We start from the raw sequence: 288358 nt of genomic DNA on the forward strand, positions 1-288358 counted from the left end.
GGGCTAGCTTTGAACTGTGACCCTCATAGCTCAGCTTTCTGAGTAGCTAGGATTACAGGTGTGAGCCACTAGCACCTGGCCAATCTTTCCTCTGTGATCTATTGGTTGTGCTCTTTGGCTTTGCTCTTAGTTCAAGTTAACTAACATAAACCTAGGACCTAGTCATATATGTAGACAATTGTCTATTTCTGTGAATACAGACTATTTCTGGTTTGCCTTTCTAGTGGGAATCAAGAACAATATAGTTGTGAGCCCTGCCTACATTACCTGTCCTAGGATTAGATACCATATCTAGCTAGCAGCTCCAGCTGGGACTATTCTTTGGTTGAATTGCTGGTACTTTGTGTCATATGCCCATAATTAATTTGATTTCTGCAGAACTCAAGCTATCAAATGGAGTGGAGCATCACAGGACTTGTGTTCCTGTGTCCCTCAGTTCTCCATGGATGGAGGTAATACCTACCATTCTACCTGCATTATTGCTATTTGTTTTCATTTTAATTTTCCATTTTTAAACACATCCATAAGAAATTATAAGATGCAAAACAAATGGTCCTACGTGCATTGCATCATGATGGTAAGGCAAAGACCGGCGGTATTAGGGCACAGGCGCTGGTGGCTCAGAGCTATCATCTCAGCCACTTAGGAGGCCGAGATAGGAGAACCAAGGAAAGAGCCCACACAGGGCAGACAAACCAAGAGGCTCCAGCAAGAGTCAGATGTGGGGTGTGGCTCAAGTGGTAGACCACGAGCCATGAGAGAAAACGCAGAGGGAGAGAGCCTCTGAGTTCAAGCCCCAGTACTGGTACCAGGGCCAGCTAGTAGACATAGATGCATGGTGCTGCCCAGGGCCACCATTACCTGAAGTGGAAATTCTTGCTTCGGTGATCTTGCATTATAGTCCAAGACAGCAGAGGAATAAGTTGGGCAAAGATACAACTGCACAAGTTCAGACTCTAAGTGACCCCAAGGCAAGCCCTCAACTGGGAACTGTATTGCAGAAGTCCGGCCCAGGGACGGGGAGGCTACCCTGCTCTTCAGTGAGGGCGTCAGACTTCCCCCCTCAGCCAAGGTCTCCTGCTTCTCATCCAGAAGAGGAGGGTCCTGCAGCCAGTGATAACCCTGCAGGACAGGACAAAGGCCTGGGCCCTAGGCAGGTGGAGGGGCAGCAGCTGGGGAAGGGGCTGTGGGCCGGGCAGCCAAGGGCATCTGCTAGGCCTCCCAGAGGAGACGTGCAATAAAATACATAACCAAGGAGGAAGGAGGGGGCTGCGCGCAGAGCTCAGGAAGGACAGACAGGGCTGCTCTGGGGACGAACAGCACACTGGAAGTTCAGAAAGGTCACTGTGCCCAGGATATGGGAAGGAGGAGGATGGGGAGAGGGGCTTGTGAGTCTCCCTCTTCTTCACACCCAGCTTCTGCAAGGTACATTCCTGAAGTCTTGTGGTCCCTAAATAATCTGATTGTCAGTTTTTTAATATGGTTTTTTATTGTAGAAATACTGTACAGAGGGGTTATAATTACATGAGTAAAGTAATGAGTACATTTCCTGTCCAGCATTGTTACCCCTTACCCACTCCTTTGTTTTTCCTCTGCCATCCCTTTCCTCTCTCCCCTCTCCCTCCCCCCCAGTTGTAAAGTTTGTTTTCAACATAGTGTCTTGTACATCTCATTGTTACAATGGGTCAACCTGTATCCTTATTTCAGCATTTTGTTATTTCTCTTCCCCTCCCCAAATTAGGAAAATGTATATACAAGATGCAGGGCACCAGATTGTCAGTTTTTACTGGACTTGAACTCAGGGTCTGTGTGCTGTCCCTAAACTCTTCAGCTCAAGGCGAGCACTCTACCACAGTGCCACTTCCAGTTTCCTGGCGGTTTATTGGAGATAAGAGTCTCATGGATTTTTCTGCCTGAGCTGGCTTTGAACTGCGATCCTCAGATCTCAGCCTTCTGAGTAGCTAGCATTACAGGCGTGAGCCACCAGCACCTGCTCATACATACTTTATACTGGGAATCACTTTTTGCTAGTAATTAAAGAAATGAGGGTCATAGTATTAGATTGAGTCATATTAAGGCACAGAGGAGTTTGAGTTAAGTGACAGATATGTCATTCCTGCTTTCATTGAAAAATACACACCCACACATCAACTCATAGCTCATTATTAATGGATCAGATCTTAGATGTTGGCCACTCTCATGAACTTGTAAAAGGCAACAACACAAGCCTAACATTGACCTTGGGCATCTCATCCGTTCCTTCCTAATTAGGCTGTATTTAAATGAACTCTCTCTGGAGGGGAAAACAGATTACTCACGTTAAATGGCTTTCTTAAAATACTTCACCATAAAAGAAAACCTGCACCTCTCAGCACTTCTGCCACCACACATTGATTTCTCCCCCTATATATTACCATCTGTCCCTTTTTATTTTGGTCAGTCATGGGGCTTGAACTCTGGGCCTGGGTGCTGTCCCTCAGCTCTTCAGCTCAAGGCGAACGCTCTACCACTTGAGCCACCTTCCCACTTCTGGTTTTTCCAGTGGTTTATTGGAGATAAAAGTTTCATGGACTTTCCTGCCTGGGCTGGCTTTGAACCTTGATCCTCAGATCTCACCCTCCTGAGTAGCTAGGATTACAGGTGTGAGCCACCAGCACCCTGCATACCATCTTGTAGTAGGAAGACCCCTACTCAGGCAGGCAAGCCCACCTAGTCGTCCAGAGTGACAGAGCCCACCGCAACAAAGTTGATATTAAAGAAGCAACTTTATTGAGACGGTTCCTACACTGACCGGCCAGGGCCGCAGCACAGGCTCGGGAGCTGATACTGCAACCCCGAGCGGCCCACGTGCTTAGGTTTTTATTGGCAAAAATCACAAGGTGAAGCCTGGTCACGTAGGCGACCAATGAGATTTTCACGCACCCAAAAGATTGCACAGTCATACCAGACCACACGCAGGTGGCCTGTGAGGTTACACTTTGTCACATAATGGCTGTTTAAACCAGCCTATCACTTTTGGTTTAAATGACTCACGAATTCAAAGGTAAGGCCGAGCTTAAGGGAAGCATACACAAAGGAGTTTAACATATACATGTGAAAAAGGCGGAGTTTATAGTAAACTCAGGATGTCGCCAGCATGCCAGCCAGCATGCCAGCATGAGCCGGATTACTGGTTACCTGTTTAATCGGTCAGTCTTTAACAAAACAATGAAGGTGGGTTAAGTTAAGTGGAGGGGGACCTAGAGGCTTTCTTTTCATTTCAAGAACTGGGCTGATTGGAGCCAAGGTTTTTTTTTTTTTTTTATATATAATCCCTAAAACAAAAATAAAACCTGTAAAGAAGCTGTCCCAGCTCCAGTCTCCTCTCAGGGCCTAGTTCAATCTGTCTTTCTAGTAAGAGTATTTTACTTCTTTTTTTGGAGGTTAAACCAACTGGGTTAATTCTGTCACTGTTTATGAAGGCAACTAACTACCAAGGGCAGGCACACCAGCAGCTCCCGTCAGATAGGCCTGTCCGGCCTCCCAACTCACAAGCCTGTATGACGAACTTCATCTAATTTCTTTCCATTCACATAATCTGCTTCTTACCCGGGATTTCTCACCTGGACTTGTTTCTAAACACATGTCTATGCTTGTAGTCTTTGAACTGTTATTGTATTGATTTTTGTCAGACCCGTCTCTGATCATTAATATAGTCCCCAGTAATACATTTCAACCATTAAAGATTTAAGGCTTTCTTTTTTTTACCCCGCTCAGTACTAGGGTTTAAACTGAAGACCTGGTATTTGCTGGCACCTCTTCACTGGAGCCACACCCTGGGCCCTTTGTTCCTTTTTACTTCAACCTCCCTCCACCTTTCCCTCTCCTTAATCCTTCTGCTAAAGAGAAGCCCCAATGGCACGGTTACAATCTCAATTGCTGCAACTTTCTAGATTACAGAACCCAGAGTATCATCTGAGGACCTTTGGAATGCCCCTTCTTAGTCTTTGACCCTGTGCATCAAATAACAATCAACAGATCAAGTCAAAAAAGAGCCAACCCCAGGAAAAGGTGAGGAGGAAAAGGTGAGTAGAAGCCCTGTTCCTCTTTTCCTCCCTATGAAAGCTCTGCTACCCCCACTTCCCCAAGATGGGGCTTTGGAGCAACAGTCCCTAATCATATTTGGCAGCTTGCCCGGTGTTGGTGGCTTATGCCTAGAATCCTAGCTATTAGAAGGCTGAGATCTGAGGATCAAGGTTTGAAGCCAGCCTGGGCGGAAAAGTCTGCGAGACTCTTATTTCCAATTAACCAGCAAAAGGCTCAAGTAGAATGCAACCTTGAACAAAAAAAAGCCAGTTCCTGAGTGCAAGCTCTAGCACAGGCATTCAGAACAGATTGACAGCCTTAGAATGAACCTGGCTCCTTCCTATGAACTCTGTTTTTCTAGTGCATCTAATAAATAGAATTAGAGATACAAAACTTTCCTTTCCCGTAGCTTTTTATGAGAATCCACGGAAGTGTTTTGGTATTTCAAATTTTGGTACCACACTTAACTTTAAATTTACAATTTGGAATGAATGGCTAATGCAATAAAGAAAACAGGAAAACTAACATTAGTAAACAACCAAGGAAAGCAAATGGTACCCCAGAGCCGGAACACCTGGGGAACACCTGTGTGTCAGCTGGGGTCAAGGCTGGAATCAGGTGTGCGCACGGCTCCCATGGCTTCCAGGGTTGGTGTCTGGCTCCTCTCTTTGTCTTTCACTTCCGCCATTCAGCAATCTTCCCTGCAGGGCCTCCCAGTGTGGAAGGCCGGCGGAAATACCAGAAGGATTAGGGGATGGCCTCCATCCTTAGGGAGATGTGCACACAGGCAGAATACTGATACAGAGTGCCCGGAAGCCCAGAGAAAGGGAGGGCAGGGCTGTTTTCAATGAGAGAGATGTGAAAAGGAAGATTTCAGACACAAATTACAGTTGCACTAGACTGAAGGGCAGGACATGGCTCTGTTAGGCAGATGGGAACGAGGAAGGCTGACTCCAGGACTCTGTGGAGGATGCAGAAAAAGGGATATAAGTATGATATTATTATTATTACCTCATTACTCTTATTCTTCTTGCTACTAATTGTGTGTGGTGGTATTGAGGCTTGAACTCAGGGACTGGGTGCTGTCTTTGAGCTCTTTCCCTCAAGGCTGATTACCACTTGAGCTCTCTCACGACTCCACCTTTGGCTCTTTGTGGGTGAAATGGTGATAGAGTCTCATGGACTTTCCTGCCTGGGCTGGCTTCAAACCACGATCCTCAGACCTCAGTCTGATACCTAGTATTACAGGCGTGAGCCACTGGTGCCTTGCAGAAGGTGCATTATTGATCATTAAGCACAAGATAACCGTTCACTCACTGTGCTTTCATAGTGAGCAGGCCATGGATGGCACAAATGAAAAACAACTGAAATTAAGCAATGCTTGTCCCTACAGAGCATTATACAGTGAGTGTTGAATCGCCGTTGTCTATAATACAATAGGTTATCATACAGCGGATTGTTTTAACCATTTTTAGGTGTGCAGCAGTGACATTAACCGTATCTACCCTTCCTTCACCTGGTGGTTCACCATCTCAGCCATCCCTCCCCCACTTGGAGCTGGGTGAAGAGGGGACAAGGCATTGTGGACAGGTTGCTCTAATCACAGTCTGTCAATTGACTGAGCTGACCTAATTTGCTGTGGGAAAGGTCAGAGAGAAGTTGAAGGTTACTGGAAGAAACTTGGTGCAAGAAGCATGGTCCCTTGGAAGAAATGAAAGAGGGAAAAACTAATAAAATAAAATAAAGGTCTGGGAAGGTGGCTCAGTGCTTGCCTGCATGCATGAGACCCTGGGTTCGATTCCTCAGCACCACATAAGCAGAAAAAGTCGGAGTGGCGCTGTGGCTCAAGAGGTAGAGCACTCGCCTTGAGCTGAAGTGCTGAGGGACAGCGCCCAGGCCCAGAGTTCAAGCCCCACAACAACAACTACTACTACTAATAATAATCAATTAAATTTAAAAATCACCATTTATCTACAAGGACTGGTTGTGGGAGGGTAGGTAAAGAACAGGAACTTAAAAGTTATTGTTAATATCTGCACTATCTCTAAGGAAAAAGTCTTCCACTATTAAAAAAAATTATAAAAGTATCTTAAGTAGCCAGGTGTCTGTGGCTCATGTTTGTAATCCTAGTGAATGGGGAGTCTGAGATCTAAGGATTGAGGTTCAAAGCTAGAACAAGCAGGAAAGTCCAGGAGATATTTATGTCCAACTAACCAGCAAAAAGCTAGAAGTGGAGCTGTGGTGCAAGTGGTAGAGACCTAGCTTTGAGTGGAAGAGCTAAGATACAGCTCCCATTCTCTGTTGTTCAAACCTCAGTACCAACACACACACACACACACACACACACACACACACACACACACACACACACACACACACACACACACACACACACACACACACACACACACACACACACACACACACACACACACACACACACACACACACACACACACACACACACACACTCTCTAAAAATAAAATTATTTTAAGCAATCCAATCTTGCCCCCTTCTGGCCAAGAGGAAGAACTCAGACAGAGAAACGAGTTGGGAAAGTCAAAGGACAAAATAGAGTAGGAAATAGAGTAGGAAATGTATCACAGTAGGGAGGCTTGGCACTGTGATAGCATACACACACACACACACACACACACACACACACACACACACACAGAAGCTTCTGCAAGAGCAACAAGCACTCTTTCTTTCATAAAGTCTCTGTTTTTATTGTTGTTGTTTGTTTTTTGTCAGTCGTGGGGTTTGAACTCTGGGCTTGGGGCACTGTCTCTGAGCTTTTCAGCTCAAGGCCAGCACTCTACTGCTTGAGCCACAGCACCACTTCCGGTTTTCTGGTGGTTAATTGGAGATAAGAGTCTCACAGACTTTCTTGCCAGGGCTGGCTTTGAACCTCAATCCTCAGATCTCAGCCTCCTAAATAGCTAGGGTTACAGGTGTGAGCCACCGGTGCCCGGCCCAACATTTTTATACACTAGTAATGTTCTGATTATTTTTAGATAGGATTCTGCTTCCTGCAAAATCTGCCTTTTTAGGCTTTCCATCCTGGCTGAGATGACTGGCCAATGCCTCCACGCCCCGCCTCTTTCCATGTGGACTTTCTGCCTGGGCTGTGTCCCGCGGACGGCGGATGAGAGCTTGGTGCCACCATGCCCCATAGTTGGTTCAAAGAGTCTCACGTATATGCTCAGGCCAGCCTTGACCACTAATCATGCCATGCTTAACTTCGTAAATAGCTCCGCATTCTTAAAGGAAGAAAAAGATACTTTCTGACATGTAGGCTTCTAGTAGTCATGATAAAACCAGAGACGTTTTGCTTCGTGCTTCTCCATGAATCCCCTTAATACCCCTGAGGAGCCTAGAGGCCCTTCTCTCCACCAAATAAAGATTGTGAGACAGGGGAAGTGGGAACTGAGGCAAAGATCGCTGAAAAGGAAGATGGGGCAAGCCTCTGAGCTACTAGTGGGTTGGTTTTAGCCTCTAACCTGGACACCTGACCGGGAGAGTCACCTTATACCATATGAGGGCTTGACTACCTGCTTCCTGGTGGCTGGGGATGGGGGGGGGGGAGGGAAAGAGGAGGGGAAGAGAGAAGAGGAGAAAAGGGGAGGAGGGACAGGAGAGAGAGGAGGGAGAGGAGGAGGGAGGGGAGGGAGGGAGAAGGAGGAGAAAGAGGGGAAGGAGGGAGAAGAGGAGGGGGAGGGGGAGGTGGGGAAGGGCGAGGGGTACAGACTTCATGTAAGAGAGTGAAGAGTTGGACCTGGACTTCAGTAGGCCATCTCCCTACAGGAAGGACTCCTGTCCCACCCTGGGTCGGCTTCAGTGTCTCAAGTCTGGTTCCAGGTCTTGAGGAAGAGGAGGGGTGTCCTCTCCACTGGGCCACTATTTCTCCCTATTATGTCTAGTCTCCCCTTTTGGTTTCTCCCTTGTACTCTTGCCAGCACCACAGGGACTCCATTGAAAAGCACCTGGAGACACCTGCCGTGTCAGCTGCTGCAGACCTCCACTGGCTTCCAGATGAGGGTCACACCTGCGTAGCTGCTCCTGATGCAACAGGCAAGGATGATCACCAGTATTCCCCGCGTAGGAAAACCATATCCAATGACACTGTTAACCTTGGACCAACCCACATGGGCTAAGATGTTACTACTATCCTTTCCTTTCCTTTTATTTTTCTTCCTCTCTCTCTTCTCTCCCCCCCCCCTTCTATTTATTCTTTTTTTTATTTTGTGGGCCAGTACTGGGGCTTGAATGCAGGGCCTTGAGCTCTCATTGGAGAGATCAACTTCTGACTTTTTCAGCTGGCTGGCTTTGACCTGCAATCCTCAGATCTCAGCCTCCTGCATAGCTAGAATGACAGGCATGAGCCACCAGTGCCAGGCTTTCTTTTGCTCTGTTGTGAGGAAATGTATGATCTCAAACTGACCCACCAGGAGGAGAGAAGCGCTGAAGGGAGAAGACCAATGGTACACATGAATGACACTCACACCGAGTGAAGATGACTCTGAAGAACTGCTCGTTGAGACGTAATTAAGGACCCACAGAACGGTCGGGGCAGTGATGATTTTCCTTAAGGGCAGTGTATGAGTGACTTTTGCATAACTGTGACCAAAATACCTGTATGCATAAGTTGGGTTTCTTTTGTGTTGTGTTGTGTTGTTTTGTTTGTTTTTCTCCAATCCTGAGGCTTGAACTCAGGGTCTGGGCGCTGATCCTGAGCCTCCTTGTGTTCAAGGCTAGAGATCTACCTCTTAAGTCACGGCCACTGCAGGCTTTTTCTGAGTTTATTGGGAATAAGAGTCTCCCAGACTTTCCTGCCCAGGCTGGCTTCAAATGATGATCTCCAGACCCCAGACTGTTGAGTAGCTAGGATGACAGGCGTGAGCCATCGGTGTCTTGCACTGTGCGAATAACTTCAGGGAGGAATTAATTTTTGGCTCGTGGTTTCAGTCCGTGGCTGCTGGGCCCTGGGTGCTTGAGCAGAACTTGGAGGCAGGAGCCCATGGTCGGGGAGGGGGCGCTTCTTCACCTCAAGTGTGAACTTCAAAGGCACCCCTGCCCCATGACACACTTTCTCTAGCTAGCACCACCTGCTAAAGTTTCTATCACCTCCCAAAATAGTGCTACCAGCTGGGGGCCAAGGGCTGCACTAGAGAAGAGGGAGCCATTGGGGGCTCTTCTTGTTCAAACAGGAGCAGAAAATAGGCCTGGCCAGACAATCAGACTAAGTCCCAAAGAGCCCCTGCACCCCTCACCCCGGCCACCAGCAGTCCTGTGTGCAGGGCAGAGCCAGGACAGAGTTATAAAGGCTGAGTTCCAAGGGTGATGGGCAGACCCATTGGTTCCAGCTTTGGAGAGAGAGCTAAGGACAGGCAACAGTACAATGGAGCATGTATGGGTGTGAGGTCATTCCAACCAGGAAGTGGGAGGGGCTAAGGGAATAGAATAGAGGGCATGAACTTGTTCAAATACATTGAATTCACCTGTGGAATCATCGCCATGAAATCCCCTTGTACTGTTAACATATGATCATTAAAAAACAACAACAACCAAAAACACAAACAGGCCAGGTGCCAGTGGCTCGTGGCTTCTCCGGAGCGATCTGAGATCTGAGGATCATGGTTCAAAGCCAGCCCGGGCAGAAAAGTTCGTGAGATTTATCTCCAATGAACCACCAGAAAACCAGAAGTAGTGCTGTGGCTCAAGTGGTAGAGCAATAGCCTTGAGCTGAAGAGCTCAGGGACAGCGCCTGGGCCCAGAGATCAAGACCCACAATAGACTGAGGGAATAAGAAAGAGGCAGGAAACTGTTCTGAGGGCACACCCCCACCCCCAACAATGTTCTAAGGCCCCAACTAGGCTTCACCACCCCCTATTGCCACTTGGCAATCCCTGGAAACACACGTCCCGGTCACCACTGGATGTGAGCAATGTGTCCAGATGTTCCATTTGGCCAGCCAGAGCCCACATCTGGACCTTGTTCATCGCAACTCTTCAAGATTGTTTTCTCATTTATTCCTAGGAATGTTCAGAGACCCAGCTCTGAGCAGCCCAGAGCCGGGCCTCGTGCTGGGGGTGAGGGGGGGGGGGGAGTGGGGTGGGGGGGTGGTAGTGGTGGTGGTGGGAGGGGGGTGGGAGGGTGGTAGGGGGGTGGGGGGGGTGCCCTGCAGGTCTCCAGGCTTCCCAAGGCCTTTCCACTCAGCCCAGGACTCTGAGCGGGCCTCAGGCGGGACCTGGAACTCAACTTTATTGTTAAGGTTTTTTGGTGGAATTCAGGATGCATCTTAATTCTATTTGAGTGGCATACATTGAAATACGATCTCCAAATTTAACAGAGGGGAAAATCCGAGAGAGAGAGAGAGAGAGAGAGAGAGAGAGAGAGAGAGAGAGAGAGAGAGAGAGAGAGAATACTAGGCAGACAAAGAGACTGCCACCCGGTGGAGACAATGCCCATCTTCTTCCTGATGACTCTGGGAAGCAGAGATAGCGGCTCTGGTGAAGACAACACCCCTGCTGAGCCTGGAGCAGACCTTCATAGGGGCGGTACCAGTGACCAACAGTGACCAACCAGATGCCAGAGCAGCTGAGACTCACCCGAAGGGCTATAAAAGTGCTACTCACGGGGCTGGGAAGGTGGCTCAGTGGTAGAGTGCTTGCCTTGCAAGCATGAGGCCCTGGGTTCGATTCCTCAGCACCACGTAAGCAAAAAGAAAGAAGCCGGAAGTGGTGCTGTGGCTCAAGTGATAGAGCGCTAGCCTTGAGCTGAAGAGCTGAGGGACAGCGCCCAAGCCCAGAGTTCAGGCCCCACAACTGGACACAAAAAAAAAAAAAAAAAGTGCTACTCACATGCTACATAGACTACTGATTTCTAGGCCTTCTTTCTCTCTTGCTCTGAAAAGCCTGTCATCATCTCCCCCCCCCCCCTCCTCCACCACCTCCTCCTCCTCCTCCTCCTCCTCCCACAACATAAGGCAGTTGTCCCAGCCAGGATGCTAGATGAGGCCTTATATCAACCCACTAGTGGCAGGAGACCATCTGTACCTTTCCTGGTATATCACCCCCATTTTCTTTCTTTTTTTTTTGTTGGTCGTGGGGCTTGCACTCTGGGCCTGGGCGCTGTCCCTCAGGTCTTCAGCTCAAGGCGAGCGCTCTACCACTTGAGCTACAGCGTCACTTCCGGTTTTCTGGTGGTTTATTGGAGATAGGAGTCTCACGGTCTTTCCTGCCCGGGCTGGCTTTGAACCGCGATCCTCAGATCTCAGCCTCCTGAGTAGCTAGGATTACAGGCGTGAGCCACCAGCGCCCGGCTCACCCTTGCCTTTGCTCCCCCTTTCCCTGCCACATCATTCTTATTTGGTAGACAAGGGAAGGATTTCTAGACCGTATCAAGACTTGAGTACGTTGCTGGAATGTATTCCATTGCCGAATCTGCCTCTGCTTCCAGCGGGAGAGGACGGTGCAGAGCCGCCCAGGAGCGGCTTGTAACAGCTTGCTTACTGGAAGTGGGTTAATTGGCTCAGGTCTATTTTAGAGGTAAGGTAGCATTAGGAGATTATAGGAAGTAAAAAAATCTTGTACTTATCCTAAATGGTGATTAGAAAACTCATGACTACCAGCTTTTTGTTACTTAAGGTGAATGCATAAAATCATTCCAGCGACTTTTTTCAAGTCACTTGGGAGGAATTGGGGTGGGGGTAGCATAATATAGCTATGTATATTGTTTCTGTTTTTCTTTGTCATGTAGGTTTTAACACTTGTTAAGATGAGGGGATAATATCTTTCTAGTATTTCTTCTAATTCTGTGTGTGTGTGTGTGTGTGTGTGTGTGTGTGTGTGTGTGTGTGTGCGCGTGCTGGTCCTGGGGCTTGAGCTCAGGACCTAGGTGCTGTCCCTGATCTTCTTTTTGTTCAAGGCTAGTGCTCTACCACTTGAGCCACAGCTTCACTTCTGGAGTTTTTTGGTAGTTAATTGGAGATGATATAGACTTTCCTGCCAGGGTTGGCTTCAAACTGTGATCCTCAAATCTTAGCCTTCTCAGTAGCTAGAAGTACAAGTATGAGCCTCTTATGCCTAGCTCTAATTCTTTTGAGTGAGTTTACATTCTGTAGCGAAGCTGCATCCTAAAGGGTTATAGGATTTTCTGGAACTACATAGAAAAGGCTACAATTCTAGGGTGGTACTGTGAACTTGAGCAATTCACGATAACTTAAAAGAAAAAGCAGGTAAGATTTCTGTAAGTACTGTAGTTCTGGGGGCAAATGGCAAGAAATGAAATTATTTGAAAAAAAGGTCAAAAAAGTATGAGATGTTTGAGTCCTGTCTATGAAAAAGCTTCCCTCCAGATGGGTACAGCCAGTAATGCACCCCTCCCTCTCCCCACCCCTGGCTGGAAGACTGTCTCCCCTCAGGACGGAGGGCAGGGTGCTGGCCTCCTGACGGCTGTTTCTAAGTTCCAGACAGGTGTGGCCAAGAGAAAGATGCTCCCTGGTTGTGCCTGGTCCCGGCCTGTGGGGTGGAAGGCATCCTTGGGCACAGGACCACCTGCATGAGGACCCGCACCCTTGTGTTCATCCTATGGTCATGTCTCATGCTGGGAGAGGCGAGCTGAGAACTGAGCATGTCCATTTCCTTCACCTATGCCCTTACCTTTACACCCAGCTCCAGAGCCAGGAATTGGAGGCCACTCTTAGGAGGAGAAGTAAGCCAGAAAAGAGCCCTTAATTTCTTCCCCCCAGGAAACTGATGTCATCTGTACTGGTGGAGACAAGTTTAAGATTAAGGGTACTAAATTTAGTTGGAGCCTGGGCACCAGTTGCTTGTATCTGTAATCCTCGCCAATCCAGAAGCTGAGGGCTGGAAGCCGCAGTTCAAAGTCAACCCAAGGCAAACACGTCTGGGAGACTCCATCTTCAAAAACAACCAGCAAGCCAGGCGCTGGTGGCTCACACCTGCAATCCCAGCTACTCAGGAGGCTGAGATCTGAGGATCACGGTTCAATGCCAGCCCTGGGCAGGAAAGTCCGTGAGACTCCAATTAGCCACCAGTGGCGCTGAGGCTCAAAGTGGTAGAGCACTCGTCTTGAGCAAAAGAGCTCAAGAATAGGCCCTGGGTTCATGCCCATGATTGAACATAAGTCAGAGTGGAGGCATGGTTTGGGGAGCAGTTGGGTCCCTAGGGCATTGTTGAAAACAATAGAGCAGACTGCCATTAGTGGTATTTAATAGCGGGGTACGGCTAGGGAGAGAGCCAGCAAAGAGAAACCTGCTCAAACCATGCCAGTCCAGAGTGAGCGAGGGCACGCACATGGCCAAGGCCTGAAGAGGCAGCAACAGATGAGGAAGCCTGCAGGGGGATGAGGAGTAAGGGCGGGAGAGAGATGGGCCCAGCATCTTCCTCTCTAGGGAAGTAAGAGTAACAACAAAGTGTCCCAGGGCGTTGAAGACCTCATGAAGTGATTGCAGGAAGGAATAGGGGGAACATTAGGGCCCCTGGACACAGGTTGAAACTTTAAATGTAAAAATCCAGAAACACAGCATATCAAGGACAGACTTGCTAGATGGGGTCCCATCAAAATTCAAAGGGACATAACAAACAAGCCAGAGAATGGGAGAAGATTTGTACCAGCCATCCATCAGACGAGGGCTTAATATCCAGAATATACTTAGAGCTCAAAAGATTAAATCCACAAAGATTAATAAATAGGCCAATGAAAGACTGCTCAGAAGTAAAAACAGCCAAAACATGAAGACATGCTCAACATCTTTGGCATAAAGGAAATGCAAATCAAAACACCATCAGCGGCTGGGAATGTGCCTTAGTGGTAGAGTGCTTGCCTAGCATGCATGAAACCCTGGGTTTGATTCCTCAGTACCACATGCGCAGAAAAGCTAGAAGTGGCGCTGTGGCTCAAGTGGTAGAGTGCTAGCCTTAAGCCAAGGAAGCTCAGGGTTAGTGCCTAGGCCCTGAGTTCAAGCCCCAGGACCAGTAGGGAGGTGGGGGAAGCCACCACCACCCATATTCCACCTCACCCTAGTTAGAATGGCCATTATCAAGAAACCAAACAATAAATGCTAGTGAGGATGTGGTCAAAAGGGAACTTTATTACACTGTTGGTGGGACTGTAAACTTGTTCAACCACTCTGGAAAGCAGTATGGAGGTTCCTCAAAACACACAGAACTCCCCTGACCTAGCAATTCCATAAACCAGGTTACAATAAAACCATTATCGTGCAGAAGCACTAACTGACCACAGCCAAGATCAGAGTCATCCCAGAGGCCCCTAATGGAAAAGTGGGTCAAAATAAAATAGATATATATATGTGTGTGTGTGTGTGTATATATATATATTATTCATTAGAATGATATCGTACTATTTGTAAGGAAATGGAACGACAGAAAAAATTATATTGTGAAGTAAGTCAGAGCTGTAGAAACAAAGGTCTGGAAATGTCTACCATAAGCAAAGTCCTCATTTCAATCCCTTGTCTTCTATCTTTTCTACACTCAACCACTTGAGCCATGCCTCCAGCCTGATTATAAATGGTATCACATGAACTTTTTGTCTGAGCTGGCTTCAAACTGTAACCCCCCAGACCTCAGCCTCCTGAGTAGCTAGATTAAGGTTGTGAGCCACCAGCACCAGGGAATTTCAATCCCTTTTACTGCCTTCTTCAAAAAGATGAACTGTAGATTTCCCAGATATGAGAAAAGTGAATTTGTTGCTAGCAACCATGTCTTAACGGAAAGAGGACTGGGCCAGTGACTTCTGCCGGCGGCACCAGTTACCCTGGAAGCGGGAGGCGTGGGTAGGAGGATCTCATTCTGAGGCTAGCTCCAGGCAAAAACACAAGGCTCCACTTGGGAAAAAAGAGGAAAGGAAAAAAAGAGTTGACTTGAGTGTCTAGCAAGTGTGAGGCTTTTGACTTCACACTCCCTCCAAAGGACAAAACAGGCAAGGGAGTTCTTCAGGCTGCCAGGGGCTGGGGAAGGTAATCTGACTCCCTACCTCTGACCTGTCAGTCAGCTCCAGCTGCCACAGAGGAGTTTCTCTGTGGAAGAGCAGACTTCTGCTCTTCATGGCGGGAGCCCAGCCCAGCAGCCGTGTGTTCTGGTGAGGGTGGGAACACCCCCACCCCCTTTTTCTCGGTGGCCTTTACTGGAGTGGGATCAGGATTTATTTGGCACGACTCATGTCACAACTTTCTACCTGTTGTGACACTTGTGGCTGCTTGTCATGGCTGAATGAAATACAGTATGTTCCTACCTGTGTCCTCATCACCAGCATACACACCAGGTCGCACCCCATTCCCCAGCTGCTGCTAGGTGCATGAATAGTGTCTGTTCAAGTCGTGGCTCTGTGCGTGTGTGTGTGTGTGTGTGTGTGTGTGTGTGTGTGTGTGTGTGTTGATCCTAGGGCTTGAACTCAGGGCCTGGGCGCTGTCCCTGAGCTTTTGTGCTCAAGGCTAGTTCTCTACCACTTGGAGCCACAGCACCATTTGAGGTTTTTCGGTGGTTAACTGGAGGTGTGTGTCACCTGGGGACTTTCCTGCCGGGGCTGGTGTTGAACTGTGGTGCTCAAATCTCAGCCTCTTGTGTAGCTAGGATTACAGGCGTGAGCCACCAGTGCCCAGACTTTTCTTTTCCCAGTCATAATGGTGTGTGGGGAGGGGGTGGGGAGGGTTTGAACTCAGGGTGCTCTCCCTAAGCTTTTTTTTGCTCAAAGTTGGCACTCTACCACTCGAGCCACAGTTCATTTCTGGCTTTTTGATGGTTAATTAGAGATAAGAGTGACAGGGACATTTTCTGCCCAGGCTCGCTTCCAACCTCAACCTTCAGATCCTGAGAAGCTGGGTTATAGCAGAGATTACAGGCATGAGCTCCAGTGCCTGGCTTGGAATGATGCTGTTTTCTTAATATATATATATATATACGTATGTCAGTCGTAGGGCTTGAACTTGGCCTGGGCGCTGTCCCTTGGCTCTTCAGCTCAAGGCCAGTGCTCTACTACTTGAGCCACAGTGCCACTTATGGTTTCCTAGTGGTTTATTGGAGATAAGAGTATCATGGAGGGACTGGGAAGGTGGCTCAGTGGTAGAGCGCTTGCCTTGCATGCATAAAGCCTGGGTTCAAATCCTCAGCATCCCATAAGCAGATAAAAGCCAGAAGTGTCACTGTGGCTCAAGTGGTAGAGTGCTAGCCTGGAGCAAAAGAAGTTCAGGGACAGCACCCAGGCCCAGAGTTCAAGCCCCACAACTGACACACACACAAAAAAAAGTCTCATGGACTTTTCCTGCCTGGGCTGGCTTTGAACCTTGATCCTCAGATCTCAGCTTCTTGAGTAGCTAGGGTTACAGGTGTGAGCCATCAGTGCTCAGCTTTCTTAAGATATTTAAACAGATGAACTTTTAGGTGGAATACCAATGTGCCACAGACTTAAATATCTCTAGAGATGAGTGGGGGTACGAATGAAACTGTTTACTGCTTTATTGTCAATACTCAAAAGTCCTGTGTGCCCGGCACACATCGCTGTCCCATGCTGAGCTGGGCCCTCGGCTCAGCAGCCTGCTCTCCTCCTGCATCAGATCAGCCGCCTCCTGAAGCCGTGGGAGATCACGGTGCTCTGGTATTTGGAGAGCGGGGAATACATAGGCATGTCTGTGATCTTGATTTCTGAGGAGCCTTTCTTTAAGACGATGTTGCGGTCTTCCCCATGGCAGAGCCTTTCGCTGCAGTTCAAAAACAGAGTGTCTTCTAATGAGCCGGTGTAAATCCCGTTTGCCTTGGCCTGCTGAAAGGGAAGCCCCAAACCTCCTGTTAATATCACACCAGATACACTTTCCTGTTAGATTAAGATGGGGAGGGGGTGCTGGTGGCTAACTCCTGTAATCAGGAGGTTGAGATCTGAAGATCATGGTTCAAAGCCAGCCTGTGCAGAAAAGTCTGTAAAATTCTTACGATTAACCAACAGAAAAGCTAAACTGGAAGTATGGTTCAAGTAGTAGAATACTAGCTTTGAGTAAAGAAAGCTAAGCAAGAGTTCAAGCCCTGGTACCAACACACACACACACACACACACACACACGCAGGTGTGCACGCGCTCATACATGTATACCCAGATGGGAAGGGAAAGAGGAGTGGAGCCCATTTCAAAAATAAAATAATTTTTTGCAATAAAAGATGAGAAATTTTGCTATTTGCTGATGGCTCATGCCTATATCCTAATCTTCTCTCCAATTAACCACCAAAACGCTACAAGTAGAGTTGTGATTCAAGTGGTAGAGTGCCAGTCCTGAGCAAAACAGCTAAGTGAGAATGAGAGTGAGAATGCTAGCTACGCAGGAGGCTGAGAGGAAGATCATGAGTTAAGGGTCCAGCCTGGATTATATAGCAAGGTCTTGCCTCAAAAATAAAGCTCCAAACACCCAAAAGGTCCACATGTGAATTTAAAAGGTCCACATGTGAATTTAATTGATAGTACATATGTTGCTGTTCTTAAAATAGTTGCTGATAGCCGGGGGCTGGTGGCTCACACCTGTAATCGTAGCTACTCAGGAAGCTGAGATCTAGAGAATCATGGTTCAAAGCCAGCCCGGGCAGGAAAAGTCTATGAGCTTTTTATCTCCAATTAACCATTTAAAAACTGGAAGTGGAGCTGGGTGCCAGTGGCTCACACCCGTAATCCTAGCTACTCAGGAGGCTGAGATAATAGGATCACAGTTCAAAGCCAGCCCAGGCAGGAAAGTCCATGAGACACTTATTTCCAATTAACCACCAAAAACCAGAAGTGGCGCTGTGGCTCAAGTGGTAGAGCACTTGCCTTGAGATGAAGAGTGCAGGGACAGCACCCAGGCCCAGAGTTCAAGCCCTACCACCACCACCAACAACAAAAACTGGAAGTGGAGCTGTGGCTCAAAGTGGTAGAGCGCTAGCCTGGAGCACAAAAGCTCAGGGACAGAGAGCCCAGGCCCTGAGTTCAAGCCCCATGACCAACAACAACAACGAAGTTGCTAAGTAACAGTTATTTGAGATTTGAGTATGTATGGACTTCTCATTTTCACTTCTGCTCATGGCCTTGTAGGCCAGCTGGGGGCTCAGCCCCATAACTGCCATCCTGGATTGTCATTTTTATGTTATCTGGAGGTTCTCTTCCCCTGCCAAGGAAAAATGATGATGTGAGGAGAAGGGAGCAATGAAGAGTGAGAGTGCACTTGCGGAGCCATGTTCACTTCATAGAATTTTCCACTTAAACGTCATGGAGTTACTAACACAGAATGCTTCTTACACCACTCATTCATATTATTTTAAATTGCTGGAGAAACATAAGCTAAATTGTAAGCGAGGCACTAGGAGGCTGAGATCTGAGGATTGTGATTTGAAGCCAGCCTGGCAGCAAAATCTGTGAGACCCTTATCTCCTTGGCCACCAAAAAGCCAGAAGTGGAGCTGTGGTTTAAGTGGTAGAGCACCTTAAGTGAAAAAGCTTAGGAACAGCACCCAGGTCCCAAGTTCAAGCTCTAGCACCAGCACTGAAAACACAAAAACTAAATGACAAGAACAAAGAGAGCTGTGAACGACGACACTGCTTACAGTTCTAAAGAGTAAGATCCATGACTGGCTAGTTGGCTTGAGGGGTAGAGCACCTGTGTAACAGGCCCAAGGCCCTGAGTGTGAACCCAAGTATCACCAAGAAGGAGAAGGAGGTGGGCTGGGAAGGTGGCTCAGTGGTAGAGCGCTTGCCTTGCATGCCTGAGGCCTTGGGTTCCATTCCTCAGCACCACATAAGCTAAAGGAAAGAAAAACCGGAAGTGGCGCTGTGGCTCAAGTGGTAGAGCGCTAGCCTTGAGCTGAAGAGCTGAGGGACAGCGCCCAGGCCCAGAGTTCAGGCCCCACAAACAGACCCCCCCACCAAAAAAAAGAAGGAGAAGGAGGGAAAAACAAGGATGCCATTACCAGACTTATGTACTGTGATTCCTCTGTACATCACCTTGATAATGACAACAACAACAAAAAAAAACCATGAAAAAGAAAAAAAAAACAACTGAAATAGTTAAAACCAAAAAAGTGGAAGTGGAGGTGTGGCTCAAGTGGTAGAATGTCAGCTTTCAGTTGAAATGCCAAGTGAGAATGTGAGGATCTGAGTTCAAGCCCTAGTACTGGCATTAAACAACAACTTGGTGTTTCACCTGTAAATGATCAACCTGAATTTGCAAAAGGTCTTACAAGTACTGGCTGATGAGTGGCTTGGAGCTGGAAACCTAGCTGATCCTTGTGTGCCCTGGGTATTACTTGGGTACAGAACACAAACCAGAAACTATGTTATCTGAATTCCAGCTTTGACAGCAATGCACCTGCACTGCTAAGCTTGTACACATGCGCCTGCTTGAATTGGAGCTTGAACTGAGGGCCCAGCACTTGTCCATTTGTGTGTGTGTGTGTGTGTGTGTTCAAGGCTGGAACTCTAATACTGAGACACATTTTGCTTCCTTTTTTTTTTTTTTTTAAGTGATGAATTGGAAATAAGAACCTTATTGAAGCTGGGCGCCGGTGGCTCACACCTATAATCCTAGCTACTCAGGAGGCTGAGATCTGAGGATCGCGGTTCAAAGCCAGCCCGGGCAGGAAAGTCCGTGAGACTCTTATCTCCAATAAACCACTAGAAAACCAGAAGTGGCACTGTAGCTCAAGAGGTAGAGCACTCGCCTTGAGCTGAAGAGCTGAGGGATAGCGCTCAGGCCCAGAGTTCAAGCCCCACAACTGACAAAAAAAAAAAAAATAATAATAACCTTATTGATTTTCTTGCTTGTACTGACTTCAAATCTCAGTCTTCAGACCTCATCCTCCCTGAGAGGCTGGGATTATATGCGAAGGCCACTGATGCAAGCTTCTGCTGAGCATCCTTATATTACAAGCGAGCAAATTGACTGGCTTTGAAGTTACTTGGTGTACCTATTTTAGATTTTGGCTTTGGTTATTTGAATTTTCCTATTTTTTTTGGGGGGGAGGGTCCGGTCATGGGGCCTGAACTCTGGGCCTGGGCGCTGTCTCTCAGCAATTCAGCTCAATGCTAGCACTCTACCACTTGAGCCACAGTGCCACTTCTGGCTTTTTTCTTTTTGCTTATGTGGTGCTGAGGAATGGAACCCAGGGCCTCATGCATGCAAGACAAGCGCTCTACCACTGAGCCACCTTCCCAGCCCTGAATTCTCCTGTTTTTAACCTGCAAAAAATAGGTGCTTTTTGTGGTTCTGGATTTGAACTCAGAGCTTGGTGAAATAGTTTTGGTCTACTTAAGTCTGTCTAACCAGAGGTTATATTCAATAGTATACGTTTTAAAACTATGTATGTTTATGAGGGAGTACCTTCACATTCACATGCCTGAATTTCATACATTCTTTCCAAGGCATAACGTAACGTGTTGGGATCATTCCTTGTTTCAGTGAAAACCGAGGCAAATGCATATCACCCAACCTGAAGATGGAAAGCAAGAAGAGAAGACTGCGGTTAACAGTTGTTTTATCTCTGGGCACTGGTGGCCTACGTCTGTCATCCTAGCTACTCAGGAGGCTGAGATCTGAGGATCAAGGTTCAAAGCTAGCCTGGGCAGTAAAGTCTATGAGACTCTTATTTCTAATTAACCATCAGAAAATCAGAAGTGGAGCTGTGGCTCAACGTGGTAGAGCATTAGCCTTGAATAAAAAAGGTCAGGGACAGTGCCCAGGTCCTGAGTTCAAGTCCACAACCACCAACAACAAAATGAGTTGTTTTATCATCATTTTCTCCCCCTCTCCCTTCCCCGTCAGTACTGGGGCTTGGACATAGAGCCTAGGCACTTTAGCTTTTTTCTTTTTTGCTCAAAACTGGACTCTACCACTTGAGCCATACCTCCTAGTGTTCTAGTGTCTTGGTAGTTTATTGGAGAGAAGGATCTTCAGAACTTTCCTGCCCTGGCTGGCTTCAAATCACAATCCTCAGTTCTCAGCCTCCTGAGTCAGGGACATGACGCAAGCAATCGACCCTTTCAGCCCACCCTCACCACCAACCACCAAGATCCGTCCAGCAGTGTCCATACGCCGAACACCCACAATTCCCCGTAACCTGGCTTTAAAGGGAAATACTTAAGGAAATACTTGGCTAGTTACAGAAAAAGGATAGGGTAGAGTAAGGTAGGAGAAAGGAAGGTAGGGGGTGGGAGATAGGAGGGGAGGAGAGGGAAGGGAAGGGGTGGTCAGATGCTTATCATCTCAGCTCTGGGGAAGGTGAAAATCAGGAGGATCTGAGTTAAAGGCTAGGAGGGGAAAATGTTAGCCCCCAAGCTGAGCGTGGTGAAATGTGTCTGTCACCCTGGATACTAGGGAGGACAGCTGTGCCCTGAGGCTAGCCATGGGCAAAAAAGCATGAGAAAAAGAAAATTTGAAACCTCAAGTAAAACAAGCACAAGCATGGCATGTGGCCCATAAACATGAAACCCTGGGCTCCACCCCCATCACTGAAAACCAAAGACCCAGAACACTTCAGTTCTCACTTATGAGAGGGTTTAGATGAGCTCTCCTCTGGGTAATCGTTGGCTAGTTTGGGTAAGGTAGGACTGGTGTCTCTTCCCGAATCCATTTCTCTTCTGGAATCTCCCTCCCTGGACTCTAGTTGTGATGAGCTGCTGCCGCTGATGTAATAATAATGTGTGTGACTTCATAACAGCCCTTAGCTACCTTAGAGGCTGAGGGTTGGCACACAGTTTCAGTTTGGTGGCATCTTAAAAATCTGCTTGGAGCTTGGTGACAGTGGGCTCATGCCTGTAATCCTAGATACCCAGGAGGCTGAGATCTGAGGATCATGGTTTGAAGTCAGCCCAGGCAGTAAAGTCTGTGAGACTTTCTTATCTTATCTCCAATTAACCATTCAAAAGCCAGAAAGGGTTCGGTGGCTCAAAGTGGTAAAATGCTATCCTTGAGCAAAAAGAGCTCAGGGACAGCACCCAGGCCCTGAGTTCAAGCCCCATGACGGACCCCTCCCGCACCAAAAAAAAAAAAAAAATCTGCCTGATGGCTCACACCTATAATCCTACATACCCAGGAGGTTGAGATTTGAGGACTGTAGTTCAAAGCCAGCCTGGGCAGTAAGATCTGTGAGACTCATATCCACTTGACAGCAAAAAGCCAGAAGTAGAGCTGTGGCTTACATGGTAGAGTGGAAAAAGAAAAGAAATAGCATCCAGGCCCTGAGTTCAAGTCCCGGTACCAGTACTAACAAAAGTATTCCTCTTCTTGAAAAACAAAATATAATGGACAATCTAAAAGTGGGAATACAGGGCTGGGAAGGTGGCTCAGTGGTAGAGCGCTTGCCTTGCACACATGAGGCCCTGGGTTCAATTCCTCAGCACCACATAAGCAAAAAGAAAAGCCGGAAGTGGCGCTGTGGCTCAAGTGGTAGAGCGCTAGCCTTGAGCTGAAGAGTTGAGGGACAGCGCCCAGGCCCAGAGCTCAGGCCCCACGACCGGACCCCCCCAAAAAAAAACAACAATAAAAGTGGGAATACTTGCAGACATATTGCAAATGACATCCATGCAAAAATAAGGGACTAAATATTCACAAATATTCTTTTTGTCAGTCATGGGGCTTGAACTCTGGCCTTGGGCGCTGTCCCTGCACTCTTCAGCTCAAGGCAAGCGCTCTACCACTTGAGCCACAGTGCCACTTCTGGTTTTTGAGTGGCTTATTGGAGATAAGAGTCTCACGGACTTTCCCGCCCTCGCTGGCTTTGAACCGCAATCCTCAGATCTCAGCCTCCAGAGTAGCTAGGATGACAGGTGTGAGCCTCCGGCACCCAGCTCTTTATTTTCTTTTTATGCACTTGACATTCTCTTCATATATGCCTTCTATTGTTTGCTGGTCTGATTTTCTTCTGCAGACTCTGCACACAACGCTTGATAAACCATTTGTGCTCTCACTTCTATATACGTGCTGTCTAAGCCAGAACCCAGTGAGGACTGAACTCACTAACTCTGCTTGCGAGGCAGGCATTCTACCATTTGAGCCTCACTCCTAGCTCCCTTTTTGCCTCGATTATTTTCAAGCTAGGCTCTCCTTTTTGCCCTAACAAGCCTGGTTTGGGATCCTCCTATTCTTGTTCCCCGTGTTGCTGGGGATGCCGGACAGGCATCCAGCCATGGCGCTTCTCCTATGTCAAGCTACAGGTTTGTACCACCACCAGTAATTGAATGAGATGGAGTCTCTTTGAAGTTTTAGTTAGCCTGGCCTCAAACTAAGATCCCCTAATCTCTGCCTCTCAAGGAGCTAAGATTACAGGTATGAGCCAGCCAGTGCAACCCGAACTCATTTTAACAAAGCAAAGTATGGAGCAATACTCCTATTACTATGAGAGGTGGATGTCAGCATAAAAGCAACTAGCCATCAAGTAGGAAAAATGTTAGGATGAGCAGGAAGAACTACTCCAAGACATGATGGTTTGTAGTTGTACTAAATACAGATCTGGGAACAATACGGGAACTCTCTTGATTTGGGTAGCCAAAGAAGTTTGAAGAGGAAGCTTTGAATTTTTAATTTTTTTAAACTTGAACTCAGAGCCTCACACTCTTGCTTGACTTTCTTTCACAGCTAGCACTGTATCTGAGCTATGTACCCAGTTTGGCACTTTGCTGGTGAATTGGTAATGGTATTGGGGGCATCTTTGCCCAGTCAGGTTTCAACTAATAATCCTCCAGGTTTTAGCCTCCTGAGAGATTAGGATTACTGATGAGCCACCAGCACATGGCTTGAGGAGGAATCTTTTTTGAAGAAGAATCAATAGAGGAAGAACAATAGAAGATGTTAAGAAGTCTAAGGAGTATTGGCTTCTTTGAGAGTAGGGCAGGAACCAAACTAAAACTCTCTAGTTCCAAATGCAAAGAGCTGGGTTGAGGCTCAGTGCAGCCAATTATCCCCAGTGCTAATGTCTTTAAACAATTTTCAATAGAAAAAGCATTTGCACTAGTATATGGCTTTAAATGTGAGGCATGTCTGTTCTCTTTGTTAATGTTGTATTGTGCATCTTTAAAATCACCTCACAGGACTGCCGCACTACCTCAGGGTCAATATTCAGTGATTTACTTGAAATATTTTTCTTCTTCTAATCCTATCAATTTTATGAAAAAATGAAATTATGAAATAAAATGAGCTGAGCGCTGACAAGTTTATGCCTAAAACTGCAGCTACTTGGGGTGCAGATTACAAGGTTCGCAGTTGGAGGCCAGCCCAAGCAAGAAGTCTGAAGCCTCACTCGATCTCACCCAGGAGCTGGGTGCAGCAGCACACTCTCGCCTTCCCGACTTCACGCAAACTGTGAACAGGAAGATCTCACTGCCAGCTGGCTGGGGCAAAATGAAAGCAAGGAAAGCTGGGGGTGTGGCTCACGAGGTAAAGCGTAGGCCTAGCAAGTGCAAGGCCCTGGGTTTAAACCTTGGTATACACACAAAAAAGTTGGTGCGTGGAAAGCTCAGTGGTAAAAGCACACACTTAACATGCATGAAGCCTTGCTCGGTCACCAGCACCCATGAGAGACGCATAAAGCTCATGTGACCTTACTCAGTCACCAGACTGATGGGAGACGCATAAAGCTCATGAAGCATTGCTCAGTAACAGCACCAATGAGAGACGCATAAAGCTCATTAAGGACTGCCAAAAACAAAATTTATTTTTGCGTAATTTATAAATAAAAAGCAACTAACAACCACTTCCTTCTGAGATCCAAGTTCCAATAATACACTTTTAGGAACTACTAAAAGACTTCAAATACATTGTAAAGACCATTTGTAAGTGATGAATCATATTTTTCCTTAATATACAAATTTTTGTTTCATGAGTACATTTCTGTTGAATTTACTCTGTAAACTAGTTAACCCTAGAAACATATTTACTGGTTTTTTTCTTTAACAAAAATGAGCAATTTGAGACTTCATGCAGATGTGACATAAATACCTAGCTTCCTTAACATAAGGTAAAACAAATCTTAGGCAGGCCATCACTGGGAATTTGAAATGTTCATGATAATAACACAGATGTGGGTCACAGAGTTTTAAGTACAATTCAAAAAGAACCCGTATTTCTTTTGAAAGCTTCTGACATTTGTTTCTCCACAAACAAACAACTGGAAAGGACAGACAACAGAAGCTTGTTCTAAGTCCTGGTCCTTAGAATTGCCTAAAACCATCTGGGGGTGGGTGGGGTGGGGTGTGGTCTCCACCTATAATCCCAACACCCAGGAGGCTGAGGATTCAGTGTGAGGCCAGCCTGAAATATACAGTGAGATCCTATGTCTAAACAAACAAACCAAACTCCAAAGGACCAAGTTCTTAGCAACAGAGAAGATAGTAACATGAATATGTTAGTTATGTATTTGTAACAATTCAGTGTTCCCTCAGGCTCTAATGGAATGTTCTGAAACCACAGCATAATTCAGCACAAAGACAAATCAGAAACAGAACCTAATAGAAGTTTGGAATAGCATGTTATCATGACCAGGTCAAGACAAAGTATCAGCTGGTAATAGTCATAATTCACATCAGCACATGCAGCCGACGGAGAGGTTAAATACTGTGCTGCACACTTTCTGGTGCTGTGTCAGACACAAGCATCTCGAATGCTTCACCCTGTCACACTCCTTTGCCCACTTAATATTAACAATTACTAACAGCAAGAAACAGCTCTCTCCTCCAGATTCTCATGTCTGTCAGTACAAAGTAAATCAGACAGCAGAAACGTTGACTACACTGTGTAGAAAATGTCCACGATGCACTTAAAATATGTCCAGGTCGTGAGAGTGGTCCACCTCGAAGGCCTCGTCTGCGCCCAGCCTGGCGTCCCCGCGGCCTTCCTGCGGCTCGCCCAGCGAAGCCAGCGCCTCGTTGGTGTCGCTGGCGAAGGTTTCACGTGACGTGTCGTCCTCCTCTTGAAAATTCAGACTTTTGATGGCCTGTTTCATTTTCTTCCCCAATAGTTGTGTTCTCCTCTTCCTAGCAGCTTTTTTATTTTCATATTCCTTTTGATTTTCAATGTAGAAAATGTCCTGTAATAAAAGCAGCTTTAGTTAGAACCAAAAAAGAAACAAAAGAAGCTATTGTTTATGGAAAGTTCATTGTAGGAAGGCCCTTCTCTGTTGTCTCCATTTCTCATAATAATAATAATGAGTATTATTAGCAGGCCCATCATTTCACACAGGCCAAGTTGATAATAAAGTAGGAGTAGCTTCTGTAAGCCAGGGCTCAAGTTCACTTGCATTCTACATAACACAGCATCTCTACTGTTTAAAAGTGCCTGAATACAAAGGCACAGCAGGAAAATCAGGTTGTGCAGGGTTGAAATCTACTGTCCATACTGGGAAACTAAAGCCATGCTTGAAGTGTGTGAATAACAAAAGCCATGTGACAAGCATAATGTAAAAACACTTCCTTCTTTTTTTTTTTTTATTGTAAAGATACTATACAGAGGGTTACAGTTACATGAGTGAGGTATTGAGTATACTTCCTCTTGAACACTGTTACCCCCTCCAATGTTTTCCCCCTACCATCCCCTCCCTCCCTCCCTTCCCCCCAGGTTCTTTTTTTTTTTTTTTTTGATTGTGATTAAGTGATTACATAATTTCAAAGTCACAAGTTCATTCTAACTTTCCTGGAGCAAATTGTCTATCACAGTCTGTAATATATAACAGTGAAAACACTTCCTTCTACAAAAAAAAAAAAAAATGAAAGCGGGGTATGGCGGTATGGCCTGTAATCCCAGCATGGGACAGTGAACTTGAGGCCAGCCTGGACGAACAGATGGTCTCAAAAGAACAAAAAAATGACTTCAGATAAGGTAAGAATTGTGTGTGGTAAGACCTGTCTTCATGGCATAGAATAATCAGCTTAGGACACACAAGATGAGAAATGTGCATGGTAAAACCTTTCATCCTGGCATAGAATTGAACCTAGAACATACTAGGGTGCTAGAGAGAAATGGCAGCATGCCACTGAGCTAGCTCCAGCTTCCCTGAGTGACGCTGCAGGGTGTGGGGGGAGGGGAGGGCTGCAGGAGAGGTAGGGGGATGTCTACTGTGTACTGCTAGACTTTTAGCAGCAACCTGATTTGTACTTCTACCTACCACAGCCTCAACTGTGACAACCAAAGCCATCTTCAGTTGCTACCCATGTCCTGAGGAGCATAACCACCAGAGGGTGAGACTTATTCTAGCAGCACTATATATTTAGTTCCCACTAAATATATAAACAAGCAAAACTAGAAAGCAGCGATGTGGGAGCCTTGCTAAGTGGAGTCACTGACGATGCAAATAAGGAAAAGCAGGTCTGCGATCTAAAGAGAAATCCAAACAGAATAACCAAGAAAACGTTCAGAGTTTCATTGGTGAAAAAATTGTAGTTGAGTAAAATTGATTTGCTCATGGTCAAATAAAGATTAAAACTCAGATCTTAACAATTGCAAAGCAAATTTTAGAGAATTCATTTTTTATCGTATCATACTAACAATGCATGTATGTTTCTGCAAGAGGCACCTGGATATCAAATAAAACCCCAAGAAGAATGTCTCTTCCAACTACACACTTCTCCACGCATTACACTGGAGGAAGGAAATGAACATGGAAGTCATCTCTCTCTATTACCCAACATGTGTCTTTATGGGAACATACACTGCTATAAATCATGTTATCAAAGTAATTATTCCTATGAGGAGAGCAAACAATTACTAAGTAAAATTTTAGATGTATCATTTAAGTCACATTTCTGCAGGAATTTCAATTATAGATTAAAAAAAAAGAGAGGCCACAAAAATGAACATTCAGATTTTAGGGAAAAACCATTCCCAAGGACACTTCGGTACTCACATGAAGCACCAGTTCAAGGTCGATGGCTTTAAGCTGTCACCCAGCATTAGAGCCAGTGACTGTAACACACATTCTTGTGAGCATTTAGTGTGCTGACATCCCGAGAAGAGTGTACAGTCACCCTGTTAGAGCAGTTGTGTTCAGGGCTCTGCGTCTTTCCTGTCCAACAGGCCTGATTCCAAACCTGTCAAAAGTTTTAGATGCAAAGCCTCTTCCCTGATGAACAGATTAAACAGCTGGGCATTGTGGTCACGTGCATATAACCCCAGTACTGGCAGGCTATGGCAAAAGGAGAATACACTTGATGCCAGCCTGGCTACTTAGCTTAAAAAAAAAAGCAAAGGAAAAAGCAAAACACATTAACTTTAGATTTGTAAATATATTCCCTATATCCCAGAATGATTTTAAGACTATCTTTCAGTTCATAAGAAATATGGATGATAAAGGAACAGTTGGAATTAAGACAGGAGCAGATAATCTCAGTAACAAGATAATCAAACGCTGTAAAAAATCACCTTGAATTCTTTGAAAGGTGTAAATGACCAGTGAAAAATGTTGGTTTAAAAAGTAATGGGAGGGGCTGGGAAGGTGGCTCAGTGGTAGAGCACTTGCCTTGCATGCATGAGGCCCTGGGTTCGATTCCTCAGCACCACATAAGCAAAAAGAAAAAAAGCCGGAAGTAGCACTGTGGCTCAAGTGGTAGAGTGCTAGCCTTGAGATGAAGAGCTGAGGGACAGCGCCCAGGCCCAGAGTTCAGGCTCCATGACCGGACCCTCCCCCTGCACCCCCCCCCCCAAAAAAGTAATGAGAGCCAGGTACTGGTGGCTCACGCCTGTAATCCTAGCTACTCAGGAGCCTGAGAGCTGAGGATCATGGTTCAAAGCCAGCCCAGGCAGGAACGTCCGTGAGATTCTTATTGCCAATTAACCACCAGAAAACCAGAAGTGGAGTTGAGGCTCAAGTGGTAGAGCATTAGCCTTGAGCTGAAGGCCTGAGGGACAGCGTCAAGGCTGAGTTCAAGCCCCATGACTGACACCCCCCCCAAAAAAAAAGGGAGCCAACTAATGAATGGATTCTGGTTGGAGTGGAAAGGTAGAATGCCAAAATAGTAACCATTGCTAAGCATCTAGGTATGTGGTCATCTTATTCTTCTGTTTTGTTGTTTAGAAATGTTCATTAACAAAAAAAAATTTAGGATAGAAAAAATAATTAGGTGCCAGCAGACCAAGATGTAGTGTCATGACATTAGATCTGAAAGGGAAGAAAATGATGGTTACTTGAACTGACACAATGACAGGACAGGTCCATGCAAGGCAGCAGAGCATGACCTACAGGCTGAGTGGAAGTCAGACTGCCATGCATCTTAAAGGCCAAGAACATAAGCATTACCTTAATTTGTTCTTCACTGATACTAGGAGTGTTTTTCAGGAGATTTAGAAAAACTCCACCCGGTGTTCTTCTTCTACTACCATTCTACAAAAGAAACAGAAATATCAAACTACACACTCCTTTTATTTTTTGCTGTGCTGGGAATTGAACCCAGGGCCTTGCCACACTGGGTATAGTAGCTCTAGTACTGAGCTACATATCTCCAGCCCTCCAACTCCATAGACTCCTCCTACAAACAGCCAAAGCATCTTCTGGCAGACACAACTAAGGAAACAGGAAAAAATGACAGACCTGCAGCCCAGTCCTGATTCTGACTCTTAAATCACACCAGAGAATTTAGCCTATAAAATAGTAGTAACTCAAATAGTATTTTCTCAAAACTCAAATAACATATGCTAATCATCCTTTCCTGTATTGAGAAACACTAGTTAGCACTTCAGTACTATCAATAGGGGCCAATTTAAGCATTAAATTACCAGAAAAATAAAGCATGAAAATATGAAAAGTTGCCAGGCACCAGTGGCTCACGCCTATAATCCTCAGGAGGCTGAGATCTGAGGATAGAGGTTGAAAGCCAGCCCTTCAGGAACATCTTTTTGACATCCAATTAACCTCCAGAATATCGTAAATGGTGCTGTGGCTCAAGTGCTTGCTTTCAACTGAAATGCTGAGGGACAGTGCCCAAGCCCAGAGTTCAAGCCCAATGTCAAAAAAAAAAAAAAAAACAAAAACCATGGGGCTGGGAAGGTGGCTCGGTGGTAGAGCGCTTGCCTTGCATGCCTGAGGCCCTGGGTTCGATTCCTCAGCACCACATAAACAGAAAAAAAAAAGCCGGAAGTGGCACTGTAGCTCAAGTGGTAGAGTGTTAGCCTTGAGCTGAAGAGCTAAAGGACAGCACCCAGACCCAGAGTTCAGGCCCCACGACCAGACTGCCCCCCCCCCCCCAAAAAAAATCATAGCACTAAAGAAATTGCCTTGAGGACTCTTCTTTGGGGCCCTCCAGATGGAGAAGCTTACTACTTTCTTTCACGGTTTCACTTTCACTTTCAAATAAACTCATTCAGTTTCCAAAAAAAAAATCACACAAAAAAACACATACACACACACAAAACCTGCTTGAAAAGACACTTGTCTACAAAAGGCAATGCTGTTTTGTTCAGCTGTAGTTGAAATTTGTATACTAGATGACTGACTCTGGTCTGCATGTCTGGGAATGACTGAAAACACAACTAATACTGATGACATTACATGTCTTACCAAACTTTCAAATATAGTCAAGAAACAATTAAGACCAACTGTGCATGCATGCACGTGTGCGTGTGTTAATAAATCTCTTTCTCCAGCTCCCTACAGTCCCTGGCACTCTGCTCTCAACTACATTAATATTCAAACAACTGAATTTTTTAAAAATCAGAAAATTCAAAGCCAGCCTAGGCAGGAAAGTTTGTGAGACTGTTATCTCCAACTAATTACCTAAACACTGGAAGTGGAACTATGGCTCAAAGTAGTAGAGCACTAACCTTGAGCAAAAAAAAGCTCAAGGACAGCGCCTAGGCCCTGAACTCAAGCCCCACAGACTGAACAAAAACAAAATCAACCAACCAACCAAACAAAAAGCAGCTACATAATGACCAACAGAAACTGTGAAAAGCCTTACCATTATGAAGAGACCCCCATTCTGTTCGACTTCAGCAGTTTCCATCAGAAGCTCAATTGCCTTTTTGTTCCCAATTATCCTCACTACTCGGGCTATCAGATCCTTCTTTGGTTCCTGTAACCTGATTAAAAGAACAAATAAAAAATTATTTCTTATAGTTGGTGAAATCTACCTTCTTCTGCAGTGTACTTCTCAACTAGAATCAAGGTTGTATTGTGATTAACATCTGCTTCCACAAGGAACCGACTTACTCATGAGCAGGAGACTGTGACCCCAAGGGTTCACCTCAAGTCTCACTCGATTTCTCACTGGCCTTGCTCATTGTGGCAGATTTCAAAGGGAAGATACACCTCACCATGTGGTGAAGAAAGGCAAATGCAAATGATAAAAGAGAATTGACTCCCTGCCAAGACAAGTACTAACCATACACTGTGCTTCTAATCACCCTCCTAATTCCAGATGTCTGGATAGATCTTCTCTTCAAAGAAAAGATCTTGTCCCAAACAAAAAAAATGAAATGGCAATTATTTACAGATTATGGCAATTATTTACTATTGTAATTACAATAAGCATGATCCTAAGAACCTTTGCATTATGTCAGTTTTTTCAACATCATGAATCAAGACATTTCTTTCCATTTTCCCATTGAGCCTAAAAATACAGGTAGCTCTTCTAATCATAAGTAACTCTTCTAAGGAACTGTGGCCACACTCCAATCAGATCGGTTACCCTTTGTTTACTGCAGGGGAGGCAGTGTGTGAGCTGCTGTGGAAACACCGAGGAACAAACTAGAGCTTGCAGTTAGCTTCAGGCCGGACACCAGAGGCTCACACCTACAATCCTACCTAGGAGATTGAGATCTGAGGATCACAGTTCAAAGCCAGCTCAGGCAAAAAATACAAGATTCTTATCTCCAATTAACTATCAGAGAAAATACAAGATTCTTATCTCCAATTAACTACCAGAAAAAAGACAGAAGTGGCTGAAGTGGTGGAGCGCTAGCCTCAAGCACAAAGAGCAGAGGGATAGGGCTGGGTTGTGGCTCAGTGGTAGAATGCTTTGCCTAGCATGAAGCCCTGGGTTCCATTCCTCAGTATCACATAACCAGAAAAAGCTGGCAGTGGCGCTGTGGCTCAAGTATTGGAGTGCTAGCCGTGAGCAAAAGAAGCTCAGGGACAGTGCCCAGGCCCTGATCTCAAGCCCCAGTAATGGCCAAAAAAAAAGAAAAAAAGAAAAAAAAGAAAAGCCCAGGGATAGCACCCAGGCTGAGTTTAAGCCCCAGGACTAGCACAAATGAACAAAAGAGATTTAGCTTTAGCTCTGATTTTAACTATCCCTTTCTCTCTAGTTAGGGGCCTGAACTCTGGGCCTGGGAGCTGTCCCTCAGCACTTCAGCTCAAGGCTAGTGCTCTACCACTTGAGCCACAGCTCCACTTCTGGCTTTTTCTGTTTATGTGGTTGTGAGGAATCGAACCCAGGGCCTCATGCATGCAAGGCAAGCACTCTACCATTGGGCCACCTTCCCAACTCCAATGCTTTGGTTTCTAAACTCCAACTTCCTTTTCAGAATTCAGATTCCACACTTTGTATTTTTAAAAAATCCAGTACTAATGTGGGGATACGCTTGAAGGAAAAATACTTTATTTCCTCTCTTATCTATATTTGTTTTCAATAACAAGTTAATAAAAATTTGAATTTATGACACACACACACAAATTAGTCACCCATCAAGCAATTCGGTTCCTTATTTACCCTAAAGGAATGAAAATACATGTTCAAAGATCTGCAAGCACAGCCACATACACAATATGGAGTAGTTACTGCTTCTGGCTACAACATGAGCCACTTTCAAAATCTTTACTAAATAAGAAAGCTAGGCACAAAAGCACACAGCATATATATGATTCTATTTGTCCAAAAAAGGCAACTCACACAGAAAGCAGAAAAACTGCCCAGGAATCAGAACACAGATTAACTGAAGATGGACCCGTGGATGGGAGGGATCTATGATGGTAGTGGTAAACCCAGTGCAAAAGAATCCACACTCACACTGGCAGCTTGGCTGTGGGTGGGGTGGAGGTGGAGTGCTATTGTTCAGTAAGTGAATCACTGAGTTCAAACCCTAGTACCTCCAAAAAATAAACCTACTAAAAATGAGATAATACCCCATGTAAAATATACCCCAATGAAGTTTAATTAGTATCTTTGCCTGTTCTGGAGCTTGAATTCAGGGCCTGGGTGCTCTCCCTGAGCTCTTGTGCTAAAGGCTAGCACTCTACCACTTTGAGCCACAGCTCCATTTCCTGCTATTTTGTAGTTAACTGGAGACAGGAGACTCAAAGACTTTCCTGCCTGAGCTGGCTTTGATCTGTGATCCTCAGATCTCAGGCTCCTGAGTAGCTATGATTACAGGTCTTGATTTACTAGCACCCTGCTTACAAAATCTAATTTAATCTACTTTTTTTTCCCCTATAAGAGGACTTTTTGTCCCAGTTTACAAATGAGAAAACTGAGATGCATAGTATTAGTTTTCCCAGGTAACAGCAACGTCATATTATTAGTTAGGATCACAGTCACGAGCCAGTAGTGCCTGGCTCTCAAAAAACCTCTTTGAAAGTCACAAATCCTAAAATACTACCAAAAACCCAAGTTTAAAATGTATGTTTTACCTTCAAAGCAGCATGACACTAACTACAGAGAAAATTGTTTGAAAGTTAAAAAACCATTATTTTGTCAGATCAGGACTGTCCAAATTTAAGAAAACTCAAATGTATTCACACGTTCAAACAAACCCAAAGTAAAAAAAAAAACAAAAACAAAAAAGCAGAAAAGGGCTGGAGATGTGGCTCAAAAGATAAATTTGCTTTAGCAAGCTTGAGGTACTGTGTTTAAATCCAAGGGGGGGGGGGGGGGAACAAAAAACAACCCAAAACCCTCAAAAAGAGTCATATATATTTAGTACTTATTTTCTTCCTGTAAATAGAGGGCATTTGGCCAAGTCCTCATTTGTAAGATAATTTTTTTTTTTTGTCAGTCGGGGGGGGGGGGGGGGGGGGGGCGCTGTGCTGTCCCTGAGCAATTCAGCTCAAGGCTAGCATTCTACCACTTGAGCCACCGATCCACTTCCAGCTTTTTCTGCTTATGTGGTGCTGAGGAATCAAACCCAGGACCTCAGGCATGCAAGGCAAGCACTCTACCACTGAGCCACCTTCCCAGCCCCTGTAAGGTAAATTTAAATGTTTACCTGAAGGCAATTTCATCAGCCACTTTCTCCTGAGTATCATCTTCTGAGATCTCATATCGGCCTTTGTAGTCCATTTCCAGTCTGGAGCCAAGTCTGTCTCTGGCAGGTCGCTTCCGTTTGAGATGACTCTGCCCATTTTCTTCTTCCCTCAACTCGGGTTTTTTGCCACTGTGCATATACTCATCTAGCTCTTTGTCTAAATCTTTTGTACACTCCTGAGATTCTCTCCTAAGTTTCTTAGCAAGCAAATAATTGTAGGTCTCCGATTGCCTGCTCTTGTCAATACTGCCTTCCATCCCCAAGATACCAAGTTCACAGGCCACTGCATCTTGACTCTGTTCCTGAAGCACAGCTCCCCAGATGTTGTTTATCTTCTTTCCGCCAGCAATAGCTGGCTTCTGACTGCTCTGGTCAAACTGAAAAGGCTCTGGTTTTGGTGGCAGGTTCAGACATTTCTGTCGCTTGCGTTTCCAGAGAGAGCTATCTTCATCGGAATCAGAAAAACTCTCTTCACTTGAATCCACACTTTTAACAGTCCGATAATGTGATATAGGCATACATGCTGTAGCAGTGCTCTGGAAGGTCCTTACAGTGTTGTCTCCCACGAGTGTTTTCTGCAAGTAAAAGAAAACAGTCAACTCCACAGAACACATTAATTCCGCCTACATGGACTACTAAAAAAAATGTTGTCAGATATAGTGGTGCATGCCTGTAATCCCAGCATGCGGGAGGCCAAAGCAGGAAGATGAGAAGTTTAGAGCCACCCTAGGCTTCATAACCAGACCCTGTCTCAAAAACAAACTAATAAGGTTGAAATTTCACAGCATTAATTTAGGCAAGTCAACTGATTAAAAAACAAAACAAAACAAAAAAAAAAACAGCTGCAAAGTGACTGAAAAATAAAATTCCGGCAGCAATTTCCTAGGACATTTATATGGACAAGTATTGTTTGTTTTTTGGTGCTACTGGGGATTGAACTCATGGCCATGTGTTTACTAGGCTGGTGCTCTAACTACTTGAGCCACATCTCTTTTGTTTTAGCTACTTTTCAAATAGGGTCTCTACTTTTCCCAGGGCTAGCTTCACACCTTGATTCTCCAATCTCTGCCTCCTAAGTAGCTAGGATTACAGACACAAGCCACCTTGTCTGGTCTCACTTTTTCCTTTTCTTCCCACCACTCCCTCACCCCCCTTTTTTTGTTCAGTCTTGGGGCTTGAACTCTAGTCTCCTGAGTAGCTAGGATTACAGGTGTGAGCCACCCGAGCCCGGCCACTTTTTTCTTTTTGATTGCTGTAAGTAACCTCAAATTTACGGGGTCCAATGTGACATTTTGAGCCATGTAAATGTTATATAATAGTCAGATCAGGGTAATTTGCATATCAATCACCTCTAACAGTCAAAATCCTCTTTTCTCCTTATAGGCCTACAACTACTGAGAATTGTACCCAGGCTAAGAAGGCACTCTACCGCTGATTCCCTCGCACCTTCGTTTTATTTTTTTGCTACTTTTGTGGGGGGGTAGGGGTGGGGGGCGGCTCTGTCTTTGCCATCTTTTTGCCTCTGCTCCCTGAGCAGTTGCTCTAATGAATATTTTGATTTTTTTTTTTTTTTGGGTCTGGTCATGGGGCCTGAACTCTGGGCCTGGGCGCTGTCCCTCAGCTCTTCAGCTCAAGGCTAGCGCTCTGCCACTTGAGCCACAGCGCCACTTCCGGCTTTTTTCTTATGTGGTGCTGAGGAATTGAACCCAGGGCCTTGAGCATGCAAGGCAAGCGCTCTACCACTGAGCCACCTTCCCAGCCCCGCTATTTTGAAATATATGTTACTAGAGTTACTATGAACTTACTCCTGCCTGTAACTTTGTACCATTTTTGTCCCGAACACTAAAGTATGTCTTTTTTTGTTTGTTTGTTTGTCGGTCCTGGGGCTTGAACTCCGGGCCTGGGCGCTGTCCCTCAGCTCTTCAGCTCAAGGCTAGCACTCTACCACTTGAGCCACAGCGCCACTTCCGGTTTTTGAGTGGTTTATTGGAGATGAGTCTCGTGGTCTTTCCTGCCCGGGCTGGCTTTGAACCGAGATTCTCAGATTGCAGCCTCCTGAGTAGCTAGGATTACAGGCGTGAGCCTCCGGCGCCTGGTTTTAAAGCATGTATTTCTTGAGTTCCTATTACAAACTAAAAAGGGGGAGGTCTTCCAACAGTACTAAGTCCGCAGTTACTGTGTGCAGCACTTCGCGTGGAGCATCATGCCAGTTACACCTACAGGGCTACCAAAGCAGGGGGACCTGGAGAGTACCAGAATCTGAACGCAGGCAGCCAGGCGCCCAAACCCTCTCCAAGAGGAGGAGTGCCCTGACAGATTCCCACTTAGGAAACGGGAAACGATGCCGGGCCTGGCAGTACCCTCCCGCCATCCCAGCCCTGCTGGGTAACCGGAGCTACCCCATCCCACAGGGGATTAGGGAGCGATCCTTGGGCCTGTGGCTACTCAGGAGGCAGACAGAGGTCTGAGGACGGCGGTTTGAGGCCAGGAAAGGCCGCGAGGCTCTCACCTCCAACGGATCACTAAAAAGCTACAAGTGGAGGCGTGGCTCGGGTGGAAGAGCTCCAGCCTTGAGGCGGCGCCCAGGCCCGCGGTCCAGCTCAGCGCCGGCACGCAGGCGCACCGCGGCCCGGCCCGGCTCGGCGACCCGGGCTGGCTGGGCGCAGGCGGCCAGGCCCGGAGCCACGAGCCCCCGCCTCGGCCTCACGGCCCGGCCGGTCGGGGCCGCAGGCCGCCGCGCGCAGGCTCAGGCTTCGTCCGGGGCTCGGGCTTTGCCCCATCCGCCCGCAGGCGCTGCGGCGGAGGCGCGGGGAGCGAGCCCGCGGCGGCCCCGGGGCGCCCGGCTGCGCGGGGGTCCGCACGCCCCCCCCCCCCGCGGCCGCGGCCGCTCCCTCCCGCACCTGCAGCGGCCGGTCGGCGGGCTCCACCGTCATGTCAGAGCTCGAGTCGGAAAGCTGCCCGTCCTCCATGTCGCCGGCCTCCAGCGCCATCTTTCCGAGGCGCCGCGCGGGGCGTTTTCCGGGAGCACTTCCGGCGGGAGGGCGGGACGGTGGGAGCCCTTCCGGCGGGACGGCGCCGCCGCCGCAGAGCGCCCCCGCGCGGCCGGGTCTGCGCCTCTCGGCGCGCGCCGGGCCCGGCCACGCGTGGCCGCCTGCGCAGCCCGCTCCCAGTACCGGGGAAAGCGGAAACCAAGTCGTTCCGAGCAAGCTTGTCTCCCGGAGAACCTAAGCGGATGCAGCGCTGCGGCCCCGGAGTCCCCGGTGTTCTCACGCCCTTCACCCGGGTGCTCGGGTCGGCTTTCCCGCTTCTGTTCCTGCGCCTCCCTCCCGGGGGGCTGCGCACCCCCCCCCCCCCCGTCACTCCCGGAGAGCGGATCCAGCCCCGGAGAGCGGATCCAGCCCCGGAGAGCGGATCCAGCCCCGGGGTTCCCCCCCCCCCCCCCCCGTCACTCCCGGAGAGCGGATCCAGCCCCGGAGAGCGGATCCAGCCCGGGAGAGCGGATCCAGCCCCGGAGAGCGGATCCAGCCCCGGGGTTCCCCCCCCCCCCCCCGTCACTCCCGGAGAGCGGATCCAGCCCCGGAGAGCGGATCCAGCCCCGGAGAGCGGATCCAGCCCCGGGGTTCCCCCCCCCCCCCCCCGTCACTCCCGGAGAGCGGATCCAGCCCCGGAGAGCGGATCCAGCCCGGGAGAGCGGATCCAGCCCCGGAGAGCGGATCCAGCCCCGGGGTTCCCCCCCCCCCCCCCCCCCCGTCACTCCCGGAGAGCGGATCCAGCCCCGGAGAGCGGATCCAGCCCCGGAGAGCGGATCCAGCCCCGGGGTTCCCCCCCCCCCCCCCGTCACTCCCGGAGAGCGGATCCAGCCCCGGAGAGCGGATCCAGCCCGGGAGAGCGGATCCAGCCCCGGAGAGCGGATCCAGCCCCGGGGTTCCCCCCCCCCCCCCCCCCCCCGTCACTCCCGGAGAGCGGATCCAGTCCCGGAGAGCGGATCCAGTCCCGGAGAGCGGATCCAGCCCCGGAGAGCGGATCCAGCCCCGGAGAGCGGATCCAGCCCCAGGGTTCCCCCCCCCCCCCCCCCCCCCCCCGTCACTCCCCGAAAGTGGACCCAGTCCCGGGTCCCCCCACCCCGTCACTCCCCGAGAGTGGATCCAGTCCCGGGTCCCCCCACCCCGTCACTCCCCGAGAGTGGATCCAGTCCCGGGGTACCCCCCAGTCACTCCCCCGGGGTCCCCCCCCCCCCGTCACTCCCCGAGAGGGACCCAGCCCCAGGGTTCCCCCCCACCCCGTCACTCCCCGAAAGTGGACCCAGCCCCGGGGTCCCCCACTCCCTGAGAGAGGATCCGTCCCGGGGCCTGGCTCCCCCTCCTCTCCCCCCCCCCACACGCACTTGGAAGGCACTTCCTCAGGAGCCCGTGCCCTAACTCTACCCCGAGGTTATTTGGTTGAACTCTGGGCCTGGGCGCTGTCCCTGCGCTCTCCAGCTCAAGGCGAGCGCTCTACCTCTTTTCTAGTGGTTTATTGGAGATAAGATCTCAGGGACTTTGGGGGGGAGGGCTGGCTTTGAACCCTGATCCTCAGATCTCAGCCTCCTGAGTCGCTCGGATTACAGGCGTGAGCCACCGGTGCCCGGCTGGTTCAATACTTTTAAAGCACCGTTAAGCACTGTTAAACTGCTGGTAACAAAACTGGCCTTATTGTCAGTGCCTCCTTTTCATGTTCACTTTTCTTTTAAATAAGCTAACCTGTTCACCCCATACCTTACTCAGTCCTGGGCAGCCGTTCCCTTCTCTGGTGCCTCCACCGTCCTGCGTGGGTGACTGTCAGCCGGGCAGCCAGGTTGGACTGACTGTCTCCCCGCGCCAGCCTGTCCGCTCCACCCAGTCTGTGGGCACAGTGCACAGCGGCCCGCAGCTGCTGCCGCCGCCCAGCTCCAGCTCCGGAAGACGTTATCAGAAAGATGGCTCACCCTGCTTCCCAGGTGCACACAGACATCAGGTGAGCCCCCAAAGACCGCAGACTGCCTGACACAGGCAGGGCAGCCCCCCCCCCCCCCCCGGGCCTGGCTGTAAACAGGCCATCCTGGGCCCCAGCGTAAAGCCCCCCAGCTCCCTAGGCCTAAGGGCTTTTCCATTAACCTCTGCCTCCTTGCTCCGACCCCATAAAAACCCAACTTCTGGCCCACCTCTTTGCACAGTCTCCAAGCCTCACTGCTGTACGTCAACAAACCGTCCTAGCCTGATGGAAATCGAGTCCAGCCTGTTTTCTTCCTTTCTCCTCCAGTTTCTTAACATTAACAACCGTTTTAGACACTGGATAACAAACATTGGTGAACTCTTAATGGCAGTGTTTTACCCAGGCTGGCGGGGGGACACTTCTCAGTAGCCCAGCAGAGGTACCAACAATCTGGGTGCAAACACCGCTGCCACCATTCCCCTTCTGACCAACAGACTTTATCTTGCTTTTTTTTTCTCTTTTTCTTTCGTGTGTGGTGTGTGTGTGTATGTGTTTGAGAGAGAGAGAGAGAGAGAGAGAGAGAGACTGAGACTGTACTGGGACTCAAACTTCACTGCTAGGCAAGTGCTGTACCCTTTTGAGCCCATGGGAGTGTGGGAGTCTGTGATGGCCGTAGGAGGAGAAGGTGGCTGCAGAGTTCCAGGGAGTGACTAGGAGTGGCAAGGAGAAGAGGCAAAGACAACAATGGCCCTGTAGAACTGGAGATGAGAAAGTGTAGTCCTAGTTACGGGAAGCATCCCAGGGAGGTATCAGCCTTAAGAATCAAGGGTTTGCTGGGTGCCCTTGGCTCATGCTTGTACTCCTAGCTACTCAGGAGGCTGAGATTTGAGGATCAGGGTTCAGAGCCAACCCTGGCAGAAAAGTCTCCATGAGACTCCTATCTTCAGTTAACCACTGGAAAACTGGAAGTGGCACTATGGCTCCAGTGGTAGAGCACTAGCCTTGAGCACAGAACGGCTCAGGGACAGCGCCCAGGCTCCACAAACAACAACAATAACAACAAAACAGTCAAGGGTCTCATACTCTAGACCCGTGAACTCTTTAACACTGGCCACTGTGAAGCTGAACGTCCTAATACAGGAGGCCTGTTTAAGAACATTAGCAGGTACTGTCTGCTACCACCACCTGCTGGTTGCTAGTCACTACTGCTGGAAGCTGAGGATTATAATAGCTACCAAATTCCAGCAACCCTCCAACTAAAGCCTGGAGCAATAGGCCCCAAATTGTCAGGGTTTGGAATTGTAAGTGTCCTGAGTCCGCTAGTCCAGCCCTTAGGCTACCTCTATGACTACCCACAATTCTTATCTGAGTAGAGCAAAAAGAAGTCCAGCAGTCTGACCAAATGTCATCTCAAAGAGGCATTCTTCAGCCTCTTCAATTTCCCTAAGTAGAACAGAATACCTATACCATTCTCAAACCCATGGCCTTCTTCAGGACATCAGTAGTAGTGTATTTATTTTGTGTCAGAATTCCCCACGAACAGATCTGCTCTCTTCACTGTTTCCTGACGTGTCTGGCTCAGGGACTTTGTGCACTGGAAGGACAGGTGATGAAGAAATATTGGTTGGGGTTGAGTATAGCTCAGTGGTTGAGTATAGCTCAGTGGTTGAGTATAGCTCAGTGGTTGAGTATAGCTCAGTGGTTGAGTATAGCTCAGGGGTTGAGTATAGCTCAGGGGTTGAGTATAGCTCAGGGGTTGAGTATAGCTCAGGGGTTGAGTATAGCTCAGGGGTTGAGTATAGCTCAGGGGTTGAGTATAGCTCAGGGGTTGAGTATAGCTCAGGGGTTGAGTATAGTTCAGTGGTTGAGTATAGCTCAGTGGTTGAGTATAGCTCAGTGGTTGAGTATAGCTCAGGGGTTGAGTGTTTAGTATGCGAAAGGCCCAGAACTGCAAAAAAAAAATCCATCCCAAATCAATTTCTGCTTATCATGCAATAGAGTGTAGGAGTTTAGCAGAAACTTACCAAGCCATCTTGAGTTCTAAATGTGGTTGGTTTTCCCATACATAGTTTTCCAGTATCCTATAGATAACAAAACTGTTACCAAAGTTATAGGTCAGAGGCCTGACTTTGGGGAGTCTTACCAACCTCAGTCCATCACTATTCCACCGCCTCTTTCCCATATTATCTTGTGTATGGACTGATTTTACTGTTGTCTTTTGTATCTGGCTTCTCTCACTTGATATAATGCTTTGGAGATTTAGCTAGGACTTTATGAAAATCCCAAAACATTTATATTAAATTTATTTAGTCAGCAATCAATGAAAACTTTAGTTGATTCACATCCTACCCAGCACTTGGGTTTGCATGTCTGCCCACCAGCCTTTCTTTCTTTCTTTTTTCCGTGTGTGTGTGTGTGCGCGCGTGTGTGTCTGTGTGTACATGTGTGTGTATGTGTGTGTGTGTGCCAGCTAAGGATCTTAGAAGAAATTTACACAGGGCTGGGAAGGTGGCTCAGTGGTAGAGCGCTTGCCTTGCATGCATGAGGCCCTGGGTTCGATTCCTCAGCACCACATAAGCAGAAAAAAAAAAAAAAAGCTGGAAGTGGCACTGTGGCTCAAATGGTAGAGCACTAGCCTTGAGCTGAAGAGCTGAGGGACAGCACCCAGGCCTAGAGTTCAGGCCCCACGACCAGACCAAAAAAACAAACAAACAAAAAAAAGAAGAAATTTACACAAACCATCCCAAATCATTGAGATACTCTGGCTCATTCTTTTTAAATGACCCAAAGTAAACTTAACCTTATTATAATGTTAAATTGTACCAAAGGTGCTAGTGTTCATCCTGTTAGACCATGATTAGGACACTGAATTGAGCGTGCACAGGAATGTGCCTACCACTACCCTTGCTGGTGCACCTTTCCTATCTACACACCTGTAAGTTTACCTAACAAAATCCCTAATCTTTTCATTCAAGGCCACAGCTCTTCTTCCTTGACCAGGTAATAAATCATTACTGCCTGGCTGATTCTAGGCCTCTTAAACAACATTCTCCTCCAGAGAGGATTTTTTTTTTTGGGTCTGGTTGTGGGCCTGAACTCTGAGCTTGAGCGCTGTCCCTCAAGCTCTTCAGCTCAAGGCTAGCGCTCTACCACTTGAGCCACAGCGCCACTTCTGGCCTTTTTTTTGGCTTATGGGTGCTGAGGAATCGAACCCAGGGCCTCAAGCATGCAAGGCAAGGGCTTTACCACTGAGCCACCTTCCCAGCCCCTCCAGAGAGGAATTTTTTTTTTTTTTTTTGTTGCCGGTTGTGGGGCCTGAACTCTAGAACTGGGCGCTGTCCCTCAGCTCTTCAGCTCAAGGCTAGCACTCTACCACTTGAGCCACAGCACCACTTCTGGCTTTTTTCTGCTTATGTGGTGCTGAGGAATCGAACCCAGGGCCTCATGCATGCAAGGCAAGCACTCTACCACTGAGCCACCTTCCCAGGCCCTCCAGAGAGGATTTGAATAGATTTGAATAGCTAGTCTTCTCAGGAGATAATTTTCTCTCTCAAATTTTGACACTCCTGGAGCTTGAACTCAGGGCCTGGGCACTGTCCCTGAACTTCTTTTGCTTAAGGCTAGCACTCTACTACTTGAGCCACAGCACCACTTCTGGCTTTTTCTGTGTATGTGGTACTGAAGAATCGAACCCAGGGCTTCATGCATGCTAGGCAAGCACTCTTCCACTAAGTCACATTCTCAGTCCTGCATTTTTAAAGAACTTGATTAGTAAGAGTTTACCCAAAAAAAGTCTTACCAGAAAAACGGCACTGACAAGTCAGGTTCTGAGCTTTAGAAAAGGGGTGGCAGTGATTTCCCTCATTTAACACTGCAGTGGGGCAGGTAGCTCTGTTTAGGCTATACCTTCTGAAAGAAAGTCTACCAGCAAACACCCAGGCTATTCTAAGTAGAAGTAATCTGTATCTAATCACTACCCTGCAACATCTTTGATGGTCATTAGGAGAGGCCACAGGCCATTTGTAAATTGTGCCACTTCTAACTTGGAACTGGTTCAAAGCTCCTGTGTTCAGTGAGTACATTTCCATTTCTTCAGGGTTCTGCGTTTCCATAGGCTTTCTCTTGTGACCCATTCAGTTCTATCTTTTCCTGTTCTTCTCATCAATTCATTGCTCCTGGGACTGGGGATGTGGTAGAGTTCATGCTTAATACACACCATGCCCTGGGGGCCATCCCCTATCCCCTTAAAAGGGGAGGGAACTCATTGTTTCAGATGTTCCCTGGTCTGTGGGGCAGGGCCAGTGAATTTTGTAAAGAGGAGGTGCCGAGCCAGGTACCCTAGTTTTCAAGGGTGGCCGTTGCTGGGTCCTGTCTTCCCAGAACTGGTTTAGAAAGATACCCATGACCCTGCTAATGACTTGGTAAAGGAAAAGAAGCTAACCTTCCTTGTCAGCATTGTGAATTAACCAGCAAAAAACTGGTCTGGAGACATGGCTCCTAAGTGTAAGAGTGCCGGCCTTGCAAGTTTGGGTCCTGAATTCAAACTTCAGGACCAAATTTAAAGAAAAGACACAATCCTAGCTACTCAGGAGACTGGGGTCTGAGGATTGCAGTTGGAAGCCAGCCCAGGTGGAGAACTCCAAAACACCCTTTTTTCTTTTTGCCGCTCCTGTGGCTTATAGGGAGCATTACTGTCCCTGAGCTGCTTTTGCTCAAGGCTAGCTCTCTACCACTTGAGCCGCGGCTCCACTTTCGGCTTTTTTTGAATAGTTAATTGGGGATAAGAGTCTGGCTGGACGGGCTTCTTGCAGTCCTCAGATCTCAGGCTTCAGCGTAGCTAGGATTACAGGTGTGCCTTCCAAGTTCTAAGAAGCTTTTACTCCAATTAACCAGCACAAAGCTGGAAGTGGAAGTGTGGCTTGAGTGGTAGAGTGCCAGCTTTGAGCGGTAAAAGCCAAACAAGAGTGCAAGGCCCTGAGATCGAGAGAGAAAGAGAGAGAGAGAGAGTGAGAGAAAGAGGGAGAGAGAGAGAGACCCGAGTTCAAACACACACACGCGCACACACACACACAGAGCGAGCAAGGCCTTGAGTTCTAGCACACAGGAGGAGGGGGGGGAGCGAGCGAGCCCAGAACTCAGTGGAATCAGAATGCGCACCGACGGCACTGCTGCAGCCTGATTGGCTCTGCTCTAATCTCCTGTACTTTAGAGCCAAGATTTTGCTGAAAAGCATTCCCAGCCCGGCCAAGGTTCCCGGGTCTCTCACCAGCGGGCCGCAGCCCTCACGCTCCCTCCCAGCGAGGAGGAGCAGTGGGAAGGGGGAGTGGCAGGGGACGGAGGAGGGCAGGCGCCGTGGGGGGCGGGGTATGGGCGGGGCCGGGCACGACCAATGAGCGCCCTCCTGCAGGGGGCGGCGCACGGGCGGGGCCGGGCCCGGCCAATGGGCGCTCTCCGGAAGGGGGCGGGGCTCTACTTCAGCGGCGCCCCGGCGCCGCCGCGGGGTTCCAGGCGCGGTCTCGGGATGTGGCGTTCGGCCCGCGCGCTGGGGGTGCGCGCCGTGAAGTGCCGCGCGTTTCCCGAACCCCGGAGCGGGCCTGTCGCCTTCATGTCCACCCTGCTGATCCACCAGCCCCAGTTTGCTTGGCTCAAGGAGCTGGGGCTGGGCGAGGAAAACGAGGGCGTGTACAACGGGAGCTGGGGCGGCCGGGGAGAGGTAGGCGGCGCCCGGGTTCGCACCCGCGGCCCGACTCGGCCGGTGCCCCGTGGGGGGGGGGCGGGGGTGCAGAGCCCGACCAGAAGCTTCCAGGCTCCGCGGCGCCCGGTTTCTGATCAGTGAAACACCCCCGCTTTCTTGGGTGTTTTCTGTCTGTGGGGCGCGGGCAGCGCACGCCTGTAACCCTAGCTGTTCGGGAGGCTGAGACCTGAGGATCACGGTGTGAAGCCAGCCTGGGCAGGAGAGTCTGTAACACTCCTACCTTTCATTAGCCAGCAAAACTCTGGAAGTGGAGCCGTGGCTCCAGTGGTAGGGCGTAGGCCTTGAGCATGAAAAGGTGTGAGACAGTGTCTAGGCCCTGGGTTCAAGACCCAGTACTGGCACAAAGAGAAAGAAAAGTTACATACTGAATCTGCTTTGTTGGAGGAAGTATGGCGGTATGGTTTTCTGTGATTGTAGGAGATATAAGTGATTTTAAATGTTTCACAGACGTGGAACTAGAAGTTTCATCCTGTTTTTCTTGTGGCTTATTATTATTATTATTATTATTGCTTTTTAAACTCTGGGCTTCCTGCGTGCTAGGCCACATGCAGGACCACTTGAGTCACTCCGCAGTCCTTTTGCTTTTAGTTTATTTTTCAGGTAGGTCTTGCGCTTTTCTGTGGTACAGCCTTTTGCCACAATCCACCTGCCTCTGCCTCCTGAGCAGCTGGATTATAGGTACAGGCCACAGGGTCTGGCTTCATTTGGTCAAATAACCGGTTACATTAGGGCTTTTTTTTTGTATATAGCTGATACTTAGGTGGAAAAAGTAGATCTTACGAAAAGGTGGTTCCTAATGTTTAGGTTAGAAGTCAAAGACCTGTAGGGGTTTAATTATAATAATGGTTAATGGAAATGTTTCTCATTTAAACTTGTATTTCAGTTTTTGTTTTCCTTCTGTTTTCTTCTCCCTGTTTGTATGGTTCTCTCAATTTGGAGAGGATTATGATTTCTGTGTATAATATTTTCTATCTTTTTTCAGGTTATTACAACATATTGTCCTGCTAACAATGAGCCAATAGCAAGAGTTAGACAGGTGAGTTTTTAAAATTCAAACTGCTCTCAGGAAGTTTGTGTCACTCAAGAGTAATACAAGCCTGGCACTTGTGGCTCACATCTGTAATCCTAGTTACTCAGGAGACTGAGATCTGAGGATCATGATTCAAGTCAGCCTGGACAGCAAAATCTGTGAGGCTCTTATCTTACCAGAAAACTGGTAGTGGTGCTGTGGCTCCAAGTGGTAGCACACTAGCGTTGAGCATAAAAAGGTAAGGGACAGTATCTAGGCACTGAACTCAAGCCTCATGACTGAAAAAAAAGTAATATAGATGCATATAAATGCAGAGTAGTCTCTTTTTTAAGTGCTCTACCACTTGAGCTTAGTCACTAGCACTGTTGCTTTTATTTTTTATTTGTTTTGTCTGTTTTTTGTTTTTGTTTTTGTTTTTTGGTCAGTCATGGGGCTTGAACTCAGGGTCTGGGCTCTGTCTCTGAACTCTTGCTCAAGAGTAGATTGAGGCCCAGATTCACTTCTAGTTTTCTAGTGGTTAATTGGAGATAAGAGTCTCTTGGACTTTCTGCATGGGCTGGCTTTTTACCTCACTCCTCAGATCTCATGATCCTCAGGTCTTAGCCTCCTGAGTAACTAGGATTAAAGGCATGAGCCACCAGTGCCCAGCTTTATATTGTCTTTGAAGTAGGGTCTCTTTACCTTTTGCCTAGGCTGACTTTGAATTTATTATCCTCCTGCTTCTGCCTACCAAGTAGCTGGAATTACAGATATTCATTACCACATAGGGATGGGAGTCTTGCTATCTTTTTGCCCAGGCAAAAAGATCCTCATCTCCTCCTCTTGAGTAGTTGGGAGTTAAAGTGTGAGCCTGTGTGCTGAGCTAGAGGTTCTACTTTTCTAATGCAGATCAGGTGTCTTTCCAGAAGAAGCTAATAGAACTTACTTTGAAAAGCAAGGTTTTAAAGCCCAGCAGCATTCCATCCTGCTGGGATGGCTCAAGGGGAGCACTCTACTGCTTGAGCCACAATGACAATTCCGGTTTTCTAGTGGTTTATTGGAGATAAGAGTCTCACAGAGTTTCCTGCCAGGGCTGGCTTTGGACCACAATCCTCAGATCTCAGCCTCCTGAGTAGCTGGGATTACAGATGTGAGCCACCAGCGCCTGGCTATAGCCAGATTTTCTATTTATTTATTGGCAGCACTGGGGATGGAACCCAGGGTTTTGCCCATCCTAGGAAAACCCTCTGCTAATTTAGATCCCCAGCCCCGAGATAATTTTTAGAAATAGAGATATTTTTCACTTTTCAAAAAAAAATATACATTGTGTTCTGGAAGTAGATCATCCATTTTTAATTCCTTTTCGTTTTCCCTAATTCTGAATTTAGGCCAGTATGGCAGACTATGAAGAAACTGTGAAGAAAGCAAGAGAGGCTTGGAAAGTCTGGGCAGATGTAAGTGTGGCCTGTGTGGTGGGAAGCTCGGGAGGGTCACCTGTGACAGCCGTGAGAAGATGGATTGTAGACTAGGCACTGGCTCATGCTTGTAGGCTTAGCTACTCAGGAGGCTGAGATCTGAGGATTGAGGTGTGAAGCCAGTGCAGGTAGGAAAGTCTATAACAGTCTTATCTCCAATTGACTAGCAAAAAGCTAGAAGTGGAGCTGTGGTACATGGGGTAGAGCATCAATCTTGAGTGAAAAAGCTAAGACACAGTGTCCAGGCTCTGAGTTTAAGCTCTAGTACACTCTCTCTCTCTCTCTCACACACACACACACACACACACACACACACACACACACGACACACACATGTGACATTGTTGAAATGTGCACTGCTTAGAGCTGTGATCAATTTCTACCTGTTTTTGGGCTTGTGTCTTTCCTGGGTTTGACATCCAATGCGTGGGTAATTGTTAATGGGTTAGAACTCTGTCCCGGTGGCATATAAGCTGCAGGTATGAACACCTTATACTCCAATTAAGTTATAGTAGAGTACATAGAATGGAGAAATACCTATTTGTTCTTCCTTCCCCCTCCAGATTTACCTGGGAGGGGTGTCTCTATAGAAGGCCATGTGCCTTTCTCAGGAACAGGGCCCCCATGGTTTGTGAGGCACAGTCTCCCTCCTTGATCTCTGAATCTCCCTCAGGAGATAAAATGAGGAAATGTGGACTCTGCGGCTGGCACTGGGCTGGGTTCTGATCTGTCAGTAGCGGGGGGCAGCTCCCTTGGAGCGACAGTAACAGAGAGCAGAGAAGGCCTGGATTTCCCAGTCTCCCTTTGCCTTCCATCCTCGGAATGGTCAAAAGTGAGGCTGGGGCTGTTGTGAGGATTAAATCACTGACTGATTATTGCAAGTGCTTACAGTAGAGCCCGCTGTGTGCAAGGTTCAGTGTGGGGCAGAACGAAGTGCTGCAGGATTTGCGAAACACTTTAAGCCCAGTGTTTTCTCTGAGTCAATGATTACAAGGGGGCTAGAAGTGGGGTGGTAGGAAGAGAAGACTCTCCAGAGAGCCCTGGGCTGGATGTAGACTCCGCTCAGCCAAGACTGTCCTGGGCAGAGCAGGGATTACACCCTTCCTCCTCTTTAATTCTGAGTTCTGCTGTCCACAAGGAAAAGTGTTCTTTCTACAGCGCAGCAATGTGGAGATGATAGCTCATCTACCTGGGCAGAGGATTGTGTGCAGAGCAGTGTCACTTATTACTTTACTTAGGAAATTTTCTTTTTCAAACTGGGCACTGTGGCCCATTCCTATAATCCTATCTACTCAGGAGGCTGAACTCTAAGGATCAAGGTTTGAAGCCAGACCAGGCTGGAAAGTCTGTGAGATTCCTATCTTCAATTAATCACCAGTAAACTGGAAGTGGAGGTATGGCTTAAGTGGTAGAACTCCAGCTGTGAATGAAGAAGAAAAGGGACAGCATCCAGGCCTTGAGTTCAAGCACAAATGCTAGGACCAATTTTTTTTTTTTTCTTTTTGGTCACTTGTGGGGCTTGAACTCTGGGCCTAGGCACTGTCCCTCAGCTCTTCAGCTCAAGGCTACTGCTCTACCGTTTGAGCCATAGCACCACTTCCATTTTTCTGCTTATGTGGTGCTGAGGAATCGAACCCAGGGCCTCATGCAAGCACTCTACCACTGAGCCACCTTCTCAGTCCCCTAGGACCAATTTTTTAAAAAAATGTTCTTACATAAAAGTAACGCATTATCTCCTGTTTAAGAATAAGAAAGGAGCTGGGTGTTGGTTGCTCACACCTTTAATCCTAGTTACTCAAGAGGCTGAGGTCTGAGGATCCGAGTTTGAAGACAGTCTGGGAAGAAAAGTGAGTAGAAAAGAAAAGTGAATGTGGGAGGCTCTGAGTTCAAACCTCATTTCTGATTCACACAAAATAAATAGGTAACAAAAGTTAAAATGGAGGAATGGAAGACAGATGTGGTAGTGCATGCTGGCAATTTCACTAAGAAGAGGTAGAAAGATCAAGAGTTCAAGGTCTGCCTGAGATTATATGCTGAGACTGCCTCCTTCCCCCACCTCCCAAAAAAGAGGTCTAGAGAGGTGGGTGTGTAATTCAGTGGTGGAGTACTTGTGGAATATGCTCTAGGTTCTAGGTTTGAGCCCCAGCACAGTAAGTATCATAATCAAATTTGGTCTCCTTAGCCCCAATCTCTTCAATACAAAATGAGCAAGCTAGGTTTTGGTGCATGTCATTCCTTTGATTAGAATTTGTGTTAAGCAATCAAGTTCAAAGTTTAAAGGAGAGACCGAATTGTTCCTAACGGTGCCTCTGTGGCTGTGGGAAAATGATATGCATCGCTGTGGTCAGTGTTGCAGAGAGGTAGCTGGTTGGTACCTCAGACAAGAACTAAGTTGGCTGGGCAGGGTGATACACACCTTTAATTCCCACAGAAATCTCAGGCAGGAGGATTACCAGCATCCTAGCTCTTGATCAGTCTAAGCTATGTATTGAGATCTGTCTCAAAAACCAAGCTCAAGTAATCAAAGCAACAACAACAACAAAACAGACAGCTTGTTGCACTCTTAAAGAGGTATTATTCCTTTTGGATTGTCCCGAGTGGGAAGATTCTTTGTGAGAGCGTTGCCTGTGCTAGAGCAAACCAGTTTCATTTAGTTCATTTGAGTTAAATACCACTGATGATTGCACATTGTATCTTGACTAAGATTCTGACTCCTTAAAATCATCTAGCTATCTGGCTCTCCGGTCAGACTGCTTTCAAAGAAGCATGTTCCTGTGGTTGACTTTTTCCATCCTTCAGGCCTCAAGTCTACTTTCTTACCTTAGTGATATTCTCTATCTCTTGTCTTGCTTTTTTCTGAGTTTCAGTCCCATTGGGTTTCCTTGGTCTTTTCAGCCCTGCTGGCAATTTGTGACTATTTGTGGTGGTTCTAATTTCTTCTATACCTTCTTTATAGGTATTAGCTCCTTGGAGGTATCACTTATAATTGTAGTCTCAGTGTTTAACATATCACAATCTCTGTTGTGATTTTAAAAAAAATGTTGTTTGAGGTGATTGTACCTTGTTTTTATCCAATACCCATCCAGCATGTTTTAGACATGAATGTATACTTTACGACAGAAACCAAATTTTCTCTCTCTTAGATTCCTGCTCCAAAGCGTGGAGAGATCGTAAGACAGATTGGAGATGCCTTACGGGAGAAGATCCAAGTTCTGGGAAGCTTGGTAAAGTGTTTGTGTATATAAAGAACGCTCATGCCTAAAATTCTCATTACTCAGGAGGCTGATCTGAGGATCCTAGTTTGAAGCCAGCCCAGGCAGGAAAGTCACAGAGATTCTCACCTCCAGTTAATGAGCCCCAAACCACAAGTGGAGCTGTTGCTCAAGTGTTGAGTGCCAGCCTTGAGTGATAAAGCTAAGGGAGAATGCCCTGACCCTGAGTTCAAGCCCCAGTACTGGTACAAAAATTACATAAAGAGATAGACAAATAAGTAATCTTTTCAATGGGAAATAAGAAGGTCAAGTATTTCTGTGTAGAAGATGGTCAATTTTTAAGAAACGCATTTTGTAAATTTCAAAAATTCTTCCTTTAGGGTTAAAAGTGGCTGAAGTGGTAGAGCTTCTGCCTAATAAGCATGAAGCCCTGAATTCAAACCCCAGTAGGACAACAAAAAATCCTGTTTTAGAGGAAAGATTGAAATAGATAGGAAAACGTGAAGAAAAGTATATGGTTTTAAAATTCTTCAGAAAATAAGAATAGACTTTTCTTCTTGGTTTATTGCTCTCACAAAATGGTCAATCACAAATCAATCACAAATCAATGTTTTTACTTTGCACTTAGGTGTCCCTGGAGATGGGGAAGATCTTAGTGGAAGGTGTGGGGGAGGTTCAGGAGTACGTGGACGTTTGTGACTATGCTGTGGGCTTGTCCAGGATGATTGGAGGACCCATCCTACCTTCAGAAAGTAAGCCGGGAAGCTGGTATAGCCAAGAGCTTCGTGCTAATACAGAGAACTGCAAAAATGCTCTGGCCGCGAAGTTTCGCAAAAGAGGAGTTGTAACTGAGATATAATAAATGAAAATACCTTCACTTCTTTTTTGTATGTGTCAGCATCAGAGCTTGAACTCACCTGGCTAGCTTACTCTTATACTTACTTGGCTAGTTTGTTCAGCTTGCTACTCTACCACTTGAGCTACACCTTTGGTGTGGGTTTTTGCTGGCTAATTGGAAATAGTCTTTAGAGCTTTTCAAACAGGGCTGGCTTAAATAGCAGTACTTCAGATAGCTAGGACTATAGGTGCTAGAAGCCAGTCCCTGGCTGAAAATAACTTTATTTTCTAAGAAAGCAAAGTAAGACATCAGATAAAGAATCATCGTTATTTTGCTTTAAAGATAATAGTTTTGGGAAATCTGTGGGTATCATACTTTTTTAACCATTTAGAAAACAAACAAAAAGTACACTCCCAAAGAGCCTTACCCTGAAAGCAAATTTTAAGTGTCTTAAGTAAATAATCTAAAATGTAATAGAGGTTTATGAGCAAATTGTTTATTTCAGCCTCCAGAGAGATTAGAAATGACTTAAGTGCTAAACTAGCAGGGAAACATTAAGCTAATTCTAGTAGGCTATTAGCATGTCTTAAATGTTTATAAAAGTTATATATCCCTTAAGGATGGAGGCATGGCTCAAGTGGTAGAGACAGAGTCTTGCTATGTGGCCCAGACTGGTCCCAAATTTATGATCATTGGACCTCTGGAGTGTGGACCACCACACCTGACTCATTCAAAAAATCATCTATGCAGATATTTGGGGATAACTTGGACTTCATTAACTCAGTAAATGTTGCAGAATGTATTCCAGGCTGTCTAATAGGTGATAACATGGTCCGTAAGGGGTAGTCTCCAGCCTCAGAATTCCTAAGCTTGAAAATAAGTCCCTTGTGTTTTGAGCAGGAGATCGCGCTTGAGCGTGGCAGGTGCTCTGCAGGTGGAGGGTAGGAGGTGATCACATAGGGTGTCCTTACCCCAGTCTGCATGCGCTTGCAGGAAGGACCACTTAAGTGAGATAACCGAACTGAAGACCTCAAGAGATCACAAATTGGGACGGGGGTGAGGGGGTTGCTTCCAATAGGGAAGAAACCTGTGTAAAAGTGTAAGATGGGGGCTGGGCACTGGTGGCACACTCCTATAATACTAGCTGCTTAGGAGGCTGAGATCTTGAGGATGGTGGTTCGAAGCCAGCCTGGGTAGGCTTTGACTCTTATCTACAGTTAACCAGCAAAAAGCCACAAGTGGAGCTGGGGCTTAAGTGACACACACACACACACACACACATGCACGCACGCGCGCACACACACACACACACACACACACACACACACACACACACGGAGAGTTTGGCTTATCTGGGCCATTGGGCCATCTTGGTTCAGTACATCTGGAAGGTGCAGTACAGGGGCAGGGAACTGGAGGAGTTTGAACTTCATCCAGAGTGCCTACAGTATTGATCCAGAGAGCAGAGGGTTATAAGCAAAGGGAGAGAGGTCAGCAAAGCAGAAGGGCAAGGACAGGAGAGAGGAGAAAGGCCCTACCTAGCTGCAGGGACCTGGGAGTGTGGTGCGTCACCTGGCACATTCCCCAGTCCTAGGTAACAACATGAATGTGGCCAGAGGGCTGAAGGCTGTGCCAGGCAGTGGAGCTGGGGCTTTCACCTGAGTCTGTGAACAGACAGCCTTTGTTCTGGTTCTTCTCCGTTCCATCTGCCTTTGATTAAAAGAAGACTGTGGGATTAAGGTTGACTTTAAAGTTTATTATTACAATCTATTTCTATTTCTATTTTCTCTTTCTGTTTCTTTTTGGTGACACTGGGGACCAAACCTAGGCTGTTTCACATGCAAGGCAAGGGCTCTACCACTGAGCTATGTTCCCCAGCCCCTATAGTTTCAATTTTCTCATCGTGAGTATAAGTAGAAGCTCATTCATTCACTGTAAGGCTGAGGAGACACCTTATCTTACCTTCAGAGAGCTTGGCCCAGTGTCTCATCAGGTAACACAAAGAGTGCCACTGTGACAGTCAGGAGTTGTGTGCAGTCACATCTCTTAGATGCCCCTGACTAATGGGATGTTTCCTTGTCTCCCAGCTGGGAGACTTATCGGTGTAGCTCCTGTGAGATTCAGAAGCACAATGATTATCATTGTGGTTGACAATAAACAATTCTGTTTTACCTTAAAATTGTCCATGTCCTACAGCTGTGTAAGTGGTCACTGGAAAGCACTTGGCATCCTCTTGATCTAGAGTATGTACTGTTGCTTTAAAGATGATTCCAGACTTGGGTCTTAATTACCTTTGTTGGCATTGAGCATGCTCTATGTCCACCCATCCTCAGGACCTGGCCACGCCCTCATCGAGCAGTGGAATCCTTTAGGCCTGGTGGGAATCATCACAGCATTCAATTTCCCTGTGGCAGTGTATGGCTGGAACAATGCCATCGCCATGATTGCTGGAAACGTCTGCCTTTGGTAAGGTCTGCTCACTTTCCTACCCAGGGATCAGTATATCACAGTCTCTGTATATCTGGTTCCTCTACAGATGTATTTTATTTTTATTTATTTGCTTCCTTTTGAGACAAGGTTTTTCTGTGTAGCCCAGGCTAACCAGGAACTCCAGATTTTCCTATCCTAGCCTCTTGAGTATTGATTGGGATTATAGGCATGTGTCACCAGGCCTAGCCGGGAATACTGATTTTAAGTGCTGTCCACAGTTGGATAATCTGAAAGTCAATCTGTAAAACAAAGCATAGGCAAAAAGATGAATGGTTTGGCCCCCATTTTCAAAGAAATCCATGCATCCCAACATTTAAATCCAAATGGCTGGTTGGGTACTTGATGGATTTCTACTTTACTGCATTACTGTACTTGGCAGAGGGGAATGTAAGAGTTCCCATGACCAGTGCAGCCACAGGCTGCATATGTCATACATCATGAAGATTTGTAGTCCTTATGTCCCAGAGACATTTCTATTCTCTAATTGGACAATTGTCTAATAGGAAGTAATTTTTTTCCCCTCAAGAACATTTTTGCTTCTGCTTGGTAATAAAAGGTATATATAGCCAGGTGCTGGTGACTCACACCTGTAATCCTATCTACTCAGGAGACTGAGATCTGAGGATAGAGATTTGAAGCCAGCCTTGGTAGCAAAGTCTCTGAGACTATCTCCCAATTAACCACCCAATAAAGCTGAAAGTGGAGCTGTGGCTAAAGTGGTACAGCAATAGCCTTTAGCAAAAAGCTCAGGGACAGCACCCAGGCCCTGAGTTCAAGCCCCAGAACACACTCTTTCTTTCTTTCTCTCTCTCTTTCACTCTCACACACACACACATACATACACACATGTACACACATACACACACATGTATTTATGATTGTCTTCAAGTTGAATTTCTTTTCTTTTGTCTCTTACTATCTGAAGGAAAGGAGCGCCAACGACTTCACTCACCAGCGTAGCGGTCACTAAGTAAGTACACGTGGCTCTTTGCTAGGTAAGGTATAATCTTGAAAGGATGACTTGATAGGCCTATGGTTTTAATCTGCTGTAAAACTGTCATGTTTATTTAAGGATGGAATTTGTATAACCTTTTCTCCTTTGGTTACAATAACATTTTTATATCATTATGTAGCCTACACAGTTCTTTTCAAGCCATTTATTATTTCTTTGGAAACATGCCAGAGGGTGACTTGGTGTTGAACTCATCTAGGCATTTTTTTAATCACTTGGAAAATAAAAACATCTATAGTGGAGAAGAAGGATTCTAGCAGTTTAGGAGCGGTATTTGTTAATCATCCAATAAATTAATGGTGTTGAGAACAGATTTCTAGCCAGATAGTACTTTTATTGTTGTTGTTTAATTAACAACATAAAAAGAACTGATTATTACCTTGATCCAGTGTCACTGATTTGTGTGTATTGAGTTTATTGGTTAAAAAATTATTGGTATTTCTGGGTGTACATGTCTAATGCTTGTAATCTTAGTTATGGAGGAGGCTGAAACCTGGAGGATTGCTTTTAGAAATCAGTGTTCAGAAAAGGCCTTGAGACTCTATTTAACCAGCACTTTGAGGAAATAAGCCCAGTGAGAAAATGCCAGGTCCTGGTACTCATACACACACACACACACACACATACATACATACACAATTATTACTATTGTATTTCTCCATTTATGAGAGTATAACCTCTGATAACCTAAAAATCAGTGCTATGGGTTATCTATCTGGAATTTAGGGAATACTCGGTGTTGAATGGTCAGCACTCTTGAATTGTTTATAGGGAGCTTATTGCTAACAAGGAATGGAGAACTTTGTGTGTTAATATAATTTTTAACCCATACAAATTTTTTTTTTTTTTTTTGGGTCCGGTCGTGGGGCCTGAACTCTGGGCCTGGGCGCTGTCCCTCAGCTCTTCAGCTCAAGGCTAGCACTCTACCACTTGAGTCACAGCGCCACTTCCGGCTTTTTTCTTTTTGCTTATGTGGTGCTGAGGAATCGAACCCAGGGCCTCAGGCATGCAAGGCAAGCGCTCTACCACTGAGCCACCTTCCCAGCCCCTAACCCATACAAAATCAGTGCAGGTAGATGGCTGTGGGCAGCTGAAGAAAGCATATGAGGAGCACAGTGTTGCAGGCCTCACGGGGGTGGGGGGGGGGGGCTGCATGTTCCCGGTCCCTGCATGCAGAAGGATGTGGTCCAGGAGTGGAGTTTGTAGGGCAGTGGCACTGGCCTCCCTCTTCAGCCAGTATTGTCCCGAAGGGGTGGGACTTGAGTTCCTTATTGGTCAAGTGTGGTAGTTACCCTGCCCCAAAGGGGTGGGACTTGAGTTCCTCATTGGTCAAGTGTGGGAGTTACCCTGCCCCAAAGGGGTGGGACTTGAGTTCCTCATTGGTCAAGTGTGGGAGTTACCCTGCCTTCCGAGCCCTATGGCTCACAGAAGCCACAAGACAATCTTTTTTTTCACAGTTTTAGAAGCTGTATAGGCACCACAAGGGATATGTAGTTACAAGTATCCCTGAATTCAGGGGGCCTAGAAAATGTGCATTTCCATTTACAGTTCATACATAGTTGTCCTGGTCTGCAACGGAGTCATTTTTACCATCCACCACATTGCTTAAGAAATATGTTTTGTTGTGTATGCTGGTTGGTACTGGGGCTTGAACTCAAGGGCTGGGTGTTGCCCCTTAGCGGTTTCCACTCAAGGCTGGGACTCTACCACTTGGTGATTAATTGGAGATAAGAGTCTCATGGACTTTCCTTCCCGGGCTGGCTTTGAACGGTGATTCTTAGATCTCAGCCTCTCCTGAGTAACTAGGATTACAGGCGTGAGCTACTGGTGCCCGGCCTGTTGTTTTTCTTTTTTAAGCAGGGTCTTGCTGTGTAGTCTAGGCTGTCCTGGAATTCTTAATCATCTTGACTCTCCCTCCCAAGTACTGGGACCATAGGAGTGAGCTACGATGTCTGAGTATAACTAACATGTATGGTATCAGATAAGCAGAGAACAGAATTTTACTGACGGCTAGATTCTCATATATTAGGTGAAGGATTTTATTAACTCTACCTTGAGTACAGAGGAAAATCCCAGCTTTTAAACAGAATACTATCTACTTGTGCAATGCTTTTTACACAGAAAGAATTGTACAAATTGAAAATGGCTCAACTCTTATGAAACATAACACCGGCTGGGCATGGTTCTTTATATGTGTGTTCCAGTTATGGGGGTTTGAACTCAGGGCCAGGGCATTGTCTTTTAGCTTTGTCACTCAAGGCTGGTGCTCTATCACTTGAGCCATAGATCTACTGCTGGCTTTTTGCTGGTTAACTGCAGATAAGAGTGCCATGGACTTTTCTGCTCAGGCTGGCATCAAGCCTCAATGATCAGATCTCACCTTACAGAGAAGCGGGGATTATAGACAAGAGCCACAGTGCCTAGCCTGGGCATGGTTTTGGGTTAGACTCTTGTCTGGGTTGGGAGATCTTTTCCTCTTTCCACTTTTTCTTTTACTGTTCTTTTACAGAGTTCTGATTTGCAGAGATGTGTTCAAATGTATTATGTCAAAAAGAAAACAATGCAAAACTTATGAACCCAGGCCCTGGCCCATACTTAAGCATTTGCATTATTACCAAGGTTTACTCCCAGCTTCCAATCTGCCATTTTGGCCCAAAACTCCTAAAACCACTTGAGCGGGGCTTCATGTCTTCTGTTTATGTTGTATTTTAAGATTCTTTTAGGAAAAAACCAAAATAGTTCTACCAGTTGTGTTTCTGTGTTTATTGTAAGAAAATATTTGAAAAAGTCAGGCACTGATGGCTCATGCCTGTAGTTCTAGCTACTCAGGAGGCTGAGATCTGAGGATCATGGTTCAAAGCCAGCCTGGGCAGAAAAGTCCAGGAGACTCTTATCTCCAATAAACCACTCAGAAAACCATAACTGGCGCTGTAGCTCAAGTGGTAGAGCGCTCGCCTTGAGCTGAAGAGCTGAGAGACAGCGCCCAGGCCAGAGTTCAAGCCCTACAACCAACAAAAAAAGAAAAAAAGAAAATCTTTGAAGAAATATGAGAGAAAGTTGGAAAAGGAGAGAGTTGAAATCTATTTGTTTACTTATTGGTGACTTTGAGGTTTGAACTTGGAGCCTTTGAGTTTGGCTAGGCAGGCACTCTAACCACTGAGCTACACGTTCAGCCCATGGAGTTTACCTTTGAAAGGTCTTTAAAAAACTGAATGATTACCTTACTCAGTAACTGCTTTTCCATTCTTAGGATAGTGTCCAAAGTTCTGGAGAACAACAAGCTGCCGGGTGCAATTTGTTCTTTGACATGTGGCGGAGCAGACATCGGGTAGGTGGAGACTGTGGAGTAGCTCGGCTGAAGGAACTCGGTAGATGATCAGGAATCACCTTTACCATGTGACAAAGCCAGTCACTGAGGAAATGAGATGGTCTCGTAAGCTGGGACTGGCTGTACTTGCTCTGAACTTGAATGGAAGTTGAGATTGTTTGTACTTGGCTTAGCCTTTGACTTGGTGAGGTTTCTTAACAGTTAAGACTTACAACCATACTAGTATTGCTGAGGTGGTAGTCTTCTTCCAATACTTTACCTTACAACTGTACTTATTGGGCAGTCTGAAAAAGAAGCAATCAGCTAGTCTTTTATTTTTTACAGATGAGAATCTATGCAGTTAGGTGTTCTCCAAATGTCTCTAAAACAAGAACATTGCATTCTTTGACTCACTCTGTTCGGGCCCTCTGGGCTTTCTGTCCTTGATGATGGCCTTGGGACTGATCAGTAGTTTCGAGCACTAAGCAGCAGCCCACCTGATGCATCAGTGAGTGTTCGTATATGTGTGCTGAACCTGAGGAAGTTAATCAAGCTGTCCAGCCCTGCATTAGATATCGACACTGAGACTTCCCTGCTTGGCTCCCAGTGAAGCCCTTGAAGCCCTGAGCCAGGGACAAAGAGGTTAAAATCAGTAATGTCTGCTCTTCCTTCCTTAGAAGTAACTGGAAATCCCAGAACAGCCTTTATAAGTCAGCTTCTTTAAAGAATACACTAGGCTGTTTCCCTCTAGATTATCTGTGTTTTTAATTTTTAGACGAATCATATAGTAGGTACCAAAAAATCCCCACATGTGCTCACCAAGCTAATACCAGGACCGTATTGTGCTAGCAATCCCTCCATAGAGGAAAACCACCTTCTTTGGCTAACAGCAAACAGGTTGGCTTGTTTTCCTGTGTGAATCTACTTGTGAAAGGTGATTGCATTTTCACGATTTTTACCTTGAACCCTTGGGTTGGGCTTCCACATAGCCATGGCGACTGTCTTGTAAGAACCCATTAGTGCTTTCCTGCTGTCCCTCTGGTTCTGTCATTGCTGGGTGTTTCTGCCTGGGTGACATGTCTGTCCTCCGCAGCACAGCCATGGCCAGAGACGAGCGAGTGAGCCTGCTGTCCTTCACCGGGAGCACTCAGGTGGGGAAGCAGGTGGCCCTCATGGTTCAGGAGAGGTTTGGTAAGTGTTGGCACTGTCATGAAGATCGGACTCTCAGAAGTATGGTGACAAGCCTTACAGTTGTCTTCTACACTTTTTTCCTTGACCCATTTCCATGGAGATACTGCTTATATTTACTTAAATGTTTAAGTAAAAGGGTATAATTGTTAGTAGTTAAATATTAAGGAAGTCTCTGAAGTAGGAGACTCATTAAAATGGGGACTCTTATTAAACAGGAGACCCCTTTTCTCTCCAGTAAAGAATAATAGAATCATGTAAGAGTTCGTCGCATACCCTTAAGTGGAATTGCTAAATTCATAGGACATTGTGTGCTTGTGTTTGAGGGAATTCACTGTAGCAGTTTCTGTAGTGGATGGCCTATGTTTTAAAATTATTATTATTTTTTTATTTATTTTATTTTATTTTTTTGGGTCTGGTAGTAGGGCCTGAACTCTGGGCCTGGGTGCTGTCCCTCAGCTCTTCAGCTCAAGGCTAGCGCTCTACCACTTGAGCCACATCGCCACTTCCGGCTTTTTTCCGACTTTTTTCTTTTTGCTTATGTGGTGCTGAGGAATTGAACCCAGGGCCTCGAGCATGCAAGGCAAGCGCTCTACCACTGAACCACCTTCCCAGCCCTAAAATTATTTTTTAATATAGTTTAAAAATTGTGTAGTTGTACAAAGGGGCTTCAGTTCACCATGTCAAACTATGAGTACAAGGCATGTTGATGAGTATCATCATTCTCCTCCATCTCTCCCAACCCAACTCCTCCCTTAAATTTACCCAGTTCCATCTTCACATATGTATATTGAATACTGTGACTGCATTACTCACCCTTCCCATCTCAATGTGTCAGCTCTGCCTCCCCTTGGTCTCCTTTCCTCCTGACAACACATGTTCTAGCTTCCTGGAATTTATCTTGTTAAAATGTAAGTTATTGGAGGGAGTTACACTGTTGCAATCCTCCCTGTGTGTACTAGACCTTAAAGTTAGGCCTAGCATCAGGAATTCTTTATTCTTGTTCATCAGATTGATTCACTGCTTATATTTCTCACCATTGGTCATTTCTCTCTCTCTAGCAATACATATGCAAACACAGTATGTGTGTATCATTGTTGAATTTTGTGGCAGGGGAAGGTGTCTCTCTTAGCCTCTGCATATTTCAGTGTATTTCATAAAGATAGGTTCTCTCACATAATTTTCTCATGGTACAAATAAAAAGATCAGGAAATTTGATGTTGATAAATAGTTATGCTACTTTATTAATCAGAATTAAAAAAAATTGAGATAGGCTATAATTTGCGACTGTTTATATATGAACACGGGAATTAACTTATGTTTCTGTTTTTCTTAAAGGGAAAAGTTTGTTAGAACTTGGAGGGAACAATGCAATTATTGGTAAGGCGGCCCTTTGCTTTGCTTTGCTTTGCTTTGTGTTCGGTTGGTATGTCCGTTGCTGCCATTTTGACCACTCAGCACTTGCTCAAGATGCTCTCTGCTATGTGGGCCCCTCGCGCCTAATTTCCACACTCAGGGATTTTGCGTAGGAGATGGGACATAGGTTTGAGTTAAAGGCGTATAACCAAAAGGAAGAAAATTCATGTTAGGAAAATGTTACCTGGGCCCTAGAACTTGTGTGTGTGTCTTTGATCATCTGTAGTAGTGCGAAATAACAGCCATATTTCATTTTTTCCCTTGTTTTCTGAAAATTGGCTACACACTAGTTTTTCTAAAGTAACTTAATGATTTACTTGAAGATTTCTTTTGATTTCAGACACATTGGTTGATCTTTAATGGAATGTTAGTTATTTTTATGGCCTTAAGGCATTGTTTTGCTATTTAATCTGTGGGTTTGAAGATTTCTTTTTCTTTTTTTTTTTTCTATTTATTGTTTTCCCAATGCTGGGGCTTGACATCTGTATTCTTGCTTGGCTTTTTCGCTCAAGGCTGATGTTTTACCATTTGAGCCATACTTCCACTTCTGTATTTTTTGCTACTTAACCGGAGTTAAAAGTCTCATGGACTTTTCTTCCTGGGCTGGCTTTGAACTGAGATTCTTAGAACTCAGCCTTCTGAGTATCTAGGATTATAGTTTGACCACTGACACCTGCTTGGACATGCTTACTTTACATGCTAGTGTTGGTGCACTGTTGCTTTGTAAAGACATTGTGTGGTGCCGGTTAGCTGCTACATCACCTGCCTGCTTGTCACGCTGACGCACGTTGGTGCTTCTCAGCTTTTGAGGATGCAGACCTCAGCTTAGTTGTTCCATCTGCCCTCTTTGCTGCCGTGGGGACTGCTGGCCAGAGGTGTACCACTGCAAGACGACTGGTGAGTGGCCTACTTTTTGTTGTTGTGGTTTCTGGTCCTTTTATCCACCATGTTTGAATGTCTGCTGTTGGTTAGGTATCATAGAGGAACTGCTAGAAAAAATATATTCCCTAGACATGATTCGCATCTATATGGTCCAGCTCACCCTTTTGTACATACAAATCAACTAGAGACTTTTCCTACTCTAAGCTAGTGGTGGCTTCAGAGAAATAGGATTCCAGCAGTTGATGGAAAGTGACTGGGGTTGAGACCTCTTTCTGGTTTTTCTTCTGTAACAGTATGTAGGCAAAAGTCCAAGATCACATAGCAGGGGTGACCAGCACCTTGCCCTTGAGCCAAAATCACAAATTATAAATCTAAAATTATAAATCTAAATTAATTAGAGCAAAATATACTTTTTTTTGTCACTTGTGAGGCTTGAACTCAGGGCCAAGATGCTGTCCCTGAGCTTTTTTGCTTAAGGCTAGCACTCTACCACTTTGAGTCACAGTGCCACTTCAGTTTTCATGGTTAATTGGAGGTAAGAGTCTCATAGGCTTTCCTGCCTGGGCTGGCTTCAAACTGCGATCCTCAGATCTCAGCCTCTAGAGTAGCTAGAATGACACATGTGAGACACTGGCACCTGGCTTTAGTCTTTGTTTTATTTATTTATTTTTTGCCAGTCGTGGACCTGAACTCTGGGCCTAGGTGCAGTCTCTCAGCTCTTCAGCTCAAGGCGAGCGCTCTACCGCTTGAGCAACAGTGCCACTTCCGGCTTTTTCTGTTTATGTGGTGCTGAGGAATCAAACCCAGGGCCTCATGCATACAAGGCAAGCACTCTACCACTGAGCCACCTTCCCAGCCCTTTAGTTTTTATTTTTTATACAATCCCATTCAAGTTCTCAAAAAGAACCTTAAGATGCGATAGTATTTTCAGTTTATTTTGTTCATGAATATTAAACATACTCAAGCTAAGAAAGAAGCAGAGATATTACAGATAACTTTTATCCACACTCACCTGGTAAAATAGACAATGACATGCAAGCCAACCATCGCTCTTCGCAGTCTGCTTTAATTTTCCTTTGTGTTTTGGAGCAGATGCTTTGTATTTAGTGCTGAATATTAAAGAATACTATTAGTCATTGCTCACTCTGGCTTCCATAGCAATTATTAGTGATGCATATGAAAAGAATCACAGTGTTATGGCCTTTCAGTGGCTAGGTCTCAAAATGACAATTCACTTGTCATATGGAGATTAATTCAGACTAACTTAGGTGATGTATGGCTTAGTACCTGTGCTAGGAGACTACAGCACAAGTCCCATGGCGCCTGGCACCTGATTACAGGCTTATGTTAGAGATTGGCGGAGTCCCAGGCCAGCTGGTCTTGCTTTTATGGCTCCATTTCCGACTTTGGTATTTCAGTAACTATTAACAACTATTAATCAAGACTATTAGGAAAATGAATTCCAGGTGCCAGTGGCTTATATCTATAATCAGTACTTAACTACTTAGGAGGCTAAGATCTGAAGGATTGTGATTCAAAGCCAGTCCATGAAGAAAAGTCCAAGATACTCCATTTCCAATTGACCAGCAAAAAGCTGGGCTGGAGGTGTGGTTCAAGTGATAAAGCAGCAGCCAAATAAGTACTCAGCCCAGAGTGCAGTGTCATCAAAGAAAAGAAAATGATTCATTGTAAGAAATTGTGTTCTTTGCTATTGTATCATAACCTTGCTATTCCTCTGTAGTTTCTGCATGAAGGTATCCATGATGAGGTGGTAAACAGACTTAAAAAGGCCTACGCACAGATCCGTGTTGGGAACCCATGGGACTGTGAGTATCAGATTGTGTTTTCAATGGTACTGCTTTTTACAAAAAGGTGATGTACAGAGGGGTTACAGTTACATAACTCAGGTAAAGAGGTCCTTTCTTTTTGGACACTGTCGCTCCATCCCTTGCTTTCTCCCAATTTTTCCTCCTTCTCCCCTCCCACATTTTCAACCTAGTGTCTAGTGAGTACCATTGCTGCATTTGTTCACCCTTTGTCCCTCCATTTCTGTGCTCATCTTACCTCCCAAAGACATATGAACGAACAGATGTAACAAAAAAGAAAGAAAATAAAAACAGCAAATGAGAAAACAAACCCTCCTGTTTTCCTTTGGTACTGTTTTTGACAGTGTTTATGATCTTTGCTTTGAGAAGTTATTTATTTGTTGACATACATACTTAACTTTTCTGAGAGACTTAGAGGGCACAAGAAGAGGAGACTAGATGCTTGAGAGACCCAGGTGCTTGGTGCATGTTACTGGGTGAGACTGGGAATGCCCTTCATGCAGCTCTTCCCACGCTGGCTCTACTTTACAAGGGTCTACCTATATCTTCCTCATTCCTGGGGTTACATTAATGTTTTGTTCACAGGCATCACACAAGCAGCCTCTACCTGTCACTCTTGAACTGCATGCCAGCTCCAGAAACTGATGTTTTTGGAGATAGGGCAGTTGCAATCAATAAGCCAATTCTATCAATTCTGTAGTATTTATTTATTTATTTATTTTCTGTTGGTCATGGGGCTTGAACTCTGCGTTTGAACACTGCCCCTCAGCTCTTCAGCTCAAGGCTAGTGCTCTACCACTTGAGTCACAGTGCCACTTCCAGTTTTGTGAGTGGTTAATTGGAGATAAGAGTCTCATGGGCTTTCCTGCCCAGGCTGGCTTTGAACCATGATCCTCAGATCTCAGCCTCTTGAATAGGTAGGATTACAGGCGTGAGCCACTGGCACCCAGCTCTGTGATTTTGTTTTGTTTTTTCTAATACTGGGGCTTGAATTCAGTGCCTTATGTGCTTGCTCAGCTACCTTGTTCATGGCTGACTCTACCACTTGAAACGTGCTTCAGACCAGCTTTTATGTTGGTTAATTAGAGATAAGAGTTTCAAGGACTTCTCTGCCTGGTCTGGCTTTGAACCTTGAGCCTCCAAATCTCAGCTTTCTGAGTAGCTAGAATTAGACATGAGCTACTGGGTCCTGGTCCAATTCTGTACTTTTTAAAATTAAAATTTATTTTATTTTATTTTTTATTTTTTAGGTCTGGTTGTGGGCCTGAACTCTGGGCCTGGGCACTGTCCCTCTGCTCTTCAGCTCAAGGCTAGCACTCTACCACTTGAGCCACAGTGCAACTTCCGGCTTTTTTTTTTTTTTTTTGGGTCCGGTCGTGGGGCCTGAACTCTAGGCCTGGGTGCTGTCCCTTAGCTCTTCAGCTCAAGGCTAGCGCTCTAGCACTTGAGCCACAGTGCCACTTCCGGCTTTTTTCCTTTTTGCTTATGTGGTGCTGGGGAGAATCGAACCCAGGGCCTCAGGCATGCAAGGCAAGCGCTCTACCACTGAGCCACCTTCCCAGCCCTTCTGGCTTTTTTTTATTCTGCTTATATGGTGCTGAGGAATCGAACCCAGGGTCTCATGCATGCAAGGCAAACGCTCTACCACTGAGCCACCTTCCCAGCCCCAATTCTGTATTTTTGATGAGGTGTTTTGGCTGGAGTCATTGCTCAGAAGCGGGATTGGCAAGCAGATCTACATCCATTGGATTTGCATCTGCCATCTGTGTATATCTGTTGCTGGCCACTCCCACTCATTTGCATAAGGCAGCGTTGAGTAGTTGTGATGGATAACACATCTGTGATGCAAGGCATAGAATAGTTTCATCTGTCCCACCATAGAAGCAAGTTGTTGACTCCTGTGCTCAATTGAGAGGGTATAGGAAGGGCTTAGCCTGTTCACTAGGAAAGCTGTTATAATAATGCTGCTGCTTCCTGCAAAATGAAGAGCCTTCATTGTCTCTCCCCAGCCGAGGTTCTCTATGGGCCACTCCACACCCAGCAGGCAGTGAGCATGTTTCTTGGAGCTGTGGAAGAAGCTAAGAAGGCGGGAGGCACAGTGGTGTATGGCGGCAAGGTAACTCAAGCTCTGGCTCTTCCTTTTGCGTAGACATAGTAAGCTTGCAGAGCACTGGGCAAGGGTCCTACTGACCTTCAGCTCCTCAGCCCTGTTCTACGTGGGGGAAGAGATCATAAAGAACGATGATGTAAGTTGCATATAGTATATCTGGGCGGACACAGGAGAAACTGAGTCTTGGTTCCCTTTGATTTGGTTTCCCAGGACTTCGTATGGAAGGGGACCTCTGGTCATGACACCACAGAAGACTTTGTCTTCAGAGTGGCTAGACTCTGTGTTTATTAGTTACTTCAGGCAGTTAAGCCAGGGAAACACAAAAATAGGCCTTATTTTATTTTAAGCTAACGTAGAACTACATTTGTGTGTGATTCTTATTTTCTAGGATTTGAACTCAGGCTTGTACTTGCTAGGCAGACACTCTACTGACTTTTTACTATAGTTATTTTTAGGGTAGGGCCTGGAGTTTGTGCCTGGGAGTGTCTAGGCTGTGATCCTCCTATTTATGCCTTCTTCATATCCAGCATGACACACAGTGAGCCTCTGGGTCTGATTTCATTCGTGATTTTGTTGTTGTTGTTGTTGTTGTGGGACTTGAACTCTGGGCCAGGGCACTGTCTCTTAGCTCTTCAGCTCAAGGCTAGTGCTCCTACCACTTGAGCCACGGCGCCACTTCTGGTTTTCTGAGTGGTTTATTGGGGATAAGAGTCTCAGGGACTTTCCTGCCTGGGCTGGTTTGGAACCACGATCCTCAGATCTCAACCTTCTGAGTAGCTAGGATTATAGGCGTGAGCCACCAGTGCCCATTTTTATGATGGACAGCAAAGGTATTTTCTTCATGGATTGTAGGAATTTTGTTGTCTTCATCTGCAAAAGCTCAGAAAAGTAGATTACTGTCCGTACAGTGTAGTTTCATTTTATTTAATGAATCTGAAAACTCAAGTCTTGCACAACAGTCTGGTTTCCAGTCTTCAGTTCAATTCTATTTGGATAAGGCTTTGTTTTTTTTAGTCGGGTGTGGGTTCTGAACTTTAGGCCTGGGTGCTGTCCCTCTGCTCTTCAGCTCAAGGCTAGTGCTCTACCTCTTTAGCCATAGGACTACTTCTGGCTTTTACTGCTTATATGGTACTGAGGAATTGAACCCAGGGCCTCATGTATGCAAGGCAAGCACTCTACCACTGAGCCACCTTCCCAGCCCCTGGACAAGACTTTTAAAAATTTTGTTCCAGCCAGTGGCTCACACCTGTAATCCTAGCTACTTAGGAGGCTGAGATATGAGGATCACAGTTCAAAGCCAGCCTAAGCAGGAAAGTCTGTGAGACTCTTATCTCCAATAAACCACTAGAAAACTGGAAGTGGCACTGTGGCTCAAGTGGTAGAGCACTAGCCCTGAGCTGAAGAGCCGAGGGACAGTGCCTGGGCCCAGAGTTCAAGCCCCATGACTGACCAAAAAAAAAAAATTGTTCCTAAGCAGTCAATGTAATAGAAGTAGCCTTTGGCATTATAATAATTATTAACACAGCTCCATGCACACCATTAAGAATGGATACATGGACTCTTAATTAACATAAACAGGTAGAGAACAGAACTTCAGAGGCTCATTGGAAGATGGACCACACTCAGAGCCACTTGTAGTGGCATTGAGATACATCATAGAAAGAGAGTCATGAAGTTAATGGAGACTAATTAGGAATTTGATTACATGGAGGTTGGTTAGGAGAATGTCTATAATGTACCCTTCTGCAATCCTTGCTTTGCCACAGTATTAGTCTGCAAAGGCTTATGTAACAAAATACCCTGGGCTGGGTAGTTTAGGCAACAGAAGTATGTTTTCAAGCTTTGTAGTTCTGGAGGCTTGAAATCTACAACCAAGGTGTTGGCAAGGTTGGGGTTGTTTTTCTCCCTCCCTCCCTTCTTTCCTTCCTTTTTTTTTCTTTCTTCTTGCTAGTACTAGAGCTTGAACTCAGGGTCTCTGATTTGGCCTTTTTGCTCATAACTGTCACTCCGCCACTCAAGCCACACTTCCATTTGTGTTGTTTTTCTGATTACTTGTATATAAGAATTTATGGGTTTGGGCTGGGAAGGTGGCTCAGTGGTAGAGCACTTGCCTTGCAGGCTTGAGGCCCTGGGTTCGATTCCCCAGCACCACATAAGCAAAAAAAAGAAAAAAGCCGGAAGTGGCGCTGCGGCTCAAGTGGTAGAGCACTAGCCTTGAGCTGAAGAGCTGAGGGACAGCGCCCAGGCCCAGAGTTCAGGCCCCACAACCGGACCCACCCAAAAAAACAAAGAATTTATGGGTTTGTTTTTTTGGGCTGGCTCCAAACCTTGAACCTTGATTCTCAGATCTCAGCCTCTTGAGTAGCTAAGATTATAGGCATGAGACACCAGCACCTGATCTAAAGGTTAGTTTCTGATGAAGTCTTTCTTGCTTAAAGATGGCTCACTATTGCTGTGTTCTTTGTGACTTTTCTCAGAGAGGGGAGAGAACTCTCCAAGTTTCTTCTACTTCTAATAGGGATACGGTCCTGATGGTTTTATTTATTGATAACTGTAGTTACCACTTTGAAGGTTTTGTCTCCAAATATGGAGCCTTTGGATTCATTAGGGTTTCAGCATATAACACAGTATGTACAGAATACCAACCTTAAAATTATTTTTGAAATAGCCACTTGCAGTTGGGTGCTGGTAATTCATGCCTATTAACTCTTGAGATCCGGAGGATCTCCTGTTCAAAACTAGCCTGGCAGAAAATTTCCCAAGACTCCCATCTCCAAAATATGCAGCAAAAAGTGGGCTAGAGCTGTGGCTGAAGTGATAGAACACTAGCTACAAGCAAGCCAGCTGAGCATACAGGAGTTCAACCTCAGTACTAGCCCTGAGTTCAACCTCAGGACTAGCAATGCACAAAACAAAACATGCTTGTAACATTTTTTTTTTTTTTTTTTTTTTTTTATTGTAAAGCTACTATACAGAGGGTTACAGTTACATGAGTGAGGTTATGAGTACACTTCCTCTTGAACATTGTTACCCCCTCCATTGTTTTCCCCCTACCATCCCCTCCCTCCCTCCCTTCCCCGAGGTTCTTTTTTTTTTTTTTTTTTTTTGATTGTGATTAAATGATTACATAATTTCAAAGTCACAAGTTCATTCTAACTTCCCTGGAGCAAATTGTCTACCACAGTCTGTAATATATAACAGTGTTCACATGTTATGTACCATATTTGTGATCAGCAGCATGAGGATATTTAGTAGTGGTTCAACCAGATGAGCGGGAGTTCTTTGTTTCTTAAGTCCTGTTAGTTTTGTCGTATCACCTAACCTTTTGGATTTAGCATCCACTTATGAGGGAGACCATGTACCGTTTGTCTCTTCGTTCTTGGCTTACCTCGCTCAACATGATTCCTTCTAGCTCCATCCATTTCCCTGCAAATGCCATTATTTTGTCATTTCTAATGGCTGCATAATATTCCATTGTGTATAGATACCACAATTTTTGGATCCATTCATCTGTGGTGGGGCACCTAGGTTGTTTCCATATCCTAGCTATTGCGAACAGTGCTGCAATAAACATGGAGGTGCACGTGTCCTTGTATATTGGTTCCTGTTGTTCAGGGTAGATGCCTAGAAGTGGTATGACTGGGTCGTAAGGGAGGTCAATCTTTAGCTTTCTAAGGACCCTCCAGACTGCTTTCCAAAGTGGTTGTATAAGTGTACATTCCCACCAGCAGTGTAATAGGGTTCCTCTTTCTCCACATCCCCTCCAGCATTTGTCGTTGGCTGATTTGTGGATGTGGGACATTCTGACTGGGGTAAGGTGGTATCTCAGGGTTGTCTTTATTTGCATTTCCTTCACCACCAGGGATGATGAACATTTCCTCATGTGTTTCTTTGCCATTTTTATTTCTTCATTTGAGAAGTCCCTCTTTAGTTCCCTTGCCCATTTAGTAATTGGTTTGTTAGGTTTGGGAGGGATTAGTTTCTTGAGTTCCCTGTATATACAGGATGTTAACCCCTTGTCTGATATATTGCTGGTAAATATTTTTTCCCAATTAGTTGGTTGTCTTTCTAGCTTAGTTGCGATAGATTTAGCTGTGCAGAAGCTTTTTATTTTAAGGTAGTCCCATTTGTCGAGTCTCTCTCCAACTTGTTGTGACCCTGGGACTCTGTTCAGGAAGTTCCTTCCTGTGCCTATTATTTCAAGTGTCTCTCCTACTCTGTCCTGCAGTAGTTTCAGAGATTCAGGTTTAATGTTAAGGTCTTTAATCCATTTTGAGTTGATGTTGGTGCATGGTGATAGGCTGGGGTCCACTTTTAGTTTTCTGCATGTGGCTGCCCAGTTTTCCCAGCACCAGCGGTTGAAGAGGCTGTGTTTCTTCCATTGTATGTCTTTGGCTCCTTTGTCGAATATCAGCTGGCTGTAGGCCTGTGGATTTATATCTGGATCTTCTATTCTGTTCCATTGGTCTTCGGGTCTGTTTTTGTGCCAGTACCATGCTGTCTTTGTGATTATAGCTCTGTAGTAGAGTTTGAAGTTCGGCATGGATAGCCCTCCCATATTGTCTTTATCCCCTAGAATTGTTTTGGCTATTCTAGGTCTTTTGTTGTTCCATATAAATTTTTGGACTGTTTTCTGTATTTCAGTGATGTACGTCATTGGGATTTTAATAGGAATTGCATTGAATTTGTATATTAGTTTTGGAAGTATCACCATCTTTACTATATTAAGTCGGCCTATCCAGGAGCATGGGAGGTCTTTCCATTTCCTAGTGTCTTCTGCAATTTCTTTCTTTAACTTTTTATAGTTCTCATTAAATAGTTCTTTTACATCTTTGGTTAGGTTAATTCCTAAATATTTTATTTTTTGGGAGGTTATTGTGAATGGGGTTGCTCCCTTTATTTCCCTCTCTTCCTGTGCGTTATCAGTGTATAGGAAGGCAACTGATTTTTGTGGGTTTATTTTGTATCCTGCTATTTTGCCGAAGTGACTTATGATTTCTAAAAGTTTGGGGATGGAGTTTTTGGGATCGTGGAGGTATAGTATCATGTCGTCTGCAAAAAGGGATAGTTTCACTTCTTCTTTCCCTATGCGGATCCCTTTAATGTCTTTTTCTTGCCTTATTGCCCTGGCTAAGGGTTCTAGGACTATGTTGAAGAGGAGTGGAGACAGTGGACATCCTTGCCTTGTTCCTGTTTTTAGGAGGATTGGTTGTAGCTTTTCCCCATTAAGTATAATATTGGCTATTGGTCTGTCATAAATGGCTTTTATTGTTTTTAGAAATGTTCCTTCTATTCCTATTTTCTCCAGAGCTTTTAGCATGAATGAATGTTGAATTTTATCAAAGGCCTTTTCTGCATCTGTGGCGATAATCATGTGATTCTTGACCTTGGCTCTGTTGATATGCTGGATTACATTTATTGACTTACGTATGTTAAACCATCCCTGTGTCTCTGGGATGAAGCCTACCTGATCATAGTGTATTATTTTTTTTATGTGTTTCTGGATTCTGTTAGCTAGAATCTTGTTAAGGATCTTTGCATCTGTGTTCATCAAGGAGATTGGCCTGTAATTCTCCTTTTTGGTTGGGTCTTTGCCTGGTTTGGGGATGAGTGTGATATTGGCTTCGTAGAATGAGTTTGGGATAGCTCCCTCCTTCTCTGTTTCTCTGAAGAGCTTGAGGAGTATGGGTATTAGTTCTTCTTTAAAGGTCTTATAGAATTCTGCTGTGAATCCATCTGGTCCTGGGCTTTTTTTTGTTGGAAGACTTTTGATAGCTTCCTGTATCTCATTATAGGATATTGGCTTATTTAATTGGTTAACTTCTTCTTTGCTCAGTTTGGGTAACTTGTATTTCTCTAAAAATGCATCCATTTCCGCCAGATTTTCTTCCTTTAGAGAGTATAGCTTTTGAAAGTAGTCTGTTAGAATTGTTTGGATATCTTGGGTGCGTGTTGTGATGTTTCCCGTGGCATCCCTAATCCTATTAATATGGGTTTCCTCTCTTCTTTTTTTAATTAATCTTGCCAATGGGCCATCAATTTTGTTTATTTTTTCAAAGAACCAGCTTTTTGTTTGGTTTATTTTGGTTATGGTTTTCTGATTTTCTAATTGGTTAATCTCTGCTCTCAATTTGGTTATCTGGCTTCGTCTAGTAGCTTTGGGTCCCATTTTTTCTTGTTTTTCTAGCTGTTTTAGTTGCAACATGAGATTATTTACTTGGTCTGTCTCCATTCTCTTGATGTGGGCACTGAGGGCAATAAATTTGCCCCTCAGGACTGCTTTTGCTGTGTCCCACAAGTTTCTTTGTGAGGTGTTTTCATTTTCATTGAGTTCTAGGAAATGCTTTATTTCTTCTCTGATCTCTTCTGTTACCCAGGCCTTGTTAAGGAGTGTGCTGTTCAATTTCCATGTATTAGAGAAATTTCTGCGGTATGCTTTGTTATTGAGAGCTAGCTTGATTCCACTGTGGTCAGATAGGATACAGGGGATTATGTCGATCCCTTTGTATTTGCTTAAGTTCCTTGAATGAACTATGATATGGTCTATTTTGGAGAAAGTTCCATGAGCTGCTGAGAAGAATGTGTACTGTGTTGTTTTAGGGTGAAATACTCGGTAGATGTCAGTTAATTCCGCTTGAAGTATGGCCTCACTTAATTCGGTAGCTTCTTTACCAATCCTCTGGTTGGTAGACCTGTCCTTTGGTGAGAGTGGCGTGTTAAAGTCTCCTAGTATTATCGTATTGGGATCTATTTTATTCTGTAAGTTTGAGAGCATTTGTTTAACATATCTGGGTGCACCAATATTTGGGGCATATAAGTTGATGATGGTTATATCCTCCTCTTGGATTGTTCCCTTTATTAATATGTAGTGTCCGTCCTTGTCTTTCTGTACTGATTTTAATGAAAAGTTTATTTTGTCAGATATCAGGATAGCTACACCTGCTTTCTTATTGGGGGAATTTGATTGGTAGATCCTTTTCCACCCCTTCACTCTGAGTTTGTTTGTATGTTTGGCTGAGAGGTGGGTCTCCTGAAGGCAACAGATGGATGGGTCTTGTTTTCTGATCCAGTCCTCAGTTCGTTTTCTTTTAATTGGCGAATTCAGCCCATTTATATTAAGAGAAAGTATAGAGAGATGCATTGTTGTCCCTGCCATTCCGTTTTCCTAAGTTTTTCTTCTTTCCTTTCCTCCTGTGCTTGCTCAGTTAGACTTTGAGTAATGCCTGTTTGGGGCAGGTCCCAGTTCCTGGTTGCTTTCTTCAGGTTGTGTCCCCCCTCTTAGAATTCTTTGTAATGCTGGCTTAATGTTTATGTATTCATTTAGTTTTTCTTTGCTATTAAAAGTTTTCAGTTCTCCATCGAATGTGAATGCTAGCTTTGCCGGGTATATCAGTCTGGGTTGGCAGTTATTGGCTCTCAGGGCTCGTATGGTGCTTTCCCAGGCTTTTCTTGCATTCATTGTTTGTGTGGAGAGATCTGCAGTGATTCTAATTTTTTTCCCGTTGTAGTATAGCTCCTTCTTCATTTTTGCTGCATGCAGGATTGTTTCCTTATTATTCAGATCCATCATTGTTACTATTATGTGCCTAGAAGTGTTTCTCCTGGGATCTTGCTTGTTGGGTGTTCGATAAGCTTTTGTGATGTAGTTAAGATGGTCGTTTTTGAGGTGGGGAAAATTTTCATTGACTATCTTGTTAAATAGGTGTTGCATTCCCTTGCTCTGGAATTCCTCACCTTCGTCCACTCCGATTATGCGAAGGTTAAATTTTTTAGCATTATCTGCTTGCTCTTGAATTTCCCTTTGGTTTAATTTGAGTGATTTTTCCATATCTGTCACTTTTTGGTCCAGTTGGTGTATTCTGTCTTCTGTATCTGACACTCTACCTTCCATTTCATTCACTCTGTTGACCGTGGCTTCTATTGTGGTTTGCATGGTGGAAATGGATCCCTTTATGGATTCAATGTTGGTTCTCAGAGTACTGATCTCACCTCTCAATGAGGTGATATCAGTATGCATTACCTCTAATTTGGCGTTTATCTCACTTCTTACTGAGGTTTGTGCAGCTTCTATTTTTGCATCCAATTTTTGTTTGATGTCCTGTATATCTTTTGATAGTTCATCCTTGTGCTCTTTCAATTTCTGATCCATTTCTCGCTTTATTTCTTGAGTCATTGCCTCCAGCAACCCTTGGATGTAGTTTTTGTCTTCCATTCCTGCTTTGCTCCCACTGGGGCTCTCCCCTGCGTGGCTGCTGGCTTTTGAGGTGAGCTTGCTGTCCTGGGTAGTGGTAAACCTTGTGATTTTTCTCTGTGATTTTCGCATGGGGGTTCAGGAGACTGCTCTTCAATCTTGTTTTGGTGTGTCTGTCTTTGCTTGGTTGCTGATTCTGTATTGGTAGAGAGAGTCTGTGCCTGATCTGGATTCTGTTGGGAGCCTATTTCCAGCTGCTATTCACTTAGGATTCTCAGCTCTCTGCTGTAGCAATTCCCGCCTTTGGAAGGGTTGAGCAGCCTGGACTGCTTGTGTTTTCTCCTGCGGGTGCTCTTGGGAAGATCAGATGCTCTGGATGCACTCTCCCAAATACTGGAGTCTGCTATGGGCTCCTGATGTGTTTTTGTTTGTTTGTTTTGGGCTGGTTGTGGGCTTGAACTCTAGGTTTGGGTGCTGTCCCTCAGCTCTTCAGCTCAGGGCTGGCACCCTACCATTTGAGCCACAGCCCCACTTCTGACCCTTTTTGCTTTGTTCAGGCGCCGGTCCCCTGGCCTGGTTCCGGCCCCAGCCTGGAGCGCGCTCGTTAGGCCTGTGCTAATGTGTATACCACCTTGGTTATGCAGCCTGGAGGACACAGTTCAAATTTCTTCTACTGTTGGTAGTCTTGACCCAGGGGCACTGTTCCTGGCTTGAGCATTTAAGTTCCCTTCCAAGGGCGCTCTTGCTCTGGCCTGGCCAGCAGAGTGTGCTCTACCGGCTGGTGGAGCTCTCGAACAGTTCCCAGTTTTAGTGGGTCCTGTGGTCCGGGTGTTGGGGTAGGGAGTCTAGGTCAGGGTCTGGGGATTCCCTCCAGCTCTGGTCTCCCTTGATGGATTCCCTGTCCCCTGATGGGTACTCACCCTGTAGGTCGTCAGTTGTTGTTGCAGTCCGTCAGTTGTTGTTGCAGTCCGAGTTCAGTTGGGGTGGTTGCGGGCTGGGTTGAGCGGCCCCCCGCCGGGTCGTTGCGATCGCGATTGGGCGGGTGGGTCTGCAGACAGGTCCCTTTGTGGCGCTGCTGGTGCCGGGCGGCTTTGGCGGGATGGAGCCTCTCCGCTCCGGTGGAGAGTGATGGGTGAGGTGGGATCCTCCTGGAGACTCCCGGCTGGTAGGTTTCTCTGTTCCTGGCGATCCGCTGTTCTGCAATCCGGTACCTGGTGATCTGCAAGCAGCCCCCTGTGTCTCTGTGGCTCCGGCAGCCCCCTGCTTGTAACATTTTTAAAAATAAAGTCAGTTGTGGGCTGGGAAGGTGGCTCAGTGGTAGAGTGCTTGCCTTGCATGCATGAGGCCCTGGGTTCGATTCCTCAGCACCACATAAACAAAAAGAAAAAAGCCGGAAGTGGTGCTGTGGCTCAAGTGGTCGAGCGCTAGCCTTGAGCTGAAGAGCTGAGGGACAGCACCCAGGCCCAGAGTTCAGGCCCCACGACCGGACCCAAAAAAAAATAAAATAAAGAAAGTCAGTTGTGATGCATAGAACATTCTCCTCCCCAACTATTCCTTTTTGCTATTTTTCTTTGATCAAGCAAATTAGAACCAATAGGAGGAAGAGATATTTTAGTCAAGAAAAGAAATATCTTACGTAGAAGTGCTTTTTCTTTTCTCTTTTTTGCCAGTCCTGAGGCTTGAACTCAGGGCCTGGGCACTCCCCCTGAGCTTCTTGTGCTCACAGCTAGCACTCTGCCACTTGAGCCACAGCGCCACTTCCAGCTTTTTTTGTTTATGTGGTACTGAGGAATCGAACCCAGGGCTTCATGCATGCTAGGCAGGCACTCTACCACTAAGCCACCTTCCCAGCCTTATAAATGCTTTTTCTTTCTTTCCTTTTTTCTTAGAAATGTAGACAAAGTTGGTGTCCTTTAGCCTCCACCTACTAGAAACCAAAACGCCTTGAATCCTTTCATTTTATTTCTCTGAGGTGATGAACCGCCCTGGGAATTACGTGGAGCCTACCATCGTGACAGGCCTTGCCCACGATGCGGCCATCGCGCACACGGAGACGTTTGCTCCCATTCTCTATGTCTTCAAATTCAAGGTAGACATTCATCCCGTTTCTCTAGTCTAAAGTTGAAGTAAATGAGAAGCTAGGGGGAAATGAAGGACGGTACGTTTCACTTGAGTAGCCCTTGGGAAAGCTTCTTAAAGTCACTGTGAGTGGGAAACATTTAAAGGTTCCAGGCTGCCAGGGAAACTGAGATGGGAATTGACTGGCGTTGCTGGTTATGGAAGGTATGCATTTGTGTCCTGTATTGCCTTAATCTAAGCCATAGAGGCAGCCTCTGTCTCTGTCTCTCTCTCTATTTCTCTGTGTCTGTCTGTCTGTCTGTCTCCCTCCCTCTCTCCCCCCCACCCCCCCCCCAGTCCCTTAGCCTTTTCATTTAAGGTTGGCACTCTACCTCTTGAGCCACAGCTCTTCTAGCTTATTTGGTGGTTAAATGGAGATAAGGGTCTCACAGACTTCCCTGCTGGGGTTGATTTTGAACTGTGATCTTCAGATCTCAGCCTCCTGAGTAACTAGGATTACAGGTGAACCACTGAGCCTGGTGAGGCAGGGTCTGTTAACACAGGAACTGGACAGTTGGACAGCCTGGCTGCGGGCCCATGAGCACACACAATGAGGAGGTAAAGGGCAGTGTAAAGATATACTTCTATAATCTGCAGTCGGGGACTGGGCTGTGGTTATTTTAACCTGAGGCAGGCCCTGGCCAAGTCAGCAAATATTTAGTTAGTTTTAAGATTTCAGAGACTGAATCCGGGTGTGAATGTGCCGTTGTGAGCAGGCAAATGATTGTAGGAATTGCGTCTTATTGTTTATTTATATCTTGCTTTAGGATGTATCTCCTTGTTCCATCTGTGAGACTTGTGAGTGTCATTTTGTGCTTTATGCTGTGTGAGTTTGATTTTGAGCTTTTGAGCAAATGTCCTTGCTTCTTGGGGTTTCAGTTGGCACATTTGTGAGTTGGTGATCGGTAGTATAAAAGTTGTGTCCTAGGGACTGAATAAATGCAAACATCAGTGTGCTGTACAGGATAAAAACTGAATACATATTATCCATTGTAGTTAGTAGCTTGACTGGAAGACTACTAAGCTTTGCTCCTTAAAGTAGAATTGAAGCAAAACCTCTATGAGTGTTACTTATTAATACATGATCCTGTCCTAAGAGAGGAACATAGAAATAGTAAAACTAGCTGGGCGCCGGTGGCTCACGCCTATAATCCTAGCTACTCAGGAGGCTGAGATCTGAGGATCGTGGTTCAAAGCCAGCCTGGGCAGAAAAGACTGTGAGACTCCTATCTCCAATAAACCACTAGAAAACTGGAAGTGGCGCTATAGCTCAAGTGGTAGATTGCTGGCCTTGAGCTGAAGAGCTGAGGGACAGCGCCCAGGCCCCAGGGGTTAAGCCCCATGACCAACAACAACAACAAAAAAAATAGTGAAACTAGTCAACTGGGATATTGGTTCTTGGATTACATCAATTAAATCAGATTAATGCCAGTGAACTTTGTGTGTGTGTGTGTGTGTGTGTGTGTGTGTGTGTGTGTGTCTGTGTGTGTGTGTGTCTGTGTATTTGCGTGTGCGTGATCTCTCACCTGCATACAATTAAATCAGATTAATGCCAGTGAACTTTGTGTGTGTGTGTGTGTGTGTGTGTGTGTGTGTCTGTCTGTCTGTGTGTGTCTGTGTCTGTGTGTGTGTGTCTGTGTGTGTGTCTCTGTGTGTCTGTGTATTTGCGTGTGCGTGATCTCTCACCTGCATACATATGTGTGAATACTGGGGATTGAACGCAAGGCCTTGGTCTTGTATTCTTCTTAGAGCTTAGTGGCTCAAGGCTGTCATTCTAATACTTGAGCTCTACCTGCACTTTTTTTTTATTTTGCTGGTTAATTGGAGATAAGAGAATCTCAGATTTGTCTGCCTGGGTTGGCTTTGAACCGTGATTCTCTTAGTCTCTTGAGTAGTTAGGATTCCAGGTGTGAGCCGTGAATATCCACTTACAGCAGTGAACTTTGACCTGAGCACTGTAACATCTAACAGCCTCCAACTGATGTCTGTTCTTTTAGAATGAAGAGGAGGTGTTTGCATGGAATAATGAAGTGAAACAGGGACTTTCTAGTAGCATCTTTACCAAGGATCTGGGCAGAATCTTCCGCTGGCTTGGGTATAGTTTTGTCTCTTTCAAACATTTATGTGGATCTCATTTGTGTGATGAGTGGACTTTGAAAAGATTGAATGGCTTTTTGTTTTTGTTTTTAACATTGATAGTCTTTGGGCTTCATCTTATTTTGATTTTTAAAGATTCCCTGTCATTCTCACCATGCCCCTCCTTCTACATAGACCCAAAGGTTCAGACTGCGGCATTGTCAATGTCAACATTCCAACCAGTGGTGCTGAGATCGGAGGCGCATTTGGTACGTAGGCAACCATTTCTCTTTTTCAAGTTGGGCTGGAAATTAACTTGCTTTACTTAGTATCTGCTTACGGTGTGTGTGTATTTATGTGTGATTGTGTTTCTGTACCAGCATTGGGACTTGAACACTGGGCCTGGGTGCTGTCGCTTAGCTCTTTTGTTCAAAGCACATGTTCTACCACTAGAGCCACAGCTCCACCTGTGGCTTTTTGTTGGTTATTTGGTGGTAAGAGTTACAAACTTTTCTGCCTTTTCTGCCTGGGCTGGCTTCTTAGGGAGATCCTGAGATCTCAGCAAACTAAGTAGCTATAATAGCAGGTGTGAGCCACAAGCACCCGGCAATAAGAGCTTTTAGAACAGTCATTAAGAAATTGAAACATGATTTTGTTTTCTGAGATGGCCTTATGTGATCTGTAACAAACAAAAAATGCCAAGTCCATTTTTGAGGTTACCGCCAGAGTCCTGTGTCTTCTGCTGAAATGTTGTATCAGGCCAGAGCAGAGGCCTCAATCCAAGATACGGAAACCCTGGAAGGGAGCAGTTGTTTCCTCAGGAGAAGATTTCATTCCCCCAAACCACTAAAAACCCCTGCTCCAGAGCCAGAAAACTTCACATACACTATTCTGTGTGTCTCTTTGCAGTGGGCATTACAAATATTAAGCAGATCTTTTTTTTTTCGTTTTTTTTTTTTTTTTTCTTTTTTGTAGACCAGGCTATCCCCAAACTCATAATCCTCTTGCCTTCGTCTGCTGAGTGCTGGGATTGTAAGTGTGCACTCTTGTGTCCTGCAAAACCATCACACTGTGCCACATACTATCTTTGTTAAATGAAATGCGCAATTGCTTTTCTTATTCTGGTCCGGATTTTCTTTTCTCTTAATAAACAATGAGTTATTAATGCTTAAACTTACAAATAGGCTTTTTCTTTTTAAAGAAATCCTTCCTTAACAAGCATATATGTTTTACTTATTAAAAATTATCCAGAGTTTTTTTTCTTGTGTTTTTTTTGTTGTTGTTGTTTGGTATAGAATTACTGTTCATGGTGCAGGTGTGAAGTTTCCCTTTCAGCCCTGTCTTCTGCCGTGTGTGTGTGTGTGTGTGTGTGTGTGTGTGTGTGTGTGTGTGTGTGTGTTTGTGTGTGCGTGTGTGTCCTTGCTCCACTCTGGACCTTTAGTCTCAGTGTTAGCCCATGTGTGCTCATTCTGTCTGGGTGCCCCTTTTTTCTTAGAGTTGTGAAAACATCTTGTAATGGAAAAAGCAATCTACTTCCATTTTCTTTCTCCTTGCTTCCCGCAGGTGACCTTGGCAGTACTGGGTTTGGATTCAGGCCTTGTCATGACACTTCCTGAGCACTGCCATTTGAGCCATGACTCTAGCATTTTTTGTTCTAGTTGTTTGTTTATTTTTGAGCAAAGGATCTTGTCTTTTCTCTCCTCTCTGGCTAGCCTGGACCACGAACCTCCTGTTTCTGCCTTCTGTGTAGCTAGAATGACAGGTTTGCAGCCACAATGCCCAGTTTTTTATTGTTTTATTTAGGTCTGGGCTGGCCTCTTTCTGTGGTTCTACCCATCTTAGGTTTCCAAGTAGCTACGATTATAGGCATAAGCCCCAACACACTCGAGACTCATTTTAAAAATTATATACATTCAACACATATGCATTATCTAATATGTATATATTTACATGTCAGAAAATCAGAATATTTAGATAAGCATTAGGAAAAGAAAATTCTGTTTCCAATGTCTCAAGGTTTCCATGCACAACATTTTAATTATACAGTTAATGTTATTTTTCTTCTGTTTTTTGATGCTTTTCCTCGTAACTCCATCTACTTTCTGTACCCTCTCATGTCCCTTTTCTGTGTGTTTTGGCGTGGGGTGTGTGGAAATTTCTGTGGGCTGAGTGGAAGTAGGGAAGGGTGCTTTCCTTCTCCCTTTATCCGTACCAAGTAAGTGCCGGAGAGAGCATGAGCTCCTAAGACCTAAGATGCCGGCTTCCTCTGTTTCCAGGGGGAGAGAAGCACACGGGCGGGGGCAGGGAGTCCGGCAGCGACGCCTGGAAGCAGTACATGAGGCGCTCCACCTGGTAAGGAGGAGCCTGGGGGTCGGGGGGGGACTGGGGGGGGGGGGCTCCAACCTGGGGAATGTGCTGTCACCTCCTACTTTGTGTTGTTGCGGCTCGGTTTCACTTCATTTTAGTTTGCATTCCACAGCTCTCTCCTTTTAGACCATTGGTTTGCACTACAGTTTTGAACATCCGTAGTGTAGAATGCATGCTCCAAGGTCAGAAAAATTGTGAGCCCTGGATTATAGGATGAGCCACCATCACCCGTTTTTGATGCCAGTTTTTGGTGTTTTTGATGCCAGTACTGGGACTTGAACTTGGGGCCTTATTCTCTTTCTTGGCTTTTTGCTCACTGCTGGCTCTCTATCACGTGAGCCATAGCTCTATTTCTGGCTTTTTTTTTTTGGTGGTGGTTAACAGGAGGTAAGAGTCTCATGGGTTTGTCTGCCCTGATCAGGTCTCAGCCTCCTGAGTAGCTAGGTTTACAGGTGTGAGCCACTGAACCTGGCATAGAAATAGCTTTGATTGCTGGGCACTGGTGGCCAACATTTTTAATCCTCGCTATTCAGGAGGCTGAGATCTGAGGATCATGGTTTGAAGCCAGCCTGGGCAGGAAAGTCTGTGAGACTCTTAATTCCAGTTAACCTCCAAAGAGCCAGAAGTGGAGCCGTGGCTCAAGTGGTAGAGTGCTACCCTTGAGAGAGAGGAAAAAAAAAAAAAAAGCTCAGTGACAGTGCCCAGGTTCTGAGTTCAAGCCCCAGGACTGGCGCCAAAGAAAAAAGAAAACAAAATAGCTTTTCTCTAAGTGTAGAATGTGGGTGCAGGGCCATGTGGACTGTGTTGTAAAGGGGTGTTGCGAGGACCCCAGGGCCAGTGTCCAAGTGCACTCCCTGCTTCTTGCGGGTGCTGTGCCCTGGCTGGCTTCGTCGGCCTGGCGCTTGCAGCCTTAGCCACAGTGGCCGGGCTGAGAGCCTCTGAGGGGCGTGGACAATGCTTACCAAGTCCCACGCACGCAGTGCTGCTGCTGGCTTTGCCTTTTTTGAATCAGTGATATTCCTTGAGGTGAACACTTAGTGATGACTTTTCTGAACCTTTGAGTGGGGTTGATTTTCCTCTCAGGAAAAGAACCAGGTGATCCTCCAGCTGGCGAGCTACAAAGAAGCTTCTATTTCCTATATTATCATCATTTATTTTCTTTCTGTCCAACTAAGGATATTTGCCCCCCCTACTCCTATAATCCAGTAAACCATTTATTGAAAGAGAGACAAAGTGACAGTTTTTACATTCTGTGTCCTACTTAAAAGAAAAGCTGAGTTAGGAGTGTGTGCATTGTGACTTCCACCCTCGTTTTTGGGCTTTTCTTTTGTAAAGCTGAATTCATAGTAACGTCTTTTTTTTTGTTCGGTCATGGGGCTTGAACTCTGGGCCTGGGTGCTGTGTCTCAGCTCTTTAGCTCAAAGCTAGTGCTTTACTTCTTAAGCCATAGCGCCACTTCCAGTTTTCTAGTGGTTTATTGGAGATAAGAGTCTCACAGACTTTCCTGCCTGGGCTGGCTTTGAACTGTGATCCTCAGATCTCAGCCCCCTGAGTAGCTAGGATTACGGATGTGAGCACCAGTGCCCGGCTACTAATATTCTCTTGTATCCTGTTTTTTCCCCATGAATTTACAGCTTAACATAAGGACAACTGCATTTTTTTAGTAGCACGAAAGTCTTCTGTATCATGAAAGTGATGTCTGTCTAACTCTGTTTCTGTTAGCACCATCAACTACAGCAAGGACCTTCCACTAGCCCAAGGAATCAAGTTTCAGTGACATGGTTCACACAAGTTGGTTACACTGAGGCATTCCCGAGGCTGCACCAAGGAAGACCGACCAAGAAAATGGGGATTTACCCTGAATAAATGCAGCTTTTGGAACATGATTGTGACGAATTATTTCTAAGGACCCCGAATCCCTGGTAAATCAAGATAGTCGTTGTTAAACAAGTCAGAATAAAATGTTTATAACACGAAGCCACATTAAAAACCCCCACAACACCAGGTTGGATGGATCTTCATGTCACAGCTGTCTGTTGTGTTTCTCAGAGTCACTCACTTGGTAAGTAGTGGCCGTGTACGCCATGCGCCGATCCCCGGTGTGCAGGTCCCAGTTCAGTGTGGCTGCTGCTCAGCCTTATTCTGCTTCCCTTTGCTGCTCTTCTATTTTACAGCCTCTTCCCTGGATACTGTATTTCCCCACTAGTCCATGGTTTGTTTTGTACTGGAGTACTTTCTGCAAAGTCTGTCTCACTGATTGTTTTGAAGGTAACTGGGAGAGGAGGTTTTTGTTTTTTTTTTAACCTATAAGAGCCCAGGAAGCCAGCCAGGTCACAACATTGGCAAGAAGCGGGAATGACACTCCAACAGGAAGATACTTAATCCTCAGGCTGATTGGGTATAGGATTCTGGATTGAAAAGAGTCTTTCCCCTCTATTGGACAGTCTCCATGGCATTGGTATTTTAGTTATTAATCAATGTGATTTTGAATATATGTTATGATTTCCGATTCCCAGCTGACAAATGAATTTTTGTCCCTGTTACATTCAGTTTAGAATCCTTCACATGTATCTAAGTGATCATTAGACCTAATCTTCTTATTTTTTATTTTATTTGCTGGTATTGGCATTTAAACTCAGGGTCTCAAGCCCTTTGGTTTATTAGTTGACTCTACCACTTGAGCCACACCTCCAGCCTTGCTTTTTGCTGATTAATTGGAGTTGCACAGACTGATTTATTTATTGTTACTATAAAGGTGATGTACAGAGGGGTTACAGTTAGGTAAGTCAGGTAGTGAGTACATTTCTTTTTGAACAGTGTCACCTCTCCCAGTTTTTCCCCTGGCCCTCCCCCACAAGTTGTATAGTTCATTTTCCAGTGTCTAGTGAGTGTCACGGTTTCATTTGTTCACCTTTTTCTCACCATTTCTTTTTTTTTTTTTTGGGTCCGGTTGTGGGGCCTGAACTCTGGGCCTGGGCACTGTCCCTCAGCTCTTCAGTTCAAGGCTAGTGCTCTACCACTTGAGCCACAGCGCCACTTCCGGCTGTTTTCTTTTTGCTTATGTGGTGCTGAGGAATCGAACCCAGGGCCTCGAGCATGCAAGGCAAGCGCTCTACCACTGAGCCACCTTCCCAGCCCCAAAATATCATGTTCCATTTTTTTTTTTGTCGGTCGTGGGGCTTGAACTCTGGGCCTGGGCGCTGTCCCTCAGCTCTTCAGCTCAAGGCGAGCGCTCTACCACTTGAGCTACAGCGCCACTTTCTCACCATTTCTTGCACAGACCTTTTATCCAGGCTGTCATCAAGCTGAGATGCTCACATCTCAGCCTCCTGAACAGTTAGGATTACAGGCATAAGCCGTGGCACCTGGTTTTTTTTTTTTTTTTAACTTTTTTTAGTCCTGTCATGGGGCCTGAACTCGGCCTGGGCGCTGTCCCTCAGCTCTTCAGCTCAAGGCTAGCGCTCTACCACTTGAGCCACAGTGCTACCTCCGGCTTTTTTCTTTTTGCTTATATGGTGCTGAGGAATTGAACCCAGGGCCTCGAGCATGCAAGGCAAGCGCTCTACCACTGAGCCACCTTCCCAGCCCTTTTTTAAACTTCTTATCTCTAATACGGATATGGCAGTTTGCTTCTCTGTTACCTGCTTCGTCAGCAAAGGGATAAGTTTTGGAAAGCCGGATTGTTAGACTTAAAAAAATCCTGAAGGGCTGGGAAGGTGGCTCAATGGTAGAGCACTTGCCTTACATGCATGCCATGGCCTTGGGTTCGATTCCTCAGCACCACATAAGCAGAAAAAAAAAAAGCCAGAAGACAAAACGCAAATGAATCAGTCCTTAGAGGTCAGCCTCAAAGAGCAAACTACTGGAGACTATGTTATCTAGAGGCTGATTACTTTCACAGGTAGATTAGATATGAAACACAGGTCCAACAACCATTTCCATTTTGCTATTTGCTTGCAAATCCTTCCAGATTGGCAGAACTCTGCATGACATTGGTGCCTTTGTCATACTGACCTGTAGGTGGCACTGCTGACTAAACCTCTCCATTGAGCAACATACATTGAGCTGTTTTGTCTGGGAAGGAGGTGAACTCAGCCTCCTGCTTTTCTGAGCTGCCTTTCCCTGCACTGTTCCTATCCTATCTCCTATAGCCTTTTTCCGAAATGTGAAAGAGGAAAACAACGTTTGCCTATAATTGCAGATTTCAGTCTTCTCTTTTGAATTAGATGTAATTAAGTTGTTTTATGTTCTATTATCCTGTCCTTTCTAGAACTGGTTCTGACTGAGGGCTCACATTCTTGGTTGGCTTTTCACTTGAGGCTGGTCCTCAACTACCTGAGGAATGCCTCCACTTCGAGGCTTTGCTGATTAATTGGAGATAAGTCCCTTGGATTTGTCTCCTCAGGCTGTCTTCAAATCTCGAGCCTCAGATCTCAGCCTCTTTAGTAGCTAGGATTACAGCACTCAGCTACCAGTCGCCACCCATCCTTAGTGATCACGCCAAGTTTTCATTTTGAACAGCTTCATAGGGCATTCTTCAAAAATACTTAATGTAAACCCATTAATTTTTATGACAATCCTACAGAGCAGATACTGGAATGGTTCTCATTTCATTGAAAAGAAAGAGATACAGAGAGTTTAAGGAATTTATCCCATGTGATACACAGCTGATACATGATAGGGCTGAGATTTGAATCTAAGTAGCCAGATTGGTGAATGTAAATAGTGCACTGGAAATGGTGGCGCTCTTAATTGTGCTCTTAATTGATGCGCCTATTTTAGGCTTCCCATCTTAAGCTGGGATTACAAGCATTTACCGCTACACTGCATTTCTGTTGACATGGAGTTTCAAGAAATTATCTGCCTGGGTTTCCTTGAACCATAAGCCACCTGATCTCAGGTGGCTAGGATGTCACGTAGCTAGGATGACATGCACGGGCCACTATATCTAGCTGTAGATTGAGAAGAGGGTCTCACATTTTCTTTTGGGCTGAGCTAGACCTTGAACCCTAATTCTCCTGTTCTTAGCCTCCCTAGTAGCTAGGATTTAAAACCCACTAGTGCTTACTTAACATTTTTTTTTTAACATCACAAACTTAAAATTGCAACTATAGTAGTTAGAACTTTTCCCCCCTTTAAATTATTTGAGAATGTCTTGTCAATCTGATACTCCATTATTCCCAAAACTTTCCAAGATAGATTGTGATGACATTTCCCGTGAAACTGCAAAACAACCGTGAAAGTCAGAATGATTGTATTGCTAGGCAGCATTTAAATTTCAGATTTCAATCAACCAGTCTTTAGTTCGGGAGGCCTGGTGGCAAAGAAGTAGCTGTTCTATGTTGAGAGCTTGGAGTAGAGGCTGAGGAAAACCAGCTGCCCCTCAGCTCCACCTGCTGGCGGGAATGTCCTTCCTGCTCCCTGATCGCCTGCCCCTTAGTGCTTCACCTGGAGTCAGCTGACATCTTTTCAGAGATGATCATCACCCAGCCTGCAGTGAGAAACCCAAGCAGCACCTGTCTTCTGAGAGCAGCCCTTCAGCGGAAAACTCCAAGTTGGTGAGGAGGTGGAGGGGATGACTGGACCATGGGACAGTTGGCCATGCCAGCAGAGACACAAAAGCCTTTGGGCAGTCAGTGGGCAGGATGGAAAGCGGGGTGATGGAAGGGAAGTGGAAGTCAGGGAGCAGGCATGACCTGAGTGTGAGCTTCTGGCATGCACGACCTCTCTGCTCATTTCCTACTCTCTGGCTCAGTGCCTTTTCATGTTATGGTCTTAGGGCTGTCAGGAAACCTGGATTTCATTCCCAGCCCTGGGGTGTAGAGCACTGGGAAGGCCATCTCTCTTCCCAGGCCTCATATTCTCCCATCACCTACATACTTTTCTTCTCAAAGAAGTACAAATGTGATACTGAATGCAGAAGCTTTCTGTGTCATGAGTGCTAGACACCTGGTGTTATTGGGGGAGGTGCTTGGTGTTTCCTGCTTTCTGTGCAGAGCTGGTCCTGGCCTAGATCTTCCCTGGGGCACTAGCTTTATAAAGAGAGAGGCCCAGAAGTCTGATGTGGGTGCTGATGACTCACATTTACAATTCTTGCTCCCTAACTCAGGACAGCTGACATCTGAAGAATCATAGTTTGAGGCCAGTGCAGGCCAGAACTGCTTTCTAGACTCCATCTCCAACATAAGTAGCAAAAAGCAAGGGTGGAGCTGGAGCTGAAGTGATAGATCTCCTCCAGCAAAGCAAGCAAGCCAGGCAAGCAGAAGGCTCTAAGTGAAAATCCCAGCACTGACTAGAAGTCTGGACAGTTGGGGCTTACTGACAATGCAAGCTTCATTTTTTTTTAGCAAACAAAGCCTAAAGGAGTTCACAGACTTTGGGTTTAGTCTTTTATTTGGCAGTCAAAGACCTTGGAGGTTTAGAAAAGTGACAAGACAGAGAAAAGAACTTGGGTCTCTACTGGTAGGTAAGGGCCCTGGAGGAAAGCCGGTGCCGTGGCTGTCTCCCACCTTTATTGTGTCCTTCCTAGCAGAGAGGGCAGGAAGGAAACCCTTGTGAATTTGTTTCCTGCTTTCAGGACAAGACAGGAAGTTCAGAGAGCATTTTAGAAAAATCTGTCTGCAGTTCACAGCAATCCTCATTCCAAAGAGACATCTGCAGGGGAGGTAGATTCGAGGCTTGAACTTGTTTGATCTTGGATTGCAGTGAGCTGAACACCTTTTGATTGACTTTGAAACTCTTTGTCTGGAATTCAAAAAATGTGTTTCTGGTTATTTTTCTGTTGCAGAGATCAATTTCTCTTTCCTGGGTTCCTTTAAAAGATTAAAATTTTCTCTATTGCCTAGGTAAACTTTTCTCATGTAAGTAATTTCCTTGAGACTGGAATGGTTTTTTATTCTCAATACTGAAACTTCCCTTTATATACTGATTGCCTAAGTATGTTTAGCATATCTTCTTAGACATGAGCAAATAAGGAAAGTCTATCTTTATTATTGTTATTGTTATTATTATTATTCACTGCCTGTCCTGGGGCTTGAACTCAGGGCCTGGGCACTGTCCTTGACTTTTCTGCTCAAGGATGGCTCTCTACTATTTGAGCCACTCCACTTCTGGCTTATTTTTATTATCTTTAAATAGTTGTACAAAGGGATTGCCATTTTACAAAGTGTTTGTGAATTCAGTACATCTTGATCATGTTACCCTTTCAACGTTCTCTCCCTCCTTCCTGCCCCTTCCTTTGCTTTTAATTTTGTAGTATATGCAATGAATTCTTGACCACATTCTCCTCTCTTCAGTCTACTCTTACCTCTCCCTTTACCACGCCCTCTCCCTCTCTCCTGCTTCAAGTATCCATTTCCTGGTGCTTATTTTGTCAAGCTTTGACTTTGTCTTTATAAAGAACTGTGCTATTTGAGTTCTCTGAAGAGTCTGCCATACACCACCCAGCATGTTTTCAGGCTACCACAGTTTTCAGTCCTAGCTACCACAAATGAGGTAAGCCATGGAACTTTGTCTCTCTAGAACTGACTTAACTTAGTACAATTTTTTCCAAGTCTTTCTATTTCCTTACAAATTGTACAGTATCACTCTTATGGACAAGTAAAATTCCATTGTCAATATATCCTACATTTTCTTGATCCATTTGTCCATTGAAGGGCATCTGGGTTGATTTCATATCTTGCCTATGGTGAATAGTGCTCCAACAAACATGGTTGTGCTGGTGGCTTTACTGTAACCTTGTTGTAATCTTTTGAATAAATGCCCAGGAGTGGAATTGCTGAGTTAAAGTGTTTTTTTGGTGGTTAATTGGACATGAGTCTCATGGACTTTCTTGCCTGGGCTAGCTTCAAATTCTAGTCCTCAAATCTCAGCCGCTTGAGTAGTTAGGATTATATAGGCATGTACCACTGGTGCCCCGCTTTATTTTATTTTATTTTTTAGAGCATTATTAGGTTTTGGGGAGGACCTAATTCTCCTGGAGTTCTGATCAATTTTAGACAGATGTCATGAAGAGTCAAGCAGAACCGAGGGAACAGGCTGAATGAGGACTTATGCCGGAGCACAAAGGAGACAGTGCATAGGATGGGGTCTGGGTTTGGCTCTCTACAGAGAATTCCAGCAAACGTTACAGTTCAGTGGCTGTCTCTGCAGGTGCACCACTGCCTGTTGCATCCCATCCGGGAATTTCGCACTTATCTTGCATGATATTTTCATGGTGATCTGCTCATGTGCGTTTGATCTGTGCTCTGTTTGCAAGATGGTAGAGGGTTCACTGTTGTCACCCCAGGAAGACCACACAGCTGGCTAGGCCTTGCTTCTGCACACACAGAGGCACACACATAGGAAAGTCCCTTTATGAGCCAGGTGCTAGTGGCTGACCCCTGTAATCCGAACTACTCATGAGGCTGAGATCTAAGGACTGCAGTTTGATACCGGCCCAGACAGGAAAGTCCGTGAGACTCTTACCTTCAATTAGCAACCAAGGATCTGGAAGTAGAGGTATGGCTCCAGTGGTAGAGTGTTACCTTGAGCAAAAAAAAAACAAACAACAAAGAAAGCCCAAACTAAAAAGCAGTATCCAGACCTTGAGTTCAAGTCAGTACAGAAACACAAAAAAGTTCCTTTGAAAGAAGCAGGTAATGTAAATAGGGTTGTCTTTGGAAGTATATCCTGTTAAAAATAAAACGCAAAGCCTGATGGGGAAATGGAGGCTTTCTTATTCTGTCACAGTACTGAAGCAAGAAGGGACCCAGAGAACAAGGCCCGCGATCGCCATAAGCCCGATCAACAGTCATTGTTAACGAATAACTTGATCAGGAATGTGCGAGCCTTTCTCACTGGTTTCCTGCTTCCTCACTGAGCTGTATCGGAGAAAAACACCCCCATTTGACCTTGCCCAAAGGTACTCTATGGGAACAGAACAGTTGGGAAAAAACATTTTTCTGGAAACTTTTGATAAAGTGAGTCATTTGATCACAGATGTGTTTCCAAAGTGGAGAAAATTATCTCAAAAAAGGTACCTGTAACTGGGAGAAAGCAAGGAAAGGTGTGACATTGTCCAAAGTGAAATGCATTCTTTACCTGACTTACGTAACGATAACCCCTCAATAATAATAATAACAAGTTAAAAAAAAAAGGACGTTTGTCTTGAAAGGAGAAGCTAATGGAACCTCCCTTTGTTTAAAGGGATCCTTAAGGAGAAAAGACCTTTTTGTCCAAGTGACCTATTTTTAGCAAACCTGTTATCTCTGGGCCCAGTTGATAATGTAAAAACAGTGCAGCAGCAAGAATGATTAAAATATACCAAGTGATGGAAGGGGTGACATTGATCGAGATGAATTGTACTCATAAATCATGTTGAATTGAAACCCATTTGTATAAGTACTTAAAGATGATTAAAAATAAAATGAAATATACTAGGTGTATTGAACAAAGACGATTGAGGTTTTGAGCCAGCTTGGGGAGAAAAGTCCATGAGTCTACTTCCTACTAACAAAAAGCCAGAGTCTTCGATGAAAAAGCCAAATGAGAGCAGAAGGCCCTGAGTTCAAGCCCCAGTATGGACACAAAAGAAAAAGAAAGAGAAAATACAAGGGATTCCTTTCCACTCTGTTCTCACCTGGCTTCACCCCCAGCAATGCTATTAGAACTAGAAGATCGCAACAGTCCTGGGATTCGAAATCTGTTCGGACTCTGAGGGAACACAGCTAATAGAGTTTATATGAAATGCTGGCTAGAAGGCACAGAGGAAAGTTATAAAATGGAACTTATAGACATTTAAAGGCTTCAATCAGGGAAGAAGCAGTAAAAGCAGAAGTTGGGAGATGAAGGGAAAATAGTCACTACTTTACACAAATTGTACAGTTCCTCTGTCCTATTTGCTTTGTGTATTACACACCTGGTGAGGGATGGGAGAAAAGTCCTACACGATGGGGTAAGAGGTGGCTTCTACTTCCAGTTTTCTGGTGGTTAATTGGAGAAAAGAATCTCACACACTTGCCTGCCCAGGCTGGCTTTGAACCGTGATCCTCAGTCTCCTGAGTAGCTAGTTTTACAGGTGTGAGCCAGAGAGCATTTAAAAATGTTTCAGTTCTTCTTTTTATGTGCCAGTACTGGGGCTTGAACTCAGGGCCTAGGTGCTGGTCCCTTACCTTTTTTTGTTCAAGGCTGACCCTCTACCTCTAACTTCTAACTTTTTGGCAGTTAATTAGAGATAAGAGCCTCATGGATGTGTCTGCTCCAGCTGTTTGTGATCCTCCGGTCTCAGTCTCCCCGAGTAGCTAGAATTACACTCCTGTAATTTTAGTTTAGTTTTTTTTGCCAGTCCTAGGGCTTGAACTCAGGACCTGGGCACTGTCTCTGAGCTTCTTTTGCTCAAGTCTAGCACTCTACCACTTGAGCCACAGCACCACTTTTGGCTTTTTCTGTGTATGTCGTACTGAGGAATTGAACCCAGGGCTTCATGCATGCTAGGCAAGCACGCTACCACTAAGCCACCTTCCCAGCCCCACTCCTGTAATTTTAAAAGCAAAATGTAATTTAAAACATCTTAAAATGTAATATAAAACTAAAATTAAAATTTAAGAATTTTATTTTATTTAGTTTATTAAATTATTACTTAAATTTATTTATTTGAATTTAATTTTAATTACTTAAATTTATTTATTTGAATTTAATTTTAATTTTTAATTTAAATTTTAAGCTACAATTTTAAAAGCAAAAATGAGAGTAGACGAATGGATCAAGAAAATGTGGTATATATACACAATGGAATTCTATGCCTCCATCAGAAAGAATGACATTTCCCCATTTGTTAGGAAATGGAAAGGCTTGGAAAAAATTATATTTAGTGAAGTAAGCCAGGCCCAAAGAAACGTAGGTCCCATGGTTTCCCTTATTTGCAATATCTAGTATAGGTATGAGTCAAGCGGAAAAAGTCAGAGAATGTGATGTTAGGAAAACGAACCCTCAAATATGTATTTTAATGTTTTTGTTTCTTTCATGCATGTGTTTCTAACGCATTTATAAGGTTATTTCTTTGTTGCTTTGTATGTCCCTCCCCCACAGTGTAACCCCCGCTTTCACTATATTTGATGTCAGTATAACATGTGGAGGAGATGGGGACAAACAAGTCGTTTAAGGATTCAGGTGGACCTGTTGCAACAATGAGAAGTACAAAATGTCATGTCAAAACCAGCTTTACAATGTCGGTGTTGGGGGGGGCGGGGGGGGTATGATTGGGTGGGGGGGAGGGGGGAGGCTGGGAAGGGAGGTGAAGGGTAAACAAAGGAGGAGGCTGCAATGCTTGGTAAGAAATGTATGCATTATCCTGCCCATGTAATTGTAACCCCTCTGTACAGTATGTTCTCAAATAAAATAAAATTAAAAAAAAAAAAAAAAAAAGCAAAAATGAGAAATGCCATGTCTATGCTCTAAAAACTCAAGTCAGCCGGGCGCTGGTGGCTCACGCCTGTAATCCTAGCTACTCAGGAGGCTGAGATCTGAGGATTGCGGTTCAAAGCCAGCCCGGGCAAGAAAGACTGTGAGACTCCTATCTCCAATAAACCACCAGAAAACCGGAAGTGGTGCTGTAGCTCAAGTGGTAGAGTGCTCGCCTTGAGCTGAAGAGCTGAGGGACAGCGCCCAGGCCCAGAGTTCAAGCCCCACGGCCGACAAAAAAAAAAAAAACAAAAGTCAGTCTGAGATTGAGAAGATATGGGTCTATTAACCTTTGACCACCAACAGTGGGGGTGAAGTAAGTCCTTATTGAACACATGCACGCGTAGATGTCTGGAATCTCCACATTATCCCTGAAGGAAATGTCAATATAAATCATCCTTCAATTGACCACATGTCCCTGATAGCTAGTCTGCTGTCCTAGCAAATTTATTAATGGGCATTACCTTTTGCTTTTGTTAGTGCCATGGTATGGATGGTGAATTATAACATCACTCAACCAGTTTCAGCTTTAAGTTGGTCATGATCATGAATGCTGATATTTTATATTAAACAATATATTTGTAACATCATAATTATAATTTGTTTTATTCTTTTTTTTTTTTTTCTGGTTGTGGGGCTTGAATTCAGGACCTGGATGCTGTCCCTGAGCTTTTTTTCACTCAAGGCTAGCGATCTACCACTTGAGCCACTGGTGGTAAATTGGAGAGTCTCACGGACTTTCCTGGCCGGGCTGGCTTTGAACCAAAGCTCAGCCTCTTGAGTAGCTCAGATTGCAGCACCTGTCTCTCATTTCTAATCTAGAAGAAAGTAGGAAGATTAACAGAAAGTATTTATTTTTTAAGTACCTTACCAATCACACAGTACCTTACCAATTCTTTTTGTTTGTGCCAGTCTGAGGGTTGAACTCAGAACCTCACACTTTCCCTTAGCTTTTTCACTCAAGGCTGGCATTCTACCACTTGAGCCACATTCTGGCTTTTTGTTGGCCAATTAAAGAGAAGGGTCTCTCAAATTGGTTTGCCTGGGCTGGCTTTTACCTGGGATCCCAAGATCTCAGCCTTGTTAGTAGCTAGGATTACAGACGTTAGCTACCAGTACCTGGTACAATTTGTTTATTTGACTATCAAGTACAAATTAAAGATTATTACTCAGAATAGATTTTAATTTTTAAAATTAAATTTAAAAATTTTAATTTTTAAAAACTTTCAGTGTTTATAAACCCCATTTAAGAGATTCATATATATATATATATATTTAATATTAATTCTAAAAGAACTATGAACAAGGATTTTCCATGCCCAACTTGAGTATACGGTAAGTGTTCTGCCTGAGACTATATTTATATTTGTTTATCAAAAGCAAGAAGAAAATACTGTGTAATTAGCGATTTTTTCTGATGCCTTCCATGATTACTGAGTTCTAGTGACCTAAGATAATATAACATCATAGCAAAGAAGAATGTTCAAAGGATGTTCATTTGTGGTCCTAATTTACCTGAATTATGTTGGCAAGCATCACATGTCAGTGGGGTTGATGTACCCTTCACCTGAGAGGCACACAGGACTTTACTATGAACTTCAGAACACCCTAGATTTGGGAGACTTTGAGAAGTAATTTTTCGGGGCTGGGAAGGTGGCTCAGTGGTAGAGTGCTTGCCTTGCATGCATGAGGCCCTGGGTTCCATTCCTCAGCTCCACATAAGCAAAAAGAAAAAAGCCGGAAGTGGCGCTGTGGCAAAATTATGAGTATAATGCACTTTGTAGATGCATTAAACTCAATTATAGGTGCAAAAGAAAAATGAGGCACACAGTGCAGAACAAGTTGACCTAATTCTGCATCATCTAGCCTAGGAGAGCTGCTTTGAGCCATCTGGCTGCCTTCTGTTTGGAGAGACAACAAAGCAGAGATGAGAAGAAAGACATTTCCTTCTAACCAGAGTTGCTTTCAGTTTACAAGCTGCTGCACACACAGACTACTAAGTTTACCTCAAAGGAAATTTCTGATTCAAAATGTGCTTTGGCATCCCTGAGTGGACTTTTTTATTCATGTTCTACAGTGACATAGTTTGGAGCTGTCTTTGTCTTAGTAAGGACATAGGCAGAGTAGGTAGGATGAACATGGAATAGGTAGAATGAACATATTGTACAGCCATAAAGATAATGCAGGTCGCACCCTAAGAGTTAAAAAGAAATCCTGGAAGAATGGTGAGCATATTATAATGTTGACGGATCATCTTAATTCCTTTTCTGTCTGATTTTCACAAAATTCATGGTATGTCTGTTACTTGGTTCTTTGCTTTTCAATTGTCTTTTTTGGGGTGGGGGTGTGGAAGATGATCTATGATCAAGATACATAGACTGTGTATAATGTTTTGTGGTGAATATACAGATGTGCCCTATTTCTAGAGGCAGACTTACAGAAGTCTAGAATACTTAGAAACATGGCTATAAACTGGAAGTTACTGAACTCTGGAAATCGGTTCCAGGAAGCCCCGTAGTAATTGATTATCTGATGAAGGGCTGAGGACCTATCTCAACAAACATCTACCTGGCTAGGATTTTGGGGTGGGTATTTCCTGGACCTCATCTATTTGCCAGTAGGGCTCAGTCTCTGAGTCAGCTGGGGAAATGCAGAGGAAACTGGGGCGGGGGGGGGGGGGTGCAGGGCTCAGCCAAGGAACTTTCCTCAGGGTCCTGGGTACCTCACATCCAAAATGTGGGATTGATGGCCATCTTCTCCACTTTGTTGTGTCTGGCCTGTTTTCTCCTGGGTCAGGGCAAGTCAGGAGAGCAGTGTACCTGTGGCAGCTTAACAGGTAAGGGGGCCTTGAATGCCTAGAAAACTAGCAGGTATCCCTTCAGATCGTTCAACCTTGGGAAGAATTGGTATCAAAGCTGATCAAATTAGGATCTCTTATTGCTTAGCACCATGTCCATTGTTGGTGCTGAGTGCTCCAAATTAAGACAATATCATCAACAATATCATCAGTCTCTAAAGAAGAGAGTGTTTCTGGGATCCTAAATAGTTAGTGAAAATGGAATTCATGGAAGGAAACACTGAAATCCGTGGTGGTATAGATGTGACGATAAACGTCCACAGGAGACGCTTGCAGACGTGAAAGGCGGCAGAGTGACTTACCATTGGCTCCCATGTGCCATCTGAGTTCAGAAATCAGCTCGGTCGGTCATGGATGCCTGGTCTCCAGAACAGCACAGAGCTGTGCTGCTGAGAGGGGAGGGGCGTTTCATTTGTCCTTTATAAAGGTCACGGGCTGATGATTAAAAAGCCTGAAGGTGCCAGAACAAAAGATAGTAAAAATATTGCTTTAGAAATGGACACCTGCTTTTCTTCCAGGAAGACCATATGGCTGGTTCTGTGCCTCCTCCAGTAGCAGGCGCGGTCAGTGAACTCTGGCCTGGAGGGGAACGAAGTAGAAAGAAAGCGCACAAGCTCATACTCTCAGAGACAGTACTTCCAGTTCTTTTGCTGCTTTGGTCACCCTAGAGTTTTAAAGTCTTTATAGTTGTCCATCGCCTTTCTCAGACAGAACCTATGTTTAAACTTCATTTGTAAAAGTGGAAGATTCTAGTTTGCTGGAGCCCAGCCATGTCTGTCTTCTTTCCTTCCCTGGCTAACTCGCTGGACGCGGTATTTCCACATCTTCTTTATGAGGCCACGTTACTGTAGGGGTGGGATTCTCAGCAGATTTCACCTTATTCCCTCAGAAGGAGAACTGAATTAGTTGTTCATTTCTTCCAAACGAGCAGCAGTTTCATCTTGCCTTCATAAACCACTCTTGTTACCCTTTGCTCTTTGAAATGGTGATTCTTGCTGACATTGAAAGGCCAAAGATGAGGACTCATGAGGAAGCTCAAAATCCTCAAAGTGTCCTATCTTCTTTTTCTCTTTCCCTTGCCCTTCCTTCCTTCCTTCCTTCCTTCCTTCCTTCCTTCCTTCCTTCCTTCCTTCCTTCCTTCCTTCCTTCCTTCCTTCCTTCCTCCCTTCCTTCCTCCCTTCCTTCCTTCCTTCTCTCTTTTTTGAGACAGTCTTACTATGTGCCTAACCTTCAAACTCCAGTCTTTCTCTCTCAGCCTCCCAAGTGCTAGGATTACAGGTGTGCACCATCATGCTCAGCTTAATCTCATGTTCTTACAAAACTTCATTAAAAAAGAATCCATTTGGGCTGTGAGCTAATGTTTCTTACCTGTAATCCTATCTACTCAGTAGGCTGAGATCTGAGGATCTTGGTTTGAAGCAAGCCTGAACAGGAAAGTCCCTGGTACTCATCTGCAATGCACCAAAAACCCAGAAGTGGAGATGTGGCTCAAGTGGTAGAGCATCAAGCTTGAGTAGGAAAAGCTGGCCCACCAAGTCATTGTCAGCTAGAGAGACAGGTGGGAGTCACCTTGTGTTTCATACCAAGTCAGTTCTTCCTTGTTATTTTTCTTTCTTCCAGGGTGACTTCAGGATCACACAGCATTTTATTCTGTTCAGCAGCTATTTGGCTTTGATTGTGCAATCAGGATTCTGTCTTCAATTTTCTTTTGTCAGTAAACTACCTCTCTGGAACAACTGCCTGGCAACAAATTGGGTGGCGACATGCTTGTCAGTAAAGCCCACAGCCCATCGCATCGGTGATGCAGTCACCAGACTGACGGTCACCATCTCCACATGATCGTGTGAATGACTGTGGTTCTGATTTCCTAGTTTAGCAGGAAATGGCTTAATTTCCCCTCGGTGAATGTAACCTTTGCAATGGACATTTGCCAGTCGTGAAAATAAATAACGCAACGGGCAGAGTAGGAACTGCAGATTGCTCATTCTCCAAAAGCAGTTAGCATTCATCATCAAGCAACCTGTGAACTTTTCCAGCCCTCGCTGCCCCTCCAGAGCTGCCGGGGCTGCCTGCCTTCCTCATCGAGCAGTCATTGAGTCAACAGCCTTTTAACAAGTCCAATGGGGAGACCGGCTAAAACCCAACATTTTAGTTTCGGGGATAGGATTGTGAGCTTTCATGCCTTGAAGGTTTTGAGTCCTCGGGAAGAATGCATGAATGAAGAAGCAGAAAGGCTCCATTGAACTGGAGGCTAAGACCACCAAACCCCTATTTTGTCTACTAATGCCATTGGACCAACAGGCAGCCCCAAACAACGTGAACAACGAACAACAGGAAGTTGGAGGAGGACTAGGAGGAAAGGAAGAAAGAGGAAGGAAATAAGAAAACAAAGGACTACTAAAAATCCAGATTTCAGGTTTATCCTATCAGATTTTCTCTGAGGGAAAAGAAACGATGAAATGAGTAAATGGAAGAGGGAAGATAAAAGAACTTATAGCTTTATGTCTCGTTATAAAATGAGAAGCACAGCAGCTATACAGTTTTTGTTTGTTTGTTTGTTGAGCCACAGCTCCACTTCTAGCTTTTTTGGTAGTTAATTGGAGATAAAAATCTCATGGGCTTTCCTGCCCTGGCTGGCTTCAAACCGAGATCTTCAGCTCTCAAGCACCTGAGTAACTAGGATCACAGGTGTGAGCCACTGGCACCCAGCCACTTTCCATCCTTCATGTATGTTCACGTATGTGTGTGTGTGTGAGTGTGTGTGCCTTACTTTCTTTTCGCTTCATTTCTTTAATATTTTATGTGTCTTATCTACAATTGGGCATTGAGGAATAGAATATTCAAAGATAACTGTATCAAATCTGATAAAAAATTAGTGTAGCTGAGTGATTGACGGTGTGACTACTTTCCTGAGATGGATATAATCTATGGTGAGACTTGGCACGTCCGCATTTTAAGGGAAGAATGAGAAAATTTCCTCTTAAATGAAGGATGATTGTATCTTATTAGATCAAAACATAACATCGTGTTTCTTATTGCATAAGGTTCACGTTTGTGTTAAGTGCTAAGTATGGAGGCTGGCTAGTCAAAGGGCAATAGCATTCTGTTATTAAGCTAAGCTATTTTGTCTTCCTTCTCAGCTGTACCTTCAACACTCAGAGTCAGAGGACAAGTACATGTCTCTAACCCCAGTAATCTAGAGGCATGAAAAGTCCAAGGCCAGTCTAGGCTACAGAGCAAGACTGAAAATGAAACAGCATTTTGTGGAGACATATTCAGATGGTAACATTACTGCCATTACTTCTTGTAATACCCACCTATCAGAGGAGACAGAATAATTTTCTATGTACATGTAGTCTAGGGTCAATCAGAAACTGACCAAACAACATTCTTGACATACAATTCACTGCATCTTTCTGGCAACAAGCTGCAGTATATGTTTAAAGCTAGGAATAGTGATGGGAACGCACAGGAAGGCTCGTATATCCAAATGGAAGGCTTTGTTGTTGTTGTTGGTCGTGGGGCTTTAAGTCTGGGCCTGGGCAATGTCTCTGAGCATTTCAGCTCAAGGCAAGCACACACACACACACACACACACACACACACACACACACACACACACACACACACACACACACACACACAGGCTGTAAAATTGTCTGGCCTACAAGTAATATGTTAGTATTCATATCCTGGGGTCACTGGGACCCACAGAACACAGAACAAGAAATTTCATCTGAGTTTCACTCTTAATAAAATACATAAATCATCTAGGAACTTGTGGCTCTTGCCTATAATCCTAGCTATTCAGGAAGCTGAGATCTCAGGCTCACAGTTTGAAGTCATTCCGGACAGACAAATCTAAGAAACTCTTATCTCTAATTAACCAGCAAAACCCTCAAATGGGAGGTGTGACTCAAGAGATAGAATGAAAAGCCAAGTGAGAGTACGAGGTTCTGAGTTCAAGCCCTAATAAAACATCAGACAATTTGCATGCAAGTCAGAGTTTTTTCTTTTTCTTTTCGTCTGACTCCATGAATTTATAAAGTAGGATGCATTAGGGAAGGCCAGGAGAATGCTATCTTGAAAGTGTATGTGGAGTAATTTCAAAGACTTGCATCAGTGGAATTCCTGCAAGATTCATTAGAGCCTGAAGAGTGTATGTACAAAGGTCCAATATTCACAACACTTCAGACACTGGCCATAAAACTCCTGCCAATTATGAAAGATTGATGATTAACCTTACAAAATAGTATGTGTTCGGAATGCATAGAAATAGAACCACAACTAGTTTTTTTTATTTGTGTGTGCCATCTTGGAGCTTGAACTCAGGGCATAGCCACTGTCCTTGAACCTTTATGCTAGTGCTCCACTACTTTGAGCCACGGCTCCATTTCTGGCTTTTTGGTAGTTAATTGGAAAGGAGTCTCACAGACATTACTGCGGAGGCTGGCTTTGAGCTGTGATCCTCAGATCTCAGCCTCCTGAGTAGCTAGGATGACAGGAGGGAGCCCTTCATTGCCCGACACAACCAGCGTTTTATTCATTTTGAATTTGAGAAAGATAATACACAAGTTTGTAAGAGCAAAATACATGGTTTGTGATCATTTTAGCCACTCAGCCTCTGGAACTTCTCCCCATATTAGCATTCCCTAACTTCCCAGATGTTAGCACAGATAATTGCCTTCTCACGCTTCATAACTAACAAGCAGGACTGGAGTTCACCATTCAGATCCACTGGTCATCAGATCTGTGACTTGGGAGCCAGGAATTAAAAAACAAAACAAAACAAAACTCAGAAGCAGCAGCAATGGCAACCCCAGTGCAGAAATAGTAATAACCAACCTAGAATGACGGCACCTGCCCCCACTCGGGACAAGTCGGCCACTGTGCTGTTGGGAAATAAAGCTTCAGGCTCACAACTAGCAGCTGGGCTGTTAGGGTGGCAGTTGTGGGATTTCATTTCTTGCTGAGAGTCATCTCAACTTTCTTTTTGGGAGTTACTGGGATTTGAACTCAGGGCGGTGTCCTTGCTAGACAGGTGCTCTACCATTTGAGTCACTCCTCCAGCTCAGCATCTTTTCTATTTTTTACAGAAATATTGCCCATTATATAAAATCCATAGACTATGAAAAGGTCAGTGTATATGTTTCCATGTGCATGCATGAATGCACATGCACACGCGCACACACACACACATTTTATAGGTTTGCTAATGAAACAGGTATCATATTACATAGTTTTGTGCTTGTCCTTATACTGATCTTTTGTTTTGGTACCAGTCCTGGGGCTTGAACTCATGTCTGGCTGCTGCCTCTGAGCTTTTTGCTTAAGGCTAGTGTTCTACCATTTGAATCACACCTCCACTTCTGGATTTTTGTACGTGTGAGTACATAAGTGTACATCGTACATAAGTACAATTGTGCATAAGTGTCTCAGAGAGTTTCTTGCCCAGGTTGCTTTCAAACCATGATCTTCAGATCTTAGTCTCCCAAGTAGTTAGGATTACAGGTATGGGCCACCGACCCCCAGTGACAATGCATTTTTGATGCCTTTCATACTAATATTACTATTAGTAACATTTTGGGGGCTGGGAAGGTGGCTCAATGGTAGTGCTTGCCTTGCATGCCTGAGGCCCTGGGTTTGATTCCTCAGCACCACATAAGCAAAAAGAAAAAAGACGGAAGTGGTGCTGTAGCTCAAGTGGTAGAGTGCTAGCCTTGAGCTGAAGAGCTGAGGGACAGCGCCCAGACCCAGAGCTCAGGCCCCACGACCGGACCCTCCCCCCCCCCCCCAAAGAAAGTAATATTTTGTAGTCAGAAGCTTCAACAAATACCCTTGTGTAGAGAATTTGAGGTGGCTGGTAGCATAGATCAGTGATAGAGCACTTACCTTGCGTGCGTAAGCCTCACCACAAAGAACAAGCACCCCAAATGCCCCAATAAAAAAATCAAACTTTTGGTATATCTCTCCTGATTATTGCTTCAAGATAAATTCTAAAGCAATAGCAGAAATTCTAAAACATCTATTCTTAGATGGCAGATCATGACCAGTGAAAACAGAATCTCTTAAGGCTGTTCAATCATAAAATGGTTTCTCAGGAGCAGATCTTCTGGTGACCTCTGGGAGGTGTTGAATATCAAGCATTGACATGGAACTTTTATAAAATGGAAATTTCAGATAGAAAAGTATTTTTATTGATTTATTTTGCTGGTCCTGGGGGTTGAATTCAGGGCCTGGACACTGTCCCTGAACATTTTTGCTCAAGACTAGTGCTCTGCCACTTGAGCCACATCTTACTTCTGGCTTTTTGGTGGCTAATTGGAAATAAGAGACTCATAGTCTTTCCTACCTGAGGTGGCTGTGAACCATGATCCTGAGGTCTCAGCTTACTCGTGTGAGCCAGTGGTGCCTGGCTCAGGAAAATATTTTTTTTTTTTTTTTTTTGTCGGTTGTGGGGCCTGAACTCTGGGCCTGGGCGCTGTCCCTCAGCTCTTCAGCTCAAGGCGAGCACTCTACCACTTGAGCTACAGCGCCACTTCCGGTTTTCTGGTGGTTTATTGGAGATAGGAGTCTCACGGTCTCTCCTGCCCGGGCTGGCTTTGAACCGCGATCCTCAGATCTCAGCCTCCTGAGTAGCTAGGATTACAGGCGTGAGCCACCAGCGTCCGGCAGGAAAATATTTTTAAGGGTAAGGAACTTGGTATCTGTTAAGAGCGAACTTGCTCATCAAAGCCATTACAACAGGGCTTATTCAACCTCTCCATCTTAAGAGTTCACTCAGCCTCTGTGGCTCTATTTTGCTTTTGTGATTCCATCTTGAGACTAGATTCTTAGGGTTTGACATTGAAAGCTATGTATCCATTGTTCTGTTTATGTTCCTAGGCAGCGAGTCATAGAAACAGGTCATGCTGTCCTTGCTCAATGCTTGCTTACAGCATTGTCTAGCTGTAACTAGACGCTGTAACTTCCTGCTTGGCTTGCACCTGCAGAAAAGAACACTTTGGGACTTTCCACCTGTGAGCAAACAAGGAGGTGGGTTTTCTGTCTTAAAAGGGGCCCCTAGAACAGGCCTGGGACTGCACTTTGGGCACCCGGCTGCCCAGCGTAATCCGGGTTGGTAATAAAGACTTTCTATTGGTTGTACTGTCTGTGTGGTCTCTCTTGGTGGCTTAACCCACAACACGCACTGAGCCAGGTGCTGGTGGTTTACATCTGTAATCCTAACTTCTCAGGAGGCTGAGATCTGAGGCTCATGGTGCGAAGACAGCCCAGGCAGGAAAGAAGGAAATGGAGCTGTGTCTGATGTGGAAGAGGCTAGCCTTGAGAAGGAAGCTCAGGGACAGAGCCTAGGCCTGCAGTTCAAGTCCCAATACTAGCGCGCATGTGCACACACACACACACACACACACACACACAGCCCTGTGCTTCAGAGATGTTATTGTAACTAATCATCCTACTGGTACTACCAATGGGTACTTGTACTACCAATGGGTACTTCTAGCTTCATCAGAAAAATGAAAGTCCAGGGAAAAGGGTTAGGGGAATCTTACCTGGGGACTGGAACTTTGAAGCAAGCCTTGCTTTATCTAGTCATTTATTTCATGGCTTGCTTTCTCACTGATACAAACAACTGAACTCATTTTTTTTTTTAAGTTTTAAAATGTTTGCTTTTTCCTTATTGCCAGTTCTGGGATCTCCCTTGGCTTTTTCTGTGTAAGGTTAGCACTCTATCACTAGAACCATGGCTCCATTTCTGACTTTGCTGGTTAACTGGAGTTAAAGAGTCTCACAGAATTTTCTCCATGAGCTATTTGAATGATGATCCTCAGAGCTCAGCTTCTTGAGAAGGATTACTAGGGTGAGTCACCAGGACCCTTGATGTCTGAAGTAAATAGGAAGTAGTAGAAGTGTAGTAGAAGTACCGTATGTCTTAGTTTTGTTAGCAGGCTTTTTTAAAAAAATTGAGATTAGGTGATTACATAAAATCTACATACTTCACAGTACTGTGGAATAGTGACACTTAAAGTCACAAACACATTTTAACCATCACAAGGCAAATTGTCACCATCATGGTCTATAAAGTTTGCGAATGCTATGAACTTTGACAATACAATCATTTCTTCCACATCAGATGATGTTTCCATTTCTTTCCTTTTGCTTAGTGTAGGCTGTTCCCTCTTTCCCTCCCATTCCTCCCTTCCCATCACTGTCTTTGGGTTGCTTAGTTGTTTTTCTTCTATGTCCAGTGCAGCTGATGGGCCCATTTGTTGTATGTTGTTCCGTTTCCCACTTATTCTTAGTAGGCTGTTTTATCCAATGAACATTATTTTAATAGCCTGTGGTGTACCAGGCACAGTTGTCTAGTAGGCTAAAAATACAAATGATGTAACCAAAATACACTCATTAGCTGATCTGATTAACAAAATACATTTCATAGAAATGATTATAAAATGCATTGCAGTTAGGAACAGAATATATTTTATACTTACATATCTTATGGTACCCTAAACAATTATTAATAAAAACCAACCAACCCAAATGGTAAACAGAGTGAGCAACCCACCAGTTCCTTCATTAATTCAGTTAGTAAAAGAGAAAGATATACAGTTGCCATGCTGAAATAGGTTTTATCATGGTTTAAACCTAGCCAACCTACAATCTTAAAAATTTCAGTGTTTTTCATCTGGCATTAAATCACCATTACAACTTTTGGTTTAAAGATTAGTTTTGGCTTCAGAATTAAGTTTCATTTAGTATCACCTTCTCACAGCTCACAGATTCTTGACCTGAGGTGGCTGAGAACCCATGTAATTAAATATTAGTTACAGAAACAAATAAAACATAAACAGGATAGTTTAATCCACTCTATTTAACATTCTTACTAAAACTGCATTGAGAAATTATGATACAGATATGATTTACATCAGAACATAACAACAAAAGAATGAGAAAGAGAGAGAAAAAGAGAAATGTCAGTTCTGTTTGAAGCAAGCATGACTAGTTAGACGTTCATTGCATTTCTGGAGACTCATGGCTAACTTGTAAAGGACCACATGGGCCTTGTGGGTCACCATGTATCCCTTAGTCTGAAGGCTGGTGACTTAAGAGATGGAGGGAGAGAGAAGGAGGAGAGGAAGGAGTGTTCATTGACAGTGAAGATAATCTGGAACTACAGGCATTCCACAGTGTCCTCCTGGCCCGTCCTGAGGCCTCCCGAGATGGGTCTGTTTTCTTACGCAGCAGCAGCAACAGGAGCAGCAAACACTTTCTCAGAGAGACAAGATCAACTTTTATTGCACAAGAAGCAAACGATTCCCCTTCTCCCTTTTCCTGAGCTGGAGCTCTTCAAGGGCAAACACAAACAAGCTGATTCTCATCCGCTCGTGCCTCCGACCAGCAGGGGGCGCTCAATAAGAACCCCTCGCGAGCACCTTCTTCAGGGGAAACTGAGGTATTACGTTGGTCCCAGCGGGTCTGGTTGGTCAGTCACCATTCTCTAGCAGCTTTTGTAAGTTGTTTTGAATCTTGAAATAAGAAAAGAGAAGCTGTCATTAAACAGAAAGGAGGATTTTAGGAACATATTTGCTGTGGTTTGTAAATGCTTGAGATTAATTTACTCTACCTTGAGACTAATCTACTCTACCTTATGGATGTATTAAACTTAAATGGAGTGGAATTAGGGGGAAGTGGGTTAATGTGTGTGTATATGAATATGGTAAGTTGTTTCACACAAAATGAAATGAAACATTAAAAAGTGGGGAAGAGGGGAGAAGAAAGAGTAATGGAGTGAATTTGATAAAAGTGTATCATATGTATATAGGGAAACATCCCAATGAAATCTCTGTCTAACCAGTACAGGCTGATAAAGAGAAAATGAGAACAATGAGCTAGAGATACAGGTGTGACCCGATACATCCGGAGCCAATGTGGTCTTCACAAAACACGTCTGTAGTTTTAGTTAGACAATGTTACCTCATAATGTTGAGATCATAATGCACAACATGCCCAGGAGGATTACAAATTTCATAGGGACAAGATCAACCATGTCCTGTGTTTGGGCCATACGACTCTAGTCCAAGGTTGGCCATTAAAAACACTCTCAGTGTTGAATAAATAGATTTTAAAGAATTCAGAGGGAGGCAGGCACTGCAAATAACTAAGACTCTGATGGGAGTAGGAAACCCTGGGGACCAAAGGAACAGAACCTCCTTTTGTTGTGGTATCATATTTGTCCATCCAAACTCATGATGAACCTTAATCCCCGAAGTTACGGGTCAATGTTAGCTTGAGGTGGCTGTATTATAAGAAGAGAAGGAAATACACAGTCAGCAAACTAGCTCTGTCTCACTATATGAGGCCTTGTGCTATTGTGGGACCTTACAGAGAATCCATCAGTAAGAGGTTGTTTTTTTGTTTGTTTGTTTGTTTTTTTAACTGTATTTTTTTTTGTCTTTTCTTTTTTGGTACTGGGGATCGAACCCAGGACGTTGCACTTGCTAGGCAAGCGCTTTGCCACTGAACAACATCCCAGCCCTGTTTTTTGTTTTTATGGTGCTGGTCCTGGGGCTTGAACTCTGGATCTAGGCCCTGCCCCTGAGCCTTTGTATTCAAAGCTAGTGCTCTATCACTTAAGCTACAGCTCCACTTCTGGCTGTTTTTGGTGGTCAATTGGAAATAAGAGTCTTAGGGACTTTCTTGCCTGGGCTGGCTTTGAATTGCGATTCTCACATCTCAACCTTTGGAGTAGCTAAGATAACAGGTGTGAGCCACTGCTACCCAGAGCAAGATTTTTCTTTTTTTCACTAGATATAACTCCTTGATCTTGGTTCTTCCAGCTTCTAGAGCCATAAGTTCAATACATTTTTATTCTTTATAAACTATTCGGTCTGTGGTATTTAGTTAGGACTAGCACATCATTTGGAGCCAACCATGGAGGTGCATATGTATAATCTCAGAAAGGCAGAGATGGAGGATCTTGAGTATAAGATCCTGAGCTACAGTTAGCTCTAGGCCAACTTGAATTATGTTGCGAGACCTTACCTCAAATAACAACAACAAAAAGGGAAATGCTACCCTTTGGAGGCGATCTGTGATGGACAGGTATACTCAGCGGACGCAAGAGAAGGGGGTTCTAACACGTATGTGCTGGGATTTGATGGAGGTTTATCTCAATCTGTGACACCACACCGAGAAAGGATACACACAGCAAACAGAGGGCCAGAAAGAGTAAATAACAAACCACTTTCACAAGCAGTAACTTGCAGAGTAGGGAGAAGAAGAAAGGTCTGACTATGAAATTCATGATCTTTCTACTATTTCACTCTACCATTAATAAGAAAATAATTACATCTTTACTCCCTGCTTTCCTCCCTCCACATTCCTGTTCCATAGCATTCCCGCCCTACCCTCACCCTCAGGAATGAAGACAAGCAGAAAGACAGAGAAGGAAATGAAACACAAGATTGATATCTAACATCTGCAAAACATCAACAACCCCCCTCCCCCCCAAAAAAAACCCAAACTCCAAAACAACAAAAATCCCAACGTGTAAAGCAAATGGCCAGTAAATATATGAGCTGTGGAACTTTAGTAGTAATTAGAAAATACAGAGGAAAAATCCGTGAGATTCAGTTTTACAATGTCAGACTGGCAGTCAGGGGTTGGCTGGACCAAGAACGTATGAATGGCAAGAGAACTGGAGACATTTTTCCAACAAATTAACCACTTACTGGTAAAGTAGGAAAAGAACAGAGGTGGCAATTATTCTCAAAATTCTCCCATGAGGATGACCGAGAGAGCAGTGTTCACCATGACTTTACTGTGGCTGTGAGGCCCTACCAGGTCTGCAGCACACCCAGCACAGGGCTGCTATTTCGCCCCAGGGCTGTGCTGACTAATTTGCTGATTGCTGAGGAGAGACAACCAATCAACAAAAGCTCGAACTTGGATGTGAGGGCGATCTGGCTGCGACATCTGTCACTGCATTGATCGCCAGGGTTGATTCGGCTGATCTGGCTGGCTAGGCGGGTGTCCCCCTCCTCCCTCACCGCTCCACGTGCGTCCCTCCCGAAGCTGCGCGCTCGGTTGAAGAGGATGACCATCCCCGATAGAGGAGGACCGGTCTTCGGTCAAGGGTATACGAGTAGCTGCGCTCCCCTGCTAGAACCTCCAAACAAGCTCTCAAAAAAAGCTCGAACTTAACCCTAGCAACTCAGGAGGCTGAGATCTGAGGATTGTGGTTAGAAGCCTATTAGGGCAGAAAAGTTTGTGAGACTCTTATCTCTAATTATCCACCCAAATGGCTGGAAGTGGAGCTATGGCTCAAATGGTAGTCAGCATCCAGGCCCTGAGTTCAAGCTCTAGGACACACACACACACACACACACACACACACACACACACACACACACACACACACACACACACAGTTAGGATGTGGCTTGTAACTCTTTTAAACACATATCTTTGAGCAATGTGTGCAACTTGTAACATTTTAGAATGCGAACTTCTTAGAATGTGCGTTTTGTCCCAAATCGACTTTTACTTGGTTCTGGTTGGGACAAAGGCAGGCTCTAATGGTAATGCTGGGTGTTGGAAGAGCAGCACTGCTCTGCCCTGAACACGTCCTTCTGTTACTTGTCTCCTTCTCACAGAATGTGGTGTCCTGCACAGGCCTGGTAGGAGAGGGAAGAACCACAGGGAAGGTAGCAGGATTCTGTGTGTTTCTCTCCAAAGAACATCATTTGAATGTCAGAATGAGGAAAAGCAGAAACCAAAGTAATAGAGAATCAGTGCCCAAGCACTGAGTTCAAGCCTCACTACCAGCACAGCAACAACAAAACAAAAAAAGAAGAGAAAGAAAACAAATACATCCTAGTCTGTAAGTCAGCACGAAAGCCAAAGTTCTTTCTTAAAAAAAAAATATGTTCAATTCTCAGAAAACACAACGTGTTAAAAAGAAAAATAATTTTAGTAACGAATCTATAACTTTTCTAGGCTGATACGAAATTCAAAAGCATTGTTTCCATGTTTGCCCAAAGATATAATGACTTTTTTTTGGTCTGGGCTTGGTTTAGATCAGCAGTTTGGAAACTCCTTGCTTAGTTGTTAAATACTTGATAACATTTAGGGTTGGAAAACAAACACAGTTTAATTTTGCACCTTTGAATTTCGTATTTCTTCCCACACAGCATTATTATACAAAGCTACCAAAATACTGGAAACTTACAATTAGTTCAAATGAACACAGGATTTCCCACCTATACCTTTTCTTAAGGATTAGAGTAAAAAACAAAGTAGTTATCAGGTGGAAAGGGACAGAAATGCTGAAAGGGGAAGAAAGTAAGACCTAGTAACTAGACTTGATTGTGGCATATTTCTGAGATGCTTATCCGCTAGTCTTAGTTCAGCCTCCTGTAATCTTCCAAGAATGTCACAAGCTAGGGACGCTCTGTCCTGGGAGGTAAGTACCTTTAGGGGCAGAGCTGCACTCTTGCCTTTATCCATAATACCTAAGGCTGGATTCTGAGCAGCAGGATAGCAGAGGGCTGGTTTATTTCTTCAGTGCTGAGACTGAACGCAGGGCCTCTCACAGGCTAAGCCTGTGAGAGCCCAAGCAGGGCTTCTCAATACAAATTTGCCGCTGAACATCCCTGGTTCAAATTCCGAGTCCCTAGTAAACTTTTTACATACATGACCGTGAGCAAGGGAGTTTGAAACTCCATTCTTTCCTTATCAGCTAGTAGCAATGACATCTACTTTCTAGGGTCCTACTATGGACTGAGTGCAATTATTCTGGGTCTTGCAGGAATCAGCCTGGTGCAGTTGTAGCTGCATCTTTGTTCAGCCCCCATAGCATTTGCTCACTTCCCACTGGGGCCTTCCAGAACCCGGGGTTGGTGGTCACACGCCGCTGGCCTGCTGGTACAAAGAAATATGTCCAACCAAGTAGGAAGCACAAAAGACAGACCAACTAGGCCACAATTTTAAGGCAAATGTTTCTTCATTGAAATACAGAGTTTCTTTTTACACTGATTTTGCAACCTCTTGAACAAGGTTGACCACCTGAACGTAGCTGAGTGTGCAAGCCTTGGCTGATTCAAATGACAGGAGCTAGTGTGATTATGCACAGGAAAGACGAAAGTCACCTTTTCTAGTTTCACTATGTTGGCTGTGAGCTCTTGGCAGAGGACCTCCACGTTTAACTGTACTTCAGACCCCAGGCCCGATGAGACAGTCTGTCTGTAAGAACAAAGAGAAGAGTCATTATGGGCAAGGAAGCAAGAGACTGAACGCATTTTAGATCTAGCGCAAGGGAAGACTAGGCTACGGCAGAGGGAGAGAGCACTTCTGAATGTGTTAGGCCTTGCAGTAATGCCGAGCCCACACCGGATATGTAGAAGACTAATCCCTTCAAGCTTAACTAGAAATCTGTTACACTACTTTGGAGCAAGCTGTGGCTTGGCTTCTAAACAAAAACCAGACCATTATTCCACCGTGATAGACACTTACAAGGATTACTGCTCATTTCAGGCACAGACATTATTGTTTTTTCCTTGAATAGGAGTGATCTCTAGTAGAACTTTCAGAGAGTTTGGGAATGTCTTATCTAGATTAAGTTGCCACTGAAGTAGACTTTTGAGCTGATTCCTTGAGATCTGTCATGCAAGTATAGTTGGCCTTGCCTTACACTAAAGTAGGTGTAGTCAACGTGCACTACTGAACTATTTGTCATGGGCTTTTACTCCGGGGTCTTGCATTAGCTAACAGTATATAGGAAATATGGGAAAGCACAGCAAATACATATAATGGCAGAGAGGGTCTGAAGCTATTTATGAGATATTCTACAACAAGGTTAAGAACCCTGGTCTGTACTGTTTCTATATTTCCTGCTTTTGATTTCATGTTAGTTGGATGTCAGTGACTGGTCTCATTGGTTTCACCTAGGGTCTACTTTTGAGACAGAGGCATTTGGTACATTATGATGATGATTATTTTTGGCAGTATTGGAGTTTGAACTCACCCTTAACAGGCTGGTGCTCTACTGTTGAGCCATGCCTCCAGCCCTGGTTTTTTGCAGGCTAATTCTGGACATTGCCTGTGTGTGTGTGCACATGAGCTATGATCCACTTATTTTAGGCTTCCCATTGTTGCTGAGATTACAAGCATGTGCCACAAGTCTAGCTTCTCTTCACAGAGTTGGAGTCTGGTGAATTATTCTGCCTGGGCTGGCCTGGAATTTGGACTCTCAGTCTTAGCCACTTGGAATGACAGGTACATGTCACCAGAGCCAGCTAGTGTTGAGGAGAGGTCTCCAGAACTCCATTGCCAGGGCTGGCCTCACATCTAGTTCAGCTTCCCAAGTAGCTAGGATTACAGGCATGAGCCACAGGCAACCAGCTCGCTTGGCAAATTATTGGCAATTATCCATATCTTAACAATTATCTGTTTTCTAGTGCTGAGACAAATACTGCACTCCTAATCTTCAACACATAGAAACAGAATGTAAATCTCAGATTTTCTAGATGAGGGAACCAAGGCCCAGAGAACTGTCATTCTGAGTGGCAGTGGTGTTCTCACTCCTGCGATGGGAATTCGGGGGAACAGCAGTCCCTGAGGAGCTATAATCGACAGCTGTTGGTGAGCTACAGCTGGTAACACGTATGGAGTCTGAGGGAAGGGGCTTCTGCGCATGAGGAATCAGGCTGCCCATGTGTGGATTAGTGTAGATGGGTTACTCCGGGGACCTGGGGAAGCTCGGCCCGGACTAGCACAGAAGCAACAGGCTTCCCTCCACGGGTGTCCCTCCATGTTCTTGAGCTTCTTGTGACTGTTCCTTTAAAGATCTATTTTCAGACTCCTTCCTGAGTAGGTTCTTTCAAGAGGAGAATGAATATTCCACTTACTTATGGAATTTCCCCTCCCCTCACTCCCAAGTTAATGAACCGATAACAGGACATGAGGTATTATTCCTATAACAACGCCTATGTGACAGTGAACGAACAGCCTGTAGAAACACTTATTAACTTCAATTGTACTGGCATTCTGGACAAGATGGGAAAATAAGGGGAGGATCTGAATCTAGTGCACACAATTGTTTAGGCTTCTGTATTTCATTGTGTGTGTGTGTGTGTGTGTGTGTGTGGTTTAAAGTGACCTGAATACCAGAATACATGTAAGCCACTCAAAAGAGCTCCTAGGGTAATCAGGCGAGAAGAAAGTAGGTCCTAGAATGGTGTAGTACAAAACTTCTCAAAGTTCTCAAAGAAGTCCTAATCCCCTACCTACTGCATCAGAAATTTGGGAGTGGATCCTTCAATATCTCCTCCAAGACCTCTAGATAATACTGGTGCACACTAACGGATGAGAGGCTCTGGCGGGCTGGGAAGCCCAGGTAGCTATAGAGACCTGCATTTATACCATGATTGCATCCCACACTGTAACAAAGTCATTTAATTATTTGTCTCAGTCTCTGTTTCCTCATCTGTGAGACACAAATAACAGCTTCCTACAAGGCTACAATGAAAAATAATGAGGTTAAAAATCATTTGACTTGTACATGTATATTTCCATTTTGATAATGATTCTGTCAGATGGTAGGTTCTATATAAACCCTGCTACTTAAAACTTGAGGCTGAAAGTATGCTTTCTGGTGGAATGTAATGATTTAACTTTATTTTTCATTCTATACAACAAAATCCTCAGGTAAATATGGTTTGGGAAATAATATGTCTGAATAGATTTAATTAGGTTAGGCATGTTGAAAAGTGACGCATGACAAAAGTCTTTATAGATGTATTCAACTGACTAGTAAACAGATGAACATTTACAGTGGTCAAGAAGTTTGTCAATAAGTTATTTAATATGCATGAGGCTCATGCTTGCTGACACATGCTGAGTTACTTGAATTGCTTCTTTCACTGCCATTTCACAGAGACAAACTTGTACAGTCTAATAAATAGGCTGAAGATACCATCATGTCTTAGGATCACAGAGGCAGATAATTCAGTGTTAAGTGTGCTTCTGTCTGTTTCCTTGGTGACACTGTAATTCAGGAATAGTGCAGGGGTAGGTCATTTATTTCTATGGCCCTCCTACCTCTTTACTGTTCACATATACACTTAACCCAATGTCTCCTCGAGAGTGTGTTCTCGATTCATATTTGCTAAGCAGGATGCTAACTAAGCTCCAGGGAATTGGACTAATCTGAGCAGGGAACAGATGTGGGCTGGAGGGGAGGGTCTTACTCAGTATTGTGAGTGTCCACAGTGGATGTCAGGGACCCCAGCTGCTCCTCCAGAGTGTTAATTCTGTATCTCATGTAGAAAGTGGAGATGATAAGTGCACACACACTGGAAAGGAACAACAAGACATTTCCAATAAGTTAATGGCAAGCACCTGATAAGAGAAACACAATAACGTCCTACACTGGGAGGATTTTCCAAAATAACTTGGCTAAAGAGATATTGAAAATGCCTTTTGAAGCCCGGTGCTATAAAGATTCCATGTGGAGATTTATTTAGAGAACTCATCATTCACTTCTATACTTACTAGTCAAGAGATTACTTACACAACTGCATAGAATATAAGAATATGTTGAACAGCTGGACATTTAGGTAAGATTCCAATTGTTTCTGACTGACCTGTTGGGTTAAAAACAGAAAAGGAGCAGCTTAAGACCAGGAACCTGAGGCTCATGCTTTTAATCCTAGCTATTCAGGAGGCTGAGATCTTAAAGGTTCTAAGTTAGTCTGGGCAGAGAAATCCCTGAGATTCTTATCTCCAATTAACCACTACCACCACTACCAAAAAAAAAAAAAAAAAAAAAGTCAGGAGTGAAGCTATGTTTCAAGTAGTGAGTTCAGCCTTGAGTGACAAAGCTAAGGACAGTGCTAAGGCTCCTAATTCAAGCCCCAGTACCAGCATATGCACACATGCACAAACACACTAACAGTTTAACACCATAGTGCAGTATAGTTCTTTCAAGAAGTACTTGTCATTCCTAAAAAAACATCAACCAAGCCTCCCAGTGGCTATTTTAGACAATAGCTTCAAGACTTTCCAACAGTTTTGTTCAACTGTTTTTCTTTTTTATTTTTTTATTTTTGGGTCCGGTAGTGGGGCCTGAACTCTGGGCCTGGGCGCTGTCCCTCAGCTCTTCAGCTCAAGGCTAGTGCTCTACCACTTGAGCCACAGCGCCACCTCCGGCTTTTTTTCTTTTTTTTGCTTATGTGGTGCTGAGGAATCGAACCCAGGGCCTCAGGCATGCAAGGCAAGCACTCTACCACTGAGCCATCTTCCCAGCCCCTCAACTGTTTTTCTTAATGGCTATTTTATGAAGGGTTTCTCTGGGGACATATGGTCACTGGAGAACAAGAAATGACTTTCTGAGCTCTTATGCCAGTATAACTAATAACTAATGACTAGAACAATAAGCAAAAAAAAAATCTGAGTTTTACCATCAAAACTGTGGATTATCATTTCAAAGTAACTGGGATAATGAAGCAACTTTCATAAAGGGAGAATATGAGAGGCCGATCACCTAGTGAATTCAGAGCTGGATGCTATTTGTTGAATGAATAAGTGAGACTATGCAGAGACCTACAACAGGAGGGGAGGAGGAATATGAAAGGAGTCATATAAACGAAACATTGGGACTCTTTAGAAGTTCCAAACAGCCAGGTGCTGGTGGCTCAAGCCTGTAATCCTAGCTACTCAGGAGGCTGAGATCTGAGGATCGTAGTTAGAAGTCAGCCTGGCCAGGCAAGTCTGTGAGACTCTGACTCCCAAAATACTAATGAAAAATTCAGAAGGGAGCTGTGGCTCCAGTGGTAGAACGCTAGCCTTGAGCAAAAAGCAGCTCAGGAACAGCACCTAGACTCTGAGTTGAAGTCCCAGGACCAGCACACACACAAAATTCAAACAGAAATAGCCCCATGTCCATAAAACCTTCAGTTCCTTACCATGTGTGGGAAGGTTCTTGGCTTTGCCATCAGGCACTCTGTTCACATGGGTGTCGGCCCGAGGTGGTTTTGCCTCCCCTTTGGTGGCATTCAGAACTGTCTGGGATTCTGTCACGTGGAAGTCTACCAAGCCAAAGTGAGGTGGGGTCAGTTTGTTCCCAGATGGATTTGAAAACAGCATCAACCACAAAGCAAATCAATTCTTTTCCTTCTTTTTTTTTTGGGGTGGTGGTGGTGGTTTTGAACTCAGGCATTTGCATACAACTCAGCTTACTTGCTTGGCTGGAGCTCTACTACTTAAGCCACACCTCCAATTGAGCTTCTGTGGTGTGTGTGTGTGTGTGTGTGTTGCTACTGGGGCTGGGGCTTGAACTAAGGGCCTGGGTACTGTGCTTTAGCTGTTTTGCTTAAGGATGGTGCTGTACCAAATTGAGTCACAGATCCATTTCCAGCTTTTTGCTGGTTAATTGAAGATAAGAATGTCATGGACTTTCTGCCTGACTGGCTTTGAACCTTGATCCTCAGATCTTAGCCTCCTGAGTAGCTAGAAATACAGGCATGGGTGAGTGACTGACACCTGGCCTAGCTGAGCTTTTCGGTGGTTGGGTTGGCTTTGAATCTCAGTCCTCCAACATCTCATTCTCCGTGGTAGCTAGGATTAGTGGTGTCAGCCACTAGCATCTGGATAAAACAAATAAATTCTGAATCTGTACAATGGCCAAGAATATACATGGATTGGCACAAGTGGGGTGAGGTGGGTGGATTAAAACCCAATGCTCAAGAAAATAAGTAATAAAGAGATCCTGGAGCAGTTTGCTTCTTCAAAAGGCTAAAGCCACAACAGTGGATACTATTACTGCAGCGAGAGGTAAGAAAACAGTGCACACTGTCATCCTAATAGAATGTCTTTGTGTGGTGTGTGTGTGTATGTGCGTGCACGAGTGCGCGGAGTTCTGGGGTTTGATTTCAGGGCCTTATGCTCTTGCTTGGCTTTTTTTTTGCTCAAGGCTGGCACTTTACCACTGGAGCCACACTGACACTTCGGAGACAGGATCTTGTGAATGCCCCAGGCTGTTTCGGAACTTGCTTCATAGCCCAGGCTGGCCTCAAACTTTTGATCCTCCTGCTTTTGCCTCCTGAGCACAACACCATATCTGGCTCATTCTGTCAACTAATGAGACATTTCTTAAATACACATAAAAAGGAAATGAGTTTTTACTCTAGAAAGACATTTCCTTTTCTTTGAACTTTCAATACCCCCTTTCAGACTCCCTCTGCATCTGTTAAATAGGAAGAGTGCGGAGTGGGCTGCGCGTGTTTTGCGGGGAGTTAAGTTTGAGGCAAGATACAAAGATTTTCCAGACCTCGGGAGTTCTCTGATTCCGGAGTCTGAGAACCCGAACTGCTGTATCCTTCCATGTCCTGCCTTCTTTGTTCAACCACTCCATCGAGGTCTGAGAATTCATCATTGAAGTCCTGCAGGGACACAGTGACAGTAGAATGTTCTTTAGTGAAGGGCAGGCCTTCGTAAGCCCTGGCTCACTCTCACTTGACCCACAGAATATGGGGAGAAAAGGGACTGCCCTCTACTACTGGGATTTTCCTAACTGATCAGGTTCTGGTTACTGAAACTGAGATTCTTCTGGCTGCTTAGAATTCTGCCAAGAGACAGTAGCCAACTTGTTTGCAATAACAAATGGCTAGAAAAAAACAACAACACTAGAATGTTAATGGTGTAAAAGCATCCAAGCTTGAAACTAGAGAAGCTTCATTAATGCTTTGTAATAAGGAAAACGGACTGCTGTAGACACTTTACAAAAAGAAAACGTGAACAGAAAGTCAACGATCCAAGTTTGAATCCATGTTTTAAAAAAGAGAACATATTGCTAAAGTACTGTTTACAGAAAATACGGAAAGCAGAAAAGGAAAAGCAGGTTGCAAATTGGACCAAGAAAATTAGAAGCTCCTTAATCCCCCTAGATCAATCAAAACAGGTCAGACACATGACATTTATTATAGAACGGTGACAGGGAAGCAAGAAACAAAGCAGAGTAGTTCTATTTGGGAAACCACCAGCTCCTCTAACGGAGGTCCCAGGTGGTGTCATGAAAGTGTCCTGGCAAAGATACAATTAGGTTGAGCTTTTAGCAATTCCGGCAGCTGCCAAAGAAGAGACTCACCTTGTGACAGCTTTTCCCCTTGAACTTGCTGTCCTGTCTTTGGTTATTTAAATTAAATTCAATTTCATTCAAGAATTTACAGGTGTGTGTGTGTGTGTGTGTGTGTGTGTGTGTGTGTGTGTGTGTGTATGTGTGTTTGTGCACTAGTGGCTCAGAGAACTGAGATCTGAGGTTCTCAATTTGGAGTTAGTTCAGGCAGGAAAGGCCCAGAGACTCTTTTCTTTAATTATCCAGCAAAAAGCTGAAATGAAGCAGAAGCCCAAGTGGTAGAGTACCAGCCTTGAGTGGAAAAGCTAAGGGAGAGTGTGAGTTCAAGCCTCAGTACTAGGACCTCCCAAAACAATTATAGGAGGAAGGAAAATTAAAAAATTAAAGCTCTTCAAGTTTATCAAATGCCTATTCTGTATAAGATTATGCAAAACTGCTTATAAAATTACATCTAATCTCCATGGCCATGTCATGAGGCTGGCATGTCAATAGATCAAGGAACTGAATGTGGGCAGGGACTGCACTTGCCTGGTGACCAAACATGACTGTGGGGACCCACAGGTAAAACCAGGTTTGTCACATTCCAAGCGTTCATATTTAATTGTTTTGACTTTATGGAAAGTGTGATACTTTGCAAGACTCTCTTACAATGTCAGGAAGTGACAGAAAACAGTTCCTGGGCAGCAGCGTGACTGTGACGGGAACTGAGCAATGTTCTATGGTATACTGTGCTGTGTGGCTAAGGCACAATGTTAGGTTAGGTCTATAAAATGCATTTTTCATGGGATTTTCAACCCATGCTGGGCTTATTAGGATGGAAACTTATCATCTGCAGAAGAGCATTTGTAAATGGAATCGTATAATATATGGTCCTGTTTTCCCCACTTAGTATAATGTTTTCAAAGTGGAGCCTCTCGGTAACAATGTATGAGCATTTCTTTCTTTTTTATGGCTAGACATTATTCCTTTGTGTATCTAAATCATGTTAAAAGATCCATTCATTAGATGAAGGACATTAGGCTCTTCCTTCTCACATTTTGGTCATTATGAATAATGAACAATTCTTTTTAAATAACTTTTAAGTAGTTGTACTGAGAGGTTAGTCTCCAATTCCTGTCGCAAATTTCTGAGTGCTGAGATTACAGGCATGTAGCACCATGCCCCACTTGTGAACATGCTTTGAATCTAAATAAATAAATAAATGCACATTTTCTTTTTGCGTGTGTGTGCCAGTCCTGGGGCTTGAACTCATAGCCTTGGCTTATTTTGCTCAAGGCTGGTGCTCTATTTTTTATTTTTGGGTCCGGTCGTGGGGCCTGAACTCTGGGCCTGGGTGCTGTCCCTCAGCTCTTCAGCTCAAGGCTAGCGCTCTACCACTCAAGCCACAGCGCCACTTCCGGCTTTTTTCTTTTTGCTTATGTGGTGCTGAGGAATCGAACCCAGGGCCTCAGGCATGCAAGGCAAGCGCTCTACCACTGAGCCACCTTCCCAGCCCTAGGCTGGTGCTCTATCACTTGAACCACACCTCCACTTCTGTTTTTTTTTCTGATTAAATAGAGATAAAAGGCTCTTGGATTTTTCTACTTGGGCTGGCTGTAAGCCAGGATCCTCAGATCTCAGTCCTGAGTTTCTGAGATTATAGGTGTGAGGGCCTGATATTTCCCAGTTTGTCACAGAGAGTGTGTACAGGGCTTTGTGGTATGAGTCGTGCCCCACCTCATACAGACTTGTGACTCTCTTTAAATGATGTTACTGGTTGTGGATGTAGGTGAGGAGTTGAGCACTTGCTTAGAGTATGTGAGAGAAACAAAGCAGACCTTATAAATGGGTGGCTCACCATCACAACCTACTATCGTGTAGAACTTTATCTTCTGCAGAACAACTCTCAACTACTACAAACAAGCTTATGGCCTCCTGTGGTTCTTCTCCAGGAAAGATATGCTCTGTTTCTTCATCTAGGCCTCAAAAGCTCTGCTCTTATGTTTTCCCCAGCCCTGCTCACGGTGTAGGCACAGTGCATTGTGGGACACACTCCTTTTCTTTTGCCTTTAGCAAGCTATTAGGCAACTCACCAGAGGCAAAGATGAAGGGCGGTCTTCCCGGAAGCTGTTTTCAGGAGAAGATGGATTGGGACTGTTACCAACACTCGAATTCTGAAATTATTGAAACAACGTGAAAAACTAGACCAATCACAAAACCATACAAAATACAGGAATGGAGGCTCAGGATGCCACACTCACGTCTAAGTGTCCACACACAGATCTGAGCAGTTTGTATGTGGAATCTCTGGAGAGTAAGGAGACGAATATGTACTGAAAAAAAAAAAAACAAAAAAAAATCATGATTAACAAAGAACCTCTTGAGGAGATGAAAAAGTTCAGAGTTCAAAATAGTATCTGTAATCCAGGCCCAGGTGGCTTATACCTGTAATCCTAGCTATTCAGGAAGCTAAGATCTGAGGGTTCTTGCCCAGGCAAGAAAGTCTGTGAGACTCTTACCTTCAATTTAGGACCAAAAATCTGAAGGGCAGCTGTGGCCCAAGTGGTACAATTCTAGCCTTGAGCAAAAAAAACTGAGGGATTGCGTGCGCGCGCGCACACACACACACACACACACACACACACACACTAAGTGGTACAATTCTAGCCTTGAGCAAAAAAAACTGAGGGATTGCGTGCATACACACACACACACACACACACACACACACACACACACACACACACACACACACACACACACACACACACACACACACACACACACACACACACACACACACACTACCAGTGGCTCATCCCTGTAATTGGAGGTTGAGATTTAAGGTTACAATTTAAAGCCAGCCCAGGCAAAAAAGTCCTTGAAACTCTTATACCATTTAGCCAGCAAAAAGCTAGAGGTGGAGATATGACTCATGTGGTAGAACATTAGCCTTGAGCAAAGTATCTAAGAGACAGCATCCAGGCCTTGAATTCAAGTGCCAGGACTGGCACAAACACACATTAAAAAAAGGATTGCTCGGGCTGGGAAGGTGGCTCAGTGGTAGAGTGCTTGCCTTGCATGCCTGAGGCCCTGGGTTCGATTCCTCAGCACCACATAAGCAAAAAGAAAAAAGCCGGAAGTGGCACAGTGGCTCAAGTGGTAGAGCACTAGCCTTGAGCTGAAGACTGAGGGACAGCGCCCAGGCCCAGAGTTCAGGCCCACGATCGGACCCCCCCCCAAAAAAAAAAACAAACAAAAAACAAAAAAAGGATTGCTCTACAGTTTTTATGTTTTTAAAAGACACAGACCATTCTCTCATTTATATTCTTATTTTCCTCATTCAAACACTGTTTTTATTGCTTTTCTGGAATAAAGCAAGTATAGTCCTTCCAAAATAGCAACAACAAAAAAATCCCTAAACTCTATTTAGGAGCAGTAATAAAGAAATGTAGGTCAAATGAAGCCTTTAAAAGTACGACCAAGGTGCCACACAAAAGCCTGGAAAGCATGGGCGCTGTGACATCGGCAGTGTCCTTGGAGTCTCACCCTCTTCAATCTGGTTTTTGTTTTGGAGGGCATTGAAGGATTCCCACGGGCCCGCTTTCTCTGCCCTGACCCAGATTTCCGCTGCAAACTTCCCAGCGGCTCTGCCTCGTGGGCTCATTTTTCCCAAGCCACCTCTGGATTCTTCCTTATACAAATATGGAGATTTCTAGTGGATGCTTGCAAGTGAGCTATGGGAATGGGATAAAATCTGAGGTAGACATATAATTTGGAGACAAATGATAGATGGGAAAAATTTACTACAAATGGAACATTCAGAAAATATTCAAAATATTCATCCATTTATGTGGGGGGGAAAAAAATCCCAGGATTTTGTGCTGATCCTCCTCATTCGCCAATAAAAGACGTTGATATCATTTCCAACATAACAAGGAACAAATACTTGTCATATTCCAAAGTAATTAATACTGTGGGTTGTGGCATTAGACAGATCTAGTTGTAAATTTTAACTGTGATGCTAAGTGAACGCCATTGGGAAAATTGTTGAACTGTGCTTTCTTTACGGGATGAGAGAATGGGATTAAATAAGAACAGACAAAGAAAGCCCTTGATTTATGCCTGACCATGAGTAGTACTAGTATTACTATTTAAAAAAAAATCCTAAAATACATACTTAGCTTATTTTCAGACTAGCCTCTTTTATCTTTCCATTTCTTTTCTCCTAAGTTATCCAGTAGGATAAAAAACTGAATATAACTTTTATGCTGCCATAAAAATAGCAGGTATAAGATGAAAAAATGGTTTCTAATGTAAATGAGCAACCAGATCCCTCTACTCCATTTCTTGTATTAAGCTAAAACAAATACTGCTTCCAATGGAAGCATTTCTGACTGCACGTGCCTGAGATAGCCCAATAACCAAGAGCAGCTCAATGATCTGGGCAGAAGGCAGGCTGCTCAGGCACCGGGCAGCCTGGAGAATCCCTGGAGCTCATCCTGAAGCTGCACTTGCAGAATAGGCCTGGGGTTCACGCATGCGGGGTGGCTCTAGGGAGGAGCCGACTGGGGTTATGAGGAGATAGTTGCCTCACCCCAGGATTTCCCAGTATCATCCTGCCTCACCCTGAAAGCAGGTGGTTGTTATTGTTTCCACTTAAGCAATAATAAATTAACTGGATATATCAATTTGTCCTGATGAAAAAGATGTTAGGGGAAGGAAACTCGGGAGGGTGTTTTTTTTTTTTTTTTTTGGTTTGTTTATTTGTTTTGGCCCTATATCAGGCAAATCCATTTAAATCAGCAGGAAATTCAAACTTGGCAACAATTATGTTAGAATACACCATCTTGTGGGGAAATGATATTCCATAGATGTCTCTACACTATACTTTTACAAATGCGCTTTCTAGAAGATCATCTGCCTCAGACATTACAACAGATGATAATATTTACGGCGCAGGGTCCTAGCGACTGTCAGCAGAAGGTTTATAAGGCAAAGGAGTCCGGAGCAGGCCAGAGGGAGAGGTAGTCTTGCTCTTGGAGTACTTACCCTGTCCGTGACTGTTGTTATGATCAGAGCATTTGGCACCAGAAGAGCAGTTTTGGTTTTCTTTATTAGGGTTACTGAGAAAGCTGGAATAGTGATCTGAAACAGAAGAACCAACTTAATACTGGCTGAGATTCCAATTAACCATCAAAAAGCCAGAAGGAGGCTCAATTGGTAGAGCACTAGCATTGAGGGAAAATGCTAATAATGGACAACACGCAGAACCTGGGTTCTAGCTTAGCACAGGCACCAGACCAAAACCAAAACAAATAGCAACAAAAAACAAAACGAAAATAAACCAACCAACCCACCCACCAAAAAAACCCTCCATGATTCATAGTCAGCGGTAGAGTGACTGAAAACTCCGAGATTACACAGGCCCAGGAGGGATTCTCTCTGACTCTAGGCAGTGTGAATGGGTGAAGATTAGATTTTCCCTTCTTTACGGGAGAGTTGGGGAAGGCGTGGCAGGAGGCAAATGACCGTGTCCTGTTGCTTTTTTCTTACACTCAGGATGTCACATACCTCAGTTTCCCCACACCCATATTTAACGAGGAGGAAGAGGTGTGCACCGGCAGGCACATACCTGGGGGTACAGGTGTGTGATTTCCCCAGACGGTGCCTTACATGCTCATTTACAGCCCTGACCCCTCTTCTCCTGGGAGCTGGCACGAACACAGTGCAAAAATAGATATGTTAAAAAGTGTTTTGGTTTCAAACATGCAAATTCTTTAAAAAGAATGTGTTCATGCCAGGGCGTGATCCCAGGGCCTCCCATATTCACCCGGCTTTTGACACGACTAATGCTCTACCACGTGAGCCACACCTGCAAGCTCTAAACTCATTTGAAATGAAGCAAATTACGGCACCCTCCCATAGGAATGACGTAAGCATCACAGGTGACACCTGGGTAAAGAGGACTCAGGATACGGGGCGGGAGCATCACGGCATGGTGCGTGTGTGCATATGTAAGGAAATGAGTGAACCTGCTGCATAGGGAAAGAGCAAGTTTGTGTCATCTGGGTGCATTTATTTCTGCAGTGTTCGGATCCTCAACAAGAGACACAATCATGCTATGAAATTTAAAATAATTTGAGTGGAAAAGGAAACGGGACAAGGATAGAGCAAGAACACTCAATGCATCTATGTAATAAAGGAAGCGGGCTTTGAAATGAGCAGATGGGAAGGGAGAATGAAGACGCACTGAGCTTGAATAAGTAGAATTGCCCTCGTTCTGGTCCTCCTATTCTCCCTCCCACATTCTCCTTCATAAGGTATTAAACTTAGGGACTTGTGCTTGCCAGACAAGCGCCTACCGCTTGAGCTATATACCACCACAGCTAGATGTCATTTCTAGTCCTTACACTAACCTTAGTGTCTTTTCCAAAGACCTTGGAATGAAAACAAATCCAGTTCTCTGATATAAAGAGCTTTCCTTGGTACAGTATTTCTTTCTGTAGAGCACATGTAAAACCTGGGAGGAAACAGACAGATGTAGTAACATCATTTAGAAGTCCCATGAAAACATCATTTCCACTTAAAATAAAACCTGCATATGTTTTGCTGATTTAGGGATAGAGATAATAGAGATGAGAGATAAGACACTGTACCCCTGCGTTCTAGCACCTCTTTTTCAGGCTTTTCTTTCTACTGTTTCTTGTTTTGTTTTCCTGAGACAGGGTCTTGTTGTGATCCTTCTACACAACTCTAATGAGTACTCAGATTACAATTGTGGCCTACCATGCCTGGCTCTTTAGTCATCTTTAGTGGAATAAAACTGGTGAATAGAGTTTGTTTTTGAATTCACAATCTTAGAGACTTCAGAACGGCAATCAAAATGGAAGACAAATCTGCCACTGCCCATGAGAAACCAAGGATGATGCTTCAGGAAAACTCCAGGATTTGGGACAGCTGCCTGCCAGCCTTGTGCTAACAGGACCGTCTGGCCTTCCTTCCCAGATCCTCATTAATGATGAGCTGGTTGCTTCCACTGGGGGCAAGAACACATGATGGCTCCTTTTGCTCGGACACCACAGCTAGAACCCAGCAGCTTGCTTTATCATTGGGAAGCAGACAGGCTGGAACTGAACCTCAAGGCCCATGATGGGCCCCTGCTGAACTTGCTTGCTGCGAGGCTGTTTTGATGTGACCGCCACATCCTGGATAGCTCTAGCATTACCTACAGCTCTGTGAACTCACACTGGAGCATGCACTTAACCTCAGCCCAGGCCCGTATCCTAACTCCTACCATGATTCAATTGCAGACATTTCAGCAATCAACACAGAAGGCAGGGAGGCCATTGTGGAACAGTTCTAGATGATTCCTTATCAGCTTCTCATTCTTCTTTACAGTATGCTGGTACTGGGGCTTGAACTCAGGGCCTGGGTACTGTCCATTAGCTTTCTAATCCAAGGCTAGCACTCTACCACTTGAGCCACAGCTATGCTTCCAACTTTTTGGTGTTTAATTGGAGGTAAATGTTTCATGACTTTCCTGTCCAAGCTGGCTTCAAAAGGGGAATTCTCAGTTCTCAGCTTCTTGAATAGCTGGGATTACAGGCGTAAGCCACTAGTGTTTGACTTCTTTTTCAGTGTTTTAATGTAAGGTGACTACATCTGGCACGATGGCTCCATTCTGTTCTTCTGGGTGAAACAGTCTTAGAAAGTGCCCTCCCCCCCAACGACTTAACAACTTTTCAAACGCGTCAGAACTTACTTTGTCTCAGAGGCTCCTCGGTTGGGACTTCAAGGAACAACTTGTGAAAGTGCATGTTTGCCTTGTACTGTGAAAACAGAATACAGGCAGCACTTAACTTCTTGTCAGGCAGCACCACAATTCTGAGCTTTGGTATACATTAAAGGACAAGTGTTTCCTCACTAACACTTTTTTTTTTTTAACCACCAATTCATCCTCTGTCATCTTCAGTAAAACATAGGAGCACAGATGTTCATTATGTAACATGATGTGCACTTTGTTGAACTTACTAACTAAGCAGCTAGTGGACATTGAAGTATCAGGCCAGACAAAAATGTTCTTGATTAAAAAAATGGGATGCGATTCTAAGCCATCTCACTAGGGAAGATTCTGGGTTCTCACACGTGCGTATGTAAGTGAGTGCCCTCTGAAAAGTAAGGGCTAAAAGTTTTGCACTGAAATAAACCTGAACTTGAGTCTTGCCTCCATCGCTTCCTTGGTGTGTGACCAGAGTCTAGACACTTAACTCTCCTGAGCCTCTTCTGTGACAGAGAGCAAAACCACTTCCGGCTTTAGAGGGACGTCAAGGGCTTCCTGGCATTGTGGGTCTCAAGAGCCCTTGCTTGGGTTCTGCTGCATAGACTATGACTAAACCGTGGTGAAAGCCTTTCCTCTGTCAAGGCAGGACAAGTAGTATTTCAAATAAAAGACTGGACTCTGCAGGGCACTGGAAGGGGAAGGAGTCGGAAGTGTGGGGAACTGCTTCATTTTTAAAGCCTCTGTCTCCAGCAATCTAGTTTGTAAAATGTTTTCACAATAACCCTAGGAAAGCCTAGCATTCTCACTCTAGCCGTAGATGTCACAGCACAGGGCTGCTAGGAGGCAGAGCGTGGTCCTCCCTCCCCTCTTCCACAAGACGCCCGCTGCCCTGCAGGATCTGCGGAAGACAAAGTCTGATAAGGAGACAGGGATTCTCCCAAGTCCGCCCTCAGTGCTTTCTTATGCACACCAGGAGTGGTTTCCACCACACAACTAGCCTTACTGCTATAAAAGAAAGTTCCAGACCAGGTCATCAAAATGCTAGATGGTCCCTGCAAGTCACTTTATACAACCTACACTAACTGCTGCTTCCTAAGAGTACATTTTGCAGCAGAACCCTGGAACTTTGGTTGAAAGTGAGTCTAGTCCTAGATCTCCATTTTAGCTGACATGTGAATTTTCAAATCCTCAACTCTGCACTGGTGGGGAGGGACACTGAGATTTTGGTTTTCATGGCTGCAAGGGAGTCTTGGTTTCAGCCTTAATTTTTTTTTTTTGGGCGGGGGGCCCAGTCGTGGGCCTAAACTCTGGGCCTGGGCGCTGTCCCTCAGCTCTTCAGCTCAAGGCGAGCGCTCTACCACTTGAGCCACAGCGCCACTGAGGAATTGAACCCAGGGCCTCATGCATGCAAGGCAAGCACTCTACCACTGAGCCACCTTCCCAGCCCCGGTTTCAGCCTTAATTAAAAATATCCTAGGCCAGTTAGGCATGGTGGTGTGTGCCTGAAATCCCAGCACTAGGAAGATTGAGGCAAAAGGAGAAAGTTAGGCAAGTTGGACTATATAGATTAAGGAAAGCAAAGGCTGAGATGTTAGCTCAGGGGTAGGTAGGGTACTTACTTAACGTGTGGAGATCCTATGAACAACATTTGGTACTACAAAAAGTTAACAATAAAGATAAAAAAGGGAAGAGGGAAAGAGAGAAAAAAGAGGAAGAAGAGAAAAAAAGAAAAAGGAAGGAAGAGAAAGAAAGAAAAAGAAAAGTGCTAAGAGCTGGTGCTTCATGTCTATTAGCTACTCAGGAGGCTGAGATCTGAGGACTGTGGTTCAAAGCCAGCTTGGGCAGGAAAGGCCATGAAATTCTTATCCTCAATAAACTCCTCAGTAAAAGCCCAAAGTGGTGAAGTGGCAGTGTGGCTCAAAGGGGTAGAGTGTTAGCCTTGAGCAAAAGAGCTCAAGGGTAATGCCCAGGCCCCAGGTTCAAGCCCATAATTGACAGGAAAAAAAAAAGAGAGAGAAAAAAATATATATTCTAGGCCATGGACTGTTCAAAAAAATTAGTGTAATAAATGAAAAAAAAAACACAAAAAATATAGTAGGACTGATGTAACTTAAAACCACAGTAACACAAATTCAATATTTTGACTCCTGACTGGATCCTCAAGATAAAGAAAAGACCACTGTTATAAAGGACATCCTTTACTAAGACAACTGTGGACACTTAAAACAAATTTGATATTTAGTAAAATTCTGTGTATCAAAAAGTAGTTCATTTTAATGCCTCTTCTTAGGAGGTACATATTCAAATATTTAGGGATGATGTGTCAAAAAAAGAGAAAAACCGGGTGTGATGGCTCCTGCCTAGAATCCCAGCTACTCAAGAAGGCTGAGATCTGGAGGCTCATGGGTCAAAGCCAGCCCAGACAGAAACGTCCAAGATATCCATCTCCAAAATAACTACCAAAAAGGAATGCAGGAGACATGGCTGGAGTGGTAGAGCACCAGCCACGTAAATCCTGGTACTGTTGTTAGCATGCACAAGGTCCTGGGTTAAATCCTTAGCATTAAAATCAAAGACCAAACAAAAAAATAATCAAAACCCCACAAACTTCTGACCTCCGTGAGCGTTAGACTCTGTGACACAGAATTAGGCTTTGTGGCCTGTCTGGGCATGTTTCAGGGAATTGGAATTACCCACGGAAAACGTGACCCAATGCACAGGATGACCCTGTGCACAGGCCTCTCATGGTGCTCTTATTAGACTCTGAACTTCCTTACAGGTGTCACGCCTTCCCCTGTCCTGCTGGTTACTGACTAGTACTGGTCTGTGTGACCTTAGCTCCCTGGGTTCCCATCAGGGTTAGAGGTCACAGCCATATGCATGGAAGGGTCAGCTGTGGAATCTAATACTGATGAAAAGTTGACCAAAGGAATGGCTTCCCATGTGCTGTTGTAAATTCGCTGGGTTTTGTGCCTCTGTTAGGGATAGCCAGCAGGATGCTGAACCCTAAGATTCTTTTTTTTTTTCCTCTACTGGCTCCAGTACTACTGTAAGTCTTGGAAGCCATATACATTCCAGTTTGCACTTACCTGGCTGGAAGATGAAGATTTTTTCCTTTCAGTCTTAGGGACATTTTTGCTTTCTGTTTTGCATTCGTTCTTGTCACCTGACACAGTCGCACCTTCAAAACTGGATTTTGACCTTGGGAAGTAAAACCCAGGAAGATCACAAGATGAACTGTCTGTGTCACGTATTAATTTACTGTAGCAAATCTCTATTATTACACATGTCACGAAGGAGCCCAACATTTGGTTTTCTCTTCTAGATATTCATAATCACTTCTGAGACATTAAGGGAATTTGTCTAGCACAAAGCTCAGCAGGTTATCATCCCAAACTGCAGAGACAGGGACTTACAAAGGGACAAACAGCGATGGAAATGCGAGTCATCATATCACTTCCAAAGTGTCTTAAGCAATATAAAGAGGAGTACTTGAGGCAAATTACTAAATAAAAATTGCAGCTGAGGTTAAAACAAAGAATAATTCTGTTCCAGAATCTATTAATATTTAATAAGCATTAATTGAGAAGGGGCATTGTGCTGATGGCCTTGGGAACACAAGAGAGTCTTTATCCTTAGGAAGCCTACACACACACACACACACACACACACACACACACACACACACACACACATGCACGCACGAAAAATTAGCTTTTTAAAAAGTCAGTACATAGCTGGGTGTTGGTGGTTCATGCTATAATCTTTAGGTGAGATCTGAAAATTATGGTTTGAAGCCAGCCTGGGCAGGAAAGTCCATGAGATTCTTATCTCCAATTAGCCACCAATAAGCTGGAAGCGGAACTGTGGTTCTAGTGGTAGAGAGCTAACCTTGGGCAAATAAAGCTCGGGTACAGCAGTACCCAGGGTCTGAGTTTAAGCCCCAGCATGCACACACACAAGGCAGTACACAATTTAGCAGTATGCACTAATAGGGGTGGAGACACAATACCAATAGGAAGGGAAGAAGAAATCCACAGAACAATACACATTTGATATATAGGACCTAATAGGAAGAGCAGAGATGGATATGAGGGAAAGACAAAACATTCCAGACTGAGAGAACAGTACAAGTGAAATGTGGAGGGGGAGTAAGAATATGTTTATCAGTTTTATTTTATGTTCAAAAGGGATTCATTGTGATATTTACATGTTGGCATATATGCGTCTAAATAGCTTCTGATCAAATTTACCCTGAAGGAAACATATTTAAATCTAAGTCTTCCACTGTCCTGTTAAAAGCAGCGGTCAGAGGCCCAGATTTTCTTTTTAGGATTATTCTAGTTCTGAGAATCTAGAAAGTTTGTGCATCCTTTCAACCATAAAGCTAACAGCAGCAATTTTAGAGTGGAATGCATGATTTCTAGAGTACTATATAAATGAGTTTTGTAGTTATGTAGTTGCTTTATTGTTTATGGAAGAAAAATGGTACATGTGACATCCACAACTCTTCATTACGATTCCTAAAAATGAGGCTCTGTTACTTATTTGGTTCAAAGTAGATTTAGGAAGAATCTGAAGTAATTTGGGTGCCATAGAGGGACAGAAATGACTGAAGTTAGACATCAGTCTCTGGTTTTCTCAGCTGGGATATCTCAGGCCTCTTCCAGCCCCAACAGCTCATGATTCCACAGTGCTCAAATCACAGGTAAAATACCTGTCAGTAGATCAAAGCACATGCATTCGATCCCCACCCCCCTCTCTCTGTCTGGCCAGCAATGGGGATTAAACTCAGGGCTTGGGCTCTGCCCTTTAACTTTTCCACTCAAGGCTTAGTGCTCTACCACTTAGCCACAGCTCCACTTCCAGCTTTTTGGTAATTAACTGAAGGATGTCATGGACTTTCCTGTCCAAGCTGGCTTTGAACTGCCATCCTCAGCTGAGTAGCTAGGATTACAAGCACTTGGCTGGATTTGATTTCTGCTACTGGTTACTGAATCTATTCACCAGATAGAAATTCCCTGGGAATTCTAGAGATCATTGTTTTGGAAACTATAAACAAACATCTGTACTCTTCTTGACAATAAAATTATTTTGTAGCTTTTATTTTAAAAAGTTGACAGTTTTGGGAATTTAACAGAGCTTTGTAGACAGGTAGGACCTGACAGGCAGGTGCTATACCACTTAAGCCATGCATGCCTCCAGGCCTTTTTGCTTTATTTTTCAATTTGGGTCTTGCTAGCTTGGACCTCAATTCTCTTATTTATGCTTCCTAAATGGCTGTGATGACAGGTATACACTACCTTACCCGGCTGGTTGAAATAAGAGTCTCATGAAGATTTTGCTCAGGCTGGCCTCAAATTGTGATCCTCCTGACAGCCACCTCTTAAATTTTTCTGAAAGTCAAAATAATAATGCCAAATGGAGTGCCGGTAGCTCATGCTTATAATCCTAACTATTCAGGAGGCTGAGATCTGAGGATTCTGGTTTGAAGTGAGCTCAAGTAGAAAAGTCCATGAAACTCTTATTATCTTCAATGAATCAGCAAAGAGCAAGAGGAGGTATGGCTCAAGTGGTCAAATACTAGCTTTGAGTGGAAAAGCCAACAAGAGTGCCAGGGACTAGTTCAAGCCCCAGTACTGGTACCAAAAAAAAAAGCCATTAACTGATTATAGTGGCTTATTTCTGTAATCACAACACTCAGGAGGCTGGTGCAGAGGACAGTAGTGAGCTTGAGGCCAGCCTTTGCTACATAATGAGACCCTGTCGTACACGGACAAACAAAATGATGTCATTTATCATAGTACTACTATGCCGATTCAAGTTAACCTGTGCTGCTGGGACTGCCAAGAAGATGGGCAGATCTTTTGCAAATCTAAGGACTCCTACAAGTAGAGCAGTGCTGCTTCTGATGACTGACTGCAAAGGGTTAACAGCTCAGTAATGCGCATCCTGTCAACCATGCGATTCTCACTTGCTACAGGTGCACAGGACCAGAACCAGAAGCAACGTGAGACAGCAGTGCAGGGGCCCTTACACGAAGACAAGCAAGGGTTTCCAGACTGAGCACTGTGAAAGGCACGGACCGTACGCCTGTGCTACGCAAGCAAGGCAGCCATCCAAAGCCCGAGGAAGCTACTGTACATACAACAGGGTGCGAGCATCGCACAGAAAAGGACACGCTCTGGGTCCTTGTGGGGTGCTCCCTGTGAGGAGGCAGAGATGCGCTGATGGGAAATGGCTATAGAAAAGGAAAGAGCTACAAATGAGGCATGCAAGAAAGACAGACACAAAGATAAACAGGAGTCTGCGAAGGGAAACGGAGGGCAGAATTAAGACTTACTCTTGGTCCTGAATGAAGCAGAGTTGGAGAGAAGATAAGGGTAGGGGGTCAGGAAAGAAAGTGAAAAGCAGGAATTAGGTCATCATTGCTTAACAGAGGTGGAAGGAGAGAAAGAAAGTAGCAGTTCGAACAGAATGGGGAAGGAGGGCAATCAGAGGCTTCAGTAGAGATAAGTACCGTAAGGGCAGGGCCGGGGATGTAGTAGGGTGGTGGAAGACTTGCCCTGCATATGCTAGGACCCACGTTCCATGCCCAGCACCACAGGAACACAAAGATCAAAACAAACACCACCAATAAAACAAAATAAAAAACAAAACAAAACAAAAACCCAGCCAAAACGCCCACATTCACCTGTCCCTAGGACCACTGGTTTACGTCTGCTGCATTTCAAAGAAGCATCTTTCAGCCCCTCCCCGATAGTTGGTGCCTCAGAGAGCCATGGGACCTGGAGCCGCCCCTCTCCACACAATCCCTCCCTGTCTAGCATCAAACCGAGCTTCCCCCACAGCCTGGGTCACAGGAGCACCGGCAGCCAGGCGGAGCCCTGGGAGGGGTTCTCCTCGGCCCCTTCCCAAAGGCTCCCAGAAAATCGAGACACCCCAGGCTGCACTCTGAGGTGCTTCACCCATCTACGCCTGAGCGTGGGAATCCCGCCCGCATCAATCAGCACAGCGGTGCTCCCCGAGGAAGCGGCTGTTTTGCTAGGCTGGGGCAGCGGCTGCCAGGAAGAGATGAGAGCAGATGAGGGCCAGCCCCCGCTCTCAGGAAAGGCCCTCCTCTCTCTCGCAGGGCATGGTCAGCGCGAATCAGTCCAGCTCTTCACCAGAGCCCCCACATAAAGAGCCGAGAGAGGACTCACCGCAGGCAGATGCTCTTTTTCTGGTCTGGAGATTCAGCTTCCGTGGATGGGGCAGGCGACTGGACTGTCGGGGACCTGCACACTTTCTTTCTGTCCTCCACACCATTCTCAGCCTCGGAGCTGGAGAAGAGAGGGAAGCACTTGATCTTAGACATCCAGAGAGAGGCGGACGGATGACCGATGAACATATCCGTCGCGTGTTTTGGAGTAGAATGATCTTCAGTTCTCACTGACAGGCTTGACTGGGATGGCTGTGACCTTTCCTGGGTCCATTCTAGCCCCTTCTAGTCCATTCTAGCTGGAAGGGCAGAGCTGCAGGTCACACCTGCTCCACTTGTAGATGTCTGAGTGTGCAGGCCCCTGCCCTGCTCGCAGGTCTGTGCTGCTCAGACTGTCTGGCCTAGATGTGTGCTGTAAAGCTGGGAGGGCCTTGGTGCACATGACACACACACACACACACACACACACACACACACACACGCACTTTATTTGCACTTCTCTGTGTCACTTACCACCTTTTGTTTGGGTTGTTGTTGTAAGCAAGCAAAGCAAGCACTTCCCTACTTTACAGTCTATAGTCTTTACAGGCCATGCAGGTGAGGCAGGATTTATTACCTTTGTTTTACAGGCAAAAACCTGATGCTCTCAGATCCATGCTGCCCACGTTCACAAAGCTACCAACTGTCTTGGTCAGGATTCAAATTCCATTCTGTCCATCTGCCAGGTGTTTGTTCATAAGTTCTCTCTTCTTCCTCACCCATCACCCACCCCCATCCTTCCAACAACTTATTAATCCATTTTTCCTTCCGTGAGAAAGCTCTAGGGTGAAGTGAGAACCCTACTCAGTTTTGCAGTAACCACAGGGTCTAAGATATAGTCAGGATTAGTAGGTTTAAGAAACATTAGAATTTGGAAAATGAGAGATGGAAGGAAGGGTGTAAGGGAGAAGACCAGTGAAGAGCGTCTGCCGACTAGGCCTCCAGTAAACGGACGAGCAAAGTGATGGATGTAGCATTTCTGTAAACTCCCTCCATCGGTGGCTGAATTGGGGACCATTTTCAAGATGAGAGACAAAGAATACTGAAGGTAGGATACAGAAGAAGGTAGGATTCATAGTTCAGCAGAGAACCCATCACACACACACACACACACACACACACACACACACACACACACACACCCTTGGAAATGAGAACAGTGTGGACAAGCCTCAAGTAAGACACACAAATCAAGCATTGCTATGACAAGTTAATTTTCATCTACGGCAGTTATTGATCAGACTGCGGGTAGACACAGCAGCACATACTAGGTGTCCTGTCTCAGAGGCACAAAGCATCGGGCAGAAATCCACTGGAGAAGTTTCCATAGGAAGACTTTCGTGCAGAGGGCAAGAATTCATCTTAGCCTTCAGCTGAATATTAAGTTTTCTGCAGGGTCAGGTTAGGACTCAAGGCAGAGCAAAAGCTGTCTTGTCCTTGTGTTTAGCAGGAGATATTCATGCTAAGAAGTGTCCCTTGGTGTGGGGATATCTTTCCTATTACATGGACTGGTGGGGATAGGATGCCCTGTGCTCTAGCACCGAATTGCAAGGGGAAGTTAATCCAGCTTGGGCTGGATTAGAACCCTTGATCTAGTCAGGCCCTTTCGTGCAGTGCAGGGTTCTAAGTGCTTAATGCTATGTGGTAGTTTGGCTCAGCGCTGAGATGCTCAAGGTATACCTCTCTCTGTTCATACTGAAGTAGCATCTTTCAGCATATTTCACCTGTGCAAAATACACAGGTGGGTTCCACTCAAAAGAGCCCATCCAGGTATTTTTCCACCCTTTGTTCTTGAACTTGAGCTTGTCTTCGGCACCGGCTCCCTCCTTCATGATCCTACCTGGAGCACATCTTCCTCAAAGCTTTCTGTCCTCCCTGGTCTCCTCCCACTGCACAGTCAGGAGCAGCAAACTCGTCTCCCCAAAGCCTCAATTACTCAGCAGGCTACCGAAGGTTCCGGCAGCCAGGGAGCTTCCCATTCTTCTTCACAGCACAACACTCATAATGTGCTCACAGTGGACATTTATATGTTGATTGGTGTGGGATTAATTATGGATTGCCTCATAAAAGAAGCAAATTCCATCTAGGGGTCATTTCAGTGTTAGGTTTCATTTACTCAAAGAGGGTACAGGCTCAAGCAAGTTAATTCCCAGTAGGTGAGATTTCTCCCAGCCAGGGTCCCTTCCCTTGGAGGTCTTGGGAAAACAGGTGAAACTGGGTATCTAAACAGTGAGTGGAGTGTGAGGAGGAGGAACAGAAAGCGTGTGGGGCCTCTCAGGAACTGAGAAAATTCTAGTCAGTGAAGCTGAACAGGCTTCATTTGATCACTAAAATAAGAAAATTGGTTTCTGTGTGTATGTGTGTTTTTAAACCTGAAGACAAGGTCTTTGTAGAAAGATTGACTGGAAGAGTCAACTAGAAAACAAACAAAAACCCAATCCTCTCAACAGGTGTTTACTGGGAAGCCCAGGACTTCCTAAGAGAGAAGTGAACCTGGCAGCTGTACCAACCCACAGATACAGAAGATGCTGGAAACTAGAATCAGGCTTCACATGGCCCAGACAAGTTACTTCTTTCCCCTTGTCTGCCAAGAGTATGCAATGGTTTGGGGCCTTGACAGCTTTTCGGCAAGAATTTCAGAGCTGCCAGACAATTATGATTATGCCAACTATGCCTCACTTCACCTAGTAGGAGACTGAATTTTTAGTACTAGCCAGGACAAGCTGGTTTCAATGAAACACTGCCACACACTGTTACACAATCTATAAATAATAATAATAAAACAACAAAAACAGGTTGGGTCAACTTTATCAACAACCCATTGTCACTTCCCGGAACTCATTAGCCTGATGATGACTTAAATTCATATTTCACAATTTGTTCACAATTAGATTGTTAAGTATAGGGTCAATTAGCATCTTTGTGGAGAAGGGCTTGTGAGGTAAGGCAAATTCAACATGCTTTTCTCTGGTTGGACCCAGTGTCCCAGGTAAGCATTCTGATATTTTCACATGCAAGTCCAGGTAAGTAAGTGAGTAAGTGACTTTTGAATACAAATTATGATTAAGCTGCATCTCAGGTGAATGAAAACAAGTACCTCACCTTGGTTTGGTTCAGAAAAACTAACTTCCTTCCTTCCTTCCCTCCCTCCCTCCTTCCTTCCTTTTTTAATTTTCTGTGCCAGTACTGGGGCTTGAACTTAGGGCCCAGGTGCTCTTTTAGCTTTTTTGCTGAAGGCTGGGCTTCATCACTTGAGCTACACCTCCACTTCTGACTTTTTTGGTTGTTTCTTAGTCTCAGGGACTTTCCTGCCTGGGCTGGCTTCGAACCTCAATCCTCAGATCTTGGCCTCCTGAGTAGCTAGAATGACAGTTACTGGTACCCAAGTACCACATTGACAATTTCCTGTTGTGAGTGTAAATTCATGTCAAATTATTCTAAATGAAGGCAGAAAAAAATTCTGTCACTGAGCTTCTTTAGGAGCGAACAGGTGGAGGCAATCTTACATGTAGTACATTTAAAAAAAAAAGATATCTCTGATCCTTACTTTAAAATCATGGTCTTGACCCACAAGGAGCCAGGATATCCATAAGGCAAATTCCTGAAAACGGCCAGGTCAGGAAATGGAGAGCCGCTGAGCACTGTCTACGCCGAACACCCAGCCAGCCCTGGGCTTGCCAAGACTGGTGCCTCACCAGCTCGTGTTTCTGAGGTGCTGTGGCTCGATGCTGTTGTAAGGTAAATGATCAGAGAAGCCACAATTTTGGAAGATGGAATCCTGGAGCCTATGACATAGTTAGTGGTCTGCACACAGCTTCCCCCAAGCATGAAGACAAGATGCCAGACCCTACCATCCACTATGTGGCCAATATGGTGCTGGCCAGACCTGACTTCCCTACTTCAAAGGAAACAAAGGACCTCTTCTTAATTTGTCTTATCGTTTTCAGATGACTCTATTCTTTACCTCACACACGGTGCACACACATGCACATCTGAGGGAAGCCGACATCCCTACTTCAATGTTTCTATGGTTTGCAGGCAGAGGTACAAAATTTGGAAAACAAGAGTTAGCCAATAATGGCGGAGGAAAGTTCTGGGAACTGTAGTCTCAGAATAAAAAGACATTCTTGTAACCACAAGGAAGGAGATTGGGGTGCCAAAACTCAAGAGGTTTGCAGGAGACCCGTTAGCTTCTCTAATTTGGTAAATTCAGAATTTCCCAATGTAGAGTTTTGCAAGTCAAGAACAATTCTATTTTACTGCATCCCTGTTTAGACATTTTCAATCAATCTATCAATGTACTTATATTTTGAACAGGAGCAGTACGCACCAGCATTAAACACAAGTTTCTAACGGAGACACACATTTCCCTCCTACACCTGTCGCCCCATGGCCCATTTCTCTCCCCAAGACCCAGCTTTTCCCAGAAGCTGTGTGTCCTTTGTGCACACTGACGTGTGTACCATTTTACATACAAATGATGGCACCCTATTCTTTGCTTCTTTTTTTGCTTATGTGTTTCCCCATCCCTACAGTCACACTTTTCCTCATTCTTTTAAATAACATCATAGAGTTCCATCATGTGGAATGAACTATAATTTAACCAGTTCCTTATCACTGGGCATTTAGGTGGATCTGAGTTTTTGCAAAATACGTAGAGCATGGCAATGAATGACTTTACAGGTTGATTATAGATGAATAGACCCAAAGGTAATTTCTTGGAAAGGCAACTACTGTGTCAAAAGGCACACTGCCCTAGATAGAACTTCATGACCCACACCCACAAGACACAGTGGAGTTTACACATTCTTATATGTGTGTGTGTGTGTATCTATATATCTATGTTCATGTCCATGAATATGTAGGTCCTTTAGGTCTAGCTTCCACATATAAGCAAAAACATATCTTTGGCCTATCTCTCTCAACATGTTCTCCAACTATTTTCCTGAAGATGACCTGATTTTTTCTTTATGGATGTGTCATATTCCATATCTGTATACCATTATCTTCTTTATCCATTCGTTTGTTGTTGGGCATCTCCGCTGATTCCATTTGGCTACTGTGAACTGCAGTCACATTGCTATTGGGCATGGCTATCTCATGGAATGTAATTATGTTAATACACCTCTGTTCACAGTAGCCAGGATGTCAGAAGGCCTATTTTCAGTTCCTTGAGGAAATGCCATACTAGTTTCTACAGTGAATGAAGGTTTCTGATTCCCTGAACCATCATCAGCATCTGGTTTTGTTTTTATTTTTTTTAATGATTGCCATTCTGACTAAGTGAGAGGGAATCCTAGTGTGGTTTTGATTTGCATTCCCTTATGGTAACGTTGAATACTTCTTCATGTATCTACTAGCCACTTATATTTCTTCTCACAGCTGTCTAATCATTTAGTAATTGGATTATTTGTTCTTCTGCTATTTAATTTTTTTGAGCTCTTTGTATTACTCCGTTGTTGAATAGTTGGAGAAGATTTCCTCCCAGACCATGTGTTGCCTCTTAGTTCTGATAATTGTTTCTTTTGCTGTGCAGACACTTTTTATTTTTATTTTTTGAGAAAATGGACTTCTCTTTTTAATTAGTTGTAATAACAGAAAAGTTTATAGATGTCCTTGCCCTAGTATTATTTCAGACCATAAAAGTTATTATCCAGCTTGCACTTTAGTTAACAATAATAATATGAAGCATGAACTCAGGTCCTCCTGCTCTGCTCTTACTTGCTTCTTTCACTCAAGGCTGGCACTCTGCCACTTGAGCCACAGCTCTGTTTCGATCTTTTTGCTCATTAACGAGAGAAAAGAGTCTCACAGACTTTCTTGTCCGGGCTGGTGTCACACTGCAGTCCTCAGATCTCAGCCTCTTTACTAAGATTACAGATGTGAGCCAGGAACACCTGGCTGAATCTTGAGTATTTAATTTATAAATAATTTGAGTTAATATATTGATTTTTGTTTAAATGTCCAAATAGTTATAAGTATCTCACAGCTAAATCTAACGTTTGCTACTAAGGTGTTTTCAGATGGTACATTTTTAAGAACAGAATTCCAGGCAAATTACAATAATGTAATACATTATACATTATTTTTTTCATTTGTTTTCTTGGTTCCTCTATTGAAATTTTTTCCTCAGTAAACTTACCAGTTTATAAGACTTATTTTTAGAAGAAAATAAAAAGTCTGGAATATAGCTTTAATTCTTTATTACTTATTTTTGTTAATTTTTCTTTTTTGCAGAAACTTTTTCATTTTTCCATTTGGCAATTCTTGCTCTTGCTGGGAAACTGGAACCCTATTTAGAAAATAATTACCTGTGCCTATAACTTCCAGAGTTTTCCCTATAGTAAGCTTGACGTTTCAGGTCTTATTTTCAGCTCATTAACCCATTTGGAGTTTTTTTTTTTTTTTTTTTTGCCAGTCCTGGAGCTTGAACTCATGGACTCCCTGAGCCTCACTGTGCTCAAGGCTAGCACTCTACCACTTAAGCCACAGCACCACTTCTGGATTTTTCTGTTTATGTGGTGCTGAGGAATCGAACCCAGGGCTTCATGCATGCTAGGCAAGCGCTCTACCACAGAGCCACCTTCCCAGCCCTGTATTTTGTGTGTGTGTGTGTGTGATAATGAAATGGCTGTTCCGTATGGTTTTACCCCTGGATCTCCTATTGTGTTCCACATGACTTTGGGTCTGTTTTTGTGGTAGCACCAGGCTGTTTTTGTTACAATAGCCCTGTAGTATAATTTGAAGCCCACCCAGTACCATGATACCTACAGCAGTATTCTTTTTACTCAGGATTGCATTTGCTACTTTGGGTCTTCTATGCTTCAATATGAAATTTTGGATGTGTGTGTGTGTGTGTGCCAGTTGTATAGTTCATTTTCAACATAGTGTCTAGTGGGGATCACTGCTACTCATTCTTTTTTGAAGCTATTCTTCCACTAGCGGTTGCTATATATCAGAGTAAGTTACTTTGTGTATACCAAAGATATAATGGAGAGCATTTATTTGATTAGCGCTCTTGGCCTTAGGGTTTGTTTGCTTTGGAGAAAGAGTCTCAGCCTGGCCTGGAACTCACTATTCACTAGCCCAGCTGGGCCTTAAGCTCATGATCCTCCTGTTTCAGCCTCCTGAATGCTGGGATGAAAAGTATGTAGCACCACAGCTGGCTAGAACCAGTTTTTAAACAGAATAAAAAATATTCAAACATAAATACAAAGGAATGGGGCATTAAAGTCTAGAAAAATTATATAAAGTATCATATTAATAAATCTTTCGCTATTAGAGTAAATACTTCAAGTAGCATACATATCGAAGAAGTGTGAACAGCAGCTTAGGGACCTCAGAAACAGCTATCAATTAAAACCTAGATTATGGAGAGTAACATGGTCATTGGGGATATTTTTTTAGAGAGAAAAGGAGCATGCCATGTAATAAATCAAAACAGCCATTTGGAATGAAAGATAACTCTGAAGATAAAATGAAGCAGAGCTGTTCACTCTAGCTTCCAGGGTGATAAGAAATAACTTTCTGTTGTTTATGAGCCACAGTTTATGGTGACAACAGCCTGAATGCATTAAGACACCGGGTTGTTTTTCTCTTGTAGGAAAAGAGTAAGTGTGGACCAGGTAGAGAGTAAGAAATGAAAGGCGGGCGGGGCGGGGGGTGCACTGCAGTGGGAGGCGGCATCTCTAAGACAAGTTTTATGTGCAAAACATTCCTTCACCTTAATATAAATTCCTCTTGGATTAAGTTTCACTTCCCTTGCTGTTACTGTAGGGAAAGTGTACTGAGGGAAACAAATCTTATTGGGGTGCCAAGGGGTGGAATGCACCCTGGCAGGAAGCCGTGTATTTGTCCTCCAGGGACCATGGCACCTGTGGATAGTGAAGTCAGTCACATATTTTTTCTTCTTCTTCTTTTTGTTGGTCGTGGGTCTTGAACTCTGGGCCTGGGCGTTGTCCCTCAGCTCTTCAGCTCAAGGCTAGCGCTCTACCACTTGAGTTACAGCACCACTTCTGGTTTTCTGGTGATTCATTGGAGATAAGCGTCTCATGGACTTTCCTGCCTGGGCTGGCTTTGAACTGTGATCCTCAGATCTCAGCCTCCCGAGTAGCTAGGATGACAGACGTGAGCCACTGGCGCCTGGCTAGTCAGCACATTTCAAGTTAAGAGACAAAGACAGGGCCACCAGAAGCAGTCTTGCGGGAGACAAATGTCTGCTTTGGTGTGAGGGCTGCGCTGTCCTCCGGGGAGGGGCCGTGCTGCTCCTGCCCTGAGCTGTGTGAGCTGCCTCCCGCTTGCCAGAGTGAGCTCCAAGCTAAGCGATATGGGCACTGCATTAGACTTAATGGCAGAGAGAGGCCGGGCGCTGGCGGCTCCCAGCTGTAATCACAGCTACTCAGGAGGCTGGGATCTGAGGATCACGGTTTGAAGCCGGCTGGGGCAGGGAAATTCTGTGAGACTCTTTATCTCCAGTTTCCCACCAAAAAGCCGGAAGTGGAGGTATGGCTCAAGCGGTAGAATGTCAGCCTGGAGCGAAAAAAGCCAACTGAGTGTTCAGGCCCTGAGTTCAAGCCCCAGTACTGTCACCCAAATAAATAACAAATAAATAAAAATAAAGGCATTGAGTGTCCAAAATATCGGGGAGGGGGGCATTTCAGAAACCTCTCTCTTTTTTCTTTCTCCCTCACTCAAACTGCTCTCCTTCCTTCCTGCTTCTCTGGTGTGCTGATCTCATGGTTCAGTAGCACAGGGCGTCCACAGGGCTGCGTAGAGGAACTTTCCAGAAGTGGGTGAGACGCATTGCTACATCATACCAGACAACCTACACAGTAAGCCACAATGCAGATGTTGTTAGAACATGCCAAGATGATCTTTGTTTAAAATCCAGGTGTTATGCAGCCATCAGCAGGGGCTAGTAGTACCTGCTTGTAGTCTCAGCTCCTTGGGAGGCTGAGGCAGGAAGATTGCTTAAGCCCAGGAGTTTGTAGTTACCCTAAGCAATACAGCAAGAACCGGTATAAAGAATATGTCCATACATGAATAATAAACACAAACGAAGCAAAAGTAAAATGAACAAATTCAACCTTGAAAAGAGGCAATGTTTCTTCTCCCCCACATTTTTTTTTCCAGCAGCAGGGTTTGAACTCAGAGCCTTTCGCTCTCACTTGGCTTTTTCACTCAAAGCTGAACTCTACTACTCAAGCCACCTCTCCTTTCCACAATGTTGTGTCTTAAAAAGCGCTTTACCTAAATATTAGAGAAGACAGTTCTGCACCAACGGCTTTGATTTAATCAAAGCAAAATACTTCTAAATCAAGCATATTTAGAAAAATAGCAGTCACTCCTATCCTATGACAGAAATTAAGACAGAGCCTTTTGTTATTTCAAATTACAAAATTACAAATTTAATAAATGCTAACATAAGTGCCCTAAGAAATGTAATTACTTTTGAGTCAGGTTTTTCCCTAGAATTTACCTATTTCTTGGTACATATTAGTGTCAATAATATAGTTATTCTGTATCTTATCACATAATGTAACAGTAAAATGTATTATAATTTGTACATGCATGCAAGACACAGAATAATTGCAGAATTAGTGATAATTCCTCACTGTTGTTAAAAACTTTTTAATATTTAGTCCAGTAATTTATACTAGACAGCTGGCACTTTTGTTCAAGGAAATAAACAGATTCTAAACAGATTTCAGTTTTACTGGACATTCTTTATGTTTCCTGTCACAGAAACTCATTTCTCTACTGGCTATGTGACACATGCAGTCTTGCAAAACTTTTTCCTCTGTCTCTTCCTTCTTTCTTCCCACTCCTTCCTACAGGGTTTCCCAGAGGACTTTTCCTTGCATTGTGCTTTGCTATTACCATGCAATGTGTGCACTTTTTGAGGCACACAGTCAGACGAGAGCTTTGAGAAACCATAAAGCTGCCATCCTGGAGACTGCAGGCTCGCATTACTCTCAGACTTAGCCTATCACTTCCTCACCAAGACCCCATCAGATACCTGCCTCCTTGGTATTTTCTAGTTACCTTTCCTCCTTTCTCTCGTTTGGTTGACTTAGTTAGGGTCTCAAATGTTTTGTCTGGACCACTACCCCTCTCACTCCTGAGTCAGACAATGTCTCCTTTTATTTCCCGAAAAGATCACTTTGCCCTTGGATTTTCAAGAAAGAGGACACCACAAACGCAAATGAGGTCACAGTATGCACCTGCCAATGAATCCCCTCACCCGCTTCAAGCCTTTGTGGTTTTCCCTGGCCTTCAGATCAGAGGTGAAGCTGAGGAGTCCAGCAAATGGCTGTTCTGCAAGCTGCTGCCTCTTCAGAGGGTGGTGTTGTGATTGTTTGGCAGTATTGGGATTTGAACTCAGGGTCACACTTGTGAGGTAGCAGCTCTACCACTGAGCCATACCTCTGGCTGCCTTAGGTCTAGCCTCTTGTCATGCTTTCTGCCGAGGACTCGACCTGGGATGCTCTGCTTGCTCTTGTGTAGTGAGTGCGTCTGGAAGCCACGCATGTCCTTCAAGGTTTAGCTCTGGCTGAAGTCACATTCTTAAAGATGCCTGCTCCACTCCATTGGGCCCTGAGGGCTGAAAGTCTAGGGGCTCCAACCCAGTTCCGTAGAAGGTCTGACTCTCATAGAAGCTTACTGTGTGGGGCTGTCATTTGCTTATCTTTCTCTGGCTTAAACCTTAAACCACTGAAGGGTAGTTCAGAGACTGAACTAGAAGGCACTTGGGCTAAGGCACCTATCTGCTTTCCAGTTCTTCTGCACGAAGGTCAGACTGACTCCCTGAAGGTGCTGGGTGGAGAAGGAACATTTCCATGAAGCAGCTCCACCGGTCCTCTCCCAGGACGGACTGGACCTCCGTCATGGAGGACGGGTTACAGCTCTGGGTTATGGCTGGATGATCTCAGCGTTCCTGCTGGAGGGCGCCACCACACCTTCCTGCATTGGACTTTTAGAGTCTAAAGAGCCATGTTTAAATATAGACTTTTCTTCACTTTCCTCCTTCTCGGAAATGGAAAAGGCTCTAGAAGAGCCTTTGTTTTATGACAGTTTTAAGGACAGTCTTGATGCTGGAGCTGGGAGTGGCATCTTCATACAGGACGTGTGTCGTGATGCATTGTCTGATGAAGATCCTGAGCTTTCCTGTCTCCACTCCAGGACTTCCTTCCCACAGCCTGTGTCACAGGGATGCGCGATACGGAGTGACTGTCCAATCGTTCTCCAGAAAACAGACTCTCCATCCGCGTGTGTGTGTGTGTGTGTGTGTGTGTGTGTGTGTGTGTGTGTGTGTGTATGTATGGGCCAGTACCAGGAGTTGAACTCAGGACCTTGCACTCTCACCTGGCTTGTTTCCTTGGTTGAGACTCTACCACTTCAGTCATGCCCACAGTGGGGCTTGAATTTTGGGCTTGGGTGCTGTCCCTCAGCTCTTGAACTCAAGGCTAGCGCTCTACCACTTGAGCCACAGTGCCACTTCCAGGTTTCTGGTGGTTTACTGGAGGTAAGAGTCTCATGGACGTTCCTGCCCAGGCTGGCTTTGAACCACCATCCTCAGATCTCAGCCTCTTGAGTAGCTAGGATTACAGGTGTGAGCCACCAAAGCCTGTCTTCTGGCTTATTAATGGTTAATTGGAGATGTAATATTTTGGACTTTTCTGCTTGGGTTGGCTCTGAGCCATGATCCTCAGCCTCGCAAGTAGCTAGGATTACAGATGTGAGCTACCAGTGGCAGGTTATTATAACTGACATTAAAAAGTGAGTGCAATCTAGCTCTATGTAGTAGGACTTAGGACTAGAGTGGACTAAAGCCTCTCCAGGCAAAGGGCTGGGAATCTGGGAACCTGTATGTGGCTGGGGCCCCATTTCCTGCACTAGTCCCCAGGCTGCTGTTGCTTGCACAGCAGGAAGTACTCACTTTGATGTCACGGGGGACCAGGGCCCCTTTTCTCTGGCGCCCTATGGCTCTAGCTATCCTCGAGAAGGGAAGAAACAAAAATGATATCCCCAAATCTCAATGGCTGGGTGCTGACGGGAGATTCCCAGTTGCAGGTCTCAGCATGAAGTGAGTTATAATTGTAAACAGAAAATATCTAAGTAAACAGAAAGGCATCACCATGACTCTAGGTGGGAGGACGGAGCCAAAGCTGTATCCTGTCGGTGCCTCGCACCGCTGCAGCTCCCCCATCCTCTACCCAGTGGAAAGTTCTAAGAGAATGTGAGCGAGCGCAGGACTCTCCATCAAGCCCACACTCAGGACTAGCTGGGCTTTCACACAGAAGTGCTCATCTGGCTTCCCAACTTGGTAGACCTGAATACAGCTCTGAACCCATCTGAAGAAGAAGCACCATATGGGTTTGAAACAAAATATGGAGTTCTAGGCACACAGTCCAGTCCAGTCCCTTGCTATATATAATTCAGTCCTCTGAAAAGGAAGCTTCCCGCTCTGGGAACTGTTTGTTGATTATACGGTGTGCTTAGACCCTATGATCAACGGTCTGTGGACTCTTCTCGGAGAGAGGCCCCCCACACGTGAGAAGCCCCTGGTGCTGGGAGGCAGGCGCGCTGCCATGCACTCCTGAGCCTGACTTAAGACCTTCTCAAGTCTTTTTCCACCCTCAGAAGTCTTGGAAGCAGTGATCTGAGTACCAACAAAGCCAAGATTTTTAGGCCAAGTGGGAACAGAATGGATTGTTTTGCTTTTTCCACCCAGCAATTTTCTAAGGGAAGCTGGAAAGGAGTGGTGAATTTATCATAGCATAAATATAGTTTGAAAAATGCACCTACAATAGGGTTTTGACTGAGCTTGTTTCAAAACGATGACTGATGTAAATAATTAACATTCAGATGAAGAAGGTGGCGAAGATGAAATGAGAGGTCAGTTGGTTAATGAAGTATCAAATCCTCCCTACTTTTGGTTTGCCTAGTATTCATGGCTTAGATAATTTTTCTGTTCAATAGTAAACCCTTCTGTTTGTATGTAAGTGTCTTACATACACATTAGGAAGAATAAGTATTCCTCTTAGGATTTTACAATGCTGTTGTAAAATTTAGTTGTGTGTTTTCTAAAGACAACACAAATACACTACAACAAGTTGTTTTAGCCAGACAGAAAGTTTGATTTAAAACTTTTCAGTGCTAGAAAACAAAGATTTGAGCAGATACAATCTTGTAGCCACCATTATAGCTATCTGTCATATTTCTCCTTCTCAATGAAACACCTGAAATTCAGAAGTACATTTTATGCATCTGTAACAAGCGGGTTCATGTATTTCTATGGAAATCCATTGGGGAGCTCTTCTGACTAGAACTGCATATATTGTCTGTTTCACATTTTATAATTATCCATTACAATGGAAATTGTGAAAAATTTGTTGTAGGCCACATTTTGTCTAATGGTTTTCCCATGCATTGTGATTAAATAAATGACCTCCACATGAAAACTATGGAAAAGAAGAAAAGTTGGGCCAGGCACTAGTAACTCATGCCTATAGTCCTAGCTATTTAGGAGGCTGAGATCTGATGGTCATGTTTCAAAGTCAGCCTGGATAGAAAACTCTTCTGAGACTCCTATTTCCAATTAACGAATCCTACCAACTAACCACCCCTCTCCCTCCAAAAAATAAGAGCCAGAAGTAGAGCTGTGGCTCAAGAAGTAGAGCATTAGCCTTGAGCACAAAAGCTCAGGGCCAGTGTCTGGCCTCAATGACTGTCCTTCGAATACCTGTATATAATCTGAACACTATATAAGATAAAGAACATAAAATGGAGCATTGTGAGGATGACAACAGAGAGGGGTGGCTCTGAATGAACTTGGGAAAGGTTCTCAGAGCCTGCTTCCTCCTTAACACTCATAGGGGAGGAGTCTATAATGAGCAATTCACAGCTCACAGTCCAATGCTGTCTGCCTGTTTAACTTCATCCTATGACCTAAGACCCAATTTCAGGGTTAATGATTCAAACAGTGGACATTATCTTCATGCTATTACATTTCAAATAATCCCAGTTAATAACACTGTCTTAGTGTTGAAAACACACCAGTATTTTCTATAAAACTAGACACCCAAGTTTAAGGAGAATATATTAAGTTGTATGTTTTTATTAAACTCCTGGGGCTTGAACAAGGCCTAGGTGCTGTGCTAGAGCTTTTGTGTTCAAGACTAATGCTCTACCAGTTGAGTAACAACTCCATTTATGGCTATTTTTGTTGGTTTATTGAGATGTGAGTCCCACAGACTTTCTTGCCTGGGCTAGCTACATCAGTATCCCAAATAGCAAAAATTATAGGTGTGGACCATCGATGCCCAGGTATTAATTTGTGTCAACTTTATTCATTTTTCCTTTTGTAATTTCTACAAAACTTCTTACTTCAAGATTATAGTGGCTTTTGCTTTCTTCTAGTATTTCTATGTGTTTAGTTTGTGTTTAAATGTGTGATGTAAGGAACTTACTGTAATTATGAAGAAAATAGGTTTCCAATTTAATTTTTTTCCTGGTTGGTTTACCAATTGCTTCAAATCTGTGGGCAAACCCATCAGATTTGAAAATATCTCCGGAGAGTTTTGGATTTTTTTTTCTGGACCTTCAGTAAGGTACATTTACTGTGATAAGTTGCAAGACTATCTTGCTATCATTCAGATTTGATCTGGCTATTCCGGAATACCTTGTTGTTTGAGAAGAATCTGGATCATTCCATACTGTTTTCTCAGGAGTCTGAGATTTTGTTTGGAGTTGCACTAAATTTATAAATTTGAGGAACACTTTTATATTCAATTTTTTTTTTTTTTTTTGGTCCGGTCGTGGGGCCTGAACTCTGGGCCTGGGCACTGTCCCTCAGCTCTTCAGCTCAAGGCTAGCGCTCTACCACTTGAGCCACAGCGCCACTTCTGCCTGTTTTTTTTGTTTTTTTTTTTTTTTTTTGCTTATGTGGTGCTGAGGAATGGAACCCAGGGCCTCAAGCATGCAAGGCAAGCGCTCTACCACTGAGCCACCTTCCCAGCCCTCAATTTTTCTTTGGAAGAAAGTTAACATCTTCATTTATTCTTTAGTAGGTATGCTGTTTTACTTTACACCCTATTAAATTTACTTCTTGGTCTGTTATATTTTTGATTGTTTGAATGTACCTCTTATTCATTTTTTTTTTAAATTTATATTGGCCACACTTGCTCTCACTCAGCTTTCTTGCTTATGGCTAGGGCTTTACAATTGTGTCATACCTCCAGTTTGCATTCTGCTGATTAACTGAGATGGAATCTTATGGGATTGTTCTGCCTGGGTTGGCTTTGATGTTCCAGATTTCAGCCTCCTAAAGTAGCTAGGATTAGGTGTAAGCCATGGTGCCCAGCTCCAATTTTATTTTTTTTACTTGTTACTGTTGATAAGAAAGATACTTGAAATTTATAATTTTTCTATTAACCGGTCAACTTACTAAATTTTCTTGTTTTTAACTGCTTTTGTAAACTTGGGTTTAATAAAAACTATGTAACACATTTCTACCTCTACTTAACTTGAATGTGAAGAAAGTCCAGCCTCCCACTCATTGCCCTGATCTGAGCTGCCTTTACTTTTCTGCCCTCTGACATACTTTCCCTTGTTTTAGAATTCCGACATCTAACAACTGTGACCTTTACTCTTCACCACAGAGATCACTTTACATCACAGTGTGGCTGTATCATGGCGTAGATTGCTCCATATGGTGATCCTTTGTTCCCCACGGTCTGTCTCTGGTCACTTAATCTTGCAATCACCACCCACTCTCACCTTCTATGCTCTTTGGCCTCAGAGACAGACATGAGTCCTTCATATTTCTGTGTCCTTCTAGACCCTTCTGACTCGAAGACTTCCTTCTGGAGGCAGCTGGGGCCACACATGTGACTGACTGCTCTGTTTCCAGTCATTCCAGTCATCTGATGTCCAATGAGCATAGTACCCCTTGCCACCAGATTAGCTCAGAGTTAGTCCTGTTACCTTATAGATCCTGGATTCTAAGTAGGCTGAAAGGGGAAAAAAATGTACAGTCCTCTGGCAGATCGGGTCCTTTGTTGCTATTTAGACCCTCAAAAGTCTCTTGGACACCGTCCTCTCCCACTTCCTGAATTCATACTAAAAACACTCTCCTCACCTCTCCAGCGCCTAACCAAATGCAGCTTATCCCTGTGAAGGGGCTATGCCACGATTACTCTAAGAAGAATGAAATCTGAAGTCTTCAAATGAGATCACCACGGGTCTCCTGACCCGCAGCTCTGTGTCTGTTCCTACTACGTCTATGTCTATCCATCTCTCTGGTTTCAGAAGTTAAGCTCTCTCCCTCTCATTCATGCCCCAGTCCCTTTCCAGATATTTCTGGGCTTGATCCACCAGCTATTAGATCTACCATCCACTCCTTCTCCTAGTTTATACATAGGTTCACAGACTTAAAAATCAAAACTGTCCACTTACCTCACTGTCCCAGTTACCTCCTCTTTCTTTTGCTTCTTAGCCACACTCTGAAGACTGCTGTCTACAAAGCTGTGAAGACTCTAAACCATTGTCTACATGGACATGTCTGCTTCTCCCATTGCCACATAACCCAGCCAATGGCAGCCTGGCGTCAAGGCCTACGATCCCAAAGTTCACCAGTGATTTCTATACCACTAAATGCCAGGAGCATTTCTGGTGGTACCTGCCACTGTTGGCTATCTCTTCAGATTCTCCTTACCTTGTCTGTTTTTCCATGACATTATGCTTTTATTTTGTGTTTTACTCCCTGTGGCCTTTTAGATCTTCATCTCAACATAGGCTTAATTCCAAGGTTCTTTTTCTGTTTTCCTATTCTTCTCTTCATTGGAAATTCTATCCAGTCTCATCATCTTAACTACTACCCCTAGGCTAAGAGTCCCCAATCTATCTTCCAGTGATCACCTCCATCTCCTAATCTCTACTTTCAGACAAGGCAACTCTTTGTGATGCTCACCACCTTTACTTTCTATGTCTTGGCGTCCATATGCGCAGCCCCTGGCAGGAGAGTGCCTCAGTTTCTCCTCTATCAATCTAACCCATCACCTCATTCTTCAGATTTTTCTCTCCTCAGCATTTCTCAAACCTATTTGCCCCAATTTCTCCTAGCAAAATAATCTCACATGAGTTGTTTCACAGCCAGCTAATGCCTACTTCCTGCACTGTTTTCGAACAATTCTATCCTAAATTGAGCCATGTGAGTCTTTTCTTAAATACTTGAACTTGACTGCATCCTAACACTGAAGAAAATACCTTCAATGAGTTCTAATACCTGATTTTAGGCATCAGCTTCAGCTCCTCTCCATTTCCTAAGATGCCTTCTTCAATCATCTTCCTGCAGCTTACTGCCCCTGCCCTGTGTATTGCCAATCAGTTTTATATATTTTATGTTCTAGTAGAACAAATTCTCTAATCACCGGGTTGTTTCTCAGCTCTCTCTCTCCAAGAGGGCTTAATACAAAACTTCCTCAGGTACATGTGTAGAAAAGGGAACCCTTGTATGCTATTGGTTGTGATTTAAATTAGTGTAACCATTTTAGAAAACTGTATGGAGGTGCCCCCAAAATTAAAGTTAACTAGAAATACCATGCAATTCAACAATTCCATTTGTGGGTATTCAACCAAAGTAAATGTAACCAATATGTTGAAGAGGTGTTAACATTCCCATATTTATTGTAGTACTATTCACAGCCCAAAACAAATAGAAATAAGGTAAGTACCGATCAATTGATAAATGGATAAAGAAAATGTGGTAGACATATACCATAGGATTCTATTCAGCCATAAAAATAATAAAACCAGGTCATCTGCAGCATGAACAGACTCAGGACATTGTGTTAAGTGAAATATGGCAGCACAGGACCTCGCCTATATACAGAATCTAAAAGATTGATTCTAGAAGATGAGAGTAGACTGATGATGGCTACCAGAGGCAGTGAAGAACAGAGAGAGAGGGAGGGGGGGGAAAGTTAATCAGTGGGCACTAAGTTATAGGGAGACAGGAATAGGAGGTTCTGGTGTGATATTGCACTGTATAGTAACTATTCCTAATAATAATGTGCTGCAAATTGCAAAAGGCTAGAAATAAGGACTCTAAATTTAGTTTTGCCATAAAGAAATAATAAATGTTGGAGCATACAGATGTGTTTAGCCTGATCTAAATATTATATATTGTATACAGTCAAACCACACATGGCATCCCATTAATATATGCAATTTCAAACGTGTTTACATAGCAGTGAAAAATATACATAATTAAAGAATTATACTGAAATGGAAATGAGAGGTTTTTTATTTTGCTTTTTTTTCTTTGTCACTGTTCTTTATTTCTGCATCTTTTGTCTTGTATGTAAGTTTATGTTTTGGGGAGAGTAAGGGAGAGCACAGAACTGGAGGGACAAAGGGTAAACAAATGCAGCAATGATACTCACTAGACACTATGTTGAACTATACAACTCGTGGGTGGGGGAAGAGGGAAAAAACTGGGAGAAGATGAGGGAAGAGGTGACACTGTTCAAAAAGGAATCTACTCATTACTTGACTTATGTAACTGTAACCCCTCTGTACAACACTTTTACAATAAACAAATAAAAGAAAAAAATCATACTGATATATGGTTTGAGTGCAGGACAAATACCAAATATATGTACTTTAAGTATACCAAAATGCTATTATAAGTATTAAGTTGAAGTGAATAGCTAGGAGCCCTTAGTATTTCCCTAATTTGAATTTTGAGAAAAAAGAGCTTCTTAATCTTAAATTTTATTGTTTTCAAGTATAAAATAATGATTGTTTTCAGATCTTAAGTGTGGATAATGGGTGCAGGCCCCTGTGCCTTACAGATTTTAATTAAGTTCCTTGATTAGGCATGTCTACTCTGCCTAGTGCAGAAAGCACTGTGGCCAAGTTAAATAGTCTGAATGCACTGCACATATCCGTAAATTTGTAAGAGTACAGTCTAGGTTTGTTCCAGTGGCAGTCCTGCCTTATAGAGGTGTAAATTTAAGTACAGAAAAAAGTAAGTAAGTAAATAAATCAAGAGGCTAAATCATGAAAGTCACGATTCCACATGTATTTTAAAAGCTTGGCAGGCGCCAGTGGCTCACATCTGAATCCTAGCTACTTAGGAGGCTGAGATCTGAAGACCAATAAGATAAAAAGTAAAAAAATAAAAAGCCTCCCTCAGTTTGTTCAGGCAAATACAATTTTTTTACCCAGAGGTGATAGGAGAGCACAAGGCAGTAGGGCAGTTTCTTCAAAGGCTGGTGCTTTGCTGGCTGGAAAGGACCTAACAAATCAGGTCACTCTCTCCTCTCTTCTTACAGAGAGGAAATTGAAGACTGAGACTAGAATGATTTCCTCCAAGTGTCAATGAGTTGGTGGCCAAAGCCACAAGTGAAGCAGAGATCAAAGCCAGGAAGAGCATGCTGGCCAGGCTCTAAGTCCCCTGCCCCTTTCACACTTCACTGGTTCATCTAGCCCCATCGGTATAATCTCCAGAAGCCCTAAATCCTCATCAAGCATACAAACCTTGTTCTTCTCTCTTCGTGGGATGGTATTTTCTTTCTTATCCATCAACCTAACACTTTAAAGATCCTAAGATCATCCTAAGAGAGCCAGAAGATCTATAGCTCTGTTCCCAGAGCATTTGATAACAGCTATATAATATGTGTGTGTGTGTGTGTGTGTGTGTGTGAGTCCCACACTCCTAAAATGTCTCATATGTATCACTCAGCCTTCTGTTCCCAAAGCAGAGGAGGCTAGGTAATGCTTGGAGAATTACACTGGATCAAAAAAGAGTGGAGACAATACATAGAAGCTACCGAATAGTGTAGTGTTAACAGATTCCAATTAAAATGGCTATGTAAAGGCAGGTCTAGAGAATCTACTCTGACCAAGTCGAAAGCAGAGAAACATAGCCAGGTACCAGTGGCTCACATCTGTAATCCTAGCTATTCAAGAGGGTGAGACCTGAGGATTGTGGTTTGATGCCCAACAGGGCAGGAAAGTCCGTGAAGACTCTTATCTCCAATAAACTACTCAGAAAAGTGACACTGTGGCTCAAGTAGTAGAACACTAGCCTTGAGCACAAAGAGGCTCAGGGACTGAGTTCAAGGCCCAGGACCAGTCCTCGGGGCTTGGGACACGGACACACACACACATACACACACACACACACACACACGTCCTTATTGGCAGGTAAGTGTACCAGAGAAGTATACATCAGTTAGTAGATGTTAACTAGAGGTGACACTTAGGACAAAAGTGGAAAGCTTGATGCTAAGAATTGATACTCACCATGTGACAAAGTCTAGAGTAGTGAGTGCTTTGGTAAGTGCCTTAGTGGCTCATGCCTGTAATCCTAGCTACTAAGGAGACTGAGCTCTGAGGATCCTAGTGTGAAGCCAGCCTGGGCAGGCATATCTAAGAGATTCTTATCACCAATACCAACACTAAAAAGTTAATACAAATAAAATTGTAGATCAAGTGGCAGAGTGACAGCCTTACTTGAAATAGCTAAGAGAGAGTCTGAGGATCTGAGCGGAAGCCCCAGTACTGACACTAAATAAATAAATTAATTAATTAATAAATAGTAATACTAAAAAGTAGTGCCTCACATGCTATGAGAAAAGACCATCTTGTATAAAACCAACATAGGAGAGGAAAAGTAAAAAAATAATGTAGGGGGCTGGGAAGATGTTTCAGTGGTAGAGTGCTTGTCTGCCATACATGAGACCCTGGGTTCGATTCCTCAGCACCACATAAGCAGAAAAAGCTGGAAGTGGTGCTGTGGCTCAAGTGATAAAGAGCTAAGCTTGAGTTGAAGAGCTGAGGGGCTGCGCCCAGGCCCAGAGTTCAGGCCCCACGACCAACAAAAAACAAAACAAAAAATAATGTAATTTTCACACAAATGTAATCCTCAGTATGTATAATAAAATATAGAAGGCAATACAAGATAACGGTGATTGTTGAAGTTTTACTGTATTAACTCAGGGATATCTTTTCCCAAAATTATATTTTCTAAAATACACAAAATATGCTTCTAAAGGAAAAAGGTTTATATAAACATTGCTTTATTTATATAAGCATTGTTTTAATGCTTATGCTACATCAACATCTACTTGAGTATATTATAAGCACTAAAATGATTTTAGAACAGAGTAATAAACCATAAAGATTTGTTGTTTTCATAATGAGGTTTCAAGATAATAAATGCTGATTGGAAAGTGTAGAATGAGTTTGTAAGTACTGCCAAAAGCTGTCTTGTTATTTTATAATCACATTTTGTTTCTGATCAAAAATGATCTCTTTCACAGAGAGGTTCCTAGGTATTCAAAGTATTTTTATTCACTAAATTTGGCTTCAAACAGCTTCAGGCTGGTTCCAAAGCCCCAATTAACTTTCAAAGAAGACTTGCCAATCCAATGAATATTCACGGTCGGTCGGCTCTAGGCTTTGAAAATAACACAGTAAGAATTTCCAGATTCTGTGCAATTATGGCATTGTTGGAAAAGTTCTTGGGTTCCTTTGGTGACCATTTTTAAACAGAAAACAATCACATGCTTTCTAAAACAAATCAGTCATATTCCTTTATACAAACTCTGTGCACTTCTGTGTACAAGTACTTCTGTGCTGATACTAGGGCTTTAGTTGTCCCTTAGTTTTTTTACACTCAAGGCTGGTGCTCTATTACTTGAGATATATCTCCATTTCTAGCTTCTTGTTGGTCAGCTGGAGATGAATCTCACAGACTTTCCTGTCAGAGTTGGCTTTGAACTTTAATCCTCAGATCTCAGTCTTCTGAGTAGCTGGAATTACAGGCATGAGCCTCTGGTACTCAGCTCCAAGGATGGTTTTAGACATTTGGAATTTGTGAGCAAGTATTATATAGATCAAGATATGAATCACAAACTGAAAAAACTCACTTCTCTTCTATCAGATGAATATACCTGAAGCGGTACATGTGCTTACAAACGCAGAGCAAAGTACCAGTGCTCAACTGACAATTAGTTTTATTTTCTAAAGAATACCAAAATCCTTCCCATGTTACAATTATAGAATGGATGTGTGCTTTCATTTCATAACTGGAAAAATATTAATGAAAAGTTCTGCTAGTTCTTGGTGTCTCATGTCTGTAATCCTGGCTATTCAGGAGGCTGAGACCTGAGGACTGTGGTTCATAACCAGCCTGAGCTTCCTATCTCCGATTAACAAGCAAAAAGCTGGAAGTGGAGTTGTGGCTCAAGTAGTAAAGTCTTGAGCAAAAAAAACCCTAGAGAAAAGCACCCAAAACCTGAGTTCAAGCCCCAGTACCAGTACAAAAAAGTGTTCTAGACATTTAATAGGTGGTATTGAACTGGGTACTGGTGGCTCATGCCTGTAATCCTAGCTACTCAGGAGGCTGAGATCTGAAGATCGTGGTTCAAAGACAGCATAGGCAATAAAGTCTGTGAGACTCTTACCTCCAATAAACTACTAGAAAACTGGAAGTGGTATTTTGGCTCAAGTGGTACAGCACTAGTCTTGAGCTGAAGAGCTGAGGGACAGTGCCCAGGCCGAGTTCAAGCCCCATGACTGACAAAAAAAAAAAAAAAAGGTGGTATTATATCTTTTGCATCCATGTTCTTCCTTAATGAGCTTGTATAATGATTTTAGGATGCTAGTTCAGATTAGTGTTCCTGCCATTGAAATTTAGCTTCCAGTAGCTGTTAGGATATTGAGCAAGTTACTCTGTCTCTGTTGTATATAAAATGTGGTGGACATGGTACCTACCAGTCATATGTATATATGTAAAAGTAAATTTACTTCACTTAGTTTAAGTCTTAATGTGCCTCTTGGCACTATCTAGAATCTTCTTTGAAAGATCAAATGTCAGAACTAACCATTTTTTCATCTATTGCATTCTTCTTATCTTTCTTATCCTGCTATCTCTTCACACTGCTAACTGAGGTTCCCAAATGCACAAAACTATTTAATGTCAGCAGAGCAGATGGTCAGATCTCTCTAGTCCTTATCAATGACCAACTTCTTCCTCTGTCTTAGTTGACAGTGTCTTTTAACTCTCATCTCTTAGGTTCTAAGGAAAGGTCTGATATTTGGTGATTTTAGAATCTGAGAAAAAGTGCTAAGATTCTTTGTGAAATCCTTGAAAAAGATTCATACAAGTGTTAGAAATGTATGAACGCCATTTCAAAATGAATTCAATTTTGCATATGATCAAATTTCATTTTTAAAGAGGAGCAGAGTGGGAGAGCTGTCTTTTCCAAGGTTTGTATAGGCTTTTAGCAGACCACATTATATATCATACAAGATATCTAACACAATATTAAGAGGTTCAAGAGGTGCTATTTTCTAATGAATTATAGAAGCAATATAGTGATAAAGTTGTCATGAAGAATTAGTGTTTTTCATCATTCTGCATACAATAACTCAATTTACAAAACAACTTTTATAGCCTGACATACTAGGGATTCCAAAATACTTATCATAAAAAATTGCTTCAGATAATAATCCTTAAGAAACTGAGCATAGGCGGCTCACACCTGTAATCCTAACTACTCAGAAAGCTGAGACTTAGAGGATCATGACTTGAAGCCAGTGTGGGCAGAAGGGTCTGGAAGAGACTCCATCCCCAAATAACCAGCAAAAAAGCTGAGCTGGAGGTGTGGGTCATATGGTAGAGAACCAGCTGTGGGCAAGAAATTAGAGCTAAAGATCAAAGCTCTGAATTCAAACTCAAGAACCAGCATATTTACACACAAAAAAATGCTTAATGGTAGAGGACACAAAAATTGTTACATTTCTGAGGTTCTTCCCAGTTCGACCTCATTACACAAGATGGAAGCCATAATTAAAAAAAATCTCAAGGGCTGGGAAGGTGGCTCAGTGGTAGAGCGCTTGCCTTGCATGCATGAGGACCTGAATTCAATTCCCCAGCACCACATAAGTAAAAAGAAAAAAAGCCGGAAGTGGCGCTGTGGCTCAAGTGGTAGAGCGCTAGCCTTGAGCTGAAGAGCTGAGGGACAGCGCCCAGGTCCAGAGTTCAGGCCCCAGGACCGGACCCCCCCCCCAAAAAAAACTCAAATATTACAAGTATGGATGTTTCCATACACCTGATCTATATGAACTTTAAGACACCACTCACCTGAATACATAGATCAGCAGAAGATCATTAACTCTAATAAGAAGAGAACTATCACTACTCATCTTAGTGCCTGAAACTTAATATAGAATTTTATTTTATTTTATTTTTTTAATATAGAATCTTAATATAGAAACTTAATATAGAATCACACTGTGAGAGTCAATTAACAACATCTCTCTTTCTCTTCCTCCCTCACTTCCTTCTCTCTTTTTTTTTTTTTTTCTCTTGACAATCCTGGGGCTTGAACTCGAGGTCTGGGCACTGTCCCTGAGCTTCTTTTGCTTAAAGCTACTGCTCTACCACTTGAGCCACAGCACCACTTCTGGCCTTTTCTGAGTAGTTTATTAGAGAAGAGTCTCAAGGACTTTCTTGCCCAGGCTGGCTTTAGATAACAGTCCCATAGATTTGTCTGCTCAGGCTGGTTTCAAACCTCTATTCTCAGATTTCATCCTTCTGAGTAGTTAGCATTATAGGCATAAGCTACTGACACCCACTTATGTAACACTTTTAATAAGACATTTGAAATTTACTCTTTTGAAATATACATTGTATTGCCTGTACTTAGTGACGCTGCTGTGCACCAGATCTCTAACCCAATCTCTGCCATGCGCCTGAGGCATGACCAACAACTCCCCACCCCTTCCCATCATTCTGCTTACACGGGATCAACCCTTTTAGATTCTACACAGAAGCGAGATTATGTGGTTTTTGCTTTTCAACGCCTGGCTTATTTCACCTACCATAAGGTCCTATAGGTGTATGTCACAAATGACAGAATAACATGAACTTGAATAGAGGACATTTACATGACACCCTTGTGTCTACATTCCACATCCATCCACTGATGAATACACCTTGGCTACTACAAATAATGTGCAATGGACACACTACAGGGCTACTAGTATGATTGCTTGTCTATAAGATGTACATGTAGACTAATGGTAAGAAAAAAGGTAGAGTTGGGAGTGTGGTTCAAACAGTAGGGTATCTTCAAGGCTGTGAATTCAACCCTAGCAGAAAGGAATTGGAAGGAAGGAAGGAAGGAAGGGAGGGAGGGAGGGAGGGAGAGGGAAAGGGGGAGGGGGAAAAAAAGGAAGAGAAAAAGCAAATAGTCCACGAGTATCTTAGATCATGAAGCATCTTAAAGTCTTGGCAGAGGGCACCTGTGTTTTAGGACAGGCCATGAAAAGCCACTATCAACTCTGGGGCGAAGGATATATTATGGTGCCATGGTAACAACTTTGCTGTGGAGTTGGAAGATCTATTTAGGCTTGAATTTCAGCTGCTCTGTTATTATCTCTATGATAATACCTAGTTGTATAACTTTGCCATGTTTCTAAGGCTCTTATCCATAAAACAGAGATAAAAATAGTGTCTGTCTCACTGTCTTTGCAAATGCATACAACTTGTTAAGCAGACTCTCCTCTAGTAGCCAGTCATCTCGATCATGCCAGCTGTTAGAAAGACCTGTTTTGTGTAACTGGAGCTAAAGATTGCCTTGAGGGAGCCCTAGATCAAGAGTTTAAATCCCGGGTTCTAGTTTTGCTTCTGCAATTTGGTGCTCCAGTCACTTTTAACATCTGTAACATGGTGAAAACACTGTCCACGGACCCCTTTCTCAGGGAAGAATGTCCGGTGAATGATTAAGTACAAAAAAATAGGTATTATTTTATAAGTCATTCTTCCCTCTTAGATTTCCATTATTACAATGTGGGGATTGGGGTGGGAGTTACTTCTGGCCACTTTTTGCCACTCATAAAGAGTAAGAAATGTGAACGTAAGTTGGCATTGCCAGAAGGCAAAGGAAAGACAGAGACCCTGGAAGAACATGTAGCCAATGAATCAGCACAGCTAACAAAGCTCTTCCAAGATTTCAGCCCAAACCGGTAGCAAACAGCAATGGTACGCTTCTGTGCATACAAGTGTCTATGTACAACTAGAAGAAATGATGAATGACTTAGGAATTTGTTATCCTTTCCTGACAGTATCAATACAACATTTTAGATACCCAACAACTCTATACCACAAAAACTGGGCTTACTGAGATATTGGTTATATTATTGCTTAATGTAATAGTGATATATGAAAGATGTTTATTTCCTTTAAAAAAATCTTTGGGAATACAAAACACTTAAAAGTCACATTTCTGAAATAAAAACAAATCAAGCCAGTGCCAGGTGCCCATGCCTGTAATCCTAACTATTCAGGAGGCTGAGATCTGAGGATCACAATTCAAAGCCAGCATGGGCAGGAAAAGTCTGTGTTACTCTTATCTCCAACCAAAAAGTGGGAAGTGGAGCTGTGGCTCAAGTGGTAGAGCACTAGTGTTGAGTAGAAAAACTACCCAGGCCCCGAGTTCAATCCCCAGTACTGACACAAAATAAAATAAATTAAAAAAAAATCAAAGTAGCATGAGAAGAGAATTGAGTTTCATTATAGGAAATTAAACCTTGTGATTACAAGAGTTATTTTTCTAATTTTTTTTTTTAAATCAGAGATCTTAGGGGCCAAATAAGGAGCAAACCCTATTATGCACGTACATGATTTATGAAGACCATCAGCATCCAGCGTCTGCTGTGCTGTTTTACACTATGTGGATTGTGGTCTCCCAGAGAAGTGGGAAATAAGTTTGTGTGGAGAAATCAACGGAAGTCGCCGGGCCCTGGACAGGGACATAAAACACAATTCCGATCCCACTGTGTTTCCTCCCCTGAGAGGAAATAGAGAAGGCGTTGGGGGACAGAGAGATCCACCAGCCCTGAAGCGGGACCCAGACGTACACATCCCCGTGAAAGCAACAATCCTATCACAGCCTCTAGCCAGGGACAACCGGATCTTGCCGGACGGCCCAAAGAAGTAGGACAACCGAAATCCATGTTACAGTGTTTTGATAAGGGTGTGTGTGTGTGGGGGGGGGGGTTCCCTTTGGGAATCTTGGGGGGAGGAGAAGGAGGGGGGGAAGGAGAGAGAGAATCGGGAGGCACTAAGGACACAGACTGTCCATATAAAAGTTCCAGAACATGAGAGAGAACATGGGGGAAGAGACTCAGGCGGCACTGAGGTTGCAGAGGATCCACAGAAAGGTCCCAGAGAGCCCTTCCCACCCCGCCCTGGGGCGCAGGCGGCCCGGGCGCACGGCACGCGCTCCCCGCGGTCTGGGCTGGGTCGCAGCACCCAGCACCCAGCACCCAGCACTTACTGAGGCGGCCCGACTTTGCTCTCCCTCTTCCCGAGCACCTTCGCAGGCTTCGTGTCGTCCACTTCTTGCTGTAGTTCAGTCATCAGGGATCGGGGCCGCGTCGGCACACCGGGACTCCTCGCCGCTCGGCTGCCAGCCTCCGGGGCTCAGGCACCGGGCGGCCCCGCACCGCGCCTCGCCTCGCCGCGCCCCCCGCAGCGCCCTCCCCGCGCGCCGCCGCCGCCGCCGGCCGCCCCCGCGCGCATCCGGGCCGGGCCCGGCCGCCAACCTGGACACGTCCGGGACCACGCGATTGGTCCCGGCTCAGGGACAGGGCGGGCGGCAGCGAGCGACAGCCGTCTCCTCCAATTGGAGAGGCCGAGGGCGGGACAAGGGAAACCTGTGGAACTCGTCTCTCTGACGGGCGAAGCTCATTGGCTGAGCAGGTGACACATTTGCCTAACTAGGCATAAAGTTGGCGGCTCCCGGCGCGCTGGGTTTTCTACGTCGTCTTTTTTCCCCTTTAGCTTCTTCTCTATCGGTAATGAGGAGAATGAAAGAGAAATGCACGGGCTGTAGAGACAGGCAGTGGACCAGGCCGAGTGGGCCAGCCGGCGCCAGGCTGACCGGGCCGGGCTGGGCGTTGCTTCAGGAAGGACTGTGCCTCCACACACCAGCACTTGTCCTCCTTAGGTACTTGGATTCATTTACTTAGTTACACGGCGTCGGGGCTTGCACGCAGGGCGCGGATGGTGTTTCTCAGCTTCTCCGCTCAGGGCTGGCCCTCTACCCACTGGAGCCGCAGCTCCAGAAGAAGTCGTCTCAGGGACTCTTCTTCCGGGCAGGCTGGTTTCGAACCGCCCATCTTCAGATCTCAGCCTCCTGAGCAGCCAGGATTGCCGGAGCGAGCCACCGGCGCCTTGCGGTTCCTCCGATCGCGAATGCGGGAACCGCAGGGGTCACCGGGGTGGCGGGCGGCGCCTTGGCGACCAGCCCGGCCTTCTCCCCCGGATTCACACTGCGCAGCCTGGGTAGACAAGGAATGCCCTTTCTTGCTGGCCTTTTGACGACCTTTTGACTTCCTGGATCCTTGTTAAGTTTGGCATCCGAAACATCCATCCATTCCGTCCACACATTCTTTTTGTGAAAGTTCAGTAACTTTTATCAGAATGAAGTAGGGAGAATCCGGGAAGACACCAGAGACACATTCTCCGCTCCCAGTACAAGACACAGGAGTAAGGCAGGCCCAGATAACAAAATTTGAGAACCGTCTTGTTCCAGGCAGAGTTCTAAATAATGACTTGTGACAGCAAATAACATTCGTTTGGATGGTTTTCCGGTTTGCTAGAGCTGAGAGTAAGCCTAACTGATAAAAGACCTTGTTGGAAACCTAACCTTAAAACAGTTACAACAAAATGGTGAGACAAAGGACAGAACCAATGCAACAGAGCAGAGATACTCACAAGATAATACATTGGAAATGAACTTTACAACTTGGGGGGGGGGGAGTGGGAGAAAAACAAGGGGGGAGCTAATAATATTTGCCAAGAAATGTACTCACTCCCTTACATAAGTCACTGTAATTCCTCTGCACCTCACCTTGACAATAAAATTAAATTAAAAAATGGAAGAAATGACTAAAGGTGCTCTGAGGCTCTAAGTTCTTTCGTTTTAATTAGTTATATTAGCTATAGAGGTTTTAAACTCATGCCCTCCTGCTTACTATTACTTATCAGAGACACTTTTACCACTTGGGACACAACCGAAACAATTTTTGTTTTAGCTATTGTTATTTATTTATTTTGACAGTACTAGAGTTTGAAATCAGGGCCATAACGGTGCACAACCCCTTGCACCCTGCCTCCAGCCCTTAAATGAGTGTTAAATTTAGGAACAAGACTAAGAATATACACCCCTAGTCTATATTATTTATGTGATGTGATGCAGTGTGGTGCTGTGGTGTCTATATTTGTATACATGTGCTCTCAACTTCTGTGTAGTGACTCCTCAGACCTCTGGAACTTTCTGTGCCTCTGCTACTGAGCTCACACTCCCCTGACTTTTTTTCCCCTCAAAGAAATGTTTTAATTGTGGTAAAATATACATACAAAACACACATTTTAAACCAGTGTAGTATACAACATAGTGCATTAAACATATCCATAATGTTAAACAATTACTATCACTATGCTCCATTTTTTAATCATCTCCGCCATAAACTCTCATCAAGCAATGGCTTCCATTAAATTAAGTAACCATGCTCCTTCTGCCTTGTCCTGATCCCTTGTAATCTTCTTTCTACTCTGTATGTAGGAACGTGTCTATTCCATGTGACTCATGTTAAGTGGAATCGTCCAATGTTTTTCCTGCTGTGTCTGATTTCTCTCTCTCAGCATAATATTTTCAGTGTCCATCCCTGTTGTTGGCATATATAAAATTTTCATTTTATGGTTTGGTTAAATAATATATTGTTATTGCGGATAGTACATATACCATATTTGATTTATCTATTTATCTATTGATGGACATTCAAATTATTTCTACCTTGTGTCTACTGTGAATAATGCTCAAATGAATATTATTTATTTAAATTGCTCTTAAATTTATTTAAATTATTATTATTTATTTAAATTGCTCTTCGATTCCCTGCTTTCAATTCTCGATATGTAGTTAAGAGTACTTCGGCTGGGTTATATTGAATTTCCATAGTTAGCCTTTTATAAAACCATAGTCAGGCCTCTTTTGATGCCTGATAAAAGAGCTGGCCAGAGTGACTCAGACTGCTCCATATCTTGAAGCTCATGCTTTAGTGTCTGGAAGGACATCAATGGCACAGGCCAAAGCGGAAAAAGCACAGAAGATGTGGTAGAAAGGAGGGTGTTTGCAGGGAAAATAGCTAAATGTAAAGTATATACTTTTACCTAGTTGCTTCAGTTTAAAAGACATTGCCAAACAATTGCCTAATTTGTTTATATTTGGGGTTATTATTACAATAAAATAGAGTACAGTGTTTAAGAGATAGCAGCAATCAAATGGTAAGAATAGTTTGTGGTGTAACCAAATACAGACAGAGAATTATTTTGGAAGGCTCTTTGATTTTGTGCCAAAAAGAAACACATTTCTTCTTTCAGGCCTCAGGGAATCTATTTTTTTTTTTAATATCAAAGAACAGTTTTAGCTGATAGTTTTTCTAGTTTCTGACATACTTTTGGTCAGATGAAAACTCTTTTCAGAAGTAGAAGCATCTATTCAAATAGCTTAGAATATTTGCCAAATGCTCGGGCTGTTTTGTTTTTAATATTGATCAGATACACAGTACATCTATCCACAGGCTCAAAGGCAGAGTTCAAATAGTGAGTTTGGAAATGTGCGTGGAGATCTGGGGCTGCTGCTTATAGACAGAGTTGCCTAATCCATAATCCATGCCAGGGTGTGTATTTATTAGTCAATAAAAGAGTGCCTTAAGTATCTGCATATGCCTGTCATTTTATGCATATTGTCTCATGGTATGTTTTGGAAAATGTTGATGACTTTATCAAGATGAAGCATGGAAGCTTTGTCATAATTTAACTATGTGTGGTATTCATAATGAAACAATGCCAGGAGCACTGGTCAGACTAATCCTGTTCTGAATTAAGGTCAATTATCCAAAGGAGGAAATGGGAAGAAATGAAAAGAGTTTAAAAGAGAGCTTTACAGTAACACTGAAGAACTTGATCCTTTTCTTCTTCCCTTCTTACTCCTTCCTCTCCATGCCCCCACCTGCTTCTGCATTCTCTTCTTTTTCCTCTTTTTTTGGGGGTGCTGGTGGTGGTGGTACCAGGGTTTGAACTCATGCTTGCCAGGCAGGAGATCTATGATGTGAACCATGCCACCCAAGCTCTTAATTTGTATTTGGGGAAAGGATTGAATACTACACACTAAACAAAATTTAAAAAAATCAAATCCCTGTCATTTCTTAGAGAGGGACCTGAGTTTCAGGGAGAGTTCAGGACTTGGTCAAAATTCAAGTGGTTTCAACAGGATGAAGACCCAGATTTCCTGGCCTCCAGTGAAGTATTTACAGAGTCATATGAGAGAACAGCGGATACATTTGATTAATGGCAGGACACATGCCTTCTAAGAGAACGTGTTGAGGAAAAGCTCAGTTGGGTGTCTATAGGTGTGAATACAGTTTAAATTCCCATGAAGAAGCATTTGAATCTAGAACTATGTTGGTGGCTACATTTTGCAGTTTTGAAAATATGATGGCTCAAAGCCTCGTTTATGATCACACATGGGTCCATGGGTTCAGTTGGCTCGGCTGGGGCCTGTCACTTATAGTCTGTTATCAGTTATAGTCAGAGCTCAGAGTTGGAGTCATTTTGAAGACTCAACCGAGCCAAACGTACATGATGCTTTGTACTTCTGTGTGTGGAGCTTTGGCTTATATAGCTAGAGGGGCTAGCCTAGCTGGGCATTACTCTCTCCATGTGGCACCTCCATATGACTAGCTCTGGCGTCTTATGGAATGGTGAGCTAAGTACAGTTAGACTTGTATTTTTCTTGTTGGGGCCTTGCTCTAGATCATATGTCTTGCTATACCAAGGTGTGATCTGTAAGGCTTCTCATGAGATAATATCAGAGGCCATGTGGCTTTATCTGGGCTACATTCCCACCATCAAAGGTGATCCCCAGGGCCAGCCCACATTCAGAGTGATTAAACCACACAAGATGTAAGGACCAGGAGGTATAGCTTACTAGGGACCACCTTTGAAAAACAGCTACCATAGTGCAGAGAATAGATTGGTCCTGATAGCCATAGACTTCATCATTGAGCAGGTGGGTAAATGGACATTTCTAATAGTCCTGTATAGAATTAAACAAAGCAGGCAGAGTCTATCTTGTAGCTCTTATATTTTAGTGGGAGAAGCCAAAATTTGCAAAGTAAAACCAACGCTCTGCATTTGCAGATTCTGCAGCCTCAGATTCAACCATCTGACTAAACCATCTGACTAAAAATTATGTAGTTTGGTTTTGTTTTTTTTGTACTGGACAAGTACAGGCTTTCTTTTCTTGTCATTATTTCCTAAACAATATAGAAATATAGCAACTACTTATGTGATATTGGGTATTTTAAGTCATCTAGAGATGTTTTTAGTTTAAAGTATACAACAGGATGTGGGCAGGCTGTCTGCAAGTACTACACATTTCATATAAAGGGCTTGAATAGCCTCAGATTTCAATATAGGACATGGATCTTGGAAACATTACCTAGAAGACACTGAGACACCACCGTACATCAATCACATAGTTTCATGGAGAAGAGTTATAAATAAAACAGAAAAGTAGATAAAAGAGTAAGGCAGGCTTGTTTTGCATGGGATAACCAGGGGAGAGTTTCATCATCACTTGAGCCTTGAGTGAGGAGTAGAAGGTCTCTCTGCAAACGTCTGAGTTAGCCTGGGTGAGGTAGCTCACACCTGTAGTCCTGGCTACTTAGCAAAGTGAGATCTGAGGATTAGAATTTGAAGCCAGGCCAGGCAGGAAAGTGAGACTCTCATCTTCAATTAAGCTAAAAGTGGAGCACCAGCCTTGAGAGAAAAAGCTATCAGCTTTTTCTCGGTGCTCGGGAGCTGAGTTCAAGCCCTCATACCAGTGCGTGTATGTGCACACACATACACACAAACACACACACATGCATGCACCAAGTCTGGGTGAAAAACTTGTCAGTCAGAAGGAAGAGGAGCTGGGGCCTAGACCCCGGGGCAGGACTGGCCGTGGCATCTTTCTAGGCCTAAGCAGATTTTCTCCATTTGCTGGCAGTGTAGAGAGCGAGAAGGTTGGTGCTTTAGACAAATAATAGCTGTTCTATTTGTTCTCTTCCTTAAGACTGTGTATTTCATACAAAAGGACCTTGTCTGCTTTGTTCACCATAGCATCAACAGGTCCTGTTCATCTTAGATGCTCCACAAGCACTTAGAAAGTGAACGAATGAATCATTGGGTGGTTGTTTCTATCCACTGAACACCGACCATATTCCTGAGTTGTTCTGCTATTTAATAACTCGGGCATACTTTTCATTCTGCATTGAAAGAAAAGGAGTAAATGAAAAAGAAATAGAATAGAAAATGTGTCCTCTTAACTAAAAAGAAAACCATGGACTCGTACGACTTGTCCACTAGACAAATGCAAATGGTAAACAGTCCAATAGAGAGGAGCGGTCTCATGACTCCACGGCTGCCAGATGGTCTAACTCTGGAGCAGGGCCAATCACTGTTTATAACAGTTTAGAGATACATAATCTCTCTCTCTCTCTCTCTCTCTCTCTCTCTCTCTCTCTCTCTCTCTCTTTCTCTCTCTCTCTCTTCTTAGAGAAACACTCAGACAGACCCTTCTTTTCCTTGTTTTGGGAACTAAGGATTGCGCCATTGTACATGGACTGGCCTTTTTTTCTGCCATGTTTTGGTATGTTCTGTTTCTTTCCCTGTGAAATGTTTTGACATTTCTGTCCAGATACTGCAATTATATATGGTTTTAAAGTCACTAATGTTTAATTGTTATCAAGGTTCTTAATTGTTAATTGATAAGAAGTCATGAATGTTGTTTTAAAGCTGCTACATATTGTTCTAGCACATACATATTGCATACTCTGTATTGCTTATTTTGAATTTTTCATTCTTTTTATACTTTTTTCATTTTCTGATCATTTCTGTTAGCATTATCTTTCTTCTAATCTTTTCTCTGTGTAGCATGATTCAGTTTTTTAAAAAATCATTCCCAAGTAATAAGTTAGACCAGGAGGAATAAGAAAGAAGTGTACACAAAAACTGTTCAGATGAAGTTTTCCTCCTTTTCTCAATTAGCTACAGATTTGTTTTACTTCTGCTTTATAGTTGCATCTGATAAGTAGACTCTCCATTTGAGAATGATTTGTGCCCCTTTCCTTCTCCTTTCTTCTTACCCTCCCTTCCTTGTTGCTTCTCTTCCTTCCTTTTTCCTTCCTCTAATATTGTGTTTTGGATTTCTTTTGTGTGCCAGGTCATATTCTAGAGCTACAGAAACAGACAAGCACCATGCTTGCTCTGGTGAGTTGGTAGTCTAATAGAAGAGACATGTCAATAAGCAGACATTTATCAAACAAACTTACATAGCATTAGCCAGAATTGCTATGTATTCATCATACAAGAAGACACGGTGCCATCAGGGTGTCAGATGGTGAGACAGGGAAGGCTATGGCCACTTGATCCTTTGTGTTCTGTATTGGGTCACCAGTAAGCCAGTCTTCCCCCACATCCACACGACTTTCAAAAGAGGCCTAAGGCTGGAATAGAGGAGAACTGGGCTCCGGTCCAAGCTCTGTGTTTTGTGCTGGAATGTGAATCTATTAATGGAATACAGATTGAAAGGAACAGAACCGTGGGCCCAAAGAAAGGACCCAGACCTCAGCATTACAGTGGCATCACGTCTGTCTTGACATAGACAAACCGTAGGAATGAAGGGGACTATTTTTAGGCAGAAATTTTATACGAACAAAATGAAAACCAATTAAAAATTTCCATGGGGAGAGAGTAATTACCACTCACTCAAGAAGTCAAATGCACCCCGGTTTCTATGCCCATCCTGAGACTTGAACTCAGGGCTAGGTGCTGTCCCTAAGTTTGTTTTTTTTCCTCAAGGCTAGTGCTCTACCATTTGAGCCATAGCCCCACTTCTAGCCTTTTGCTGGTTAATTGGAGATAAAGAATCTCATGGACTTTCCTGCCCTGACTGGCTTTATAGAACAACCCTCAGAACTTAGCCTTCTGAATAGCTAGGAATATAGGCACGAGTCACTGATACACAGCTTTCAAATGCCCATTTTCTAGAAGGGCTTGGTAGTTTGCATGCATTTCTACTTTTAAAAGCAGACCAGATGAATGCAAATTATTTCCTCACATGTCAATGTCATAGACTAATCAAAATTAGAGTTGAATTTTTAGTAGTAATCAACAATCAAATAAAAGTGTATCTTTACCCCAGCTCAACAATTACAACTTACTACTACAGCATGAGTCAGTGGTATGGTTGGGCATTGGAACTCCTTGGTATTACAGACTGTCTGGCCTCCAGATTTAAGAAAACATTGCACAGATTTGTAGCAGACAGCATGAAGAAACAGCTGGTGAGAATTGCAGGATAGTCCTGGGTCCTGGCCCCTCGCTTGTGCTCCTAAACAGCCTACAGGATTTATTTTTCTGCTTTGGATGTCCAAGGGATTGCTTGGGGTGTCCTTTCAGTGAACAGCTATTTTTGTTTATTTGTTTGAGCTAGCTGTGCGAGTTGTCCTGGTGATGAGAAAAGCTCCGACCCAGAGGTAGAGAAAGGGAACGTGTGAGAATCAGACTGATCTGGGAATCTTGATGTTCTTATCATTCCCTTGGACAAATGATGTACCTTCTCCAAACCTCCATTTGCTTGCTTGTCGGGGGAATTTATGAATAGCAGAGGCATTACTGTGATAGAATCATTAGAGGATTTAAAAAGATAATGTGGATTGGGGACAGTGTGCCAGGCATGAAGTAGGCGCTCAATTCACATGAACTATTGATAATCATCACCACATTGTAATTGACCAGCCTAGCATGTTAACAAATTGAGGCCACTGCCCTGCTTTATTTCATCAGCCTGCAGCATGTAAAGGCAACCCACAGCACGCAAAGCCTTCAGTTACACCCTGGAGGGAGTCACTAAAGGTAGACAGATGTGACCTCTGTCCTCCTCTCAGCACTCAATCCCAGTCTGTTTTCTTCATGTCAGAAGTTAATTAAACCCTGGCCCTTAGATCAGACACATCGGCATGTTTAACTTGCTAGATCTCAATCATCATCTTTGAAAACTCCTTGTTGTTGGTCCCCCCCACCCCAAATGCCTTCATTACCACAAAAGTTTTAGCTTAACTGGTAAACAAGCAACACAAACATTGGAATGAAATGTTAATCAACGTGAACTTTTCTGGGGTGGAGTTGTGTGACAGCTTGGAGACTGTGTCCCACTCCATGGGGGACAATTCTGAGTTAGTCTTGCTGTTCTGGCATCATTCAAGTTGACTTCCTTTTATTTTCTAAAAATGTCCCGCTTGTAAAATTTAGAGAGTCTATAGTATTAACCAGACTAAAATATACCAGCTCGTTTGTTTAGAGCTGGCATTTAATGAACCAGTATCTTAGATTTGACTGCCTCATCGTTAGAGGAAGGTGAGGATTACTCTCAGTCACTCAATGTACTTCCAATCTCTATTAAATGGCTTAAAAGTTGGCAGAAGAGTGGGGTGAAAATTTATGCAGGAATGCCAAATGATCACAATTACATGAAAAAAACTCAAGCTCATGCTCCATTGATATCAAAGCAGTCTCTCTCTCTCTCTCTCTCTCTTTCTCTTTCTCTTTCTGGAGCTGTTTTTGCTCACAGGTGGCTCTCTACCTCTTTGAGCCACAGTTTCACTTCTAGTTTTTGAGTGGTTCATTGGAGATAAGAGTCTCATGGGGTCTTTTCTGCCTGGGCTAGCTTCAAACTGTGATCTTCAGATCTCAGCCTCTTGAGTAACTAGGACTACAGGCGTGAGCCACCGGCTGGCAGCTTTATGACCCAATCAAGAGTTTGTGTTTGACTTGTGACTATTGCCTATCTTGACTTCATTAATCACAGGTGAAAGTTTTATTCTGACCTTATTGAATCAAACTGTGTTGACATGGAGAGTGTAAACCATCACTTCAGTGATGATTTCCTTAACTATTTTGTCCTAGAAAAAAAGAAATCATGAGTAATCCCACTCTTTTTTTTTTTTTTTTTGTCAGTCATAGGGCTTGAGCTCTGGGCCTGGGCGCTGTCTCTGCACTCTTCAGCTCAAGGCGAGCGCTCTACCACTTGAGCCACAGCAACACTTCCATTCTCATTCTTGTAGAAATAAATTGGAGGCTGCTTCCTTTCACTAAGTTCCAGCTCTGAGTTTAATCCCTCTGAATGAATTCCTTAGAGCCTTGGGTGTCTATCCAGTGGTTTCTAAACTTCCAGTATGTAAGCTCCTTAATGAAAGATATCATGGCATACACCAGCAAACAAACAGAAAACAAAATCGGGCTCAGCATTCCTTTGTGCTGTCCGCTGTCCCTTTCTACGGCTGTAGCTGCTCTGTTTGAAGGATGGATGGTGGTGTCCTGCAGTTGCACTGGGAAGGACGCGGGACAGCCTATGACACTGGAAATGTTCCATGGTGGCACCCACATATGCACACATACATATCTAAAAACGCATTGAACATTCATGTAAAATGTGTGCATCGCAAGTTAAATCTGAATTCTAACAAGTGACATGGAAAGCCTGGAAAGTTTTAGCCAAAAGTGGTTAACTCAAATAATGCATTCTATGTTAGTAAAGTAACAGAATGAAGAAACCATATATATATGTGTATATATATATATATATATATATATATATATATGATCTTTTTTCTTTTCCAGTACTGGGGTTTGAACTAAGGGCCTCATGTTGGGAAGACACGCCACCCCTGAGCCACACCTCCTCGTCCTTTTTGCTCTGGTTGAAGTGGTCCAACTCCCTTACTGGGACCTGGTTCCTGGACCATTGTCCCCTTGTTTTTCTTTCTCATGAAGGGAGGGTGACAAGCATGGACCACCGTGTCCTGTTAGTGGTTGAAAACAGGTCTTAGGAACTGTTCTGCCCAAGCTGGCATCAAACCTCCCTGTTTCAGCCTCCTAGTAGCGAGGGTGGTAGACATGGGCCACTGGTTCCCATCTCTATTTATTTGTTCTATTTATCCTTTCCTAATTTTTAATTTTTTTTCTGTCGGTCGTGGGGCCTGAACTCTGGGCCTGGGCGCTGTCCCTCAGCTCTTCAGCTCAAGGCTAGCACTCTACCACTTGAGCTACAGTGCCACTTCCAGTTTTTTCTGCTTATGTGGTACTGAGGAATGGAACTCAGGGCCTCAGGCATGCGAGGCAAGCACTCTACCACTGAGCCACCTTCCCAGCCCCCTATTTATCCTTTTCTATAATGCTCATTATCTCTGCTTACTTATAATGAAAAAAAAAGAATTTTTGGAGAGGAATTTTTCTGACTATTCTCATTCTCATTCATATGTTTATTTTAGTATGTAGCATTACAGAATGAACTCCAACAGTATAATCTGTTGAAAACTTTCTTGATCAATCATGGTTTGTAAATAGTATCTTTATGTCTTTGTTTCTACTTACGTAGCTGTTAGCTGAATTGTGTTATCCAAAAAAAATTCAAGAAACTCTCTTAAAATAAAATAGCTGCATGGTAAAGTAGAATCTTCTAGATTAAGAAAAATAACTCAATATACTCAAAGCTCTTATATTTTACTTACTTTAGATTCCCCAAAAGGTATTTTAGTAATGTGTAGCCAACCATACAAGAGTCTGGTTCACTAGATCGACATGAGCTCAACTGGATGATATACAGAGGAAGGAAACAGAAAGCTAACCGTTCGAGGATATTGCACCATGGAAGAAACAGAGACTGGGAGCGGCAAACAACTCACCCTGTGTCACACCATCAGTAATTTAGTCGTATTGTTCTTCAAGCTTGCTTTCTTCCCACAGTGTGCCACCTCCAGTGATGTCACAAGAAATGAGTTCCAAGTCCATGAGAGGATTCCAGGGATTCTGGAGCTAATCTCATCATTGTTTCTATTCTGGAGGCAAGCAATGCAGACCCCTGCCCCCCACCCCGGGAGGCGATGCCATCTTCCTCTGAACAACATAGAACTCAATATTTCTCCTGCAAGTTTACCCAACTTCTTTTCCTACCTCCCACTTCATCTTGCCCCTATACCATAATCAAAATTAAAACCATTCCATTCTACATGATAGAGATCAAGAAATCTGGGCTTCCATTTCTAGTACCAATCATGAGTGCGTGAGTGACTTCAGGCAAGTTATTGAGCCTCTCTGAGCATCAGGTTCCTCACTGTAAACAGGGGAAAAAGTATTAGGTGTTGTGATAGTTGAATGAATTAAAACATGCCAGGTGTGGTGGGTGGCACATACTTGTAATCCTAGCTACTCAGGAGATTGAGATCTGAGGATTGTAGTTCAAAGCAAGCCAGGGCAGCAAAGTCTGTGAGACTCTTTAATTAACCAGGAAAAAGCTGGAAGTGCAACTGTGGCTCAAGTGGTAGAGCTCCAGCCTTGAGTGAAAAAGCTAACAGACAGCACTAAGGCCCTGAGTTCAAAGCCAAGTACCAGCAGCCAGAAATCAAACAAAAACACTTGGAAAGCCATTAGAATGGGCTGTGGCATGTCCAAAGTGTCCCATGTGTATCAGCACTTAGCTTTAGTTATTATGCCCAAGATTTCTCTCTAATTTGTGGCTGTCCCATGTCCAGGCTTGTCCCCTCATGAGCACAGAGACGGAGCTCACATATCCCCCCAGTATCCAAGAACAGGGCCTGACAATTCTAACACTGAATGAAGGCCTTGGATCCGTTGAGCTCTGGCAGTTATGGCTTTCTAAGTTTTCCAAATCTTTCAGATTGCTACAGTTAATGACAGAACTCAAGTCTCCCAGATCTTAAGCTGCTCCTTTTGAGGAGACTGGCTAAGGACTTTGAGGCTGGCATTTCTCCTTGTCCACGGGTGTTCGCAGGGGTAGTTGTGTAGGCACAGGTTTGATTTAAAAGTTATTTCTGGTTTGTTCCTTGTTAGAGAACTAACATCAAGCATGAACAGACTTCCCAGTCTCTGCATTATATTGTTGATGCAAACTTGTCTCGAGTAACAGTGAATTATTCTATGTGCTTTCTCCCCACAGCTTCCATTGAACTGGTGCCTTCACCTCCTACTCTCTGGGATAAAGAAAATTAAGAATTTTGACTCTTTTTTACCTTCTTGATACCTCTCTTGCTACCATACCAGGACTAATTTGATTTTAGGGTTTCATTTTCTTGAGGTGAATTGTCTGTAGGAGCCTGCAATTTCCTGATTTTTTAGGGAAGGTAGCCACTAGTTTTTGGCTTCCACTTGGAGAATGTAACTTAGTATTTCACTAGTAGTACCAAGACTGTTTTTACAAGTGTAATATGTCGGTCGTGTGACAGGCTTTCCAATTGAATGCACTACTACCAGACCTCAGCATTCCACCTTCTTTTGGCAGAGTTGTACATTATTTTCATTTGTTTAACAAATTTTATCATGAATATTTTAAGATTCAAATATTATTCAATATTGAGTGTTTAGAAAAATGATGTTATTCCACTGTGAACTTTGTAAACTGTTCTTTTCCAGATCATCTCTTCCTTCTTAGCAGAACTTGGGTCATAGATGTATCATTTAGATAGTCTCTATGATGTTTGTGAAAATTCAGATACTAGGCAAAGTGGTCCTCAGATATGAAGGACAGACATTTCTTTAGACAAACAAAAGGTGTAGCTCATCAACACTGGTGGGTTTCATCCCCTTAGATAGAAGGATGGTTCAACATATGCATATCAATAAATGTGATATAAAACATTAAGAAATGAAAGACAGCATGGTGCGTGTGGTTCACACCTGTAATCCTAGCTACTCAGTAGACTGAGATCTGATGATTGAGGTTCAAAAGACAATCCAGGCAGGAAAATCTGTAAGACTTTTTTTGGTGGTTCATTAGAGATAAGAGACTCACAGACTTTCCTTCCCAGGCTGGCTCTGAACAGCAATCTTCAGATCTCAGCCTCCTGAGTAGCTAGGATTACAAGCATGAACCATTGGCGCCTGGATCCTAAAGATATTCTTTATAGAAATAGGCAAAATAATTCTCAAATGTGGATGGAACAACAAAAGACTAGGGCGATCTTGAGCAAAACAAAGTGGGAGGCAGCACACTCCCTGATCTCAAAATAGAATGGAATCTTACAGTAATCAAAATGTTAATTTGACAGCACCGAGCAGAGCTGGACTCTACCATGCATATGATCTTCATCAGTCGCCCACAGCTGAGGTCTTCCCTGAGCCATTCTGGTACCATGCATAAGGGACCATCTGGCACGTGCTCCGAGGAGATATTTGTATCCATGTTAGTTGTTAAAGGACATGGGATATTAGAAGCAAAATGTTCATGGGAATTGTAAAAAGAAAACAGATACATGGGCCAATGCAACAGAACTCAGAGCCTACTAATAAATCTATCCATCTATAATCAACTGATCTCTGAAAAGAGTGCCAAGAATACCTGAGGAAAAAAATAGTGGCTTTCTCAAGGATTGGTTTTAGAAAATCTTGGCTTGTACGTGTAAAAGAATAAAATTGGATCCTTATATCATATACAAACATCCACAAAAACAGACTGAAGTTTTAAATGTAAGATGTGAGTTAGGACGTGGAGTTGTGGCTCAAGCTGTAGAGTGCTAGCTTTGAGTGAAAAGATGTGAAAGCATGGAATGACTGGAAGACATATTGGTCTGGGCAGCTCATTTTTTTGCATATGATTCCAAAGCACAAGCAACAAGAGCAAAAATAGATTAAATGGGACTGCATACAACTAAAAAATCCTTCTATACAGCAAAGGAAAAAATCAGTAGAACCAAGAGATAGCCTAACAAATGGGCTATTCAAACTGTTTATCTAGTAAGGAGTTAATATTCAAAATATATAAGGAATGCATGTAACTTAATAGCAAACAGACAGAACCCCAAAATCTTGATTAATAACATGCCAGGGACCCTAAACTTTCTTTTTTTTTTTTTTTAGAAAGAAGGAACACAAATGAGCAATGGGTATATGAAAAGTTAATATCACCAGCTATCTGAGAAATGTGAGTCAAACCTATAATGAAATATTACCTCACATCTTTTTAAAAGGCAAAAGAAGAGAAAAGGGAAAAAAGGAAGAAAAAAGAGGGAGAGAAAAAAGAAAGAAAATGAGTAAAAAGGGCAAAAGACAAGTTCTGGTAAGCAGAGAGACCGCAGAGAGCCTGTACCCTGTTGGTATATTGTATATTTTAGATTTGCTTAGAGAAAGGACTGAAGTGTTCTCATAACAAAGACACAAGAGGAAAAATGCAAAGGCAAAACAGATCCAAATTAAAATCCAAAAGTGTACTGGGAGCATAGTGTAAATGGTAGAGTGCTGGCCTAGCAAACACAAGGCCCTGAGTTCAACTCCCACAGAACCACAAACAAAACAAAACAAAATATCTTCTTGCTGTGGAAATTGAGTAGCACACTCTTTCCTGCTGCTTTTGACTTTTTCAGTCCCATTTTTTTTTTTTTACTTTTGCTTTTTTAAACATCTAACATTCTAGTATGAATACTTCACTTGCTAAAAGATTTTTTTTTTTAAGTCAAAGCACTAAGAAAAGGCTGTAAAATAAAGGCGTAAAGTGAGTGGTTGTGAATGCAAATTCATTTTCCATGAGGAAATGCTACGAATTGTGTGTTGCTTGGAGCCAAGCTGGGAAGATCAGAGACCAGCCCCTGGAATTTTCCCATTGCTTCTCACAGCCTGACTCTTAGGGACTATCAGGTCTAAGAGGCCACGATTTCAAATTCTCTGCTATACTCAGACTGAGATCAGGATTGTTACATTCAGATTAAGGTAAAGTGATCATATAATGTGCTGGTTAATAATTAGAAAATGAAATTTGTTGATGAGAATTAACAAGCAAGAATAGATTGCACTTCATTAGTTTTTGTGCCTTAAAGATTAAATCAGACACTAAATGTTAATCATAGTTTAAGAACCCTTTTGGTATGCTTTTTTCCTTTAGCCTTATGTTTCTTTTTTTTAATTACACAACACTGCTTTTCCATTATTCTGAAGAAAAAGTATCTTCTAAACACAAAGTATATCTAATTGAGTTACAAAAATCATTTGCCTCAGAAGCACACAAAACACCAAATCTATGTAGCTCATTTTCTTGGAAGATGGTTTATTCATTAATGTATATTGGAGACTTCTAGTTACAATTTTAATGACTTGATGCTAATAGCATCCCAACTATTCTCTAGGCAAGCTCTAGGCTATTTCATAGCTAAATATTATTAATTTAGTTGCCATATGTGTGCTACTCCAAATGTAGAGAAACCTATGCCTTTTATTACATGGATTTAGAATTGCTTGGGTTTAGGAAATACTGCACCCCTACTGTCTCCTCTAAACATCCAAAATGAACCCACAAGAATCTAACTTGGAGGAGAGACAAAGCCAAGACTTTTCTTCATCCACATATAGCTACATCAACCCTCCACACGCATTTGGTGAAGGAATGAGGAAGGTGGAAGATATCTATCAAAGGCTTAAACTCCTCTAACTTCAGGGAACTCATTCCGGCTCATGACAGCCCAGTATGTTTTGGGGCAATTTTGGTGGTCCAGCATTTTCTTTGACTATTGCACTCCTATCTCTTCCTGTGTGCTTGATTTAAATTTAGCTCTGAAGGCTGCATTCACTTGCTCTATCATATGATAAGCTTTTAAATAGAAGCTGCCGCTCATGCTTTACTCTCTCTACCTAATTCCAGGTTTGCTTCTAATATCCCATGTCCTTTAACAACTAACATGGATACAAATATCTCCTACTGTCAGATCCTCCCCTCTGAGCCTGGGCCAGAATGGCTCAGGGAAGACCTTAGCTGTGGGCATGATCATCATGTGCATTTATGGAGTCCAGCTCTGCTCTTTGCTGTCAAGTTAACATTTTCCTTTCTTTAAGGAAACAATTGTTCAGCTTTCCAGAGGGAATTTTTGTAAACCTGCCCCGTGACTGACAGCTGGGGTGGGAAGTCACTGTGATCCCGGAGGCTGGCTGAGTGCACAGCGTTAATTTGTTTTGTCTCGTTTTCCAAGTTGACTTATTCAGAATAACTAGACTTCGTGAAGATTAAGCCTGGAGAATTAGGTGAGAGGCCCTCTCTGGACAATGTCTTCTAGAATGTTTTCTCCGAGCAGCTAGGCCAGCTATTCAGATAGCCAAGTTGGATCCCAGGGAAGTAACATTGCCCCACCTGGGCAGATAGGATGGAAAAGAGAGCCCTTTGACCTTTGTCTCGAATTTTGTTATTCCCCTTCCCTTCCCAGATCAGATAGACGTAAATACTAATACTACTATGTAATTTCTGGATGTTTTCATGATTCTCCTCACGGGGAACATACTAAACCAAACCAACCATAAAACACCGATATTCAAAGCCCCGGGAACTAGTAATTAATTTTTAGTCTTTACAGATTTGCCTCTTCTAGACATCTTCCATAAATGGAAGCATGCAGCCTTTTTTTTTTTTTTGGGTCCGGTCGTGGGGCCTGAACTCTGGGCCTGGGTGCTGTCCCTCAGCTCTTCAGCTCAAGGCTAGCACTCTACCACTTGAGCCACAGTGCCACTTTCGGCTTTTTTTCTTTTTGCTTATATGGTCTGAGGAATCGAACCCAGGGCCTCATGCATGTAAGGCAAGCGCGCTACCACTGAGCCACCTTCCCAGCCCAGCATGCAGCCTTTTGTGACTCGTTGCTTTCCTCCATGTTGTAACATATAATAGCACTCATTCTTTCTTATTACCAAACACTATTTCATTCTATAGATACCACACATTTTATTGATTCATTCCATAGTAGATGACAGTTGGGTGTTTCTACTTTTCGGTCATTAGTAGCAATGTGGCTGTGAGTATTGGTCTTATTTGGACAGTTTTCTCTCAGTTTTATTATTATTATTGTTGTTGTTGTTATTTTCAAGTTCTTATGTGGACATAGGTTTTCCTTTCTCTTGGGTAGATACTTGAGAGTGAAACAGCTGAATCCTATGGTAGCTCTTTGAGAAACTACCAGTTTGTGTTTTCAAAGTGTGCACAGCTTTACATTCTCAGCGCCAATGCGGAAGGCTCCGCTTATCCCTTGACTGCTCGGGGTGCCATTCTCTTGACGCGATGCCTCTTCATGGTTTTAATTTTAATTTGCTTAGTGACTAATGATGTCTAGTACAGTATTGCTTGTTGCCCATTGATGTATCTGTTTCGGTGAAGAATCAGTTCAAATCCTTTGACAACTTTAAACTGTTATGTGTTTATTATGGAATAGCAAGACTTATTGATTTGCCTACTTATGTATTTCATCTTCAGCAGGACTTGGGTTTGAACGCAAGGTGTTCAGCCTGCAGGGGCGGACACTGTTCCCCAGCTCTGAGCTGTGAGAATGATTTACATACCCTTGGTCCCAGACCTTCCTTAGACATCTGATTTCTAAATATTCTATTTCATTCTGTCCTTTGCTCTCTCCCCATCCCCATTGTCCATAGGTTTTTGGGGTTAGTTCCAGACCAGGCTGATCCTTCTATTAACATTTCTCATAGCGGCAGGGACGTGCCGCCATACATAGCTTTTTTTTTTTTTTATTCTTGGTTTCAGGTGGGTTCTTAGGAACTTTTTGGTCATGCTAGCTTCAAAATATGATCCTGATTCCCGCCTCCCGAATGCCAAGGTACATGGCGTGAGCCACTGCACCTGGAATGGCTTTTACTTTCTTGATGGTGAATTGAATTGAATTTTGAACACATAAAATTTGCTTATCATTGCTTTTGTCCCTAAAGCTTTTGTTACCACATATAAGTATCCTATCAGACTTTAATCAGCCACTTTCCATTCTATCACACTCTGCTGAAGGGACGTTAAAGGTATGTGGATTGTGATGGAGGGTTGGATTACAGTGAAATCAGAGGAGCAGGAGATTTGGAGTCTTAATGTGAAGTCCAATAATGATTTTCCAAGGCTCACTCTTCTATCTGAAAAATGGGTAAGAACAGTTCCCATTTAATAAGATTGTTATGAGGTTAGAATGGCTTCTGTGAAAGGGCTTGGCACACAGATGTCTCATAAATGTTAAACTGTTGTTCTGATTTAAGAGATTGTGGAACTAGGGCTGGACCTAACCAAGAATTGTCTAACAGATAAGAGTTTCTGTTTCTAAGCTTTTCTTCAGGACTGATGAGAATGACCTATGGCTGGAGCACTGCTTATGCTCAGCCGTTCTAGCAGGTGCACAACAGAATGTTTCTATTTCTGTTGATTTCAGCAATAAACAAGGCCTATGCTCTTGAGTTTAAAGAAGAGTCCAGGATAAAAAAATCTGCATTGTTGGCAGGAGTAAAGACTTTATCCAGATGTGTTCTTCTTCTTAGTGGCCACTTGGATGAGTACAGGGGAAATGTCAAGTAAAACTTGTCTCTGTCTGTTAGATAGAGGACTTTACAAAAGGTCATTTGATATCTCAGTTAAATATTTACCATGTTTTACAACATTGCCTTAGAACTTACATACAAATGCTGGGATCATTTGAGTTGAGAACAAGCTGCAGAAACAGGGCCACAATAATAATAATAATAATAATAATAAGAAGAAGAAGAAGAAGAAGAACGCTGTTTCATTATTATATACTCAGATATTGGTGAAAGTAAGAGCCAAACCACCTTCCAGTTTGGGCTGGCTCTACATGGCAGGTTCACTAATAAGAAGCATCGTCCAGGGCTGGGAATGTGGCTCAGTGGTAGAGTGCTTGCTTAGTATGCATGAAGCCCCATGTTTGATTCCTCAGTACCACATAAACAGAAAAAGCCTTCCTTCCTTCCTTCTTTCCTTCCTTCCTTCCTTCCTGCCTGCCTGCCTGCCTTCCTCTTCATAATGCTGGTACTGGGGCTTGAACTCAGAGCCTTATGCTCTCAATTGGATGTATTCCCCTCAAGGCTGCCATTCTACCACTTGAATCACAAGTTCACTTGTAGCTATTTGCTAGTCAATTAGAGATAAAGGTCTTTTGGATTTGTCTCAGACTCTTGAGTAACTAGGATTACAGTCATGACCCACTAGCTCTTGCTTATGGTTTTCCCTTTTAACAAAGATTAAAGAGCTACTACATATTTTTCTATGACTTTCTCTAAAATGAAATTCTGTATCACTATAAGCTAGTGGGCTACATTGTAGTATATTTAATGTGGTTACCCTGCATAATAATATGGACATTCTAAGTTAAAAAGAAGTATGTCTGGGAGTGGAGCTCCACCTTCTCCAGGGAACAAGCATTTTCAAAATAACTTTCATAGCATGATAATGACTTCTTGTATAGGTTTGTTAAATGACCTGATGGTAATATGCCATTTACAAGAGTGAAATCCTGATACTATTATTTAGGAAAATAGGTCTTGGTGGGAAAGTTCATCTCCAATAACCACCAGGACAGTGTTAGTTTTGTCATCGGTGGCTTTTATGGTATGGAAAACTTCTTTGAGGAAAAATAAAAAGTTTGATATATATTAAATAGGATAGGTAGAGACAAATGATAGACCTTCATTAACTTCATGGTCAATGTACCATGTTAGCTAGAACCAAGTAAATTCAAAAAATACCATGATAATAAAATAACCTATGAAAGAAATTCTTCTCCTTTACCTTCCACACTCTCCCAAAGAAAATACTTCTCATTTAATTTTTTCCTTTCTTCTTTTTGGAAAAGTCTTATTCACGATAGAGCACTCCATTTACGAGATATGGAGGGAAAGCGTTCACTAACGCTCTCCAGGAAATGGAAGCCTGCCAGGGACATGGCTGGCACTTTCCACTCTCAGTGTACAAATGTGGAGAAACGCTATTTTCAGTGCACATACGCAACACCCTGTTTTTCTAGTGTCTTTATTTTTGGCTTATCCAGGGAAGAAACTAAGGCTGGGGCCATTTAAAAGCATGCCACAACACAAATGGTCAGATTCTTGGGTATGAATCATCAGTTAACTTCATAAATCGATAGCAATGTTGGAAACATCTATCATTGTTGACATGAGATAGACTTGACCATTTGAACGTGTCTTTTTTCTGGAGATAGTCCTCTTTTATTTTTTTCCAGAGAGCTGGAATTTTGAGAAACAGACATTGCTCAGTATTGGTATTAGCCTTTGGTTTGTTTGTTTCCCCTTTCTTTTAATTCTCTCTCTCTCTCTCTGCTGGTACCAGGGTTGGTATTCCAGGGCCTGGACACTGACCCTTAGCTTTTTTGCTTAAAGCTGGTGATCTTTCATTTGAACCACACCCCCAGTTTCAGCTTTTTGGTTGCTAATTGGAGATAAGAGTCTCATGGACCTTCCTACCCAGGACTGGCTTAGAACCAAGATCTTCAGGTCTCAGCCTCTTGAGCAGCTAGCATTACAGATGTGAACCACTGGCGCTCAGCTTTAATGCTGCATTTCTTTAAGTAATTAAAGACTTCTGCTGTATGAGAAGAATCTTAAAATCTTTATGGCTCCTATATGTATTCAGACATATAAAAGTAAGTTACTTTTTGCTTTGTATCCCTTTTCCTCCCCCATGTTTGGCTTTTGCTAGCTTATAAACAGTTCATAGAAGTAGAGCACATGACAAAATTTTTAGGATTTGACAGAGCGTTGTGTGGGTGATGATTTCTAATTCCATGTCTATAGTAATGATTCACTCTAGTTTCTGTATTGATCTCACCAATCATTTGCTCTGGGAGGGTCAGCTGACCTGAATTAAGGACATTTAAAGAACTCAATTCTCTGGGAGAAAAACTGAGGCCTGCAGGATACCAGACCCTCTGCATGTGCATAGAAACACACCCCTAACCCCCCCTACCCCCACCAGCCTTGGCTCCCAGAACTTCAGTGAGTGCCACAGTCAGAACCGCCTTGCTAGTTTTTAAGTTTTGGCATAATGTGCGATGAAGCAACCGAAAAGCCAACTCTCTCTCGCTTGCTCTCGCTCTCGTTCTTGATCTCCTAAGGACTGAAACCAAGGATTCCTGCATGACAGATCAGTGCTCTACCACTCAGCTACACCCCCCCCAGCCCGGGCCGTCCACAGCTCTTCAGTGGGGAACGTGCTTTCTTGGTGTGTTTGTGTTCATGTCAGTGACTGACTGGAATTTGGATTTCACTTTGTATGTTGGGCAGCATGGAGTCAGAAGGTTCCAGGGGCTAGAGCCCTGGTAGGGAGGGCACTAGAGTGAATGTCCTTCGTCCCTAAAAAGATGGGGGAAGGGGGGGGGGGAGAGAGAGAGAGAGAGAGAGAGAGAGAGAGAGAGAGAGACAAAGACAGAGAGAGACAGAGAGAGACAGAGAAAGAGAAAGAAACAGAGAGAGAGAGAGACTGCTAACTTACTTTCTACACTAGCTGGATAGGGTCTCTGGAAGGAAAGCTGGGTGATACCATTTCTAGAGTTGGGACAAACTTAAGCCTTTGGCTTCCTTTTCCTCTTGGAGGAAAATGTGTCCAGGCTCTACTTCATGTCCTCTGGCCCCCCTCTTGTTCAGAACGGAAGGGCTTCTTCTCTTCCACAGACAGGGGGCGGGAGAGCGGGCAAAGGCTCATGCATTCAGGTAGAATGTGTCTTCCTCTTCTCTTCCAGCTGCACCCATTCCCTAAGGTTCAGATCTCCCCTGCTTCATTTCCCTGGGGACTGCTCTATGGCTTTAGGGGCTGGGCTGCCTCCCCTTGCATTCCATCCACCCTGTGTTCTGTTCCCTAAGGAGCCCTCAGAACCCTTCTTTAATGCCATCGTTGGACTATAAAAACCTAGACGAGCCAGGAGTGGACTTGTATGTATGAATCTCAGCACTTGGCATGCTGAGGCAAGAGGATCATACATTTGAGTTCAAGAGTCAGCTGGGGCTATATTGCAAGACTGTCTCAGAAAGCGAATAACTCAGACTGTACTTACTTTATTCACTGCTGGATCTCTAGGGCCTTACTACACTATGAAGACTTGTTAGTTGAATACTGTTTGAGGTAGCTATTACCCCAGGTGAAGAAAACAAGAACAAAGGTGAGAAGACTTCAAAGTGTGTGGCATGTGAGGGATTATTTATTAAATTAAAAAATGATGTCTTATTGGAGGAAATGCCTATTTCTTTCACATGCCATTTAGCTCAATTTTACACTAAATTCACTTTTAGACTTTAGTTCAATGTGACATTAAATGATATTGAAATTTCTAGAAATAGAAATGTCAGCCTTTATTGCTCCTGGTAGCCCCTTCCTTGTGTAAGCCCCTGCCCCCTCCCCGCCTCCTCCCACCCCTGCAACCCCCAATTGCAAAGATAAACCATTTGAAACCACAGAGAGTCAAATACTGGATCTGATCTAAGAATAACTCCAACTGGAGTGATGACCAGGCCTGTACTAGGATCAGAAGGTCTGGAGCATCATCTGACTTGGCCATTAGCTGCGCCCTCCTGGACTGGGCAAATTAATAGCTGGTGTGCTCCGGTATAATGCTGGGTGAGGTCAGCAGCAACCCCAGCGAGCGGTGTCCCGGGGGAACTGCTCATTCATCCCCCACCCTCTCCACATTTACTCCTCTATCTAATGTTTATCATTATCTGTTTGGTGCCGGGAACCGCACTGAGTGATGGGGTAGAACGAAAAGACAGCCCGTGAAAAGGAAAGACACCCATCACAAGTGTAACTTAATGCCCGATGAACGCCAGGCTGGAACTAGACAAGAATCATGGTGTGCACACAAAGAAAGGGAGACTGACGTCTGGAGGATTTCTGAAGGCAGTGACATCAGCACAAAACGTGCTCTATCAAAGTGCTGTAGACAAAGAGGAACGTGCAGCGACCCTGAGTTAGCATGCACCCCTGAGTCTGGACTTCCCGGAGCACAAGGAAGAGGAAAAGATTGCACCACCTAAGCCGAGCAGGGTCTGAGCATCCTCCTTGAAGCTCCAGGGTCACTGTGAGATAAATGAACACACTTGGGCCACTTCACCATTCCTGCTTCTGAACTTCTTCCTTCTCTGCACAGACTTGTGTTTGAAGTGAGGTCTATTGTCTTGCCCTGTGAGGCTGCTGGGAGGAAAAAATATAGAAGGTTTCTTCTTCTCCAAGAGCATCCTGGCAACCAGCAGTTTTTCCATATTAGGCAAGGTTTGTTCTGTTGCTCTAAGAATTTGAAATATCCATGTTATTTCTAGATAGAAGCATCATACCATAGGATGAACAGGAAGCATGTTGTAGAAAGTTATAGTTTAGAGAGTTAGGAAATAGCTGAATTTTCAAAGCGTATGCACGTTATCTGACTTCTGACGTGTGTGTGTGTGTGTGTGTGTGTGTGTGTGAGAGAGAGAGAGAGAGAGAAAGAGAGAGAGAGAGAGAGAGAGACAGAGACAGAGAATCAGCATCAAAGACTAATGCCCCGGATGCAGGATCTCTGTCTTTGGCCATTTAGCTACCCAACAAAAGTCTCTTGTAGGTGCCAGGCTAGAGCAGAAAGGGTGTATTTCTAGCTTCTAGAAACTCTAAGTGACAAATAAAGATGCCATTCCTCTGTGGACTCATCACCCTACTGCCTTGAAATAACAGCTGCCATTAGAACATGTGCTGAGTGCTGTGTATTCATGTATTATACCATTTAGTACTTCTATTCATTTAATGCTTACCTTGTGATAATGCCATTCAACAGTTGGAGAAAGGCATAGCTCTTGGTGTGTGTGTGTGTGTGTGTGTGTGTGTGTGTGTGTGTGTGTGTGTGCGTGTGTGTTTGTCCTGGGGCTTGAACGCAGGGTCTATGCACTGTCACTGAACTTTTTTGCTTGAAGCAGCACCATACCACTTGAGCCACAGCTCCTTTTCTGGCTTTTTGGAGGTTAATTGGAGATAAGAGTGTCATGGACTTGCTTACCCAGGCTGGCTTTGAACCATGGTCCTTTCTAGATCTACCTCCTGGGTAGCTATTACTGGTGTGAGCCATTGGCACCTGGCTAGGCACAGCTCTTAAGTGACAAAACTAGCCATACACCAGGGAGGCCTCTTTAGGCAGAAGCTCCTTGCACAGATGAGAGAGGATACTCCACACTTATTAAATGAAAGCACCTGTCATACTTTGGTCCCTCATCAAAAGCACTTACAGCAAATACCACTGTCTTTTATAGCTAGAGAGGGTCCTGGACACATATTTTGATTTTTGATTTTTTTCCAGATGTATCATCATTTGTATTTTAAATCTTTAGTTTTTCCAAGGCTTTGGCAGGTGGCATAATCTGCTTTAACGCCAGGCAATGGCTGAGAGCTGTAGCTGCATTTGGTTGCATCACCATGAGAGGAAACCATTGACATATGATGCACACGTGTGCCTAAGCGATAATGGCCCATAGGTTTAGGTGAACTAAATACGCTTCAATGTACAGTGCTTTCAACTTCCATTGGGTTAATAAGGAAGGAACTCCATGCTGAGCTGAGGAGCATCTGTACACTTCACTAGAAACTCACAGAATCATATGATGAGTCAGTGCAGGATTAGAACTCTCCATGATCTTGTTCCTCCAAACAATATTATGTCTATTTCTGGGGCCAACATCCTCTCCAGGGCTCTAGAAACACCCCACGTGGGATAAAGAGATGGAACTGAATAACATTGGAAGAGAGATCTGAGTTTTGGAAATAGGCTAAATAATTTGAAACCAAGCCAGGTGAAAAAAACTTATCAATGAAGTTGGAGAAGTCATGCTTCTAGTTGTATGTTCACTCCTGGAACTAATTTTGTTGGCTTAATTTAGTAATACAGCCACAACGGAAAACTTCTTTCCTTTATCTGTTACTTGTTTTCCTCACTTAAGCAATATAGAGCACAACTGTACTCTATCACCTGTAGCGAACAGCCATAAGATTTGTAAGATCACGTCTATTAAAAATAAAAATCTCTAGTTGGGTACCTACCATTGGCTCACACCTGTAATCTTAGTAACTCAGAAGGCTGAGATGTGAGGATTGTTGTTCAAGGCCATCCCAGGAAGAAAAGTCTGTGAGATGATTTAAATTTTTTTGTTTTTTTATTGTAAAAATAGTGTACAGAGGGGTTACAGTTACATGAGTAAGGTAATGAGTACATTTCCTATCAGGCATTGTTACTTCCTCCTTTGTTTTTCCCCTACCATCCTTCCCTCCCTACCTCCCCACCTCCCCCCTCTCCTCCAAGTTGTAAAGTTTGTTGTCTACATAGTGTCTTGTACATCTCATTGTTACAATGGGTCTTCTATCTCTAATTAACTACCAGGAAGACAGAAGTGGTGCTGAGGCTCAAACTGGTAGAGCACTAGCCTTGAGTGAAAAGCTCAGGGAGAGCCCCCAGGCCTTGAGTTCAAACCCCACAACAGACAAACACGAAATACATAAATAAAATAAAAATAAAATTCCCTGTGGGCCTGAAATCCTAGCAGGCTGAGATACACAGATCATGGTTCCAAGCTAGCCCAGGCAGGAAAGCCCGTGAGACTCTCATCTCCAATCAACCACCCAAAAGCTGGAAGTGAGTAGAGCTCTACAGCCTTGAGCAAAGAAACTCAGGGACAGAACTCTGGCCCTGAGTTCAAGCCCCATTACTGGCGCATACACACACAAACACACACACACACACACATGCCCCTGGGCAAACAGGCTAGGCTAGGAGAGGGCACCAGTGGGGGAGGGGAGGGCTAAGAGAGGGAAAGAGGGTGAGCATGATCTGCACAGTTTAATGTATGAAAATAGCAATAGGAAACCCGTGGACATTGTTTTAAGAAGGAGGAGTGGGATGTGGGATGAGCAGAGGCGATACATTGTGGGTATGTGTGGAAATGTCATACCGACACCCCATTGGTCTGTGAGGGCAGTACAAAACCATGTCCCTGTGCAGAAGCCCCCTGTGTGTGGAGAGGAGGGCGGCTGTTTTCACTGCTGGGTTATATACAAGCAGCCAATGGGCACTCACATCCTTCCTGGCAGGGCGTCCGGCCTCAAGCATTTTCACGCCAGCTCCCCATCAAGTCCCATAGGAAGCAATTCCTGGAGCGCTCAGCTCCCTTATACCTGCCTGGCTCTGATCTGTTACACACACAGGCTAAAGAAATAATAAACAAATTGACATGATGAAAGCAAGCAAATGAACTAGATTTGAGTTTTTCAATCTGTCAAGACAAAACGATTCTGTGTGTGTGTATTTGTGTGTGTGTGTGCACGCGCGTGTGTGCGCTTGAACTCAGAGCCAGGGTGCTGTCCCTTAGATTTATTTCCTTCTCCTTTTTATTGTTAATTTAAAGGTGAGATACAGAGGTGTCCCTTCGATTTGCTTGCCCAAGGCTGGTGCTCTACTACTTGAGCTATAAATCCACTTAGAAAAAACCTTGGTTACTTGGAGATAAGAGCATCCCATACTTTCTTGCCTTGGCTGGCTTCAAACCACCATCATCAGATCTCCCCTCCTGAATAGCTAGGATTACAGGCCTTAGCCACCTCCCCCCCCCCCCCCCAGCGAATAAATATGACGAACAAAACAATGGAAGTGATGGAATGCATCACCAAAAAAGACTTTGATATGGGTTTAAAATTTCATTTAATAATAATAATTATTTTTGCTGCGCCTGGAACTCTGGGCTTGGGCGCTGTCCCTGAGCTTCTTTTGCTCAAGGCTAGAGCTCTACCACTTGAGCCACAGCACCCCTTTTTAGCTTTTTCTGACTAGTTTATTGGAGATAAGAGTCTCCCAGACATTTTTGCCTGGGCTGGCTTCAAACTGCAATCCTCAAATCTCAGCCTCCTGAGGAGCCTGACTGACAGGCCTGAGCCACCAACATCTGGCTAGAAATGAAATTCTTAATAACATTGACAAATTACATACATATCCTAAGTCTACAAAAGTATTGCAACACTCAAATAAATTATTTGCTTGACATATTATGATTTATTTCCATAATCTTAAGTAATCCTCATTGAATTGGTCACATGGCATCAAGCTTTAGTATTTTCAGTTTAGAGAATAGATTATTTTGGGTTTTTTTTCCCTCCCTCTCTTTTCTTTTTTCAGTCCTGAGGCTTGAACTCAGGGTCTGGACCCTGTCCCTGAGCTTTTTTGCTCAAGGCAAGGGCTCTACCACTTGAGCCATATCTTCACTTCTGGTTTTTTGGTGGTTAATTGAAATAAGAATCTCCTGGAGGGGCTGGGAAGGTGGCTCAGTGGTAGAGCACTTGCCTTGCATGCATGAGGCCCTGGGTTCGATTCCTCAGCACCATATAAGCAAAAAAGAAAAAAGCCAGAAGTGGCGCTGTGGCTCAAGTGGTAGAGTGCTAGCCTTGAGCTGAAGAGCTGAGGGACAGCGCCCAGGCCCAGAGTTCAGGCCCCACGACCAGACCCCCCCCCCCCAAAAAAAAAAAGAAAAAGAAAAAGAAAAAGAATCTCCTGGACTTTCTTACCTGGGCTGGCTTTGAACCACAATCCCCAGGTCTCAGCCTTCTGAGGGGCTAGGAACCACAGGTGAGCCACAGGTGTCTAGCTAGTTTTTTTTTCTTAAAAAAACAAAAAAGAACTGAAATCTGGGCACCACTGGCTCATACTTGTGATCCTAGCTACTCAGGAAGCTGAGATCCAAGGATCAGGGTTCAAAGACAGCCCAGGCAGGTAAATCTGTGAGACTTATCTCCAATTAGCTACCAAAAAGCTGAAATTGGAGGTGTGGGTCAGCCTTCAGTGAAAAGCCTCAGTGCTGACACACACACACACACACACACACACACACACACACACACACACACACACACACACATAAACTCCTTACTTCTTAATACATAAGACAGATTTTTTTTCAAATTCACCCCTATTTTTGGTAATGCCAAGCTCACCCATGAGTGACATGGAGATGTAATGGCTCTCATCTAAGTGTTATTTGGGGTTTATTCCTCTGAAGCACAGGAATTGGCTAGATCTTATTGTGTGCAATTACTATCAAAAAAGAAGAAGTATACGATTGATTACTTATAATTTTATCAGCTGCATGACTGATGATACAGTCTCGGCAGAAGGTAACTTCTGTTTTCTCTAAGCAATAACAATAGCAAAGTCCAACTAACCAATTTCCAGGTGTAACTGGAAGAATTTCCCAGAGCCTAGCTTCTAGTCCCACACATTTCAAGCCTTGTTTCTCTTCCACTACCCATATAATTCTGGTGCCCAGCACCTGCAGGGTAGGCTCATACGACGATGTTATGTGTGGTCCTGCACCTCTGTGCTACTACTAAGCAGGGTGAATGGCTTAGTAAGTGGTAGCACTATTTCTGGATGCAATGCCTATGCCAGATGGCCGGCAAAAACTTCCGCGTACACAAAAGTGGAGGCAAATCACAGAAACGTGTTCTCCAGACTGCCAGCTAAATACATCTCCACACAACATCCCCTAGGTCAGGATGCCAAAAACGCCATTGGCTACCCTGGACCAGATGGGAAATGTGGCAGAGGGAAAACTGCCGTGGAGAGGAAGAGCAATCATAATTTCAATGGAGCTATTGCATGTATATTTCATACAAATGTATGGCTATGTGAATGTCTTGTTAGGAACCTTCCCAGGGCCTGGGGGAGGTGGTGGCGAGTGAAGGTAGAAAGTTAGCCTTCCTAGGCTAAAAATATAGGTAAAAATATACCCGCAAACACTACATTCTGCTAAGTGGCTAGCTTAAGATACCATGCCAACAACAATGGAAAGACTGGAGGGCGGGAATGGGGCCACAGAGCCATCCCTCAAGATGGCATCTTTCAGGAGGTGGGTCATGAAAGATAAATAGGAATCTTGGGGCAGGCAAGGGGAGGAAGGGTCCTATGGCATATTTAGAAGCCTGGCAACTACACAGAGCATGAAAATCGAGAAACTGGTATGTGCTTTGTATAAGTGGAGTATGAAGAAGGTCCAGTGGAGTTGGGAGAGACGGGATAGCTCCTTTCTTCCCAGAGGAAACACCTGCTGAGGAGCTGTATCCATCCCTGCTTGGAAAATATTAACTCCCCCAACCAAGAGGCCTAGTCCTATTGTTCTGCACTTATATTTCCGGGTCACTATGCCCAGGTGCATGTCCTTCTGTTTGCCTTCTGAATTAGCCTGCCTTTCATTCTTCTTCCTGAGAGACAGGACACAGGTACTAATACTGACTTTACTCGTTCACAGAAATGTCTGCCTTACACCCAAGAAATGAATGCTGTTATCTACTGCCTTCACATAGACTTGATTTCTTTGACTGTTACCAACTCATCCCCGTGAATACAGAAAGGAGCAGGAGCTTTTGCATTTCTCTATAATCAGCCTGATTCTAAGCATTACTAAGCATTTTTAAGCAGTACACCTAAGCATTACTCTTGTCCCAACAGCTCCAGTGAGTAAGAGCTGACAATGAGTCATGATAACTATGTCTGCCATGTTCTTGTTCTTCAGATTAACAGAGTCTCCTGTCCTTTGCCCAGTAGTAAGAGAAGAAAGCAAGTTCTTGGTAGGGAAGAATCCAAGGCTTAAAAGGCACACATTCTGTATATTCCCACAGCTAGAAGAGCAAAGAGTATCAATAGCTCCATTGGAGCCGCAAGAGGAGGCTTGCAGGGCTGCCTTGGACTCCACTGGAGTCAAATTGGAGATTGGTCATTGCTCATCAGAGGTGGCAGTCTGGAGTAGCCCCAAAACTATAGAGTTCAGAGGTTAGCAGGCACAGCCTGGTTTATTCTCCTACATCCAGACTTAGCTCTGCATCATCATCTTTGCCCTGTTCAGCTGCCATCACATGCCCCAAAGCTCATGGTACTCCATTCTGCATATTAATTCCACTGAGGAACTTTCACCTTTGACTAATGGCTACTTTGCATATTAAGTTGCCAGAAGTGACTTAGTCCAATAGAAATTCTTGATTTTTCTATTTTCTGAATGACTAATATATGTAACTATTAATTCACCAAAGCCTTTCCCAACCAACTATAAATAAAGGCATAACCATTTATTTGTATTTTTTTATGAGGCTGTCTAATGTAATGCTTATTTTAGCGAATGATGCTTCTCATGAACTTTGAATTTTGGACTGCTGTACAGATTATGAATTCATACCCTAGTTTACAACAGAGCAAAGATCCTTCCAGAAAGGGCCTTGATGTGAAAGAAAAGCACATTTCAAAAGAGAATACATTTAAATATTCTTATCATATCAGGGTAGAGAGAGGTTTCTTAAATGAGTTACAAAGAAAATGATCAGTTAATTAAAAATAACGTCTTGAATATGGCAAATTCGAATGCTTGAAATACATTTTCTAACACATATAACTAACACAAATATCACATGACAAAGTATTTCAAATACTGTCAAGAAAAGGACAGTGAGCCAGGCTGCTGGTGGCTCAAACCTATAATCCTAGTTGCTTAGGAGGCTGAGATCTGAGCAACAAGGATGGAAGCCAGCTCAGGCATGAAAGTTTATAAGACTCGTATCTACAATTAGCCACCTAAAAGCTGCAAGCAGAGCTATGACTTCAGTGGTAGCGTATCACCCTTGAGCAAAAAAGCTAAGGGACATTACCCGGGATCCAGGTTCAAGCCCGGATGTTGAAACAATGCCCCTCTTACTAGTACAAGTAATTCACATGAAAGCTATACCAAGATGTCATTTCACACCTTCCAGACTGGAAAACAATGAGAGTCAGACAGTTCACAGGTCATGGGGCAGCAGGATAAGTGTGGGTGGTAAATGACAAAGATCTGGACGTTGTTGGGAGAGTCGGTCACATCCATAATCTATAATGAACCAAGGCTTCTCTAGGTGTGAATCTTAGAGCTGCTGATGCATAGATACACCGGGAGTTATGAGTAGGTGTAGCTTTGCTTGGATGAACAAATAACTGTTCAGAACCCACAGGGAGACCTGAGTGCTTGTCTGAAATGAGCGCATACCACCACAAGCCCTCCATGGCTCCTGGCACACTTGGAATAGAATGCTAGCCCTCACGGTCTCCTCGCTTCTGACTTTTCCAGGTGCCATGCTCCACAGCTTCCCCAGACTCAAGATCTTCTTCCAACTCAGCCTGGAAGGACATGCTCCTTCCCAGCTCTTTCCATTACCTAATTCCTCCCAATTTCACCTCTTCAGGGTGCCCTTTCCTTACCATTCCATGTAAATTAGTTTTCCTCTCTTATTCTCCTTCTCAGCTTTTACTTGTTTCCTATAACAAACATTAATCTTTGAATTATGTGTGTGTGTATGTATGTCTACATTCATTTGCATTTTCTACCTGCCTCTGATAGGAAACTAGTCATCTCCAGGAAGTAAGAACTCTGCTTACCTTGCTTGAGACTGGACCTTTCAACCTGCCCAGTAGCCTAGCCCTGCGACACTTAATAAACTTCTACTCAGTTGAATGCATGCATTAAACTATTGCACAAATTCTCTCTGACTCTGTTTAAAGTACATAGCTTATTAGTTCCAGTTCATGGCAAAAAAACTGGGATTTCAAGAAGTCATATGAATACTATTATTGATAAGGGAGAGCTTACTTTCTCTCTCTCTCTCTCTCTCTCTCTCTCTCTCTCTCTCTCTCTCTCTCTCCTCCCTCCCTCCCTTCCTTCCTTTTTTTTTTGAGAATTTTTTTTTTTGCTCAAGGCTAGCACTCTACCACTTGAGCCATAGCTCACAGTTCCATTTCTGGCCTGTTTTGGGTTGTTCATTGAGTCTCAGGAGCTTTCCTTCCTAGGTTGGCTTTGAATGCAATCCTCAGATCTCAGCCTCCTAAGCAGCTAGGATTACAGGTATAAGGTCACAGGTGCCCAGCTACTTCACATTATTATTAGTGTTGTTATTATTTTATCTAAAAAGTTAACCAATGTGTGCCTGAAGGCTTCTGCAAATTATATATGAGGGTTTTACACCCAAAACATAAATAGATCTTTCAGTTAGATGAAATGTCTATACTGTTTCAAGTATGCTAAGTATTTTCAAGTGAGCCCTGATATACATTTAAAAGGAGCATTAATACTGTTAAAGATAGAAATTTAATGTTGCATATTCAGGGCTGAATATTCAGATTCCTTCTGAAAGAGGATTGCATTTAGATTAATACAAGTTTTTATTTTATTTTATTCTATTAATCATTATGAAAACCACATTTATTTATGCTTATTTAAGTTACACTTTCAAATATGGATTTGCTTGCTGATGAATTTTAATTTAATTATTTTTTCTGGTTAGAGGTTAAATTCCAAAGGGGAGTTGGCATGAATCTACTTGAAAACAAGGTGAGTAGACACAGTGTTTTGAGAGATACTTGAAGCTAGTAAAATATGGAAAAAATGCAAGAGTTTTACATTTTGACCATCGAAGTTATACTCTTGCCCGAACAACTACAAGCAAATAAAATAATTTATAGCTAAATCAAGCTACTGTGAAAATGGATCCTGAATGGATCTTTGCTTTGTAATACTATTTAACTTTATTTCATAACCTGACCTACTGATATATGAATGCCATGGAACAAAATGGGACTTCTTTGTTTTTAATTTAATTTTTAAAAGCCATAATTTAGAGTGTTTTCTGTGTGAGTGATTTTAAATAATTAATGAATAAGACAAATGGTCATGTTTAATTCTTGACTTTCTCAATAGGGCACTATCTAAAAATAAAGCTGTGTGTGGAGATTATTCCTTTATTTATTTTTTTCATTTAGGAAGTCACATGAAAATTACACGAAGGTTTGGATGAGCTACTTCTAATATTTTGTTTCCACTTCTACTGGATTACATCTTACAAATTTCTAGAGAATTCTCATTTAGAATATCTGCTTGTGAGACAGGACAGATGAAGGAAATGGAGGCCTGGGAAAGAGGGGGCCAGGAACCCCGAGATTAACGTTGTAATAATAAATACCTTGATTAAAAGCACAAGGCATTATTTTCCTTGCTTTATACATTACAACTCAGCAGTAAGCTGCAACACTTTGTAGAAAGAGAAACAAAAAAGGAGAAAGAGCATCTTTTTCCCTCTGGCCTTGCCCAAATGATTAGCATGCCTTGGGGACAGGTCAGAGAAAGTGGCAGCCTGGAAGAAGAAATGGCAAAGTACCCAAGAAATAGAAAATCAACCAAAACAATGGAAAATGGGTCTTCTGGGCACAGAAAATTATCTGAGGACTAGACACTGTCCTTTAGACTAAACGCAATTCTTAGCTTAGAGGGATGCTTGGGCACTCATATCATTGGGTCCCAAAATTGAGTAAATAGCCTGACCTTGGAAATCACTGGCCCAGTAATAAGACAGTTTTACAGCGAGAATGACAAAGCATACCAGGTGTCCAAAGCAGGGGGAGGGGAGCAATCACCCCAGGGCACATTAATGTCAAACTCCCAATCTACTTCTTAACTATAAACACTTTGTATGTTACAGCGTTCATTGCACTGGTGATCAAAGGAAAGATAGAAAGTGAGTAAGCAGTTTTGGTCTCTGCCTCAGTGTGTCTTAAGTTTTTATTTTTATTTTTAGGACAACATGACTAACTTGGTACCCAAGGGTTAGGTGGAGGGCTTGTCCCTTTTGGAGACTTCCTGCTTGGAGAATCATGTGGTCCAGTTCCGGTGACAGTGGTTTGGCCACTCCCCTGCATGAGCATGATTAGTTCTGGTAACAATTCCACTCTCTTAGTGCTATTGATGTGGATATTAGTATTTACAGCCTAAAAGTCTGTGTTCAGAATCAGGTCAAATCTGCTATGTACATCTTTCTCCAGGAAATCGTTGTACCAAGGAAAAGCCAATGCTATTTTCATATGTAATTTAGAAAGGCAAACGTCTTAGTAGCTTAATAACTATTACTTCATAGGAAGAGTTTAATAACCATCCAGGTAGTTGGAGGTACCAGGGGAGGCCTAGTTAAATTACCTGGCTTCCCTGACACTGCTCAGTAGCCAAAAGAAACACAAAAAAGAGAAGCGAGAGCTGGCAATAGTTGTGTTTGCTGGGATCCTAGCTCTTCCTTTTGTACTCCGTCAGAAGCACTGGGCAGGCTTCCTGGCCTGTGTCTTCCCTTTCCCCAGGCTAATTGCTACCCCAGGGAGCTAAGCTCTCTAAGGAGCACCGAGCACCACCGCTGGGCAGCCAAGGCCACCTACACTCACCTGAGGAACACGGAGCTGGGGCTGTCGGTGGAGCTGTGCGGAGCCTCCACTCCTGTCTTCTGCAGGCTGCCAGGAATCTCAAACCTGAACACGGTATCACCAGAAGACAATCTTTTCTTCACCATTGTATACGTGTCCACCACTTAGGCAAGAAATCAGCTCGAAGGCTTATTTCCCAAGCTCCCAGAGAAAGTGGAGAATCTGGTGTTTCAATGCAGACCGTTCCTGCATTGCAGGAAGAGCCTCGCCTGATTTCTAATCTAGCCAAAGCTATTTGTGTTTTTCAAGTTAATGAGTAACTGATTAGTATGACACAGGTGGTTTCCATCCTACTGACATTTGCTCTGGTAGAGAAATCTAGCTCTTAGTTTACTAGTGTGAACCCCCACCCACTGTGGATTTCGGCAAAACACCTATGGAAAGTTAAACAAGCAAAATACAGGGGACTGGAGGCCAGAGGCATGTGGTCACTGAAAACAAGATGCTTGGCCTAAACTCCTGAGGCTGGAAGGCAGGAGGAGGATGGAGGATGAGCTCGCACCTGCCATGCACCGGCATCGCCAGCCCTCTATGAGTGTGGAGACTGGTGTCAGGCTGTACTGTGAGCGTGCACGGGCTGGTGTTAGGCTGCAACGTCTAGTTGCAGAGAGTTTGAACCCACACTGCTGTATTTGACAGCTGCTGAGTCTGTGTCACAAGCTTAGGATGCAACTAAGCAGGACACTACGCCACATATAATTGGTGTGTAGCCCTAGAAAAGACAGGACAAAAGACAGGACATGAGTTCATTTGTGTATTAAGCTTCAACCACTTAATGTTTAAGGCCAGGAAGTATCAGGGGCCTCTCGCCAATCCTTTCAGTAGTAGGAAAAGACTTGTTCAACAGAGCCATGAGCGCCCTTCTTGTTGTCTTAGTGATTAGCCAGTGCATTAAGAGAAGCGCATAGGCTGTCACTGTGGAAGAGAACAGTTACCTGACAAGTTAGGGGACGTTTGTGGAGGTAAGGAGCCAGCAGGAGAAGGGGGGACAAAAGAGTAGGGACTGTGACTGAAGTACTTTATATGCGTGTATGAAAACGGAATAATGATATCCATTAAGATGATAACAAGCAGAGGAAACAATAGTGTTGATTTGATCCAGGCATAGTATCTCTGTGTGTGTGTGTGTGTGTGTGTGTGTGTGTGTGTGTGTGCGCGTGTGTGTGTGTGTGTGTATGGACATATCACAGCCAAATGTCCTTGTATGACTATCAATGCATACAAATTAATTTAAAAAAAGCAGAGTGGAATACGAAAGGGTAAACATGAGTAATTTTTTAAATACTTCAACCCCCCCCCCCCAAAAAAAGAGCAAATAATACGAAGTTACCTGGGAAATCAAAAACCTTCAAACCTTTAGCTTTGGCCTTAGGAGCACTTTGCTCTGTCCAACTGTTCAAGGACAAGTTTGTGGGTGGTGTGGTCTAGCATGCTTTTGAAATGATACAAAAATGTCTTCCAGGAGGATTTTCCTGATGCCTAATAAGGCGATCAGCTTATTCTGGTTTGCCTGGGATGTTTGCAGCGTTCAGCATGGAATGCCCTAAATCCTAGGCCCTCATGGTGATGCACATCGTGATGTCTTCATGTTGCTATTCTGCTCGGGCTCCACATCTAGGTTCTCTCCTACACTCAGCTTTTCTTCTGGGAAGGCACTAGGGCTGGAGGTCAGGACTTCAAACTCTTCCTCAGTTTTTTCAATTGTGGCTGGTGCTCTACCACTCAAACCATGCCTTCAGTCCAGGCTTTGTTGCTAGCTAATTGGAGATATGAGTTTCTTGGATTTGTCTGCTAAGGCTGGCCTCAAGCCTTGTTCCTCAGATTTCAGCCTCCTGCGTGGCTGGGATTTTAGGTGTGGGCCACTAGTATGTGGTTGAATCCATCCTTCTATTGTTCTCTTTTGTCCCCTTATCTCTGGTCTGGCATTGTCAAGGAAGACATGTTGGAAAGGCATTGCATTAGCAAAGTTATACTGCAGGGTTAAATCACACCAGTCTCTACACTGGATATAATAGCAGCAAACCGTTCAGTAGCTTCTATTCCTTGTAAACAAAACATTCTAATCAGCACTGATGTTCCTACCCGATGAAGTGTAGTATATGACTCTCATGAAGGTTTAAGTTTTAACCTGAGCAATGCTTATCTTAGAGATACCTGGAGCAACTTAGAGCTGCAGGGGATTCCAGGGTCAGAAACCAGTCTCCAAGCATAGTTCTCACTTAGTAAGCTCCTTTAGTGCACATTCAATTAACACACATGCTTATCGGCAAGACTCTGTGGTCGGTGCAGTGGCTGATGGAAAGACAAAGTTTAGAAATGAGTCCTTGTTCCAACATTTTAGGTGCACAATTGAAGAGTTAACTAAAAATAAAGGAATTAGGAAGGTAGTAAATCAGGCTTGTATTTCTTGATTCTTTCTAGCTCTTAGTATCTTTTGAGTCTATTTATCATCTCAACTAGGATATTATCATCTATAACATGTCATGTAAGCCTTGGTGAAACTACCTTTTTGTATATGAAGAAACAAGACATTTATAATTTGCTATTGCTAAAAGTGAGACTGTGGTTTTTGATGGACTTTGTTCATTACACAATTACATATTATGCACAAGCCCTGAGTTCAAGCCCCAGGACTGGTGGGTGTACATGCGCACGTACACACACACACACAATGAAATGAAACAAAAAGGAGACAAGATCATCTGAGATCAAAATGACTTAGGAAAGTCTCATGGAAAAAGTGTTTGGATTGACTTTCCCTGAGGGCACACTGGAAAGGCAGAAGGAAAGGGGACAGGCTCATAAGAAGGTAAGTGGGCATGCCCAGTGTGTATGTGCCAGTTTGTGTTGGTGAAGTGGGGAACTAGGGTTAAATGTTCACATGGAAGCTAAATTACAATGAACATCAAGGGCTGCTGTGGCTATTTCCCACTTTATCCTGTAGAAAATAAAACTGAAATAATGGAGGATTAGTGTGATGATCACATTGATGACACTGTGAAAGCAGGAGATGAGTTAGACCATCACTGTAGTTACCTGGAGATGTATTTTATTTTATTTTCCCAGGCAGCAACATTCTGGCCTATGGGAAGTTCTGAAGTAGTTCAAAAGTCTTGGCTGAACTCATGTGAAATGTGAAGTCCTCATCATAAGCAATTGTGCCTAAGACAAGATTTGCTGTGAATCTAGAGTGGAAGTCATAAATGTGAATGCTTTCAGGAGCTGGGAAGGAAGTAAAACTATGGAGCAAATAGGGAAGCCACAGAGGGTGGTAGAAAATGGTTTATGCCTTCTCCAAGGGCAGCCATGTTTTAAGAAAAAGGTATTGTTATTGTAGAGATGACGTACCGAGGAGTTACAGTTACACTAGTCAGGGAATGAGTACATTTCTTTCTGAATCATATCACCCTTCCCTTGCTCTCTCCCAGTTTCCAATTTTTATTAATTAATTAATTTTTGTGCTGATACTGGGGCTTAAACTCAGGGCCCGAGGGTTGTCTCGTAGATTCTTTGCTTAAGACTGGCACTCTACCACTTGAGCCTGGTTAATTGGAGATAAAATTCTCATGGACTTTCCTGCCTGGGCTTGAACGGTGATCCTCACATTGCAGTCTCCTGTGCAGTCAAGACTAGTGGTGTGAGACACTGGTGGCCAACAGGGCAGCCGAATTTAACTGCCAGTAGAAGGAGCCATCCTACAGCTGTATAAGGACTATATTCAGCTGGTGCTTGCCTTGGAACACCTGCTAGTAAAACACTCCATCCCTGAACTACACCCCAGCTGGATTTCCTTCTTGATAGAAACTGCCATGGTGAGCCTGAAATAGTCGTTATGGTTACACTTTACGTTCAAATGGGAAAAAGGCTGTGATACACATGGCCACTAAAAGGAAATGTGAATTCTGACTGCTCTGTTTTTCTGATTAATGGCCGTCGATTGCTAGGCAGCGGCCTACGCCACAAGCCCAGGTTTCCTCCTGCCAACGTTACTGTGGTCTCTCTTGTCTTTGTGATTAGTCAGTGGCATTTAGAAATGATCTCCTTTGACCATTGAGATATGGCCTTTGCCCACAGTATCCAACCCTCCACCAGCCTCTTCTTCTTCTTTTTAATATATGAAATTAGAACAGAGATCAGGATATCAAAGATCAGTATTTTTAACCTTTATAAAAATACCGTTATAAAAAGAGCACACGCACTGGACAAAACAAATAATATATGATGAAAACAAGCCTACAACTAAAAAGCAGTAGAAACCCTTTTATATAAGAAGCTGAGGTTATTAACAACAACAACAACAAAAATTCCAGGCACCAGTGGCTCACTCCCGTAATTCTGGCTACTCAGGAGGCTGAGATCTGAGGATTGTGGTTTGAAGCCAGCCAAGGCAGAAAGTCTATGAGACTCTTATTGCTAATAAACCACCAAAAAGCCAGAAGTGGAGTTGTGGTTCAAGTGGTAGAGCACTTGCCTTGAGTATAAAGCTCAGGTATCGCTTTCAGGCTCTGAATTCAAGCCTAACACTGACACAACAGAATAACAACCACGAAACTAACCAAAGACTGAAACTAAACAAAAACTGAAACTAAACAAAAACTGACACCTGGAAATTTCAAGTAAGACCAACAATAATTTAAATATCTCATTTCCCTCTAATACTCTTCAATAAATCATAGTGTTGCAGCTTTATAAAAAGAGTTTGACATAGATAAAAGGAGAAATAGATTTGGGCTCTTCTCTTTGGTAAGTCAGTTTACATCTTTGGAATTTGCTTCTTTTCTCAAACCAAGAGATTGTAGGTCAGATTTGGTTTGCTGACATGATCTGCTGGGTCTTACCATGTTTTGCAAATAGATATGACTTACGCCTTTCATTTGACGTACATGTAACTGGCCTTTCCTGTAACATCAGACCTAACAAAGAAGCTCCCTCTTGTGATGTGGCTGAACTCTTAACTGGCCTGAGACTCCAGCCTTTGTAGTCTGCATGATCATTTTCATAATCCGCATTTCAGTTTACAATTCCTAGCTTAGAGGATGTTGAAAATTGTCTCAAGGCCTTTGTGAAAACTCCACTGACCTCATTAATGTTTGACTATAAGATTTTCTTTCTTCAATAGCACACAGTCCATAGTTCCAGCAATTCAGCATTATGCAATGACAATAGTCTTGTTTATTAAATCCAAGCATTCTGAAGTCCACACATAAGGAAGTAATGTACCTATTGGTGCTAGGTTAGATAGAAGGGAGGATTTATGCCTATTTAGTTTCCTCATTCCCACTTCCCTCTCCTTTCTTTTTCCTCTTCCCTCCTGTACCTCTTCCTCCTTCTCTTCCTCCTTTCTCCCCTCCCCCCTCCTTATTCCCCCTTCTTCTTCTTCCTCTTCTTCTTCCTGGTCTTCTCTCTCCTTCTATTCTTCCTTCTAGGTATTTAGAATTTTGGAATCAAGATACAAGGTCAAGTAAAAAACAATAGATAAGTAATTGAACTTTATTTACAGTGATAAATAAATGAGATTTCCTTCACAAATTAGGCCAAGTTAGAAATCTTTGTGTTTTCCCATCTAGCTGGGTTCCTGCTAGTGTTAGTAATTTGAGTTTGTATACTGCATGCCAGTACTATTGCTGTGGAAAGCCCCATCATGCAGTCTGTACATCATATAACGTCTTCAACATATGCCATTTATAATGATGATAATTTTTTAACTCATCTCATTTTCAGTAACATTGAATTTATAGGTAATCTTATTGGAAGGCATGTTTTGTTTGTCTCTGGGTGATCTATGCTGAGTGTCTGCATACAGCATTTTAGAGAGAGAGAGAGAGGGAGAGAGAGAGAGAGGGAGGGAGAGAGAGAGAGAGAGTGTGTGTGTGTGTTGGTGTTAACCATTTGGGTGCCTAAGGTGTTGACATTGGTGGAATAGTCTAGAATATCCCAGTCTAATTCATAGACTAGATCACATCTGAAGTCTGTACTGGTCTCCTCAAATGCTTTTATTCTGTAATTTCTGTGATAAAGATTAGTGTGGAAGTGAGCTCCTCCCCTGAGGTCCTGACCCCTTGTTTGAGCAGCTGCAGAGAGGCCTGTGTGGTCCTTGACAGACAGCTGTTACTACCTGGGTATCGTAGCTCATGCCTGTAATCCTACCTGCTCAACAGACTGAGATCTGAGGATTGCAGTTGGAAACCAGCCCGGGTAGGAAAGTCTGTAGCTTCTTTTATCATTTATCTCCAGTAAACTACCAAAAAAAAAGAGCAAATAAATGACCACAAGAGCTCACGGATAGCACCCAGGCCCCGAGTTCATGCCCCGGAACCAGCACCAAAACCAAAAGAAGAAAGAAAGAAAAAAGAGAAAAGCTGTTACTATCTGTTTCAGGCCATGGTGCAAGAGTGAATTCTGCCCCCAGAAAGACTATAAACTTGATCTTCCACTAAACACAGCAAAAATCAGACTTAAAGCAAACTTTCTGTCTATTGAAAAATATGATAGAAGGTAAAGCCACTTGAAAACCCAAGTTCTTGCTCTGGTTCTCCTACCAGCTGGAGCCAGCCCTTTCCTGCTTTTCATTTTATCAAATGAATCATCAATTTATCAAATGGATAAGACAGCTGACGTTAAACGTCGCATTTTTGTCCAGTTCTTTTGCTCGATCCACACATTCATTCTTAAACAGTGAGGTATGGATGAACTGGTTCTCTAGAAGAGGCAAAAGCTCTGATTTGTAGTACTGGCTGACTTCCACAGTGTAAAAATGTCCGTGATGAAAGGCGTCACGCTCTCCGTCTACCGAAGGTGGCGCTTGAACGTGGTTTTGGGAAGCAATGCTGACAAGTGCTCATTGGAAGTTTGTACAACCCGACTGCCTTGCTCTGCTGTAAGTGTTTCAACATTCAAACATGGGTATTTGCATTTGTTTCCAGAGTTATTGGATTTAGGAAACCTGTGTTCTTTGAGTAAGCAGCATTATCACCTGATAAATTGTACAGTAGCTATTGCGTATTCTGCCTTGGTTTGAAGAGCTTGGATCCAAGCCTCACCAACGCTCACCCTTGTACGGCGCCTGCTTCGGTTTCCAATTTGTGACTCCAGTAGCTGGAATTATAGGTGTGTGCGATCCCACTTGGTGGGAGTTTTTTGGGTATTATTTTTATTTATTTATTTTTGATCAGTCGTGGGGCCTGAACTCTGGGCCTGGGCGCTGTCCCTCAGCTCTTCAGCTCAAGGCTAGTGCTCTACCACTTGAGCAACAGCACCACTTCTGGCTTTTTCTGCTTATGTGGCACTGAGGAATCGAACACAGGGCCTTATGCATGCAAAGCAAGCACTCTACCACTGAGCCACCTTCCCAGCCCCTGGGTATTATTTTTATTGTATTGGAATATATGTACTCTAGTTAACAGATAAACATAATATATAATATATGCTATATAGAACATATGCCATATAATTTGTTAATTTCTACTATTCATAAAATATAAAATTTACCGTTTGAAAGCTATAATTTAATGACATCAACTACGACATATCATTGAACTCAAAGACTTTCAACTGCATTTTTTTTTGTTTCTTAAACAAAGACATATTTACTGAAAATACCTTGAACATTCACAGAGGAAAAAAGTTTAAAAAATATCTACTTTCCTTAGATCTCAGAGATAAGTATAACGAACATTGTTGCATTATTAAAATTATGTTTTCTGCCAAAGCCTATCTACTAGTCTGGAACTCCTGAAAGTATAACCGACATTTGTTAAATGTACTAAAAAATCATTTTCAAGTGTTTTCCCCATTCTTTGCTCACAACGGGAGCACCAAGGACCAAGAGTAGTTGAAATAGAATTAACTGCACAGTCAGAGAATTCCATCAAACAGATCCGAGGGATATTTGTGTTGGCGTCCGCAGAGTAATGGCCAAGATACTTTTGAGTTCAGTCCAGAAATCCAAGGTACAGTAATGAGATTTGAAAACCAGTATGGATCGCTGAAAGCATCAACTTTAGACACTGGAATTCGTGTCCAAAGAGGTAGATAACCTTCCCAAGGTCACAAAAAGAGTGAATGGCAGAGTGAGAAATACACCTGATCCACACTTCAATCCCGACCTGAAAACGAGGACGCTTTTCACGCATGGAGCTGTGCGGGGAGCCTTCTCCACACTGGTAGCAGAATGCCATTCCTCCAGCAACACCCTGTCTTCTTGTTTTGGGGTTGGATTTTTGTTTTTTTTTGAGATAGGATCTTGCTGTACAGCCAATGCTGGTCTCCGACTCATTCCTGCCTCCAGTCTCCAATGCTGGGATTACAGACAGACACCACATCGCCAGCCCACACAGAGGGATGCGATCACATAGCCTACAGCGCTTCATTTGCTACTGCTGCCCTATAACACAACTAACTCTATGGCCAGGTGCAAGAGATTCATCTGTAATCCTAGTTACTCAGGAGGCTGAGATCCCAGGATTGAGGTTCAAAGCCATCTTGGGCTGGAAAGTCCATGAGACTCTTTTTTTTGGGGGGGGGGGGCGTGGGGCCTGAACTCTGGGCCTGGGCACTGTCCCTCAGCTCTTCAGCTCAAGGCTAGCACTCTACCACTTGAGCCACAGCGCCACTTCCGGCTTTTTCTGCTTATGTGGTGCTGAGGAATCGAACTCAGGGCCTCAAGCATGTGAGGCAAGCGCTCTACCACTGAGCCACCTTCCCAGCCCATCCATGAGACTCTTATCTCCAATTAACCACCAAAAAAACTGGAGGTGAAGCTGTGGCTCTAGTGGTAGAGCATAATCCTTGAGCACAAAAGCCCAGGGACAACACGTAGGCCCTGAGCTCAAGCCCCAGGATATAATAAATACAATATACGCTGAGACCAGGACACAGGATGACCCATTGCAACAATGATACCCACAAGACACTAGATTGGAAATGAACTTTACAACTTTGTGGCAGGGGAAGGGGGAAGGGGGGGAGGAGTAGGGAGGAGGGGAGGGAAGGGATAATGGGAGAACAACAAAGGAGAAGGTAACAATACCGGACAAGAAATGGACTCATTACCTTACTCATGTAACTGTCACCCCTTTGTATAGCATTTTACAATAAAATAAAATTTAAAAATAAAAAATATATAAACATAACATATAATCAAATATAATAACAAATAATAAAATAAAAATAAAACAACCATGTGTTCACGTGGTATAAATGTCATTCTCAGGTTCTATTTGTCGTAGCTTCTGTCACCAATAACAGTTCTAACATTTTCTCAATCTCTGAATTTTATGGGTTTCCTCCTTAAAATTTGCAATTGGACTCCAGGGCCAGTATATATTTTGTTTGGAAAAATTGCACCCTTTGCTTAATTTTACTGTGCTAGGAAAATGAACCATCTATGTGTTAGCGACATAACCTGTTAAATGCAATAATTATTTTTAATCAGCACTTACAATAAAATAATAGGGCTTTATGTCAAATAACAAGTTATCTTAGTCTCCATTTGGTTAATTTAGTTTTTCTTTCTCTAAGAAAAAAAAAAAAACACAAGGAGAAAGACATGGTGACCGAAGCCATAATAATCCTTAGTGCCATAATAATCCTTAGTGCTTGGGAAGATTACGGTTTGTGGCCTGGACAGCAAAGCCCTGGAAAGTCCATTTCCTTAGGCAATGTCTCCTGTTCTCCTTTCTCTCAATCACGTTAACCCATTTCCTTCCTCGCTACACTCTTAGACTGAACATCAATAGTGTATTACTTCTATAGCGTGATGAATTCACAGAAGTCAACTAAGGAGAAGTGGGGGAGAATTGGAGGGAGAAATTCTGAGCAGTACGAGCCCACTGTCTGCTAGGAAGGAAAGTGATAGAGATCAGGCCTTGAGCAAAAAGACCTCAAAGACAGCACCCAGGCCTTGAGTTCAAGTCCCATGATGGACAAAAATAAATAAAAATAAAAGGGAAGTACAAATGGTTAGTTGTGGAATTTACCCGATTCGTATCCGATGGCTCATTGCCAGCACACACAGTGGACATTCTCAACATTTGCACTTAGAAGGTAAGAAGCGAAGGGCAAACCCCCTGTCCATTAAAACCATGATCAACTTGAGGGGACACTCTAAGCTGACAGTGAGTGGAAGGGTGGCTTAGTGTGATGTAATCCTTTTCTAAAAGTTAAAGGTGGGAGGGATAGGTAAATGTATAGTGGCCCAGAAAGTCACATCTTTGAGTTCCTGGCACCATCTAGTGGTCAATGAATCCGGGTTGGCCAACAGTTGTTTCTGAAAGCATGGTTTTCACACTTTCTTAGTGCGCTTAAGAATTGCAGAATTGAAGCTCTGTTTTTAGACCCTAGTCCTAAAGTCCAGGAGTTCCAAGTTAGGACCACCCACTTGCCCCATGTTCCAAATAAAGAGGCCGGTGAAGCGCAGAGAAGGGAGGTTTCCTATATGCTTATTAAGGTTTATTATATTCATTACATTATGTCTTCCAGGGCAGCCATGGAAGATAGATAGCGCTTTAGTACATCTTCAGCCATCTTCCTCTGTACACAGTGGCTTCAGATTAAATAGAGAGAATTGAAGGCAGGGAGCAAGAAAGGTCCATATAGCTACACCAGTCTAGGCCACAGGTATGTGGCCTAGTTGACCTAGTTGACCATTACTGTTTGTTCTTAGAGGAATTCCAGACAAGTTACTACTTTATTATTAGAATAGAAAAGGAGCAAGGTGGTTTCCTAAATTTTTGGCTGTTTTAAGATAATAATGATAAGACATCAATTGTGTGAGGGGTAGGTTGCTCTTCACACCAGATGTTATCAATGACTCGGTTTTCCTTGGTTATCAGATCAAACGCCCAACTACGATGGGGGAGGGGAGGACTTTTAGTTAATTCACAGAACCTGCAAAGGCTTCTTCTAAATTGTCTCTTACAGAATGATATACAAACACCCCACACCTGTAGATTGTGTCTGTAGGTTTAATGTGGGACTTGGACATCACCATTTTTTTTAAATAAGAAAAAACAAGTTTTCTAGGTGATTCTTCTTCAGTTGATTTTAAAACAGAAAGCTACCCCTTTGAAAGCTAGACCACCCTCCTGTCCTGCAAAAGAAAAAGCACCGTGTAAGCTATTTTACAATGCATGATCCAAATGAATGGCGAGCAGCACTACTTAGAAAATTTCTACTGATTTTGTGACATAATCAAAATGAAGATGAGACTATATTTGAGAGAACTTAGTTGCCTAAAACTAGCATTAGGAATATGTGTCCTAGGCTGGGAAGGTGGCTCAGTGGTAGAGTGCTTGCCTAGCATGCATGGAGCCCTGGGTTCGATTTCTCAGTACCACATACACAGAAAAAGCCATTAGTGGCACTGTGGCTAGAGTAGAGTGCTAGCCTCGAGCAAAAGAAGCTCAGGGATAGTGCCCAGGCCCAGAGTTCAAGCCCAAGGACTGGCAAAAAAAAAAAAAAAGGAATATGTGTCCTCATCAGCCAATAGCTACTAAGTTGGGCAGGGATTTCTTTGTGTAATTTCAGGGAGTATCTGCTAGTAATTATCTTCCATCCTACTGACATTTTCAAGTTTTAAAAGAAGTGTCTCAAATATAGGATTCTCATATTGTTCAGCGAGATTTCCCAAATCATGATGTTATATAATCCTAGTCCAAAATGAGAAACACCAAAACGGCTACAACACTATTTATTACTGAATCCACAGACCTTATTCAAATAAGATCCCACTGGTGTGTTGTTCTGGACCATGTCCCAATCCAGAACTCTCTTTCTTTCTTTCTTTCTTTCTTTCTTTCTTTCTTTCTTTCTTTCTTCCTTCCTTCCTTCCTTCCTTCCTTCCTTCCTTTCTTTCTTCCTTTCTTTCTTTCTTTCTTTCTTCCTTTCTTCCTTCCTTTCTTCCTTCCTTTCTTTCTTGTGAAAATACCGTTCAGAGGGGCTACATTTACATGGGCAAGATAATGAGTACATTTCTTATCAAGCATTGTTGCCTCCTCCTTTGTTTCCCCTTCCAATCCCTTCCCATCCCATCCCCCCTCCAAAGTTGTAAAGTTCATTTTTTGTCATAACGACTTGTACATCTCATTGTTGCAATGGGTCCAACTGTATCCCTAAACAATTTGTTTTTTCCCTTCCCCTCCACAAATTATACCAACATTAAATACAGTGAAAGCAGGGGTTATACCGTGGGGGAGGGACATACAAAGCAACAAAGAAATCATCTTATAAATATGTTAGAAACAACCACATGAAAGAAAAAACATTTGAATACTTATCTTGGGGTTCATTTCACCTAACATCAACTTATCTGACCTTTTCTGCTTGACTCAGACATATACTAGTTATTGCAAATAAGGGAAACCATGGGACCTATGTTTCTTTGGGCCTGGTTTACTTACTATAATTTTTTCCAAGTCTTTCCATTTCCTAACAAATGGGGCAATGTCAATCTTTCTGATGGAGGCATCAGATCCATTCATCTATTGAGGGGCATCTGGGTTGGTTCCATATCTTAGCTATGGTAAATAATGCTGCAATAAACATAGTTGTGCTGGTAGCTTTAGTGTGGTCTTGTTTGTGATCATTTGGGTAAATGCCCAAAAGTGGGATTGCTGGGTCACAGGGGAGCTCTATGTGGAGTCTTTTGAGGAACCTCCATACTGCTTTCCAAAGTGGTTGAACAAGTTTACATTCCCACCAACAATGCAGTAAGGTTCCCTTCTGTCCATAGAGGAGATATTTCTGGCAGTTTTGTGGCAGTATCATTCTGGAAAGAATCCTGGGGCCACAGGTAAATCACTGTGGGGTAATAGAACCTGTTGGTTAGAACGCGCAAATCCGAAGTCCAGGAGCCCCAAGTTAGGTCTGGCCACTCACCCTCATATTCCAAAATGAAGAGACCCAGTGAAAGGAGGGGAAAGGAAATGTATTATATGGTAGCTGTGGGAAGTTTCTGGGGGTAGAGACATACACCGGCCTCAGATTAACTAGGGAGAAAGGGAGGCAGGGAAAGACAAAGGTGCACAGAGTTAACCGCGACCCAGGTGTAGCCCTGTCGATTATTAGCTCAGCCTTTGGCTCAGGAGGCATTCTGGGGAAGTTTTTGGTTATCACTTTATTATTGAAGCGGGAAACAAGGTAGTCTCCTGAATGTTGAGGCTGTTTGCTTTAAGAAAATAAGAAGATACTGTTTGCTTGCGGAGCAGTTTGCCTTCACACAAGATTGGTTTTCAAGGAATCTGGCCTTTCTTGGTGATTTCAAAGGGACGATAGTGGGGAAGAGCTCAGATCAAACGGCACAGCTTGGGAACTGGGGGCTTTCCGTTCCCTCCCAGACCCAGCAAATGCAGCTTTGGTCTCTTACAGTATCACTAAAAACATGGTCGAAGGTCTGAAGACTACCTCTGAGGACTAAGGTAAAGTGTCTTTATGGTCATTTCCTATCACCTTTAGGAGACTCCCCAAGAAATGGGCCCTTGAGAGGCAGCCTCTGAGTGTGTGGTAAATGCCTGGGCTGTTTTCTGTGCCACCCCCCCCCCCATTCTGATGTACACACCCCTGTGGTTCTTCACTCAGGTCTCCTTTGCTCTGGGCTCTCTCGAAGTTTCTCTGAGAGTCTGAGTGCTGTCAGGAGCTTTCTAGGCAAATTCTCATCTTGGAAGTGCGGCAGAGGGCAGGGTTGTGGCACAGGCTGTGTGAGTGGGCACCAGGATGACTGGGGAGATGCTGTCCGGCCTGCTGCTCCGGGTGACACCTCATGGAGAAAGGGGGTGAAGACGGCCACCACTCCGGGGTTGTGTCTAAGAGACGCAATTGTGTTAAACTGAATGTTGAGGCTGTTTGCTTTAAGAAAATAAGAAGATACTGTTTGCTTGCGGAGGGGTCAGACGTACACGGTGTGTGTGGAGGTGGGGTGGTAGGAACAGATGTAAGAAATCAATCACGGTCATCCTGAATAGAAATACATGGAGACCAACTTCAACGGCAGTCAGAACTTAAAAATGGAGACTAAAAGAAAAGCCCCAGCTCTCCTACCCATTTCCTTATTGAGTCGGTCCATTTGGTAGCCAATGAAATAGATTTTGTGTGCCTGCCTGTTTTCTCTCGCTAGGTTAACAAGCATTCTCTAGGTTGAGTGGCTTCTAGCAAGGATTTCCTTGTGTGCAGAATCAGGGTGTACTACAGAGATGGGTCTGCGTAGCTCTGTGCTGGTGTGTTCAGGTAGTTGTTGTCAGCTAGATGGGGGATGATTTCTTATGGCCCTTGGCAGTTTTTCCATCCCTCCCACCAGTAGCCTGACTCAAGCTGTCTCCTAGGGGGCAAAGGTCAACAAGGAGAGGAGATGATCTCACAGATCAAAGCACACACCTGAAGAATGAGCACAGAAGTCACATCACCGTGCCACATTCTATTGGTTAAAGTGGTCGCGAGTCCCACGTACATCCACCCGGTGTGGAAGGAGCGCACACCGCCTAACATTTACGACCAGGAAGTTCATGAAATGAACTTCTGCATGCCCTTTTCTATCTGCATTTGTTTATTACAACTGGAATTTCATGTGTTAATAACTCGCTCCTCTCTTAGTAATAACCTCGTGAATATTGTGAAATCCTCACTCTTATTGCTGGCAAGTATTCAGTTAATATTCTGTAAGAAGGATGTAGGGATTTTGTTTTTTAATGGGTGACACTGAACTCCAGGCCTGGGTTCTCTGCCCCGATCTGTTTTGTTCAGGCTGGTGCTCTTCCACGTAAGCCACGGTTGCACTTCCTGTTTGTTCATGGTTAATTGAAGATAAGCTTTTCATGGACTTTCCTGCCCTGGCTGGCTTGGCACTTTGACCCTTAGATCTCAGCCTGCGTAGGAAGCTAGGGTTACAGGCCTGAGCCACTGGCTCTTGGCTTGAGAGCCTTGAAATATATTCCGGATCCATTAAATTTTACATTTTTCAGTGCTTTAAAATTAGACTTGAAAGAGTTGTTTTATGAAAATAAAGTTTGTGCATGTGTATTTGGTTTTTAGGTACTCGTAAACTGATGTGTTGAATTGAAACCCTTTTGTGCAACTACTTAAAGATAATAAAATAAAGAATCATTCAGTTTAATTTGCAGGAGGATATGTGTTTATGACAAAAGATCAATAGTCACATTGCCTATCGTTTTACAGTTACAAGAAAATGAGGTTCAAAGACAGAGAGACCCATAATCAGCCAATGAACAAGTCCACCCAGGGTTTGCATTGATGAAGGCAGCTCCCTTTGCAAGTGTCTGCTTGGTACCAGGACACTCCAAATTCACTTCCTTTTCCTTTCAACCCCCACTCCTGCCCCAGGTACCAGCTTTCTGCTTTACCTTTTTGTTTTTACAACTCATTCTCCCACTACTTCTTTGTGCTTCTGTTCTTTATATTTAAAGGGTGTAGAATTAGCCAGGGACAGTGGTTCACCCTTGTAATCCCTGCTACTACAATCCTAGCTGCTGAGGTTGAGATCCAGAGAATAGCAGTTTAAAGCCAGCTTGGGTAAAAATGTCTTCCAGTCTTCATGTCCAAAATAACTGTCTAAAAGTAAGGTTGGGGGCATGGCTCACTTAGGCAAGCAAGCTAAGCAAGCTCAAGGCCCTGAGTTTAAACTTCAATACTAGAAAAAAAATGGTGCAGACCCCAGCTAGAATGGCGGTTATCAAGAAAACTAACAATAACAGATGCGGGGGATGGGGGAGTATGGGGGTGGGATGTGGCCAAAGGGAATGCTTCTACATTGTTGGTGGAATGTAAACTTGTTTAACTACTCTGGAAAGCAGCATACAGGTTCCTCAAAAGACTAAACATGAGGGGGGGTGTAGTTGTGGAGGTGGGAGAGAAGGAATGGTAAGGGAAAAACAAAGGAGGAGGTAACAACGCTTGATAGGAAAAATACTCATTACCTTGCTCATGTAACTGTAACCCCTCTGTACAGTATTTTTACAATCAAAAACATATTTTTAAAAAAGGATTAAACACATAGCTTCCCTATGACCCAGAAATTCCACTCCTGGACATATGCCCAAATGACCATAGACAAGGCCACACTAAAACCACCAGCACAACCACATTCATTGCAGCATTGTTTGACATAGCCAAGATATGGAATCAACCCAGATGCCTCTCAATGGACAAATGGATCGAGAAAATGTAGAATACACACACAATGGAATTCCATGCTTCAATGAGATATAGTACCATTTGTAAGGAAATGGAAAGACTTGGAAACACTTATATTAAGTGAAGTAAGCCATACCCAGAGAAACATAGGTTGCATGGTTTCTCTCATTTGTTGTAACTACAATGTGCCTATAAAAATACTCTTAGACGGTCTGGGAAGGTGGCTCAGTGGTAGAGCGCTTGTCTTGCATGCCTGAGGCCCTGGGTTCGATTTCTCAGCACCACATAAGCAAAAAGAAAAAAGCCGGAAGTGGCTCTGTGGCTCAAGTGGTAGAGCGCTAGCCTTGAGCTGAAGAGCTGAGGGACAGCACCCAGGCCCAGAGTTCAGGCCTCACGACCGGACCCCCCCCTCAAAAAAAAAATACACTTAGACATGATAAATTATACAAGACTCTAGACATTCACATAGTGAATATTCTTAGGAGAGGATCACAAAGACTCAGTGATGTGCCTATGATCATATAAAATGGTATTTCTTAAAATGAACTCCAAGAAATGGAAACAAAAGGTTTCTTGTTATTGTTTTTCTCCTTTGCTGCTGTTATTGCTTCTGGACTTTTGTCTTGTATGTAAGTTTATCTGTTTTGGGGAGGGTAAGGGGGGAGCGCAGAAATGGTGGGACAGGGGTGATCAAATGCAACAATGATACTTGCTAGACACAGGGGTTGATAATGAACTATATAACTTATGGGATGGGGTCAAGAGGGAAGAACTGTGAGGAAGCTAGGGAAGGGGTCCAAAAAGAAATGTACTCATTGCCTGACTTAGAAAACTGTACGTGCTCTGCGGTGAAAAATTTAAAAATGTTGCAGAGAGAGAGAGAGAGAGAGAGAGAGAGAGAGAGAGAGAGAGAGAGAGAGAGAGAGAGAACATGCACATCGGTATAAACCATGTGGCCTTTAATCAGATAGGCTTCAAACATTTCTGGGTGGCTCATCTTTCTCTTCAGTGCTCCTAAGGGGCTTCCACAAAGCTAGTTCTTTTTTCCCCCCTGCCACTCCTGGGGCTTGAACTTGTGGACTCCAGCTCCGCTTAGCTTTTTCTGGTGAAGGCTGGCACTCTACCACTGGAGCCATGGCTTCATTTCTGGGTTTTTGCTTTACTTGAAGATGTGTCTCCTGGTCTTTTCACCTGGGCTAGCCTCAACCATGGCTCCTTTGATCTCGTCCCCTGATTTCTAGGATTACAGGCTGAGCCACTAGTGCCTGGCTATAGAACCAGTGTTTCAAACTCCTGGATTGGAGTCTGTAGCTTCCTAGAGTCAGAAATGAGCATGGCCAGGAGTATCCTGAGGCCCATAAAATCCCTAAGGAGGATGCTTTCCCTGTTGAATTTCCATCTGGACACTTCCAGGAAATTTCCAGGAAACTGTGCTGTGGTCACCCAGGATCAATTGTCTGTGTTGAAGAAAGTGGAATGCAGCCATGAAAAATCAAATCCATTTCCCCCTGTCGGCCACTGCCTTGCTGAGTGAGAATCTCAGAGCGCCACACCTCATTTGCTCTGCCTTTCCCCACAAAGGTGCCAATGAAGACCCCTGGCTGAGATGAAGACCACGTTGAGGTCCTAGGAAAAAAAGAGGGAGCTAACCTAGCATCAGTCCTTCCAAGTGGCCCTTTATTTATACTTGATTGAGTGGAGGGTACAGCTCTTCAGCACCTAGATGTCTCTGAGTGTCTTCTTGTCTAGGAGAATAGCCCGTGGCTACTGGTCTTCCCAGGACAGGACAAAGGAGAATTGTTGGTGAACCATCTGTCAAAAGCATTTCCTACTGTCATTTTGGGCTCTTTTGGTCTCCTTCTCTGAATACAGCACACGAAGGGATTGGAGAGGGATGGCCCTTTAAGCGGGGGATCTCATCTGCTGGCTCTGCTGTGTCAGAGATGTGAGTCTCCGGAGAGGGTGACCCTCCTTTGATCCTCCCAGGCTGCTGGTTAGCACAGCATGCCAAGAGAGCCCCGTGTAAGGGATGGATTCAAGGCAGCAGAAACCTCTGACGGGCAGCCTTCCTGACCTCTCTGGGATTCACTGCGAAGCTGTACCTGGAATCTCTGTATTTGAAGTCATATATCTTCATTAGGACTCAATAGTAGATACGTTTTTTTCAACCTGTAAGAAGGAAGCAATTTGTCTTGAGCATGGTGGATTTGATCTTTAGAGAGAGGTGAACAGCTAGCTTTTTTCCCTCCTCTTTCAGTGCAAGCTAGAGATGATGAATGAAATACCCAGGGCAAGAAAGCTTCTTCACACCAGCAAGAATGATCTGTGGAAGGATTCTAAATCAATGCACACATAGTTACCTGGCTAAGGAGTGATTGGTAGCTTTATTTTGCTTCAGAGGCCTTCTGTCCCCCAACACACACACACACACACACACACACACACACACACACACACACACACACACACACACACACACACACACCCACCATAACTGTATCTTGCAAACCTGAGTTAATATATTGCCATCCAGTGAAGTGTATGTTGTCTAGAGGTTTAGTTGGGCTTTGTGAGGAATACTTGTAATCCAAGAACCTGGAAGGCTGAGGAAGGAGGATCATAAATTCCACACACACACACACACACACACACACACACACACACACACCATAACTGTATCTTGCAAACCTGAGTTAATATATTGCCATCCAGTGAAGTGTATGTTGTCTAGAGGTTTAGTTGGGCTTTGTGAGGAATACTTGTAATCCAAGAACCTGGAAGGCTGAGGAAGGAGGATCATAAATTCCAGCTAACCTGAACTACACAGGGAGACTGTCTAAAAATAAAGCCAGAGAAGAGAAAATAAGTGTATCTATCAATAAATGAGAACCAATGGAGGGTTGTTTGATGCAGTAATAAAGAATTTGAGGCGCACACTATTTTGATGGATTACAAAGATTTGCATATGTGCACGTCTGTTTCTATAGCATTATCCGGTCTAACCATGAGTCATTTGGTCAAAAACAAACCCCCAAACAGGGAACATCATGGGTCATACTTTCTTCATGTAGTGGGAGAAAACATGGCTGGCTTTAGAATGAGTTAAGATCTGATTCCTGAACGCCTTAAAAGTGTTCTAAACTTAAGCCACACCCCGTTCTAGGTATTTAAAAACATGTTTTATCATTTAACTCTTTAAACCTCTGTCTGTGAGAGGTACTGTTATCCCATGTTACAGACGAGGAAAGGAAGGACAGAGAACACAGGTTGCTGGAGGTGATCCGTCTGTGAGTCACAGATCTGGTGTTTGTTCAGTCCAGGGCTCTGTGCACAGGCGATTACAGCCTCCAATACAAGGAAACCAGAGCTGGCCCATGTCTATTGTGCACCTGAAGTGGGGAGGTCAGGTCTGGCCAGTGCCATATTGGCCACGTGGTTAGAGGGAGGGTCTGTCTGGCATCTTGTTTTCAGGGTGGGGGAAGGGGCAGTCCACCCGTAGGTGATGGGTGTGCCTGAATCCCTGGAGACAGGGGCGTGCACTTGGGCAACAGGTTACTGAACTTGTCAGTCTAGTTCCTGGGACTGGGAGCTTCCTGTGACCTGCCCTGACCTGACCCTATATAGGTCTGGAGCAGCTCAGGCGCTGTTACGCCATGCCATGGGTCTCCATGTTCGTGTCCCGTCTCCTGGCTCTCCTCTGGTCACCGTGGTGTCCCACTTCAGCTCTCCATTGGAGCTGAATTGGTTGGTTGCTGTTGTTTTTGTTCTTTCTTTCTTCTCTGGCCTGTTTCCTAACTGTGTTAAGTAGGCTGTAGGCCTTTGTAACAATTGGCTGCCTGCACACCACTAGCGCTCCAGTAAAGACTCCAAGATTTGACCTCTCAAAATGTGGCTTTGCTGAATTCTCACCGTACAACATACCGGTTGCAGTATGGCTGGCACGAGGAAGTTAGCCTAAAATGGTTCAGAATCGCCTGGTGTTAATCTTGGCAAGATCACATCTTTGCCAGTGTGACTTAAAGACTGAGAAATGCATGCGACTATAAATGATTTTCAAGTCACTTAGAATCATTGAAGAGTAAGAAAGAGGATTTGAGAGAGTCGAGTAGAGGTGAGTTAGAAATACTTTGTTATAGTAAGAGGAAAGAACATTCGATAGGGAAAATGATCAGCAATAGTTATCTGTGGAGCGGAGTTTTGGTTTGTTTTCCTCTAGGGTAGAGAGGTTTGTCTTGGTCCCTGAGCTCATCAGCTGTGCAGGGCACTTCCTGTTTGGTGTGAAGGAAAAGCCCTGGCCCACAGCAGGTGGCTCTCCAGTCCCCTGAAGTCTGACCTTGTCCAGGGGTCACTTCACCCAGAGGTGCACCTGAACACAGAAAGGTAGAGATCTTAGCCCTTCAGACAGCCGAGGCCAGCCTGCGACACACACACACCGGAGCAGGAGCAGGCCTACCCTTCACAGCTTTTGTTTTTCCAGGAATCCTAAAACTTCATTGTAATTAACAAAAGGGAAGGGATTCCAAATCAATTAAAGTTAAGGATCTCACATCTTGGCCAAAGAGAGGCCTAACATGGAAGTAAATTGACTGTACCTATATCTTTGATTCTGAGTTTTTGACCAAGCCAGAAAAAAATTAATTAAAGACAGCAAATTAAAAAAAAAAAACCCTATTTCTAGATTTGATGTATTAAAATCTGAGTTAAATGTGCTCAGACTTACAAAGGAAGAAGTCTGTGAAAAGCACTATCAACCAAAAAGCAGGATCCTGCTACTCACCTTCCTTATCTAGCAAGAGGCTAAATGTTCTTTCCCACACATTCTGACCATTTTCTCTGGACCAGAGTAAGAATATACATCTGAAAAATAAATAAAAGCTTCTTTCTTCCAGGTGGACTTTGGGAGCCAAAGTGAAAATTTGGACTTATTTTATTACTAGCTTTATACAAAGAGTTTTGTCTATCATTATAGTAGACTGAGCACCTGTGGCTCATGCCTGTAATCCTAGTTACTCAGGAGGCTGAGATATGAGGATCATGGTTCAAAGCCAGACCAGGCAAGAAAGTCTATGTGATTCTTATCTCCAATAATCACCTAAAAGCCAGAAGGCCCTGAGTTCAAGCCCAGGACCAGCACACACTCAAAAAATATGTACAAGAAGTCTGTGTAGCCCAGTGGAAGAGGTACATCCCCAGCACAAGCCCTGTATTTAAAAAGAGAAATGGATTGCCTTTTCTTCAGGCTGAGGTGCTACTGCTCTAGAGCCGCAAGACTCTAAAACATAAACTTGTGTCGTCTGGGGTTTCTCTTACAAAGTACAGCAGTTGTCACTCCTAGGAGCCTATAAAGGAAGCAGACTAATAGTAATTAATGCTACTTTGGAAAATTCATTAAAAAGATTTTCTTTGTAATTTTAATCCCTTTAACAAGAACTCTGAGCAGTGCAGGTAACTGAAAAATTTCATCATTTATGGCCTATTTCAGGGTGAATGGCTTAAGCCACAATTATAATACATTTCAAATAATAATTGAAAACTATAAAGACATCAGCTGGGATGAAAATTAAAGAATAAGTAGATTTAGTTGATGTTGAGCCAAAGTGATTTTTTTTTTTTTTTGTCCACACACCTCCATTGCGGTCTGAGCTTGTTTGGTGGTTTTATCCTGCCACCTGGTGGTCATAATCTCTTACTGCAGTGAGCTTTGAATTGTCCAGAAGTATCCACAAAAGATTAAGGCTTTTCCAAGCAGCAATTATGTGCCGTTTTATTTGTAACTAAGTAGAATCTATTTCCAGGAAACAGAGATTATTAATAAATTCCAGAAGCTTTGACTCTCTTTACACTTGGGTTTCCTTAATAGTGCCATAGATGATAAGATTGATGACTGATAACAGGTATCTGTCCATTACCTCTGGCGCATTGTGATTTCTTTCTTCTCTGTTCTGGCTATTAGAAACCAGTCAGTTTCACACCATTTTGGTGGCTTGATCCAACTGCTGACATTTCACTGTGAATCACGTTTGGGACCCAGAAAGAGAATTGAGAAATAGAAACTTAAACTAGACAGCATAGGAAGGAGGACCAGGCTGGAAGAGCTTGGCTGTGGTTAAGGAGGGATGGGCCAGAGGTCACGTGGAGAGGAAGAGTTTCAGGGCCCCAGGATTTTTATTCTTTACTTACTTTGTTCTATTTAAGTAGTTGTACCATGGGCTCTCAATTCAACGTGTCAGTGTATGAGAACAATGCATCGTGATCAGTACCACCCTTTCATTACCCTCCCCATCTCTCCCAACCCCTCATCCCCTCGTTACCTACTGCTGTTTTCATAGAAGTATATTACGATTGAATTCCCTCCCTTCGGCTCCCCATTTATCTACCCCTCCACCATGATGAAATGTATTTCAGCTTCCTGGTATTCATTTTGTTACATATAAGTTAGTTGTTGGGAGGAGTTATACTACTGGAATCCTCCACTGTGCATACTATTCTTTAGTCAATTGGTTTGTATACATATGGATATGGAACCTGTATATGTTTTCATTTATGTTTAAAATTTGCATCTAACTTCCACATTTGAGAGAAAACATGTGTTCTCTCTCCAAGCCTGACTTGCTTCACTTAACAGCATTTTTTCCAAATCTGTCTATTTCCCTGCAAATGACACACTCTTCTTCCCAATGGATGAATAAAATTTGTATATATATATATGTATATATACATATATATATAAACACATTTTTGATCTATTTGACCACTGAAGGGCATTTGGGTGTTTCCAGAAATGGGCTTTGGTGACCAGTGCAGCAGTGAACATGGTGGTGCAGGTGTCTTTGCTGCATCCTAGCTTGCATTCATTGGGAGAAAAGCCCATGAGTACTATCAGTGGGACACAGGCTATTTCCATGTTTTTGTGTTTTTTTTGAGCAATCTCCAAACTGCCATAATCTTTGATTATAATCTAGCTGGAACAATCTCTGTCACATGTTGCCCATGGATGAATTTTGCATAACTCATAGATTACTGGTAAAAGAAGATCTCTTTGAAAATCAGAAGATTGAAGTGAGAATTCGCAGCTGTGTGACTGACCAGGGCAAGTGTGTCCCAACACTTTGCTGACGTAGCCTGAATAGCATCTATATTTGCAGTCCTTGTCTTATAGTGTCTGGAGTTTAATGGCATACAAATAAAACCTGTGGGATTAAAACTGGAACAGATTCATGAGGATCTTGACTGAATCTTTTCCTTTCAAGTAAGGAAGGAGACATGTGTGTTTGTACAATATTTGCACCTATGGGGAACTGATACTGGAGCTAGGACTCCCTGTACTTTTCATATTTGTTGAGGGATGGTTTAGATTCTGGATCATCTAAGGCAAATCATTTAGCACATAAAAGGCCTTGTGTGTGTGTTTTTTTTTAAAGCTGTTGTTTGGCTAGTTGAAACAGAATTTCTGGTAACTTTGTCAGAAGAAATGTCTGAAACAGAATTTCTGGTAACTTTGTCAGAAGAAATATCTACTTTAGCTTTTACCATGGATGGAAAGCCTAAGTTCAGTAAAACATCAAATTCATGAAGATCCCAAATAAATACAACAGAATTTCTTGGATATGATCTGTCTCTTTCATTCACTATGGTGGCTGTGACTCACCTTTGGTTACTTCAGCTTGCATGTAAATGAATAGAACTGGAATACAATTCAGTTCTTCAGTTGCATTTGTCATAATGGACTGCCCAGATGTGCACCGTTCACACCGTGGCAGACGCTTCTACAGGAGAGCACCGATGTGACTGAAAATGCCTTATTATGATTTCCGAGGCTTTTCGTATGCCTGTACCTCACTCTTTACGCTATTCTGATGAATTCCATTCACCATAAAGGGCAAGAGTTGAGATTTCATCTGCTCAGGATCCTGTAATAAGATATGGCACATCAAATAGCTTTCAGGCAGCAGAGATTTGTTTCCTCCAGTTTTGGAGGCTGGGAGTTCTGAGATCAGGTGCCAGTGTGGTTGTGATCTGGTGACGACTATCTTTGGCTATCGCCTGCTGTCTTCTTGCTAGGTCCTCACGTGGTGGAAGAGGCAGATAAAGTCTTTTAGGTCCTTTTTTAAAGTCCTGAGCACTGGCAACACATACCTGTAATCTACTATAATCAAGAGGCTGAGATCTGAGGATGGCAATTCGAAGCCAGCCAGTCCAGGCAGAAGAGTCACTGAGACGCTTATCCAGAAAGCCGCAAGTGGAGCTGTGGCTCGAATGGTAGCACACTACCCTAGCTCAAAAAAGCTGAGGCAGTACCTAGGCCTTGAGTTCAAGGCCCAGTACAGGCATATATGCCAAAAAAACCTAACTGGCAGTGTGGCTCAAATGTAGAACACCAGCCTTGAGCAAATCAATCAATCAATCAATAAATGGATGAGAACTTAATCATCATTTAAATTTCCAAAATGAAAGCTCACCGGCCCTTAGGACAGAAGGGCCTAGGACTTCAGATCAAGGCTTTGGGCTTCCAAAGTCCGAATCTTCCCTGTGTGGGCACTCTCTCTTACGAGCCAAATCTGCAAGGAGAAGACAGCCGACCAGGGAGGGTGTGGGTGACTGCTGGTGCAGAGAGCACTTCCTGGGTTTGCGCGAGGGCCGCGGCCGGTCCTGCGTGGGCCTTGCTTCCTTTCCCGCGGTGTCTGGTTGCTTTGCTTTTCCTCCTCCTCCTCCTCCTTTCCCTGCAGCAGGGAGGGGGGAACGTGCGCTGTCCAGCCCGCAGCTGCAGGCTGCCTTTGGCCGCGTGGGAGCTGCTGGCAGGAACAGAGCAGGGTGCGTGGGGGTGGCGTGAGCACTGCGCGTGGCGTGAGCTCTGCGCGTGGCGTGCGTGCCAGGTGCGTGGGGGTGGCGTGAGCTCTGCGCGTGGTGTGCGTGCCAGACGCGCGGGGGCGGCGTGAGCTCTGCGCGTGATGTGCGTGCCAGGTGCGTGGGGGTGGCGTGAGCACTGCGCGTGGCGGGAGCTCTGCGCGTGGCGGGAGCTCTGCGCGTGGCGGGAGCTCTGCGCGTGGCGTGCGTGCCAGGCGCGCGTGGCGGGAGCTCTGCGCGTGGCGGGAGCTCTGCGCGTGGCGGGAGCTCTGCGCGTGGCGGGAGCTCTGCGCGTGGCGGGAGCTCTGCGCGTGGCGGGAGCTCTGCGCGTGGCGTGCGCAGGCTGGTGGCTGGCTCCGTCCTCTGCGGGAGGCCGTGGCGCCGGCCGTGTAGACAGGAGCCAGCGCCGATCCGAGCCTCGGTGTCCCCCAGGAGGCCCGTGTGGGAATTGTGAGTGGGAGGAAGGAAGGGCGCTTGCGCAGCGGGGACGGGGCCATGCACAGCGCAGCCAGCGTCCTCGGATACGAAGCGCGGGTCGCAGCACAGCCGGCGCTGGAAACGTCCATCTTCCGAGGAGAGACAGCGCGGCGTGCCCCGGGGTGTGGCAGGGCGCTGGGCGCGTGTGAACGCGGAGAAGGAAGACGCGTGGAGGTGCAGAGCGCGGCCGCATTCCAGCTGGTAAAGGTGGTGTCTTGGGCTCCATTTCCACTCCTGAAACAGCTCCCTAGTCGTGGCCACGAGATAATGAAATTCTAAACATCAGTTCAGGTCGAGGCCAGCCGGGACTACAGACGGTCCCAGACTCACCCTCCTATTAGCATGCACCGCAGCACGTCGTCAATTCTGGCATCGCTGTCTCCCCCTCCTCCTCTCTCCGCCTTTACCGTGGCAGTTAGGACGGGAAGGAGCTTGGTGATGTCCTTGGACGGAAAGGGGAAGAGAAACCCTGACACTAAATAACACAAAGTGGGCCTGGACATCGTCGCAGGAGAACGCGCTCAGAAAAGTTAATTAAACTCAGGAAATAGGCTGCGAGATAATTAAGCGTAGCCCTAATTTTACACTGCCGGCATTCTATATCATTTGTGCAAGGGTCCAAAGGAACATGAGACAGAAAATCTCCAGGCTGTGGCTTGATTCATAGGAATCGTTACCAGCAGTTAAATGGCCAGACAAATGGTAAACCGCGGTAAGCAAATTATATTTCATAAAGTAAACGTGATAATTATGTTGCACCTATAAGACATTTGTAATTCCTTTTAATTATCAGGGAACTGAGCTGTCAGTATTCAGACATAGAAAATAATAAATGTATAAACCTCCAAATCCAGGTCCTTAGACATGGAGTTTTCTAAGTTCCTTTATTGGATTTTAGAGGAGTTTTGACACACACACACATACATACACATGCACACTACACTTTTGATTATTTAAATAGAAGCATAATGGTGTGTACTTTATGAGATATAATGTGATTATTTTCATATATATGTTAATATATATACATATAAATGTTAATTATCCTGATTTATGAAAATTGGAATTATTAAATCAGGATAATTAAATCTCCATTACCTCATTACCTATAATCTTTGTGACATGAAAATGTGAAATTTCCTTATTTATTGAAATATACATTATTACTGATGGTGGTCACCTGTTGAACAATAGAATCAAAATTGAATCCTATCAATCTGAAACCTATACCAATGATCAATACCTTCCCTTTTTTTTTCCTTTATCCTAAGTTGAATATACTTTACACTATAAGGCTGGAAGCATCCTTGATTTCTTACTTTAGTATGACAGAATGAACACAAAGCTAAAAAAAATCCCTGTCCCAGGCAAGAGCAAAACCCATTCTTTCACCCCAGCAGAGGTGGGGTGGTTACCTGCTGGCTGGGCTTCATGTTCAGGTAGCTGGGCGGTTATAACTCAATACCACAAGGCCATCAGACAACTGATTACACATTCAATTGTCTGGTGTTTAGTTTTCTCATGCTTCCAGGTGAACTTGGCATTGCTTTTGGACAGGGAATGAAATTTATGTAATAACTGACCTAGGATTTCCTCTATTCCTTTCATTTATTTGTTTTTCTTTCTTTCTTTTTTTCAACCCATTGCTCTGCAGGACAGGTAGAAAATAAACCAAAGTCTATGTCTTTGCTTCCAAAGTGAGTTGAATCCATTCTATTTCTTATTTACTCTGTTGGAGAAGTTCTGAATGAAGACAACTTGTCTTGGGTTCTATTTGATCAGCGATTTCTTGGAACACCAGGAGGCACTGCTGTTTCCTCTCCCATCTTCCTCTGAAAGGGAAAGAGTTGGAGGAGTCTTGGGAGTCCCAGCTGAGGGCCTAGGGCTTGCTAGCAAGGCAGGTGCTCTCCTGCTGAGCCACGGCCCCAGGTTTGGCCTTTCTTTCATCCTGTACAGCCTTACTGATAGTTTGCGGTTTATCTGGAGCCCAGAGTTTCCCAGGGACCTCGTTCTTCTTGGGACAAGAAGTCATCAGGGCAGAACAGACAAACATAGAACCAGATATTACATAGGACAGATCCTGTGATCTCATAATTTTTGTCTAAAAATCCACAGAAGAATAAGTAGCCTCCCCCACCCCGTCCCTCTCATACCTATCAAGAAAGAGTTTAACCGTGAGGCTTAGCCAGCTTGGGAGACGAAGGACCAAGTGTATCCAATCTGTTTGTATCAGAAGCTGACTTACTGGTATACACAGTGGTGCCTCTGCCCTTACCAGGCCCTCTGCAGGGCTCACCCAGACCGAGGAAGCAAAGGGAGTGGCGTGGGCTGGAGGAGGAGTCTTAGCTGCTTGAGCTGGCCTGCTGGGGACGGCTTGCATTCCCAGCCCTATAAAGCTGTGGCCTCTCTTATGCAGCCCAGTGGATGGAGACCATGCATCTACCCAGTAGACCTCAGACTGGAGAGGAAGGTGAGTGGAAAGCAAACTCCCCTCTCTCCAGGACTTTTTAAAGAACCCAAAGTCAAGAAATGACAGCTATTTATACTTACTGAGCTGTATTGCTCAAATGGGAGAACTCATTTGAACCCTCAAAGATCTCAGGATAGGCTTGAGCCTCCGTTCACACGGAAAACATTGGCCAGCAAGAATGCGCAGGAGGTGGCAGCTGATTGCAGCAGTCTGGTGAGAGCACCCGTCCATCTGTTGCTCTTTAAGTTGTTTTCCTAATACTTGGCCTTGTGTTCTTTCTTGCTCTGCTTTCTTGCTCAAGGCTGGCACTTTACCACTTGAGCCACACCTCAAGCCCAGCTTTTTGCTGGTGAATTGGAGATGGAATTACATAGACTTTTCTGTCCAGGCTGAGTTTGAATTGTGTTCCTTCTATCTCAGACCACCACATATCAAGAATTACAGATGTGACCCAAATAAACAAACTCAGAGATGAGAATGGAAATGTCACTACAGAAACAATCAAGATTCAGAACATTATAAGGGAATACTTCTAAAACCTTTATGCTAGTATGTTTGAGAATCTGGAAGAAATGGACGATTTCCTAGCAAATATTGACATGCCAAAACTAAACCAAGATGAGTTAAACCAACTTAACAGACCCATATCAACATCAAAATAGAAACAGCAATAAGAGACCTCCCATCTAAGAAATGGATGGATTTACAGCGGAATTCTACAAGGCCTTCAAAGCAGAACTCACACCAGTACTCCTCCAACTCTTCAATGAAATTGAAAGAGAAAGTTCACCACTGAACTCTTTCTATGAAGCCATCATAACCATCATCCCCAAACCAGGCAGGGACTCATCAAAGAAAGAGAACTATAGACTCTTTTCTTTGATGAACATCGATGCAAAACTTCTCAACAAAATTTTGGCCAATCGACTTTAACAATTCATCAAAAAAATCATACACTACGATCAAACAGGATTCATTTCAGGGATGCAAAGCTGGTTCAATATATGCAAATCAATTAATATAATTCATCACATCAACAAGATTAAGGATAAGAACCACATGGTTATCTCAATAGATGCAGAAAAAGCATTTGACAGGATCCAACACCCCTTTGTGATGAAGGCTCTGGAAAAACTAGGAATCCATGGAACATTCCTCAATACAATAAAGGCTGTATATGACAAACTTACAGCCAGCATTATACTTAGTGGCAAAAACTAAAGCCATTTCCTCTAAACTCAGGAACAAGACAAGGATGTCCACTCTCTCCACTTCTCTTCAGTTTAGTATTAGAATGCCTAGCTACAGCAGTAAGACAAGATGCAAACATAAAGGGGATCCAAATAGGGAAAGCTGAAGTAAAACTCTCCCTCTTTGCAGATGACATGATCTTGTATTTAAAGAATCCCACAGACTCCACTCCCAAATTACTCAAGCTGATTCAAAACTTTGGCAAAGTAACAGGGTATAAAATTAATCCTCAAAAATCAATGGCTTTTCTGTATGCCAACAATAAGAAGAGTGTGGCTGAAATCAGGAAAGCAACTCCTTTTGTAATAGCCCACAAAAAATGAAATACCGAGGAATTAACTAAAGAAGTGAAGGACCTGATGAAAACTTTAAACACCTGAAAAAGAAAATCAAAGCAGAACTTAGAAAGTGGAAAAACCTCCCATGCTCCTGGAGTGGAAGGATCAACACTGTGAAAATGGCAATACTTCCCAAGGCTATCTACAAATTCAATGCGATACCTATCAATATTCCAACCTCATTCTTCAAGGAAATAGAAGAGGCAATCCAAAAATTCATATGGAACAATAAAAGACCCCGAATAGCAAAAACGATCCTCAACAGAAAGAATAGTGTTGGAGGAATATCAATACCAAATTTCAAACTCTACTATAAAGCCATAGTAATCAAAACAGCTTGGTTACTGGCACAAGAACAGACCTCAGGACTAATGGAATAGAATTGAAAACCCAGAAATGAACCCACAGACCTATAGCCATCTAATCTTCAATAAGGGAGCTAAAAAAATAGAACAGAAGAAAGACAACCTCTTCAGTAAATGGTGCTGGCAAAATTAGTTAATCATCTGTAGAAAACTAAAGCTAGATCCGTATATATCACCTTGCGTGAGAATCAACTCCAAATGGATCAAAGACCTCGGAGTCAAAGCAGACACCCTGAAAATATTATAGGAAGGAATAAGAAATCCTAGGTCTCCTTGGCACAGGCCGAAATTTTCTTAATAGAGATCCAGAAACACAACAAATCAAAGAAAGGTTGGACAAATAGGATTGCATGAAGCTGAAGAGCTTCTGCATGGCAAAGGACATAGCTAGCAAGATCAATAGAAAACCCACGGATTGGGAGAAGATCTTCATTAGCCATACAACAGACAAGGGTCTCATATCTAAAATATACCTGGAACTCAAAAAAATTAAATCCCCCAACAACAAATCCTCAAAGAAACAACTGTCCAATAAATAAGTGGGCTAAAGACTTAAAGAGAAATTCTCTGAAGAGGAAAGAAGGATGGCCAATAGACACATGAAGAAATGCTCAACCTCCCTAGCCATAAAAGCAATGCAAATCAAAACAACATTGAGACTCCATCTCACCCATTAGAACGGCTATAATCAAGAACTCTAATAACAACAGATGCTGGAGGGGATGTGGACAGAAGGGAACCCTACTGCATTGTTGGTGGGAGTGTAAACTTGTTCAACTACTTTGGAAAGTAGTATGGAGGTTCCTCAAAAGACTCCACATAGAGCTCCCCTATGACCCAGCAATCCCACTTTTGGGCGTTTACCCAAATGATCACAAATAGGACCATACTAAAGCTATCAGCACGACTATGTTTATTGCAGCATTATTTACCATAGCTAAGATATGGAACCAACCTAGATACCCCTCAGTAGATGAATGGATATATATGTTTATGTATATATATCTATATGTATATATGTGTATATATTTGTATATACATATACATATATATATAATTATAATGGAATTCTATGCCTCCATCAGAAAGAATGACATTGCCCCATTTGTTAGGAAATGGAAAGACGGAAAACATGTTAAGTGAAGTAAGCTAGGCCCGAAGAAACATAGGTCCCATGGTTTTCCTTATTTGCAATAACTAGTATAAGTCTGGGACAAGCAGAAAAGATCAAAAGCTATGTACAAAAGACCAGATAAGATGATGTTATGCAAAATGAGCTCCAAGATAAGGACACAAGTGGTCTTTTCTTTCTTGCTATTGTTTCTAATGTATTTATAATGTACCATGTGATTTTTTTCTTTGTCTGTTCCTCCCCCATGGTATAACCCCTGTTTTCACTGCATTTGATGTTGGTGTCCTGCATCTTGTATATACACTTCTCTAATTTGGGGAGGGGAAGGGGGAAAAAACCAAAATGCTTAAATAGGGATACAGGTTGACTCATTGTAACACATTGTAACAATGAGATGCACAAGACACTATGTTGAAAAGCAAACTTTACAATTGGGCGGGGAGTGTAGTTGTGGAAGTGGGAGGGCAGGGAGGGTAGGCGAAATACAAAAGAGGAGGAGGTAACAATGCTTGATAGGAAATGCACTCATTACCTTGCTCACGTAACTAACCCCTCTGTACAGTATTTTTACAACAAAAAACACATAAAAAAAGAATTACAGGTGTGAGCCACTGGCCCATCCATTATTCTTTTAGAAGAGATCACCTGAGTCACACTCTCTGCTACTTCCTCTCTTTGATGAAAAAGGCTCCAACATGACCAAGAGCAAGTTCTGAATGGCCCTTTCCTTTGCCCACCAATGCTAGCACACAGAACCTGTTCTCCACACTAGAATCCACTGCATGGGCCAGTGTCCCATGGGCTCCATTACATGAAGGGGTAGAACAATTTGGCGAATGCCGAAAAGAAGAAATGTCAGTGGGGTTCTGGTGGCGATGGGAAAAGAGTCCAGGAATCTAGGTACTTTTTAGACTCTGAAGTCAGAAATATAATGCTTCGTTTCCTGCTTGGTCTCTTCCTCAGTCTTGGGGATCGCCAGCCCGGGTCACTCTACACAGCCCTGTGGATGGAGCTGACAGAAGATCGTGGGGTAGTGCTGGAGTTCAGATGACTTACGATTATTCAGCGGTTGTCTGGAGAGATCATGCCCCGCAGAGTGCTCAAGGCCAGCTGAGTGGCTGCTCAGAGCATTAGAGGTCGGGAAGGCCCTTAAACATCTTGGGGTGCTCTTGTTCAATGGTTCTGAGAGATGAACTATGACAACATGGTTCCTTGTCGGTGTTCACCAGGATTTGAGAAGACAGAATTTCTGGAAAGGGAACCCAAGAGGTGTTGTTAATTCTGAAAAACAGCTTTGGCCAATTTGGGATTTATTTTTAAATTTGGGCCTTTTTTTTTTTTTTTGAAATCACTCACTGCCATTTGCAACTGCGAATGCAGCAGAGTAATAATATATTTTCACTGTCTTGCCCCAGGGCTGTGGAAATTTTTTTTCGCTCTGTCACGCTGTTGACGAAGGGATTTTAAATCACCTGGAAACCTGAAGCTTGTGTGATCACTATTACAGAGACGTTTTAATTAGGAGAGACAGGGAGGCCGTTCCCTGAGCTTCCTCCATCCAGCCAATGACTTCCAGCACTGGTGGCTGAGAGAAAGGACCCCAGAGAGCTCCTGTTCTTACACTAACTAGCCATCTCTGGCTTCAACATCCCTTTTATAACTGAAAACATCCATCTTTTCACAAAGGGATGTGTGTGTGTGTGTGTGTGTGCACGTGTGCGTGTTGGTATAAACTCAGGGCCTTTCTCTTTCTTGCTGTCTTGCTCGCCGCTCAGGCATGGCTGGGGGCCAGGTGATCGGCAGCATCATCACCGGGATGGAAGCTGAGAATGTAGCATGAATGGGTGAAGCTGTGGAGGAGCGGCAGCTGTGGGCTGGGTGGAAGCGGCCCTTTATCTTCATCACCTTAGAAGTGTGGTCTCAGGAAGGGGAGAGGCAAGGAGGGGAGACTGTAGGGTCTTGCGGTTGGCACATGAAGCATCCAACGTGTCTCTAAAGGACAGGGTGACCCCTAAGTTCCCACACATGGGGTATAGTGCAGGTGATTCAGGTCACCTAAAGCAATGTAAGTGTTTCCTCAGATCATCTCCTGAATGTGAAAATGAAGGCGAATTTGTGTTCTGTTGTCGGGGTTGGAAGCTCTGTCTCCTGGTCACTTGTCTGACACGTTGCTAGGGACTCTGTGTGTGTGTCTCACTGTGGAGTCTTTAAAAGTTCTAGAAATCCACTAGAAAAAAAAATCACTTCTGTTTTTGGTAGCTGTGGACGGATGCGAGTGTGGGGAGCGAATCGCCGCGGCTGTGTCCGCTAACGTCTGTGTCGCTGTCAGCTCTGGGGCCTCTTCAGATGGCCTGCGGTGACAGGCGCTGTCTCGTGGCAGGGAGGATTTCAGCTGGTGCTGGCTGTGACCTCAGGGTCACCTGCAAAAACCCAATAGACAGGCTCGCCCAAGGCAAGGCCTGGCAAGTGTTAGCCGGCATCATTTATTCCCTATCACTTTTTCCGCATGTGTTAATAGAGTCACAGGCGTGGAAGGCGTGGAAGCTCACAGAGTGAACCAAGTGCTCCCTGTCCACGACGTGCTCCCTAGGCGTGCTCCCGTATGATCACCTTACAGGCAGGTCCTTTCCACACCGGATGATTCTACCCATCATGGGCAGAATACTTGAAACCTCCCCCCCGCCCCCCTACTGAACACGTGTAGACTTTTTCTTGTCGTGATTCCCCAAACCACATGGGGTAACAATTACGAACACAACGTTGGGACTCAATCAAGTACTGCGTGTCATCTAGGCTGACTGAGGGGACATCAGAGGAGGCGTGTGAGTTCCATGCAAATGCTCTGCCATTTGCAGGATGCGCTCAGAAGTCTCACAGAGGAGAGCAGCCTCAGAATCTGGGCGCCTCTGTGTGTCTGAGATGCATCTGTGCAGATGCTGATTGGCATTTGTTTGCAGACAGTGCTCTGGGTTTGTGTACCACTTGCACATCTTTGAGGTTATAGATGCACATAATGCTCACACTTAACATGCTTTTGAGGCTCTATATGCAACATGCTACATGGATTTTCATAGTCTATGGCTTCTTTGAAAAGCCATTTAGCTTTGTATAAGTGTTTGAGATGATTTTTCTTTACTGCACTGCGTCACCCTGGGAACACAGTGTTTACATACTTTTGTAGGACACATCTCTCAAAGGGGAATTGCTATGTAGGTGCATTTTCACGCTTGGTAGATATTAGCAAATAGCCTTCCACATGATTTCCCCTATTTTAAATCTTAACCAGTTTGAATGTGTATTTCCCCTGAGAACACGGGGTGTTTCCAACTTTGGGGTATTTGCCAATTGGAGTGAAAAGTGGTATCTCTACATAGTTTAATTTTTGTTCCTCTTGTAAGCAAGCTTGTATTTTAGAATGCAGACTTCACAAATTTTCTTTGAAATCCGTACTCTTATATCCAGCATTGTTTACTATGCTTTTATTTTATGTGTAAAGTGCTAAAATAAATGCCACAGTGCATACTGTTTTCTTTGGGAGGAACTTAAACAGCACTGCAATATTAAGTAGTTCAGTCCTCTGACGCGGATGGATACCTAGGAAGAAAGGTAGCCTGATCTTTGCAATGTGGTTTTTACAGCCGCATGCTCCCCATCTCCACCCACATACTCATAAACCAAGACTCCTCTTCTTTTTTTTTTTTTTTTGGGTCCGGTCGTGGGGTCTGAACTCTGGACCTGGGTGCTGTCCCTCAGCTCTTCAGCTCAAGGCTAGCACTCTACCACTTGAGCCACAGCGCCACTTCCGGCTTTTTTCTTTTTGCTTATGTGGTGCTGAGGAATGGAACCCAGGGCCTCAGGCATGCAAGGCAAGCGCTCTACCACTGAGCCACCTTCCCAGCCCCAAGACTCCTCTTCTTAATTCTCTTAAAAGTATCACTTAGATGGAGAATGATCCAGTTTTCCAGCTGGTTTTCTACTTCTCATAGGATTTGTTCAGAGAACTAAACAAAGGTAGAATCCTATTTATTATGAAAAGCAAGAAAGCAAACACAGAAACTGTCTTTTGTACTTGGTTCTGTTTTATTCCTCATCTTAGGAAATCTTGTTGAGGACCTCGCACTCTGCAGCATGTATAATCCACAAGGAGACAGTCTCCTCTGCCTCGGAACTCTAAGCCCTTGTGTGGAAATTCCAAGAAGGCCATTCCGATAGCACAGGTGTACGGATGTATTTAATTTTTTTCTGGATGATGTATATCAAAAACTCACTTTTCTCTGTCCTCAGATGTATTGCTACCAGACTTTATGAATTCAACTTAATACTACAAGCCAAAATATGTTCTTCTATGTTTAGCAACCATACAAGTATTTCTACGGGAATTAAGGTGTGAGTCAGGCCTCAGGCTTCAAATGTCACTAAATCTCTCCTAGTTGAAGAATTTTAATTTTCAATTGGAACTACACACAGATAAATAGAGGGAGAAGATCTGACTCAAGACTTAATATGTATATAAATATATGAAGTGTGTTCACTAGAAGTAGCTCTCGTGGAATTGAGGTGTCTCGTGTTGAGCCTTCTGGCTTTTGTGGAGTAGATCCCAGAGCAATCTCGGCAGTCCACTGAGGCACACCCAAATTCCACGTCCTCATCTTTATATATGACTTCCTCCCTTCCCTATAATTCCTTCCTTCCTTCTCTACAGAGACACTGCTTCTCGTCTTTACCTGGAAATACAGGTGTACAAATCCTTATCCGTATCCATTGGTGGGTACTGGGTTCGAATTCAGGGCCTTGCACTTGCTAGGCAGGTGTTCCGCACCCCTTTTTTGCTTCCACTACTTTTGGAGTGTCTCACGTTGTTGCCTGGCAGCAGCTTGGGGGTGTCCACCGGGTTTGCAGAAGTGCACAGACACGCTAGGCTTTCATTATGTTTGATTGATCACTGCAAGGGCCGGTTGCTGGAAGAAGGGAGGATATTTTTCCCCCTCTCATGCTTTCTCCATAGTCATTTAATGTTTATACAGTGCCTTTCATTTTTCTATCGGGTTGTTTGCTTGCTAGGTTTCAAGAGGGCTTTCGGTGTACAATCAACTTCCTAGGAGGTACAGAATGGAAAACTCAGAAGATAACTCCATATTTTTCCTCCATGGCCGCCCGTGTCATATGCTCTGTGAGTGTTCATTTCTGCTGTTTTAAAGGTAAACAGAGTGAGTTGGTTGGGCAGCGAGGGGAAGGCTGAGGAGGGGCGAGGCCTGCCATTGGGAGGGAGTTTCCCCAGGTGCGGTGTGCGGGGCATAATCGCTGACCTCAGCAAGCTCTGCCCAGATGGCATGCAAGACATTGTGTGTCCCACATGAGTTCCTCTACAAACAGTCCTGGGGAAGTGGGGAGCCCCAGGTATCCCCATACATTTTCATTAGAGGGCCCTAATTCCCTGGGTAGGGGACCAATTTACATGTTAGCCTTTATGTAAAGAGTTTCCTGGGGAAATGAGAGTTAATTGGCACATCTTTCTGTGGGAGTCAGCGGTGCTTCGGGGCCCCTTGTAGATCAGATCCCTCCCAGTTGCCCGAGACCCAGCTTTTAACTCAGGCTCTATTCCTTCATCTGGTTTTCAGTCATTTCTTTTTCTGTGAAGTCTACAGTTTAATGATAGGAAAACACCACCAGTCACTTTTGCCAGATGGATGTGATGTCTTTGAACTGCTAGACTGTCCTTGTAGCTTTTTTTTTTTACCCCCCCTCCTTTCTTTTCTGGGTAGCAGTTGGTGTAATGTGATCTTTTCATTCTGTTAATAATAAGTTATGCATCGTCACATCCTTGCCTAATTAGACTTACAGTTTTCAATTAACAGAATTTTTGATGATACATTATTATCCTTATTAGTGAGGTCACAGACTCTCTTATCACAAAGACTGAAGTCTCTATTGTCAGCATAATCTTGAAAGAACCGTTTAACTTCATGGAATGTATCTGGTGAAGGAGCGTCATACTTTGATGTCTAATTTGACCCCCATCAAGAGCCAAAATGATTCCCCTCTTCATCCCCATCTCAGAACGAGAAGTGTGACTGTTTCTCTTAGTTTAAGATGCAGACCTGTCTGAACATGAAACCTGCAGTATTAAAACGGGAGCAGGTGAGCAGCCAGATCCTCTTATTCCATGGCTCCTCATGTCCCCGGATGTAATTTACAGTGATCTGTGAAACTGATGAACTCCAGTAGTTTTTAATATCATTCTTATGAGGGCTTCGGGCCTCTCCAGAAGGCGGCTTTGGGCTGGGCATCATCTTTGAGTTGGAATTAAAAACACTGTTGGGTTTTTGATGGTGGTCCTTTGGATTTTTCTTTTATTGTTCAGATACAAAATAATGAAGACCTGTGGCTAGTGTAGGAGCTGTGTGTTGCAGCCATTAAATGATTGATGTTTAGTTTTTTCTTCCTGACTTGGGAGGATTTTGAGTGCTTTGATGCTCTTAGATTCACAAGTGGCCACAAATGGTGTGGTGGGCGGGGGTAGAGACAAGTGTAGCTGCTTCATTGTTTCTCTAATTTGTTTGTTTGTTCGTTCCTTTTTCTTTCTTTCCTTCTTCTCTCTCTCTCTCTCTCTCTCTCTCTCTCTCTCTCTCTCTCTCTCTCTCATTTTCTTTCTGTACCTTCTTTGAACTCAGGGCTTTGGCACTGTCCCTAGCTTTTGTGCTCAAGCCTAGCACTCTACCACACGAGTCACAGCTCCACTTCTGGTGTTTTGGTGGTTAATTGGAGATAAGAGTCTCACAGACTTTCCTGCCTGGGCTGGCTTTGAATTCAGATCCTCAGATCTAAGTCTTATATGTAGCTAGGATGACAGGCAGGAGCCACCAGCACCTGGCTTCCTCTCTCTTTCTCTCTGTCTCTTCCTCCCCCTCTCTCTATCTCTCTTAAAGTGGGAATAGCAATAGAAGCTGGAAAAGAATGTATAACATTTGCATTACTATTACACAAGTAACTTTGATACCTAAGCCATATCATTTCCACTATGTATGCACATAAAAGCTAGTGCTGCAAGTTGTTATCTGCTTGGGTGTTATGTGTTATAGGTAGAGTGTGCGCCAAACATAACTGGGGAGTGGGGGAGGGCGGCCAGGGCGCAGATTAAGCTGCTCTTCCAGGCTGGAAACATTGTGTTCCACAGCCAGCACCTGAAACAGACTCACGCATTGCTCAAAACAACCCGATCAGACAGGAGCCCCAGCGCGGGAGAAACTGCAGCAGTGACTTGGTGGGACAGATCCACACCCATGAGATGGTTCTCCACGCCTCGGCATCTGAAGCTCTGGTATTTCAGGTTTGAATAGAAAAACACCTAGAACCTCTCGGTGATTGCTTCCCATGCAGTGAACGAACAGCACGAGATGATTCGCACACTTCATTATTCTCAGAGGTTAGCAAATAATTCCGTTTAGTTTTAAGAGCAAGTCCAGTGACATTTCTGAGATAGAGTGTCTTCTATCATAATAGAAGACATATATACTTTTTTGTGTGAGACAGTTCTCTCTATGTAGATCAGGCTGGACTTACACCCTTGAACCTCCAGCTAGGATCCTCCCTAGTGCTGAACTTACAGGCACGCACTGCCATGCGTGGCTAGAGGAACTGACCATACTTGTTTCTTTGTGTCTATGTCTTGTGCCTTGCTTATGGTAGATGCCTAATATTTATTGATGAATTGTTGAGGCTTGGTCAATATACCCAAAAAGCAATAACCTTTATTAAGAGATATATCCCATGATCTTTGTGAATTGCTCGGTTCCTATTCAGCCACACAGATGCCCTCCATTAGTGAAAGATCCCGTACTTGCATCTGATTTTCATTGTTCTCACAGCTGCTTCAGCAGGGCTCAGAGCAGTTGATTTGCTGCCGTATTCAGCAAATATAGTGAAAGATCCTAACCTCCCGACAAAGGCTCGTGTGGACTGCATTGAGTTCTAGGTCCTTCCTAGGGAAACGCAATGGCCACGAGTGCGCACTTCCACTTCCACAGCGTGTGTGTGGGCCGTGTATCTCCACGGGCAGCGGGTATACTGTAAAATTGCCCAGCAGTCAATGGGGTAACCAAAGTTTTGGATACTAACAGTAGCTGCAATCTGAGTGTAAGGAGTAGATCAGGCCGGTGGCTCATAGATGTAATCCTAGCTACTCAGGAGGCTGAGATCAGAGGATCATGGTTCAAAGCCAGCTGAGGCAGGAAAGTCTGTGAGGCTTTTATCTCCATATACCATCAAAAAGCCAGAAGCAGAGCTGTTGCTCAAATGGTAGAGCACTAGCCTTGAGTGAAAAAGCTCAGGATAGCTCAGAGCCCTCAGTTCAAGCCCCAGGACCTGCACAAAGTGAAGAAGAATTAGAAGAAAGAAGAAGATGAAGAAGAGGAGGAGGAGGAAGAGGAGGGGGAGGAGGAGGAAGAAAAGGAGGAGAAGAGAAGGAGGAGGAGAAGAAGTCAAACACATGCGCAGCACTTAGCTTAGAATCTGGTAGTTCACACTTGTTCCTCTCTAGTGTGTCTACTGGTTCTTGTGTCAATTATCTTCAATGGAAGAGATGTCAGATACATTCACAGAGAGCATTTTCAAGAAACAGATGTCAAGGAGTTGTCTCCACTTAGAAGTGCTGCACTAGACCATCTCCACTCTGAGCAGACATCTGGAGCAAATACAGCTGAGGACTGAGAGGCACTTGGTGTGCAGTATTGTATTTCTCAACTAGAAGCCAAGACTTGCTGGATGTCAGTGAGTCCTGCCTATAATCCTAGCTCCTTCAGGTTAAAACCAATGTTGGCAGAAAAGTCTGTGGGACTTTATCTCCAGTTAACCATCAAAATGTTGTTCTGTAGGTATAGTTCAAGTGAGTGATTGCCAGCTGTGAGTAAGCAAGCTGACTAAAAGCGCAAGACCCAGAGTTTAAGACCTGGTACTAGCTTACACGTGTGTGTGCACATGCACACACACACACACACACACACACTAAAAACCAGACAAAACACACTACACTCACACTATACTCACTTGTGTGCTGTGAACAGAAAAGGTAATAGTACATTAAATAAAGGGACATTGATCCAGCATAGATAGAGAAATATAATCAGATTTCATGCAAATCAAATCTTTGGAGAAGCATTTTAATGACAACTCCTGCAAGTGACTCTTAATTCCGGATCCAACTTTTTTTTCTTAAATGAAAATCTCAAAAAAATATCCCCCCAAAGAAAAAACTGCAGGAACGCTTGAATCACATGCCATACAATATACCTGTTGCTGTGTTTTGATTACGTATGAAGTATACACAGGTGCAAATGTGTTAAACAAGTAGAGAATTTGAGATTCAACACATGAGTTAAGTGCTTCTGTTTCCAACGTTTGGAATCACAAAACTCTTTGTAGAAGGTTTGCTAGTGCTGATTTCTAATAGGACTTGTGTTTCAGTTGATGACTTTTGTTTTTGGTGGTACTAAAGTTTGAAGACAGGGCCTTGGGCATGCTAGGCAGGTGCTTTTCTGCTTGAGCCACAGCTCTTTTTTTTTCTTTAGGTTTTTAGTCACTGTTTGGATATGGTCTTACATTTATGTCCAGGCTGGCATGAAGTATAATTTTCCTGCGTATGTTTTCTATGTAGCTGGCATGCCCCTATCCTCAATTCTTTATTGGTCGAGAGTCTTTTAAACATTTTGTCCAGGTCTGGCTCAAAGCTCAGCCCTCCCAATCTGCTCCTGAGAATCTAGGATCACGGGCATGAGCCACCATATGCAGCTCGTTTGATGGATGGTTTATTTACTAAAGGAAAGACAGCAAGTCAAGTGCTCTGATTTTGCTTCGGACACGTGGTAATGTAATACTTCTCCTAGTCCTATTTAGCTATCAGAATTAAGAGCGTAGACAGATATGTTTACGTTCGAGGCAAGAGGTTTGAAGAGCTATTTGTGCCCTGTCTCTTTCGTTCTTACTGAAAGGAAGTTGAACTTCACAGCAGAATGCGCTACTCAGTGCTTTCCTGTGGCTGCATCCCGGGCTGACGACTCATCGCCCCCTTGTGGCGGCTCTGGGCACTGACGACTCACCGCCCCCCTGTGGCAGCTTTGGGTACTGACAACTCACTGCCCCCCCCCCCGTGGCAGCTCTGGGTACTGACGACTCACCGCCCCCTTGTGGCAGCTCTGGGCACTGACGACTCACCGCCCCCCTGTGGCAGCTCTGGGTACTGACGACTCACCGCCCCCCTGTGGCAGCTCTGGGCACTGACTGTTCAGCAGCAGACACTGACTGCACACTGCCCTCTTGTGGCGGCATCAGGTATTGACTGCTCACTGCCTCGCAGTGTCATCTTGTGGCAGTGTGGGTACTGACTGCTCTCTACTGTCTTGGGCAACATTAGGCACTGACGACACACTGCCCCCCTGTGGCAGCGTCGGGTACTGACGGCACACTGCCCCCTTATGGCAACGTCAGGCACTGACTACTCCCACCTTGTAGGCGCGCACGCGCATATGCGCACACATGCACAGATCCCCAATATGAAAAATCGGCATGACCCTTGACCACTGTTATTGTTTTAATTGATCAGGAAGCGTCGAGTTTTAATCAGCCGAGGGTTGAGTCCTTGGGCAGCTGCTTTCTAGGCGCCCACGTGGGTGTGCGCGCTTGCGCATGCGTGTGTGTGATACCTGTCTCTCCGCCTGTCCTAGGGCTGCCCGGTCCCATTTGGGTTTAGGGCTCCTGCGCGTGGCGCCTGCGCAGTCCCGTCCCGCTCGTCCTCGTCCTAACCTGGGTATGTGTGGCGCCTGCGCAGTCCCGTCCCGCTGCTCGTCTTCCTCACAACCCGGGTACCGGGCCTCCTGAGAGGCGGGGCCCTGCGGTCCGGTCTGGCCTGGCCGGCCTCGGTGGGGCGGGCCGAGGGTGCGGGGCGGGCCGAGGGTGCGGGGCGGGCCGGGGGCGCGGGGCAGGGCGGGCCGAGGGTGCGGGGCGGGCCGGGGGCGCGGGGCAGGGCGGGCCGAGGGCGCGGGGCGGGCCGGGGGCGCGGGGCGGGCCGGGGGCGCGGGGCGGGCCGGGGGCGCGGGGCGGGCCGAGGGTGCGGGGCGGGCCGAGGGTGCGGGGCGGGGCGGGCCGAGGGTGCGGGGCGGGGCGGGCCGAGGGTGCGGGGCGGGCCAGGGGCGCGGGGCGGGCCAGGGGCGCGGGGCGGGGGCGGGCCGTGGGTGCAGGGCGGGCCGTGGGCGCGGGGCGGGCCAGGGGCGCGGGGCGGGCGGGGGGGGGGGGGTGCGGGTGCGGGGGTGAGGAGGGGGAGGGGGGAGGGCAGGGGGGCGGGGGCGGGGCGGGGCGGGGGAAGGCAGGGGGGAGGGGTGGGGAGGGGGGAGGGCAGAGGGTGCGGGGTGGGGCGGGGGCGCGGGGCGGGCAGGGGGCGGGGGCTGGGGGTGGGGCGGGGGAGGGCAGGGGGGCGGGGTGGGGAGGGGGATGGGGGAGGGCAGGGGGGCGGGGTGGGGAGGGGGAGGGGGGAGGGCAGGGGGCGGGGGCGGGGGTGGGGCGGGGGGAGGGCAGGGGGGAGGGGTGGGGAGGGGGAGGGCAGGGGGTGGGGGCGGGGGGTGGGGCGGGGGAGGGCAGGGGTGCGGGGGCGGGGGGCGGGGGTGGGGCGGGGGAGGGCAGGGGGGCGGGGTGGGGAGGGGCGGGGGAAGGCAGGGGGGCGGGGTGGGGAGGGGGAGGGGGGCGGGCAGGGGGCGGGGGCGGGGGTGGGGCGGGGGAGGGCAGGGGTGCGGGGGCGGGGGCGGGGGTGGGGCGGGGGAGGGCAGGGGGGCGGGGTGGGGAGGGGCGGGGGAAGGCAGGGGGGCGGGGGTGGGGAGGGGGAGGGGGGCGGGCAGGGGGCGGGGGGCGGGGGTGGGGCGGGGGAGGGCAGGGGCCGGGGCAGGGCCGGGCTTCTCCGGGACTGCCTCCATTGCCTCCGGTCACTTTCTCAGCATCGATTACGATCCACCTGCGGCTTCGCTTCCGACCCGGCGCCCGCGTCCGCTTTTGCGGAACGTTCTGCGCCCGGTGTAGCGAGGGCGCCTGTGTTTGTGTCGGTCCTGGGGCTTGAACTCTGGGACCGAGCGCCGCCGGCCTGGGGCTTTTTTGCTCGGGTTCCTGAGCCTCTTTGGCGGTTAATTGGAGCCTCGCTGGGCGGAGATCAGGTGCAAGCCGAGCCACCCACCCTGACCCTCCGAGAGTCTCTGAAACCCGAACGTGAAGGCTGGGTAAACTTCCTTTTCAAAGCTGTTCCTTGCACGCTCGCTGAACTTCGGATTAGCTTGTTTCTGAAGTTCAGTTTCGTCTTCTTTTGATAGGACTGCAGCATCGCCCTCTATAATTATAGTATAAATTTATTCGCAGCATTTACGCCTCTGATCTGTCGACATGAGATGTCTTTCTACTTCGGTGGTGTTTGTGTTTGTTTCCCTCAAGGATTAGTTGTGTTCATTTTTGTTGCTGTTAAATTTATTCCAAGGTATTTTATCTTTTCGATGCTATTGTAAATAGCTTGCTTTTCTCAAATTTACCCTTGGATTGTCCACATTCACAGTGTGTAGAAACAGAACCAGTGCACTGGTGAGCCTGTTGACTAGTTCTTGGGTTTCGTTGGCGGCTCTTAGGACTGTCTGTATACAAGGTCACGCTACTGGTGACAAGGGTCATACTTTGTCCTTTACAATATGGCAGCTTCAAGCTCTGAGTCTTCGGGCTGTGTGCAAGGCGGGTGTGCTGACCGGATTGTCTGTGTGTTTTCGTGAGCACAGGGAATCCTTAGACCCAGCTGCAGCCAGGCTGCCTTTGGGCCGTCATCCACTTTGTTTTGCATCTCGCATTCGCGGTGGAACCTGACTTTTATCTCTGGCCCTCTCCCTGCTCGGAGTTCTGCTGGCTCGATCTACCAGAGATGAGATCCCTGTTCTACACCCAAAACAAAGACACTGTGATCTTGCTCTGCAGACTGCGCCTCCATTCTGTTCCAAGTGTCTGATCGCCTTCCCCAGCAATCACTTTTACATCCGGCCTCAAAACTTACCTCCCGATTCTCAGAAGTTCTCCTGGCGGCAGCTGGGATGTGGCAGAATGCTGATTTAGCTGCCAGGATGCAGGGAGCCGCGTCGCCATGGCAACCAGCCGCAGGCCGAGGGAAGCAGCCGCTGCAGGAACTGCGCCGGCGCCACGCAACAAATCAAAGGGAAGTGTCTCCGGAGACGGTTCTAATGAGCACACATTTGTCCTTGCAGTCAAACCAAGGTGCTCGGGAAATGGCACCATTGGCACTGGGCATCTTCGGGTCACAAACTCAGGTGAACCATCCCGAGCCCCTCAGTGAATTCCACACCGCCCCCCGCTGCCGTGTTGAAATGGATTCTTAGACTGACCTTTTCCTTGGAGTTATTACCAAGCCCTGAATAGTGATAACCAAAATACTGTGTAGCTTATGGTATTTTATGGGTAGCAAAGCAATTCTGAAAAGCGTCCTATTTGTAAGTCTGATAGGTAAGACACCTGAGATGGTTCTCTGACATCCTGAAGAGATTGCTTCTTTCTCGCCCCCTCTCCCTCCTCCCCCTCCTCCCCCTTCCCCCTCTTCCTCCTCCCCCTCTTCCTCCTCTTCCTTCCCCCTCCTCGTCCTCTTCCTCCTCTTCCCCTTTCTCCTCCTCCCCCTCCTCCTCTTTCTCCTCCTCCTCTTCCTCCTTCTTTTATTTTATATTTGTTTGCATTCCCTTTAATGTAAGTGAAGTTACTTCAGGAATCTTTAATACAAGTGAAGTACAAAAGAGGTATGTTTAGATGCAAATATATGCAAATCATGCCACTATGAGGCAGTCACGGTTCCTGGAGCAACAACTGGTAGCATCTATGTTTGCTCATGAAGAGACTGCTCAAGGTTACAAAGCAATCACTAAACACTAATTTGCTGGGGAAATAGTCGTAGAAACCCTTTCCTACTCTTAGATGTGTCGAAATCAAGGCTGTCAAATTCTAGAGATAGGCAGAAAGGTGATAAATGAAGACAAAGCTTCACTTGACTAAAATTCCAACTGCCTTTGTTAAGAGAGCGGCTTTGACCTTCTTGCAGTTGGACCTAGCTGCGCCAGGCACCTGCATTAGTAAGGGTCTTTAGCATATCTGTTCTGCATTAATTCATGTTTCTGAATGGCATGTGCTGGGGGCTGGTCTGAATCACCTTTGTTTTATTAAAGGTGCATTTAAGGTCAACTACCACTAACTGCATTGTTAAATATTGATTTGGCCATTTGAATTAATGCAATTTTCAGTTCTTTCCTGACTTAATGTACACGGGCAGTCCTGTGACCCAGTCAGACAGAAGATCAATACGTGACTACTCATTCATCCTGTAGCTGGGCTTGTGGGCCGTTCCTGTGCTTGGTTATTTTCCTGCCCAAGTCAAAGTGCTCAGGATAATGGACCGTTAGCCTCTCTGCTTACCTCCTGTGAAGCTTCTGAAAGCTTTCATCTGCGCAACGTCTCTGACCTACTTAGTATTTCTCAGACTGCTTGGTTTTCCTTGTTGAGGAAAAAAATGGCATGAAGTAAGCAACCTCCCCCCCCCAAAAAAAACCAAACCCCAAACAAAAAACCACCACCACCACTACCAAAACAGCCACCGTGCGCTACAACGCAAGCAAGGTCCATACTCATTCGATTGCTACGTTGCACAATTAAAGAAGGCCTTAGAATTGCTTGCCCCTGCTCTCCTATGACATTGACAATGAACCAGAGTGTCAAGGGCTTTCATTTTTAAATTTAAGAGAAAAGATTTAAAAATGAGCTTTAAGTACTTGTACAAGGAGGTTCAATCCAACCTATCAATTTGTAAGTACAATGCCTCTTGTCTCCCATCTATACCAATGCCACACATGCCCTCGAGTGGAACTGCTAGCCCGAGACCCACATGCCAAGACTTCCAGAATGTACCAACTCCTAAGAAATATGTTTGCCTTTCTCCAAACCGAGGCAAATCAAAGCAGTGTTGTGACCAGATTCATGGAAAATATCGCCGTATCCAGTCAGAGAAGCTTGATATCAATGTGAAATAGTTTATTTTGGCAGAAACCAAATGGCGATTTTATTCCCACCACACGACTGTGTGACCATTCTAGCTCAGCTAGCTAGACACGGGACAGTGCCAACTCACTTCACTTAACAAATGAACAGAGGGGGAAAAAAACAACTTTGAAATTGGGATCGCAGTGAATAGTTGGTGTTCATTCTTTTCCTGTTGTGTTTCCAGTTAAGACAGGTGCCATGAGGCCATGTTTGCTGCCATATTGAAAAAAAAAACAAACAGAAACAACCCTAACAATACAGAAAATATTTGAGGAAACAGAGCTAAGAGGTGGAAAGAGAGGTCAATCCCTGGCATCAGAGATGCCGGGCTCCAGCCAGGCCCGAAGCGGGTGTTGCCCCTGACAATGAAGGCTATAGAAATCAATCAGGCCCCTTATTTGCTTATGTCCAGATTTTTAAAAAAGTTCTATTTTTCATTTTTAAAATTATCTTTAAATAGCTGATCAATGGGGCTTCATTTCAACATGTCAGTTTATGAGCTGGGTATTTGAAAAACACCGGGACTTCAATCGAATGGGTGCAGCATCAAGCTCAAAATTGTGTTGTGAAAGGGCGGGTGGGCGGGTGAAGTGGGGTGTGCTGATGACCCAGTTATTCTCAGCATGTGGCAGACTTGCAGGAGGGTCATGAGGTTGAGGCCAGCCTGGGTTTGAACCTTGCAAGATCCCATCTCAAAAAGAAGTGCTAATAAATACAAGATAGAGACAGAGGTAAGAGATAGATCAGACGATTTTCCTGAAGTGTGCATTTCGCTCTTCAAGTGGTAGTGAGGCTCATGTGGCCCTGTAGTGTGAACGTTGTACATTAACCTTCGATGTCCAAAGCCATCACATAATGGAAAGGTTTTCAGGTTTTAATGACAGCTTCCTGATGGTAGGGTATCTCCTTCATGTCTGAACCATAGTTATCCAATGTTTTAACTTTAGAGAAAGTTGTGCTGTTTCCAAATTGAAATTAATTCTGCCCTAAGAATGCACTGACAGAGTGGCTGGGAGATGAACCCAAACTCTCAATTTCCAGGCAGCACAGAGCCCCCAAGGCTCGGCCGAGTGACCTACACAGTCGGCCCATTTAATTTGGAGCCAACATTGACACTCACATCTCTAACCCAGGGAGTCTGTTCTGCTTAGAGTTTCCCAGTTTCTCTCCTGCCTCCATCTTGGCATCCCACTGGGAGACAGTTTATTATTAGGCTGCCCGGGGTTCGTATTTCTAATGTTTAGATGATCTGGGACAGTAGAGCAATTCTCTGATAGCTGACAAAAGTAATTTCGTTGATGCTCACATTTTCTAAGTTCAGGTAAAGTTGTAGTAGCTTTCCAGTCTTGGTAGGGCTCACGGATGTAATTAGAAGATAGACATTTAACCAGGCAAGAAGAATTAAATTAACGGGAACAAACACAATCAACAGAAATCAGATCTTTTGTCTCAGCACCTGGTTACACAATGAAGTGCAAGGGTCAATGACAAAAGCCACGCAGCTTTAGCTAGCATCCTGACCTGTGAACCATGGTAGTAAAGACAGATTTTAGTTCGTCCAGGTCTTTGTGTGGTTTGTACGCACATTTCACAGACCTCCTTGGAAACACTGTAGCTATAAATGGAAGTGTTTATTGACGTAAGGGAGGTGTTATAATATTAAAAAGGTATTAGATATTGATGGTTTTTGTTTTTTTTTTTTAATGTATCAGAGGTGGTATATATAGGGCAAAAGTCTGTAAGAACCATAACATCAAACTTAGAAAATGTTTAGATGTGCAGTTCATAAAGCGGAAATGACTTTTTTTTCTCCCCTTAAACAAAGGCAGATGCTTGTGTAGATAGATATCTCTTTTCTGTGTTCTAGGCATTGCTTTCATTTTTTAAAACCCTTTTAAGTACTACACGAAGCATGAGGCCCTGGAGTGAAAAGAGATTAAAATACACCTTGGGGAATCTTAATTCCCTCTAAATCACCTTTTTCCCCCTTTAAAAAAAAAAAGAAAAGAGTTGGCCTCCAATGAAATGGGAAACCTTATCTTCCTTATGAATAATCTTCTCTCTTCTTTCTACAGCCCCATGAGTCCCAGGGCTCCCTGACAGGTAGGTGGTGATTAAAAATTCGCCGAGTGCCCTCTCCTTTGTCATTCGGCAGACGGGTATCAAAGCTGTAGCATCTATGTTCTTTGAAGCCTAAGCAGGTTGGACATGCAATTTAGATGGAAAACAATTACTCTGTGTTAGCTTGCTTTTGGCAAGAGTGTTTTAAGGCGCATCTCACTGATGGGAAACAAAAGCTGCACTTCATCCTCATGAATTTCAAATGAAGGAGGGAGGAGGGAGGGGAGGGAAGCTGGGGATTTTCTGGCAGGGGCTTTTCTGTGTAACCTTTCCTGATGGGATCCCCTCAGCCTCGGCCTGGAGAATAATACCTTTCTCTCCCAAGCACAGATGGGTTCACACGCTCGCACGCTCACACCCCTTCAACTGGTGGGGAGCCTTTCAAACACCGGAAGAGGACTAAGCGGCTGAAGTGCATGCTGTGGCCTTTTTTTTTTTTGAGCTTCTGAAAGGAAGAGAATTAATAGCCACACTGTGCTGACATATTTTGCTATAAATATGTTTCGTTTCGAGCAAACAAGCATACAACAGGGAATCTTGTACGCTTTCAATTAGGTTAGACTGGAAGAGACACCACTCTATCTTCAGGCACGCCATGGGAAGAGCTCACTTCAGAGAGAGACCCCAGCACCAGCTCTGAACACGTGCGTGTGCACTGCTTGTCATGGCAGAATGGGTTGCTGGCCTTGATGGCTGAAGGCAGAGCGCAGGGAGCGGAGGGGGAGAGCTGCAGTGGTGCTCCAGGAGGGAACAACACCGAAAGAAGCATCAGGTGCAGCGTGGAGAGCCAATAGGAGTCACCCCAGCCCAGGGGCCTTGACCGTGCTTGGAGGAATTGGTGGTGGGAGGGCCGGGCCAGCCGGCTTTAGGGTGTGAGTGAGTTCCCTGCAGCCACTGGGCTCCACCCGTGCAGCCACGAGGCCTGTCTTTCTCGGGTCGCTGCTCTCTGCACATGGTTGCTCATCTTTTAACAAGGAGTCCTGTATTTTCGCTTTGACCCTGGACTCCTAATAGTTGGTGACCGGTTCTGAGCAAGAGATTTTTCTCATGGAGAATGACCAATGGAAGGTACACGGCCGGGTATCCGAACTTTCCACGTGTGTTCCGGCTACACCTGTCTTAGTGTAGGTTAAGAGCCACAGTCCAAAGTGCAAGACGCTGCGGAATGCAAAACTTTTCAAGTGCCAGCGTGCCGCCATTGTGGGAAAGTGCACAGCAAGGCCCAGGCGACAAGTTGAAGCCAAATCACAAATATGCCAACCACACAGTGCAGCCACCTTCAGGCTATGTGGGCAGTGTGTGCGTGACCGGTGTTTATTTACTATTCACCATAGCAACGCTGTGGAGACAGCCCGATGCCCTTCAGTCCTCCAATAGATCAAGGAAATGTGGTGTTTCCATACCATGGAATTTTACCTCGTCCATCAGGTAGAATGATGTTATGTCATTTGCAGGAAAATGGAAAGATCTGGAAAAAATTAAGTAAGTTAGGCTCAGAGAGACCAAGGATGCATGTTTTATTTGTGAAAGTTAGATCTAAATTATAACGATATATGTAAATATATACAGGGGCACTTGTATATGTACACAATTTATGAATGTATAGTATATACAAGGAAGGATTCCAATGGTGTAACTTCCTTGAATAACCACCTTACAGCTTAACAGAATGATCACCAGGAAGCAAGAACAGGTATTGGCTGCATGGGTGTGTGTGGGTGGGGTAGACAAATGGAGAGAGAGAAAGTGGACAAACGCAGTCATACTAGCCAATGTACGAATGTGAAATTGGAACTAGGTAGCTGGAGGGGATGAACGGGATTGGGAGGGTGGGAGAGAGTGAGGAAAATCTGACGTTGATCAGAGGCATTACTCAAAAACTGACATGTAGAATTGTACAGCTTTGTGCAGCTACTTAAGGACAATAAAAATATATAAATAATAAAAAACGTGTGAAACTAAATGGATTTTGTCTTTAGACTTGAGTTTCATCCCAAAGATACCTAACTATGTATATACAAGTATTCCAGAGTCTTAAAGAAAAAAAACACCCTTTAAAGCCAAAGCATTTCTGATCCCAAACATTTCAGATGAAAGGAATGGCGAACCCATTTATTTCCCCATAGAAAACAAAACCTAGGTTTCAGTTTAAGGTATGAACAGATTAAAAAAATTTGGTATGCATTTGTTCTAAGTATAGCTGCAGTTCTACCTATGGCTTATGGTAAAATTTTAATTCCTAAGCTGGTTCATGTTGGAGGTTTGTTAAAATCTTACTGAATTCCTCAGATTTCAACATGCCCCATAGTGGGCAAGTGGCTGGAGCCTAGTGAAGTACCCATTGGGGCATAATGGAGGAGCACAGAGCATAGAGAAAAGAATTTGGAACAATTTGGCTGTGCTGGTCATGAGTTGTATGCTTTTAGGAAAGTCATTTACTTGGATGAAGGCTCGGGTTTCTTAAATGTAAAATGGGGCTAAGAGTATTTCCGAACAGAGGTTGGGTCACTGTTAAAGGAAATTAAATATAAAATGACTATGAGAGTATAATCAACTATGGCTTGTGGTAGAGGTTTAAATATATAGCTCTGTGATTATCATTTTACAGAGAACTGGCTATTCTTTTTTCTTCTGTGAGACATTATATTGCTATGTAGCCCATCTTACTACTGTAGTCAAGCTGGCCTTAAACTTAAAATCTTTCGACTTCTCAAATGCTTGGATTACAGGTGTGTTTCACTATTCCTGGATTGCTCTTCTGAGTCTTATCTTTATTATTTAGATGAAACTGACTATTACAACCTGTTCAAATGAGTGTTCACCTCAAATTCATTGAGGAAAGAAAGAAATCAGACAAGTATTTAATATTTATTTATTTTATTTTTTGTTTTTCTTTTTTTTTTAATTGTGAAAATACCATACAGAGGGATTACAATTACATGGGCAAGATAATGAGTACATTTCTTATCAAGCATTGTTGCCTCCTCCTTTGTTTCCCCTCCCCATCCCTTCTGGCCAAAGTTGTAAAGTTCGTTTTTTGACATATCAACTTTTACATCTCATTGTTGCAATGGGTCCACCTGTATCCCTATTTAAACGATTTATTTTTTTCCCTTCCCCTCCACAAATTATACCAACATCAAATACAGTGAAAGCAGGGGTTATACCATGGGGGAGGGACATACAAAGCAACAAAGAAATCATCCTATAAATATGTTAGAAACTATCGCATGAAAGAAAAAAAACATTTGAATACTTATCTTGGAGAAGAAGAAATATCTTATTTTGAAGAATATTGCTTTATACAATGCTTCTTTGTTATTGTAAAGGTGATGTGCAGAGGGGTTAAGTCAGGTAAGGAATTCGTTTCTTTTTGAACATGTTACCTCTTCCTCATCTTCCTCATCTTCTCCCAGTTTTTCCATCTCAATGCCCCCCCCCCCAAACAAATTGTGTAGTTCATTTTCAACATAGTGTTTACTGAGTATCACTTCTGTTTTTGTTCGTCCTTTGTCCCACCATTTCTGTCCTCTCCCTTACTCTGCTCCAAACAGATAAACATGCATACAAGACAAAAGGAACAGAAAGCAAAAACAACAACAGAGATAAATTAAAAACCAAAACCAAAATAACAAAAAGCCTCCTGTCTCTCTTTCTTTTCTTTTCTTTTTTTTTTGGGTCCTGTCGTGGGGCCTGAACTCTGGGCCTGGGCGCTGTCCCTCAGCTCTTCAGCTCAAGGCTAGCGCTCTACTGCTTGAGCCATAGCACCACTTCTGGGTTTTTACTTTTTGCTTATGTGGTGCTGAGGAATCGAACCCAGGGCCTCATGCATGCAAGGCAAGCACTCTACCACTGAGCCACCTTCCCAGCCCATCCTATCTCTATTTCTTGGAGTTCATTTCGATAAACATCATTTTTTATGATCATATGTACACCACTCGAGCCTTTGGAGGATCTTAGGATCCTCCCCTAAGATACCATCCTTTGGTCTCACGGTATGAATGTCAGGAGTCCTGTATAACCCAGCAATTCCACTCCTGGCCATTTATCCAATAGATCACAAATGAGGCCACACTAAATCATGTTCATTGCAGCATTGTTTACCATAGCCAAGATATGGAATCAACCCAGATGCCCCTCAGTGGGTGAACAGATCAAGGAAAGATGGTATCTATACACAATGGAATTCTATGCTTCCATGAGAAAGAATGATATTGTCCCATTCATAAGGAAACGGAAAGACTTGGAAAAAATATATTAAGTGAAGTAACCAGTTGCATGTTTTCCCTCATTTGTGGTAACTAGAATGTACCTGTAAATCTACAGGTAAACACACTGAATAGTAAAATACAAAAAAAGTACACTTGAACATTATAAATTATACAGGACTCCAGACATGCGTATTATTTTGTATAGAGACCTTTGCTTTCCCTCTGTTCCCCCCTCCCTTCCTTGCCCACAAGTTACATAGTTCATTTTCCTTACAGTGTATGTATATTGAACACCATGATTGTATTTATTCACCCTTCTTCCCTCCCTTTCTGCCACCCACTTCTGCCCTCCTAAAAGAAAAAAAAAACTTGAAGCAAAAACAAACACTAACAACACAAACAACAACAACATCCAAAAACTGATGTTTCCATTTCTTGGAGTTAATTTCTGTAAATAATACTTTAAATGCTCAGAGCTAAGTTACACCTTTGCGTTCCTCCCTTAAAGGTCTGACTGTGTGTGAATGCCTAGGGTCCTGCATAGATTATCATATCCAGTTATGTTTAAATCTAGCTTCCATATATGAGAGAAAACATGTGCTGGTTTTTTGCACTGAGATTGTCTTACATAACTTAGCATGATTTGTTCTAGGTCAAGCCATTTCCATGAAAATGACATAATCTTTCTTTCCCTCCCTCCGTCCCTCCGTCCAGTCCCTCCGTCCCTCCGTCCCTCTCCCTCCCTCCCTCCCTCCCTCCCTCCCTTCCTCCCTTCCTCCCTTCCTTCCTTCCTTCCTTCTTTCCATCCAAAAATTACTTTGGCTATTTGAAGTCTTTTGTTCTTCCACATGAATTTTTATCTTGGTGAAGGAAGTCATTGGGATTTTGATGGGGATTTCATTAAATTTGTAGGTCACTTTTGGCAGTATGGCCAATTTTACAATCTTAGTTCTGCTTATCTGCAAACATGGGAGGTCTGATGTTGTCTTCAGTTCTTTTCTCAGAGTTTAATAGTTTTCACCATAGAGGTCCTTTGCTTTCTTGGTTAGATTTATTTCTAAACTTTTCTTTCTTTTAGGATATCGCAAATGGGATTGTTTTGTTGATTTTCCTCTCTGATTGTATATTGTTGGTATACAGAAAGGCTTCCGATTTTTGTGGATTCTTTTTGTATCAGGCTACTTCACCAAAGCTATTGATCACCTCTAGAAGCTTGAGTGTGGAGTCTCTTGGTCCTTTAGATGTAGGATCATGTCATCATGCACAGGGATAGTTTGACTTCTTCCTCTTTATATCTTCCTCTTGCCTTTCTGCTCTAGCTAGGTGTTCCAGTATTATATTGAAAAGGAATGGAGAGTGTGGACATCCTTGCTTTGTTTCTGATTTTAGCTGAGATGGTTTTAGTTTTTCACCATTTAGTATGATGTTGGCTGTTAGTCTGTCACATGTAGTCTTTAGTCTGTTGCAGTGTGTGCCTTCTATTTTTTTTTTTTTGGGTCCGGTCGTGGGGCCTGAACTCTAGGCCTGGGCGCTGTCCCTCAGCTCTTCAGCTCAAGGCTAGCGCTCTACCACTTGAGCTGCAGCGCCACTTCCGGCTTTTTTTCTTTTTTTATGTGGTGCTGGGAAATCGAATCCAGGGCCTCAGGCATGCAAGGCAAGTGCTCTACCACTGAGCCACCTTCCCAGCCCCTGCCTTCTATTTGAACGAGGTCTCTTTTATGGCTCATATCACTGTTGAGGGATTAAAACTTCTGACTTCCATCCTATGAGTGGGGTCCTCTGATGTCTTTGGTGGATCAAAGGTGTGTGTGTGTGTGTGTGTGTGTGTGTGTGCGTGTGCACGTGTGCGCGCGTGTGTGCGTGTACATGCTACTGGGTCCTGAACTCCAGGTCTTCAGATTTTGCCTGACTTTCTTGCTCTTGGTGCTCTGATTGAGCCACACTTCCAGCATGGCTTTTTTCAGTATAGTTTGGTTATCTATGTTGAAGATGGAGTCTCAGTCTGTCCTTGAGCCATTATTCTGAATAGCTAGGATTACAGGGATTAGCCTCTTGTTAAAAATGCTGATGTTTATAAATTCCTCATGAAAAAACTAATTTCCTATAATACAGACTGACAAGTGTGTCTTACAGAAGTTAGCCAAGTAATTTGTCCAGGTCTGTACATTTTCCTCAAAAGATATCCTGAATGAAGCATGAACTATATGACATAAAATCACCCAAGAAGAAAGATGGTTTTAAAAAATCATGAAATTGTTATAATTTTGGGGTTAAAAATCCACAATATTCTAAAAAAAACCCTTATAGTCATGTGTATTTTTTTAAAAAAAGTCAATCACTCAGTTTCCTGAGAGCAGATATTGAATAAAAGTATTAATTCAGATTGTGCATTAATTAATTAATTTTTTATACCTTTGTTGGGGCTTGAACTCAAGGCTTGGGTGCGTGCTTTAGCATTTTTGCTCAAAGTTAGTGTTCTACTACTTGAGCCACAGCTCCACTTCTGGATTTTCTCTAGTTAATTGGAAACAAGAGTCTCATAAACTTCTTTGCCTGGGTTGGTTTCAAACCTTAACCCTCAAATCTCAACCACCTGAGTGGTTAGGATTACAGGTGTGAGCCATCTGTGCCTGGCTTTAAATTGTGTACTTTGTGAGTTTCTTATGAGTGTATTGACACATCCACATCTCTCTAACCATGCACACACATTTCACATTGCCAGTTAGATTCACTAATTTCCTTTTCTGCTTTCCAAACTATAGTTTTATTAGTGAACAAATCATTGAAATGAAGCAAGTGATTGGTTTGGTGCCTATATTAACAGATGGGAACCTCTATGACTTGTAGAAAAGATATCCCCTCTCATTCCTAGAAATTCCTAGTTGAAGTAAAAGAATTCAACTAAATGCAATGCTTACTAAGTTTAATATATTAGTTATGATACAAAAGGGAAGAAAATTCTTTGTTTTTATTCTTGGGGGTTGAATCCAGGACCTCAACATGCTAGGCTGGTGCTCTAGAATTAAGACACCCTTCCAGCCCTGTTTTTCTCTGATTATTTTTAAGATGGGGTTTCACTTAGTGCCTGAGAATACACCCAAGCTTAGTCCACTTTAACGCTCCGAATGTCACCGTTGGGATCATAGGCATGCGCAGCTACATCCAACTTCCCTCGGTGGATGGAAGTCTCATGGACATTTTTGCTTGGGCCAATCTAGAACTATAATCCTCTTGTTCTCAGTCTTTCAAGTAGATAGGACTACAGGCCTGAGCTACTGGTGCTGGGCGTGGTCTTGTTAGGAAGATCCTTTTGGTGATATAGGTGAGTGGCTGGCACTTGGCTGGCCACTGGTGATAGATGTGGGAGGCAGAAGACTTGGAAGAGACAGTGTGATAGGTAGATGCTGTAGGTGTGCGACTTGATAGCATCTTTGGCATCAGGTGATCTGGAGCAGGTGTATACAGCGCTTGGTTAAGACAAATCTGAAAACGTGTTAAGATGAACAATGCTATGCAGAGCATTCAGGGTAGCATGCCTAGTAACTCAGATGACAGTACTAACTACAGGCAGGCTGAACAGAACCCTGCTGACCTCCTGTCCTGTGACACAGACCGTATAAAGCCAGGGAACCCAAACATGTACACACTGCACTCTAACTTCTACCAACTGGATTTTGATCATCTACAGTCCTATAAATGAATATTCTGCAGAATTAAGTTGTGTTCAAGTAAGCCCTTGGACTTTAATTGTCTTCTTTAAAAAATAACATTGTTAGTCTAGAACAGTGGCTCATACTTGTGACCCTAGCTACCTAGGTAGTTGAGACCCAGAGGATTGAAGTTTGAGGTAAAAAAATTCATGAGCACTTAAGCAATTAAGAGCTGGGTGTGATGGTATTTGCCTGTCATCCCAACTATGTGGGAAGCATAAGGAGGAGAATCCCAGTGTAAGCAGGTCTGGACAAAAATCTAGGCCCTACTAAAACTAACAAAAGTCATAGGGCTGGGGGAGTGGTTCAAGTGGTAGAGAACCTTCCTGACAAGTCTGGCACTGAGTTCAAAGTGCAGTATCATTCACACACACCAAGAGTATTTCTCATTTAGATTACTGTTGTGTATATGTAAGAGAGATTCCTTTTTTTTGCTTGAAATCATACTTTATTTGATTTCAGTGTTTGAACAGAACTTGCAGTTTTTATTCTTACATGCTATGCTTTTTTTGGTGGGGGGAGGGAGATATAGAATTCAGACAATTCCTTTGTTATTAGATATTAAAATACAATGTGATCTTTTCCTATTTTAAAATGAGTCCAGAAAGCTGGGCACCAGTGGCTCCAGCCTGTAATACTAGCTACTCAGGAGCTCTGAGAATTGTGGTTTGAAGCCAGCCCACAAAGAAAAGTCTATGAAACTCTTGTCTTCAATTAACCAACACAAAGCTCAAAGCGGAGCTGTGGCTCAAGTGGCAGAGTGCCAGCCTCCTATTGAACAGCACTCAGGCCCTGAGTTCAAGCTCCAGTTCCAGCACTAGACAAAGCAATACTATCAGTTCAGAGAGCTCTATTTTAGAATATCTCAAATTTCTATCTTAGAACTTTGTATTTTCATAATTAGAGTTAGACTTTTTTATATTCATCAGGCTGTCGGCTATAATTAAACAAGTACCTAGGGTTTTCCAGTTGAGTAGATATGACAATGAGTTAGTAATCAAACGTTGCTGTCAAATGTGACAAGGGTGGTCGTTGACATCTGTGTTTGCTCAGAAAATCATATGGTTCTCACTTGTATCTACTTTTCTGTAAATCTGGAGCTTCGTAGAAGTTGAAAAACAATTCTTTTTGTCTTGACTTTATCCTGACGGGATTTTGCTTAGGAAAACTAATGTGCAGTTGTTGAGGGTGAATATAGAAAACATTGGAACATTTGGCATTTGTTTGCTTTCTAGGACAGTAGGCAAATACTTCTGAAGAGAAAATTGATCCAGAATCGGATAATATTGAGCATATGCTACGAGGGTGATCTTAGGATCTGAATTCATCATGACCTAAAATCTTAGAACCTCTGAGAATAGTCAGTAAAAATTTGGAAGTGTTTGGTTCTGATACATAGCTTCTTTTTTCAATAAAAACTAGAATTAGGCTGGAGTTAGTATTAAGCTGCAGGGTAGTTAGGATGCAGCTGATATCAGGGGAAATTCCACTTTTTGTCCTACTATGTTATTAACATACACTCCCAACATTTTAACATAGTACAATTACTTTGCTTTTGATAGATGGTATTTGTTTGTTTGAAAAGATTATTGCTAAAAGTACCATCTTCAGAAAAATGTACTCAAATTTGTATTTTAGATGCATTTCACAGCTGCACTTTTATAAATAGTTGGAAAATAGCTGGATGCTGATTTATTCTTGACAGCTAATGTTAGTGTATTCAGAATTTCTGCAAGGATACTTTGACTTGCTCCCTGGAGTCTTCACAGCTCACGAAAACTCCAAACAGCATTAAGGACAAAGAAAAAGAAGAACAGAAAAACCCTTTAATACAATATGTTCAAACCTCAGTGGATTAGCTTGTGCCAGATTTCCTAAACTAGCTTTGGTTTGGAACAGTTATTTTCCCCAATTATTGTCTAAACAATTATAGCAGTTGCTTGAATGTGTTCAGTGAATATTAAAAAGCTTACAAGTGCCTTGTGGATGTGAAAATGCCGTAGGGTCACAGGGCCTTATCTGTGGACGATTTTGGCTGGCAAAAAGTCCACACATGCTCTGCAGGGACAGAGGTAGAAGTTCCTTTGTTTGTTTCGGTTTCCTTATCTGTACAATATAGATGTTCAGAGCAACAACTTCATGGGGCATTAGGAAGGTTAAATAAGGTAATAGGCAAAGAATTTAGCCAAGCATGGTGGCTTAAGCCTTTAGTCCTACCCATGTGGCTGAGACATCAGAGGATCTTAGTTTGAGGCCAGCATGAGCAGAAAAGTTCATGAGATCCATGTCAATCAATGGCTAGGTGCAGACAGGGAAACACAAGTAAGAGCCTGGTATAAAGGGGGATCCTACCTCCAAAACAAAAAGACAGGCAAAAAGGGTCCAGAGCTACCTCCAAAACAAAAAGACAGGCAAAAAGGGTCCAGAGTCATGCATCAAGTGTCAGGCCTTGATTTCAAACTCCAGTACTATTAAATAAAAAGAAGGAAAAAAAAAGATTTTAGAAATATTGAGCCTATCAGGAATCTATGATCAGTTCACATTAATTAGTATCTGTATGTGTATATGCAAAGTATATGCAAATAATAGATAGTATGCATAGTACCTAAATTGTATTCAATATACTTCCTTTTTCTTTTGATGGTGTTGGGCTTTGAACTCGGGGACTTATGCTTGCTAGGCTACCGGTTGAGATATACCGTCAGCCATTTTGCTTTAATTTTTGAATAACATCTCACTTTTCTGTTGTATGTTAGCCTGGACCACAATGCTCCTATTTATACTTTCCCAAAAGCTAAGATGACAGGTATGTCATCGGACTCAACATTTTGTTGATTGAGGTAAAGCCTTGTGAACTTTCCACTTAGGCTGCCTTGATCTGCAATCCTCCTACCTCCTGCCTCCTATTATATCTGGTTTTAATGTTCATTCTTATATTTTACCCCCGTTCCTATGACTGAGTGTGTGAAAGTGGCTGCATTCTGGATATATGAAATATTGAATACTTCAAAGATATAGACGAAATACATGCAGCTGGTTATTCTGGAAAAAAATGCCCACTGAATTTTCCCCAGTTTTATCCTTAAACATTTCCAAGATCTAGAGAAAATTTGGAAGACGCTGCAGAGATCCTAAGTGGATGGAATGACCAGATCAGATTGTGGATATCAGCATGAGAAAGGATGCAACAAAATGGATCAACACACCCATTCTCTTTGTTCTTTCTTCTTATGAGAAAAGTGTTTTTGCCCCTACACTGTCCTCTGGAGACTTCAATAAATAACTCTTTTCTGCTATGCCTGCATGTTCCTGTTTGTCAGCGTTTGTTTCAGAACTGGGTACAGTGTGGGAGGCTCTGTGGAGCTGGGAGCCTGACCTCTTTGTTTACAGTGATTGATGAAAGTTATTCTGGGCTCTCTGCTCTCCCCTCTCCCCCTGCCAATGTTAAGACTGAGTCTTGTTTGAGCATGTGTGTTTTGCATTCCAGAGTTCCTTTGTAAAATGCTCATACCTAAGTGCTTAATATGGAGTAGTATCTGCATTTCCTGCTTTACATTTTTCATTCTGAAGATCCAATTACCTCAAGTCCTTTTCTTGAATATTTACCGTGGGCCTGCTGACCTGATAAGTATCTTCTCTTGGATTTCCATCATTAAATCGACTTGAAGTTGCATCCCCTACACATACTTGGGCTGAAGAGCCTGTGTGAAGGACAGAATCCATGGCCCCCAGCAGGAGGAAGTGGCTCTATCATTTGCGAGCTCAGCCTCAAGTGTAGCCTCGAGATTCTGCCCTCGATTCCGGTGGCATTTGCCAGGTTTGTTGCTGAAAATCCAATTGTACCATCATCAGCGACAGTGCACAGCTGCTGGGATCTTTGGAAATGCTGGGACTGGTACAGCCGACGGGAGAGACCTCAGTGCTCCGTCTACAAGTTCCGTGACCCTGCGTTTTTGCTCTGCCAGCCCATTACTTTGTCCCTGTCCGGGACTGCCCAGGACAGTCATGTTCTTTTTGAGGTACTACCATCCAGTCGCTGACCAATTTCTAATCTCTTATTCTTCAGAATGTACTCACGGGATGTCTCACTTTTCTTGATGGCTCTTGAAAGGATAACTCTTTGAACTCCAATTTGAGCACATGTAAATCTGGTATAATAGATTCTATTAGAATATTAAATACAGATAAGAAATTTTTTGGGTCTGATCTGGGCAGACACCTTTACAAGTGTTTTGTGCATCTACATTTTTTCAAATACACAATCTGATTAATACTGGTCCTGCAAGACATTTGCTTGTTTTTCTTTTTCTCTCTCTTTCTTCCTTCCTTCCTTCCTTCCTTCCTTCCTTCCTTCCTTCCTTCCTTCCTTCCTTCCTTCCTTCCTTCCTTCCTTTCTTTCTTTCTTTCTTTCTTTCTTTCTTTTCTTTCCTCTCTTTCTTTTTCTGTCTCTCTCTTTCTTTCTCTCATGGGACGAACTTGGGGCCTGGGAGCTATCTCTGAGCTCTTTTGCTCAAGGTTAGCGCTCTACCACTTTGAGTCACAGCTGCACTTCTGTGTAATTTTTAGGGGTTAATTGGAGATTAGAGTCTCTTGGGGACTTTTGTGTCTGGAATGGCTTCCAACTGCCATCCTCAGATCTCAGCCTTCTGAGTAGCTAGGATTGCAGGTGTGAGCCACACTCCTGGTGATATTTGCTTTTATCCCCCTGACATCAAAAGTAAGCTGGAGCTCAGAGGGCAGACGTTTCCTCCGATGGCCTACTTCTAGGAGAGTAGAGCTTCTATGATCCTTTCTTTTCTTTCTAGAGAAGCTCAGCCACAAAGTTGTTCAGTGCGTTCTTTGAGGGCCTGGTACATCTTATTTTCTGGAGGAGCTATCTGTTGGAGCTGCTACAAGAGGTGCTGGCACACTGAGAGGCAGTGTGAGATCCGCCCTCCGTGTGCAGTCCGAGCGAGGAGGTGAGGCAAATTCAGATTCTTGCTTTCTCCGGAGGCTGCTTAGGAGAGGGGCTGACCTCCCTCTTTCTCTGCTTGCCTTCTTCATTCTCCTTCCTTCTCTCTGTCATTTTCTCTTCTCTCCCTTCCCCTACTATCTGTAGCTAACCTTTTTCACCATTCCCCCCCCCCACTCTCTTTTTTCAGTAAACAATAAGACCCCTATTCTATGTTCTGTCTCTACAAATTCACCTATTCTAGGTTGCTCATATAGATGGGATTTTGCAGTATGTCTCCTCTCGTGTCTGGCTAATTTCGACAGTGATTGCAAGGATCATCTCCGGATAATATTGTGCCATATATCAAACTTTCATACCTTTTTAGGATTGGAATATCTTCTATTGCATATATACACAAATGCATTTTGTATATATTTGCATATATATACACACAGTGTATATATATTTATATATTTATGTAATATATAATGAGTGTATGTGTTTATGTGTTTATCCATTCATGTGTTTCTGAGTCTTGCCCCGTTCTTGAGGAGAGGTCTGTGGACAGTTTCCCAGTTCCTTGGAATGTCATGCCACATGCACACGCCTGAGCATTTGTTGTGGGAATATCATCATTTCTGAGGTTTACTTTCAGGATTGAACATGCAAAGTTTGTCCTTTGAAATTAACAAGAGCCAAGTAGTTGTTGCAATCCAAGATGTCTGCTTTGTTTTGACAAGAGAAGAAACACCTCCATCTGTAGGCAGTTGTAGACTTGACTGTTCTGAGAGAAACTTAGCTCAGGCCCACACATGCACACACATAGCATCCTTCATCCCCCAAATAACACCCCAGTACACACACACACACACACACACACACACACACACACACACACACACACACACACACACCCTCTGCTTCTTCTAGATCCTTTCCACTCTGCAAGTATGGGAAATAAGAGTGTGAATTGGCTGTTATTCAGAGTGATTGGGCAAGCCTTTGAGAAGAGATGGAATGTGAACTAGATAATCGAATATCGGTATGATTAGTATAGGTTTAACTGTGGGTAAGGCCAGGTTGGGGAGAGTCTATTAGGGAGAAGAAACTACGTAGCTAGAGTTTCGAAGTCAGAATTGATAGAGTGGAGAGTGGGTGTGGTGTGGAAGTCTTCTGGGAAGACCTGGTAGAGATGGGGAACATGGTAGGAGGTTGACTGTTACCCTGGAAGCTGTACCAAGAAATGACAAATCTAATCTGAAAACAATTCTGTAAGTCACCAGCCTTTGTACATTGAGAGGCTCTTACCTGCTGGGTTTGATGTGGGCCTGGGCTCCGGGAAAGATGGAAGTGTCCCCAACATGAAAGCCAGGGGGCACTAAATCTGTGTTGCTGTGACAAGCACTTACAATAACACCTTCATGAAGAAGGGCTCATTGCCGCCCACAGCATCAGAGGTGTTAGCCGGTGACGATGGACTCTTGTTTTAGGTCTGTGGTAAGGCAGAGCATCGTGGAGGAAGGGTGTGGGGAAAGAGACGTTTCAGTGTGGACAAGAGGGAGAGAGAGTGTCAGGAAGTGGCTAGGGCCAAGACATTTCCTCGAAAGACACATGCCCACTGACTTTCTTCCTCCCACTAGGCCCCACCTGATAGTTCCCACCACTTCCCAATAATACCATCAGTTCCGAGTCTGTTAACGTATTAGTCCATTGCTTAGCTTAAAGCCCTCATGACCAATCATGAGTCCCACCTCTGAACATTGTACTGGAGAGAAAGCCTTCAAGACACGAGTTTTGGTGGGGCATTCCATATGAAAACCATAGCACAAGGGAGAAGAAGACAGCCATAAAAGAAGACAGAAATGAAGAAAGAAGAGAGATGATGTCAAGAGCGTAATCTCAAAAGCTAGCTAGGAGGGCTTCCTTTTGCATGAATGCCCCAAAGAGAGGAAGGATGAGATGGATATTTCCTATTCGTTTTGACACATGTAAATAGTAGGATAGTTTGGTGGACAAGACACCTTAGACTCAGCAGTGAGAGCAAAATCCAATATGCAATGTGTTGATGAGTTTCTGTGGGATGTCTGTACTCTCTAAATGAATGGTCATGAAGAAGAGATTAAGTGGAGTAGCAGCTGGAAGGGATATTTTTAGGAAAACAGGTTCTTACCTGTGTCACTGTTAATGGTAGAACAAAGAGAAGCCAAAGTAAGTTTTTCATATTAGTGGTAAAGACTTAGAGGAATGCAGCAGTTGGATTAATCAGCTGGGAAGCATTGTCCATGGAACAGGTGGCTGGATAAATGGTGGTTCTGAAAGATGGGTCTGACAGCGGAATGCTAAGCAGGCTGAGCTTTGGAGCTGTCAGGGGCAGTGGTAATGATGTGTAGGGAATGATAGCTGAACAGACATGAGTACTGAGGTGGAGATATCTTCATCTATGAGGTTTCGGGAAAACAAAGGACAGGGTTTGGCATTAATTCCATCAAAGAAGCCCTCAAGTTTGGCTGGTGTTATGCTTTGAAGTGTTCCCCTAAAAGACTTGCCTTGAAGGCTTAGTACCATATGGGGGGCTATTGCGTGGTGACTGGACCATGAGGGAACAGATTTAATCAACGGGTTAATCTACAGATGAGAGGATACTCACGAGGTCCTTAGGGGTGAAGCCTGTTCAGAGAAAGGAAGTAAGTAGAAGTGTTGACTTTGAAAGGCGTTCTTTGTCCCCACTCTCTCTTTCTGTGTCTTCATCTTTCTTTTCCAGTTCTTCTCTCCTATTTCCTTCCCTCCCCCACCCTGTCTCCTTCTGTCTCTCTGCCTCTCTCTCCCTCCCTCCTTCCTTCCTAGCTGTCAGGAGGTAAACAGCTTTATCAGCTGTACCCTTCAGCCTTTCCACTTCAGGCCTCAGACCCACAGCAATGGGCCTTCAATCTTTAAATTGTGTGTGTGTGTGTGTGTGTGTGTGTGTGTGTTCCTTCAAAGTGATGAAAATGTCACACACCTGGGAGTCAGGTGCACTTAATGTACGAAGCCATTCATCTCTGCTCTCCTGCCTGAAACTCAGGTCCCTGGCAACACTTCTTGTCTAGGGCCTTTGATAGTGACCCTGAAGAAAAACCACCGTCTTGTTTTCCTTTGAGCTCTGTTCCTGTCGCATTGGGATCAGTACCACACCATCTTCCAAAACTTAATTCATCTGATTACTGCGCATGTCCTCTTCCTTCTCATCAGCGAGCATCCATTAGAAATCAGTTGAGTCATTAGGGTAAGAGAGAGAGACTCGGAGCGGCGTCTGGGGGGGCTGAGTCTGACCTGTCAGGATGAAAGCTGTGAGCCACTCCACAGTGCACCTGTTCACATCATCATTTTGTTGTCAAAGCTGCCTTTCCCCCTTCCTTCCCTTTGTTCTCGCTTCAAACTTATTTTTGGAGCATTTTTGTGACCTTGAACATGAAATGAAAGGGTGATGCCACTTCTCAGGGGAAATGTGTTTCAGATGTGCTGCTTCATGAAAGCGAGTCATCAGTGAGAGGTCCCTAAGGGCTTAACCTTCATCAGCTTTTCAAAGAGAAAAGCTGTTTCCTTCCGCTCACATAGAACGCTCTCCCCAGGTTCCGAGCCTCGTTTGCTTCCCACCGCTTTCCTGCACGACGGTAGATTTTTTTTTTTTAATCTTTTGAGTCTTGTGGTGTGAATGTACCATCGCAGTTCAATAAGGTGGTGGTTTTTTCTCTCTCTGTTTCCTTTTTCTCTCTGTTCTTTTCTGACACCTGCAAAGTCTCCACCATTGTCAGGAATATATTGGAAAATGTTGAAGAATTATCTATCTGAACACTAGCTCAACTGTTTCTTGTAACTTGGATACATGTCTGGAGAATCTTGGTTCCTAAAGCATAATATAAAGTATAATATAAATGAACAGTAGATGTAGTTTTATGGAAATAATCTTTTTTCCCTTTTTATGACTTTCTGCCAAGAAGAAAAAAAGAGGGTTCACCCCATAAATGTACAGAATCATGACCCGTCTAGTAAAATTTATTTGACTACAGGGAGGCATAGGGGAAAATAATCATTTAGCTATGTTTTCTGATGACAAAATTATGCCTATCTCTACTTACCCTGGCAGCTCCCAACCATCTATGAATGAGAAATGATGCTATAATTTGATTCTCACTCTGCAGATGGATTGAAGCTCGTTCTCTATTGATAAGGGGAAGTTAGGAGAGCAAGACTTTTCCTGGGTCCAGATAAAGAGAGTGGTCGTGGGAAGTTGGTGACTCTGGAAAAGGAGGGAGGAGGTTGATCGGCTGGGGCCTGGTGTGGGAATCAGAGGGCGAGGCAGAATCCCAAGTGAGCTTGGATCCACTCAGGGGCGGAGCGGGGTCTAAGAAGGCCAGGTTTAGCCTCAGCTCAGTCTTGGAGTGAGTGGGAACCTGCTCTACTTTCCAGGCCAACTGGAAACTCCAGTACTCACTGGAGTCCTTTAGAGACCTGACTTGCACTTCTGAATTCAAGTTGTCGGTGATTTGGACCCTCGGTACAAATGCTTTCCCCAGAGTGCTAGCCCCAGCTGAGCCCTGCGTCTCCTGCCCAGTGGGAGCAAGAGGCCTGAGTCTGGAGAGCTGCTGGCTCCTTGTGTCTGCGTTGTGATCGCCACTGCGGTGTTCTGGAAGCAAAGCGCGTGCATTTTCCCCACACTTCCCTCTCTCTTTGATTCTGGATAAAAATCTAACCTGGCTGGGGGTAAAGGTGAAAGATCTTTCCTGGTAACATTACCGTTCCTTTACTGCTTCTGCCTTTGCGTGTTCTTTATTCATTCATTTTTAGAAATCGCACATGTGGGAGCGAAACCTTGTGGATTAAACCTTTTGAACCATTCGCGGATAGTTTAGCAAAATGAATATTAGGAAGCAGGGACAGTTTGGATGGGAGAGGACTAGTGGGCGGCGTGGATGACTGGGAAAGGGACAAGGGATGGATACTACCATAGGCTCGAGGTACAGGTGTGAAAAAGACCCGGGTAACATGGGATGGCGGGGCAGAGGAGCAGGGAGGAGGAGGCAGAAGGAAGGAAGCAAGACTGCGAGAAGCTCCCACACCTTCATGAGCATGTCACCTGACGGCTCCCTCGAACAACCATTTGAACATGAATAAAATCCACCTAACTTGAAGACTACCTTCATATGGAATTATCAGACACACATCTTTATTTGAGGTATTATAATTTTGTATTTCATATTTAATTCCATCTCTCTTCATATGGGAAAAATGAGTCCTACTCAATGAGGTTTTTTTTTTTTTGTATTTTCAAGTATAGATAGGCTAATATGTAAAAGTCATAACTTTCAAAACATCTTTCATTTTATCAGTGTGCTGGTGGCTCACCTATAATCCTAGCTAGTCCAGAAGCTGGGATCTGAGGATTGCAGTTTAAAGCCAGCCCAGACGGGAAAGTCCAGGAGACTCTTACCTCTAACCAGCACAAAGCGGAAACTGGAGCTGTGACTTCAGCGGTAGAGCACCAGCTTTGAGTGAAAAGGTTAAGGGAGAGGCCCAGCATCGGCACAGAAATAGGGAGTATATTTGATTTGATAAATTTACAGTTTTCCATAGTAAGACATAGAAAGTTGGGCTGGGAAGGTGGCTCAGTGGTAGAGTGCTTGCCTTGCGTGCCTGAGGCCCTGGGTTCGATTCCTTAGCACCACATAAGCAAAAAAGAAAAAAGCCAGAAGTGGCTCTGTGGCTCAAGTGGTAGAGCGCTAGCCTTGAGCTGAAGACCTGAGGGACAGCGCCCAGGCCCAGAGTTTAGGCCCCACGACCGGACCCCACACCCCCCAAAAAAGACATAGAAAGTTGCTTTTCTGGAAATTATGTGAAATTATTTTCTTCCTATTAGCATCTGTAACTGCATGAGATATGTGTGGTTAAAGAACTATGGGAAAGTTTAAAAGCAGTCCTTTTAGAGATGATAAAGTTCAATAATTTCAAGAGATAGAAAAGAAATTTGAGTTAGTTTTTCATATTGACTCTGAATGAAAAGTGAATTCACTTTTGAGTATTTTTTTCAGTTGGGGAGGCTTAGAAAAAACTGGGAATATGTATTCCTAGAGTTCATTCTTCAGAAAATCCTTCTCCTCCTCTAAATTCTAAGACAGCAATTGTTTTTCTCACTTGCTCTGCCCCACCAGCTAGTCCTAGCCTAAGAATAACCATGACAAAAATAACAAAGTATAAGAGCACTAGCAAATGTGTTAATTTGTTTTATGTAGTCAGCACGGGGGTAATGGAGTAGCTCTGACTGACAGTTATTGCATGATCTCAGTAAAATTCATTATCTGTGTGATGTTTTCTATATTGCAAGTAGATTTACTATTAGCTGGTTCTGGATAGGAAGACTAGTGGGGGAAATGTAGCAGTAATTTAAAAAGGAAAATGGCCTGGGATGATAGCCCAGCTGGAAGTGAGGACGGTTCTGTGCCGAAGTTCAGTGTCGTTAAAAGGCTCTAACAGCCATACGGTCAAGTTAATAGCTGGTAGGTTTAATCACTGGCCTGAACATTTCTCCTGCTGCCACAATTTAAAAGTGGAAGGATGATGTAAGAACTCTAATTCCTCCAAAGAAGCTGGAATTCTACAACTCCTCTCTACCCAGGCAGTTCAAGACATAGTGGTAGTGCTTTGAAATGGCACGGAGTCTTGTAGAGACCATTGGCTGGTGGCAGATTGCAGTGTGAGAGATGTTCGCTTTCGGCAGCCTCAGTTCTGAAAGAGCAAGGGTATTTGGAATGCTGTTCAAGTTTTAACGCAAATTTCTATTCCATTTGAAGTGTAGGTTCTTGGTACCAAAGATGTCTTACAAAGAGATCTTATCTGCCGGATGGTTCAAAAGACATAGAGCTAGTCATATTACAAACTAAAATAATTTTTTACAACATGAATGTTACCATCTAGGGAATGGGTCTTCCTCCTCGATTATTTTAAGGAATTAAAAAGCAGGAAGGTAAGTTCAGAGTGTGGCAAAGAGTAAGGAGGAGAGCCTCAGGCTGTTAAGCTTTTGTTACGTGATGAGTCAATAGAACCACCTGACCAGAGCAGCAGTGGGCACCCTTAGCTCATACAAGGCCGCAGCTGAGAGGAAATGCTTGAAGAATGCCAAAAGACAGAGTATAGGGATAAAAGATTTATTCCAAAGCAGAGCTGAAAGCAAAAGTAACAGACTACTCTGACGAGAAGAGATTCTAGAGCCAGAGGCCAATGATATCTTCTTGCGTTTCTCCTTATATCTGCTTTTAAACACCCTCCTCTCCTGTACGTATCTCAAGTATAGTCTTGGGGGGAGGAGGGGGCTAGTCTTTAATTCTATTCCTTTTGACAAGACTGGCTGATTAAAAACAACACAGATGATAGCCATAATTGAAGTCAAGAAGCAAATAATTCCAGGAAATATCAATACCAGAAAATAGTATTGTACAAGGGTTTCTGGTTATAAGATGGAGGGATTTTAGTTTGACAAAAAGATTATTTTTAAAATTCCCACAATAACATGGTTAAAGTCGATTTATATGTCAGTAGCTTATATGTTGCCTCTAAAATATAAAGAAAATCTCAGGTCTAGTTTATGTACACCAAATATGCTAACAGGAGAGAAGAAGGAGCGACACTGTCCTCGTGATTTCCTTGGTAGTGGGCAGCGTGCTGGCGTGGTAATGGAGCGCTGCCCGGGAATTTGATCTTGAGCATGTTGAAGACATGATTTTACTCTGAAGACAAAGATGGAAACCAAGGCTGGATTGCTGAGTTATTTAGAACACATGGCTGGCTTTTTTAACTTATGAAAATCAAGTCCATGATAATCATGGTCTCTCTGGAAGTGACTTGATGAAAAAGAGTGAAAGTTCTGTTTAACTCCAGCATAGTGCTGGGATTGGGTTTGTGGGGTCCATGGAACAAAAGAGAGAGAAAAAAGGTCAGCCTTATTCATTGGGTGGAGGCTCCAGTCACAGCACAGCTGTGTGAGATCTCTAGACAAAAAGAGAGAAATTGGGGGGGGGGGGAGAAGGATTGGGACTGGGGGGGGGAGGGGGGAGGCTGGGAAGGGAGGTGAAGGGTAAACAAAGGAGGAGGCTGCAATGCTTGATAAGAAATGTATGCATTATCCTGCCCATGTAATTGTAACCCCTCTGTACAGTATGTTCACAAATAAAATAAAATAAAATAAAAAAAAAGAGAGAGAAATTGATGTGAGCGAAGACAGCAAAATAGCCTTCAAGAATGTTAAAAGCCAAACACCGGTGGCTTACACCTGTATTCCTAGCTATACTCAGGAAGCTGAGTTTGAGGATTGCAGTTTGAAACCAGCTCACGAAGGAAGGACTGATATTCGTATCTCCAATTAACCATCAGAAAGCCAGAAGTGGAGGGGTAGCTCTAATGGTAGAGAACTAGTCTTGAGCAAACAAGCAAAAGGATAGCAACCAGAAACTGAGTGTAAGCCCTGTACTGGCACGCATATGCACACACATGCACACATACACACACACACACACACACACACACACAATCACAATCACATACACAGATCCAGCAATACCATTCTATCACCCTTGGGCATTTAACTAAAATAATTACAAATGAGGATACAGTAAAGCCACCTGCACAACCATGTTTATTGCTTCACTTTTCACTATTGCCAAGGTATGAAATCAGTCCAAATGTCCCTCAGTAGACCAATATTTCAGGAAAATGTGGTATTTTACTCGTTCATTAGGGAGAATGATATTACATCATTTGCAAGGAAATGGATGACCTCAAAAAAGAGTCGCCCAGAGAAACAAAGGATGCATGTTTTCTCTAATACGTGGAAGCTAGATCTAATTTATAAATGTATAAGTAACCACATATAGTTGTATGCAAGTGTATGCAAGTGTATTAATCCAAGCATGGATTTGCAGGGGAGAATTCAAACAGTTCAATTTCATAGAAAAATGAACACATAGTCCAACAAAATGAATACCAGGAAACTGGCTCTTGAAATGTGGTTGGGGGAGGTCAAGGGGAAGGGGTAGAGGAATGGAAGAGGAAGGCGAAAGAATGCAATATATTCAACTTAAAGAAGATTGAGGGGGAGGAGCTGGGCTGGGAGGAAAGGGGGAAGAATGATGAAAGGGGTACTTCCATCAAGGTGCATTGTGTTCCTAAACCCATTGGATGAATGGTGACTTGTCCATGCAACTACTTAAAGGAAATAACAAATATAATTAAAAATGGGTCCTCTGTTCTTGAGCAATACAGGATCATTTCTGGTGTGAGGATTACTGAATGGATATTAAATATGATATCAAAAATCTAAGCCAAGATTGGGGCTCTACAAATCATTGTAACATTAGAAAAAGTTGCGTAATATTTGGAACTAGGTACAAAGATGGCTGAGTGATACCGAGTTTTGTGTTTATAAGCAAAATGAATGTTCCCTGCTTAGTAGGATACAAATTTTGTCAAGTGGGAGGAAATGCAATTGATGTCCTCTATCGCCTGCTTGTTCTCGGCAAGATGATGAAAACATACATTTTATCGTCCTTGGATACTTGCTATTCTTGCATCGATTGCCAAATTCATTACAGCACTACCTGTATATGTGCCTTTCAAATGTCCACTCAAACTGCTTTCATCTTACTGACTCTTGTTAGCTAATGAATGAAGTAGAATCTCTGACACACTCATTTTAGATTCGAGTGAGTCATGATCTAATCTTTTCTAAAACTGTCATATCATACAAGTTTCCAACAAAGTTAATGTGATCACACTGATCCTTAAGATGATTAAATGCTCAATTCCTCCTTTTTCTGATTGCTTTAGAACCACAATCCTTTGCCTGTGGGGACACTGAATAATTTGAATTTCTAGCTTTACTTTTGAGTTACTCACTGCTCACTGACTGCGCCTTCACTTCAAACCCTCAGACAGAAAGGCCAAGGGTACAAGAATTGGTCACTCAAACACCAGACTAAGAGACAACAAACTCAGGGAAAAAAAGATTAGTAAAGTATAGTATCTTTGATTTTCACTTTCTTACTATGTTTTAGGAAATTAGTATATTTAATAGTGTATGGTGGCATAAACTGAATTATTAAAATATGAATTATACTACATGATGTTTATTATCATAATTCATATCAATTTTAATCAGTAATAAAATGTATCAGTTAAAATAATAGATTTCAAAAAATTATAGGATCTTTTGATTCATTCATCACAAATTTCTCCATGGATGTAACCTGGTTAGACACCCACTTCATTCTCAATAATCACACTAAAACAAAAAGATCTTTCAAGAAGAATGTATGAAGTCAACTGGTTTGTAGATTTAGTCTCTTCGAATCCTCTAATTGATTAGTTTAATATTATATTACCTAGAGATGCAGGAATTGCAACATATAACTCCCTTCTGGAGAGATGTGAGGGGTCAGATTGTGTGTGTGTGTGTGTGTGTGTGTGTGTGTGTGTGTGTGTGTGTGTGTGTGTGTGTGGTTGTGTGTGTGTGTGTGTGTGTTTATGTGTTGGTTGGCTATGGGGATTAAACTTGGATCCTGGGCACTGTCCCTGAGTTCTTTATGCTCAAGACTTGTGCTCTACTGCTTAGAATCACAAAGCCACTTCTGGTTCTCTGGGGGTTAATTAGAGATTAGAGTCTCACAGATTTTCTTGCCAGGCCTGGCTTTGAACTGGGATCCCCAGATCTCACCCTCCTAAGTAGCTAGGATTATAGGTGGGAGCCAGATTGGTTGTATGATTGTTGTTGTTCAAGAGCTTTAAATCTTGTTAAGATAAATGCTCTCTATGGTTTACATGACTAGTATAAAAAGATTTCATGTTTTATGTTGTGAATTTTGAAACAAAATGGTTCTTATAAAAAGTGGGTAAAATGTCCCTTAGAAAATACTGCGTGCCCCCCTCCCCCAGCCACATATCCTGTGATCTGAATGTGTCACTAGAAAATTCCTACTTTCAAACTCTAAACCTCAATGTGATGACATTATAAACAGTGGATCATGGGAGATTAGTGCTCTTATAAAAAAGGCATCTGAATGCCATCTTCCTCCTTCCTCTGCGAGCGGGAGCAGCAAGCCTGTGCCCGCTGTGAATCAGGGAATGCACGTCATCAGACACAGAATCTCCCTTTGAAGTTTTCATCTAGGCTTTGTATTTTTCTCTTTTCCCTTCAACTTTTATTAAATATATGCCTCGATAATCACCATTTCTATCTCTGTTAATGGCAACTATGGCTTGTTATATTAATTATGAAAATAACTGCACTGATCAAAACAACAAATAAAAGTGTTATAAATGCTATAGAAAGCATTGAAATATAGCATGAAAAAATCCAGTCTTCCCTGTAAGTCTATCCTTTTGAAATAAATCATATTAGGATGACTGAGTATTTCAGTTCAGATATTTCTTCATAAACGGACGTGGCTATATGTGCATATATATGTGTATATATATATATACACACACACACAATTTTAGCAGAATGGCCTCAAATTTCTGATCCTCCTGTCTTAGCCTTCCGAGTGCTGGATTACAGTGGTATGTTACCACACTCAGCTTTGAAAAACTTTTTGATTAAAAATATTAAGGAAATCTTTCTGCATTTGTACCTATCTTCTAGAGTATATATTGCTATCCACGGCTTCTGGAGTTGAACTGGTTTCAGTCCCAGTCCTGTTCTGTGATTTCAGACTTATCTCCCTTATAAATCAGATGAACTATTAAGTACCTACTTTGTCAATTTGTTATGATAAGCTAAAATAGTCTTTGTAACAGGTCCTTTTAGACAAATTAGAAGTGAACTCTGGACATCATTTGTCATGCTGTACCCTTGAAGGGTTACTTCGATTGTAACCGAGCAGTGAGGTGCTGGGTGCCTTCTTCCCGGCTTACCCAGGGCAGATTTGAATATTTGAAGGCCTGATGGCGGCTTTCCCTGTGAGAACACGGAGACTGCATGTGCTCCACCGCCTTCTGAAGCCTTCCCTCCCAAACCTGCCCCACTCAGGGTGGAGCTACACCCTCGCCAGTGTTCTTGATAGACTCCTATGAATTATGAGAGATGGGCCTGTGTAAATTTTGAGGTAAAATATGCATAAAATGTAATAAAGTAAAATGATGTTTTAATTAAAATCCTTCAATATTGGCATGTTTATGGATCTTATTTAGTGACGTTAATTCTGAGGCCCTGTGTGCTTTGTGCAGCAAATGAAAAAGCTCAAGTCTGGGGCTTCTAACATATTGAGATGTTCCCTTTTAGGGCACACTCAAATGACTATTTCTTTAAAATTAAGGGTTAGCTGTAAGACTATTGGGAAGCTTGTGGGTTTTTTCAAAAGCTTAGCTATTTAGCGCTGGAAACGATCCATTAGTAATGTGGATTTCATTTAGAAACTCCCTTCCTTTCACGTGCCATTTCTATGTGCAGCATATAAAATGCGATGCCTGAACAGTCATACAGTGTCAAGGGAGAGGCTGTTCATGGTGTCATCTGACATGTTTCTTTATAATCATATTTTCTGGTGAAGAAGACTGACTGAAAGCCAGAATATGGAACCAGAAAAATGCTATCTTATAGACTGTGTAAGATGAAGTAGGTATACTGGTTGTATGAGCTTAGCTTTTCACTTTTTTGTGTGTGCTAGTACTGGGGCTTGAACTCAGGGCCAAGGAGTTCTCTGTTAGCATTTTAGCTGAAAGCTGATTCTCTACCACTTAAGCCACTTCTGGCTTTCTGGTGGTTATGTGGAGATGAGAGTCTCACGGACTTCTCTGCCTGGGCTGGCTTTGAACTGTGGGCCTCAGACCTCACGCTCCACAGATGACTCAAATAGTCCCTAATTCAGCATGGCTGATAACTCCTAGAAGAATGAAATCAGGACCCAGACCCACACAGGAACATGACCAGGTGGAGGGAAAGGTCAAGATTGCAGTTTTGCTTCCATAAACAAGGAACACCTGGGAAATACCAGCGCTGAAGAGACTAGAAGGCTGCATCCCATGTTGAAGAGGCTCTGGCCGGAGCAGGGCTCTGCGGACACCTTGACTTCCTACTTCTAGCCTCCCCTGCTCTGAGAGCCACATCTCTGTGGTTTTAAGCCATCTAATTTGAGGCACTTGGCTATGGTAGCCTTAGGGAGCTCATACAGAGATCAAAGGACAAAGGTGTCAAAGGAGTCTTTATTAGCTGGCTGGCCACTGCCCCGTCCTGGGCTAAAGGTGTCTCAGAACTAAGCGCAGCAGCGACCTCTAGTGGGGGGGGGCTTATAAAGGGAATAACCACACGCAGGTGGCGGTTTCACAATCAATGACCTTGAATGACCTTGACAATCTTATGCATGTTTTTGATTCCTTTCTATGGAAGAGGGAGACACACACACACAGATACAAACTTGGCATCGAATTTTACGTTGGCTCATAATCTCTCCAGGGGATTTCTGCTATGCGAACTAGGTGTCTGTAATCCCAGTTACTTGGGAAGTGGAAATGTGATGATCTCAAGTTTGAAGCTACCAGGGGAGACCCTATCTCAAAGACAAAATATAAATCAAAGGACTGGTGGTGTGTCTAAGTGATAGTGTACTTTGTCTAGCATGTGCAAGGCCCTATAAAATCCTGCTCTAGAACTTTAGTTTCAGAATGCTACTTTTAAGATCAAAGAGCATAGGTACACAGACATAAAATGATTTCACATTTACAAAATGGTGATTTTTTTTTAAGTTGTTGGGTCGAGCAATCACCTTGGGAATTTATGTGTGAATGTAACTGTTTTGCTGTGTTCAGTTTACGTATTTGCCTCATAGCATTGTGAGAAGTGAGCAGGAACGAATTATAAATAGGATGAGTGTTTATTATGTTCTCAGCGCTGAGGGAGGTGCTTTACATTCATTTTTCTTAGAATATAGGCCTGTGTTTTGGATGAGGATGGGGTGTTATCACTCCTAAAAGGATGGACCTCAACTCTTAATTTTTTGGGGATGTGATTTCTACATTTGGGTATGTACACACACAGGACACACTAAGAGAATCTAAGAACACAGTCATCAGGCAAGTGACCTCTGAATTTTGCATGTATATATAAATAAATCCTAAACTTCTCACGTGAGTAGCTCAATGGTAAAGATGGATTTTATATACTTGTATATGTATTTTTCAGATACTAATGTTTGAAATGTAAATTTTAAAATTATTTGTATTGTCTTTGCATAGTTGTCCGAAGGAGTCTCCATCAGCCTACTAATTTTGACATCTTGATTTCTGCATTCCTTCTTCAGTGTAATTAGTTTTAGGAACTGGCAAGGGTCTGTGGCTTTCCTGACTTTGTGAGGTGCTCCTAACCACAGCTTTTCATCGGTCCCCCACCAGGGACTCCCCTGAGCTCCTTGGCGGCAGCGGGTCTGTGTGGGGCCTGGCAGTGGATTCAGAGATGGAGAACCACCATGCTAAAGGGAAAGCAAGCAAGGCCTTGGGCCCCATGGAAAATGTCTTTCAGATTTCCTGGGTGGCCAAACTTGTCTGTGGCTGTGCCCCTGAATGCTGGCGATCCACACAACTGCGAATGCCTTTAAATGCGTTACACTTAGACTAGATCAGAGACGTGCAAGCTACTTGGCTTCACTGACACTTGCAGTAGTCTACTGATGGTTTGGGGTTGGAGATGGTGACAGGTCTACCGTGGAAAAGAACCTCATGCCCCTTTCCGCATCTGTGTGCCTGAGGGACTCACCACTTGGCTCATTCAACACACTGGACAAGGGAGACAGTGCTGGCCACTCTCTCCTTGTTCTGAAAGGGTGTATTCCAATGATGAAAACATCAGAAGGCGCCAGAGGAGACATAATGATTCTAGCGGCCAGGGGCCACATCTCAGGGATTCTGAAAGGAGCAAGAATTCTGGATGCCCACGTGGGTCCACGTAGGCCATCTTAGCAAGGCAGCAGAGGCTCATTGTTGTATTCAAGGCCACTATCACTACTCCAGTAGGGTTATTTTTCCACAAGAGGTATGATGTCTTGATTATCCGCATGCAGAATAAGAACAGTAGGGAAGCACTTAGGTCAATGTTCCTTGTCTTAAAGTTAATAACCTATAGGACATAGTGTTTTAGGAAATGGGTGGAGAGAGGAAGGGTGGGCAAAAGCAGCTATGCTATTCAATGAACACACGTGAAAATGGAACTAGGGAACTAGATGTGTGGGGTTGGGAGGGATGGGGGAGAACAATGTAGGGGAGACATTGATTAAGGTGTATTGGACTCACAGACTGACATGTTGAATGGAAACCTCCATTGGTACAACTACATAAAGATAACACAGTATCTATTACAAAGTTTAATGTATACTAGGTCTGATGGCTTACAGCAGATGAGAAATTATGGAATTATCAGAAATCTAAGATTCTTCAAAAAGGTTTAGTTCCTTTAAAGGACTTCCTCTGGCTGGGGATGTAAGTGGATGGCAGGGCATCTGTCTGGCACCATGAGGTCCTGGGTTCTAATTTTTTTTTTTTTAGGTCCGGTCGTGGGGCCTGAACTCTGGGCCTGGGCACTGTCCCTCAGCTCTTCAGCTCAAGGCTAGTGCTCTACCACTTGAGCCACAGCGCCACTTCCGGCTTTTTTCTTGTTGCTTATGTGGTGAATCGAACTCAGGGCCTTGAGCATGCAAGGCAAGCGCTCTACCACTGAGCCACCTTCCCAGCCCCCTGGGTTCTATTTTAAACACTACAGAAGTAAACAAGTGCCAGCTGCCAGTGGCTCACACCTGTAATCCTAGCTACTTAGGAAGCTCAGATCTGAGGATCATAGAGAGAAGCCTGCCTGAGTTAGAGAAGCCCATGAGACTCTTGTCTCTAGCAAAAAAGCTGAGATAGTGTCCTGATCCTCAGTTCAAGTCCTAGTACTTGTACACACACTCAGACACAGACACAGACAGACAGACAGACAGACGCACACACATACAGCTGTTAGGGAGGAGCTGGACCGTGCTGTCAGTGACAAGACCTCTCTGTGAGAGACACTGTGTCCTGGTGTTCTAGAACCTCCTGCTCTTCTGAGGCTGCCGGAGCTCCAGCTGTTGCCTCCTGCTTCACTCTTTCAAGCTTTCAGATGCCTGTGACTGAAATAGACACTGTCTGTCCTTATCTTCCTTTTACACCCGTAAAAAGAAAAAAAAATCCTCAACCAGTTTTATCTTTGTTGCTGTTGTTTTTAATGTAGTATGGGATTTTTTGGTTTCTTTTGTATGTTCTTCCCCCATGATATAACCCATGTTTTCATTGCATTTGATTTCAATGCTCTGCATCTTGTATATCCATTTTTTTCTAATTTGGAGAGGGGAAAGGAAATAACAAAATGCTGAAATAAGGATACAGGTTGGCCCATTGTAACAACGAGATGTACAAGACACTATGTTGAAAACGAACTTTACAACTTGGTGCAGGGAGGGAGGAGCTTGGGAGGTGGGAGGGAAGGGACGGTAGGGGAAAAACAAAGGAAAGGGTAACTGCTCTATAGGAAATGTTCTCATTCCCTTACTCATGTAACTGTAACCTTCTATACAGTATCTTTACAAAAAAAAATCCTTAACCATTTGCACCATAATGATAATCTTTTCTTTGCCCCTTTTCTGCTCTGCAGAAGGTCTCTGTTTAATCTAGGTGTGTCTATCTTCTTCTCATTCCTTCATTTAAAGAATTCCACCTCATTATTTTCTCTGCTGTAGACAGTGTTAAAAGCATGCTTGCTGAAAAAAGATTAAGTACCTAGACAATTTATGTAGGTCACCAAGAGGATAAAATAAATAGTTTATACCACTCAGTGACAAGTTCTATTATATTTTACTGTGGTGTCTTACAGAATATTAATATATATGTGTATCTGCTTCATACCAAATAAACAATAGTTAATGCTATATTCTTTTACACAGCTTCTTAAGAAATATACTTCCAATATTGGTTTTCATGGCAGAAACATTTTATTATATGGGTATGCTATAATTTATTCCACTCTTTATTACTAGATATCTGGTTTATTTTCTATTTTTTAATTTGTTGATGTTTTCCAAAGACTTTCAGATTTTAAGGTTCAACTTTTTAAAAAAACCATGTGCTTAAGCTTTCCTGAAAACAGAATGTTCAGGCATAATTCTTCTTGATTAAGCTCCTGTTCCCTAATATAAAACTTTATTTATTTATTTGTTTATTTATCAGTTGTGGGGCTTGAACTCTAGGCTTGGGTGCTGTCCCTTAGCTCTTCAGCTCAAGGCTAGCTCTCTAACACTTGAGCCACAGCACCACTTCTGGCCTTTTCTGTTTATGTGGTGCTGAGGAATCGAACCCAGGGCCTCAGGCATGCAAGGCAAGTGCTCTACCACTGAGCCACCTTCCCAGCCGCCCCTTGTTTCTTGTATCCACTAGTTCTAAACAACGAGTGCCAGTTATGTGAGGCGCCTTTGCCTGTCTCACAGTGTTTAATCATGTGCGCAGCAGTGGAGGTGGCCCGTTAGGGGAGGGGACCCCTCCTCCATCTGGGGTTCCTCGGCCTCACACTGGTAGGACGTGGTGTGAGCCAGCTGAAATGGAGAGACACCAGGTATTTGCAGGAAATGAGGAATCCATTTTGCCAGAGACAATATCTCCATGTCCTTGAGAGGCAAGCCACGGCTTTTGCCTTCGTTCATTTTTGAGGCATTGGGAGGAGGAAGTTAGTCCTCCCTCTTTGGTACAGAACTCTGGAAAGCAGTACGTGGGTAGAAAGGCTGGTGGAAAGACACACTGCCACACCAGGAGTCGGACTTAAGCAGGACCTGAACTGAAACCGGGTGGGAGAACTCTCTTCCCGTGGGAAACTGTGGGATTGAGTGATGCGCATCGGAGGGTGGGAGGCCTCTCACCTGTGCATAGCAGAGACAGGGAAGTCAGAAGGGAGAGTTGGAGGGAAGTAAGGAAATGTGTAGAGAAGAATTGGGGGGTGGAGGGAGAGGAAGGCGTCCAGATAGGACCGGGTTGCATGTGTTACCAGTGGTCCAAGCTCTGCTGCAGTGTGCCAAGTACTAGAGTTTATTCACAAGAGAGATCACCCTAGCAAGAGTGTGTGTGGGCTTGGGGTAAGAACTCGGGAGCCCTGTGGTTTGAGTTAATCCATTTTATTCTTCAAGGGATGGGTTTCAGAATCGCCTAATGAGAGTGATCAGGCTAATGCTAGGCTTGGACGGACAGGTCCTGGTTATATAACCCAAGCTACACTCTATGCCTTCTGAATGCTCCTTCCTGAGGTTTTAAATCAGATGCATAAGATACAAATAATATCTATGAGCAGTTGAGTAGGGACCACAGGTAAAAAGGTAGTTACTGTCAGGGGTGGGCAAAACTGAGCATTGCTGTGGAGCCGTGGGCGCTGCTTTTCCTCTTCCCGCATTTGCAGGATTCAGATGACAACCACACAAAAAAAGGGCATCTGGAGTTGTTTCTGGGTGGTCCCCAGATGAGCCACTTCCCACCTTTCTCATGTACCCCAGCTCCCACGACCTCTGCCCTGAAGTCCCAGTTGCTCTGATCAGTGAGGAAAATGGACTTGGTAAATATTTTCTCGGTCCATTCTGTTTTGGATTGGCACCAGAAGAGAAGGTTAAAATAACGCGCAAACTTGCCTTGCTACTCAGGAGGTTGAGATTCACATAGTCAGGTTTGAAGCCAGCCAGGAAAGACAAATCTGAGAGACTCTTCACCTCCAACTAATTAGCAGAAAGCCAGAATGAAGGTGTGGCTCAGGAGGTAGGGCACCAGTAGTGAGCAAAAAAGCTGAGCGAGGCTCCAAGGTGAAACCCTAGAACCAGCACAAAACAAATCAAAGTAGACGAGGTCTCTTTTATGCAGCCTGGACTCAGGAAACCAGACCTATTGATACTGATCTACTGATATGTTGGTTAAATAATTCTAGTTATTCAAGTACACACTCTGAACAGAACACTTCAAAGGCTGAGCACAGTAGGCAGGAACGGGTGACCCAGAACTGGTTTGGTGACCCAGGATGGTCAGGTGACTGGGTGCGCTACAGGGACACCTTCTCTGACATCTTCCAAGGTAGATTACAAAAGTGGATTATAGGTGTGGATGGCATGGAAAGAAGATTAAATTTGAGGAGTCATCTTGATTTGTCAGACTCATAAAAAAAGCCAGTGATCAGTAACTCTAGGGGGTGTTTTGTTTTTTTCTGCAGATGCTGAAATACATGCTTCCTGGCTAATTATTCAACCTGGCATCTTTAGTAGGTGTGCTTTGTTTTAAGAAGCAGGTGTACTTGCAGGAAATGGTGGCTAATCCACTTTTTTTTTGGTAAATTGACTCATTTTAAAAACAGCAGGGAGTCTGCCTTTTAAAGGAAACCCATGGAGCATCTTTTTATACAGGACAGAATATTTTAGAAAGCAGATACGTTTTGTAACTTTCTCCTTTAGGGGAAGGGAATGAGGGTCAGCTCTGTAGAGAAACATAGATACATGTATTGATTGACAGAATTTGATAATTAGAAAAGAAGGCCTTTGGAAAACAAGAGCAAACTTCCCCTCAGAGTCTTTGGTCTATACATATTTTAGAAGGAAAGCCCCAATTCAGACCCCTAGTTCTTATTTTTAAAGATTTCTGCGTGTGAACAATCTCTGGTTTCATTTTCATTGGTGATCACAGCTGAAGAATTAGGGGACAGTTGCATCAGGCTGTGCCCGGGACTGGGTTATTTGAAGATACACACTTTGCTTTCTTTCGGTTCTGTGAGTAATGATTCAGGGGAAAAAATGTGCCTCTCGGAAAGAGACAGCATCTACCTCTGTGATTGCTTATTCTCAGGAGTGGATCGGGAGCGTTTCTCAGTGATTCTGATGTGTGATTGCGTTCCCCAAGCCTCCCTGGTGACATATAGACATTACCCTAGAGAATGCTGGTGATGGATTTTCTTCCTTTAGTGTTGACTTCTAGGTCTGCTTGATAGGGAATTTGTCTAGGGAGCAGGAGCTTTTCCAACTGTTCATCTTCCTCTGAGAATCAGATCTCTAAGAGGGTTCTCGTGACTTCTCTAGGGTTTGGCGTGGCAGACACTTAGGTTTGATGCAGAATAAAACACAAAATACACAAAAACCTTTATTCGGCCCGTGTAATATATGTATTCTACCTGCTTTCAGCTACAGTGAGTTATATTAATAACCTGTTATTGTAAAAATGTCAAGAGCATTTTCTGCCTCTTGGAGTGATTATTTATCTGTGGAAAGTATAGAGTTTATTTTAACACTCTTGACAAGAAGAAAAAGGAAATGTACCTTTTGGGGAAATGTTCATTTTTCAAGCTTTTTTTTTTGACATTAACCAAAAAAATAGCTCTTGAGCTGACACAGTAAAATGTTTCAACAGTATAGAATCTGAAGTAGCCTCTCATTGCATTTCCTTTTACAGATGGCTACAGGACTATACTCTTTTTTCCCCTACAACTCTATTATCATACTGATTTTATCTTCTATAAATAGCTTTATCATTTAAAAAGAACCAATGAAATGCTCCGTATATTTTTTGGAAGAAAAACATCTTTAATTTTCTCTCCACCTCTGTCTACCTGAGTGTAGACAGATAGATAGGTACAGCAAAGTAAAACTGCTGATTAGAAACCCAAAAGTATCATAAATGATTCCTTTAGATTGACCCATATTGACCCTTGACCTTTATTAACCCTTGACCTGATCATGAGTGGCTACCAATTGATAAGGTCAAGATGTTGGCTTTATCACTAGTGTATATTAAATAGTTCTTGGGTCATTGCATGGTCTATTTATAGTTGAAAACTGGAGCAACTATTTTTAAATCTAAGTGGAGAAACTAATGAGAGTGAACCCAAGGATGTGGTTTGTTCTGGAAGGTTTGTGGTTTGGGAGCGCATCCTTGGGTGGTGGTATGGGCGGTAGTGAGGACTCTAAGGAGAGTCTCTGGATGTCTCTCCCTGAAAGGACTCCAGTGTCACTGGCTTTCTGTTTGGTGACGTGATTGCTTGCCCCACCCTGCCACCTGCCATGCGGCATCATAGCTAAGGGCGACTCTTTCCAGAACTATTTGGATATTTAGCTTCTAGAACTGTGAGCTAAATTAACCTATATTGTTGATGAAGCTAGCCTGCCTCAGGTATTTCATTATGGTAGTGAAAAACTGACTATAAATAATGTAAATAATACCATGTTTCTTTCTTCCATCTCCCAACACGAGGGCCTAGTACTAAATAATTAATATTGATAGGACTCTCTCTCTCTCTTTCTCTCTCTCTCTTTCTGTCCCTCTCTCTCTCTCTCTGTCTCATTCTTCCTGCTGGTTGCATTATCATTGAATCTTAGACTACAGCTTTGTCAGTCTAGAAACTTTATCTGAACAGACATGTGGAAACAGTTCAGGTTTTAACTCACATTAAACTCACAACTCAATCTCCACTTGTCAGTGATGGATATTCTTTTCAGGGAACAGAATGCACTGACCACTTGGGGACCCCTGGAAACCAGGACATCTTAAGGGGTAGACCAGAGGCTGCCTGATGAGGCAGGAATACCAACCAAGGGCAACGGCCCGTCTTGAGTAATACCGCTCCCGCCCAGGAGAAGCCTGGTGACATAGTCCACTTTCCAAAGCAGAAGTTACTGGTGTGAAGCCATGAGTTAGTTGCAGCATGAGACTCGTCCCCTGAAAGGGCAGACAGAAGCGGTTTGGCTTGTTGAGCGCTGACAAGGAAGGAAAAGGGAAGGGGATTAGGAGAAGCCCCTGTGGGCCATGGCGAATGCAGTTGAACAGCTGGCGGTAGGAGCGGAATGAGCTTCCACTGGAAATTTAGATTTTAAAGTTGTGTGGGGTGTATAGGTGATGTGGAAACAGTCTCTTTTTAGTGTTATTTCTGGGAGAAAGGGCGACAGCTTTTCCCCCACGGCGAATCCTGAGCCTTACTCTCTTATTCTCACTGACTCAATAAATGGCCAAAGCCACTGGTGTCCAGAGCCTGGAGTGGTCACATGGGCAGTTAGAGGGAGGGAGCACTCACGCAGGGAGGAGGTGGGTGCTCTTGTGGTAGTTGTGTGAGGTAAAAGAGAGGGAGTGAGGAGGAAAGGGCAAGGGGAGAGGAAGAGAAAACAGGGGTACACTTGGAGTGTCCTTACAAGATCTGGAAGGCAGCGCAAGCCCAGCCTGGGAAGACTGGCCCGGTAGGTAGGAAAACACAGTAGCCGACCCCGACTTGTACCCACTCACCCTTGAACTCCGTGTGACTTTGGAGCTGCCATCAACAGTCTGTCTTCTAAGAACCATTTACTCTTTTCACCTGCGTCTGGATTATGCTTGCCGTCAGGAAAACATGAGATGACATGTAATTAAAGTCTTAGATTAATTACTAAACGGTATGCTTTGGTAAGACTTCTCAGGCCGGCTCAGATGCCACACACTCCCAGGAAGCATGGAGATAATGGATTGGTTCATGGGATAAAACGATTCCTTGGCTTTGACTGTGACTTGAGGGAACCCAAATCTTGTGTGACCACCCAGTGTCCGGCCTCCTTTGGCAGTCTGTGTCCCCTGATCAGCATCCTAGGCGCTCAGTAGTGGAAAGGTACTATTTCCCCATCACTGGTCCTGATTGAGACCCTCTAGGTTTCTGTCTCGGTGGCCACACCCACGCATGCCCAGTCCTCATCCCAGGTGCAAGGCAGAGTTGGCTCAGGGATCAGGCTTGCCTCTTGGCTAACAAATGTTTGGGATAGATGGTTTCCCAGGGGGAAGTTGGCTACTTAGGAACGTCTGAATAGGAGGCAAGAGCAAATATGAGCAAACTTGAGCTCCTCCCCCCAAATATGGGTAGTCGAGTAGCTGCAGATGACCTGATAAAAGATTAACGGAACTCTAGACTAGACAGAATTGTAGCCTCCATCACGTACCTCTCCGATTTTAAGTTCCCCACAGACTTGCTGGGGAACAATCATTTGGAGGAAGGAAAAGGCTGATGTCCAAGGTGGCGGGGGGGGGGGGGGGGGGGGGGGGGGGGGGAGGTAAAGTATCTTGTCTTAGCTGAGGAACTATTTTGCACCAGGTACCATGCTACCATGTTTCCTATTGTCTAACTTAATTTGTCAAAGAATACTGTGTCCCAGGGACTATTGTGATACTTGTTATAGAGATGAGAAAACTGCGGCTAAAAACAGACTAAAATGACCTAAGGTAACACAGCTAGTAGTTGGTTTTATTTTTCCAGAGCGCTGTCACTATGTTGAATCCAAATTTATTGACTGTGTGCTGTCTGTGTCGTCCACTGGGACACAGGCTCCCTGTCCTTGTCCAATTTCACCACTTTGTTTCTGTTGCTCCGGGTAGCACTAGCAAAATAATACCCCATCCATGCCTGGCACATAGAGGACTTTTTATGATATCCTAAATCTTTCCCAGAAAAGAAGAGAACACAAAATGCACCAGGCATTTGTAAATTTATTGTTCCCCTCTCCAGGTTCAAGCCAATCTTCAGCTTTATATCTACCCCCGTGAGGTGGCCCAGTCTTCATACCCATGACCTCCTTGTGAAATCCTGCACGTTAGTTTATCCAGTATCCCAGCTGGCTACTTCCTGATGAACCTGGAAGCTTCTGCCCATTTTTCTTCTGCCCTGAAGATTCCCCAGTCATTGAGTACAGGCTGATAAGTGTTTTGCTATTGAAGAAAAGATCCATGCCCTTAAAAATATCCTTGAGACATTCTCTCTCTCTCTCTCTCTCTCTCTTTCTCTCTCTCTCTCTCTCTCTCTCTCGTAGATTTCATCTCCACATGCATTGTCCTCTTCTTGTGTGTTTGCCAACACGAGGACTTTATCTTGGGGCATAACTCTCTTGCTCAGCTTTCTTGTTCAGGGCTGGTGCATTACCACTTGAGCCTTGCCTCAATGCCATGCTGTGACATTTTGCTGGTTCATTGGAGATGGAGCCTCAAAGACCTTTCTTCCTGGACTGACTTTCAGCTGTGACTCTCCAGGTATTAGCTTCCTGAGTGAGCCACTGGTAACCAGTGGCACGAACATTCTTTCTGGTGGTGACTGCACTGTCTTGTATGTTGCTGTTGGCTTCATTGTGCTCCACGTTGGCTCTGCCATGAACTGAATGTCATTTATGTTCGGAACTGCATAAGCAAGCTCCGTGCTGGTGCCTGCCAACTGCCCTTTCTAATAGGAGGTGTGTAAAACCTTCTCTGTGCTTGTAGCTGCTGGTCTTTGAAGCATCTACTGTTTAAGTTGCATTTTGGTGGATGCTCACAATCAGATACTTAGAGGGCTGAAGTTACAGTGAGGCCTAGAGGTTAGACATTTGCATGGTCCTAAATTGTAGAACTTTAGGGAATGAATTCAGAGTTTGAGAGATTTCATTTAATTCCACATGCAAAGTTACTTTCAAAGAATTCAAACTGCAAAAGAATCAGGTGGCTGGCTGGGAAAGTGGACTTGCTCTAGTGCTATCAGTTGAGCATGCTTGCCGGGAGATGCAGGCACCCGGCGAGCATTGAGCTCACCTGTTTGAATCCGTGAAGTGTTCTCCTATTTTCAGTCTGTAGGTTACAGCTCCTCTGTGGGACAGGCCATGCGTGGACTGGGAGGATTTGATCTAAACCTAGATGTGAAGTTCAGCTGAAAATTAAGGCGCTTCAGGAATGTGTGTTTGAGTGAATATAAAAAGCAAGAATGAGGGGAGAAAGGGGCAGAGCTGGACAGAGGGGATGATTTTGTGTGTAGGAAACAACAGGCTCACTTACATTCACCCCTGGTTCTTCTTTCAGAAAAGGGACTGTCTTGGGATCCCCGTTGGCACCATTATCATAGCTACTGGAAGGAGATGCAAGTCCTCTCAATGTGTGGAAGGAAGCTTCATGTCTCAGGTTTTACACTGGCATTGGCCCTCATGTTTTCACCCAAGGCTGACATTGTACCACTAGGGCCACACCTCAACTTTTGGCTTTTTGCTGATTAATTAGAGATAAAGAGTTTCTCGAATTTGTTTTCCTAGGCTGGCTCCAAACTGTGATTCTCACATCTCAGCCTCCTGAGCAGCTAGGATGATTAGGCACCCAGCCCACAATTATTTTTGTTAGAATTCGAGTCTTTAAGCCTGAGTCCATCTGTGGAGTATGTTTGTGTGTGTGTGTGTGTGTGTGAGTTTGTAGGAGATAGAGACAGAGAGAGATGGGGGGAATTATGCATTCTTTCCCTGTGCTTTCTTTTTTTTAATTTTTATTTATTTATTTTGTTGTGAAAATACCGTACAGAGGGGTTACAATTACATGGGCAAGATAATGAGTCCATTTCTTATCAAGCATTGTTGCCTCCTCCTTTGTTTCCCCTTCCCATCCCTTTCCCCGCACTTTCTTGCTCTGTACTTTCAAAGGAAGATTTCTTCATTGTATCCTTCTACTAGCAATCTTCTGAACGTGAATATGAGAAAATTACTTTTTCTGGGGAAAAATATTGCTGCGCATCTTGACATTTTTGGCAACTCGTTTTCTCCTTGTAATGGGAAGTTTTGATAAAGTGAATGATCTCCTGTGCGGGATTGTTTTCTTTGACACTTCTCTGTACCTACCATTCTCGAGGTTTTCTATTGAATCATTATTTTCTCTGTTACTTCACAAGTTGTAATTGCTTTGCTATCAGAGAGGGAAAGGTGGGTTCATTTTACCCTTTTCTCGTTGAGTGTCGTGGTGAATGGAGTGTAGCCCTCTTCATTACCGCAGCTTTGTTCTGTTCAGTTTTTAATGATAATTACCCTTGTCATTCCTTGTAATAGAAGCTATTGAAATCTTCTGTAAGAGAAGGGAGAGATGAGCAAGTCAGAATATATTTTCAAAATGAGTTGATAAGGAAATTTCATGTTTCATTTCAAACCACTAATTAAATGACAAGGGGCTCATGAAGTGGAATAAACAAAGAATGGACAAGTGTCACAAGAATAACCCGTTCAGGGGCAAGCCACGTGAGCATATGTTTATCGGGGACGGAGACCATGGGAACTGGACATTCATTCTCCTGCCCTCGATTTATAATCCTTTCAGACGCTTTAATTCTTTGTCCATTAAAAACATAAATGGGTGCTTGCTACTTGTCTCTCTCTTCTTACAAGACCAACCTTCTTTCTATTTTTGTTTTCTAGATTTGGTTTATGTTCAGGATGGTTAAATTGACCCTGTTCAAGGTTGAACACCGGTAAGGTAAAAGCTCCGCACTGCCCTCTTCTGTCAAGAAGAGGAATTGCCTGGGGAGCCAATCTTATCAAATAAGGTTAAACCTGCAGGAAACCCTCAGTGGGAAATGGTTCTGTGCCTGGGGATAAAGTCACTCTGGGAAGCAGGTAAAGAAAGCAAGTAGTGTGTTTCCTGCCCAGGATCATCAAACATGAATTCCTAAGGAAATGAGGGCTATGTGAAAAATAAGTCCTATTTTATCCCCTTTTATTTTACATTTATGACTGTCTGCCTAAATGCCGCTGCTATTGCTAAGTTGCAAACTAATCCAGTCCCACAGTCTCAATTTAGAAAAGAGGTTGGGGGGCTGGGAAGGTGGCTCAGTGGTAGAGCGCTTGCCTTGCATGCTTGAGGCCCTGGGTTTGATTCCTCAGCACCACATAAGCAAAAAGAAAAAAAAGCTGGAAGTGGCGCTGTGGTTCAAGTGGTAGAGCACCAGCCTTGAGTTGAAGAGCTGAGGGACAGCGCCCAGGCCCAGAGTTCAGGCCCCATGACCGGACCCCCTCCCCCCCCCCCCCAAAAAAAAGAGGCTGGAACTATCCTTGCCTGCTGCTTTTGATGATTTTGGCCAAGATGAAAATAATTTGTCTTCCTAGTTCAGTGAAAAAAAGTTGTACTTAAGAAAAAAAACATTATTTTTCCCCTAAACCAATAGAATCATCCTTAAATTTACACCACCATAGAATGGAGAATATATGTATATATACATATAAAATTAGAGTTCTGGCTGTATATCTTGTTAGTTGTCTGACAAAAGTCAACTCATTCCTCTTTCACAAAAAATAGATAATGGCCAGCTTGTTTTATTTCTAATTCTACTCACTTTTACCCAAATATAATTTTGTAGAATGTCTAAGATATCTCTGTTTTTCATACATATATTAGTCTTGCTTGTAAAGATGATGTCTTTAAAACTATTTGACCACAACATTATCATTACATTATATATTATATCTACAATATATCATTAATTCCTAAATATCATCAAATAGCCAGCACGGAAGTTTTCTCTTCCTTTGATCTCATAGTCTGTACCTACTGAACCTTGATGTATAGGTCAATCACTTAGCTTCTTGATGCAGTTATAGAAGGCTGCGGGTGTAACGTTAGACATTTTTAAAAAAAGAATATTATTTTATTCCACAGTGCAGGTCAAATCGGACAGTTCTCCTCTAGTCTGAAGTTGGTTTGTCTCTCATGTTCTTCCACATTCTGAGTCCTAACCAGGGTCTCTTGCCAGGACGGATGATTGGGAAAGGATTTTACTCATCAGGGGAAAGTTGGGATCAAGTGAGTGATCTTTTTGCATAGAGGTATTTTTCTTCATATATCTCTGTGTCCGCCATTCTGTTTATTCTTGAATTATTATGTTTCCCTTTATTACCTTACTAGTACTAACTGCGTTCTAAACCGAACTGCTCATTGCTTTTCTCTGAGTGTGTGGGTAAAGAGTCAGAAGAAGATTTTTCACATTGGCTACTGAAGATTCCTTTAAAGCACAAGAGTTCCGCCTCCCACAAATGCTCTTCTCCATTCAAACTGATGCGTCTGTTTGCTCAGAGGACAGTCCTGTCATGGTGAGTAATTGCCATGATGAATAATACTCCATCACCTAACACTCTAGCATAGAGATGAATAGAGGCTCTCAATTTCTGTTAAATAAAGGCATTCAGTGCATATCTTCTGTTTCCATGGTATTTAGAGTCAGATGACATAGCTTACTTTTACAGTGATGGACCCTAGAATTCTTGTCTTTTCACTTTAGCTCTTAATCTTGCCTCAGTCTGGGTCACTGGATTCTTCCAGCATGTGTAACGGTGATGAAAGCGCATCTAGAGATGGTTCACAACAGGAAACATGTGGACGCAGCCAATGCCCAGTTTCCCTGCAGAGCCACTGTCATAGAGCACTTCATTGCCGTTGCCCGAGGCAGATTCCTACTTCAGGGTGTACCTGGTCACGCTTTGTGTTTGGCTTGCAGGCTTCCTCCAGCTTGCTGCTTCTCTGGAAAACAGAGAGGACTAAGAGTCCTAAGCCTACTGGTCAAAGCAGCACCACAGTGTGGGCTACTAATTCTTTTCTCAAGCTCATATAGTCTCCATGTTACAGATACCAAGGGGGAAGACTGAGGGGGAAGGCCATCCATTCCTCCAGAATGGATGAAATGGTAATACAGTATTTGAGACCAGACTTTTGCTCTTCTAATTCTTTAATATGATTGCCATGATTTTATAATACTGTAGAAGATTGAGCAGTAACTTTCGAGACTATTTAATTGACTTGGTGATACTACACTATTACTCATCATGACACTTAATAGTGGTTGTGTGTGTGTGTGTGTGTGTGTGTGTGTGTGCGCCACTCTGAGATCTTTTGCTCTTGCTCTGTTTTCACTGGCACTTGACCATTTGAGGTGTGGCTTTATTTCTGGCTTTTTGTTGGTTAATTGGAGGAGATTTGTCTGCCATAGCTGGCTCTGAACTATGATCTTCAGATCTTAGTCTCCTGAATATGTTAAATGATAGGTGTGGGCGCTAGCACCTGGCCTCCTTAACTGATTTCCTTAAAGGTATGGTGTTTATTAAAATTTTAAATGACCAGTTTTCATTGTGACATTTCCACACACATACACAATGTATTCTGATCAGCCACCCGCTCCATTGTCTCCTATTGTCTTCTAAGTCAAATTTTTCCCTTTTCCCCAGTAAGAACGAGCTATTAAGTGAGGCGCTTATGCCTTTGAAGCTTTTACCCTTTGTAGCGCTCTGCTGTCTTTTAGAACTTATCATGTCCACCCTTTCCTCCGATTTCTTCTTTGCAGGACTTCGCACGTAGACTACAAACAAAAGATTTTTTTCTTGAACTGAACCTACATCCGAACGCTTGTTTCTTTATTCTATTTTTTGCCTTATCTTTTCCATCTAATTGTCTACCCAAAGCTTCTTGAAGGCACATCAAAGTAGATTCAAAGTAGTCAATTAACAACTTATTAAATAAAAATGAACAGGCCAAAGAATAGTCTGTACTAAATTTATGGTGACTAAATGGGTGATGGTATCACGATGAGAATCTATATAATATAACGGAAAGAAATGGTTTGGAGCCCAAAATGAGCTATGCTAGGAAATAATATGGTTATTTGAGTAAATGACCTTAACACTATGAAGGTTGTTTCCTTTATTTTAATTTGTTTCCTTTCTCTTAAGGAGTGGGTGAAAAATTCAATGCAAAATATGAAAATATGGATTCATTCATACCACTTAGCCTGTACACTGCCATTTTCTCTTTCTTGCTGGTTAGCCTGCATCTCAAAACAAAGCCTTTACTCCTGCCTAGCCTGTGTGGACATAACTGAATATTTGACATGTGTTTCCAGATATGCATATATCCTTGTCAATTATAGCGTGTCGTTCTGTATGACTTAGGCTTGGTCCGTGTGATTGTTCTGACGAATATGCCAAGGAGACGTGACTATATTTGGGTCTAATTCCAGAGAGGCCTTGCTGGTTCTCATTTCTACTACTCCATAGAGAGGCACCTGCTCATCCCAAGAGGAAGGGAGTTGCTGGTTTGGGGCTGGTGATGATAACAATATCTTATTTCTGGAGGTATTTTGTTTGCTGCTATGCTTTTGGATATCAATAAATGAAACATGATTTGTCAGTCTATAACATGGGTTTTGTATAGATATCAAGGTTTCATAAGTTTGAACTTGATTAAGAATCTATTAAAAGTACCGATTCTTTTGCCTTGTCTAGAGATTTTGGGGGCCTAGTCACATATACCCTGAAGGGTATAGCTAGTGAGTTAAATGAATCACAAAGAAGCATGCTGTTTATGATATAATGTGATAAATATATAGATATCCAGCATTTATCTTTCTTTCACTAGTCTGTTGATCTTGCTCATGTATCTTGAACATATTAGCCTCAAACCATGTAATTGATACTTTTAGGGACACATCCCCTCATGGAGATGTAGCAAGGATGGCTTGCTTAGGTGGTAGTTCACCAATGATCTCTATCACTACCTCCACATTGGGGAGTTTATCTGCTTCAAATTCTTCTCTGTACCAGAGAAATCTCTTCTTCTAGCCTCTGAATGATCAGCTTTTAAGGCTCTAAGCCAAGCCTGGGTTTTCTGGCCAGCTGGTTCAAATGAACATCGCTGGTCTCTGTGTATATAAAACAGAAGGTGAGTCCACAGAACGAGGCCTTTCCCTTCTACGCATCTGCTTGCCACCGAACCTGTGACTCAGGGGACTGATGGCTTCTGATGGAATACATTTGCTCTCTGGGAGAAAGTAATACCTGTTTTGGTAATGATCACAAACATCTATAGAAAAAAATGGCTTTTCAGATTTCTAGCTGGTTAACCAACAAGGATCGAGAGACTGGGTAGTTTTGATCACAGGAAACTAGACAAGAAATATTAAGAAGTCACAACCGTTTCATAGGACTGGGATAGCAGTATGTTTACTGGAAATCACTATGGAGACTTTCAGGAAAGAGAATTATGTGATCTCCTGGACATATTCCTCCTTTTAGGGAAAGAAGACTCATGTATAATTTATTTCTTATAATTAGGGTTTCTATTTTGCTAAATAGTGCTGCATCTAGTTCTTAAAAATTGAAAGTTGAAGGTTAAGAAATAGCTTCTAGGAATATATTATTGTAATTATTATTATTGGGAAGCAAGTGCTGTTACACTTGAGAGCCCCAGCCCTTAATTAGTATCTTTTTTTTTTTTTGGTGCTGGTACAGCTTGGTTGCTGTCCCTTAACTTTTTGTTCAAAGCTAGTGCTCTACCATTTGAGCTACAGTTCTTTTTATGACTCATTATTATTATTATTATTATTTTGCTAGGAAAAGAAGACTCTCACAGACTGACTTTTCTTCCTGGGCTGGCTTTGAACCTTGATCTTCAGATATCAGCCTCCTGAGGATTACAGGTTGGTCCTAAAATACCTGTGATGACATGGGCAGGAATTTGTTCAGTAAATACACGGAATAGCAATTATATATATATAGAATAGAGTTTGGAAATGTTCTTTGCCTGGGAAGAGTATGGGGTGTTTAGAGGGAGCAGTTGTCATTTCTAAAGGTCTCCTTAGTGAATGCCACATAGCTTTGCTGTGTATTCAGTAGTACGTGTCTCTGTATGTACACAGTGGACGGGTATTTGCACTCACTTCACTCTAAAACACTAAACACAAAACAAAACAAGAAAAAAAATCTTTTAATGTTGTGTAACACTGAACTTAAATATATATATATATATATATTTATTATCTTTAAGTTGTTGTACAGAGGGATTGTCACTGAGCACTTTGGTTTACTTATAAACACAGTGCACCTTGCTCCATATTGTCTTTCATCATTCTCCACCCAACTCATGCCCGCAGGGTTCCCAGTTTCATAGGATATGCATGGAATATTATGACCGCATTGATCTTTTTGTAGAGTTCATTTCTTTGTCCATGACCAGAGTTTCTATTGCCAGACTCCTTCCCACTTGAATGTTCTGTGACTTTTAATGTTTGGCTGAGGTTTTGTTTTTCTTTTCCTTTTCCCACCTGGACATTGGAATGATAATTTTGTAGTATCTGAGAAGAAAGCCCGGTCCATTCTTATTTTTTTGAAGGTTGGAGCATTTCTTTTGTTATTTTTCTTTTCTTTTTTTGTTTTAATTGGAGGGTGCCATATATCAAATTCTTTCCCTCAGCACTTGAGCGTTTTTTCATCTTTTCTGATCAAATCATTGGTTGTCTGCTTATTTAGGACAATTGTGTGTGTGTGTGTGTGTGTGTGTGTATGTGTGTACTAGGGCACTGGGCACTGTTTCTTAGCTTTTATGCTCAAGGCTAGTGTTTTATCACTTGAGCCGCAGCTGATTTTCAGACTTTCTGGTGGTTAATTGAGATTGTCTCACAGACTTCATTGTCCTGACTGGATTCACATGGCAACGATCAGCTCTCTTGTGTAGCTAAGATTACACGTGTGAGCCATTGGTGCCTGGCTTAGGACCATATTTTTCTCACATACACAATGAAGATTTTGAGATGGAAGTAGCTATGATTTTTGAGTTTTGCTTTTTAGCTACCCTGTCAACTCATTAAAATATTCTCTATTCAGTCAGGCCCCCAGGAGCACCAGATTGCTTAATAAATATGATTTGATAGTGATTAAAATGACGTTTTCCAGCAAGCCATCAAGGTCCCTGCCAAGTGCTAATCTTCATGTTTATATACTGTCACTTACTTAAAGCACTGCACATCCTTTATGAGCTATCTCTTAAAGTTGGTGTCAGTGTCAACTGCTGTTGAGACATCCCTTGACGTTATTTTTAAAATGTAACAATAGAATAGATGGCTGAATGCACTCAGGGATCTCATTTTGTTGGAGAAATGGGAAATCAAATATATTAGCTATCTAAAAGGAGTTCTCACCAGGGATATCTGTCTTTCTCATTGTGTTTAGTTTATTTTTTCTGTGATGCGAGTAAAAGAAGCAGGATCATGCATGTTTTATTGCTCTCTGCCTTTCATCCCGGGGACTGAACTCAAGGTCTTATGCTTTCTAGGCAGATAGACTACCAGTTGAGTCACACCTGTAGTCCCTTTGCTTTAGTTATTTTTCCAATAGGGTCTTGAATTTTTACCCAGGCTTGCCAGACCACAATCTTACAACTTACTGCTTCCTGTGTGGCTGGGATAACAAGTTGTACTCTTTGGTTGAGGTGGAGACTTGTAAACTTTTTGACCCCTGATCCTCCAAATCTCTACCTTCCAAGGAGCTAGGATTACAGGTGTGAGCCACTTTCCTGGGCTTGATTTAGCTGTTATTTGGCCAGATCTTATTCAAAATAAAATTGGGCATCAAGAATTGTATCTAACAAAAATTGTTAGTATATTGCTTGATATTAGTAGCTCAAATGTTTAAGTTATAAAGTATATGCTATTGGTTTATTAACTGCACAATACTTCCATGTCCTTGATCTTTTAGTGCGGAGTTAAACTACAGCCCATGATTCATTCACACATTGCCACAGCCTGTTTTTTTTCAAACAGGTTCTGAGCAGTGTTGGTGCATACAGAGTTGTTTGTCTTTGCAATGCCTGTGGTAGTAGCTTTAATGCCCTACTGGCAGACTTGAATATGATCTACAAAGACCAGTTTTATTACCTAGCCTTCACAGAAAAAGTTTGTTGACTCACACTTAAAGTTAAGTTGAATCAGTGTTCCCTTAGTATAGCTGGTTGGGGGGGGTGTTCACTCTTTTTGGTAATTATATTCAGGAAAGCTAGTTTTAAAATTGTATTTACTTTACATTTTTGTACCCTTGAGCACGTGCTGTACTTCTTTATTAAATTAATTTTCATCTGAGGATTTAAGTTTATCTAGTAGTCATTCATTAACCTATGTGTTGTGTTACCACCTGAAGGTTTGGGACAAGTGGCAGAGGACTCTACACAGAATCGTATGTGTAGGTTCTGTGGTGTGTGTGTGTGTGTGTGTGTGTGTGTGTGTGTGTGTGCACAAAAGAGAAAGAGAGAGGGCACAGATGTTTTTCTTTGAGTTTCTTTGCATTTATTTTCAGTATTTATGTTGATTATTTTACCTGCTTAGTTTGCTTTCTGTATGCTGCCTCAGTCAACATTTGTGGACATAATTGACATTTACCAAATACATATTTCTATTTACTTGTTTTATTCCATATGTTTTAATTGGGATATTAAAT

The 288358-nt window shown here is 43.7% G+C and overlaps 4 protein-coding genes across 7 annotated transcripts; 1 reads left to right on the plus strand and 3 right to left on the minus strand.

Annotated features, from left to right (window-relative positions):
* Positions 1–16660: 16660 nt before the first annotated feature.
* On the minus strand, positions 16661–21689 carry Tex43 (testis expressed 43). Its single transcript, XM_042674232.1, has 3 exons — positions 21604–21689; positions 20441–20549; positions 16661–16870 (listed from the first exon to the last, which is right to left on the minus strand). Exons 1-3 carry the CDS (start codon positions 21687–21689, stop codon positions 16661–16663), a joined length of 405 nt encoding a protein of 134 aa, XP_042530166.1.
* Positions 21690–24741: 3052 nt separating this feature from the next.
* Phax (phosphorylated adaptor for RNA export) lies at positions 24742–37310 on the minus strand. The gene is made up of 5 exons (XM_042674674.1): positions 37180–37310; positions 34241–34854; positions 30997–31117; positions 29340–29423; positions 24742–26138 (listed from the first exon to the last, which is right to left on the minus strand). Exons 1-5 carry the CDS (start codon positions 37267–37269, stop codon positions 25869–25871), a joined length of 1179 nt encoding a protein of 392 aa, XP_042530608.1. The 5' UTR covers positions 37270–37310; the 3' UTR covers positions 24742–25868.
* A 7420-nt stretch (positions 37311–44730) lies between these two features.
* Positions 44731–98933, plus strand: Aldh7a1 (aldehyde dehydrogenase 7 family member A1). Of its 2 annotated transcripts, XM_042674669.1 has the most exons (19): positions 44731–44942; positions 45967–46020; positions 47382–47447; positions 50612–50692; positions 51309–51432; positions 53852–53984; positions 54934–54978; positions 58271–58348; positions 59421–59518; positions 60854–60895; positions 61734–61828; positions 63555–63639; positions 65649–65755; positions 75913–76029; positions 78056–78153; positions 78330–78403; positions 80411–80486; positions 82224–82282; positions 98921–98933. In XM_042674669.1, the coding sequence occupies exons 1-18, from the start codon at positions 44751–44753 to the stop codon at positions 82276–82278; spliced, it is 1620 nt and encodes a 539-aa protein (XP_042530603.1). In that variant the 5' UTR covers positions 44731–44750; the 3' UTR covers positions 82279–82282; positions 98921–98933. The 2 variants fall into 2 exon arrangements, with proteins under 2 accessions (XP_042530603.1, XP_042530602.1); XM_042674668.1 differs by lacking the exon at positions 98921–98933 and having other exon boundaries at positions 82224–82475.
* A 4172-nt stretch (positions 98934–103105) lies between these two features.
* On the minus strand, positions 103106–193326 carry Gramd2b (GRAM domain containing 2B). 3 transcript variants are annotated; one of them, XM_042674670.1, is made up of 14 exons: positions 193171–193326; positions 130895–131014; positions 126782–126893; positions 123675–123741; positions 122329–122432; positions 120962–121057; positions 118171–118242; positions 118003–118083; positions 115127–115238; positions 113763–113885; positions 112370–112442; positions 112047–112151; positions 108948–109041; positions 103106–104324 (listed from the first exon to the last, which is right to left on the minus strand). In XM_042674670.1, the coding sequence occupies exons 1-14, from the start codon at positions 193293–193295 to the stop codon at positions 104283–104285; spliced, it is 1326 nt and encodes a 441-aa protein (XP_042530604.1). In that variant the 5' UTR covers positions 193296–193326; the 3' UTR covers positions 103106–104282. The 3 variants fall into 3 exon arrangements, with proteins under 3 accessions (XP_042530604.1, XP_042530605.1, XP_042530607.1); XM_042674671.1 differs by lacking the exon at positions 193171–193326 and adding an exon at positions 158292–158475; XM_042674673.1 differs by lacking the exon at positions 113763–113885.
* Positions 193327–288358: the final 95032 nt, after the last annotated feature.

Source organism: Dipodomys spectabilis, unplaced genomic scaffold (genome assembly GCF_019054845.1).
Source record: "Dipodomys spectabilis isolate Male_0828 unplaced genomic scaffold, ASM1905484v1 ptg000019l, whole genome shotgun sequence".
Taxonomy (NCBI): Eukaryota; Metazoa; Chordata; class Mammalia; order Rodentia; family Heteromyidae; genus Dipodomys; species Dipodomys spectabilis.

Bases quoted from the DNA above. Each gene is read 5' to 3' on its own strand.
- Aldh7a1 (XM_042674669.1), top strand. From the start codon at position 44,751: ATGTGGCGTTCGGCCCGCGCGCTGGGGGTGCGCGCCGTGAAGTGCCGC. The intron at 47,448-50,611 runs GTAAGTGTGGCC...TCTCTCTCTTAG, and splicing joins CTTGGAAAGTCTGGGCAGAT to ATTCCTGCTCCAAAGCGTGG. The intron at 54,979-58,270 runs GTAAGTACACGT...TTCCATTCTTAG, and splicing joins ACCAGCGTAGCGGTCACTAA to GATAGTGTCCAAAGTTCTGG.
- Phax (XM_042674674.1), bottom strand. From the start codon at position 37,269: ATGGCGCTGGAGGCCGGCGACATGGAGGACGGGCAGCTTTCCGACTCG. The intron at 29,424-30,996 runs GTAAGGCTTTTC...TTTCTTTTGTAG, and splicing joins ATGGGGGTCTCTTCATAATG to AATGGTAGTAGAAGAAGAAC. The intron at 26,139-29,339 runs GTAATGCTTATG...CTTTTATTACAG, and splicing joins TCAGTGAAGAACAAATTAAG to GACATTTTCTACATTGAAAA.
- Tex43 (XM_042674232.1), bottom strand. From the start codon at position 21,689: ATGGATTCGGGAAGAGACACCAGTCCTACCTTACCCAAACTAGCCAAC. The intron at 20,550-21,603 runs GTGAGAACTGAA...TTCCATCTTCAG, and splicing joins TCATCTAAACCCTCTCATAA to GTTGGGTGATATGCATTTGC. The intron at 16,871-20,440 runs GTACTCCCTCAT...CTTCCCTTTCAG, and splicing joins TCAGGCATGTGAATGTGAAG to CAGGCCAAGGCAAACGGGAT.
- Gramd2b (XM_042674670.1), bottom strand. From the start codon at position 193,295: ATGGTGAAGAAAAGATTGTCTTCTGGTGATACCGTGTTCAGGTTTGAG. The intron at 122,433-123,674 runs GTAAGTTCTGAC...GTTTCCTCCCAG, and splicing joins CGAGGAGCCTCTGAGACAAA to GTTTTACATGTGCTCTACAG. The intron at 112,443-113,762 runs GTAAGGAACTGA...TTAACCCAACAG, and splicing joins CAAGAACCTTCCCACACATG to GTCAGTCAGAAACAATTGGA.